Here is a 221,381-nt window from a genome sequence, read left to right on the forward strand (position 1 = left end):
GGGGATAGGGTGGAGGTGTTGACCTCGGATAGGGTGCTCTTTCCAAGAGCCAGTGCAGACTCGATGGGCCGAATGGCCTCCTTCTGCACTGTAAATTCTATGAAATCTATAAAGGGTAGTTTATCACTGCTTACCCAAGCGAACCTCCTCATTGATGTTGGCCGGATCTCCCCTCAGCCCACTTTGGACACCTACATTTTTCCTGCCCACTGTCGCCCTCCAGCTCATATCCCTCCGAAAGCATTCAGAACCAAGCACTGAATCGGATCTTCGGTAACGCATAGCAAAGCCAGCCTGAGAATAAAAGCAGCTGGATATGTGCTCCCCTTGTTGAAAGGCGGGAAAAAAGCTCCGCCTGGATTTCGAAACTCTTCAACGCCATCCCCGATTGCCACTATCTCTTGCCACAACCACGCACGAGTAAATGTGCGATGGAATTAAGGAGGAAAGACAGAATTCCGTAAACAAGCTACAGAACAAATGGACAATGACACATCTCAGTGCCCTTCTTAATAAAAGTTGGAAACAATTTGTAAAGGACTTTTGGGGTCCACATACATAGATCCCTCAAAGTTGCCACCCAGGCTGATAGGGTTGTTGAGAAGGCGTATGTTGTGTTGGCTTTCATTAACAGGGGGATTGAGTTTAAGAGCCGTGAGGTTTTGCTGCAGCTTTATAAAACCCTGGTTAGACCACACTTGGAATATTGTGTCCAGTTCTGGTCGCCTCATTATAGGAAGGATGTGGATGATTTGGAGAGGGTGCAGAGGAGATTTACCAAGATGCTGCCTGGACTGGAGGGCATGTCTTATGAAGAAAGACTGAGGGAGCTAGGGCTTTTCTCACTGGAGCGAAGAAGGCAGAGAGGTGACTTGATAGAGGTGTACAAGGTGATGAGAGGCATGGATAGAGTGGATAGCCAGAGACTTTTCCCCAGGGCGGAAATGGCTGTCACGAGGGGACATAATTTGAAGGTGATTGGAGGAAGATATAGGGGAGATGTCAGAGGTCGGTTCTTTACACAGAGAGTGGTGGGTGTGTGGAATGCACTGCCAGCAGAGGTGGTGGAGTCAGTCATTGGGGACATTTAAGCGACTCTTAGACAGGCACATGAACAGCAGTAAATTGAAGGGGTGTAGATTAGGTTGATCTTAGATTAGGATAAATGGTCGGCACAACATCGTGGGCCGAAGGGCCTGTACTGTGCTGTACTGTTCTATGTTCTATGATTGAAAATCTAATGAATTCATCCTGACAGCAGATCGATGGACTTTACTGCAAGATACAGAGTATATTATACCTTTCATTTCTATCCTGTAAATTAATGAGACCTGCACTTTGTAACCTGCTGCATTTATTTGTATACTCAATTGTTCAAAATTGTACAAATTTAGTATGTTAGACCTGAATTTTCTTTTAACAATTGCCTATAACTATGTTGTGAATTAGGATGACTTGTATCATTCGAATCGCCACAATTCTTTTTTTTCCTGCATTTTGAGTACCCAATTCTTTTTTTTCCAAGGGGCAATGTAGCGTGGCCAACCCACCTATCCTGCACATCTTTGGGTTGTGGGGGTGAGACCCAACGCAAACACGGGGAGAATGTGCAAACTCCACACGGGCAGTGACCCGGGGCCGGGATGGAACCCGGGTCCTCGGCGCCGTGAGGCAGCAGTGCTAACTGCACCGCCCGTGCCGCCCCACAATTCAGTGCTTGCCACCAGGATGAGTTTTCAAAGAATGAATTATCTATCTATCCGAGTCGCCTTCTGCGGAATAAAGGCGGTGCCACTTACCTCGTCGAAGAAGGGGTTGTTCCCCCGTTTGATCCTTGTCCGGAAAGAATTGTTCCCAACGTACACCTTCACCACTGGTCTGATGTTGGCACCTTGCAACTGGCGGCCCTCGATGATGCGGATTCGAACCTAACGACAAGGAAACGTCACAGTTCGCTCCTTTGTAGCGACGCACAACCATTTGGCCCACCTTGCTCATGTTGGCCCCCATTGTAACACTGGGAAAGTTTTCATTTTGTCCGGTTTCTTTTGAAAGTTTCTACTGAACCTGCCTGCACTGCCCTGGCAGATAGTGCAATTCAGGTAACAATAACACGCTACCAGTACAATCCTATCTGACTGGTGAAGCCAAGGCCAGGGCACAGAGCTTTCCTTTATTGAGAAAGTTTATTGAAAATCTCACAGCTCTCCTCTCACACCAGTGCCCCACGCTCTTCTATCTATAGAAACATAGAAAATAGGAGCAGGAGGAGGCCATTCGGCCCTTCGAGCCTGCTCCGCCATTCATCACCATCATGGCTGATCATCTAACACATTAACCAGTTCCTGCTTTCCCCCATATCCTTTAATCCCTATAGCTCCAAGTGCTATATCTAACTGTTTCTTGAAAACATACAACGTTTTGCCTCACTACTTTCTGTGGTAGTGAATTCCACAGGCTCGGCACTCTCTGGGTGAAGAAATTTCTCCTCATCTCTGTCCTAAATGGTCTACCCCGTATCCTCAGACTGTGACCCCTGGTTCTGGACACACCCACCATCAGGAACATCCTTCCTGCATCTACCCTGTCTAGTCCTGTCAGAATTTTATATGTTTCTACGAGATCCCCCCTCATTCTTATAATAGCCAGCAAATATAATCCTAACCAATTCAATCTCTCCTCATACGTCAGTCCCGTCATCCCAGAAATCAGTCTGGTAAACCTTCTCTGCACTCCCTCCATATCAAGAACATCCTTCCTCAGATAAGGAGACCAAAACTGCACATAGTATTCCAGATGTGGCCTCACCAAGCCCTTGTATAATTGTAACAAGACATCCCTGCTTCAGTACTCGAATCCTCTCGCGGTGAAGGGCAGCATACCATTTGCCTTCTTTACCTCCTGCTGCACCTGCATGCGACTGTAGTGCAAGGCACCCAGGTCTCGTTGCAAGTTCCCTCCTCTCTGTCTATAGCCCAGAGCAACCTAGGCTAGAGAGTAGGCCCCGTGAGCGGCCCTCCTTTATCACAACGACCGCAAGATTGAAATTGGGCTCCTTCACTAACCATGAACTCACGAATGCCATTAAATACATTTAACACACACGCCCAATACTTCGTAATGAAAAATGCTCAATCATTCACAGATAAATAGAACTGTCATCAACTTCAGACGGTGAAGATAAAATAAATATTTATGCTTGATCGGACGAAGAGGGAGCGCACACATGGCTCTCACAGTCAAAGTTGTGAGCAATTGGCATTCACCTCACTTTGCTCGTCCTTGATTTACGTGTGAATCACTTCAGTCCACAGGTCGGAACCATGCGGGTGTAAATCTGCGGAGTGTGGCGACCTTGCGCGTGGGCAACGGTCAACAAAATGTCGCGTGGGCCACAGTGGAAAGCTTCCCCTTATTTACGCCATCAAAACTCTTCCATATTCCTGTTTTTCCTTAGCCCAGCTTCTAACCAAAAGCAAAGGAATCCTCCCTTTACTAAACAGGATGACTGCAAAGTCACGGTACCAACGTGGAGCTTCACTGGCTAGTTACACATGTAGCCTGCCTGTGAGCTCACCAACTTCACCGGCACTTTACTGTAGCGAGCGCCACACAGAGAAGGTTAGTTTTCAGGCACAGCTATTGAGGTAGGGATGCCCCCTGAAACAGCACAAATATCAGAAGCAATAGGAGCAGGAGTGGATGATGTGGCCCCTCGAGTCTGCTCCTCCATTTAATAAGACTGATCAGAATTGTGCCCATGGCTTCACTTTCCTGCGTGATGGTCAACGATCCAGGCTTCGAACATAGTGAACGGCCCAGGCCTCGAACATGGTCAACGGCCCACGGCTCGAACATGGTCAATGACTCAGGACTTGAACATGATCAACGACCCAGGCCTTGGACATGGTCAACGACCCAGGCCTTGGACATGGTCAACGACCCAGGCCTCGTACATGTGAACGGCCCAGGCCTCGAACATGGTCAAAAGCCCAGGCCTTGAACATGGTCAACGACCCAGGCCTCGTACATGTGAACGGCCCAGGCCTCGAACATGGTCAAAAGCCCAGGCCTTGAACTTGGTCAATGATCCAGGCCTCGAACATGGTCAATGACCCATCCTCAACTGCTCTCTGGGGGCTAGAAGTCCAAAGTCTAATGATCCTCAGAGAGAAAACCCTCCTCAGCTACATGTTAAAAGGGGGTCCCCTTATTCTCAAACTGTGTCCCCGAGTTCTAGATTCCCTCAGGAGCGGAAAGATCCTCTCAGCAACCACCCTGTCAAACCGACACCTCAGAATCTGGTGTGTTTCACTGATATCATCTCCCATTCTTCTGAACTCCAATGCGTATGGGCCCAGCCTGCTCAACCTTTCCCCATGTGACAAACCCCTTCCTCCCAGGGATCAGCCAAGCAAACTTCCTTCGAACTGTTCCCAACGCAAGTGTATCCCTCTTTAAGATACAAAACTGTACACAGTACTCCAGCTGTGCCCTGTACAGCTGCAGCAACACTAGCCGACTCCAGAATGGGATAGAAGGCCAGTTAATTGGTCTCCCCGGGCTCCTCCTCCCCCAATTGATTGGTTGAAGGATGAATGTTGGCCAAGGCAATTGAAGAGAGCACCTTGCTCTTCAAACAGTGGGATGGCATGCTTCATAGCCTGACTCCAACATATCATCCCCTCAATGTAAGGCCCTCAGGTACAGGATTATTGCGTAGCAACCGAGTCTCCGCTCATGCCATTCATTTGAAAGCCTTTTGCTGACTGACCATTCTCTCTTTCTACTGACTAAATGGAGCATGTTCAACAGTTACAGGCAACCAACTGTGAGGCTGTGCCCAAGTGAACGATTCCTGACGACACTCGTGGTTTTCTGACGTGGCTCTCCTCCCCCTTTTACCTGGAAGTCCTGTGCTTTGTCTGCAAACTTCCTCATCAGCTTTGCGGTTTCCCTGGTGGAACTGGTTTCTGGCGTCGGCGATCGGGACGGCAGCAGAGCTTCCTGCAGTCTGGGAACGGTTGTGATGGCCTGCAGCTCTGGATGCTCCACTTTGCCTGAGAACACAGATCGAGTGTTGCCTGGGGAGTGTACACACAGACACACACACACATGTACACACACACACACGTACACACATGTACACACACATGCATACACACACACGCACAAATGTACACACACATGCGCGTACACACATACACACATGTACACACACACGTACGCACACATATGTACACACAAACTTATGCGAACACACACATACACACGTACAGACACACATACACACGTACAGACACACACACACGTACACACACACACGTTCAGACGCACACACAACACATGTACACACGTATACACACACACGTACATATACACACATGTACACACACACACACGTATACACATACATATATACAAACACGCACGCACACACACACACACACACACACGGAAACATAGAAAATAGGATTAGCAGGAAGCCATTTAGCCCTTCAAGCCTGCTCCTCCATTTATTGTTGACCATGGCTGATCATCCAATTCAATAGCCTAACCCTAACTCTCCCCCCCCCTCCCCACCCCCATATCCTTTGATCCGCTTCGCCCCGAGTGCTATATCTAACTGCTCCTTGAAAAGATGCAATGTTTCGGACTCAACTACTTCCTGTTGTAACGAATTCCGCAGGCCGACCATTCTCTAGGTGAAGAAATCTCTCCCCATCTCTGACAAAATGGTCTGACCTGTATACTCAGGTGACCCCCTGGTTCTGGAAGCCATCACCTTTGCACCTACCCTATCTAGTGCTGTTAGAAAAAAGGAATTTGCCGATCCTTGCGTGTGAGAAACCCAATGTCGCTCTAATGACAGAATGATTTCCACGGATGAGTGACCATTAAAAACGGGTAATTGGGAAACGGAGGGGACACAGTTATGGCCAGATGGTCTCTGCACTTATGCAGGACTAGCACCTGGGACTGAATGGTGTTTCAGAGTAATACTCTCCCCTCCCCTACTTTACCAGTCAGGCTAGTCTTCATTGAAGGGTTCATAGAAATCATAGAGTCCCTTCAGTGCAGAGGAGGCCATTCAGCCCATCGAGTTTGCACCGATCCTCCGAAAGTTTCCTACCTAGGCCCAAGACCCAACCCTATCCCAAAACCCCACCTAACCTTTTGGACTCTATGAGGTAATTCAGCACGGCCGATCCACCTAACCTGCACATCTTTGGACACTAAGGGGCAATTGATCATGGCCGATCCACCTAATCTGCACATTTTTGTACTGTGGGAGGAAACCAGAGCACCCGGTGGAAACCCACGCAGATACGGGGAGAATGTACAAATTCCACACAGTTACCCAAGGTCAGAATCAAACGCCAGGGACCTCGGTTCGATTCCCGGCTTGGGTCACTGTCTGTGGGGAGTCTGCATGTTCTCCCCGTGTTTGCGTGGGTTTCCTCCGGGTGCTCCGGTTTCCTCCCACAATTCCCGAAAGACGTGCTGTGAGGTGAATTGGACATTCTGAATTCTCCCTCTGTGTCCCCGAACAGGCGCCGGAATGTGGCGACCAGGGGCTTTTCACAGTAACTTCATTGCAGTATTAAGGTAAGCTTACTGGTGACAATAATAAAGATTATTATTACCTGGGTAATTGGAGTCACAACAGCACCGAAGGTGGCCATATGGCCCACTGAACACGCCAGCTCGCTGCAAACCCTTTTGATCATCCCCGTTTGTAACTTCTGACCCCTTGAAAACACGCCGATCTATCATTCTTTGGTCCAAGGGTGGACCTTCTCGTGCCTAACTGCGTTGAAATTTATTAGCTGCCATTTCCAACCACTGAACCCCTTGATTTATCTCTGTAAATTTAAATGCTGACGCCTCTACGTTATTTACCAGTGTGATCGCTTTCCAATACCAGCCGTTACATTCTCTGCGATTGGCAAGTTTAGAGCCAATTACCCGTGTTTAACGCAAAACTCGCAAGGAGTGTCTCACTTACCCTCGACTTTCTCTTTTTTACTGACGAGGGGGGGCTCATAGGAGATTTCAAAGTTGAGTGCATTCTGTAAACGAGAGGGCGATGAGAAGCAAATGCATGAGTTTCCAGCAATTTCTGTTTCATCCCCAGCCGAACCCGGCACGGCACGGCCTACTCTGGGTCTTGCTGCAGTCCAAGCACTGGTCGTCCATCAACAGCCCATCAAAAGGAGTGCCGGAAGGTTCCCTCGGTCACAGAGGGCCTCATAACGAACAGCTTGCGTTTATGTACAACACCAGCACCTTGCATTTACACAGCACTTTTTTTTTTAAATTTAGAGTACCCAATTCATTTTTTTTACCAATTAAGGGGCAATTTAGCGTGGCCAATCCACCTACCCTGCACATCTTTGTGTTGTGGGGGCAAAACCCACGCAGGCACGGGGAGAATGTGCAAACTCCACACGGTCAGTGACCCAGAGCCGGGATCGAACCTGGGACCTCGGCGTCGTGAGGCAGCAGTGCTAACTACTGCGCCACCGTGTTGCCCTACACAACACTTTTAACTCGGCAAAACTTGGGAAGGCGCTTCTCAGGAACCTGATCTGACACTGAGGCATATTTTAGGACAGGTGACTCAGATCTTGATCGAAGGAGGAAACTTTAAGCGGCATCTTAAAGGGGGAAATAGGGGGGTTTTGGGACCAGGCCACATTGGTGCAGCCGCCAATGGCGAAAAGAGGTGTTAATGTTATGACAATTGTATGGTAAGGTAAGGGTAAATCATAGAATCATAGAATTTACAGTGCAGAAGGAGGCCATTCGGCCCATCGAGTCTGCACCAGCCCTTGGAAAGAGCACCCCACTTAAGCCCACATCTCCACCCTATCCCCGTAACCCAGCAACCCCACCTAATCTTTCTTGGACACTAAGGGCAATTTTATCATGGCCAATCCACCTAACCTGCACATCTTTGGGCTGTGGGAGGAAACCGGAGCACTCGGAGGAAACCCACGCAGACACGTGGAGGACGTGCAGACTCCGCACAGACAGTGACCCAAGCCGGAATCGAACCTGGGACCCTGGAGCCGTGAAGCAACTGTGCTACCGTGCTAGGTGGAGGATACTGATTAAGTATCTTCAGCATATATAAAGAAGGGCCATTCTTGTTGAATTCACTGATTTTTAGTTCTGTTCGAAGAGTATACAAATGGGACTGCTTGACATTGGGTTGGTAGGGAGGAGGTCAGAGATGAGTGACGCTGCGTTCTGCGAATAAACCTTCTATCACGAAAAGAAAATGTGTCCAGATTCATTCTTCACCACCCGAATTGCCAGAGCGCAGAGTTCTTAGAGCTCAGGATTGTACTGGGTGGATGTTGGGAGTACAGGCAGGAGGGGGCTAAAGATCAGCTCTACATCCCGGGACAGATACCTCACCTTTGTTTTCTGTTTCCTCTTGTCCAGCAGAGGAACTTTGACGAAAGACACATTTTTGCTCCTCTCTCCGACCAGGCTGGCGAGCCGGACGTTGACGGTCCCAAGAAGTCTGTGGGGAACAGGAAAGATAATATCCCATCACCGCGGGTTAAGTAGTCACTGCAAATGCAATGTTAGCATTCATGTCGAGAGGGCGAGAATACAAGAGCAGGGATGTACTTCTGAGGCTGTGTAAGGCTCTGGTCAGACCCCATTTGGAGTATTGTGAGCAGTTTTGGGCCCCGTATCTAAGGAAGGATGTACTGGCCTTGGAAAGGGTCCAGAGGAAGTTCACAAGAATGATCCCTGGAATGAAGAGCTTGTCGTATGAGGAACGGTTGAGGACTCTGGGCCTGTACTCGTTTAGAAGGATGAGGGGGATCTTTTTGAAACTTACAGGATACTGAGAGGCCTGGATAGAGTGGACGTGGAGAGGATGTTTCCACTCGTAGGAAAAACTAGAACCCGAGGGCACAGCCTCAGACTGAAGGGACGATCCTTTAAAACAGAGATGAGGAGGAATCTCTTCAGCCAGAGGGTGGTGAATCTGTGGAACTCTTTGCCGCAGAAGGCTGTGGAGGCCAAATCACTGAGTGTCTTTAAGACAGAGATAGATAGGTTCTTGATTAATAAGGGGATCAGGGGTTATGGGGAGAAGGCAGGAGAATGGGGATGAGAAACATATCAGCCATGATTGAATGGCGGAGCAGACTCGATGGGCCAAGTGGCCTAATTCTGCTCTTATGTGTTATGGTCTTACTTAATCACCCTCGTCACTGACAACTCACGCTCATGCCTCTGAGAAACGAGGGCCAGCGCGTCATCCAATTTACAGAATTTGGCAACGTTCCCTCAATAATACCTGGGAGCGGATCCAATGAGGAAAGGTTGGGCCTGGGTGTCCATTGCCATTTAGAAACTTGAGGGATGATTTAACTGAATTGCACAAGATCCTGAGGGGACTTGATAGGGTGGATGCTGAGAGAACCTCTCCCCTTGTGGCAGACTCTGGAACTAGGGGGGAACACAGTTCAAAAATAGGTGACGGAGATGAGAAGAATTATTTTTTAATCTCGGAGGGTTGAGCACCTTTGGGTCTCTCTTCGCTGGAGAGTGGTGGATGGGGAGGGGGGGAGCGGCAGGGCCAATTAATATCGTTAAGGCAGGGGTAGATAGATTCTTGACTAGCAAGGGAGTTATCAGGGGTGGAATGTGGAGGTGAGGCCATGATCTTATTGAATGGCGAAGCAGGCCCGAGGCGGCCGGGTGGCCTGCACCCGCTCCAAATTTGTATGAGGAGTTGGAAAGAGAGTCTTCCTCTGCCTATTCAGTTTGAACGTTCAAGTTCCTTCAGGGGATATTCACAACAGCAGCAAGAGAGAGACTTCCTGCTCAGCGTTCCTCCTTCAACACTGCCAAAACAGTCCGACTCGCTCATTCCTCGTATTGCCGTGCGCAAGAACTTGCTGTGCTCAACTTGGCAACTGCTTTCCACTTCAAAGTGGGGAGGGGTCAACACATCGAAGTAATTCATCACGTCAAGGACTTTGACACGGCTTGGGTGATCTGATGTGGTGTAATAGTGATGGAAGATTTTTTTTTTCCACATAGGACGTGACTTTTCTCCTCAAGAACCTTATTTAGAGCACAGACAGCAAATTTTGAGGGCCCTCATAACAACGGGAAATCCTGGAGTGCTGGGGCACATCCATATCGCATACACATAGATGGTGGCCATCTTGTGTGGTCCCTGGACAAAGGGAAACCCCGGAGTGCAGGGGCACATCCATATGGCGCACACATAGATGGCGGCCATCTTGGGTGGCCCCATGACAAGGGAAACCCTGGAGTGCAGGGGCACATCCATATGGCGCACACATAGATGGTGGCCATCTTGGGTGGCCCCATGACAAAGGGAAACCCCGGAGTGCAGGGGCACATCCATATGGTGCACACATAGATGGCGGCCATCTTGGTTGGTCCCTGGACAAAGGGAAACTCCAGAGCGCAGGGGCACATCCATATGGCGCACACATAGATGGCGGCCATCTTAGTTGGTCCCTGGACAAAGGGAAACCCCGGAGTGCAGGAGCACATCCACATGGCGTACACACAGATGGAGTTAGAATTTATTTTTAGAATTATAGAATTTACAGTGCAGAAAGAGGGCAGAAGGTCAGCCATGATCATCTTGAGAGAGTGGGAATAAATGGGTCTTTTTCCAAGTGGCAGGCAGTGACTCGTGGGGCACCGCAGCAATCAGTGCCTGGCCCTCAGCTGCTGAAGATATATTTAAATGACCTGGGTGAGGGAAGCAAATGTAACATTTGCAAGTTTGCCGAGGACACAACACCGGGTGGAATTGTTAGTGATGAGGTGGATGCAAGGAGGCTTCAAGGTGATTTAGACAATTGAGTGAGCGGGCAAACACATGGCAGATGCAGTTATTATTTTTTAAATAAATCTCGAGTACCCAATTCATTTATTCTACTGAAGGGGCAATTTAGCGGGGCCAATCCACCTACCCCGCACATCTTTGGGTTGTGGGGATGAAACCCAATGGGGAGAATGTGCAAACTCCACGCGGACAGTGACCCAGGGCCGCGATCGAACTTGGGACCTCGGCGCCTTGCGGCAGCAATGCTAACCACTGCGCCACCGTGCTGCCCCCAGATGCAATACAGTTAAATGTGAAGTTATACTCCTCAGTGTGAAAAACAGAAAGGAAGAATATTGTTTAGATGGTGACATATTGGGGAGTGTAGATGTACAAAGGGATCTGGGTGTATTTGTACGCCAGTCGATGAAAGTGGAGTGGCAAGGAATGAGGGAGGCAAATGGTATGTTGGCTTTCATTGCAAGAGGGGTTTGAGTTCAGAAGTAGAGATGTCTTTCTGCAGTTATACAGGGCCATGCTAAGACCACACGTGGGGTATTGCGTACAACTTTGGTCTCCCTAACTAAGAAAGGATATACTTGCCTGAGAAGGAATGCTGCCTCAACTCCATCTTTGTGTACGCCATGTAGATGTGCCCCTGCGCTCCGGGGTTTCCCTTTGTCCAGGGACCACCCAAGATGGCCGCCATCTGTGTGTATGCCACTCAGCAGAATCTTATTCAGTTCTAACAGGGCTCACCTGATGAAGGAGCAGCGCTCCGTAAGCTAGCGATTCGAAACAAACCTGTTGGGCTTTAATCTGGTGTTGTAAGATTTCTTACTGTGCCCAGTGCAATGCCGGCATCTCCACATCATGGCTAAGCAGGGATGGACAGACACGATGCAGGGAGGATGTTTTCCCTGGGCGGGGAATCTAGTACCAGGGGACGCAGTGTCAGGATGGAGGGTGGACCATTTAGGACCGAGAGGGCCGGTTTCGCTCAGTTGGTTGGACGGCTGGTTGGTGATACAGAGCGAGGCCAGCAGCGCGGGTTCAATTCCCGTACCGGCTGAGGCTATTCTTGACGGCGCCATCTACTCAACCTCGTCCCTCACCCGAGGAGTGGTGAGCCTCGTGTTAAAAACTACCACCAGTCAGCCTATGGTCACCTGGGACTCTGACTTTAGTGAAATTCTCTACCACAGAAGGCTAAAGTCACTCAATGTGTTCAAGAAAGAGATAGATAATTGTTTACATTTTATTGGCATCAAGGGGTCTGGGGAGAAAGTGGGAAGGTGGCTTTGAGATCGAGGATCAACCGCCATCGTATTGAATGGGGGAGCAGGCTCGAAGGGCCGAATGGCCTACTCCTGCTCCTAGATTTTATGTTTCTATCATGACAGCAGCTATGCCTCTTGGATATTTCAATTTTCACGTCTGTTTTAGATCATTTAAATGACAGCTTTCGTGTCAAAACCCTTCACCAACTCGATGAGCATCCTCTTTGCAAAGCGCAGAATAATGTTACCTGCCCTTTCCAACTTTATCTTTGCCTTTCAACTGAATCTGTAGAGTAGATCTGGCATCAAGGGGATTTCCTTTCAATTTAAACTCCAGTGTCTAAATGATTCAAAATAGGACGGGTAACGATTTAGTATTACAAACGTCAACACAAACAGCACCACATACCGCACGACCCTCCTTGTACACCCGACACTGCCCACCCTCCCTGTACACCCAACACTGCACGCCCATCACTGTACACCTGACACTGCACACCCATCACTGTACACCGACACTGCACACCCTCCCTGTACACCGACACCGCACACCCTCCCTGTACACCGACACCGCACACCCTCCCTGTACACCGACACTGCACACCCTCCCTGTACACCGACACTGCACACCCTCCCTGTACACCGACACTGCACACCCTCCCTGTACACCGACACTGCACACCCTCACTGTACACTGACACTGCACACCCTCCCTCTACACCGACACTGCACACCCTCCCTGTACACCGACACTGCACACCCTCCCTGTACACCGACACTGCACACCCTCCCTGTACACCGACACTGCACACCCTCCCTGTACACCGACACTGCACACCCTCCCTGTACACCGACACTGCACACCCTCCCTGTACACCCGACACTGCACACCCTCCCTCTACACCGACACTGCACACCCTCCCTGTACACCGACACTGCGCACCCTCCCTGTACACCGACACTGCACACCCTCCCTGTACACCGACACTGCACACCCTCCCTGTACACCGACACTGCACACCCTCCCTGTACACCGGCACTGCACACCCTCCCTGTACACCGACACTGCACACCCTCCCTGTACACCGACACTGCACACCCTCCCTGTACACCGACACTGCACACCCTCCCTGTACACCGACACTGCACACCCTCCCTGTACACCGACACTGCACACCCACCCTGTACACCGACACTACACACCCTCCCTGTACACCCGACACTGCACACCCTCCCTCTACACCGACACTGCACACCCTCCCTGTACACCGACACTGCACACCCTCCCTGTACACCGACACTGCACACCCTCCCTGTACACCCGACACTGCACACCCTCCCTGTACACCGACACTGCACACCCTCCCTGTACACCGACATTGCACACCCTCCCTGTACACCCGACACTGCACACCCTCCCTGTACACCGACACTGCACACCCTCCCTGTACACCGACACTGCACACCCTCCCTGTACACCGACACTGCACACCCTCCCTGTACACTGACACTGCACACCCTCCCTGTACACCCGACACTGCACACCCTCCCTCTACACTGACATTGCACACCCTCCCTGTACACCCGACACTGCACACCCTCCCTGTACACCCGACACTGCACACCCTCCCTGTACACCGGCACTGCACACCCTCCCTGTACACCGACACTGCACACCCTCCCTGTACACCAGACACTGCACACCCTCCCTGTACACCGACACCGCACACCCTCCCTGTACACCCGACACTGCACACCCTCCCTCTACACCGACACTGCACACCCTCCCTGTACACCGACACTGCACACCCTCCCTGTACACCGACACTGCACACCCCAACCTGTACACCGACACTGCACACCCTCCCTGTACACCGACACTGCACACCCTCCCTGTACACCCGACACTGCACACCCTCCCTCTACACTGACATTGCACACCCTCCCTGTACACCCAACACTGCACACCCTCCCTGTACACCCGACACTGCACACCCTCCCTGTACACCGGCACTGCACACCCTCCCTGTACACCGACACCGCACACCCTCCCTGTACACCGACACCGCACACCCTCCCTGTACACCCGACACTGCACACCCTCCCTGTACACCTGACACTGCACACCCTCCCTGTACACCGACATTGCACACCCCAACCTGTACACCGACACTGCACACCCTCCCTGTACACCGACACTGCACACACCAACCTGTACACCTGACACTGCACACCCTCCCGGTACACCTGACACTGCACACCCCAACCTGTACACCGACACTGCACACCCCTCCCTGTACACCTGACACTGCACACCCCAACCTGTACACCCGACACTGCACACCACTCCCTGTACACCTGACACTGCGCACCCCAACCTGTACACCCGACACTGCACACCCTCCCTGTACACCGACACTGCACACCCTCCCTGTACACCTGACACTGCACGCCCTCCCTCTACACTGACATTGCACACCCTCCCTGTACACCCGACACTGCACACCCTCCCTGTACACCTGACACTGCACGCCCTCCCTCTACACTGACATTGCACACCCTCCCTCTACACCGACACTGCACACCCTCCCTCTACACTGACATAGCACACCCTCCCTGTACACCCGACACTGCACACCCTCCCTGTACACCTGACACTGCACACCCTCCCTCTACACTGACATTGCACACCCTCCCTGTACACCCGACACTGCACACCCTCCCTGTACACCCGACACTGCACACCCTCCCTCTACACCGACACTGCACACCCTCCCTCTACACTGACATAGCACACCCTCCCTGTACACCTGACACTGCACACCCTCACTGTACACCCGACACTGCACACCCTCCCTGTACACCGACACTGCACACCCTCCCTGTACACCCGACACTGCACACCCTCCCTGTACACCGACACTGCACACCCTCCCTGTACACCGACACTGCACACCCTCCCTGTACACCCGACACTGCACACCCTCCCTGTACACCGACACTGCACACCCTCCCTGTACACCCGACACTGCACACCCTCCCTCTACACCGACATTGCACACCCTCCCTGTACACCCGACACTGCACACCCTCCCTGTACACCCGACACTGCACACCCTCCCTGTACACCGGCACTGCACACCCTCCCTGTACACCGACACTGCACACCCTCCCTGTACACCAGACACTGCACACCCTCCCTGTACACCGACACCGCACACCCTCCCTGTACACCGACACTGCACACCCTCCCTGTACACCCGACACTGCACACCCTCCCTGTACACCGACACTGCACACCCTCCCTGTACACCGACACTGCACACCCTCCCTGTACACCGACACTGCACACCCTCCCTGTACACCGACACTGCACACCCTCCCTGTACACCCGACACTGCACACCCTCCCTCTACACTGACATTGCACACCCTCCCTGTACACCCAACACTGCACACCCTCCCTGTACACCCGACACTGCACACCCTCCCTGTACACCGGCACTGCACACCCTCCCTGTACACCGACACCGCACACCCTCCCTGTACACCAGACACTGCACACCCTCCCTGTACACCTGACACTGCACACCCTCCCTGTACACCGACACTGCACACCCTCCCTGTACACCCGACACTGCACACCCTCCCTCTACACCGACACTGCACACCCTCCCTGTACACCGACACTGCACACCCTCCCTCTACACCGACACTGCACACCCTCCCTGTACACCCGACACTGCACACCCTCCCTCTACACCGACACTGCACACCCTCCCTGTACACCGACACTGCGCACCCTCCCTGTACACCGACACTGCACACCCTCCCTCTACACCGACACTGCACACCCTCCCTCTACACCGACACTGCACACCCTCCCTGTACACCGACACTGCGCACCCTCCCTGTACACCGACACTGCACACCCTCCCTGTACACCGACACTGCACACCCTCCCTGTACACCGACACTGCACACCCTCCCTGTACACCCGACACTGCACACCCTCCCTCTACACCGACACTGCACACCCTCCCTGTACACCGACACTGCACACCCTCCCTGTACACCGACACTGCACACCCTCCCTGTACACCCGACACTGCACACCCTCCCTGTACACCGACACTGCACACCCTCCCTGTACACCGACATTGCACACCCTCCCTGTACACCCGACACTGCACACCCTCCCTGTACACCGACACTGCACACCCTCCCTGTACACCGACACTGCACACCCTCCCTGTACACCGACACTGCACACCCTCCCTGTACACTGACACTGCACACCCTCCCTGTACACCCGACACTGCACACCCTCCCTCTACACTGACATTGCACACCCTCCCTGTACACCCGACACTGCACACCCTCCCTGTACACCCGACACTGCACACCCTCCCTGTACACCGGCACTGCACACCCTCCCTGTACACCGACACTGCACACCCTCCCTGTACACCAGACACTGCACACCCTCCCTGTACACCGACACTGCACACCCTCCCTGTACACCGACACTGCACACCCTCCCTGTACACCGACACTGCACACCCCAACCTGTACACCGACACTGCACACCCTCCCTGTACACCGACACTGCACACCCTCCCTGTACACCCGACACTGCACACCCTCCCTCTACACTGACATTGCACACCCTCCCTGTACACCCAACACTGCACACCCTCCCTGTACACCCGACACTGCACACCCTCCCTGTACACCCGACACTGCACACCCTCCCTCTACACTGACATTGCACACCCTCCCTGTACACCCAACACTGCACACCCTCCCTGTACACCCGACACTGCACACCCTCCCTGTACACCGGCACTGCACACCCTCCCTGTACACCGACACCGCACACCCTCCCTGTACACCAGACACTGCACACCCTCCCTGTACACCTGACACTGCACACCCTCCCTGTACACCGACATTGCACACCACAACCTGTACACCGACACTGCACACCCTCCCTGTACACCGACACTGCACACCCCAACCTGTACACCTGACACTGCACACCCTCCCTGTACACCTGACACTGCACACCCCAACCTGTACACCGACACTGCACACCCCTCCCTGTACACCTGACACTGCACACCCCAACCTGTACACCCGACACTGCACACCCCTCCCTGTACACCTGACACTGCGCACCCCAACCTGTACACCCGACACTGCACACCCTCCCTGTACACCGACACTGCACACCCTCCCTGTACACCTGACACTGCACGCCCTCCCTCTACACTGACATTGCACACCCTCCCTGTACACCCGACACTGCACACCCTCCCTGTACACCCGACACTGCACACCCTCCCTCTACACCGACACTGCACACCCTCCCTCTACACTGACATAGCACACCCTCCCTGTACACCCGACACTGCACACCCTCCCTGTACACCTGACACTGCACACCCTCCCTCTACACTGACATTGCACACCCTCCCTGTACACCCGACACTGCACACCCCAACCTGTACACCCGACACTGCACACCCCTCCCTGTACACCTGACACTGCGCACCCCAACCTGTACACCCGACACTGCACACCCTCCCTGTACACCGACACTGCACACCCTCCCTGTACACCTGACACTGCACGCCCTCCCTCTACACTGACATTGCACACCCTCCCTGTACACCCGACACTGCACACCCTCCCTGTACACCCGACACTGCACACCCTCCCTCTACACCGACACTGCACACCCTCCCTCTACACCGACACTGCACACCCTCCCTGTACACCGACACTGCACACCCCAACCTGTACACCTGACACTGCACACCCTCCCTGTACACCTGACACTGCACACCCCAACCTGTACACCGACACTGCACACCCCTCCCTGTACACCTGACACTGCACACCCCAACCTGTACACCCGACACTGCACACCCCTCCCTGTACACCTGACACTGCGCACCCCAACCTGTACACCCGACACTGCACACCCTCCCTGTACACCGACACTGCACACCCTCCCTGTACACCTGACACTGCACGCCCTCCCTCTACACTGACATTGCACACCCTCCCTGTACACCCGACACTGCACACCCTCCCTGTACACCCGACACTGCACACCCTCCCTCTACACCGACACTGCACACCCTCCCTCTACACTGACATAGCACACCCTCCCTGTACACCCGACACTGCACACCCTCCCTGTACACCTGACACTGCACACCCTCCCTCTACACTGACATTGCACACCCTCCCTGTACACCCGACACTGCACACCCTCCCTGTACACCCGACACTGCACACCCTCCCTCTACACCGACACTGCACACCCTCCCTCTACACTGACATAGCACACCCTCCCTGTACACCTGACACTGCACACCCTCCCTGTACACCCGACACTGCACACCCTCCCTGTACACCGACACTGCACACCCTCCCTGTACACCGACACTGCACACCCTCCCTGTACACCGACACTGCACACCCTCCCTGTACACTGACACTGCACACCCTCCCTGTACACCCGACACTGCACACCCTCCCTGTACACCGACACTGCACACCCTCCCTGTACACCGACATTGCACACCCTCCCTGTACACCCGACACTGCACACCCTCCCTGTACACCGACACTGCACACCCTCCCTGTACACCGATACTGCACACCCTCCCTGTACACCCGACACTGCACACCCTCCCTGTACACCGACACTGCACACCCTCCCTGTACACCCGACACTGCACACCCTCCCTCTACACTGACATTGCACACCCTCCCTGTACACCCGACACTGCACACCCTCCCTGTACACCCGACACTGCACACCCTCCCTGTACACCGGCACTGCACACCCTCCCTGTACACCGACACTGCACACCCTCCCTGTACACCAGACACTGCACACCCTCCCTGTACACCGACACCGCACACCCTCCCTGTACACCGACACTGCACACCCTCCCTGTACACCCGACACTGCACACCCTCCCTGTACACCGACACTGCACACCCTCCCTGTACACCGACACTGCACACCCTCCCTGTACACCGACACTGCACACCCTCCCTGTACACCGACACTGCACACCCTCCCTGTACACCCGACACTGCACACCCTCCCTCTACACTGACATTGCACACCCTCCCTGTACACCCAACACTGCACACCCTCCCTGTACACCCGACACTGCGCACCCTCCCTGTACACCGACACTGCACACCCTCCCTGTACACCGACACTGCACACCCTCCCTGTACACCGACACTGCACACCCTCCCTGTACACCCGACACTGCACACCCTCCCTCTACACCGACACTGCACACCCTCCCTGTACACCGACACTGCACACCCTCCCTGTACACCGACACTGCACACCCTCCCTGTACACCCGACACTGCACACCCTCCCTGTACACCGACACTGCACACCCTCCCTGTACACCGACATTGCACACCCTCCCTGTACACCCGACACTGCACACCCTCCCTGTACACCGACACTGCACACCCTCCCTGTACACCGACACTGCACACCCTCCCTGTACACCGACACTGCACACCCTCCCTGTACACTGACACTGCACACCCTCCCTGTACACCCGACACTGCACACCCTCCCTCTACACTGACATTGCACACCCTCCCTGTACACCCGACACTGCACACCCTCCCTGTACACCCGACACTGCACACCCTCCCTGTACACCGGCACTGCACACCCTCCCTGTACACCGACACTGCACACCCTCCCTGTACACCAGACACTGCACACCCTCCCTGTACACCGACACTGCACACCCTCCCTGTACACCGACACTGCACACCCTCCCTGTACACCGACACTGCACACCCCAACCTGTACACCGACACTGCACACCCTCCCTGTACACCGACACTGCACACCCTCCCTGTACACCCGACACTGCACACCCTCCCTCTACACTGACATTGCACACCCTCCCTGTACACCCAACACTGCACACCCTCCCTGTACACCCGACACTGCACACCCTCCCTGTACACCCGACACTGCACACCCTCCCTCTACACTGACATTGCACACCCTCCCTGTACACCCAACACTGCACACCCTCCCTGTACACCCGACACTGCACACCCTCCCTGTACACCGGCACTGCACACCCTCCCTGTACACCGACACCGCACACCCTCCCTGTACACCAGACACTGCACACCCTCCCTGTACACCTGACACTGCACACCCTCCCTGTACACCGACATTGCACACCACAACCTGTACACCGACACTGCACACCCTCCCTGTACACCGACACTGCACACCCCAACCTGTACACCTGACACTGCACACCCTCCCTGTACACCTGACACTGCACACCCCAACCTGTACACCGACACTGCACACCCCTCCCTGTACACCTGACACTGCACACCCCAACCTGTACACCCGACACTGCACACCCCTCCCTGTACACCTGACACTGCGCACCCCAACCTGTACACCCGACACTGCACACCCTCCCTGTACACCGACACTGCACACCCTCCCTGTACACCTGACACTGCACACCCTCCCTGTACACCCGACACTGCACACCCTCCCTGTACACCCGACACTGCACACCCTCCCTCTACACCGACACTGCACACCCTCCCTCTACACTGACATAGCACACCCTCCCTGTACACCCGACACTGCACACCCTCCCTGTACACCTGACACTGCACACCCTCCCTCTACACTGACATTGCACACCCTCCCTGTACACCCGACACTGCACACCCCAACCTGTACACCCGACACTGCACACCCCTCCCTGTACACCTGACACTGCGCACCCCAACCTGTACACCCGACACTGCACACCCTCCCTGTACACCGACACTGCACACCCTCCCTGTACACCTGACACTGCACGCCCTCCCTCTACACTGACATTGCACACCCTCCCTGTACACCCGACACTGCACACCCTCCCTGTACACCCGACACTGCACACCCTCCCTCTACACCGACACTGCACACCCTCCCTCTACACCGACACTGCACACCCTCCCTGTACACCGACACTGCACACCCCAACCTGTACACCTGACACTGCACACCCTCCCTGTACACCTGACACTGCACACCCCAACCTGTACACCGACACTGCACACCCCTCCCTGTACACCTGACACTGCACACCCCAACCTGTACACCCGACACTGCACACCCCTCCCTGTACACCTGACACTGCGCACCCCAACCTGTACACCCGACACTGCACACCCTCCCTGTACACCGACACTGCACACCCTCCCTGTACACCTGACACTGCACGCCCTCCCTCTACACTGACATTGCACACCCTCCCTGTACACCCGACACTGCACACCCTCCCTGTACACCCGACACTGCACACCCTCCCACTACACCGACACTGCACACCCTCCCTCTACACTGACATAGCACACCCTCCCTGTACACCCGACACTGCACACCCTCCCTGTACACCTGACACTGCACACCCTCCCTCTACACTGACATTGCACACCCTCCCTGTACACCCGACACTGCACACCCTCCCTGTACACCCGACACTGCACACCCTCCCTCTACACCGACACTGCACACCCTCCCTCTACACTGACATAGCACACCCTCCCTGTACACCTGACACTGCACACCCTCCCTGTACACCCGACACTGCACACCCTCCCTGTACACCGACACTGCACACCCTCCCTGTACACCGACACTGCACACCCTCCCTGTACACCGACACTGCACACCCTCCCTGTACACTGACACTGCACACCCTCCCTGTACACCCGACACTGCACACCCTCCCTGTACACCGACACTGCACACCCTCCCTGTACACCGACATTGCACACCCTCCCTGTACACCCGACACTGCACACCCTCCCTGTACACCGACACTGCACACCCTCCCTGTACACCGATACTGCACACCCTCCCTGTACACCCGACACTGCACACCCTCCCTGTACACCGACACTGCACACCCTCCCTGTACACCCGACACTGCACACCCTCCCTCTACACTGACATTGCACACCCTCCCTGTACACCCGACACTGCACACCCTCCCTGTACACCCGACACTGCACACCCTCCCTGTACACCGGCACTGCACACCCTCCCTGTACACCGACACTGCACACCCTCCCTGTACACCAGACACTGCACACCCTCCCTGTACACCGACACCGCACACCCTCCCTGTACACCGACACTGCACACCCTCCCTGTACACCCGACACTGCACACCCTCCCTGTACACCGACACTGCACACCCTCCCTGTACACCGACACTGCACACCCTCCCTGTACACCGACACTGCACACCCTCCCTGTACACCGACACTGCACACCCTCCCTGTACACCCGACACTGCACACCCTCCCTCTACACTGACATTGCACACCCTCCCTGTACACCCAACACTGCACACCCTCCCTGTACACCCGACACTGCACACCCTCCCTGTACACCGGCACTGCACACCCTCCCTGTACACCGACACCGCACACCCTCCCTGTACACCAGACACTGCACACCCTCCCTGTACACCTGACACTGCACACCCTCCCTGTACACCGACATTGCACACCCCAACCTGTACACCGACACTGCACACCCTCCCTGTACACCGACACTGCACACCCCAACCAATACACCTGACACTGCACACCCTCCCTGTACACCTGACACTGCACACCCCAACCTGTACACCGACACTGCACACCCCTCCCTGTACACCTGACACTGCACACCCTCCCTCTACACTGACATTGCACACCCTCCCTGTACACCCGACACTGCACACCCTCCCTGTACACCCGACACTGCACACCCTCCCTCTACACCGACACTGCACACCCTCCCTCTACACTGACATAGCACACCCTCCCTGTACACCCGACACTGCACACCCTCCCTGTACACCTGACACTGCACACCCTCCCTCTACACTGACATTGCACACCCTCCCTGTACACCCGACACTGCACACCCTCCCTGTACACCCGACACTGCACACCCTCCCTCTACACCGACACTGCACACCCTCCCTCTACACTGACATAGCACACCCTCCCTGTACACCCGACACTGCACACCCTCCCTGTACACCTGACACTGCACACCCTCCCTGTACACCGACACTGCACACCCCAACCTGTACACCTGACACTGCACACCCTCCCTGTACACCTGACACTGCACACCCCAACCTGTACACCGACACTGCACACCCCTCCCTGTACACCTGACACTGCACACCCCAACCTGTACACCCGACACTGCACACCTCTCCCTGTACACCTGACACTGCGCACCCCTCCCTGTACACCTGACACTGCACACCCCTCCAGATTCCTCCGCGACCCTCACTGCATTGCACATACCTCCCCACCTAATGCCGTAACTTCCCCTGTGCATCTCAAACCGCACTCCAAAACCTCTCCCTCACTCTCTCCCTCGCCTCACCGTGTACCGGTAGCGCCATCTCTCTCCCTCTCTCTCACCTGTGCCAACCTTGCCCATCCGAATCAGTGCCACATCCGGCTGATCAACTCTAAATGCCGACTGTAAATGAAACTTGTTATTATTGATACACGATGCCAACAATCTCTCCAATATCGGCAGACGATTGACCCGTTTTACACAAACGCCCGTGCCACCTGCTGCCTCAACTCTCCACGCACAAACTGCCCGAGGAGGTCACATCGATAATACTTTTCCACTTGCCTCGCTCCACCTGACATTCTTGTCCTCCTCCGATAAGCTCGTCCTCTTCTTTTTCCCTGGGAAGAAAGAAGGTGTGAGATGGCGCTTTTTACGAGGGAGAAGAGGAAAATCCTTGGGAACCAGGTTTGAATGGGGTAATGAACGAGAGAGAGCTGAGGTACAGATACACAGGTCAGCAAAAGCCACAATGTTGGGTTATAAGGGCAAACCAGCAACGCACAAAGAACTCAAAAGCAGGGAGGTCAATATTAACCTTGCAATGTGAAGACTTTGTGGCAATTGCCTGACAGGTTTCAACCTCCAGGGGGCAATGCCCCAGCCCCTCCGAGAAAGTCTCCAACTCTGCGTTCCAGTCAGAGGCTCCGGAAGGTTCTGCCTCACTTACCTGGATTGTCCCTCAGGAAATGGTGGACAGGAAAAAGTTGGGTAACCAACCAACTGACCCCCCCCCCATCACCACCATCCCGACTCCCCACGTACCCTGACCCCTGACCTTCCCACACTGACCCTCCGACTGCCCTCCCCATTTCTCCAACTCCCGCCTCACCCCTTTGACCAACCCTGACTTACCGTCCCTGTGACTCCCCCCACAGCCAAACCCCTTCCCGCCCTCCCGCCAGTCCCGATTTCTCCCGTCCATACGAACCCCCCCCATCCCGAACCCTCCCTGACCTTCCAAACAATCCTTTTTTAAAATTAAAAATAAATAAATTTAGAGTACCCAATTTTTTTTTTTCCCAATGAAGGGGCAATTTAGCGTGGCCAATCCACCTACCCTGCACATCTTTTGGGTTGTGGGGGGTGAAACCCACGCAGACACGGGGAGAATGTGCAAACTCCACACAGACAGTGACCCGGGCCCGGGATTCGAACCCGGGTCCTCAGCGCCGTGAGACAGCTGTGCTAACCATTGCGCTGCATGCCGCCCTCCCACATGCTGCCCTCTTTCCAAACAATCCTGACTCTCTCTCTCCACCCCCTCCATGGTATTTGTAAAAGATAGGCTTGCGGACCGCAAAGGTACAAAATAAACAAGAGCTTTATTGGGAAGGTGTCTTCGCCGACAGACTGCGAGACTGGAGTGAATGTTAGCCGACCCAAAATGCCAATGGTGTCATCAGTACATCATGTAATCGAAACCTTAAAGTGACCTTTGTTCTAACGAGGAGCAAACATCAATAAACATCGCCCCGCTTTCCTGCAACCTTTCCCTCCAAATCCTGCCATCCCTTGATCCCCCCCCCCCCATCAGGCAGCATGGTTGGCGCGGGCTTGGAGGGCCGAAGGGCCTGTTCCTGTGCTGTACTTTTCTTTGTTCTTGTTCTTTTGACTCTACATAACCCTCCCCCCCAACCTTCTGGCCTCATCACCCCCACCGTCTACCACCCTGCCATCCGACCCACTTACCTCACACACACACATTCACTAACACAGGGAGAAGCTCTTCAAATGTTCCAAAATTTTTCAACACATTAATGAATGAAGACTTAGCAAAATACGGCATCATTTTACAGCAACCGATGACATGGTCACCATTACTGAGAGTGGGTTTTTTCAGTCCCAAGTTACGAATTGAATTTTAAACACCATTAACTGCTTTTGTGCTGTCTCTGAAAGATTAAATTTGGAACGGTTAAAAGCCCCAAGGTCCTCAATGGGCAATTTAGCGTGGCCAATCCACCTAACCTGCACATCTTTGGGTTGTGGGGGGTGAGACTCACGCAGACACGGGGAGAATGTGCAAACTCCACACGGACAGTGAACCATGGCCGGGATCGAACCCTGATCCTCTCGCCGTAGGTAGCAGTGCTAACCACTGCACAACCGTGCCGCCCTTCAAGTAAAACTTCAACCTTGGGGTTGGAGATGTCTTGGTATAGGGGGTTGTTGGAAATCATGGATTCTTTTGCCACATGTATCGGTCAATGTGGAGACAAAATTGCACATTTTGGGCGGGATTTTCCACTCCTGCGCCAAAGTGGCCGCGCCGTCGTGAACGCCGTCGAGGTTCACGACGGCGCGAAATGGCCCCGATCCCGACTGATTCAGGCCCTGACAATGGGCCAGGATCGGGGCCGTGTCATCTACATGCGCCAGGCCTTGTCGCCCGCGTAAAGGCGGCGCCGCATAGATGACGCGGTCGGCGCCGCATAACGGGCGTCATCCACGCATGCGCGGTTGCCGTCCTCTCTAAGTCCGCCCCGCAAGAAGATGGGGGACGGATCTTGCGGGGCCGCGGAAGGAAGGAGGTCCTCCTTCAGAGAGGACGGCCCGACGATCAGTGGGCACCGATCGCGGGCCACCCCACATTTGAGGTACCCCCCGGTGCAGGATCCCCCCTCGCCCCCCCGCAGGCCACCCCCCCCCAGCGTTCACGCACCGCTCACGACGGCAGCGACCAGGTGTGGATGGCGCCGGGGGGAATCGCCATTTTGGGTGTCTCCGGCAATTCTCCGGATTGCGAAACCCGACCGGGCTGTTCTCGCCGCTTGGGAGAATCGCGGGAGGGCGTCGGACCGGCGTCCCCGGAAATTTTGGCGGCCCAGGCGATTCTCCCAACCGGCGCGGGAGTGGAGAATCGCGCCCATAGTTTCAGCATAAGGAGGACGTAAGCTATGCTGAAGCAGCTTTGACAAAGGCACAACAGTTTACAACTCTATTGCACATTCAACGCAGGAAAACATGCCCAGGTACTTAACCGGTCGAGAGACAAGCAGGTTTAACCATTAACAACATCAGCGACCAGGAAGTGAAGCTTCATGAGAAATAATGTCGGAATCGGGTTGAGAGTGCAGGAGGTGAGCCTCAAGGACAAGATGAGGTTGGAGAGTGTAGTGATCTCTGCATGTAGTAATACATGATCAGACTATGTTAAGCTAGTACAGGCAACTGAACACTAGATGGCCACACTATCAGGATCTATATAAAGGTTTTCCCGCTCTTTCCTAGTGGAGAGTGTGGCTGGAGTGCAGAGAGTACAGAGCTAGAGAGAAGAAGTTAATAGATATCAGTAATTAGCATTATCGTATTTAATAGTCTAATCTACAGTTATTTGTTTGCTAGTTTAATATTAAGTGAAAAGAACTCATGAGATTATTTTATATTACTCATTAAATTACTTCATCATCACTGGAAGTCCACATAAATACTTCAACAACTCGGCCAGACAAGAGTAATATATATATTACAATATCGTAATATAACAGAGAGAGATTGTAGGAATCTAAGAATCGAGAGGAAGACACGAGTTCAAGGCTAGAGCAGTGAGGATGGGATGAGAGTGGAGCTGGGGGTGGGGGAGGGTGGGTGGGGGTGGGGGGGGGGGGGGTGGCGGTGACAGTAGCGGCTGAACAGGTTGTCTCAATCTTTGCAACAAGAAAAAGTCCATCAGCTCCTCGCACGTACCAACGGAGGCGAGGATGGAGGAGGCAGGGGAGAGGGGTTCAATACAGTTAGTGGTTTCAGCAATGGAAGGGCATAGTTGGACACCCCTCCACGGATCCCTGCCAGACCTGGTGAAGGGCGGTTAAGCCAGCTGTTGCCCAAAGACTTTCCAATCTGGGTCCCTCAGTCTTAAGTGAGTGAAGAAGAGGGAATGCACGGCAGCACGTAGCACAGTGGTTAGCACAGATGTTCACAGCTCCAGGGTCCCAGGTTCGATTCCCGGGTTGGGTCACTGTCTGTGCGGAGTCTGCACGTTCTCCCCGTGTCTGCGCGGGTTTCCTCCGGGTGCTCCGGTTTCCTCCCACAGTCCAAATATGTGCAGGTTAGGTGGATTGGCTATGCTAAATTGCCCTTCGTGTCCAAAACTGGTTTGGTGAGGTAATGGGGAAAGGGTGGAGGTGTGGGGATATGGTGAGGGTGTGGGTTTAAGTAGGGTGCTCTTTCCAAGGGCCGGTGCAGACTCAATGGGCTGAATGGCCTCCTACTGTACTGTAAATTCTATGAATCTATGAATAATTAGAGTGAGAGGGTGTAACAATGCTCGAGGGGGGGAGGAGGAGTATTAAAAGAGGTGGAGACGGTGTGAGCTAGCAAAATGGCAGCTACAAAAGTGTCACGATGTATCCAGCCAAAGATTACATAGCTGGGAATTTGAAAGAACAGAGCTGAGTGAATAAAGGGAGATTTTTCTCCCCCCCCAAGGCTAGACACAGAAAGACTTAAGCAGGAGAATATGGCCATACCAGGAAAATACTCTATTGGCATGTGGCGCTGTGGTTAACACTGGGACTGTGGCGCTGAGGACACGGGTTCGAATCCCGGCCCTGGGTCACTGCCCGTGTGGAGTTTGCACATTCTCCCCGTGTCTACGTGGGTCTCACCCCCACAACCCAAAACGATGTGCAGGTTAGGTGGATTCGCCACGCTAAATTGCCCTTTAATTGGAGAAAAAAATAATTGGGTACTGAAAATTTATGAAAAAAAAGAATTACTCTATCGGTAATAATAATGATCGGGGTAGAGAGGGCAAGACAGAGGGGCTGGGAGTGAGTACAGGTAGGAGAGTTCACCTGAAGGGGGCTGGGATTTATAGAGGAAAGGAGGGCGGTGAACTCAGAGGACACAAAGAGGTCAATCTCACCGAGGAGGAGTTGTCCTTGAGGCTGAGGGAAGAAAGCAGAGAGCAGTGAGGAGACTGCTGTGATTCGTGGGTGGGCGGTACAGAACAAAGATTTTAAATGAGAGGTTTGAGGGGAGTGTAGTGATCTGTACATCTGTACATACATCTGCACATACACCAGGGACTGCAGACAGATGTAACAGCCACTAGAGGGCATCAGAGACGGGTATAAATGGTCCATCCCAAGGTAGGATCCGCCTCTTTCAGAAGCACAGGGCTAGGGAGCAGCAGCAGCAGACAGAGACAGCTCAGCATAGGCTCTTGACTCATACCTCTTGACTGTATTACATCTAGTTAAGCTCTGGAAACAGAACGAACCTACTGAATAAAGTATTTGTGTTAACTGGAAGTCTACAATCTTTATTCAGACTTAGAAAATAATATATGGTACCAGGAGTGATTTTAGAAAGCTAGCTAGACATCAGCAAGAGAAGAAAAACTTAAACGGGATATTCGACTGTGGAAGACTTCGCAGCAAATGGATTCTCGACGACTGATTCGATGGAACTTGTTGGAACATACACCAGGGACTGCAGACAGATGTAACAGCCACTAGAGGGCATCAGAGATGGCTATAAAGGGTCCAGCCCAAGGTAGGATCCGCCTCTTTCAGAAGCACAGGGCTAGGGAGCAGCAGCAGCAGACAGAGACAGCTCAGCATAGGCAGCTTACCTTAGCTTCACTGGTCATACCCCTTGACTGTATTCCATCTAGTTAAGCTCTAGAAACAGAACAAACCTACTGAATAAAGTATTTATTTTAACTGGAAGTCTACAATCTTTATTCAGACTTAGAGAATAATATAGGGAGGAACAAGACAAGTTGTTGAAAGGAGGAGATCGGCAAAGGTGTGATTCAGAGAGAAGGGAGCAACTGGTTCAGTTCAATGGGGAGCATCATGAGGCATCGCGTGCCATCAGGCCTCCAGCGAGGCCTTGATGTCAAGGCGAAACTGAGGGGGGGGGGGCTTCATTCACCAGTGAGTGCACATTTTGGAAGGAGGTGGAGGGAGGCAGCGATGATAATCAATGTTCTGGCCACGTCTATCCTCTTGATAATCAAGAGTCAACGAGAGCTGAGACAATAAACGTGAGCACCCAGGGTGAGCAGGAACCAGCCTTGTACAGGAGGCCCATGCTCTCTGTAGGGCAATGCAGTCAGTCCTCATTCCCCCTACTCCATCCTCATGGCTCTGCAGGTTTATTTCTGTCAAGTGACCATCCAATCTCCTTCTGAAGCCGTTCAGCGTCTCTGCTTCCACCGCCCTCATGGGCAGCGAATCCAGCTCATTACCACTCGCGGTATAAAAAAAGACATTTCCGCCTCACACCCCCTCCCCCACCCCCAGCTCCCGCTCACCTCTGAAGAGCACGGACACATGGAGCCGGGAGCTCTCTGGCCTGAAGGCGGCCAGTCCGCCCACACTCAGCATCCTCTCAGCGGCTCGGCCTTCGCATCGCTCTCAGGCCGGGCTTGAGCGAAGCCCTCTGCTGCCTCCGGGCACCGCTGCTGCTCGTCATTGTCCATGTCACCACCCCCTCCCCCCTCCTGCCAACCCCTTCCCCAGCCGGCTGCCTTCTTCACTTCCCGCGGCAGAACATCGGCAACGTCACAGAGAGAGAGGGAAGAGTGTAACAAAGAGAGTCACATGACAGTCTGCAACAATGGGGAGTCACGTGACAATGGGTGGAACCAAGGTCACATGACGAGCTGACAGAACAAAGGTCAGGTGGTAGAGGGCAACAATGGGCGTTTGTCACATGACTCCCCGATGGAATCAAGGCATTCAATAATGGGCGTCCAATGGTTGTCACATGATAATGGGGTAGAACCAAGGTCATGTGACGAGGCTACAGAAATGAGGCCAGGTAACAAGGGGCAACAGCGGCCATGGCGCGACACTGAGGCAGAACCAGGCTCACGTTGGCATTGGGGCACAGTGGGAATAGAAGCCAGGCCACAAGCCTTCATCTTACCCAAGGCCACGTTAAAGGAACTCTGGGGTGGGAGCAGCACCGAATTGGCCAAAGGTACAGCACGGTAAGCTTGGAGTTAAAACTGCCAGCGAGTAGCCCATGGGCCAGATCGAGTCCCTGAATTGACTCTGCAGTGAGCACTGCTGGAGAGCAGGACAGGAACCTCGCACTGACGTGGTTCCATCGAGGAAGCAGATTGAAAGAGGAGTGCCTGAACAGAATAACTAACAAGCACCATTGGGGCTGGTCTCTGCAATTTTGCTTCCGATAACGGTGCAAATGGTCGGTGCCGGCCGCAGCTCTGTCCAGTCAGGCTGGGGGGAAACCCAGATGAGGATCAGATTCTGGTGCAAATGGGGGAACAGCGCCCTTTGTGAATTCAGAACTGCCCGAAGCACGTCCCGTTCAATGAAACAGTTTCAAAGTGTAGCAGCCAAGATGCTACACGCAACAATTTGAAATCTGGTGGCCCAGAAGGTGCATGTCATGATATCCACATTAGCATATCATGGTGCAATCACACACACACTGATGGACAGGTAGTTCGACCAACCAACACACACACATTGCAGTCAATCACCAGTGAGAGCACACGCTCTATAAAACAGGGACCACAGTTCCTGCTCATTCTACCAGGAGATAGCTCAGAGCACAGAGCTCACAGCGTGCCACTCAGACATACACCATGTGCTGAGTGCCTCACCAAGATAGTGCTAGGGCTGGGTCCACAGGTTAGCTGGTGAAGCACGAACCTCAGCCAGCAGTTATTAGTTGTTATTGTTTAAGACAATAAAACAGAGTTGTACCATCTACAACCGTGTTGGATCATTTGTGTATCGGAACACCCAACACGACATGATACCAGTAGTGGAAGCTAACCAGCGACTGTGAGACCTACCTGCACCCTTTCAGAAATCCGCCATCCTGCTCCATGGAAAACATCAGCCCGCCGCAGCCGCTCCGAATCGCTGGAAATCTTGGCGTCAACTGGAAGCTGTTTAAACAGCGCTTCCAGCTCTTCCTAGAAGCCACAGACAGGGAGAATGCATCGGACACCAGGAAGATCGCCCTCCTCCTCTCCACGGTGGGGCAACACGCCATCCACATCTACAACTCCCTGGCATTCGCGGAAGGCGAGGACAAGACAAAATACAAGACGGTGTTCTAAAGTTCGAGGAACACTTCAGCGTGGAAGTTAATGAGAGCTTCGAGAGGTACCTCTTCCAGCAGTGCCTGCAGGGTAAGAATGAGCCTTTTCAATCTTATCTGACACACCTCCGTATCCTCGCGCAGTCCTGCGGCTATGAGGCCACCTCCGACTCCATGATTCGGGATCAGATAGTTTTTGGGGTCACCTTGGACACCGTACGCCAGCAGCTCCTCAAAATAAAGCGCCTCACCCTAGCGACTGCCATCGAGACCTGCGTCCTCCACGAGAACGCGACCAGCCGGTACTCCCAAATCCAGGCGGCCGAATTGGCAAGGCAGGGGTCCTACGAGGCGGAGCGGGTCCAGTCGATCGAGTTCCTCCCGGCTCGCGGCCCGGACGAGGGAGGCCATTTCGCGTGCTTTCCGAGGCCTCCCGCGCTTGTACGTGCCAAAAGAGGGGACGTCGACGCAGAGGGACAGGATGCGCAGGCGCGCTCTACGCAGGACCGCACCGCCTATGTGTGACTCCCTCATTTTTATTTTTCAAAAGCTGAATTTCAGGACAAGACACACTTCCCAATAATGAACCAGTGCGAGCCGTCTCGCAGACTGTGCAATTTACCATCCCAATGTTTGAGGATGTAAATAGCATATGGTTGGCAACCTAAGGGTTACCTGAAACGAAACAAAACTTTTTGAACTAAAACTTTCCAAAATGAGGTGCGTATGGGCCGCGACGGGTCAGAGTTGGATGGAGTCCCCGGGTAGGGCGTCGACCAATGCCGTGTCTCTCCTACCCGAGCGTAGCTGACCAGAGGAGGGGGTTCCCAGGCAGGGCGGGTCCCAAGCCTTTTCTCCACTGCCTGAGCAACCGACAAGAACGGGCAAGAAATGTAGTCATCGTGGGGGGCTGCCGTATTGGCCGCCGTAATTGCAGTTATGAACGGGGGTCTGTGTTTCCGTCGACAGACGAGTTCCGCTGAACTGGCGTCTGGGACATTTACAAGTCTCTGCAGACAAACTAGTTCCTCTGAACTAGCGTCTGGCCAAACTAGTTTCTCTGACTGCCAGTGGGCGTCAGACGGGTGGTGTCGTGGGGCCGTGGAAAAATATAATTCCGGTCTGACATACAACATTTAACAGTACAAGTACAAACAACATCAAACATGCTGCAGGTTCCATCAGAAAGGACACCGTTTTCTCCCAAGCGGTTCCTTTTAAAACATCATCTGGACACCTCAGTTATCGGTTGCGAACAGGGTCGCAAAGGGGTTCTCGTTTTGGGAGTCAGCCTCAAGGTCGTCATCTTCTCCCGGATGCCAAACCCTGGAGTGTATCAGGGCTGATAGGGTTGCTTGGTATGACCTGGGATCGCTCTCGTCATTCCGGACGAGTCTGTACGAATTATCTCTGTGCCACTAGGTGGTGTCTAGTTGTGTGGGGACGGAATCGGGGTCGTCATTGTAGGTCGGTGGTGGGGTTTGTTTAGGAAAGTGATCATGAAGGGATCACTTGAATCGTGGTCGGATTCGCTGGGTGTGGGTCCTGTTGCATGGGGATAGTAGGGAGGCGTGCTGTGGCTATCGTCCGAGTCACAGTCGCTGTCTCTGCTGCTGCAGTCTGTGGGCGTTCCGGGGTGGAGTGTATATTTCGGGGGTGGAGTCGAGGTTGAGTCCGTAGCTGGGCGGGGTGTGGTGTGCCGAGTCGAGCATGACGAAGTGTGCGTGGTTCGACTGTGTTCCATATGCCTTCAGCTGGTTGATATGGAACCACGCAGTCTTTCCATTGGGGTACTTTATTTTGTAGACGGAAGGGCTTACTTTGTCCACAATGGAGTACGGACCCGAGTACTTTGGTGACAGGAATGTGCTGGGGTTGTATACGGAGAGCATGACTTGCTGTCCTACACTGAACTCAGTCGCATGCACTGTCTTGTCGAAACAGGCCTTGCTCTGTTTCTTTCTTGTGCCCAATTTCACTGCGGCTGCTAGCTGAGCCGTTTTAACATTTTCCACTAATTGTTTGACTGCGTTCTCGTGTGTGAGGGCCGTCACTTCGGGGCTGGTCAAGTCTAAACCTAACAAATATTCTGTGCCTTTCATGGGGCGTTCGGTCATGAGAGTGTGTGGGGTGTAACCTGTGGAGGTTGAAACTGTATTGCGCAAAAACATCAGCGCAAAAGGGAGGAGTTCCAAGTGGTGTTGTTCTGCTGGACCATTTTTCTGATTTTAGGGTCCGATTCATGCACTCCACGATAGCACTCGACTGTGGGTGATATGCAATGTGGAGTTTTTGGGTAATGCCAAATATCGTGAGGACGTTCTTCATGACGCGTCCCGTAAAATGGGAACCTTGGTCCGATTCAATGCTTGCGGGGGAGTCCCCATCTTGTAAAGATGTGGTGGGTAAAAATCTTGGCTGTGGTCTTTGCCGTGTTAGTTCTGGATGGGAATACTTCCACCCATTTTGTAAACGTGTCTATCACCACGAGTACATATTTATAACCATTCCTGCAAGGGGGCAATGGTCCTATAACTGGAGGTTAGTCCAGGGGCCATTAATGGGTCGGGTGTGACTAAGCTCAGCCTTTTTGGCATATCTGTCCGGATTATTCTGGGCACAGATAAGACTATTCTCGATGTAGTGATTTACATCGTCCTTTAAATTCGGCCACCAACAAAGCTGCCTGAGGTGGGCTGTAGTGGGATCGATTCCCTGATGTCCATGACCGTCATGGAACAAACAAATCAGTTGATTCCTGTCCTGTTCAGGAACCACATAAAGGGTGTCTTTTAACACCACACCGTCATGTGTGGTCAGAGTATTTTTAAACCTCTCGTAGGGTGCTGGATAGTTTCCTTTTAAAATCTCCCTGAGATTGCTGTCCTGCTTCTGGGCCTGCACTAAATCCTCGATCTTAGTCTGCAAGACCTGAACTGCATTCACTGGTGCGCTTTCGGGGGGTGTCCAAAAATATCCGTGCCTGGAACCTGCTTTAGCCAGTGCGTCGGCTTTTACATTTCCAGGGGGGGAGGAACGATGGTGACTTCGAACTTTGACTATACCAAAAGTCCTGTTCTGTGCTCTCTCTAAGATGTGACGGAGCAATGGGGCTGAAGGGAGGGGTTTTCCGTCTGCGGAAACAAATCCTCTTGCTTTCCACAGGGGCAGGAATTCCATAAGGCTGTTGCAGACATAGAGGCTGTCCGAGTATATGTCTGCTGGGCTGGGGAAGGAATCTGGGTGTTCCACTATATACGCAATGGCCGCAAGCTCTGCTGCCTGCGCGCCTAAGTGGCCTGGAAGTTTTAATGATGTTTCCTCTAGGGCGCGTCCCTGCGCGTCCTCGACATAAATACCGCATCCTGTTATGCGCTTCCCTTCCAATACTGTTGAAGATCCATCTACATATATCTTTATGGGCTCGCACGTGTCTGTGTGCTTGGGGCTCTGGGTTGAACTACCTATCTTTCTGGGGGGTGTTTTCGCAATAAAGGGTTGTGGTGTGGAGAGATAATTTCACATTCATGGGGGGTTCCGGGGTACTGTAGGTTGTCGGCTAAAATAGTGTGGGTCTTTGTCCCTTTCACAGTGATGTCCCGTAACTGCAAGAGAAGGGTCCATCTGGCTGCTCTTATTTGACTGACTGTACCGTCCTTGAGTCATCCGTCCAGTAAAAGTTGGGTGGGGGTGTGTTCTGTGAGGATTGTGATGGGGTTCAGTCCGGTAATGTACGAAAAATATGAACTGCCCAAAATACTGCGAGCAGGTGCCTCTCACAGGCTGAAAATCCCTGCTCCACAGCATCTAAAATTCTGGAGGCGTAAGCTACGGGCCTTAACTGTTCGTGCCGTTCCTGGAAGAGCACAGCCGAAAGGGTGCGGTCTGTGGTCGCTACCTCTATAGCGTAAGGGGAAAGCGGGTCTGGAACTTGTAGTGCGGTGGCTGCTATGAGTGCCTGTTTTAAAGAGTCCACAGCATCCGTATGCTGCAGAAGCCATTCCCAGGGGGCCCCCTTCGTTAGGAGGTCTGAGAGGGGAGCTGCCTTGCTGGCGAAACCGTCGATGTGGTTCCGGCAGTAGCCAACCAGTCCTAAAAACGACCGGAGGGCTGAAACGTTCTGGGGAAGGGGCAATTTAGCAATCGAGTCAATCCTTTTATGCTCGATCTCACGTTTACCGTGCGTGATAATTGTTCCCAAATATATCACCTTGTCTTCCAAAATCTGGGCCTTTTTGGGGGTAACTTTACAACCAATTGAGTGTAAGAGTTCCAGGAGTTCGGACAGAAGCTCGATGTGCTCTTTCTTGGTGTCTGTCTGCAGTAGTAGGTCGTTTACGTACTGGACCAGACATTCGGGGCGAGAGAATTTGGCTAAACCATTTGCCAGCTGTCGGTGGAAAATGGAGGGGGAGTTGTGGAATCCTTGTGGCAGGCATGTCCACGTGTACTGCTGATTTTAAAAAGTGAAGGCAAATTTGTCCTGGCACGCCTTTACCAATGGAATGGACCAGAATCCATTACTGACATCCAAAACCGTAAAGAATCGGGAATTGAGTCCCTGCTTGAGCATGGTCTCGGGACTTGCGGCTTCTGTGGGGGCTGCTGCGGGGGTGATTTTGTTGAGTTCCCAGTAATCGATGGTCAGTCGCCATGATCCATCGGGCTTTCTCACTGGCCAAATCGGGGCATTATTAGTGGAGGCTACTGATCTAAGTACGCCCTGCTCTAATAAGCTTTCTATTACCTTGGAGATTTCTCTCGCTGCCTCTTGGGGAAATCTATACTGTTTTTGGGGTCTAGGGTCAGGTCCTGCGATTTGTACGGAGCCAGTAATCCGGCCACAGTCATGTTTGTGGGTCGCGAATGCTGCCCTGTTCTTTTGCAGAACTGCCCTAACCTGCTTGTCCGTGCTAGCGTGGTCGGGTTGAACCAAAATTTGCCTGCTGCGCTAATTTTGTTGGCGTATTCTCCTATGGTGAGCGTTGCGGGGGCTCTTGCAGACTTTGCCATTTTCCAGGCACACTGGTTGACTGGATCAAATGAAAGATTGTGGGAATTCATGAAGTCTATTCCCAGAATGTGTTCTGCTGTGTGGGGCAGGTCAACTAAAACCACGGGGTGCTTGGTGGTGATGCTGTCGATTTGAATGGGTACAGGGGCTGTGATGTGTCCCTGCTGTGAGTGGCCTGTAAAGCCGCTGAGGGTGATGGTGGCTGTAGTGGGCCACGTGTCTTTTTGAAACAGGGTGGAGGAATTTATTGTGGTGCGGGACCCTCCTGTGTCCCATAGAAATTCGATGGGCTGTCACCGAATTTTCGCTGCAACTACCGGTCGTCTGGGCCTATCCCAAAGGGTGTCGCAGACCCAACTGGGGGAGCCTGAGCACCGTCAGTCCTTTCCGGTCAGGTCCGTCTGATCTGAACGGGCGCTAACACTATGAATGGGCTCTGTCTTCGTCTTACTCAGAGTGCCCGTCTGCTGGGCTCTCTGTGGCTTTCGTGGGGCATTGTACTCTCTTGCAAAGTGTCCCAACTGTCCACAGTTGTAACACTCCTGTGACTTTGGTGGGGGGCTGTTCTTTCCTTCATTTACCCATGCGGGATTCTGGTGTGTTTTAACTGCCTACATAACTGCTCCGGCCTGCTTTTCTTCGGGATTTTTAACTGCGGGTTTGCTTTGTACAGACTGCTCCCACGCGCGGGACAATCTTTTTACTACCCATTCTTCATTATGATCCTCTGAGGGATCCTAATTTGCGCACGCTTTCTGTCCTGTTTCTGTGGCATGGGAGATAAGGGTGCGGGTCCATTTGGCCATGTTGTCTGGGGATAAATGGGCGCGGTCTAAGTCTCCAAAAACTGCTGCAAAGTGGATCCACAGGCGTCCAGCAAACGCTGTGGGGTGCTCGGATTTCTTTTGCCTACATTTATTGAGGCCATCTACGGGGTCACCCCGGTTATACCCGATCGCATCTAGGACCGCGGTATGTATTTCTGCAAGGGTGCCTCCTCCTACATTCTGTGGGTCGGGAAGGGCCACGGCTGAAGGGTCTAAACTTAAAACTGTGAGCTTTACATGCTCTCGCTCATCCAGGCCGTACATGGTTGCCTGCTGATTTACTCTGGCAAAGAAATGGTGGGGGTCTGAGGTGGGGAGGAACGGTGTGATTTTCTCGCACGCGTCCCGTAATTGGGTCACTGTTAAGGGGGTGGTATACAAAAATTCCGTGTCGTCTGCTGTGGCTGTGCGGTGGGTGGTTACTGCGTTCATTGGAGCCTGAACTATCTGCTCTGTGGGGTGTTGGGGAGCTTTCCTCTTCTGTGGCTTTCCCTGCGCACATGTTCCCTGAACATATCTCTGCGCTGTTTCATTTAATTCTTCCCAATCAGGGCCGTCTTCCTTCTCTAATTTTGCTCCAAAGGTTTCCTGGAATCCTTTTTGGACTGAAAGCAGAGATTGCAGCTCTGCAATCTGCTTCCGGCACTTTGCGTGGTCTAGTGAGCTTTGTCTTTGCTCTGTGGTGGCAGCATGGAGTGCTCTTAACGCTGCCTTCAGGTCACTACACTGCCTCTGCAATGCTTCTACCTGCTTCTCGGTTTTTTCTCGTACCAGGACTGCACGTTGCGTGTCCTGATAGGCCTTTGCATACTGGGACTGGAAGCTGCTTAAGTGCGCCAGACAAGACTGGTGTGCCCTTTTGGCATCCTCCACCTCTCCGTCTTTTGCTGCCAACTTCCTCCTTAACTCTAAGTTCTCTCTTTCTACCTCGCTTACATCGACCTTACTCATTCGATGTATGCCTTCTACCTCTTTCCGGAGCGTCCTAACGACCTCCTCTGTGCCTCGCAACTGTGCCAAGCAGGACACGGTTGCCATCGGCTTGCGAGCTTTTCCTAAGCTCTTCTTGTGGATCCCGCTCAGGGTCTCCCACCAAGTATGTCCTATGCTCCCGGGCTTTGATTCCTCGTTGTCACAGAATTAACTCCAAAGGGGCCATCCCTTCCCTTTGAGGTACTTCCTGATTTCTTCTTCCCAAATGGAACATTGTCCCACTCTACTGCTGCTGGTCGCTGCAACCGCAAATTCCTCGGGGTTCATGAGGCGTTGCATTTCCTGCATTGCCATCTTTCCTATCCGAATGCTGCTCTTCAAATTTGGGACAGGGGTATTAAGGCGGTGCTGTAAATACGGGTACGGCTTTCGCTACTTTCCGAAATACAAACTCCCGACAGTTTTGTCGCAACAAAAAATCTATCAGTTTTACCTTATCGCCCTGTTAGTTACGCATGCATACACACACTTCCGAATTATGAGGATTGATCAGAACTGCTTGAAAGCTTGTGGTTTTCTGTTCCCAATTGGATCTCTAATTCAAATTCTGGGTTCTGCCGGAGTGGTTATGCCACTTCTAGTTCGGGTCCCGGCGGAGTCGCCAAATAATGTTGCTAACTTTTCGGTTGGTTCAATTGCTCTGTTTTATTACCTTTGCTCTCGAGTCGCCAGGTATCTTTATGATACCACCACGAGGTTCAAGTCCAAGTAATGATCAATAACTCAATACACCGATTGGTAAGATTCAAATTAAAGCACATTTATTATACACAGTAATCGCTACTCATGCACAAATTCTACGTCTAAGCTACTTCTACAACTAACAGGCCTATACTTAACTTCGGACTGGCCCACCAGGTTTGGGGAACAAATGGCCTTTCGTTCGGATTCTGAGTCTGCGGGATTCAAAGTTGGTACGGATTGGTAGCTAGGAGCCCCTATCTCGTAGCGAGCGTTGAATTAAGACTTACGGTCTTTCGGCGGTCACTGCACCAGTCACGGTCAAGGTTGGTTTGCGTTGCTGGGTGACCCGGGCAGGAAGAAGAGAGCGAGTTGAACTTGGGGGCTTAACTTTATAGTCCCCAGGGGCTTCCCGCCTTTCGGGGCGGACCCTGTACCTGGTTCTAGGTGATTGGACTTTGTTCCAATCGATTGGTTCGATTTCTCCAATACTGGAGTGGTTGCCAAATCGATGGGCGGTCTTGAGGTGTTCGTTAACCTCTTTTGTGTTGGCTCCTGCTGGCGCCGGGGAGTCTGGCTTAGTTTTATGTGTCCCAAATGTTGCTATTGTTCCCGGGGATTGCTCATTAGTATGTAGATGGCTGCTACATTATTATGCTGATAGTCGCTGGTATCGATGCTGTCTGGGCTTTTGCAGTTAAATACACAGCAAACCTGCACCTGCTGGTTTCTGCCTGTGTTGGCTGAATTTCCCATCAGCCTTTGCCATTCGCCATTTTAAATCGGGACTTGGCCAATTCAGGTGGCTACACTGTTAACGTGTTTCTTTCTTGTCGTTCCAGAAGTTCTCTCTCGTCGTTTGCTGATTACACTTGTTTTGTTATTGGTACAGCCTCGTTGCTCTGTTGCACCTGACACCTTCCTCTGTATATAGTTTAGCCTCATGTACATGTTGTAAATATTGCACACATATACTCAGATGCACTCAGTACACACTTATATTTATTAGCATGTCGGCACATATCCTTGTAAAAAGGGGGGGATGTCATGATATCCATATTAACATATCATGGTGCAATCACACACACACACACACTGATGGACAGGTAGTTGGACCAAACAACACACACACATCGCAGCAAATCACCAGTGAGAGCACACGCTCTATAAAACAGGGAACACCACAGTTCCCGCTCATTCTACCAGGAGATAGCTCAGAGCACAGAGCTCACAGCGTGCCACTCAGACATACACCATGTGCTGAGTGCCTCACCAAGATAGTGAAAGGGCTGGGTCCACAGGGTTAGCTGGTGAAGCACGAACCTCAGCCAGCAGTTATTAGTTGTTATTGTTTAAGACAATAAAACAGAGTTTTTCATAGAATTTACAGTGCAGAAGGAGGCCATTCGGCCCATCGAGTCTGCACCGGCTCTTGGGAAGAGCACCCTACCCAAGGTCAACACCGCCACCCTATCCCCATAACCCAGTAACCCCACCCAACACTAAGGGCAATTTTGGACACTAAGGGCAATTTATCATGGCCAATCCACCTAACCTGCACATCTTTGGACTGTGGGAGGAAACCGGAGCACCCGGAGGAAACCCACGCACACATGGGGAGGATGTGCAGACACCGCACAGACAGTGACCCAAGCTGGAATCGAACCTGGGACCCTGGGGCTGTGAAGCAATTGTGCTATCCACAAGGCTTCCGTGCTGCCGAGTTGTACCATCTACAACCGTGTTGGATCATTTGTGTGTGACAATACGACAGTGCAAATTTACATCCAGGCGATGGAAAACCACGGGCTTACAGCAGTATACAAATCCTGGAGATGTGACGTGCACAACAGCTGCAGGGTCAGAATTGTATGTCGATTAGGCAGGCACGTGTCTGACTTGGAAGCATATCAAACCGGGCGAGAAGGCATCAGGTGTGCGTCCCAACGCCATCACGCACAATATTTTGGTCGGCGGGTGTGCGCGAGAGTTAGAGCGCTCCGACTGACAATGAAACGGGCACTTTCGCCCAGCAAGGAGCCAACTGAACACAATTTTACGTCGCCCGCCTGCTTTTACAGCTGGCGTGCGGGCCCGTTGGCCAGGCGGTCTTTACATTTTAGCTTCAACCTCGATCCCAGGCGGGATGAACCGCCAAGCGCTGAAACAAAATTGACAAATGTGTCTGGGGAACTGAGGTTCTGGGCTCAACTGTGCTGCCACATCACGCGAGGCACAGTTTTACCCTCAATATTTATTTTTCACGGAAGGAATAATAATCACTTATTGTCACAAGTAAGCTTCAATGAAGCTACTGTGAAAAGCCCCTAGTCGCCACATTACGGCGCCTGTTCAGGGAGACTGGTACGGGAATTGACCCCACGCTGCTGGCTGTGTTCTGCATTACAAGCCAGCAATTTAACCCACTGTGCTAAACCAGCCCCTGAAGCCCCCCGAGGCAGTCGGCCGGGGCTATCCCCGCGAGGTGATGCGTTAGAAATGCCAGCCGACGCTCCCTGCCCTCTTCCTGACCCCCCCTCCTCACGGCCACACTCAGCCCTTCACAGAGCTTGTTTCGATCCAGGATAGTACAGGGAACGGGTTTCGCGCCTGCCTCCAGGCCCGCCAAACGCAGGCTGCCGATGGGCGCATGATTCAAGGCCCAGGATTTTCCTCCTCGCCCAACTGTTGACCCAATTCTTTCCGCCCATTTCCCCAGTCTGGAAGCAGGCTGATCGGCAGGAACGTACCGACGAGGCTTAATGACTTTGGAAACGCACTCAATGCTCCAAATCGACAACCGACGCTGAGTGACACTTAACTCTCGGCGCATCCCATTTCACAAACACTTACTCGCCTTATTGTTTTTTCAAAATTCATTTATGGGACATGAGCGTCGGTGGGTGGGCCAGCACTTATTGCTCGTCCCTAACTGCCCTCCATTTCAGAGTGCTTTTGAGGGTCAACCACATTGCTGTGGACCATGTAGGCCAGACCAGGTAAAGTTGGCAGATTTCCTTCTCTAAAAGACACGAGTGAACCCCTGGTGGATTTTTAACGACAATCGACATTAGACTGTTTTTTTTAGATATTTAGAGTACCCAATTCTTCTTCCGATTAAGGGACAATTTAGCGTTACCAATCCACCGACCCTGCACATCTTTGGGTTGTGGGGGTGAGATCCATGCAGACATGGGGAGAATGTGCAAACTCCACACGGACAGTGACCCGGGGCCGGGGTCGAACCCGGGACCTCGGCGCCGTGAGGCAGCAGTGCTAACCCACTGCGCCGCCGTGCTGCCCTGACATTAGACTTTTACTTCCAAAAGTTTCATTATTTTCCAATGTCACCATCTGCCATGGTGGGATTCGGATCCTGGTCCCCAGACCCGGGGTTCTCTGGATAACCCAGTCCAGTGACAATACCATGTCACTGCCTCCCCGACAACCTAAATACAACCTAGCTCCCAAATTACCTCAATGATCTAATTCTCAAATCTTGCTGTCGTTCCTCCTCCCTCGTCAGACACTTTCCCCCCCCCCCCACCCCCAACAAGCAGCTCGAGCTGCTTCAGAGCGTTTGCTCCAGTAATTCACCACGTGAGCCACTCAAGATACAGCAAGAAAAATAGCAAAGTGCAACATAGAACCAAACATTTCTTTGGTGTCTATTTTTTGCTGTTGCTCGTTTTAGCCTTAGTTTACTTATTCTTATTCTGTCACCTTTGCTCATGAGTCGCCAGGTATCTTTCTGATACCGCCAGGTGATTCAAGTCGAAGTAATGAGTAATAATGCAACACACCGCTTAGTAAGAGTTAAATCAACGCTCATTTATTATATACAGCAATTAATACTTATACAACAATTCTACTTCTAAACTACTACCTACCACTAAAAGGCCAATACTTAACTTTGGAAATGGCCCACCAGGTCAGGGAAACGAATGGTCTTTCGAATGGGTTCTGAGCCTGCGGGATTCAAAAGCTGGTACAGGTCGATAGTCAGGAGTGTCTATCTGGTAGCGATCGTTGGAGTAAAACTTACGTTCTTCGTGCAGCAAGGGTCTCGAAGGGTGCGGAGCGGGGAAGAAGGGTCGAGTTGAACTTGGCCCCTATTCTTATAGTCCCCAGGGGCTTCCCGCCTCTCGGGGCGGACCTTGTACCTGGTTCCAAGTGATTGGACTTGGTCCCAATCACTTGGTTCGATATGCTCCAATACTGGAGCGATTCCTTGATCGGGGGGTGGTCGTTTACCTTTCTTTGTGTCAGCTCCTGCTGGCGCCGAAAGGTCTGGGTTGGCTTTATGTTGGCAATTGTTCCCGGGGATGGCTGCTTAGTAGGCAGATTGCTGGGTTGTTGTGATGTTGATGGCTGCAGGTATCGGTCTGGACTGACTTCCCCAGAGGCGAATACACTGTTTTACCTGCAGCTGTCCGTTTGAGTCCTGTTGGCAGATTTTCCCATCAGCCTCTTCCGTTCGCCATTTTAAATCGGGGTTTGACCATTCTAATCGGGAGTCAGCCATTTTACATGGCTACATTCCCTCTTTGTGATCCTAACGTGAAGCGTGAAGGATCATATCAATTTGTTACTTTCCATTCCCTGACCAGGGGGGACACCTCCTACATGGCCCATAGCTATGCACAAAAAATTTAAACTAACAATTCTAAGGGCGCTATGTCAGACAGGGACATTACAAAATAACAAACTTGGAACCTCTAATTTATCCTTAATATCCTACCCTTGCTAAACATTCCATTATTCTATCTTCCCTAATCATACAACAAAAATCACAACATTTCATATAATCTTTCCTGGCTTGGCAGTCAAGCTCAGGATCATACAATTTTTTTTTTTGTTCATGAAAAAGGTTTTGTACATCTCTTTTTTTTGCAACAATAAACACAAGTGAATGCACTTTATTATTTTATTATAGATCGCGGGGGTAGGGGGTCTGGTCGTAACCGAATATAGGGGATCTGATCCTATATACCGGGGTTCGAGCGCGGTACGCTCTCCTCCATTTACGTAGGCGCATCGTCTGCACTACACAGCAGAGTATCGCCAACGCTAACAGTGCTTCGATCACGTAGGACAGGGAGTACCAGGTTATGAACCTGTCACACCAGGAAGATGCAGTGTCGCTGGTGACTGGGCTCTGGGTACTGCGGGGCAGTGAAACATTAACGGCTGGGAGGTTTGAAGTCATGGGGTTCGCGTTCACGAGCAACCAAATGTCCAAGATAAAAATATTGATCACGATGAAGGAAGTCCTCATGGCTGTCCTCTTTCCTTTTCTTTCTTTGAGTTCTCTTTATTTTCTCCGATCCTGGAGCTTCTGGAGTTCTGTAAAACAAGCATAGTATCTGTAACTATCTTTGTTTAATATCCGGTATGCTAGGGTGTCTGTCCTTTGGTGCCAATTATTCCCTTATAATTGGTCACTATGTGTGACTCCCTCATTTTTTTTTCACAAAATCAAATTTTAGGACACGGCACACTTCCCAATGACGGACCAGTGCTGATTTACCATCCAAATGTTCCAGGATGTAAATAGCAGATGGCGGGCAACCTAAAGGTTCCCATAAGAAACAAAAACTTTTTGAAATGAAAAATGTCAAATGAGGTGCGTATGGGCCGCGACGGGATGGAGTCCCCGGGTAGGACGGCTACCAATGCCGTATCTCCACTACCCGAGCGTGATTGACCAGCGGGGGGGGTCCCCAGGCAGGGCGGGTCTCATGCCGTTTCTCCACTGCCTGAGCAACCGACAAGAACGGGCGAAAATGTAGTCATCGTGGTGGTTCTATCCCTTGAACCAGAAGGGCAGTTACGATCGGGCGTCTGATACCCGAACAAGTATCAGCTGAAAAGCTAGTTCCACTGAACAAGCGTGTGGTCTGTTGACCAGGTATCTGCAGATAAGTTAGTTCTGCTAAACAAGCGGCTGGAAAAAAATTCTCCTGTCGGACAAACAACACTAAACAAACGTACAAACAACATAAAACATCCTGCAGGTTCCATCAGGACGGACAACACTTCACCCAAGCGTTTCCTTTAAACATCATGTGGACACCTCAGTTCTCGGTTGCGAACAGGGTCGCAAAGGGGTTGGCGGTTTGGGAGTCAGACCCGAGGTCGTCACCTTCTCCCGGGTGCCAAACTCTGGAGTGGATTAGGGCTGAAAGGGCTGCGTGGTGTGAGGTGGGGTTGCTCTCGTCGTTGCGGACGAGTCTGTAGGAGTTGTCGCGGTGCCAATAATTTGTGTCGAGTTGTGTGGGGACAAAGTCGGGGTCGCCCGTGTGGTTTGGTGGTCGGTGGTGGGATTTATTTAGAAAAGTGATCAGGAAGGGATCACTTGGATCGTAGTCGGAGTCGCTGGGTGTGGGTCCGGGTGCATGGGGATAGTAGGGAGGCGTGCTGTGGCTATCGTCCGAGTCACAGTCGCTGTCTCTGCTGCTGCAGTCTGTGGGCGTTCCGGGGCGGAGTGTATATTTTGGGGGTGGAGTCGAGGTCGAATCCGTGGCTGGGCTGGACGTGGTAGGAGGTGGTCGGGTTACGTTGGCTGTGGGCGGGGTGTGGTCTGCTGCGTCAAGCATGACGTGGTGTGCTTCGTTCGACTGTGTTCCATAAGCCTTTAACTGGTTTATATGAAACCACGCAGTCTTACCATTGGGGTACTTGATTTTGTAAACGGATGGGCTTACTTTGTCCGCAATAGAATACGGACCTGAGTATTTTGGTGACAGGAATGTGCTGGGGTTATATACAGACAGCATCACTTGCTGGCCGATATCGTACTCCGTTGCATGCACTGTCTTGTCAAAACAGGCCTTGCTCTGTTTCTTTTTGGTGCCCAATTTTACTGCAGCTGCTAACTGAGCCGTTTTTACATTAGCAACGAATTGCTTCACGGCTTTCTCGTGTGTGAGGGCCGTTACTTCAGGGCTGGTCAGGTCTAAACCTAACAAGTATTCTGTCCCTTTCATGGGGCGTCCGGTCATGAGAGTGTGTGGGGCGTAACCTGTGGAGGTGGAAACAGTGTTACTCAAAAACATCAGCGCAAAAGGGAGGACTGAGTCCCAAGTGGTGTTGTTCTGCTGGACCATTTTTCTGAGGGTGGTTTATAGGGTCCGATTCATGCGCTCCACGATACCACTCGACTGTGGGTGGTACGCAATGTGGAATTTTTGGGTGATGCCAAATATCGTGAGGACGTTCTGCATGACGCGTCCCGTAAAATGAGAACCTTGGTTCGATTCAATGCTGCGGGGGAGTCCCCATCTTGTAAAGATGTGGTGGGTTAGGATCTTGGCTGTGGTTTTCGCGGTGTTGGTGCGGGCTGGAAATGCTTCCACCCATTTTGTAAAGGTGTCTATGAACACCAGTACATATTTATAGCCATTCCTGCAAGGGGGTAATGGACCTATAAAATCAATCTGGAGGTTAGTCCAGGGGCCGTTAAAGGGTCGGGTGTGACTGAGTTGGGCCTTTTTGGCATATCTGTCGGGGTTGTTCTGCGCACAGATAAGGCAATTCTCAATGTAATGGCTTACATCTTCCTTGAGATTTGGCCACCAACAAAGCTGTTTGAGGTGGGCTGTAGTGGGATCGATTCCCTGATGTCCATGACCGTCATGGAACAAACAAATCAATTGGTTCCTGTCCTGTTCAGGAACTACATAAAGGATGTCCTTTAACACCACACCGTCATGTGTGGTCAGTGTATTTCTGAACCTCTCATAGGAGGCGGGATACTTTCCTTTAACAATGTCCGCGAGATTGCTGTCCTGCTTCTGGGCCTCTACTAGATCCTGGATTCTAGTCTGTGTGACCTGAACTGCATTCACTGGCGCGCTTTCGGGGGGTTTCCAAAAATACCCATGTCTGGAACCTGCTTTAGCCAGTGCGTCGGCTTTTACATTTCCAGGAGGGGAGGAACGATGGTGGCTGCGGACTTTTATGATCCCAAATGTCCTGTTTTGGACTTTCTCTAAAATATGGCGGAGTAATGGGGCTGAGGGGAGGGGTTTCCCATCTGCGGAAACAAATCCTCTTGCTTCCCACAGGGGCAGAAATTCTGTAAGGCTGTTGCAGACATAGAGGCTGTCTGAGTATATGTCTGCTGGGCTGGGGAAGGAATCTGGGTGTTCTACTATGTATGCGATGGCCACAAGCTCTGATGCCTGCGCGCCTAAGTGTCCGGGTTGTTTCAACGCTATTTCCTCGAGGACGCATCCCTGCGCGTCCTCAACATAGATCCCGCAAACTGTTATGCGCTAACCATCAAAGACTGTGGAAGATCCATCCACATAAATCTTAATGGGTTCACATGTGTCCGTGTGCGGGGGGCTCTGAGTTGAATTTCCTATCTTTCTGGGGGGTGTTTTAGCAATAAAGGGGCCTGTGTTATGGTGTGAAGAGATGATCTCACATTCATGGGGGGTTCCGGGGTACTGTAAATTGTCAGCTAAGTAAGTGTGTGTCTTTGTCCGATTTACTGTGATGTCCCGTCCCTGCAAGAGAAGGGTCCATCTCGCTGCTCTTATTTGGCTTACCGAACCGTTCTTGAGTCGTCCGTCCAGTAAAAGTTGGGTGGGGGTGTGTTCGGTCAGAATGGTGATGGGGTTCAGTCCGGTAAGATACGAAAAGTACTGGACTGCCCAAAAACTGCGAGCAGGTGCCTCTCACAGGCTGAAAATACCTGCTCCACAGCATCTAAAAGTTGGGAGGCGTAAGCTACGGGCCTTAACTGGTCGTGCCGTTCCTGGAGGAGCACGGCTGAAAGGGTGCGGTCAAGGTCGCTACCTCTATGGCGTAAGGGGAAAGCGGGTCTGGAACCTGTAGTGCGGGGGCGGCTATGAGTGCCTGTTTTAACGAGTCCACAGCATTCGTATGCTGTGGAAGCCATTCCCAGGGGGCTCCTTTCTTTAGGAGGTCTGAGAGGGGCGCGGCCTTGGTGGCGAAACCGTCAATGTGGTTTCGGCAGTAGCCAACCAGTCCTAAAAACGACCAGAGGGCTGAAACGTTCTGGGGAAGGGGCAATTTAGCGATCGAGTCAATCCTTTTATGCTCGATCTCGCGTTTACCGTGTGTGATAATTGTTCCCAAATATACCACTTTTTCTTCCAAAATCTTCCAAATTTGGGGTTGACTTTACAACCAATTGAATGTAACAATTCCAGGAGTTCAGACAGAAGCTCAATGTGCTCTTCCTTGGTGTCTGTCTGCAGTAGTAGATTGTTTACATACTGTACCAGACATTCGGGACGAGAAAATTTTGCGAATCCATTTGCCAGCTGTCGTTGGAAAATGGAGGGGGAGTTGTGGAATCCTTGTGGCAGGCATGTCCACGTGTACTGCTGTGCTTTAAAGGTGAAGGCAAATTTGTACTGGCACGCCTTTGCCAATGGAATGGACCAGAAGCCATTACTGATGTCCAAAACCGTGAAGTAGCGGGAATTGAGTCCCTGCTTGAGCATGGTCTCGGGACTTGTTGCTACGGTGGGGGCTGCTGCGGGGGTGACTTTGTTGAGCTCCCGATAATCAATGGTCAGTCGCCATGATCCATCGGGCTTTCTCACTGGCCAAATCGGGGCATTATTAGTGGAGGCTACTGATCTAAGTACGCCCTGCTCTAATAAGCTTTCTATAACCTTTAGGATTTCTCCCTCTGCCTCTAAGGGAAATCCGTACTGTTTCTGGGGTCTAGGGTCAGGTCCTGTTACTTGTACGGAGCCAGTCATCCGTCCAGTCGTGCTTGTGGGTCGCGAATGCTGCCCTGTTCTTTTGCAGGACTGCCCTAACCTGCTTGTCCGTGCTAAGCGTGGTCGGGTTAAACCAAAATTCGCCTACAGCGCTAATTTTGTTCATGTATTCCCCTATGTTGAGCGTTGCGGGGGCTCTTGCGGATTTCGCCATCTTCCAGACACACTGGTTGACTGGATCGAATGATAGGTGGTGGGAATTCATGAAGTCAATTCCCAGAATGTGTTCTGCTGTGTGGGGCAGGTCTACTAAAACTACGGGGTGTTTAGAGGTGATGGTTCCTATTTGAATGGGTACAGGGGCTGTGATGTGTCCCTGCTGTGAGTGGCCTGTAAAGCCGCTGAGGGTGATAGTGGCTGTAGTGGGCCACGTGTCTTTTTGAAATAGGGTGGAGGAATTTATGGTGGTGCGGGACCCTCCTGTGTCCCAAAGAAATTCGATAGGCTGTCCCCGAATTTTCGCTGCGACTACGGGTCGTCCTGACCTATCCCAAAGGGTGTCGCAGACCCAACTGGGGGAGCCCGTACACCGTCAGTCCGTTCCGGTCAAGTCCGTCTGATCCGAACGGGCGCTAATGCTATGGATGGGCTCTGTCTTTTTCTTAATCAGAGTGCCTGTCTGTTGGGCTCTCTGTGGCTTTTTGGGGCCATTGCACTCTTTCGCGAAATGTCCCAACTGTCCGCAGTTGTAACATTCTTGTGACTTTGTTGGGGGGCTGTTCTTTCCCTCGTTTACCCAGGCGGGGATGTGATGGGTTGCTTTTACTGCCTACATGTCTGTGGCGGCTTGCTTTTCTTCGGTGGTTTTAGCTGTGGGTTTACTCTGAACAGATTGCTCCCAAACGCGGGACAATCTTTTAACTACCCACTTCTCGTTACGGGCCTCTTCTGAGGGATCATAACTAGTACAGGCATTCTGTCCTGCATCTGTGGCATGGGAGATAAGGGTGCGGGTCCATTTGGCCATGTTGTCTGGGGACAAATGGGCACGGTCTACGTCTCCAAAAACAGCTGCGAAGCGAATCCACAGGCGTCCTGCGAACGCTGTCGGGTGCTCAGACTTCTTCTGCCTACACTTATTGAGGCCATCTACGGGGTCACCCCGGTTATACCCGATCGCATCCAGGATCGCGGTATGCATTTCTGCAAGGGTGCCTCCTCCTACATTCTGTGGGTCGGGAAAGGCTGCTGCTACCGATGGATCTAAACTTGGAACCATGAACTTTACATGCTCTCTCTCATCCAGGCCGTACATGTTCGCCTGATGTTTGAACATAGAACATAGAAAATACAGCACAGAACAGGCCCTTCGGCCCACGATGTTGTGCCGCACCTTTGTCCTAGATTAATCATAGATTATAATTGAATTTACAGTGCAGAAGGAGGCCATTTGGAAAGAGCACCCTACCCAAACTCAACACCTCCACCCAACACCAAGGGCAATTTTGGACACGAAGGGCAATTTATCATGGCCAATCCACCTACCCTGCACATCTTTGGACTGTGGGAGGAAACCGGAGCACCCGGAGGAAACCCACGCAGACACGGGGAGGGCGTGCAGACTCCGCACAGACAGTTTGACGGTGGCAAAGAAATGGTGGGGGTCTGCGGCGGGGAGGAAAGGTAATCTTTGCACACGCGTCCCGTAATTGGGTCACTGTTAAGGGGGTGGAATATAGAAATTCCGCCTGGTCCGATGTGGCTGTGCGGTGGGTGGTTACAGGGTTCATTGGAGCCTGAACTACCTGCTGTTGGGGTGCTTTTCTCCTTTGGGGCTTTCCCTGCGCACATGTTCCCTGAACATATCTCTGCGCTGTTTCTTGTAACTCTTCCCAATCAGGGCCATCTTCCTGGTCTAACTTTTCCCCAAAGGTTTCCTGAAATCCTTTCTGAACAGAAAGCAGTGATTGCAGGTCTGCAATCTGCTTCCGGCACTTTGCATGATCTATTGTGCTCTGTCTTTGTTCTGTGGTGGCAGCGTGGAGTGCTCTCAAGGCTGCCTTGAGATCACTACATTGTTTCTGTAGCGTCTCCACCTGCTTTTCTGTCTCTTTCCTTACCAGGACTGCACGCTGCGTGTCCTGATAGGCCTTTTCGTACTGTGATTGGAAACTGCTTAAATGCGCCAGACAAGACTGGTGACCCCGTTTGGCGTCAGCCACCTCTTCATCCTTTGCTGCCAATTTCCTCCTTAACTCTAAATTCTCTTTCTCAACCTCGCTTACATCGACTTTACTCATCCGTGTATGCCCTCAACTTCTTTGCGGAGCGTCTTGACGACCTCCTCTGTGCCTCGCAATTGTGCCAAACAGGACACGATTGCCATCGGCTTGCGAGCTTTCGCTAAGCTCTTTTTAAGTATCTCGCTCATGTTCTCCCACCAAGTATGCCCTATACTTCCGGAATCTGATTCGTCATTATCGCAGAAATCATTCCACATGGGCCATCCTTTGCCCTTGAGATATTTCCGGATTTCCTCTTCCCAAAAGGGACACTGTCCCACTCTACTGCTGCTGGTCGCTGCGACCGCAAATTCCTAAGGGTTCCTGAGGCGCTGCATTGCCTGCATGGCCATCTTCCCTATCCGCTTGCTTTGTTTAAATTTGGAACAGGGGGCTAAGGCGGTGTCGTAGATGCGGGTACGGCTTGCGCTAATTTCCGAAAATACAGACTTCCGACAGTTTTGACGCAACAAAAATCTATCAGTTTTACCTTATAGCCCTGTTAGTTATGCATGCATACACACACTTCCGAATTATGACTATTAATCAGAACCGCTTGAACACTTGTGGTTTTCTGTTTCCAATTGGATTCTAATTCAAAATTTCTTGGGTTCTCCCGGAGTGGTTTTCCACTTGTTGCCAAAATGTTGCTCGTTTTAGCCTTAGTTTACTTATCCTTATTCTGTCACCTTTGCTCATGAGTCGCCAGGTATCTTTCTGATACCGCCAAGTGGTTCAAGTCCAAGTAATGATTAATAATGCAACACACCGCTTAGTAAGAGTTAAATTAACGCTCATTTATTATATACAGCAATTAATACTTATACAATAATTGTACTTCTAAACTACTACCTACCCCTAAAAGGCCAATACTTATCTTTGGAAATGGCCCACCAGGTCAGGGAAACGAATGGTCTTTTGAATGGGTTCTGAGCCTGCGGGATTCAAAACCTGGTACAGGTCGATAGTCAGGAGTGTCTATCTGGTAGCGATCGTTGGAGTAAAACTTGCGTTCTTCTTGCAGCAAGGGTCTCGAAGGGTGCGGAGCGGGGAAGAAGGGCCGAGTTGAACTTGGCCCCTATTCTTATAGTCCCCAGGGGCTTCCCGCCTCTCGGGGCGGACCTTGTACCTGGTTCCAAGTGATTGGACTTGGTCCCAATCACTTGGTTCGATATGCTCCAATACTGGAGCGATTCCTTGATCGGGGGGTGGTCGTTTATCTTTCTTTGTGTCAGCTCCTGCTGGCGCCGAAAGGTCTGGGTCGGCTTTATGTTGGCAATTGTTCCCGGGGATGGCTGCTTAGTATGCAGATTGCTGGGTTGTTGTGATGTTGATGGCTGCAGGTATCGGTCTGGACTGACTTCCCCAGAGGCGAATACACTGTTTAACCTGCAGCTGTCCTTTTGAGTCCCGTTGGCTGATTTTCCCATCAGCCTCTTCCATTCGCCATTTTAAATTGGGGTTTGACCATTCTAATCGGGAGTCAGCCATTTTACATGGCTACATTGCTCAACTACAAATGTGAAGATTTTTGTTTGCTATGCCCACCTCTTTGTGCTCAGTGCACATCAATTTATGAGGAGGCGGTATTGTCGCTGGATTAGCAATCCAGAGATCGCGAGTAATGCTCTGGGGACCCAGGTTTAAATCCCTCCACTGCAGATGGTGAGATTTCACAGAATCAATAAATTTACAGGGCAGAAGGAGGCCATTCAGCCCATCGAGTCTGCACCGGCCGTTGGAAAGAGCACCCCACTCAAACCCACACCTCCACCCTATCCCAGTAACCCCACCTAACGTTCTTTTGGGCACGAAGGGCAATTTAGCGTGGTCAATGTCCTAACCTGCACGTCTTTGGATTCAATAAAAAAAAATCTGGTGATGACCATTGTCATAAAAACCCATCTGGTTCACTAATGTCCTTTAGGGAAGGAAATCTGCCGTCCTTACCCGGTCTGGCCTACGTGTGACTCCAGACCCCACAGCAATGTGGTTGACTCTTAACTGCCTCCTCAAGGGTAAGTAGGGATGGGCAATAAATGCTGGCACAGCCTGCGACGCCCACATCCCACGAACGAATAAATCCCATTCGAGCCTGAAAATCTGGCACTTCTGATCGTCACACCCAACTTGAAACAAATTTCTAGCCGACGTAATCTGTCACCGACTTTAGGTCCTGCTTTGGCAGCAGATTTGTGAAAATCCACGCACGTGACGACGATTGCATTTCTCCTGTTTTGAACGTTCCTGAAAACCCTCACTAGGCTAGTGAAAGACGATCTCCCCGTTCCACACAGGCCGTCCTTTGACAAATTGCCCTTCTCGTTCTGTCCGCTCACAGGTCTCCCAAAGACTTTCCCTTCAGGATTTGTCACACTGACCTCCAGGCGGCCATGGAATGACTTCTGAAGATCCGCCACTGTGGTAATGTAGGAAACGCGGCAGCCACTTTCTAGACACAGTGTCACAACAAATTATGTTCTTTGCGACGTTAACTGAGAGGCAAGTATTGGATGGGAAACCCGGGAGAGCTCCATTGCTTGTCTTCTGTTACGGGAGAGGTGTTTTCAGAACCCAAAAATGTATCATGGAGTTCAACCAACCTCTCCCTTTAATGGATTGTTGCTTTTCCAGCACAGGCTTGTTCCCCAGGTGTGGGATTACTATTATGAACACGAAGGTTTTTAAACACAAAACAATGTTTATTCAATGAACTCAACTTATCCTATTAAATAAACATTGGATCACTTAACACCCCTTACTTCAAAGATAACCCCGAAAATAATACAACACTAAATAATCCCTCAAAATGTTCCTTCAAACATCCAAAAGACTTCACCTGTACAACAGACACACGAGGTTACATTCAATATATTTATAGTCTTTGGATTTGCAGACATCCACAGACCAGCTCTGTGTTTTCTTCCTGCAGCTCTTTGCAAAACACACAGACACTCCCAGCTTGCTCCTCAAACTGAAACTAAAAACTTCAAAATGGCTGAGCTAAAGCCCAGCTCCACCCACACTCTGACATCACTGCATTTCTTAAAGGTACATTGCTTAAACATCCATTTCTTTTTAAAAAAAATATATTTATTCAAGTTTTTCAACAAATTTTCAACAAACCACCCCCCCCCCCACCAAAAAGAAAGCAACAAGAACACAAGTACAAATTATACATTGGATTTCCCCCATATACAGTAACCCCCCATATAACAGTAAAAAGCACAAATAGGAGAAAAAAAACCCACCTTAACCCAAACACCACCCCAAGAGATACCCCCCTCCCTCCCCACCCCTTGGCTGCTGATGCTGACCTCCTCCTAACGCTCCGTGAGATAGTCTAGGAACGGTTGCCACCACCTGAGGAACCCCTGCACAGACCCTCGCAAGGCAAACTTTATCCTCTCCAGCTTTGAACCCTGCCATGTCATTGATCCAAGCTTCCACACTAGGGGGCTTTGCATCCTTCCATAGTAGCAAAATCCTCCGCCGGGCTACCAGGGATGCAAAGGCCAGAATACCGGCCTCTTTCGCCTCCTGCACTCCCGGCTCATCCGATACCCCAAATAATGCTAATCCCCAGCTTGGCTTGACCCGGGCATTCACCACCTTGGACATAGTCCTCGCAAAACCCCTCCAAAACCCATCTAGTGCCGGGCATGACCAGAACATATGGGCGTGATTTGCCGGGCTCCCCGAGCACCTCCCACATCTGTCCTCCACTCCAAAGAACCTACTCAACCTCGCCCCTGTCATATGCGCTCTGTGAGTAACCTTGAACTGTATTAGGCTAAGCCTGGCGCAAGAGGAGGAAGAATTAATCCTACTCAGGGATCAACCCACAGACCCTCATCTATCTCCTCCCCAAGCTCCTCCTCCCACTTGCCCTTCAACTCTACCACCGAGGCCTCCTCCTCGTCCTGCAGCTCCTGATAAATCGCCGAAACCTTGCCTTCTCCAACCCATACACCAGAAATCACCCCGTCCTGAATCCCATATGTCGGAAGCAGCGGGAATTCCCTCATCTGCCGCCTCACAAACGCCCTCACTTGCATGTACCTAAAAGCGTTTCCCAGGGGTAGCCCAAACTTCTCCTCCAGCGCCCCTAGGCTCGCAAACATCCCATCGATGAACAGGTCCCCCATTCTTCTAATCCCTGCCCGATGCCAGCTCCGAAACCCCCCATCAATCTTTCACGGGATGAACCGATGGTTCTCCCGAATCGGGGACCAAACCGAGGCCACCACCTTGCCCCTGTGTCGCCTCCACTGCCCCCAGATCTTCAGCGTCGCCGCCACCACCGGACTCGTGGTGTACCTTGTCGGCGAGAGCGGCAGCGGTGTCATCACCAGCGCTCTAGGGCTCGTGCCCATACAGGACGCCATCTCTAACCTCTTCCACCCCCTCTCCCTCCATAACCCACTTACGGATCATCGCCACATTGGCTGCCCAATAATAGCCACACAGATTCGGCAGCGCCAGCACCCCCCCCTATCCCTGCTACGCTCCAGAAACACTCTCTTCATCCTCGGGGTCTTATTCGCCCACATGAATCCCATGATGCTCCTGCTTACCCGTTTGAAAAAGGCCTTGGGGATCAAAATGGGAAAGCACTGGAACACAAAGAGAAACCTCGGAAGGACTGTCATTTTTACCGACTGCACCCTACCTGCCAGTGAGAGTGGCAGCATATCCCATCTTTTTAAATCCTCCTCCATCTGCTCCACCAACTGTGTCAAATTAAGCTTGTGCAGAGCCCCCCAACTCCTAGCTACTTGGATCCCCAGGTACCGAAAGCTCCTTTCTGCCCTCCTCAGCGGTAACTCGTCTATCCCCCTTCCCTGGTCCACCGAGTGCACCACAAAGAGCTCACTCTTCCCTACGTTGAGTTTATACCCCGCATGACCTCCGCAATCCCCTCCACTGGATCCGCAACATACAACAAGTCACCGGCATACAACGACACCCGGTGTTCCTCTCCCCCCCCGAACCAATCCCCTCCATTTCCTGGACTCCCTCAGTGCCATGGCCAGCGGCTCAATTGCCAGTGCAAACAACAAGGGGGATAAGGGGCACCCCTGTCTCGACCCCCGGTACAGCCGAAAGTACTCCGACCTCCGCCGGTTCGTAGCCACACTCGCTACCGGGGCTCTATATAGCAGTCTGACCCCGCTGATGAACCCCTCCCTGAACCCAAACCTCCGCAGCACTTCCCAAAGATACTCCCACTCCAACCGATCAAAGGCCTTCTCTGCGTCCATAGCTGCCACTACCTCCGCTTCCGCCTTCACCGAGGGCATTATAATCACATTAAGGAGCCTCCACACATTTGTATTTAGCTGCCTACCCTTCACGAATCCCTTCTGGTCCTCATGAATCACCCCCGGGACACAGGCCTCAATTCCCGTAGCCAGCACCTTCGCCAGCAACTTAGCGTCAACATTGAGGAGCGAGATCGGTCTATACGACCCACATTGCAATGGATCCTTGTCTCGCTTCAAGATCAAAGAAATCAGCGCTAGACATTGTCGGGGGCATGGTCCCCTCCTCCCTCGCCTTATTAAAAGTCCTCACTAGCAACAGGCCCAGCAGGTCCACGTATTTCCTATAAAATTCAACCAGGAACCCATCCGGCCCCGGGGCCTTCCCCGCCTGCATGTTCCCCAATCCTTTAACCAGCTCCTCCAGCCCAATCGGCGCCCACAAACCAGCCACCTGCTCCTCCTCCACCCTCGGGAACCTCAGCTGATCTAGGAATCGTCGCATCCCCTCCTCCCCCGCTGGGGGCTCAGACCTGTACAGATCCCCATAGAAGTCCCTAAATACCTTGTTTATTCTCACCGCACTCCGCACCGTATTCCCCCTCTATCCTTAACTCCACCAATCTCCCTCGCTGCCTCCCTCTTACGAAGTTGATGTGCCAGCATCCGACTCGCCTTCTCCCCATACTCATAAACCCTCATCCATAGATCCTCATCTAGCCATTTTGTTCCCCCCATGACACTCCCGTACGTCAGCTGACTCCTGCTGACCCCGGCCTCTCCCGCCATTCCATCGACCCCCCAGTGTGAGAGTCCCCCCCATCCCTCGGCAGTCAGTGTTCGCTCCTCTCCAGCACTGCCCTCCCACCCCGGCCCCGGCCCCATCTTTCCATAGCGCGGGAAAAAGCCCGCGCTTTCTGTCTGAGCCGGCCCCGCCCCCTCTGGCGCAGCTCCTTTTTGCGGCCTTACCCCAGCTCCCCATCCCCGGGCCTCCACCCCCCCCCCCCCTCTTCCTCCGCGGGGCCCTGCCCCTCCAACACCGACGCCCACACTCTCCCACAGCCCTCACATCAAATCCATTCACCCATCCCCACCCAGCACCGAAACAAAAAGAACATTCCCCAAACACAGTAAACATCCCCCCACGACAAACCCTCAGTTTGAGTCCAACTTTTCAGCCTGGATAAAGTTCCATGCCTCATCAGGCGTTTCAAAATAGTGGTGCCGATCTTGGAACATGACCCACAATCGCACTGGCTGCAGCATCCCGAACTCCACCCCCTTCCGATGGAGAACCGCCTTCGCCCGGTTAAAACCAGCTCCCTTCTTAGCCACCACCGCACTCCAGTCCTGGTAAATGCGGATCTCTGTGTTCTCCCACCTGCTGCTCCGTTCTTTTTTGGCCCATCTCAGGACACACTCCCTGTCATTAAAGCGGTGGAACCTCACCACTACAGCCCTTGACAGCTCGTTGGCTTTGGGTCTCCTTGCCAGGACCCGATGAGCCCCATCCAGCTCCAGGGGCCTCGGGAAAGCTCCCGCGCCCATCAGCGAATTGAGCATTGTGCTCATATATGCCCCGGCATCTGGCCCCTCCACTCCTTCAGGGAGACCCCGAATCCGAAGATTCTTCCTCCTCGATCTATTCTCCAGGTCCTCAAATTTTTCCTGCCACCTCTTGTGCAGCGCCTCGTGCGCCTCCACCTTCACCGCCAGGCCCAAGATCTCGTCCTCGTTCTCCGAGGCTTTTTGCCGCACCCCCTGGATCGCCGCCCCTTGGGCCTTCTGGGATTCCACAAGCTTCTCAATTGCGGCCTTCATTGGCGCCAGCATTTCTGTCTTCAGTTCCGCAAAGCAGCGTTTAAGGAATTCCTGCTGCTCCTGCGACCACTGCGCCCATGCTGTTTGGTCTCCACCCGCCGCCATCTTGCTTTTCCTCCCTCGCACTTTCCGCTGCACCAGGATCACTTTTTTAACCGCTCCACTCCTGGTCCAATCCATATAATGTCGGGGGAACCTTGCTGTCACCTCCCCACACTGGGAGCCGTCGAACAATTGCCGTTGGGGCCGTCTGAAGAGCCCAAAAGTCCGTTCCTGGCGGGAGCTGCCGAACGTGCGACCTACCTAGGCATAGCCGCAACCGGAAGTCCCCAAAACATCCATTTCTTAAAGGCACTCCCACATGACACTTCAAAATAATCATATTGGCACAGGAAGTGGTTATTCGGCCCATTGAGTCTGTTCTGCCTCTATTGAGCAATCTAGTCAGTCCCATTCCTCCCCCTCCTGCTCTATCCCTGTATCCTTGCCAGTTTATTTCCGACAAGCCCCCATCCAATTTCCTTTTGAAATCATTCACCGTCCGCTGGGTAATCATTTGCTGGATAAAAACGTTCTTCCTCACAATTCCCCCCCACCCCCCGCCCCGTATCTCTCACCCAAAACCTTAAATCAGTGCACCCCCTCTCCCTCCGGGTCCTGTGCCAATAACTAATGGGAACAGCTTCTCTTTGTCGACCTTATCTAAACCTGTCACCATCTTGTCCGCCTCGATCAAATCAACCTCCGAGGAGGCCAACCTCAGCTTCTTCAACCTCGCCTTTTTTTTAATAGAAATTACAGTGCAGAAGGAGGCCATTCGGCCCATCGAGTCTGCACCGGCCCTTGGAAAGAGCGCCCTACCCAAGCACACACCTCCTTTTTCGGACTCTAAGGGCAATTTAGCACGGCCAATCCACCTAACCCCCACATCTTTGGACGGTGGGAAGAAACCGGAGCACCCGGAGGAAACCCACGCAGACACAGGGAGAATGTGCAGACGCAGGACAGACTGTGACCCAAGCTGGGAATCGAACCTGGGACGCTGGAGCTGTGAAGCAACTGTGCTAACCACTGTGCTACCGTGCTGCCCACCTTGCAGTTAAAATCCCCCTCATCCCCGGAGCCATTCTGGTAAATCTCCCGCCGCCCTTCTTGTGGACCCTCTCACATCCCTTCCTAAAGTGTGGTGACGAGGACTGGACACAATACTCTAGCTGAGGCCTAACCAGGGCTTTCTAATCCTTCAGCCAAGAACTGCCCTATCTTTGTACTCAATATTTCCCCATACGAAGCCGTGTACTTTGCTAATCACTCCCTCATCTTCAACTTGTAGAGGAGGTGAGGAAAAACCAAACAGCAAAGTCAAAGTGGAAAAAAAATAACGCAATGGACAACAGCCAGGCAACTGGAACATTTTAATACCTCAAAGCGTCGGTGCTGCAGGAGTATAGAATGAAGTGGTGACAGTTTGGCCTCTCCACGGTAGCACTGAATAAACCATAAAACCAAATTCTGGTCTTCAGCTGTCTCATCAAATTTTTCCCCAAGTTGAGGGAGGATTTCACACGAGTGTTGTTAACCAGCCACGCCTTGATCAGCGAACTGATCTGTGGGACAATGTAGGAAGATGGCGACTGGGTAATGATGTGGGTGCAGCCTTGCCAACAAATCCAGGATTGGTGTTGAGAGCGCCCTCTCTGGTAGGGAAGGGCAGGTACGCCGACCCATCGAGTCCTGGCCAGCAAGCGTCACGTCGGCATCTCGGGCCGCAGGCGCTCCTTTAATGCCGGGTACTCCCTCACCAGATCGTGAGGGGCTCTGGATCTCCTGTCCTTCGCCGTCCTCAAGGCTGGAGTGTGCTGAAGCAAGGCCTCGCAAGCCTCCTGGTGACCCCTCTCTGCAGCCTGACGGACGAAAGACATACCCATTAGAAAAAAGCAGCACCGGAGCGCGCGGCCGGCAACCAAACCTACGACTTGCAGGAGGCGCAGGCTGTGCGGGGTGGTCTGCTTACAAATCAAATCGCGCAAGGCCATCTGTAATGTGGACCGCGCATCGCCAGCAAGTGGCCACAAAGAGAAATTTGTCACCCTGGTGGACAGCACGGTAGCACAAGTGGTTAGCACTGCTGCCTCACAGCGCCAGATTCCCAGGTTCGATTCCCCGCTGGGTCACTGTCTGTGCGGAGTCAGCACGTCCTCCCCGTGTCTGCGCGGGTTTCCTCCGGGTGCTCCGGTTTCCTCCCACAGTCCAAAGACGTGCAGGTTAAGTGGATTGGCCATGTGGGCCGGTGCAGACTCGATGGGCCGAATGGCCTCCTTCTGCACTGTATGTTCTATGTTCTAGGGGGGAAGAAATTAAAATACATTTTGGGACATTTTTTTTTTTAATTTAGAGTACCCAATTCTTTATTTTCCCCAATTAAGGGGCAATTTAGCGCGGCCAATCCACCTACCCTGCACATCCTTTTGGGTTGTGGGAGTGAGACCCAAGCAGACACGGGGAGAATGTGCAAACTCCACACGGACCCAGGGCCGGGATCGAACCCGGGTCCTCCACGCCGTGAGGCAGCAGTGCTAACCACTGCGCCACCGTGCTGCCAATTTGGGAGGTTTCTTCCAGCCTCTCGGGTGGAAGTGACACCTCAGATCTCTGGCCCCAGCGAAACCATTCCAGGATGGGGAAGTGGGGAAGTATTAGGAGACTAAGGAATGACGCACCGGGAACAGAACGTGTTCTGAAAATGTTGCCGCATTACCTTGTGCAGAGGCGTCGCACCATCATCGTCGGTGATTGCGGGCACGGCTCCATAGGACAGCAGCAACTTGAGGACAGCTAGGTGGCCACAGTAGGCCGCTCTGTGCAGCGGGGTTGCCCCACCTTTGGTCTGAGCGTTGCTGTTTGCGCCCTTCCTCAGTAAATACTCACAGACCTCATAATCACCGCGGCGACTGGCGTAGTGCTGGGGGTAAAGTAAAGGCAGAGGTTCAGCTAGCAAGAGCTAAATCAAACCTTCACAATCGCCTGGTCAGCAGACCATTCGGCCCATCGTGCCCGAGCCGGCTCCGGGAAGAAGCTAACCCAATTCGTCTTCACTCTCCTCCCCCTTTCCCCAAAGCCCTGACCTTTTCTCCTCTTTTTCCCAGTATTTATTCACTCTCCCTTTGCGAGTCACTGTCGAATCCACCGCCCCTCCAGGCAGCACGTTTTAACCCATCACCGCTTAACAGGAACCAGGTATTTTTTAACAACGGAAGTCTTCATCCATCACTCTTCCGTCAGGCAGAAGGTACAGAAGTCTGAAGACCCGCACATCCAGACGTAGGAACAGCTTCTTCCCCACAGCTACAAGACTCCTCAACGACTCCCCCTCGGACTCATCTGTTCCCTGTAAGAACACTATTCACGACGCCCTATGTTGCTCTTGCTTCTGTATTTGCTTTGTTTGGCCCTTGTTCTGCACTGTAACCAATCACTGTTTGTCGATGCACTATTTGTCAATGTACTCTGTTGATTATTCTTTTTGTCTACCGTGTACTGTGTACGTTCCCTTGGCCACAGAAAAATATTTTTCACTGTACTTCGGTACATGTGACAATAAATCAATCAATCAGTCGATCATCTCTGGTCCCATTCTAGTAAATCTCCTCTCCACCCTCTCCCAAGGCCTAGACATCTTTCCCATAAGGTGGTCAACAGAATTGAACGCACTACTGCAGCTGGGGCTTAAACCATAAAGATGGTGAATAACATCCTTGTTTTCTTACTCTAAACCTCTATTCATCAGCGACATGTACCCTTGTGCTTTTTAAGAAATAACAGCCTTCTCAACTTGTCCGGCCATCTCATTGAGCGCAGACAGACTACTGCCTCCTTGTGGCTGATTCAAAAACAGCAAGGATTAAGGGTCGGCAAATGCCTTCATTACACCAGGAGGCACAGAAAACAAACTGGTCCAAAATAACAAGTCCAGCAGCACCACATAACAACCGATGATGTTTCAAAGCAGGTGAGTGACGGGATTTAATCTCAGAGCTCCAGAGAATAGGGCAGCACGGCAGTCAGCACTGCCGCCTCACAGCGCCAGGGACCCGGGTTCGATTCCGGCCTTGGATCACTGTCTGTGTGTGGCGTTTGCACCTTCTCCCCTGTGGCTGCGTGGGTTTCCTCCCAGTTCAAAGATGGGCAGGTTAGGTGGATTGGCCGTGCTAAATAGCCCCATGGTGTGGTGTGCGGGTAAGGTGGAGGTGGATTGGCCATGATCAATGTGGGGTTACAGGGATAGGGTGTGGGAGTGGGCCGAGGTAAGGTCAATGCAGATTCACTAGGCCTCCTTCTGCACTGTAGGGATTCTATCTCAATCCGACCTACGAGTAAATGTCATTGCTCTGAACGGCTCGTGGCCCAACATCCAAGGTGACCACACATCTCCCAACCCCCCCAAATCATTTTCTCCAACCTCTTGCGTTTAGTGACTCTGCTCCCCGGCTAAATTCGAATTGGTTTGCGCTAGCTGTCAGCTCTGGGGATAAGTTGCGTCTTTACTCACCAAAGCAGTGTAGCCTGACAGGTCAGGCACATTCGGGTCTATTCCCTTCTCCAGAAATCGTTGCACCCCCTTGAAGTCACCGTTACTGGCTGCTGACCAGATGCCTACACGAAGGAAGAAGAGAAACCGAGTCAGGGGGTGGCTGCCATCTTGAGCGCACTATCAGATACTCCACTCGTGCTGTACATCCGAGATCGTCACAACTCCCTGCATTCCCCGCACGCCATTTATTTTGTTATCTTAAATGCCTACTTGTGACAATAAAGATTATTATTAAATTCCCTTCAGATAATGCCTCTTATGTTTCTAAACTCCGGAGAATATAGGCCCAATTTACTCAGTCTTCCCTCAGTAGGACAACCATCTCAAACAAAGAAGAAAGAAAAGTACAGCACAGGAACAGGCCCTTCGGCCCTCCAAGCCTGTGCCGACCATGCTGCCCGACTAAACTACAATCTTCTACACTTCCTGGGTCCGTATCCCTCTATTCCCATCCTATTCATGTATTTGTCAAGATGCCCCTTAAACGTCACTATCTCATTCCAGGGACCAACTTAATGAGCCTTCGCTGTACCAACTTCAATGCAAGCACATCCTTCCTTAGATATGGAGACCAAAACTGCGCACAGTACTCCAGATGTGGTCTCATCGAAGCAATGCAACAGCTGCAGCAAAGCTTCTGGTAACAAAGGTCAACATGCCACTTACCTTCCTAATTCCCTACATGCTAACTTTCCGTGCTCCTTGTACGAGCACGCCAAATGTTTTTGAACAACTTTCACTGAGCAAAAAAGCGGTCAGCTGTGGCCCACTGTTAGCACTTTCCCCTAAAGACAGAAGGTTGCAGGTTCAAACCCCACTCTGGAGAATCGAACACACACCCTATCCTGACGCACTTGGATTATAAAACGTCTCCTGCTGCTGTCCTCGTCTGCCCTCTCAGGGGGACGGAATAGATCCCAGGGCCACTATTTTGAAGGAGGGCAAGCGAGTCCTCCTGGTGTCCCGGTCAATATTTATCCCAAACTAACAGCTTCAAAAGTACTTACACAGAAGACAGTGCAGAAGGAGACCATTCGGCTCATCGAGTCTGCACCAACCCACTCAAGCCCTCACTTCCACCCTATCCCCGTAACCCAATAACCCCTCCTCACCTTCTTGGGCACTAAGGGCGATTTAACATGGCCAATCCACCTAACCCGCACGTCTTTGGACTGTGGAAGGAAACCAGAGCACCCGGAGGAAACCCACGCAGACACGGGGAGAACGTGCAGACTCCGCACAGACAGTGACCCAGCAGGGAATCGAACCTGGGACCCTGGCGCTGTGAAGCCATAGAGCTAACCACTTGGGCTACTTTGCTTCACTGTCTGCCGGACACCTTGGGGCATCCCATGGATGTTCTTCTGTCCAACTTGCCTTAAGCACACCACAGATAATGTTCCCAGGGGAGAAATTGCCTGGAATGAATGCAGAGTATGAATACATTAACTTGCTGGTTCAATGGCCCGTCAGTAATAAAAACTTAGACGTACCTCTATCAAAGTCCATCTCCTCCAGTGTCTGGTGTACGCTGCTTGGCACCGAGGAGTCATGGGAACAGCACCGACAATCCAAACTATGTTCATCAGAAGCCATGATTCTTTGTCTTATTGTCGTTGATGGTGGCTATCCCATGGACTTGTAAAGTTCAGCTGCAAGAGTGAAAAGAGACACAATCAACAGGAACTCCTCAGGAATTGAATGATCGAGAGTGGCACAATGGTTAGCACTGCTGCCTCACGGCACTGAGGACCCGGGTTCGATCCCGACCGCGGGTCACCGTCCGTGCGGTGTTTGCACATTCTCCCCGTTTCTGCGTGGGTCTCACCCCCACAACCCAAACAGACGTGCAGGGTAGGTGGATTGGCCACGCTAAATTGCCCCTCAATTGGAAAAACATAATTGCGTACTCCCATATTTATTTTTTAAAAAGGAATTGAATGTTCGAAACATTTCTCGTGGCCCAAGTTCTGCGCTATTAGCTGCAAACGCCTTCATGTATTTGGATTAGCCTACTTCAGACAATATAGATTATTATTATACAATTCCATTGTCAGCAAAGTCTTTAACTGGGAATCAGGAATCACTTTAGCACAGCCCATTTGAAGATTCCCGGATTGATTGTCCGTCTCAACTGAGAGTAGAAATCATGGAACTCCCACAGTACAGGAGGCCATTCAGCCCATCGGTCTGCACCGATTTGCTGAAAGTGAAGCCCTAAGCTTAAACCCACTCCACTGCCCTATCCACGTAACTTAACCTGGACACATTTGGCCACTAAGGGGCAACTGATCATGGCCCAATCCACCTAACCTGCACATCTTTGGACTGTGGGAGGAAACCGGAGCACCCGGAGGAAACCCAATCTTGCAATTGGCCGCGGACATCCAGAGTAGCACGAGGCGGATGCTTGGCAGCTAGACATCAGCACCAAGCTCCAGTTCCCCTCTCAACTCCACTCCTTTATCCCGAGAGTCTTGAGAGCGTGGGACTGCCGACCATGTGGAGCAACTGCCTGGTCCAGTGGACATAACATATCCATCCCCATGGTCATCATCAAGCAGGGGAGTTCTCCCCAGGCGTCCCAGATATATTTATCCCTTAATCACAAAAAAACAAGGATACCTAGTCATCACCTTTTGTTGTTTGTGGATGTTTGCTGAACACAAATTGGAGGCCACCTTGAATTTACCTCACCTGCACATCTTTGGACTGTGGGAGGAAACCGGGGCACCCGGAGGAAACCCACGTACACACGGGGAGAACATGCAGACTCCGCACAGACAGTGACCCAAGTCGGGAATCGAACCTGGGACCCTGGAGCTGTGAAGCAACAGCACTAACCACTGTGCTACCGTGCTGCCCTTAAAGTGTGGCCAAACCACCTAACCAGCATATCTTTGGATTGTGGGGGTGAAACCCACGCAGACATAGGGAGAATGTGCAAACTCCACACGGACAGTGACCCAGGTTCTCAGCGCCGCAGTCCCAGTGCTAACCACTGCGCCACACGCCGCCCTAAATTTAAATTCAATTAATTTTTTCCAATTAAGGGGCAATTTAGCGTGGCCAATCCACCTACCCTGCACATCCTTGGGTTGTGGAGGGGTGAAACCCACGCAAACACGGGGAGAATGTGCAAACTCCACACAGACGGTGACCCAGAGCCGGGATCGAACCTGGGACCTCGGCGCCGTGAGGCAGGAGTGCTAACAACTGCGCCACCGTGCCGCCCAAATTTAAATTCAATTGATAAATCCTGCAACGTAAAGTTAGTCTCGGCAAATGGTGATCGTGAAACTATTATTGCTTATTGGTTCACTAATGTTCTTCAGGGGAAGATATCTGCCCTCCTCAGTCTGGCCTAGGCATGACTCCAGATCTACAGCAACTGCCCTCTTGAAATGGCCCAGCGAGCCACTCAATTTAAGGGGCTATTCGGGATGCTCAACAAATATTGTCCTGGCCAGTGACCCTCCCAGCCTGTGAAAGAATAAAGCCCTTATATCACAAGGGCAGGTTACACAGCAGTCCGCTGGAAAGTGGTGAGCAATCTGCAGCCCATGAGACATGCTATTGATCGCCGCCGCTGATTTCGGTCTGCTCAGTTTTTTCCTGCCCGTATGACCGAAGTGATTCGCACGTGAAGCAAGGTAAATGCTGATTGTACAGCATGAATGCTGAGACATATAAAATTATGAAGGGAATTGATAGGATAGATGCGGGCAGGTTGTTTCCACTGGTCGGGGAAAGCAGAACTAGGGGGCATAGCCTCAAAATAAGGGGAGGTAGATTTAGGACGGAGTGTAGGAGGAACTTCTTCACCCAAAGGGTTGTGAATCTCTGGAATTCCTTGCCCAGTGAAGCAGTTGAGGCTCCTTCTTTAAACGTTTTTAAGAAAAAGATAGATGCCTTTGGGGATATGGTGTACGGGCCAGAGAGTGGAGCTGAGTCCACAAAGATCAGCCATGATCTCATTAAATGGCGGAGCAGGCTCGAGGGGCCAGATGGCCTACTCCTGTTCCTAGTTCTTATGTACACAACTGACTGTGAGAGACCCGTGTCCCTGTGTCCAAAGTGTAAACACCCATTTTGTTTTTACCATTTGAAGTTGATGACGGTTCAATTGCTAGAGAAATGATCAAGCATGTACTGCTATAAATATTGGGCACATATTAAATGTATTTAATCTTAATGGGCTAATTTTTAAAAAAATGTTTCCAATTCAGGGGCAATTTAGCGTGGCCAATGCCCTGCACATCTTTTTGGGTCTGTGGGGTTGAGACACACGCAGACACGGGGAGAATGTGCAAACTCCACACGGACGGTGACCCGGGGCCGGGATCGAACCCGGGTCCTCGGCGCCGTGAGATCAACGGTTAGCGAACAAGCTAAGCTGGATGGGCAGCATGGTAGCACAAGATAGCACTGTGGCTCCATAGTGCCAGGGTCGATTCCCCGCTGGGTCACTGTTTGTGCGAGTCTGCACGTTCTCCCCGTGGGTTTTCTCCGGGTGCTCCGGTTTCCTCCCACAGTCCAAAGACGTGTAGGTTAGGTGGATTGGCCATGCAAAATTGCCCATGACCAAAAAGGTTAGGAGGGGTTTCTAGGATAGGATGGAAGTGAGGGCTTAAGTGGGTCGGTGCAGACTTAATGGGGCAAATGGCCTCCTTCTGCACTGTATGTTCTGAGCCCGATTTCAATCTTGCGGGCCCGCTGAGCTGAAGTAGGGCGAGTCACAGGGAACAAAACACCCTGGCCTCGATTGCCCAGCACGGGGCTGGAGTGTCAGGTCGTGCAGAAGGCAAGCGAGCAAACGCCCCGACGATTATTGAAACCTTGAAAGGGATTGAGAGAGACTGTGTGTATGATGAGAGAAATTTAGGGGGGGAGGATCCGGCTTAGGGTGTAGCAAAGCGAATGAAACCCGCGGGGACAATGTCGAGTGAAATCTGGAGGAATATTCAAGCTTGCACCCCGAATGTGAGTGTCAATGCAAACCCATCGCTCGCCCAGCTCACCTCTGCTGAAACCGACAGGAAACTGACCAGGCAAAGAGATACAAATCAGCCCGGCAGCCAATCAGAGGAAGGGGGCTGAATGTATCCAAATTACAGCGTCCGGGTAACCGGGATTGGCCAGCGGGTCGCCCAATGCGGTCCGGGGGCTTTAACTCTTGTTGCAAACTTGCACTGCCTTCCAGGGCCAAGTGGGTCGAATCGATCCCTCAATCGACTCACCTCCAGGGGTCGAAAGCAGCAGTCCCACGCAGCAGAGAAAAGCTGGCATTGATATAGCGCCTATCGTGGCCACTCCCCCCCCCAAGGAGATGGGCGGCACAGTAAGCTCCCACAAGCAGCATATCATTATTTCTTTAAAAACTTTATTTTTTAAAACTTAGAGTACCCAATTCATTTTTTTTCCAATTAAGGGGCAATTTAGCGTGGCCAATCCACCTAGTCTGCACATCTTTGGGTTGTGGGGGTGAGACCCACGCAAACACGGGGAGAATGTGCAAACTCCACACGGACGATGACCGGGATCGAACAGGATCGAACCTGGGACCTTGGCGCCGTGAGGCAGCAGTGCTAACCACCGTGCCGCCCCACCCCCAACATTGCCGAAATACCAATGATCTAAGGCAGCATGGTTGCAGTGGTTACATTGAGCCACAGCCCAGAGCGCGTGATAACATCAACACCTCCGAATTAAGCACCTGGGGCAAATGGGACGTGAATGTGGCAAAGAGCATGGATGACAGGACGATGTAGACGGGTTGGTCAGATCAGTGGCAAATGGAATTTGACCCTGAAAATTGTGAGGTGATGCATTTTGGGGGCACTAACAAAGCACAGGTATACACAATGAACAGTAGGACGCTGGGAATACAGAGGAAGTACAAGCACGCGTCCACAGATCCCTGAAGACAGCAGGGCAGCTAGATAAGGTGGTTAAGGAGGCTGATGGGATACTTGCTTTTATTAGCCGAGGCACAGAGTATAAGTTAAGAAGTCTTAGAACACCAAGTTAAAGTCCAACAGGTTTGTTTCGAATCACTCGCTTTTGGAGTGCAGCTCCTTCCTTTACCTGAGGAAGGAGTGCGAGGGCGGCACGTGGCGCAGTGATTAGCACTGGGACTACGGCGCTGAGGACCCGGGTTTGAATCCTGGCCCTGGGTCACTGTCCCGTGTGGAGTTTGCACATTCTCCCTGCGTCTGCGTGGGTTCGACCCCCACAACCCAAAGATGTGCAGCTTTGGTGGATTGGCCACGCTAAATTGCCCGTTCATTGGAAAAAAAATATTGGGTACTCTAAATTTATTTTTAAAAAGGAAGGAGCTGCACTCCGAAAGCTAGTGATTCGAAACAAACCTGTTGGACTTTAACCTGGTGTAGTAAGACTTCTTACTGTGCTCACTCCAGTTCAACGCCAGCATCTCCACGACATTGAATATAAGAGCGGGGAGGTTATGACGGAGCTGTATAAAACGCTGGTTAGGTCACAGCTAGAGTACTGTGTGCAGTTCTCGTCGCCACTCTATAGGAAGGATGTGGTTGCACTAGAGAGGGTGCAGAGGAGATTCACCAGGATGTTGCCTGGGCTGGAGCGTTTCAGCTATGGAGAGAGGCTGGTTAGGCTGGGGTTGTTTTCCTTGGAGCAGAGAAGGCTGAGGGGGGACCTGATTGAGGTGGACAACATTATGAGGGTCACAGATAGGTTGGATAGGGAGAAACTTTCCCCCTTAGTAGAGGGCCAATAACCAGGGGGCACAGATTTAAGGTAAGGGGCAGGAGGTTTAGAGGGGATTTGAGGAAAAACCTTTTCACCCAGAGGGTGGTGGGAATCTGGAACTCGCTGCCTGAAAGGCTGGTAGAGGCAGGAACTCTAACAACTATTAAGGAGTATGTAGATGAGCACTTGGAAACGTCGTAGCGAACAAGGCTACGGACCAAATGCTGGAAACTGGGATTAGGAGAGGGGCTTGATGGTCCACACAAACACGATGGGCCAAAGGGACTCTTTCTGTCCTCTATGACTCTCTCTATGACATTCTTTTCTCACCTTCATGGTCAAACACTTGGCACTCCCGACTCAACATCATTGGGCCAGCACCATTTCAAGTACTTGAAGCCACAGGAGAAGGCCCGCCAGGTTCATGTCAGGGTGTCATTGCCCACATCTGCATCACCGCCCCATCCCACTCAATATCCCAGCAGCAGAATGGCTGAATATTCCTTCCTGACAGGGTTACTTACAGGCCTTGTCATATTTATTGAATGAAACTCAAAACAGCAACCACTGCATGTCCATAGTGCCTTTAATTCAGTGAAACATCCTTCGCAGGAGCATCATCAACATCTGTTACCGAGCCACATGTGGAAGTGTTAAGACAGGTGAGCAAAAAGCTTAGTCAAAGAGGTAGGTTTTAAGGATGGTCTTAATGGAGGAGTGAGAACAGGTCTTGGTGTGCAGTGAAAGCGGGAAGGGCTCAGCAGGTCTGGTGGCATCAGTGGAGACACGAACATAGTAACGTTCTCTATTTCCAAACATTTGGGGGTTTTCTTCTTTCAGGCTCCCAGGATCAGCGATATTCCGCCTTTGTGTTAGGAGTGGGTGTGAGCTCACATACAGGCAGCAGAGCTTTCGAAAGAGCTCAGGCTCGTGAGGGGTGGAAGGTGAGAATGGGCAGGTCTGGGTAGCAGTGTGGTAGGCTATATTAGGGATATCGCGGTACCTAGGTGGGATGTACCTTATACTGTAGTATGAGTGGTAGAACCTGCCTGCTGGCTCCACCCAGCAGGCGGAGCATAAGAGTCTGTGTTTCACCCACAGCAGTCATTCTGTACCGGAGCTGCTGGGGTAACTACTTGTTCATTAAAGCCTTCAATTGGACTACAATCTCGCTTCAGTAGTGATTGATCGTGCATCACAGTGGTTAGCACAGTTACTTCACAGCTCCAGGGTCCCAGGTTTGATTCCCAGCTCAGGTCACTGTCTGTGCGGAGTCTGCACGTTCTCCCCGTGACTGCGCGGGTTTCCTCCGGGTGCTCTGGTTTCCTCCCACAGTCCAAAGATGTGAAGGTTAGGTGGATTGGCCGTACTAAATTGCCCCTTAGTGTCCAAGAAGTTTTAGTGGGTCACGGGGATAGGGTGGAGGTGTGGGCCTGGGTAGGGTGCTCTTTCCAAGGGCCGGTGCAGACTCGATGGGCGAATGGCCTCCTTCTGCACTGTAAATTCTATGATTTCCACTGCGGATAAGCTGAGACAGGGACAGAGCTGGGGGGATGTTATGGAGGTGGAAATAGCTGCGCTTGGCGATTGGAGCAGGTACATAGTCGAAAGTATCTTGAAGTCAGGTGCAACAACAAGATTGCGAATGGTCTGCTACAGCCTCACACAGTTTCCAGTGAGAGGGATGGAGTCCGCCATGTTCTGCCTCTGCAATAACCTCCCTTGTAAACTGTCACACATTCTATGGAGGTTAGATTCCAATAATCTACCAATATCTCAATTGGACGAGGCATAGAGGTTGGTACTCAACTAAGCCCCTGGGCTGACATGATTGTGTGTGATGTGAGGTAAAATGGAGGTGGATGAACTTGGATGGATGCAGTGCAACAACATCTAAAGCTCAACGGCATGCAGGACACAACGGGGCCACTTGCCAAGTGCCCCTGTAACTGGATTCAATATCCGCCAATGCCCTGGCACACTGTGACTGTACGGTGGACTGCTTAAACTCATCCGGGCGATGCCCGCTCTCTTGCCAGCCGTTCTTGCTCATGGTGGTAGAGGATATCAAAATGTGGAAAGTGGGCAACCTCCCGCCGATGGTGGGGATGTCGGAGTGCGAGGGGGAGATGCTCTCTTGTTCGGGATCATTAACTGGCACTTCTCAAGCGCCAATCTGACCAGGCACTTGCCAATTCTCTCACGCGAAGGGTGCAAAACCAAAACAGTCGAGGACAGAATGCAGGCAGGCCAAAGTGAAAACTGACGACACAGGACTGGATTTATTCCAGAGGGTTTTCCACAACGATCCAAGCATCATTTCCACAATCGGGGAAGGGGAAGAGCAGTATTAAATCGGCCCGGTTAATGCAGACTGTATAACTGTGCATGATTTCTGAACATGCAGCATAACATAATTCATTGAAAGTCATGAGAAAATGGGGAAATGGAGGTTGTGCAATCCTGTTAGATGTAGATGAGTAATTGACGTTGGCTCTGCAGTGACCTTATGCTTGCTGTCCCCAAGGTGGGGTAAAGGAATTCGGTATTCATCAATAAGAATGTTTCAACTCTATATGACTCAATGATTCTTATCTGACAACAAGTTCACACTTCAGTTTTAAAGATAGCTCTTCGATTCACCTAATCGTGTTACACGCACGGCTTCCCTCTTGTCAAGTCTTATCGCGTCTGTCTCACAGATTGCCTTTGTGTTAAGCAGCACTGCGTTCAGCAGTAGTTTTGGAAGGTTCCTAAAACCTGAATCAGCATCCCCCTAATCCCAATGGCCCACTGGGGTAAAGACAAGTCCCTGGTGTAGGCCAGGAAGTTGGCCGAGCCGAGCTTCAGTCTGTGGCATCGGCGTCCGCATTGGGAACAGAGGATCCGGGGTGAACAGTAGCATTGGTGCTTCACAGCGCCAGGGTCCCGGGTTCGATTCCCGGCTTGGGTCACTGTGTGCGGAGTCTGCATGTTCTCCCCTTGTCTGCGTGGGTTTCCTCCGGGTGCTCTGGTTTCCTCCCACAAGTCCCGAAAGACGTGCTTGTTAGGTGAATTGGACATTCTGAATTCTCCCTCTGTGTATCCGCACAGGCGCCGGAGTATGGCGACTAGGGGCTTTTCACAGTAACTTCATTGCCGTGTTAATGTAAGCCTACTTGTGACAGTAAAGATTATTATAATGCTATACAGCGACTGTCATTGCTAAATGATGTGTAAGTGAGCAACTTTTTTGGATGATTTTTCTCCACAATGAAATCCTGCTTGAACTAGGATCAGATAGGGGGCTGACCGCTTGTGTGCCGTGGCAGCACCTCAACATGAATTAATGCTTTTGGAAGAGAAGCGAGCATATGGGAGTAAAATATAAATTTGCTGTGCATTCCCTATGGAATGTCACTGCTGCCGCAACATGTACGAGTAAAAGTGTCAGCCTTGGAACAGTAGGAACTCACTCAGCGCCATCAGGGGTCCAGCCCTAAAAGCACATAATCTAGACTGAAACTTCAGCTGCTTGATCAATACCTTCCATCCCATCATTACTCATCCGTGCCTCCTTAGATACAAGAGAGGACCTAACCATCTCTTCTTGACATTCAATGTCATTACCCTCGCTGAAATCTCCCGCTGTAAACATCCTGGTGGTTACCATTGACCAGAATCTTAACTGGGACCCAGCCATATAAATACTGTGGCTACCAGAGCAGGTCAGAGGCTGGGAATCCTGCGGAGAGTAACTCACCTCCTGACTCCCCAAAGCATCTACAAGGCACAAGTCAGGAGTGTGATGGAATACTCTCCACTTGCGTGGACGAGTGCGGCTCCAACAACACTCAAGAAGCTTAATGCCATTCTAGGCAAACCAGCTTGAGGAGCACACCATCCACAAACATTCACTCCCTCCACCACCGACGCAGTGACAGCCGTGTGTACCATCTACAAGATGCACTGCAGTAACTCACCAAGGCCCCTTCGACAGAGCTTTCCAATTCCGTGACCTCTACCATCTAGAAGGACAAGGGCAGCAGATACCTGGGAACCCCACCACCTGGAGGTTCCCCTCCAAGTCACTCACTATCCCGACTTGGAAATATATCGGCCGTTCCTTCACTGTCGCTGGGTCAAAATCCTGAAACTCCCTCTCTAACAGCACTGTGGGTGTATCTGCACCTCAGGGAGTGCAGCGGCTCAAGAAGGCGGCTCACCATCACCTTCTCAAGGGGCAATTAAGGATGGGCAACAAATGCGGGTCGAGCATTGCATAATTTTATAAAGAAAGGGATTCAGCGCAGTACTGAAGGCGAGCCAAACTGTGGGAGGTGCTGTCCTACAGAATGTTGTTGATCCTGCCCTCTCAGAAGGGCACCAAAGATCCCGTGATGTTATCCCGAACAGGAGCAGGAGAGTTCTCCCAAGTGCCCTGACCAATGCTTATCCCTCAAACAGCCTCTTTAAATTCAGATGATCATGGACAAAGCTGCTGCAAATTGGAGCTATAAGGGCTTACAATCCAACAGGGACTAGCTTCAAGATTAATTAATTTCCCCAAAAGGACATTCTGAGGTTGCAAAAGGCTATATAAAAATGCAGCTTACATATTCATAGGTGCCGCTTAGAACCAGCAGATAAGAAATACGTTAAAGAAAAAAGAAAGAATGTCTACATCTCTTCTCAGCTCCCAGTTAGGTTGTAGGTCCACCGTGCTGAACCAGCAACTGGCTTTGGCTGACACTGCGATGCTTGAAGGAGTGGTGCACAGTTGGAGGTGCCACCTTCAGCTGCTAAACAAAGACCCAGCAGGTGCCTTCAGGTGGGTGGAATGGATTCCACAGCACTTTGCAAAGAGCAGCTGGGAGTTATTCTACGGCCGTGACCACCATTTCACCCTTGAGCAGCACGACCAAAAGGGAAAAAAAAAAAACTCATGCCGATTTATCGCATTTGCTGTCCGTGGGACTAGCTACCTTGCCTTCCTGTATTTGAAAAATAATGAGTTGCGAAGCACTTTGGGGCAACGCAAAGACTTGGTCAGATGCTACGGGGCAGAGGAATTCTTGCACGGAACTAATTTTAGAAACCTTTTGTGTTAACTGTTATCCAGGCCGCAAAGTTGAAAGTTTTCACTTTTTTCACATGATAGAAAGTCCCAAACCTGTCCCTCTTCTTGCCTGCAGGCAATAATCCATTCCAAGGTACAGCTTCAAGAGTGTCAGGTGCTTGCCAGTAGTCTTGAGTCTGGCGCAAATGTTTCCATCGTTAATAGAACCTCTCTGGTTCAGTCTGTAGCGCCACCGGAGACTCTACATGTAGAGTGGAAATGTGATAACATGCTCCTTATTTTGATATCCAGCTAGGTCTTCCTTCGGTTAATTTCCGCGCACGTACCAGCCCAACCCAAACCTGCGCCATAAACCCGAGGACAACTGACCCCAATATGGGCGGCGCACCCAGCTCCGAATGATTTCTCTTTCTGCAGAGCAGCATTGAGTTACACGCTTTAGTGTTTGCATGATAGGTTGACAACCCCCTCGACGTAAAGTGAAAAAGGAAATCAAAGCGGGCAGCTAACGCTCTCAAGGAGCTTTAAAATACAGTGATGCATTCTCAAAAGTCGAAATGAAAGAGTGTGTTGGATCGCAAGTCGAAGGGTCCAAACTTGTTCGGTGCGAATAAATGCAACCCAGGAGTCCTGGACCGGTCATTCCGAGGCAGTCAGTCTTCAAGCTCGTACAGTTCTTCAACAGGATTCGAGCCAGGTTCCAGAGCGTCATCCGTTCCAAAACAGGCAGAGGCGATGGCCCTGATTTCAGTGAATATTAATGGTGGCTAGGGACGGACTAAGCTCAAGATTGTGTCCCAGAGGCGGCTGCTGCTCTCTGCACTCAATGTGTCCGTTCCGGTGGTGACCGTACACGAGCTTAATCCTCATTTCCCCAATCTTCAATCTGGGCAGGATATCTGGGATCCATTCAATAATAAATGGAGTGGGTTCTTTCTGCTCAGGGGACATGTTCCCTGGATGCAAAGGAAAAATTCCGCAGTCAATTTCACAATAGTCAGAAATTACAAAAAAAAACACCTTGTTAATATCCGCTGATGAGCCCCCAACAGAGACATGATGAAAACGGGCTGGGTTTTGCCATTATCCCAAGTAACCATAAATTAAGGAATTCATGCTGCATTTATTATCCCCAGTGCATCTTAAGGGTTAAAACAACAACTTTTGTTATAAATATTGCAGCACCTTTAACTGAATAAATCACCGGTTTTTTTCACAGGCATATTATAAAACAAAGTATGACAGTGAGGCACATAAAGAGATACGAGGACAGATGAGCAAAAACTTGGTCAAAGAGGTAGGTTTTAAGGAGAGCGAGGTAGTGAGGCGGAGAGGTGTAGGGTGGGAATTCCGGGGTTTGGGGTCTGGGGAGCCGGCAATGGCGGAGTAAATTAAAATCTGGGTGCTCAAGAGGCGGGAATTGGAGGAGCGCAGGTACCTCGGAGAGTAACAGTGCCGGAGGAGATCAGAGATAGGCACGGGCCAGGTCAGTGAGCACAGGAATTGGGAGGCAAAAAGAGGGAGTCTGAGAATAGGTTAGCAGTAAAGGTAGTGTGCAAGCAATATTGGATAACGGGGATGTACTTAAATGGCTGGTGGCCCTCGAAGCAGAAAGCCACCTTGCCTGGCTGGGATGTTTCCTCTGTTACTGAAGTAAGCATGGATGGAAACTGCCGAGGGTTTGAACACAATCGTCCAAACCTCCTTGGATAGTGGGGTGGCACCAGAATGTTCAACACGCGACGCCGGCGCTGAAAATGGGCTCCAAACCACAGGCCAGCCAGCCAACCAGCCCAACAGTGGTTCCGGGGAAACCTTCAGAGACAACGATATGGGACAAAATTAACCGGCGCTTGGGAAGGTCGCACGGTGGTTAGCACTGTTGCTTCACAGCGCCAGGGAGCCGGGTTCGATTCCTAGTTTGGGTCACTGGCTGTGCGGAGTCTGCACGTTCTCCCCGTGTCTGCGTGGGTTTCCTCCGGGTGCTCCGGATTCCTCCCTCAAGTCCCGAAAGACGTGCTTGTTAGGTGAATTGGACATTCTGAATTCTCCCTGTGTACCCGAACAGACGGCGGAGTGTGCGACTCGGGGATTTTCACAGTCACTTCATTGCAGTGTTAATGTAAGCCAACTTGTGACACTAATAAAGATTAGAATTGTGAAATGCGTGTTAATAAATGGCCCAGATTATTTGAGGAGAAATCACGTTTGAAGAATGCGATTGTGTTTGGGGGGTGTATGACAAAGTACCACATAGCAGAGCTGTGAGCAAAACTAAAGGGTTAAGGAACAGCGACTGTGGTCTGTCACTCTTGGATGCTTCCTCGGAATATGAAAACTCCCTCGTTACCCAGTTACTCACCGACTCTCAGAAACGTCTTGAGTTCCAGCGGCCGAATTGTTGGCTGCTTCTCCACCCGGCGGTACGCCTCGGCAATACTTTCTACCTGAACTTTGGGGCACTTAAATAGCTCGTACGTGCCATCGCGGTTTTCAATGAAACTGCGGGTAACCTCCAGAGGCATCTGGAATGACGGAATGGAAGGGTGTCGGGTTAGATCCTATTAGGCTGGTTACACATCCTATTTTCTAACCACACTGCAGGACGGCCTTCAGGGGGGGGGAGGTGGGTGCAAACTTACAAGAATGGTCCCAGGGACAAGGGATTTCAGGGGCAGGATTCTCCGGTCTCCGACACCGAAATCAGGTTCGGCGATCGGCCAGAGAGTCCACGTTGGCGTGGAAACCTGGGGCTGCGCCGCTTTTGCGATGCTCCGCCCCCTCCCAAATGGAGTACTCTATGAGTACGCCGTATGGATGGCCTCAGGACGTTACCTGAGGCCCTCCCCCCGATGCTCTGCCCACGACCGGCCGGGTTCCTGACCGTGGGTCTCTCATGCTATTTTTTCCGTGAATCCGACGAGGTGGCTGCGGACTGAGTCCAGCGCCGCCACAGTATGGAGGGGGAGCCGATCCGCGGGCAGGGGAGGGAGGGGGGGCTTTGGCAGGGGCTGGGGGCACTGTTGGGGGGTGGTCCGGGGGTGGCGAGCCTGGCCAAAGGGAGGCACTATTTGGCAGACCAGATCCACACGCGGCCGCATGCGCAGCCATGGACCCGGCAATTCTCCGGCTGTATCAGCAGCGAGAAGCAGGTGCTCTACACTGCCTGCCTCTCACCCCCCCCCCCCCCCCCACCAAACGGAGGATCGGTGGCGGTTTTGCGCCAATTTTCCCGTCGTAAAATGCCACCGCTCCCACGCCGGCGTCAGGACATAGTCTCCAAATCGGAGAATCCAGCCCCAGTTTAGCACAGGGCTAAATCGCTGGCTTTGAAAGCAGACCAAGGCAGGCCAGCAGCACGGTTCAATTCCCGTACCAGCCTCCCAGAACAGGCGCCGGAATGTGGCGATTAGGGGCTCTTCACAGTAAATTCATTTGAAGCCTACTTGTGACAATAAGCGATTTTCATTTCATTTCATTTCAGTTGTGTGGCCAGATTGGAGAAGCTGGGGCTGTTCTCTTTGAAGAGTAGTTTGAGAGGAGGTTTTGATTGAGGGGTTCAAAATCATGAGGTGGTCCACACGGTCTAGATGGAGCAATACTGTTCCCCTTGGTGGAAGGATCGAGAATCAGAGGGCACAGATTTGAAGTGATTGACTAAATGGCGACATGGGGGGGAAAACAGGTTTTAAAAAAACTAGCTCGTGGTGAGGATCTAGGAGTCAGATTTAATCGTGGCTTTCAAAGGGAAATTACTTAATTATCTGAAGAGGAAAACGTTGCAGGGCTGAGGGGAAAAAGGCAGAGGAGTGGGATAAGAGGGCTGGTCTTGCAGAGAGCCAGCACGGGCCCGACAGGCTGAACGGCCACCGTCTGCGCTATTCTACAATGTGAAGCTGCAAAATGAGGCGACGAGCTCAGCAGCTTCTGCTAAAATCAGCAGCCGGAATTTCAACACCGGTGTCGAGGGATCTTCACTCGGTTTTCAATTTGCCGGACCTGATCTGGGAATGCTCGATTCGGACAGTGGATGGCAACAGGGAGAGCAGTTTAGCTCAGAGTAAATAAGGAGAAACTGGTTCTACTGACGGGGGAAGGCAAGTAACCAGGAGACGGGGGTTTGAGATAATTAGCAAAAGAAAACCAGAGCGACAGCGAGTCATTATAATCTTTTTTTTTTAGGAACAGCACTTTTAATATTTAACTTATAGATATAATTCACCAGTTTACAGGTAGACTGATTCGATCACCATCGGCCTATATACAAATGGATTCTGAAAGATAGAAATGTATAAACTCCTCACAGCACAATGAGCCAATCTTCTGCATCAATCTGCAACCACGAGCAAAAATGCCTGAATGTTCGCTCTTGGCTGAAGTGTTTGACGTTTCGTTGTAAGTTGCGTTTAATTTTAATATAATTTATATAAAAAGTGATAATTGCACATATAATTAATTTTGTACGGAATTATTTTCTTTCACCTTCCACCTGCACACCCAAACTAATATCATTGCTCTAGAAGACCCACCATTTGCAATCGATAAATAAGAACTTAAATCTACAAAGGCATAATGTCGCAGGAGATCAGACCATTGACGGAAAAGATGTCCAGTGTACGAGAATGTTCCATCAATGGAGCAAAACCCGAGTCATTATAATCTTAAACGCATTGCTTGGAAGAGTGCGGGAAGCAGATACATAATTTTTTAAAATACATTTCGAGGACCCAATTATTTTTTTCACAATTAAGGGGCAATTTAGCGTGGCCAATCCACCTACCCTGCACATCTTTGGACAGTGGGAGGAAACCGGAGCACCCGGAAGAAACCCACGCAGGCACTGGGAGAACGTGCAAACTCCAGGCAGGTACCTGAGTTTGGAATCGAACTCTGGTGCTGTGAAGCAGCAGTGCTAACCACTGTGCTACCGTGCCGCCCCATCTTTGGGTTGTGGGGGTGAGACCCACGCAAACATGGGGAGAATGTGCAAACTCCACATGGATAGTGACCCGGGGCCAGGATCGAACTCCTCGGTGCCGTGAGGCAGCAGTGCTAACCACTGTGCCGCCCTTGAAGCATATACATTGGTGACTTACAAAAGCAAACAGTAAGATGTCTTACACCAGGTGAGCGATGAAGGAGCTGCGCTCCGAAAGCTAGTGATTCCAAACGAACCTGTTGGACTTTAACCTGGTGTTGCAAGACTTCTTACTGTGCCCACCCCTGTCCAACGCTGGCATCTCCACATCAAAAGTGAACAGGACATACACTTGATAAAAGTAAGGTTTGCAGCACTGTGGTAAAGATCTCTGTTGACAAAGATTCCGCACAGGCATGCTGTATGATTCTATGAGTAGTCAATCACTGAACCTCGCCAGGCGTCTCCCCGATTTCTATCAATCCGCCAAAATGCAGCGACAAGCATTTTCTCTTGCTGTAGACTCACTCATAGCTGAATGGGGCCTACTGTGGCCTGACTGTTGACCACCTACCTCCGGGGTGTCAAATATCTGCTTGACCTGAAGAACATTTGTGATCTGCCACGTGTACTTGGAGAATGTTCCCAAAGGCACAGCATCCTTCCGAACAAAACCTACAAGACACAACAGGCACACTTCAGACGTCGGCACGGGTCAAAAGGCATGACAGGAAAGAACGGCTCTTCGAGCCCTATCTCCCAGGGCAGGCGCTCCAGATCTAAAAGCAGCTCAGTCCAGCGAATCAAAAAACAGTCTCCCTTGATCTCAAGAGGTGACTATTTCAGTTGGGTATTCAGGAGAAGCCTCTTTACCCAGAGAGTGGGTAGAATGTAGAACTCAAAAGGGCAGCACAGTGGCCGAATAATAACCTTTATTATTGTCACAAGTAGGGTTACATTAACACTGCAATGAAGTTACTGTGAAAATCCCCCAGTCGCCACATTCCGGCGCCTGTTCGGGGACACAGAGGGAGAATTCAGAATGTCCGATTCACCTAACAGCATGTCTTTCGGGATGTCTCTGGGAGGAAACCGGAGCGCTCGGAGGAAACCCACGCAGACACAAGGAGAACGTGCAGACTCTGCACAGTGACCCAAGCCAGGAATCGAACATGGGACCCTGACCCTGTGAGGCAAAAGTGCTACCCACTGTGCTACCGTGCCACCCTAGTGGTTAGCACTGCTGCCTCACGGCGCCGAGGACCCGGGTTCGATCCCGGCCCCGGGTCACTGTCCGTGTGAAGTTTGCACATTCTCCCCGTGTCTGCATGGGTCTCACCCCCCACAACCCAAAGATGTGCAGGGTAGGTGGATTGGCCACGCTAAATTGCCCCTTAATCGGGAAAAAAAGAATTGGGCACTTAAATTTTTTTTCAAATAAAAAATACCCAATGTGGAACTCATTATCTCGAGGAGGGGTTGAGGCAAATGGCATCAATACACGGAAGAGGATGCTGGCTAGGTACTTTGTGGTACGGAGCTCCATATTTATGTGGCATCGTTCCTCCTGAATTCCAATGTGGCAATCTTATATTTATTTTATAATTTAGAGTACCCAATTTGTTTTTTGCAATGAAGGGGCAATTTAGCATGGCCAATCCACCTACCCTGCACATCTTTGGGTTGTAGGGGCGAGACCCACGCAGGCACGGGGAGAATGTGCAAACTCCACATGGACAGCGACCCTGGGCTGGAATTGAACCCGGGTCCTCGGCGCCGTGAGGCAGCATTGCTGACCACTGCGCCGCCCGGCTATCTTATATTTATGGCCCGTTGCACAATTGGCAATTGGACTGCAAAGGCATTGAAGCGGATGATCAGCCGCTATCATATCGAATGGCGGAGCAGGCTCGAGGGGCCGAATGGCCTCTTCCTGCTCCTATTCCAAATGGGGCAGACAAAGGAAACCTTCGTTCCAGCTGGCAGAGCTGAATTGGAACCGAGGTTCCCAGAAGCGGAAGCGCTCCATACAAGCCACTACAGTGCCAAGGCCTTAGGAGCGACCAGGGGGCGCGTACTTGCTTGCCTCACACTTTCACCGTGACCCGGGCTTTTCTGCGTCTCAAGGAGGACGTATTACCTGAGGTGGAGTTGGGCAGGCGTTTCTTTTTGCTTCCCATGGAAATCCTCTGCTGCAGGGCGTCGAAAAAGGTCTGGGGGACGTGGAACACCAGTGGCTCGGGCCTCCCTGCATCAACAACAACCTGCATTTTATGAGTGCCCGCAGTAATCTGCATTCATGTAGCGCCTTTGACAACAAGTTGCATTCATGCAGCGCCTTTGAGGTGGCAAAATGGCCCGAGATGTTTCACAGGAGTGGAATGTTTTGGACAGGGTCAAACGAAGAAAGACATCAGTACGGGTGGCCAAAAGCTCAAAGAAGTAGATTTGAAGATGTATCTCAAAGGAGGAGGGCAGACAGTTGGAGAGATTTAGACGGTGATTTCCAGAGCTCTGAGGGCAGCCTTCAATTGGTGGCGGAGACGCAAAAAAGGGAGACACAACAGGAACCTGGCTCCCACGAGAGTGGTGGAAGGGGAGACGATGAATGATTTCAAAAGGAAATTGGATGGACAGGGATAGATTAGCGGGATGGTACTGACTGGACTGCTCGACGGAGGAGCCAGCATGGGCTTGGTGGGACGAATGGCCTCCCACGTCATGAGGCAAGAGGCCAAACTTGGAGGAGCACAGAGTTGGTGCAGAATGGCAGTGGGAAGGGCTGGAGGCTGGGAAATGCAAAACCGGGTGGGTTGTGTACTGGGAGACAATGTAGATCAGTGAGCAGGAGGGTGACATAGTGCTGCAATCAAATTCTCCAGCGAGGGTATAATTACCTAGAGTCATAGCTGTTTACAGCATGGAAACAGGCCCTTCGGCCCAGTTTGTCCATGCCACCCAATTCCCACTTGCCCGCATTTAACCCATGTCCCTCTACACCCACCCATCCCATGTAACTGTCTAACTGCTTTTTAAAAGACAAAATTGTACCCGCCTCTATCACTGCCTCTGGCAGCTCGTTCCAGATACTCACCACCCTCTGTGTGAAGGAATTTCCCCTCTGGTCTCTTTTGTATCTCTCCCCTCTCACCTTATACCTCTGCCCTCTAGTTCTAGACTCCCCTACCTTTGGGAAAAGATGTTAACCTTATCTATGCCCCTCATTATTTTATAGACCTCTATAAGATCACCCCTAAGCCTCCTACGCTCCAGGGAAAAAAGTCCCAGCCTATCCAGCCTCTCCTTGTAACTCAGACCATCAAGTCCTGGTAGCATCCTCGTAAATCTCTTCCGCACTCTTTCTAGTTTAACAATATCCTTCCTGTAACAGGGTGACCAGAACTGAACACAGTATTCCATGTGTGGTCTTACCAATGTCTTGTAGAACTTCAACAGGACGTCCCAACTCCTGTTTTCAACATTCTGACCAATAAAACCGAGCATGCTGAATGCCTTCTTCACCACCCTGTCCACCTGCGACTCCACCTTCAAGGAGCTATGAACCTGTACCCCTAGATCTCTTTGTTCTGCAACTCTCCCCAACTCCTTACCATTAACTGAGTAGCTCCGGCCCTGATTCGATCTATCAAAATGCAATCTAACTCATTACCTTCCAACCATGCAGACAACACAGGGACAGCTTTCGAGATAGAATGAAGGGCAGCTTCAGAGATAGAATGGTGGGCAGTGAATGCCAAAAGCTTCAGTATTCCGGACTAACATCCGTGTTTTAAGAGCGGTGCTGATTACTGCAGAACCAGACGGAGCTAACATTGCCAAGACCCCAGGGTAATCCTGGAATGCCCAGGAGTTAAGGATCGATGTCCGACACACTGCTGTAAGAAACCTAGGCCAAAACATAAAATAAATCCGAGGGCCACCAGACAAAGGCATCATCTTCTTTCAACGCTTTTCATTTTTTTAGTTGTTGTGTGAGTAATGGAGATAGATATGGAAACAGTAAAGGCTGCTTAATCTGGGTAGGGCGGTTGGAGGTCACATGTTGAAACCTTGAGGGGTACGTACGAGAGTTGGTAGCCTCGCTCGGAGCTGCCTATTACAGCAGTTGAGTCACTGACTCTATGTGCTTTTGGAAAGGTGGGGTCGCCAGAAAAACTGTCACCAATGCGCAAGTGTCAAATTTAGCTTATGAGCTCTCTCCTGCGAAGATCCTTGGGCCATTTTACTATGATAGAGGTGCTCCCTGGATGCAAGCAGCCTCTGTTGAGATAATGCACCTCCTCAACTCCCCAAACTGCACACCCTTTAACAAATTGCCGTAGCTCCTTTATCAATGCTTGGAGTGGGCTTCCGAATGATCACGTTAAGGGGGATAATTATTTTGGGAAACAAATCTGAGGCCTTCCTGCCCGGGGGACGGCTTGCAATACTGGATAAAGAAACCCGTCTGTCTCACGTCATGTCCTTCCCCTCACGGAAGAGTCTAGAACGAGGGGACACAGATGAAAAATAAGGGCTTTCTCATGTGAGACCGAGATGAGGAGAAGTTTTTTTCCCCCCCAGAGTGTCATTAGTCTTTGGAATTCCCTGCCCAGGGAGCAGATTTTTGACCGGCGATCGAGGGTCATGGAGGCAGACAGGAAACTGGAGTCGAGGTCAAAATCAGATCAGCCTCGATCTGATCAAAGGGCAGAGCAGGGTCCTGCTCCTATTTCTTGTGTACTTCTCCGCAGTGACTATTTCAGCTCCCTGTCAGCATCGTTGATGGTCAATCACTCCACAGGAGGGGGAAGGTGACATTCGCAGTCTGTTTCCTCTCCAAAGACATCATATTAAACTACCCGGTTGCAAAATGTTTTTTTTAAATGACAAATTATTTTATTGACACCAACAATTAAGGGACCATTCTATGTAAAATTACTGAGCAAATTATAACCGTAGAATCCCTACAGTGCAGAAGGAGGCCATTGGGCCCATCGAGTCTGCACCAGCCCTTGGAAAGAGCTCCCCACCCAGGCGCACGCCTCCACCCTATCCCCGTAACCCAGCAACCCCACCCAACCCTCAGGACCCTAAGGGACAATTTTAGCACGGCCGATCCACCTAACCTGCCCGTCTTTGGACTGTGGGAGGAAACCGGAGCGCCCGGAGGAGGGAAACCGTCCCTTTAGCAAAGCTAAATACTTTGCAAAAACACCTATCATTCACCATTGAACTGGTAATGCATGGTCTGATTGATGCGCTCTGTGACACTGGCAAGCCAGTCCTGAAATGACAGGCTCACTTGGGATTCATCGATCGGTTGACTCACTGAAAGAAAGAGAGAGAGAGAGAAGAAATGGTCACTATGTAGGCATCAGTCCAGGAGAGCTGCTGCACCAACAGACAAAGACATTTAATGTTCATCTGGCTGTCTTTATTGTGAGGGTGCCTTCCCTTCCGCAGGAACATGAGGCACTCACACAGCCAGTATCCCTTGGGAACTGTCTACAAACAAGTAGACAAGAGGTGCAATGAGATGGCACCTTCAGGAAGGCAAATCATACAGCACCCAAATGGTAGAGTGGAAAATGGCCAAATGGAGCAAATTAGGTCAGATCCTTTGTCGCGTGCCAACCCGTGTCTTGACGCTGTGCATCCAGAAGGGGGCACGTCTCTTTGAAGAATGACAATGTGCATCCACTCTCGCAAACAGAAACTCCGCCTTTTTTAAAAATAAATTTAGAGTATCCAATTCTTTTTTGTTCCCAATGAAGGGGCAAGTTAGCGTGCAATCCACCTGCACATGTTTAGGTTGTGGGGGTGAGACCCACACAGACACGGCGAGAATGTCTCCACACGGATAGTGACCCAGAGCCGGGATCGAACCCGGGTTCTCAGCACCGTAAGGCAGCAGTGTTTTGTAAGGGCCACGAAGAATCCAGCATGAGTTTTAAGGATACAAAGTAATAACATTTATTTACTATAACATATATACATAACAGTAGCAGTAACTTCCCTTGCTACATACTCCTTCCTGCTGGTTCCTGAACTGGCCAGCTTTATTTATACTAGGAGTTTACTAGTGATTTCTCCGCCCCCCTCATTGGGGAAGCTCATACTTCCACAGGATTGTGGGATAGTCATTAGTCCCCAGCCAATGGTAAGTAGGCAGGTTATAACATCCCTCCCCCCCAAAGTCCAAGGAATCCACCGAAGACCCTGGCGAAGGAGGGCGTCGGACTCGTTTGGCAGCAGGCCGGACACCATTTGCACGCGGCGCTGGATGAGGCGGCGTGTAACGAGACGGAGACTGGCGCTTCCTTGATGAACGGCGCAACGGTTGTGCATCCACGGCCCGTGGACCCGAGGATTCCCCCTCTGATGCATCCTGTGTCTCCATCTCGGAGTCAGATTCTGCTGCCTCCGTCATGTCAGCGTCTCTATTTCCATTTGGTCCCGTAACGACCTGCGCAGGCTTCGAGTGAGGCACCAGTGGAAGATTGTGAGGACTACCTTCCTTTGTCTCTGGTCTCTGCGGCTGTAGAAATGAGCTCCGGGGGTGGATATCTTTTGAGGGGATAGTCTTCTGGACCGAACGTGGTCTACATGTTTTCGCTGGAGACGACCCTGGGCTTGCACTTGGTAAGATATAGGGCCCGTTTGGCGAAAGATTACACCAGGAACCCATTGGGCACCACCAGCAAAATTCCGAACGAACACTGGGTCACCGGGCGCATACTGCCGAATCGGCCGATGCCGAGAAAATCCCTGTCCCTGCCGTTCTTGTGTGCGGCGTACATTTGCGCCAATGTCCGGGAAAACCATACTAAGGCGGGTGCGAAGTCTCCGGCCCATTAGGAGTTCTGCGGGAGCTACCCCAATCACTGCATGGGGGGTGGTCCTGTACGTAAACAAAAAGCGAGCCAGTCTCGTGTCCATTGATCCGGCCTCTTTTGAATGTCTGCACTGCGCGCTCTGCCAACCCATTTGAAGCCGGGTGGTAAGGGGCAGTGCGGATATGGCGGATGCCGTTCATCTTCGTGAACCTCGCAAACTCCTCACTCGTGAATGGAGTGCCGTTATCCGTGACCAGCACCTCGGGGAGGCCATGCGTACTAAACGATAAACGCATCTTTTCAATTGTTGCGCAGGACGTTGACCCCTGCATCTTATGCACCTCCAGCCATTTGGACTGGGCGTCAATTAGTAGAAGGAACATGGATCCCTGAAAAGGGCCTGCGAAATCTGCATGCAAGCGTGCCCAAGGCCGCCCTGGCCATTCCCAGTGATGTAGGGGCGCGGCCGGCGGAAGCTTCTGATGCTCCTGGCAAATGGAGCAGTTTTGGGCCACCTTCTCAATGTCGGTGTCGAGGCCTGGCCACCAGACATAACTCCGGGCCAACATTTTCATTTTGGTCACACCTGGATGCCCATTGTGCAAGTCTGTTAGTATCAGCTCCTGGCCTTTTTCCGGGACATTCACACGCGTCCCCCACAAGAGGATGCCGTCTTTCACGCTGAATTCTGACAGCTTGGAGGAAAATGCCGGCAACTCGCCTGGGAGCTGTCTATGCTGCTCACCATACAGGACTATGTGCCGAACCTTTGACAGGACTGGCTCCGTCTGGGTCCACTCACGGATCTGTGATACCGTGACAGGCAAGGTGTCCATAAAGTTTAGGGTTGCAACCACCTCACCGGTCGTGGGGGCCGACATGGGGCCGGTCGATAAAGGCAATTGGCACAGTGCGTCGGCATTTGCTATCTGCGTACCTGGTTTGTGCTCCAGAGAATACTCGTATGCAGCAAGCAACAAAGCCCAGCGCTGGATCCGTGCAAAAGCAATGGGCGGTATTGGCTTATCCTCTCTGAAAAGTCCCAGCAGGGGCTTATGATCAGTCACGATAGTGAAATGGCGGCCGTACACGTACTGGTGGAAGCGTTTCACCGCAAAAACCACTGGCAGGCCCTCCTTCTCGATCTGCGCGTACTTTTTCTCCGCTGCAGTCAATGTGCGGGTGGCGAAAGCTATCGGTCGCTCGGCCCCGTTCTCCATTTTGTGGGACAGGACGGCCCCAATACCATACAGGGATGCATCACATGTGATGAGCAAAGGCTTTCCAGGATCATAGTGGGTTAGTAACCCAGACGACGACAATTGTTGCTTTACACGCCGGAAAGCGGTTTCTTGCGGCTGACCCCAAACCCAGGTGTGATTTTTCTTTAGCAGAAGGTGCAAAGGGGCCAGCGTAGTTGCCAGATTGGGGAGGAACTTCCCGTAATAGTTTGCGAGACCGAGAAAAGAACGAAGATGCGATGTGTCAGTCGGGGCGGGGGCATGTTGAATTGCACGCACCTTCTCTGCGACGGGGTGCAGACCTTCGCGGTCCACCCGATAACCTAGGTAGACTACTTCCTTTGCCTGAAATACACACTTTGTGCGACGTAAACGGACTCCAGCCTCCGAAAGGCGTCTAAGGACAGCCTCCAGATTTTCCAAATGTTCCTGCTCCGACGTCCCTGTAATCAAAACGTCATCTAGGTAGACAGCCACACGTGGTAAACCTCTCAAAATGCCCTCCATAACACGTTGAAAAATTGCGCAGGCAGAGGATGCTTCAAAGGGCAACCGTGTATATTCATACAGGCCCCGGTGTGTATTAATCGTTACATATGGTCGGGAGGCAGGGTCCAGCTCCAACTGCAGGTAGGCGTGACTCATATCTAATTTTGTGAACGAGAGTCCACCTGTAGAGATCCTCTATGCGAGGCATTGGATATCGGTCGAGTCGGGAAACCGTATTCACTGTAGGTTTATAGTCGCCACACAAGCGAACTGTGGCATCTGGCTTCATTACAGGTACAATTGGTGCTGCCCAGTCAGCAAAACGGACGGGCCTGATAATACCCAAAGTCTCCAAACGAGTGAGCTCCCCTGCTACCTTCTCGAGCAAGGCGTAAGGCACTGGGCGCGCCCGGAAATAGCGCGGCGTGGCTCCTGGTTCAACTTGGATACGGGCTACGGCCCCTTTTATTTTCCCCAAACCAGGCTGGAATACATCTGGGTATCGTCCTAGCACCTCAGTCAACCCTTCAGAAACTGTTTGGAGGATGTGCTGCCATTGCAACCGCAAATGGCGCAACCAGTACCGACCCAACAGGCTGGGCCCATGGCCGCGCACCACGATAAGTGGGAAACGCCCCTCCTGGCGTCCATAGACAACAGGGGTCATTGTAGTTCCTGCAATGTCCAGTGGTTCCCCCGTGTAGGTGGCCCACCTGGCCTGTGAGTCGGTTAATGTAAGGGTCTGTATACCCTGCTTGATGCGGTCGAATGTCCTCTGGGCGATCACGGAGACCGCTGCGCCAGTATCCAACTCCATCTCAAGCGAGTGGCCATTGACCCGTACTGTCACCTTAATGGGGGCCACACGGGGAGCTGCCACACAATGCAGCTGCAGGCAGTCGTCCTCCGTCTCCACGTCCTCAGGAGTAGTCGTCGCAGGTTCATCCACATGGAAGGTACGGCCTCTGGGCTGGTCCCAGTTACGGCCCCTGGGCTGGTCCCAGTTTTGGTCGGAACGACGGCGCCTCTGGCGTCCCCACGACCGCCGTCCGCGACGGGGTCAGCGCCTACAAGTCTGACACGGACATGGCTCCTCATTCATTGGCTCTGGAGAAGGCTCCCTTCGGGGAGGAATGTCCGACGGCCACTGGCGTCGGTCCGGACGTTGCCTCGCCCAAGGTACCGCAGGAGTGCGGGGGGACGTTTTCGGACGGAAGTGATTGCGCCCCAAGGCATGCACTTCCATTCCCTGTAGCTCCTGTACTCCTCGCTCTGCTCTCTCTCGGGACAATACTATTTGAATGGCCTGTTGAAAAGTCAATGTTGGCTCCACTAACAACTTTCTCTGCGTGGCCGCATTGTTAATACCGCAAACCAAACGGTCGCGTAACATTTCTGACAAGGTCTCACCATAGTCACAGTACTCCGCAATCCTGCGTAGCCTGGATAGAAAATCGGCAAGGGATTCTCCAGGGGTCCTCTCAGCGGTATTAAACCGGTAACGCTGGACTATCGTGGACGGGGTTGGGTTAAAATGTTGCCCCACTATATTCACAAGTTCATCAAACGTTTTGGTGTCCGGCGCAGCTGGGTACGTAAGGCTCCTAATCACCCCAAACATATGCGGGCCACAGGCGGTGAGCAATATGACCACCTGGCGCTCGTTTTCGGTGATATTGTTTGCCCGGAAATAGTAACGCATCCGTTGTGTGTACTGGTTCCAGCTTTCCAGCGCAGCATCAAAAACATCCAAACGTCCGTACAGAGGCATGGTTTAATAGAAAACAACTTCCAACCTGTATCCAACAAAAACCCAGGGAGGTGGCTTCAGCAGTGTAGACAGCTATTCACTTTAACCTTCGTCGCCAGTTTTGTAAGGGCCACGAAGAATCCAGCATGAGTTTTAAGGATACAAAGTAATAACATTTATTTACTATAACATATATACATAACAGTAGCAGTAACTTCCCTTGCTACATACTCCTTCCTGCTGGTTCCTGAACTGGCCAGCTTTATTTATACTAGGAGTTTACTAGTGGTTTCTCCGCCCCCCTCATTGGGGAAGCTCATACTCCCACAGGATTGTGGGATAGTCATTAGTCCCCAGCCAATGGTAAGTAGGCAGGTTATAACACAGTGCTAATCACTGCGCCGCTGTGACGCCCTGAGACTCGGCCTTTGTGAACTTCTCAAACATTTGGTTTGGTAAATCAGGGTTTAATCCGGGCAGCCAGCGGTGGGATTGACAAGGGGAATTTATTTAACAGAACACAAAGTCTGCCCACAGCAGTGACTATTTACACTTCACAGCCCCCCAGTTGGGTCAACAACATGCTGGTCCCTTCTTGGGCCGGCCTCTATGCTCGATCTTACAAGGCCCATCTGGGTGGGCCTCCACACACTCCCGGGGAAGCTGGTATCCCACGAGCCCCACGTGGAGATCGATTATGGGTGGTCCTCCTTACATAGGATGACAGGCTGTGCGTGTTTGAGGTACTTGGATCACCAACAAGAGAAAGAACTGACAAGTTTGAGAGCACAAAATGAGCACTTATTCAACGTGATCTTTTATTGTTCGTGGGACAGGGGTACAGCTTGCAAGGTCAACACCTATTGCCCATCTGTAACTGCCCTCGAAAAAATAGTGGCGAACCATTCATGAAATGTTAGATAGGGAGATCCTGGATTTTGACCCAGTGACAATCAACGATTGGAGATATAATTTCAACACGCCCCTGAGAATGGATTGATTTCCCTCCCTTCAGGGCCAGCTCTCAGCCCAGAAATGTAAAGTTTGCACATAAAACAAAAGGCAAATTTCTCGTAGCGCTCAGTGAGAGCTTACCAGTTATGTCGTCCTTTTTCTTCTTCCTTGCTTTCGAAACTGCACTCACTGCAGCCTGGGATGTGGGATCCTGGGGATAAATTGCCAGCAACTGTGTCTCAGTGTTCGCCTGAAGACCTGGTTTAAAGAAATTAAAGAATTACATCTAAGGGGAAGTTGGAGAAGTACTCAATTCTGCTGAGCTACACTTCTACAGCACTGTTTTGTTGTATTTGAAGTGCCCAATTCTTTTTTTTCCATTTAAGTGGCAATTTAGTGTGGCCAATCCACATCTTTGTGTTGTGGGGCTGAGGCCCACGCAGACACGGGGAGAATGTGCAAACTCCACACGGACAGTGACCCGGGACCGGGATTGAACCCGGGTCCTCAGCGCCGTGAGGCAGCAGTGCTAATCACTGTGCCACCGTGCTGCCCTTTTACAGAACTGGGTTTTGAAGACTTGTGTTTGCATAACACCATTCCCATCTCCAGGGTGTTCCAAAACCCTTCAGGGTCACAGAGTCAGGAGTGCTTTCACTGTTGTAATGTGGGAAGCTGGGCGGGCAAATCAGGCATAGCAAGCTCCGACTAACGGCCATGTGATAATGATCAGATACTCTGTTTTTGGATGTTGGTTGAGGGATCGATTTTGCCTGGCTCTTCCCTGAATAGCCACCGGGATGGATCTAATAATAATCTACATTATTGTGCATGTCCACAGATCTTTGAAAGTGGCAACACAAGTGGACAAGGTAGTCAAGAAAGCACACGGAATGCTCGCCTTCATTGGACGGGGCATCGAGTATAAAAACTGGCAAGTCATGCTGCAGTTGTGTAGAACCTTGGTAAGGTCGCACTTGGAGTATTGCGCACAATTCTGGTCACCACACTACCAGGAGGATGTGGAGGCTTTGGACAGGGTGCAGAGGAGGTTTACCAGGATGTTGCCTCGTCTGGAGGATGTTAGCCATGTGGAGAGGCTGAATAGACTCGGACTGTTTTCATTAGAAAGACGGAGGTTGAGGGGCGACCTGATAGAGGTCTACAAGATTATGAGGGGCATGGATAGAGTGGATGGGCAGGCACTCTTTCCCAGGGTGGAGGGGTCACTCACCAGGGGGCATAGGTTTAAGGTCCATGGGGCAAAGTTTAGAGGAGATGTGCGAGGCAGGTTTTTTATGCAGAGTGTGGTGAGTGACTGGAACGCGTTGCCAGGGGAGGTTGTGGAAGCAGATACATTAACGGTGTTTAAAAACGCATCTTGACAAACACATGGATAGGATGGGTAGAGAGGGTTACGGCACTAGGATGTGCTGAAAGTTTTGACTGGTACAGGCTTGGAGGGCCAAAGGGCCTGTTCCTGTGCTATATTGTTCTTTGTTCTTGTCACAAGTAGGCTTACATTGACACTGCAATGAAGTTATCAATGACAATTCCCTAGTTGCCACACTCCGGCACCTGTTTGGGTACACAGAGGGAGAATTCAGAATGTCCTCTTCACCCGACAAGCACGTCTTTCAGGACTTGTGGGAGGAAACCGGAGCACCCGGAGGAAACCCGCGCAGACACGGAGAGAATGTGCAACGACGCAAGCCGGGAATCGAACCCGGGACCCTGGCGCTGTGAAGCCACAGTGCTAACCACTGTGCAGACAGTAAAAGAGTGCAGCTTCCAGTTTGATAGCTCAGTGGTCTGACTGTTCAGTCAGCGCATAACGCAGTGTAATTCATACTTACCAGGACGTCTGTACCTACCGGTGGAATGGAAGTTGATGAAATAGGAAAACTCCTGCCCCAGCTTCTCGTCGCTGGCAAAAGCGCAGACACAGGCGTAGAAGTGAATGCATCGTTTTGGCGACTCCTCCTTGATGGAGCCCGGTTTGCTGGCTTTGAAAGCCTGGCAGGAGCAGTAGAATTTGCGCTCCGTCACACCTTTCATCCTCGCCTTCTCGTGGAAGGAGACATGCAGGAAGCCCAAGCTGTGCTTGGGGCTGGCTTTGCACTTCACCACCATGATGCTCTTGGTGATCCTCTGCACCAGGGGCCCGCTTGACTCGGTGGCCAGCGTCCAGATGGCCTGCTTGGTCTCGCCGCTCACCTGGAGGGAGTTCAGCACCGAGCTCTTCAGAGTGTGCGGGGTGGCCTCCAGGTGGCACTCCGTGGCAAGCTTGACGTGCTGGCACTGATACTCGGAGGCTCCTTGCGTTGATACTTTGAAGCAGGTGGGGACGAAGCAGCGGCCGGTTATGTGGGTAATGATGGTGCCATCCACTGTCTGAACCGCCTCCGACGTGCCGAGTTCCACAAAGCCCCGGTAGTCGGGTCCGCGGTCTCGAAGCCTCACCGAGTAGACCTGCGAGGCCGAGCCAGTGACTATGCGAACAGCGTCAATGCTGGGCAGCTGCTTCCGCACGCCATCTCTGAAGACAGCCCCGCAGCTCTTATTCTTGCAGCTCAGTCCACGGGTGCCATTGATCGTGCCGCACTTGGGGCACTTCTTGATGCCCCGGAGAGTCGGCTTGCCCAAGTCGGCCAGGAAAGCCAGGGTTTTCGTCCTCTCTGGGTGTTGCTCCATCTCTCATGGGACTGGCCTCGTCAAAGCCCTACTGGAGAGGAAAGCGGGTTAAGTTTGTCAAATAAGCATGGCAAAATATGAAAGGATAACTGTGCACACCAAAAAGAGAGGCAGCTTGCCTCCGATGGAATACAATGTGGAAAAGTGTGAGGTTATGCACTTTGGAAGGAGAAAAAAGGCATAAAGTATTTTCTAAATGGGAAATCAGAAGCACAAAGGGACTTGGGAGTCCTTCTTCACGATTCTCGTAAGGTTAACGTGCATGTTCAGTCGGCAGTTAGGAAGGCAAATGCAATGTTAACATTCATGTCGGGAGGGCTAGAATACATGAGCGGGGATGTACTTCTGAGGCTGTATAAGGCTCTGGTCAGACCCCATTTGGAGTATTGTGAGCAGTGTTGGGCCCCGTATCTAAGGAAGGATGTGCTGGCCTTGGAAAGGGTCCAGAGGAGGTTCCCAAGAATGATCCCTGGAATGAAGAGCTTGTCGTATGAGGACCGGTTGAGGACTCTGGGTCTATACCTGAGTTTAGAAGGATGAGGGGGAATCTTACTGAAACTTACAGGATACTGCGTGGCCTGGATAGAGTGGACGTGGAGAGGATGTTTCCACTTGCAGGAAGAACTAGAAGCAGAGGAGCTGAGGTGAAGACAGGGGAAGACATCACAGAAAAGCTGTGACCTGAGTGGCTGGTTGAGAATCTACACTAAATTTAAAAAATTAAGCATTGGTAACTAATTAAACATAATTACTTAATTATAATTTAGAGGGGTATCTAAGCCAGAGATCGGAGAGTACTATATTTAGCTTTCGCATTTATAGTAGAAATCTAGTGCTTGGAAACAGATAGTTAACAGTAACTTTAAAAAAAAAAAATTTAACTTTTAATTTTAATTTACTAATTAATTGACGCAATGTCAGTTAGAGGGGTGCAGTGCTCTGACTGTGAGATGTGGCAGGTCCTGGAGGCTTCCAGCGTCCCGGATGGCTTCATCTGCAGAAAGTGCACCCAACTGGAGCTCCTCACAGACCGCATGGTTCGGTTGGAGCAGCAATTGGATGCACTTAGGAGCATGCAGGTGGCGGAAAGCGTCATAGATAGCAGTTATATAAATGTGGTCACACCCAAGGTGCAGGCAGAGAAATGGGTGACCACCAGAAAGGGCAGGCAGTCAGTGCAGAAATCCCCTGAGGTTGTCCCCCTCTCTAACAGGTATACCCCTTTGGATAGTGTTGGAGGGCATAGCCTATCAGGGGAAAATAGCAGCAGCCAGAGCAGTGGCACCACGACTGGCTCTGATGTTCAGAAGGGAGGGATAAAGCGCAGAAGAGCAATAGTAATAGGGGACTCTATAGTCAGGGGCACAGATAGGCGCTTCTGTGGACGTGAAAGAGACTCCAGGATGGTATGTTGCCTCCCTGGTGCCAGGGTCCAGGATGTCTCCGAACGGGTAGAGGGCATCCTGAAGGGGGAAGGCAAACAGGCAGAGGTCGTTGTACATATTGGTACTAACGACATAGGCAGGAAGGGGCATGAGGTCCTGCAGCAGGAGTTCAGGGAGCTAGGCCGAAAGTTAAAAGACAGGACCTCTAGGGTTGTAATCTCGGGATTACTCCCTGTGCCACGTGCCAGTGAGGCTAGAAATAGGAAGATAGAGCAGCTAAACACGTGGCTAAACAGCTGGTGTAGGAGGGAAGGTTTCCGTTATCTGGACCACTGGGAGCTCGTCCGGGGCAGGTGTGACCTATACAAGAAGGTCGGGTTGCATCTAAACTGGAGAGGCATAAATATCCTGGCCGCGAGGTTTGCTAGTGTCACACGGGAGGGTTTAAACTAGTATGGCAGGGGGGTGGGCACGGGAGCAGTTGGTCAGAAGGTGAGAGCATTGAGGGAGAACTAGGGAATAGGGACAGTGTGGCTCTGAGGCAGAGCAGACAGCGAGAAGTTGCTGAACACAGCGGGTCTGGTGGCCTGAAGTGTTTTAATGCAAGAATTATTACGGGTAAGGCAGATGAACTTAGAGCTTGGATTAGTACTTGGAACTATGATGTTGTTGCCATTACAGAGACCTGGTTGAGGGAAGGGCAGGATTGGCAGCTAAGCGTTCCAGGATTTAGATGTTTCAGGCGGGATCGAGGGGGATGTAAAAGGGGTGGCGGAGTTGCGCTACTGGTTAGGGAGAATATCACAGCTGTACTACAGGAGGACACCTCAGAGGGCAGTGAGGCTATATGGGTAGAGATCAGGAATAAGAAGGGTGCAGTCACAATGTTGGGGGTTTACTACAGGCCTCCCAACAGCCAGCGGGAGATAGAGGAGCAGATAGGTGGACAGATTTTGGAAAAGAGTAAAAACAACAGGGTTGTGGTGATGGGAGACTTCAACTTCCCCAATATTGACTGGGACTCACTTAGTGCCAGGGGCTTAGACGGGGCAGAGTTTGTAAGGAGCATCCAGGAGGGCTTCTTAAAACAATATGTAGACAGTCCAACTAGGGAAGGGGCGGTACTGGACCTGGTATTGGGGAATGAGCCCGGCCAGGTGGTAGAAGTTTCAGTAGGGGAGCATTTCAGGAACAGTGACCACAATTCAGTAAGTTTTAAAGTGCTGGTGGACAAGGATAAGAGTGGTCCTAGGATGAATGTGCTAAATTGAGGGAAGGCTAATTATAACAATATTAGGCGGGAACTGAAGAACCTAGAATGGGGGCGGATGTTTGAGGGCAAATCAACATCTGACATGTGGGAGGCTTTCAAGTGTCAGTTGAAAGGAATTCAGGACCGGCATGTTCCTGTGAGGAAGAAGGATAAATACGGCAATTTTCGGGAACCTTGGATAACGAGAGATATTGTAGGCCTCGTCAAAAAGAAAAAGGAGGCATTTGTCAGGGCTAAAAGGCTGGGAACAGACAAAGCCTGTGTGGAATATAAGGAAAGTAGGAAGAAACTTAAGCAAAGAGTCAGGAGGGCTAGAAGGGGTCACAAAACGTCATTGGCAAATAGGGTTAAGGAAAATCCCAAGGCTTTTTACACGTACATAAAAAGCAAGAGGGTAGCCAGGGAAAGGGTTGGCCCACTGAAGGATAGGCAAGGGAATCTATGTGTGGAGCCAGAGGAAATGGGCGAGGTACTAAATGAATACTTTGCATCAGTATTCACCAAAGAGAAGGAATTGGTAGATGTTGAGTCTGGAGAAGGGTGTGTAGATAGCCTGGGTCACATTGAGATCCAAAAAGACGAGGTGTTGGGCGTCTTAAAAAATATTAAGGTAGATAAGTCCCCAGGGCCTGATGGGATCTACCCCAGAATACTGAAGGAGGCTGGAGAGGAAATTGCTGAGGCCTTGACAGAAATCTTTGGATCCTCACTGTCTTCAGGTGATGTCCCGGAGGACTGGAGAATAGCCAATGTTGTTCTTCTGTTTAAGAAAGGTAGCAAGGATAATCCCGGGAACTACAGGCCGGTGAGCCTTACTTCAGTGGTAGGGAAATTACTGGAGAGAATTCTTCGAGACAGTATCTACTCCCATTTGGAAGCAAATGGACGTATTAGTGAGAGGCAGCATGGTTTTGTGAAGGGGAGGTCGTGTCTCACTAACTTGATAAGAGTTTTTCGAAGAGGTCACAAAGATGATTGATGCAGGTAGGGCAGTGGATGTTGTCTATATGGACTTCAGTAAGGCCTTTGACAAGGTCCCTCATGGTAGACTAGTACAAAAGGTGAAGTCACACGGGATCAGGGGTGAGCTGGCAAGGTGGGTACAGAACTGGCTAGGTCATAGAAGGCAGAGAGTAGCAATGGAAGGGTGCTTTTCTAATTGGAGGGCTGTGACCAGTGGTGTTCTGCAGGGATCAGTGCTGGGGCCTTTGCTGTTTGTAGTATATATAAATGATTTGGATGAAAATGTAACTGGTCTGATTAGTAAGTTTGCAGACGACACAAAGGTTGGTGGAATTGCAGATAGCGATGAGGACTGTCAGAGGATACAGCAGGATTTAGATTGTTTGGAGACTTGGGCGGAGAGATGGCAGATGGAGTTTAATCCGGACAAATGTGAGGTAATGCATTTTGGAAGGTCTAATGCAGGTAGGGAATATACAGTGAATGGTAGAACCCTCAAGAGTATTGAAAGTCAGAGAGATCTAGGAGTACAGGTCCACAGGTCACTGAAAGGGGCAACACAGGTGGAGAAGGTAGTCAAGAAGGCATACGGCATGCTTGCCTTCATTGGCCGGGGCACTGAGTATAAGAATTGGCAAGTCATGTTGCAGCTGTATAGAACCTTAGTTAGGCCACACTTGGAGAATAGTGTTCAATTCTGGTTGCCACACTACCAGAAGGATGTGGAGGCTTTAGAGAGGGTGCAGAAGAGATTTACCAGAATGTTGCCTGGTATGGAGCGCATTAGCTATGAGGAGCGGTTGAATAAACTTGGTTTGTTCTCACTGGAACACCGGAGGTTGAGGGGCGACCAGATAGAGGTCTACAAAATTATGAGGGGCATAGACAGAGTGGATAGTCAGAGGCTTTTCCCCAGGGTAGAGGGGTCAATTATTAGGGGGCATAGGTTTAAGGTGAGAGGGGCAAGGTTTAGAGTAGATGTACGAGGCAGGTTTTTTACACAGAGGGTAGTGGGTGCCTGGAACTCCCTACCGGAGGAGGTGGTGGAAGCAGGGACGATAGTGACATTTAAGGGGCATCTTGACAAATACATGAATAGGATGGGAATAGAGGGATACGGACCCAGGAAGTGTAGAAGATTGTAGTGTAGTCGGGCAGCATGGTCGGCACGGGCTTGGAGGGCCGAAGGGCCTGTTCCTGTACTGTACATTTCTTTGTTCTTTGTTAGGACACAATCGCAGACTAAAGGGACGATCCTTTAAAACTGAGATGAGGAGGAATTTCTTCAGCCAGTGGGTGGTGAATCTGTGGAATTCTTTGCCGCAGAAGGCTGTGGAGGCCAAATCACGGAGTGTCTTTAAGACAGAGAGAGATAGGTTCTTGATCAATAAGGGATCAGGGGTCATGAGGAGAAGGCAGGAGAATGGGGATGGGAAAGATATCAGCCATGATTGAATGGCGGAGCAGACTCGATGGGCTGAGTGTCCCAATTCTGTTATGGACATTAACGACCATTAGCGCAATGAAGAGGCAGCGACCGGATCTGAAGAGGTTAATTTTGGAAGTGGCTATCAGCTTGAGGTCAAGATAAAGATAACTCTCGGCACTTCCAGTCCCACCTCGGTTGACCACACCAGTACAAAGTGTGCAAGAAATTTGGCATGTTTGCATTTGGTCTGATGAGTGCAAGACACAAAACTTTGATGACCTGTCTCTTTTCAGCAAGATTTAATTCGATGCCACTGACAACCTCGCCTCAGTAAAAAAAAAGGAATGACATGTATCTCAAACAATATTAATCACTTCTCAATAAAAGCTTGATATTGGGAGTTGTGGGACCAGACTACAGTCCTGTTAGGATGGTAATGACATTTAACAAGGGGAAGCAGGAAAACACTTGAACAACTATGCTAGAAGAATGGCTGCTCACTGTCCCAAAGTCGGGATGGTTAAATGCCATTGCAGTTTACGTTAATCTAAAGTGACTGTCACACAAGCCATCGGGGACCTTCATATATATATATTGGATGCCTTTAAAGATGTTCTGGAGTTTTATGTGAAGAAACAGCAAAACACGAATTTCCTTTTCCCAAAAATTGGAGGGAGGTTGCCTCCGAGTGTTAAGTTTGGCAGGATGTCAATGGCTAAAGCGGTGAAGCACACAGTGTACCTTTCCAATTGCTGTTACCTCCACTAGGTATGGAACTCTCTGAGACCATTGCGCTGCCTCATTTTAGCCTCTTGCGTCTCCCCCATTTCACTGGTGGTCGTGCCTTCAGCAGCCGAGACCCTAAGTGCTATGATCGCCTTCCTAAATCTCTCCACCTTTATTACACTCCTTAGAATCAACCAATTTGGCCCAGTCTTTAGTCATTCAAATCTTTTAAAAAATAAATTTAGAGTACCCAAATCTCTTTTTCCAATTACGGGGGCAATTTAGCGTGGCCAATCTACTTACCCTGAACGTCTTTGGGTTGTGAGAGTGAGACCCACACAAATACGGGAAGAATGTGCAAACTCCACAAGGACTGTGACCCGAGGCCGGGGTCAAATCCAGGTCCTCGGTGAGGCAGCAGTGCTAACCACTGCGCCGCCGTGCTGCCCCAGGTCATTCAAATCTAAGTGACTTGCAATTATTTAACAACCCGTCACGCCAAATGAATTAAATCTTGCTGAAAAGAGCCAGGTCGCCGAAGATTCTTGCCTTGCACTCATCAGAACAAATTTCAAATGATCACAGCCAGTTAGACGGCAGTCGGTTTGCCAACCAACCAATCCTTTTCCCCTTTGGCATAAATGGTTGCGATCGTTGGGGAATTTAAAAAGCGACACGTTGCCGAAGCTTTTCCTTTTGGGCTCATCGTGGCAAGTGTAAATTGTTGTGATGGTTTGAAATTTGCCATTCTTGCATTTGTCCTGTTGAATGCAAGGTAACACTTTTCACCAACATTCAAGAAGGATAGTAAGCGAGCCAAGGTAATATAAAATTGCAAATACGAGTTTGATGCTCTGGAGAAAATAAACAATTGAGTAATGTTTCTTCCAATTATTTGAAATCTAGCAGGCACAGAACTGTATTTAGTTCCTACAATATATTGCACTTTGTGCTGCTGCCAGCGTCCAGAGAAAATATTGAACAAACTCAAAATCTCTATTGAGTCTATTGCAATAGTTATCATTTACGCTGCACATTTATGCCAACACATTATTCTTCCGCTGGAATATTTTAATAAGACTACCCACCTTCTTGATTTTTGTCCTGCTTGCTCTTTCCATATTTTTGACCAGAAGTCTACAAAAAATTACAAATCACAGACAGTTAAACAGTTCTTAAACACAAGGGAAAACTTTAACTGAAGTCTTACACCTTCACGATAAATATTCCACCGAGCAACCCTAATTCAGTTCAAAGGCGACTTATAAATAAAGTTAACAGGCAGATGACATGCTTATCTGCGTAGAGATTTTTTGGAGAGAGAACTTTTCAAGAGCAACCTGAAAATCCTTCTGTCCTGTCAGAAGACTCTGCTCAACCCGTTAGCATTTGGGAATGCTGCTATTAAACTTAAAAAATTCTAGCAGAATGCAAAACTAGACAGACCTGGCTCCTCCCATTAATTTTGTCATCTGTATCCCACTAAGTTCCATCACCTGCTTAGCTAGGACTACAAACAATCCCTCATAAATTGTCTACACTCCAGGGAATCCCCAGCCCGCTATAGGTGAACAGGTAAATGGCTAAAATCAATCATGAGGCGGCATGGTGGCGCAGTGGTTAGCACTGCTGTCTCATGGCGCTGAGGACCCGGGTTCGATCCCGGGTCACTGTCTGTGTGGAGTTTGCACATACTCCCCATGTCTGCGTGGGTCTTAACCCCACAACCAAAAGATATGCAGGGTAGGTGGATTGGCCACGCTAAACTGCCCCATAATTGGAAAAAAATAGGGTACTTTAAAGTTTAAAAAAAACAATCATGACCTCACCTTTTATGACTTCTTAATTGCAGCTTTAGCTGTCACACAGTCTGAATACTTTAACCTATTTTATTTAAGAATATCACTGCAACAAATATATATCCAAACTCAGACTTTTAAAAAAAACCTTACTACAAAGATATAAAATACAACATATACCTGTATGGCAATTTTTTACATTCATCACAACACAATGCCAGTGTTACTCTAACCTCATTTCCCTACCCTTTCCCTGTACTATTTTATATTCATTCTCTTTAAATACTTATCGATCTCCCTTTAAAAATATTCTAACACCTACCCCAACTCCTGGGGTGAAGCATTCCTAGTCACAACAACACTCTTACTAGTTTCTACTTTTATTTTCGAACATTAATCCCCTATCTCTGTCAGTTCACCTACACTCATTATAAAAGATCTTACCAGGGTGTACAAGTCCATCCAGAACTTTGTCCCTCCCTATCACCATGACCACCCTTGCCACCACCAACTCTACAGCCCTCCAAGATCTCTGTGAGCATTTCACCTTATGGGTAAAATTAAGAAATAGAAAAGGATTTCTGACTGGAGAGGGAGTTGTGTACAGACCCAAAAGTGGCAACCGTGAAATGGCAGAATGTATAAATGCAGAGGTTGGATAAGTATAATTGTGGTTGTTGGAAAGCAATCATCTCAGCTCCAGGATATTGGTATATTGGTGCAGTAGTTCCAAGGCCCAGCCATCTTCAGCTGCTTCATCAATGACCTCCCCATCGCAAAGCCAGAAGTGGGGATATTCGCTGATGACTGCAGAGTGTTCAACACCATCCCCAACTCCTTAGATACTGAAGCAGTCCATTTATAAATGCAGCGAGACCTCGACAATACTCAAGCTTGGGCTAATAAGTGGCAAGTAACATTTGTGGCACACAAGTGCCAGTCGATGACCCTCGACTTTCAATTGCCTTATCATCACTGAATTCCTTAATAACATCCTGAGAGTAACCACTGACCAGAAACAGAACTGAACCAGCCAGAAACATACTATGGTTAAAAGAGTAGGTAAGAGGCTTTGAATTCTGTGATGAGTTGTTCACCTTCCGACTCCCCAAAGCCTGCCCACCATCTCAAGTCAGGAGTGTGATGGAATACTCTCCACTTGTCTGGACGAGTGCAGCTCCTACAACACTAAGAAGCTCAACACCATCCCAGTTTACTAAGCAGACAAGCAGGTCAGATAGGAAGCTAGGGAGTTGCTTAAGTCTGTTCAGGAAGGACTTCCGGTTGCGGCTATGCAGAGCTAAGTCGCACGTTCGGCAGCTCCCGCTTGGAATGGACTATTGGGCTCTTTTCAGGGTCCCCAACGGCATTTTTCCGACATTTCCCGGTGTGGGAAGAAGACTGCAACATTCCCCTGACAGTGTATGGCTTGGACCAGGAGCGGGGTGACTAAAAAAGTGGTGGTGAAGCCAAAGAAAGTGCAAGGGAAGAAGAGCAAGATGGCTGCGGGCGGGGACCAGGCAGTGTGGATGCAGTGGGTGCAGGAGCAGCAGGAGGTTATCCAGCGCTGCTTCAGGGAGCTCAAAGCGGACCTGCTGGAGCCGATGAAGGCTTCTATCGATAAGCTGCTGGAGACCCAGACGGCCCAGGGGGTGGCGATCCGCAAGGTCCGACAAAAGATCTCAGATAACGAGGACGAGATCTTGGGCCTAGCGGTAAAGGTGGAGGCGCACAAGGCGCTCCACAAGCAGTTGGAAAGCGCGGGCTTTTTCCCGCGCTGAAGGCTGGAGGGGGCGGGGCCGGGGCAGGGAAGGGCGGGTTTTTTCCCACGCTTGGGATGGAAGGGGGAGGCAGAGAATCTGCTGGTGGGTAATGCAGGGGGAGGGGAAGTCCCACAATGGGAGGAGTCGAAGGAGAGGCGGGAGGGGCCGGGGTCAGCAGGAGTCAGCTGACTTGCGGGAGTGCAATGGGGGGAGCAATGCAGCTGGGAGGGGTCCTAGCTGGGGGGTGGTGGGGAACCGGGTTGCTGCTGGTATGGTCAAGGGGGAGCTGGAGCGAGTAGAGGGGGTTGTGACGGGGGTCTTCCGCCGTGGGGAACGGGCCAGGCGTGGGGTGCGGGCACGTGGCTAGTCGGTGGGGGAGGGGGGCGGGTAGCCCCCTGATCCGGCTGATAACCTGGAACGTAAGGGGGCTGAAAGGGCCGGTTAAGCGGGCCCGGGTGTTCGCGCACCTGAAGGGGCAGAAGGCGGATGTGGTCATACTCCAGGAGACACACCTGAAGGTGGCAGACCAGGTAAGATTGAGGAAGAGGTGGGTAGGCCAGGTGTTTCATTCGGGGCTGGATGCCAAAAATCGTGGGGTGGCGATCTTGGTGGGAAAGAGGGTGTCATTTGAGGCGTCGAGCATTGTGAGTCAGTGGCGGCAGGTACGTAATGGTAAGTGGTAAGCTGCAAGGGGAAAGGGTGGTGCTGGTCAACGTGTACGCCCCGAACTGGGACAATGCGGGTTTTATGCGGCGCATGTTGGGTCGGATCCCGGACTTGGAAGTGGGGGGCCTGATAATGGGGGGGGGGGGACTTTAACACGATGTTGGATCCGGCACTGGATCGTTCCAGGTCTAGGACGGGTAGGAGGCCGGCGGCGGCTAAAGTGCTGAGGGGGTTTATGGACCAGATGGGAGGGGTGGACCCTTGGGGATTCGCAAGGACGGGGGCTAGGAAATTTCCATTCTTCTCACATGTTCATAAGGCCTATTCCTGGATCGACTTTTTTGTTATGAGCAGGGCGCTGATTGCGAGAGTAGAGGATACCGAGTACTCTGCGATAGCCATTTCGGATCACGCCCCGCATTGGGTAGACCTGGAGCTGTGGGAGGAGAGGGACCAGCGCCCGTTGTGGCGCTTGGAGGTGGGGCTGTTGGCGGATGAGGAGGTGAGCGAGCGGGTCCGAAGAAGAATAGAGGGATACCTGGAGGCCAATGATAAGGGGGAGGTCCGAGTGGGGATGGTCTGGGAGGCACTGAAGGCGGTGGTTAGGGTAGAGCTGATTTCCATTAGGGCCCACAAGGAGAGGAGAGAGCAGAGGGAGAGGAGAGAGCAGAGGGAGAGGCTGGTGGGGGAGATGGTGAAGGTAGACAGGTATGCGGAGGTGCCGGAGGAGGGACTGCTGAGGGAGAGGCGTACCTCTAGGCCGAATTCGACCTGTCGACCACCAGGAATGCGGACGCGCAGTGGAGAAAGGCCCAGGGGGCGATTTATGAATATGGGGAAAAGGCAAGTTGGATGCTGGCACATCAGCTTCGGAAGCGGGATGCAGCTAGGGAGATTGGGGGAGTTAAGGATGGGGGGGGGGGGGGGGGGGGAGTGTGGTGGGAGTGTGGTGCGGAGTGGGGTTGGCATCAATGGGGTCTTCAGGGACTTTTATAAGGAACTGTATCGGTCCGAGCCCCCACTGGAGGAGGGAGGGTGGGCCGCTTTCTGGACCAACTGAAGTTCCCGAAGGTGGAGGAGGGACTGGCGGCGGGATTAGGGGCCCCAATTGGGTTGGAGGAGCTGGCCAAAGGGATAGGGAGCATGCAGACGGGGAAGGCACCGGGGCCGGACGGTTTCCCGGTTGTATATTACAAAAAATATGTGGACCTGTTGGGCCCGTTGCTGGTTAGGACCTTCAATGAGGCAAGGGAGGGGGGGGGGTCATTGCCCCCGACGATGTCCCGGGCACTGATCTCCTTGATCCTGAAGCGGGACAAGGATCCCCTGCAGTGTGGGTCTTACAGGCCAATTTCATTGTTAAATGTAGATGCCAAGGTGCTGGCGAAGGTCTTAGCCATGAGAATTGAGCATTGTGTGCCGCAGGTCATCCATGAAGACCAGACGGGGTTCGTGAAGGAAAGGCAGTTGAACGCGAATGTGCGGAGGCTCCTGAACGTTATTATGATGCCGGTGAGGGAGGGGGAGGCGGAGATAGTGGCGGCGATGGACGCTGAGAAGGCCTTCGATAGGGGAGAGTGGGGGTACTTGTGGGAGGTGCTGAAGAGGTTCGGGTTTGGGGAGGGGTTCATCAGGTGGGTTAGGCTGTTGTACGAGGTCCCGATGGCGAGTGTGGCCATGAATAAGAGGAGGTCTGAGTACTTTTGGTGTCCCTTGTTCCCCCTGCTCTTCGCGCTGGCAATTGAACCCTTGGCTATGGCACTGAGAGAGTCGAGGAACTAGAGGGGGCTGGTGCGGGGTGGGGAGGAGCATAGGGTGTCGCTCTATACGGACGACTTGCTGCTATATGTGGCGGACCCGGTGGGGGGAATGCCGGAGGTAATGATGATCCTCAGGGAATTCGGGGATTTCTCAGGGTACTAGGTCAACATGGGGAAGAGCGAGTTGTTCGTGGTTCACCCAGGGGACCAGGAGAGGGGGATTGGCGAGCACCCACTAAAAAGGGCGGAGAGGAGCTTCAGGTATTTGGGAGTCCAGGTGGCCAAGAGCTGGGGGGCTCTGCATAGGCTTAATTTCACGAGGCTGGTGGAACAAATGGAGGAGTTTAAGAGGTGGGACGCGTTGCCGTTGTCCCTGGTGGGTAGGGTGCAGTCAGTCAAGATGACGGTGCTCCCAAGGTTTTTGTTCCTGTTCCAGTGCCTCCCCATTCTTATCCTGAATGCCTTCTTTAGGCGGGTCAACAGGAGCATAACGGGGTTTGTGTGGGCGTAAGAGACTCCCAGGGTGAGAAGGGTGTTCCTGGAGCGGAGTAGGGATGGGGGGTGGGGGGGGTGGAGGGGCTGGCGCTGCCCAACCTCTGTGGGTACTACTGGGCCGCCAATGTGGCGATGGTGCGCAAGTGGGTGATGGAGGGGGAGGGGGCAGCATGGAAGAGGCTGGAGACGGCGTTTTGTGAGGGTACGAGTCTGGAGGCGCTGGCAATGGCGCCGCTGCCTCCAATGAGGTATACCACGAGTCCGGTGGTGGCGGCTGCCCTCAAAATTTGGGGGCAATGGAGGAGCAGGGGGGAAGTGGGGGCCTCGGTGTGGACCCCGATACGGGGGAACCACCGGTTTGTCCCAGGGAGGATAGATGGAGGGTTTTCGGGGTGGCACAGGGCAGGGATAAGAAGGTTGGGGGACCTGTTTGTGGATGGGAAGTTCGCGAGCCTGGGTGAGCTGGAGGAAAAGTACGGGCTTCCCCCCGGAAAACACCTCTAGGTATCTACAGGTAAGGGCGTTTGCCAGGCGGCAAGTGGTGGAATTCCCGCTGCTGCCGCCACGCACGGTACAGGACAGGGTGCTCGGGTTGGAGAGGGGAAGATCCCAGCAACATACCAGGTGATGCAGGAAGAGGAGGAGGCCTCGATGGAGGTGCTGAAAGGTAAGTGGGAGGAGGAGTTGGGGGAGGAGATCGAGGAGGGGACGTGGGCAGATGCCCTAGGGAGGGTGAACTCTTCCTCTTTGTGCGCAAGGCTCAGCCTCATACAGTTTAAGGTGCTGCACAGGGCACACATGACCGGGACAAGGATGAGCCGTTTTTTTTTGGGGTGAGGACAGGTGTGTTAGGTGCTCAGGGAGCCCAGCAAACCACACCCATATGTTCTGGGCATGCCCAGCGCTGGAGGAATTTTGGAAGGGCATAGCGAGGACGGTGTCGAGGGTGGTAGGATCCAGGGTCAAACCGGGCTGTGGGCTCGCAATATTTGGGGTTGCAGAGGAGCCGGGAGTGCGTCCCTGGTAGCCCGGCGAAGGATTCTTCTTCAGTGGAAAGATGCGAGGTGTGGAATCCTGGATCAACGATATGGCGGGGTTTATTAAATTGGAGAGGGTGAAATTTGCCTTAAGGGGATCGGTGCAAGGGTTCTTCAGGCGGTGACAACCGTTCTTGGACTTCCTGGCAGAACGGTAGACAATGGTCAGCAGCAGCAGCAACCCGGGGGGTTGGGGAGGGGGGTTCTATTTTATTTTTGTTTGTCTATACTGGGGGATCTGAGGGGGTTTATATATTTGCTATGTGTTTCGGCGGGTGTTAATATATTATTTATGTATAGGGGGGAGGGGGCACAGGGTTGTTTTGTTTTGTATTTAATTCTATTGGGTTCCTTTTACATTTTGTTGTTGATATTTTGTGAAAGCTTTAATAAAATTTTTTTTTTTTTTAAAGTCTGCTCAGGAAGATTTTCTGTGACAATGTGTTCTGGAGGCAACCAGAGGGCACGCTGTGCTCGGTTTGCAATGATTCATAAACCAGGTTTAGTTAACAGTGCAGGAACACTGACTGAATAGCATTTGATTATCTATTTCAATACCTTCTCCATTCGACAGTGTCAGTTTTTGTCTGATGGAGCTGATCACCATTTGCTGGCTGGGAACCCCTTTTGAGCATCCTGAGTTCCTAAAATGGTACTATATAAATGCAAGTTCTTCCTAGTCGTAAGAACTAGAACATAAGAACTATGAGCAGGAGTAGACGATCCGGCCCCTCGAGCCTGCTCCGACATTCAATAAGATCATGGCTGATCTTTTTATGGACTCAGCTCCACTTACCCGCCCGCTCAGCGTAATCCTTAATTCCTTCACTGTTCAAAAATATATCTTTGCCTTAAAAACAACCAGCGAGGTAACCTCAACTGCTTCACAGGGAATTCCACAGATTTGATTTAATTTATTGTCACATGTACCGAGGTACAATGAAAAGTATTTTTCTGCGGCCGGGGTAACGTACACAGTACGTACATAGTAGACCAAAAAAGAATAATCGACAGAGAACATTGACAAATGGTCCATCGACAAACAGTGATTGGTTACAGTGCGGAACAAGGGGCCAAACAAAGCAAATACAGGAGCAAGAGCAGCATAGGGCGTCGTGAATAGCGTTCTTACAGGGAACAGATCAGTCCGAGGGGGAGTCGTTGAGGAGTCTAGTAGCTGTGGGGAAGAAGCTGTTCCTATGTCTGGATGTGCGGGTCTCCAGACTTCTGTATCTTCTGCCTGATGGAAGGGTCGGGAAGAAGGCAATGCCTGGGTGGGAGGGGTCTCTGATAATGCTGTCTGCCCTCCTGAGGCAGCGGGAGGTGTAGACAGAATCAATGTGCGGGTGGCAAACTTGCGTGATGCGTTGGGCTGAGTTCACCACACTCAGCAGTTTCTTGCGATCTTGGGCCGAGCAGTTGCCATACCAAGCTGTGATGCAGCCGGATAGGATGCTCTTTATGGCACATCTGTAGGCGTTTGTGAGAGTCGATGCAGCCATGCCAAATTTCTTTAGCTTCCGTCGGAAGTAGAGACGTTGTGGGGCTTTCTTGACTGTTGCATCAACGTGAGTGGACCAGGACAGACTGTTGGTGATGGTGACCCACAGGAACTTAAAGCTATCGACCATCTCCACTTCGGAGCCATTGATGCGGGGGGGGGGGGGGGGGGGGGGGGGGGGGGGGGGGGGGTCGTGCTACGCTTCCTGAAGTCGATGATCAGTTCCTTGGTCTTTCCGACATTTAGAGAGAGGTTGTTTTTGGTACACTAAGTGATCTATCTCCTTTCTGTAGTCTTGGGTGAAGAAGTTCCTCCTCAACTCAGTCCTAAAACTGCTTCCCCTTATTTTGAGGCTATGCCCCCTAGTTCTGCTTTCACCCGCCAGTGGAAACAACCTCCCCGCTTCTATCTTAATTATTCCCTTCATATTGTTATATGTTTCTATCAGTACCCACCCTCATTCCACTCAATCTCTCCTCATAAGTCAATCCTCTCGACTTCCGGGTGCGGCGATGACCAGCTGAGTCGCACGTTTCGGCAGCTCCCGGTGAAACGGACTTTTGGGCTCTTGATAGGAGCCCCAACGGCAATTTTGACGGCTAAAAACACTGTGCGGTAAACCAGAAGGGAATCCCCCCTGGATACGGATGAAAAAAGGAGGAGAAAGTGGCCGGATTGCAGTGGATCCTTTAGAACAGCGGCAAGGAAGGCAAACAAAAACCAAGATGGCGTCGGAAGGTGGCAGTTTAACATGGGGCCCTGAACAACAATAGTTCTTGAAATGTTGTGTGGAAGAGCTCAAAAAGGAAATGAAGAAAGAGCTGTTGGCCCCGATACTACAGGCGATCGAAGGGCTAAAGGAGGAACAAAAGACCCAGGAGCGGAAGCTTCGGGTCGTGAAGGCAAAGGCAGCCGAGAATGAGGACGACATACAGGGCCTGGTGGTGAAGACGGAGATGCACGAGGCACACCATAAACGATGTGTGGAAAGGTTGGAGGCACTGGAGACCAACGCAAGGAGGAACAACCTGAGGATTCTTGGTCTTCCTGAAGGTGCGGAGGGAGTGGACGTCGGGGCATATGTGAGCACGATGCTGCACTCGTTAATGGGAGCGGAGGCCCCGGCGGGTCCGTTGGAGGTGGAGGGAGCATACCGAGTGATGGCGCGAGGACCGAGAGCAGGAGAAATTCCCAGAGCCATAGTGGTGAGATTCCTCTGTTTTAAGGATAGAGAAATGGTCCTTAGATGGGCAAAGAAAACTCGGAGCAGTAAATGGGAGAACGCGGTGATCCGCGTTTATCAAGACTGGAGTGCGGAGGTGGCGAGAAGGAGGGCGAGCTTTAATCAGGCCAAGGCGGTGCTTCATAAAAAGAAGATAAAATTTGGAATGCTGCAACCGGCAAGACTGTGGGTCACATATCGAGGGAGGCACCACTACTTTGAGACGGCGGATGAAGCGTGGACTTTTATTGTGGAAGAAAAACTGGAATGAGCGGGTTATTAAAAAGAACGTTTGAACAAAGTGGTGGGGCGAATGTGGGGGGCGAAGAGGGGGGTTAAAAAGGGGGGAAAGAGGAGTTTTATGTACTAATCCTGCGATGTGGTAACTTTTCTCTCTTCCACAGGTGGTGATGGGGGGAGGAGGGGAGGTGGAGATGGGGTGTTGGCCATTGGAGGCGGGGCCAAGGGAGAAGCGCGGGCTTGGTTCTCGCGCTATGATAATCATGGCGGGAATAGAGAAGCAGGAAGGAGGGGGCGTCGCACGGTGCGAGCCGAGGTCACGGGGGGAAGCCGAGGTCGGCCAGAGTTTGCTGACTTCTGGGAGCAACATGGGGGGAGTAATTACGCTAGCGGGGGATCTAGCGGGGGGGGGGGGGGGAGGGGGGAATTACTGGGTTGCTGCTGCTGGGGAGAGGGGGGAGCTGGTATGGGAGGGGATGGGCGGGGGGGCACCGCCTGGGGGAGATACAGCTGCGTGGGAACCGGGTGAGGAGCTGGAAAAAGGGGATGGCTAATCGACAAGGGGGGGGGGGGGTAGGAAGCCCCCCAACCCGGCTGATCACGTGGAACGTGAGAGGGCTGAACGGGCCGATAAAGAGGGCACGGGTACTCGCACACCTTAAGAAACTTAAGGCAGATGTGGTTATGTTACAGGAAACGCACCTGAAACTGATAGACCAGGTTAGGCTACGCAAAGGATGGGTGGGGCAGGTGTTTCATTCGGGGCTAGATGCGAAAAACAGGGGGGTGGCTATATTAGTGGGGAAGCGGGTAATGTTCGAGGCAAAGACTATAGTGGCTGATAACGGGGGCAGATACGTGATGGTGAGTGGCAAACTACAGGGGGAGACGGTGGTTTTGGTAAACGTATATGCCCCGAACTGGGATGATGCCAATTTTATGAGGCGGATGCTAGGACGCATTCCGGACCTAGAGATGGGAAAGCTGATAATGGGGGGAGATTTTAATACGGTGTTGGAACCAGGGCTGGATAGGTCGAAGTCCAGGACTGGAAGGAGGCCGGCAGCAGCCAAGGTACTTAAAGATTTTATGGAGCAGATGGGAGGTGTAGACCTGTGGAGATTTAGCAGACCTAGGAGTAAGGAGTTCTCGTTTTTCTCCTATGTCCATAAAGTCTACTCGCGAATAGACTTTTTTGTGCTGGGAAGGGCGTTGATCCCGAAGGTGAGGGGAACGGAGTATACGGCTATAGCCATTTCGGATCACGCTCCACACTGGGTGGACTTGGAGATAGGGGAGGAAACAGGAGGGCGCCCACCCTGGAGAATGGACATGGGACTAATGGCAGATGAGGGGGGTGTCTAAGGGTGAGGGGGTGCATTGAAAAGTACTTGGAACTCAATGATAATGGGGAGGTCCAGGTGGGAGTGGTCTGGGAGGCGTTGAAGGCGGTGGTTAGAGGGGAGCTGATATCAATAAGGGCACATAAAGGGAAGCAGGGGAGTAAGGAACGGGAGCGGTTGCTGCAAGAACTTTTGAGGGTGGACAGACAATATGCGGAAGCACCGGAGGAGGGACTGTACAGGGAAAGGCAAAGGCTACATGTAGAATTTGACTTGCTGACTACGGGCACTGCAGAGGCACAATGGAGGAAGGCACAGGGTGTACAGTACGAATATGGGGAGAAGGCGAGCAGGTTGCTGGCACACCAATTGAGGAAAAGGGGAGCAGCGAGGGAAATAGGGGGAGTGAGGGATGAGGAAGGAGAGATGGAGCGGGGAGCTGAGAGAGTGAATGGAGTGTTCAAGACATTTTATAAAAAATTATATGAAGCTCAATGGGAGGGAGAGAATGATGGGCTTCTTGGATCGGCTGGAATTTCCCAAGGTGGAAGAGCAGGAAAGGGTGGGACTGGGAGCACAGATCGAGGTAGAAGAAGTGGTGAAAGGAATTAGGAGCATGCAGGCGGGAAAGGCCCCAGGACCGGATGGATTCCCAGTCGAATTCTATAGAAAATATGTGGACTTGCTCGCCCCGGTATTGACGAGGACCTTTAATGAGGCAAAGGAAAGGGGACAACTGCCCCCGACTATGTCTGAAGCAACGATATCGCTTCTCTTAAAGAAGGAAAAGGACCCGCTACAATGCGGGTCCTATAGACCTATTTCCCTCCTAAATGTAGATGCCAAGATCCTGGCCAAGGTAATGGCAATGAGAATAGAGGAATGTGTCCCGGGGGTGGTCCACGAGGACCAAACTGGGTTTGTGAAGGGGAGACAGCTGAACACGAATATACGGAGGCTGTTAGGGGTAATGATGATGCCCCCACCGGAGAGGGAAACGGAGATAGTAGTGGCGATGGATGCCGAGAAAGCATTTGATAGAGTGGAGTGGGATTATTTGTGGGAGGTGTTGAGGAGATTTGGTTTTGGAGAGGGGTATGTTAGATGGGTGCAGCTGTTGTATAGGGCCCCGATGGCGAGCATGGTCACGAATGGACGGGGATCTGCATATTTTCGGCTCCATAGAGGGACAAGGCAGGGATGCCCTCTGTCCCCATTATTGTTTGCACTGGCGATTGAGCCCCTGGCGATAGCGTTGAGGGGTTCCAAGAAGTGGAGGGGAATACTTAGAGGAGGAGAAGAACACCGGGTATCTTTGTATGCGGACGATTTGTTACTATATGTGGCAGACCCGGCGGAGGGGATGCCAGAAATAATGCGGATACTTGGGGAGTTTGGGGATTTTTCAGGGTATAAATTGAACATGGGGAAAAGTGAGTTGTTTGTGGTGCATCCAGGGGAGCAGAGTAGAGAAATAGAGGACCTACCGTTGAGGAAGGTAACAAGGGACTTTCGTTACCTGGGGATCCAGATAGCCAAGAATTGGGGCACATTGAATAGGTTAAATTTAACGCGGTTGGTGGAACAAATGGAGAAGGATTTCAAGAGATGGGATATGGTATCCCTGTCACTGGCAGGGAGGGTGCAGGCGGTTAAGATGGTGGTCCTCCCGAGATTCCTCTTTGTGTTTCAGTGCCTCCCGGTGGTGATCACGAAGGCTTTTTTAAAAAGGATTGAAAAGAGCATCATGGGTTTTGTGTGGGCCGGGAAGACCCCGAGAGTGAGGAAGGGATTCTTACAGCGTAGCAGGGATAGGGGGGGGCTGGCACTACCGAGCCTAAGTGAGTATTATTGGGCCGCTAATATTTCAATGGTGAGTAAGTGGATGGGAGAGGAGGAGGGAGCGGCGTGGAAGGGATTAGAGAGGGCGTCCTGTAGGGGGACTAGCCTACAGGCTATGGTGACAGCCCCATTGCCGTTCTCACCGAGGAACTACACCACAAGCCCGGTGGTGGTGGCTACACTGAAGATTTGGGGACAGTGGAGACGGCATAGGGGAAAGACTGGAGCCTTGGGGGGGTCCCCGATAAGAAACAACCATAGGTTTGCCCCGGGGGGAATGGATGGGGGATATGGAATGTGGCACAGAGCAGGAATAACGCAACTGAAAGATCTGTTTGTGGATGGGAAGTTCGCGAGTCTGGGAGCGCTGACCGAGAAATATGGGTTGCCCCAAGGGAATGCATTCAGGTATATGCAACTGAGGGCTTTTGCGAGGCAACAGGTGAGGGAATTCCCGCAGCTCCCGACACAAGAGGTGCAGGACAGAGTGATCTCAAAGACATGGGTGGGGGATGGTAAGGTGTCAGATATATATAGGGAAATGAGGGACGAAGGGGAGACTATGGTAGATGAACTAAAAGGGAAATGGGAAGAAGAGCTGGGGGAGGAGATCGAGGAGGGGCTGTGGGCAGATGCCCTAAGCAGGGTAAACTCGTCGTCCTCGTGTGCCAGGCTAAGCCTGATTCAGTTTAAGGTATTACACAGGGCGCATATGACTGGAGCACGGCTCAGTAAATTTTTTGGGGTGGAGGATAGGTGTGCGAGGTGCTCGAGAAGCCCAGCGAATCATACCCATATGTTTTGGTCATGTCCGGCACTACAGGGGTTTTGGATGGGGGTGACAAAGGTGCTTTCAAAAGTAGTGGGGGTCCGGGTCGAACCAAGCTGGGGGTTAGCTATATTTGGGGTTGCACAAGAGCCGGGAGTGCAGGAGGCGAGAGAGGCCGATGTTTTGGCCTTTGCGTCCCTAGTAGCCCGGCGCAGGATATTGTTAATGTGGAAAGAAGCCAAGCCCCCGGGGGTGGAGACCTGGATAAATGACATGGCAGGGTTTATAAAGCTAGAGCGGATTAAGTTCGTTCTAAGGGGGTCGGCTCAAGGGTTCACCAGGCGGTGGCAACCATTCGTCGAATACCTCGCAGAAAGATAGATGGAATGGAAAAAAGAAGGCAGCAGCAGCAGCCCAGGATCGCGGGGGGGGGGGGGGGGGGGGGGGGGGGGGGAGGAACCAGAAGGACTCTCAGGGTTGTTAATATATACTGTATAATATGTATAGGTCGTTGCGACAGATAATTATATATTGGACTGTTAAATTATATTTTTGGAGAGTGTTACTTGTGATAAGGCAGTTGCCAATTAGGGTTAGTTTTCATTTTTGTTATTTATTATTTATTCATTTTTTGTTTATAAAATAGGTCATTGTTATTTGTGTTGTTATAATATTGTGTAAAGGATGCACAATGTACTGTGTTGGTTGACCAAAAATTTTCAATAAAATATTTATTTAAAAAAAAAAGTCAATCCTCTCAACCCCGGAATCAGCCTCGTGAATCTCCTCTGCCCTCCCTCCAGTGCCAGTACATCCTTTTTCAAGTAAGGAGGCCAAAACTCCTGATAGAAGTCTGCAAGATTATGAGGCGCACGGACAGGGTGGATAGTCAGAAGGTTTTTCCCAGGTGGAAGAGTCACCTAGGGGCCATAGGTTTAGGTGCGAGGGGCAAGGTTTAGAGGAGATGTACGAGGGAAGTTTTTTTACTCAGAGGGTAGTGGGAGCCTGGAACTCACTGCCGGGGGTGGTAATGGATGCAATCGTGCCTTTTAAGGAGCGTCTTGACAAATACATGAATAGGATGGGAATAGTGGGATATGGTACCCGGAAGGGTTTTTCAGACGGGCAGCATGGTCTGTGCAGGCTTGGAGGGCCAAACGGCCTGTTCCTGTGCTTTAATTTTCTTTGTACACAGTACTCCAGGTGTGACCTCACCAGCACCCTATACAGCTGTAACATAACCTCCCTGTTTTTAAACTCCATCCCCGAGTCAAATGATACCCATTTTTGCTATTTGACTCCCTGTAATGACACTGAAACTCTAAAGGTTTAATGTATATGTCCGTACATCCCCATTACACTGCATTACTGACAATCAGAGTGCTTGTAAAACAGAATACTCGCTAGTGAACCAGACTGAGGGAGAATTACTGGTGTTGAAAATGTTCTAATGGTTAAAGTTTGGTTTCTGCTGTGACCAAATACCTTATTTTGTTCCTTAACATGGTATGTGGCTGAAGTTTGTCATTCCAATGCCTAGGCTTGCAATAAAAATGGAGTTCTCCATTCGAGAACTTACATTTATATAGTGCTTTCATGATCTTCAAAATGATGAGGGGCATGGACAGAGTGGATGGACAGAAGCTGTTTCCCAGGGTGGAAGGTCAATTACTAGGGGACACAGGTTGAAGGCGAGAGGGGCAAAGTTTAGAGATGTGCGAGGGAAGTTTTTTTATACATAGGGTATTGGGTGCCTAGAACTCGTTGCCGGGGGAGGTCGTGGAAGTAGGTACGATAGTTTAAGGGGCATCTCGATAAATACATGAATAGGATGGGAAGGGATACGGACCTGGGAAGTGTAAAAGGATTTACGTTCGAGGGGCAGCATGGTTGGTGCAGGCTTGGAGGGCCGAAGGGCCTGTTCCTGTGCTGTACTGTTCTTTAGTGCTTCCCAAAAAGCTTTACACCCAATGACTACACTCTAAAAAAACGTTCTTCAATATTGTACAGCATTTAAATCAAAAACAGAAAAGGCTGGGACAACCTAAGCAGGTCTGACAGCATCTGTGGAGAGAGAATGGAGCTCATGTTTTGAGTCTGGACGACACTTAGGGGTCAAAGCTGTGTTTGTATAATGCCTTTCACCTCACAAGCACCCCACCCACCCACCCTTTGACACTCCAGAGGAACTTCCGAAGGGCAGTCCTTCATGGTCAGGCATAGGGAGTATGGGAGCCAATTTGCGCACAGCGAGCTTGTCCAGAGTCACCGAGGTAAATGTGAGGAGAGATAGAGAGGAAAAATGCAAAGCCACCTTCATATGGCGGGCACGGTGGCACATCGGTTAACACTGCTGCCTCACAGCTCCAGGGACCCGGGTTCGATTCCGCACTCGGGTGACCGCCAGTGTGGAATTTGCGCTTCCTTCCCGTGTCTGCGTGGGTTTCCTCCGGGGGCTCCGGTTTCCTCCCACAGCCCAAAGATGCGCAGGTTAGGTGGATTGGCCACGCTAAATTGCCCCTTATTGTCCAGGGTTGTGTCATTTGGGTGGGGTTGTGGGGAAAGGGTGGGGAGTGAGCCTGGGTAGGGTACTCTTTCAGAGGGTCACCTGGACTCGAAATGTTAGCTCATTTCTCTCCCGACAGATGCTGCCAGACCTGCTGAGATTTTCCAGCATTTTCTCTTTGGCTTCAGCTTCCAGCATCCGCAGTAATTTGCTTTTATCAATTGCCCCTTAGTGTCCAAAGGTTTGGTGGGGTTACTGGGTCAAGGGTAGAGGCCTAACTCTAGGTAAGGGTATCCTTTCAGAGGGTCGGTGCAGACTCGACTGGCTTCCTTCTGCACTGTAGTGATTCTATTCTACTTAATCTGTAACGTAACATTTTAGCGGGGAGTGGGGAAGTGTTGAATGCTGTTCTGCCGTCTCCCGTATACGCTTGTGGGGAGTAGCTAAATGCTCTATTAGCCCCCGGGATCCAGAACGGATTAATAACGAAAAGTTCAATGGGTGCGGAGTTTGCACATTCTCCCTCCACCCGCATGCGTGGCCAGGCTAAATCGCACCCTCAATTTGGAAAAAAAAAGAGAATTGGGTACTCTAAATTTATATTTGAAAGAAAAAAATCTCAATGGGAGTCGAGTTTGCCCATTCTCTCTCCCCCCCCCCCCCCCCCCCCCGCCCCCGCCCCCGTGCCTGTGTAGGTCTCACCCCCACAACCCAAAAACATGTGCAGGGTAGGTGGATTGGCCACGCTAAATTGCCCCTTAATTGGAAAAAAATGAATTGGGTACTCTAAATTTATATTTGACATTAAAAAAGCCCAATGGGTTTCAGGGATGGAGATCAAAGCTTCAGGGCAACTGGAGTCAAGGGGTGGGGGAGGGGAGGACCGGACCCTGATTGACAGGCGGACAAGATCCCGCCCCCCATGCCAACCTCCATTGGCCCGGCCCCGGGAGTAGGCGGGGTGTGCGCCGCGACGCCGCGATCCGATTGGCCGTCCCAGCTGTCGGTCAGGCGCGTCGGCCCCGCCCAGCGACCGTTCGTTGAAGGGACGAAAAAGAAAAGCCCCGCGCGCGTGCGGCCGCTTCGACGACAACGACGCGATTAATAATAGCCGGAGAGGCTCACCTCCCTCTCCGGGGTTGGGGGGGGCGGGACGGTCCGTGCTCCCTCTCCTCCCCCCGCTCAAAGCCGGCACCCGGCCCTCAGACGCGCCGCCATTCCGCCTTACAAAAATCTCTGGGCGCTGCACTGTAACGCCGGTTCCGATTGGCCGCCCGCGGTCACCTGCTGGAGGGCGTGGCTTCCCTCCCCGCGGGGGCATTGTGGGAGATGTAGTCCTTCGCGTCACCCGGCCGTCCCACCCACCGCGTGGAATTGTGGGGGTTGTAGTTGTCCGCGCCGACCGGGCGCCCCTCCTACCGCGTGGCATTGTGGAGGATGTAGTTCTCCACCCGGCCGCTGGCGGAACTACAATTCCCAGGATGCCTCGCCCACACCCAACACATCAAGCTCTTTGCCAAGTTGACCAAGACTGATATTGGCGGGGGGGGGGGGGGGAGAAGACAATACTTTAAAAACATTCCGCTGTTTATCTTTCTTTAAAATAAATTTAGAACACCCAATTATTTTCTTTCCCAATTAAGCGGCAATTTGCGCGGCCCCATCCCCCTACCCTGCACATCTTTGGGTTGTGGGGGTGAAACCCACGCAGATACGGGGAGAATGTGCAAACTCCACACGGACAGTGACCCAGGGCCAGGATTGAACGCGGGTCCTCTGTGCCGTGAGGCAGCTGTGCTAACCACCGTGCTGCCGCACTCCCAACATTGCCAAAATAACAATGATCTAAGGCAGCATGGTTGCACAATGGTTAGCACTGCTGCCTCACGGCGCCAAGGTCCCGGGTTCAATCCCGGCTCTGGGTCACCGTCCGTGTGGAGTTTGCACATTCTCCCTGTGTTTGCGTCGGTCTCACCCCCACAACCCAGAAGTGCAGACTAGGTGGATTGGCCATGCTAAATTGCCCCTTAATTGGAAAAAATTGAACTCCACAAGGACGGTGACCTGAGGCCGGGATCGAACCCGTGTCCTCAGCGTCATGGTCCCAGTGTTAACCACTGCGCCACATGCTGCCCAACTTTGCCTTGAAAGCCCTTCCAATAATCGATGAGCCAAGGATAAACTCCATCAGATTAGGAATATATATCTTTTTAATGAATTTGAAGTGCCCAATTCTCTTTTTTCTCCAATTCAGGGATGATTTAGGGCGGCACAGTGGTTAGCATTGCTGCCTCACATGGGTGGCAGGGTAGCACTGTCGCTTCACAGCTCCAGAGTCCCAGGTTCGTTTCCCGGCTTGGGTCACTATCTGTGCAGAGTCTGCACGTTCTCCCCAGGAAGCAGTGGTTAGCACTGTTGCTTCACAGCTAAAGGGTTCCAGGTTCGATTCCCAGCTTGGGTCACTGTCTGTGCGGAGTCTGCACATCCTCTCCGTGTGTGCGTGGGTGTCCTCCGGGTGCTCCGTTTCCTCCCACAGTCCAAAAACGTGCAGGTTAGGTGGATTGGCCATGATCAATTGCCCCTTAGTATCCAAAGGGATTGGGTAAGGTTGCTGGGTTACAGGAGGTGTGAGCTTAAATGGGTGCTCAATCCAAGGATCGGTGCAGACCCAATGGGCCGAATGGCCTCCTTCTGCACTGTCGGGATTCTATGGAAGAGACTTACCTGACTGAAGCTTAAGGGCTTGAAGGCAAATTATTGAGCTGGTCAGGATGAGCTGCAAGAGATAATGAGCAGGTACTTTTATGGATAGGATGTGACTAGTGGTGACCTGCAATGGACCAGGACTATCAATTGAGATTCTAAGATGGAAAGCTTCATGTCCAAGTTTGCCAATAACAAATCCAGATGGCATTGTATGTGACATAGAGGGATGCAGACAATTACAAAGAGCTGTGAAAAGATTAATTGAATGTTCGTACCGTTGGATTTCAATGTAGGAAAATGTGACGTCATCTTCTTTGGACCCCAAAGGGTGGCACTTCAAAAAAGCAGGAATTGTTTAAACGTTGGCATTATTTCGAATCTTTGTGCGCATCAAGGCCAATCTACAATGCCCGAGTCTTAGTGCCCAAAAGTGAATGCAGTATTCCAGATGGGAGACCTGAACATAACCAAAGGCTCCAATTTTCCAAGCCCTAAATTGTGTTAGGGCTGATTATAGTAAGTTTGCAGATGACACAAAGGTTGGTGGAATTGCGGATAGCGATGAGGACTGTCAGAGGATACAGCAGGATTTAGATTGTTTGGAGATTTGGGTGGAGAGATGGCAGATGGAGTTTAATCCAGACAAATGTGAGGTAATGCGTTTTGGAAGGTCTAATGCAGGTAGAGCATCTTCAGTGAATGGTAGAACCCTCAAGAGTATTGAAAGTCAAAGAGATCTAGGTGTACAGGTCCACATGTCATTGAAAGGGGCAACACAGGTGGAGAAGGTAGTCAAGAAGGCATACGGCATGCTTGCCCTTCATTGGCCGGAGGCATTGTGTATAAGAATTGGCAAGTCATGTTGCAGCTGTATAGAACCTTAGTTAGGCCACACTTGGAGTATAGTGTTCAATTCTGGTCGCCACACTACCAGAAGGATGTGGAGGCTTTAGAGAGGGTGCAGAAGAGATTTACCAGAATGTGCCTGGTATGGGAGGGCATTAGCTAGGAGGAGCGGTTGAATAAACTCGGTTTGTTCTCACTGGAACAAAGGAGGTTGAGGGGAGACCTGATAGAGGTCTACAAAATTATGAGGGCATAGACAGAATGGGTAGTCAGAGGCTTTTCCCCAGGGTAGAGGGGTCAATTACTAGGGGGGCATAGGTTAAGGTGCGAGGGGCAAGGTTTAGAGGAGATGTACGAGGGCAAGTTTTTTTTACACAGAGGGTAGTGCCTCCTGCCGGAGGAGATTGTGGAAGCAGGGACGATAGTGACATTTAAGGGGCATCTTGACAAATATATGAATAGGATGGGAATAGAGGGATACGGACCCAGGAAGTGTTGAAGATTGTAGTTTAGCCGGGCAGCATGGTCGGCGCGGGCTTTGAGGGCCGAAGGGCCTGTTCCTGTGCTGTACTTTTCTTTGTTCTTTGTGTGCTCAAAAAACAGAGTGGTGTTCAAAGTTAGAAACTCTGGCAGAGGCCAAACTGTGATCAATTGAGCCAAGCTAACACAACGGGTTCAACTTATCGCGACACTGTTCCAAAAGGAATTCAAATGTAGAATATACATACCGATTGCCGAGCTCCCAGGTGCAGAGGGATCTGGGTGTCCAAGTGCACAGATCGCAAAGCTACACAGGTATAGTGAGTAATTAGGAAAGCCAACAGATCATTTGTGAGGGGAATTGAATACAAAAGTATGCTCGAGTTATTCAGGGCATTGGGGAGACCACATCTGGAGCACTGTATTTAAGGAAGGGTCTGGACGCACAGGAAGTAGTTCAGAGAATGTTTACTAGATTGATACCTGGAATGGCAGATTGCCTTTTGAGGAAAGGTTTTGCTTCACTTGTGCAGGACATCTTAAGTACTTTGTGCAGTATTGGTCACCTTACTTGGGGAAGGATGTAGATGCGTTGGAGGCAGTTCAGAGGTTTACTCAATTAATATCTGGAATGGGAGGGTTGTCTCTGGAGGAAAAGCTGGCCGTGCTAGGTTTGTATCTGCTGGAGTTTAAAAGAGGCCGGGGCAGCGTAATTGAAACATTAGTGTGGCACGGTAGCACAATGGTTAGCACTGTTGCTTCATCGGTCCAGGGTCCCAGGTTCGATTCCCGGCTTGGGTCACTGTCTGTGTGGAGTCTGCATGTTCTCCCCGTGTCTGCGTGGGTTTCCTCCCACAGTCCAAAGATGGGCAGGTTAGGTGGATTGGCCACACTAAATTGCCCCTTAGTGTCCAAAAAAAGGTTAGGTGGGGCTACCGGGTTACGGAGATAGGGTGGAGGCGTGGGCTTAAGTAGGGCGTCTTTCCGAGGGCCGGTGCAGACTTGATGGGCCGAATGGCCTCCTTCTGCACTGTAAATTCTATGAAACAAGATCCTGAGGGGTCATGACAATCCTGAGGGTGGTGGTGACAGAGTCAATTTGGAGAGGGTGTTTTCTATTATGGGATAATGTAGTACTAGGGTCTAAAAACGGGTTGCCCATTTCGGACAGAGAAGAGGAGAAATATTTTCTTTTAGGGTGGCAAGTTGTGGAACTTTTTTCCTCCAAAGGCGAATGTTTCCAAAGCAGAGCAAGATAAGTGTGTTGATCAGCAAGGGGATGAAAGGTTATCGGGGCTCGGTGGGAATGTGGAGCTGAGGTTACAATCAGATCAGCCATGAGATCAAAGATTCTAAAAGATGTGCTAACTTTACAAAAAGTCATTCCACATTTTCTCACGAAGGCTCGGATGATGCTTCCACTATTGGCTGCATCCTAAAGCCCCCTTAACCTCCACGTGCCGCATTGTATTATCTTCCATGCTCTTTGGGAAGTGATCCCGTTGAGGAATGTCACAGCCAAAACTGATGCTGTCCAAACAGCCCACCAATCCGCACAGCGTTTAAACACTTTTCGTGGAGGAAGTTGGAACTCCCACAAGGTCAAATGCTGTTGTGGGGTGAGAACAGGTTGCACGAGGACGTGAACAAGGGTTGAAACGGAGGGGCAGAAGGCACTTTCAAGGCACCGAAATGCTGCCGCCATAGTAGGTTTCCACTTAATGGGTAACGTCAATGGAAAGGAGGTAGCGGGTCGGCTAGAGATCAATAAAGCATTCCTAGTGACAGCAGGAGCAAAACGCAGGGAGAGATATATATACACCTTTGGACTGGAAATAACAGCCTCATTAAAAAGGCACAAGCCCTGCAAAGTGCAGGGTCATCTTGCATTTATTTTTCGAAAAGAATATTCAATCAGGATTTTGCAATAAATCTGATTATCTTTAGGGAAAATTACCTAGTAAAATGTCAACCAGCACGAGCAAAGGGAGAGATACTAACTAGTCAACCTGCCAGATATTTCTTTTAGGTGCCTGAACTTCCAGAACCCTTAATACCTTGCATTTATATATCAACGTCAACCTGGCAAAATTTCCCATGGTGCTGCTCAGAAGTGTCATCAGAGCAAATCTGACACACCGCCACGTGAAAGATTAGGTCAGGTGACCAGATTTGGTCAAGCCGCTATGATTTAAGGAGTCGTTAAAAAAAAAGGGGGCACGGTGGCGCAGTGGTTAGCACTGCTGCCTCATGATGCCGAGGCCCAGGGTTCGACCCTGACCCCGGGGTCACTGTCCGCGTGGAGTTTGCACATTCTCCCTCGTCTGCGCGGGTCTCACCCCCACCACAACCCAAAACGGTTGTGCAGGGTAGGTGGATTGGTCATGCTAAATTGCCCCTTAATTGGGGAAAAAAATAATTGGGGACTGCAAATTTAGAAAACAATTATGCAGCACGGAGGTTAGCACTGCTGCCTCACGGCGCCGAGGTCCCAGGTTCGATCCCCAGCTCTGGGTCACTGTCCGTGTGGAGTTTGCACATTCTCCCAGTGTCTGTGTGGGTTTTCGCCCCAAAGATGTGCAGGGTAGGCGGACTGGCCACGCTAAATTGCCCCTTAATTTGGGGAAAACAAAAAGAATTGGGTACTCTAAATTTATTTTTAAAAAGAGGCAGGCGAGGTCAGAGAATCTATGGAAGAAATCCCAGAGTTTAGGGCCCAGATAACAAAAGGAACGCCTGTTATTGGAGAATGAAGGGGGCAGCACAGTGGGGTTAGCACTGCTGCCTCACAGGCGTCGAGGTCGCAGGTTTTGATCCCGGCTCTGGGTCACTGTCCGTGTAGAGTTTGCACATTCTCCCCGTAATTTCTTGGGTTTCACCCCCACAACCCAAAAGATGTGCAGAGTAGGTGGATTTGGCCCGCGCTGAATTGCCGCTTAAATTGGAAAAAATGAATTGGGTACTCGAAATTTATATTTAAAAAAAAAGAAAATGAAGGAAATGGGGAGAATGTAACAAAATAAGTTTCACTTGGGAGGGTGGGAACTGGCACGGCCCTCTGGCAGAATGGCACAGGAGGAAGTCAGGTATCATTCCAGAGGCGGTTGGACGACGAGGTAATGATGGGGCAGATTAGGTCGCTATCAGAGAATAACACTCCAAACCCAGTCGACCAGGACATTGCCAACGGTTAGCATCAAAACCGCAAGCCGTTCTGAACCGCATCAGTTTGCCCTGTAAAATTCCTGGCCAAATCTCATCTCCGCCGAATTCCTTACTGCCAATCACCCACTTTCAACTGCAACTTCAAACTCGTAACCTTGCCCAGGTCGACGCTCAAACCTAGAACTTGTGTTCTTCATCTCGACCCACAAGATTTCCTCTGCAGCTTCATCTTCGGGGGGGGGGGGGGTTGTATTTTAGTAAATGCCTTGTTTTGCCAGAAACGTTCAAGAGATTGTGTTCAGAAAACATAAAATTATACGTCGATACAAGGAATGAGGGAGTTAGGAACCAGATGAATTCTCAGAATCTTTGGTGAAATGTTACTAGTTTAGGTCGAGGGCAGCACAGTAGCATAGTGGCTAGCACTATGGCTTCCAAGCACCAGGGTTCCAGGTTCGATTCCCGGCTTGGGTCACTGTCCTTGCGAAGTCTGCACGTTCTCCCCGTGTCTGCGTGGGTTTCCTCCCACAAGTCCCGAAAGACGTGCTGTTAGGTGAATTGGACATTCTGAATTCTCCCTCCGTGTACCCGAACAGGCGCCGGAATGTGGCGACGAGGGGATTTTCACAGTAACTTCATTGCAGCGTTAATGTAAGCCTACTTGTGACAATAAAGATTAATTATTATCTCGATATTGGAAATCAAGAAAATACCTTGGGTTTAATCCACGAGTGTCCTGCGTTGCTCCTATGTGGTGAAGGCTGCTCCCTCACCAGCATGAGAAAGTGATTGCAGTGCATGTTGGTCTTTAAGTGAGGAAATGTGCCATTATCATCAGCATTAAATTGTCTCCATCACCCTTTGCTGTCAGCTTTCCTAGTTAAATGTGCAGCAACACGGTGGACTGAAGCAGGGGGGCGTAAGGTAGCATGTCAATCGACTTGGACATTTCTCCGTCAACAAGGCCCTACATGAAGGCAAGCTAGTGTTAATCTCATCTGAAAAGCTGCAGCGAACTTGTTGCCTTCAAAGTATCCCAGTGCGACCGCGTGAAACACAGGATTGTGAATCAACTGCGTCCTTAACCAGGCTCAATGTGAACTGGCACCACACATACATATATATGCAATTCAAGACATTGCTCATCAATGCAATTGCCACAACCCTCTAGCACACTTCATCCATTAAAAGATAAAACTAAGCAACAAGAGGTTATAAATAGCTGTGATTAAACAGAATAAAAGAGTTCAGTATGATAGCCCAATGACCGTTTTATTTATTGACTGTTAATAACTGCTACAGTTATAATACCAACAAGGCCGTGCAGTTAACAAATCCGAATGCAAGTCAATTGGTCCTTCACAAACCTAGTTCTTGTGATTTTTGCCTGGAATAAGAATTCCCCTGAGGTGAAGTTTGTTTTATTTCTCCCCTAAAAGCCGATGCAGTTTAAACAGAAAACAGAAGACTTTATCCCTTTTCTTTAAACGGCCTGTTCCGGCTGCATTTGTCAAACCCATTTCCCCCCCCCCCCCCAACTCGTCAATCGGAAAACCTGCTCGCCCAAGCCTCATTCGCTCAGCACACAAGCCTGCGATGGGACATGGGGAGGCTTGTTGGATGGCAGCAATCCATCCCGCTCTCCCGGAATACAGCACCAAATCTGGGACAAAGATGCACGCAAGTACAGTCTCGTCCCATGACAAAAGTATCACCTGAACTTTTAGCTATTTCCCAACTGATGGGAACATATGTACAGGCAGGAAACTTTTTTTTAGGGGGGGGGGGGGGGGGTGGTGGAGAGAGAGGGGGGTAGGGAAGGATATGGGGCATGGGAAGTTGGGAGCTAACACACAAAATTGAAACAAATTGTTGGAAATAATCTCAGTTGTTTGTTTCGACTGCCTCAGCGCCGAGTGAACCTTTGCACAGTTGGAAGCAAACTTTAAAAAAGCTGACCACAGTGAGCAGTGAATCAAATTAAAACCGTGGCACTTGAAACTGGGGCAGTCGCTTCCAAGTGCCAGCCCTTGTCGGTCGACAAAAGGGATACAGCCTCCAGTGCTCTGAGCGCAGGCGTTCTCGAGACCAAAACGACCCACGACTTCCGAAAGATTAATCTGCCGTGCATCGGTCCACTCCAAGAAGACAATTCACTCAAACTCCTGGGGCCGGGCCAACCAGTTACGCAATTTAGTAACTAAATGTGGTATCTACTATGAAAAACAAACCTTGCCAAACAATACAATAAAAAATACATTAACCCATTTTAAAATTGGTTAAGTGTGCATAAAGCGCATCTGGCAAGAATTTGCACACAAGTCATCTCTGAGTAAGTCACAGGCGGCCTGGAGAATCTTTCCGTCCGACCAGTGCACAGGCGAGCTGTCAAGCGAACAGATTTTGAAAGACAGAATAAACATTTTCACATTTTGATTTACTGCTGCAACCACAAGTAATCTACAGAAGGGGATTCGACCGACCCCCCACTCCGAGTGTACAGCCCACAAACCACTCCTGTACCGAGCCGGCAAGCCAGCTCTCCCTCAATTTTGTCCGTTAAAAAATGTTCGAAATCAGTCGGATTGCCGCAGCCCTCATTGACCCTTTTAAATCAAGAATCCCAGGCAAACATGACAATCACATTAAGACGACGCTGAAGAAAGCTTGTGAGGTTAGCCGCCTTCCTGATTCCCTAACTACGGAAAAAGAATCACCGCTGGAAGGGCCTCCCAGTCTTGCCCCTGGAGACGACCGGTGGGAATACACCAACTCCCCCCCCAGTGATCCTGGGACAAGAGCATTTTAAAAACAAAATACAACCGATATGCAACAGAATACAGTTACAGTACCTCTTGTGCATATGCAGCCAATATTGCGAGCATAGCTGATCATTTACACTAGAAAACTACATTGTTCGGGACACCCTCTGAGGAGACACGTCAAGGAATTTTCCTTTCAAGTTTGTTTTTTCCTCGGAGGTGCTCCAAATGGTGACTTAGCCAAGAACAGACAAAACACATCAACTGAGGCAGATGGACTTGCTGCATGGGGGGAGGGTTCGGTCAGCCCGCACTCCCCCCAGCCCTGAAGCAGAACCCAGGACCATCTGGTTAAGCAGCCAGTGCTGCGACTGCCGTGCCGGCGTACCACTGGGCAGCTTTTAAATTTTGTTTCCCCCCCCTCCCCCCCAATCTCCCCCCTTTCCAATTACTATTGTGTACGCTGGCTGATATTCTGTTTCGGGATGCGTAATGATCCCCAACAAGCCACACAGCCTTAAGACACTGCTTCCGTCAACCTCCCGAAGCGTTTATGAGCCAGCGCTCGAGGTCAGTCAGTCGAACCGCAACAGCGGACTTGATTCCTACCATCAGCCCCCTGAAATCATCAAAAACGCACAAAAACAAAGCCAAAAGTAAGACATTCCGCCCCCCGCCCCCCCTCCCCACCCCCACCCCCAGAAACAAAAGTTGCCTTGCGTTAACAGTAGAGGTTGTGTATCTTTTAATCACCTTTCCAACCAGGTTGCAAATCCTGGCAAAACAGGTCATGTCCCCTTAAATCTGAGTACTTAAGGATTTGGCAACCCCTGTCCACCAACCCAATCCCCCCCCCCCCCCCTACAATTTGACACAAATGGTGCCAGTTTTATTTTGCCAGTCGCTACGTTTATGTCTGAAATCTAAAACGAGAGAGAGAAAAAAAGATGAAAATGTGTATTAATTTTAAAATGGAAACGCCAAATTCTGGGAGTAAGCAAGCAGCTAGCCTAAAGATGTCTCGCCGTTTGTCGCGCTTCGCCTGCACGCCCGGAACTTTCCGTTTCGGACAGTTCCCGAGGATGAATGCTTGGCGGTGCCAAGGGAGGCGCCATTTTGATTTGCGCCGCTAGAACCAGGGGGCACACCCCTCCTCCCAGGACACGGCGTGCTCCAGGCGAAAACCGGGAGAGAGCAACGGGGAATCCCAAGTCAAGTGCTTCCTCTACAACGTCGCTACGGTTTTTTTTTTTTAAACGTGGTTTCTTTAATGAAATGATTAAAATACTCCTCCAAAATAACAAAAAGAAAACACAGAAGTAAACATTTACGATAGTATTTCATTGCGTCAAACTATGCTGTGTGTACAAGCAGCGGGGACATGTCTTTCTCCCATGTTCTGAGGGATCATGTTACGCTGTGAATAACCTCCTACATTTACAAAGTATGGCCTTATACAATAGAAATGTGGAAAACATAGGATTAAATTTTACAGTTTGAAATCAGATTTGTGGAATGCATAACTAAACTGCCCAGCATCTGTATAGAAACACGGCATCTAATATTGTGCAATTCGCCCCGCCTCATTTTATAAAAGTGGTAGCGTTACTTAGAAATCCCTGCGTTGGTTTATTCTCTCCAAGGGCTGTAGGAAATAGATTTCAATTTTTTTTTGTTTTGGAAGAAAACTGGACACAACAATTGGCAGACATCCAGCACCTTTGAGACAGAAGCTCGGATGAGACGGATTTCCATGATTTCTAAAATGAATTGCTTTCCTTTTAAAATAAATACAATGCAGTTGACATCTTTCATTGATCTGGCTTTGAAAAAAAAACATCTTTTAAGTAAACAAAGGCTTGACGTGTCCGCTGTGGCAGGAAAGCAGGAAACCACTGGCTATAGGTAGGAAGAGAGAGTCCTTTCTGCTCACTGGGTCTGGTAGCCTGCCATGCCGAATCCTGCTTGGTTGGTTATCACACTGGGGTTTTGAGCTTGCGCAGGCTGCACTCCATAGTTGGCGCCCATCCACGCAGCGGTGGACGGTGTTTGACTACAGGAGAGAAGCAAACAAGACATTGATGAGCGGCAGCACCAGATAACTGGCTTTCTTGTATTCAATTAAAAAAATAGAAACAGAGGACGGCACGGTGGCGCAGTGGTTAGCACTGCTGTCCCATGGCGCCAAGGTTCGATCCCGGCTCTGGGTCACTGTCCGTGTGGAGTTTGCACATTCTCCCCGTGTCTGCGTGGGTCTCACCCCCACAACCCAAAAAGGCGTGCCAGGTAGGTGGATTGGCCACGCTAAATTGCCCCTTAATTGGGGAGGGGGGGGGGATAATTGGACACTCTAAATTTATTTGACAAAATAGAAACAGGAGGGGCATAAGTCTCCGCCCCCCCCCCCCCCCCCCCCCCCCCCCAACGAAGGCCGCTACAAAGTGTGGACAATATATATTTTGAATTGTCTCAAACAAGGACTCCAGTTTTTTGAAATGCTTCCATATCACTACTTAATCGTGAGAGGGGCTGCAGCAGCGAACGAGTTGTTTCAAAGACTCAGTGAGACGTGACCCACTTTTTCCAGAACGACCACACTGAACGGCATGTGCCTTAAAAAGGAATGTCTTTTTTTCCTGCAGGCAATAGGGAGGCATTGGTGCATTTTCTGATGTTGCACAATGTCGGGCAGTGTTCGAGAGAAGGAACGGTCATTCCACACTCTGGTCATTGTTTTATAACAACTCAAGGCTCTAATTTGATTTTGTTCTCTGTGCAGACGTCAGGCCCTCTGTTGCCTGGGCCACCACTCGAAGCACAAACCCTTCCGAACCCACGCCCTTTACCTCCTGGAAGGACGAGGGCAGCAGGCACGTGGGGAGTACCACCCCCTGCAAGTTCCCCACAAAGCCACATGCCATCAGGCTTGGAATTGGATCGCTGTTCCTTCAGCGTCGCTGGCCAAAATCTCGGAATTCCCTCCCTAACAGCCACACGAGTGTACCTATGATACAGGGACAGCAACGGTTCAAGACCACCGCCTGCTCAGGGGCAATTAAAATGCTGGCCTTGCCCTGACCCCGTGGAAGATTTTACAACAATCAAGAGCAGTCCCAGGAACTCTGACACAGACCCAACACTGCTGTACGCCAAACTCCTCTTTCGCCAACTGATGAACCTTTCGCAGATGGGAAAGCAATTCCTGACATCTTTTAAACCCGTATTAATAAATACAGCAAAAACAAACAAAAAGTATGGTCTTACTCCATTCTGAATCCTTGTTGGTTCCAAGCTTGCCCGTAAACTCCATAGGGTGGCATTTGCCAGCCATTGGGCATGTACTGGCTGAACTGCTGCGTATTCCCATACCACTGCCCAAACTGGCTCCAAGGCTGAGCGTAGCCCATCTGACTTGGCTGAAAAATAAATACCAATCAATAGGGTTTGGGTGGGAGAGGGCTCAGGAGAAGCACGACCGCAACATTTGCTGAGGATTGGCCGAGAAAAGAACAAAATCAGTTTGTGCTGGAATAAAACTGCGCGGGCCTGTATTTTGGCGACAGAGCGGTTCCCGATTCGACAGACGGTGGCAGCTAACCCTGAATTCTCCACAGTTTCTCGCTGCCTCCATCCTAACCACCAGGGTCTTTTCCACCGAACACTATCCCCATTCAATTCACTTCTGTCTGCATCGAGTATAAAAACTGGCAAGTCATGCAGCAAATGTCTAGAACTTGGTACGGCTGCACTTGGAATATTGCGCACAATTCTGGTCGTCACACTACCAGAAGGATGTGGAGGCTTTGGAGAAGGCGCAGAGGAGGTTTACCAGGATGTTGTCTGGTCTGGAGGGTGTTAGCTATGCGGAGCGGCTGAATAGACTCGGACTGTTTTCATTAGAATGACGGAGGTTGAGGGGTGGCCTGATGGAAGGCTCCATGATTATGAGGGGCATGGATAGAGTGGATGGGCAGGCACTTTCCCAGGGTGGAGAGCTCAGTCACCGGGGGCATAGGCTTAAGGTCCGTGGGGCAAAGTTTAGAAGAGATGTGCGAGGCAGGTTTTTTCATGCAGAGGGTGGTGAGTGCCTGGAACGCGTTGCCAGGGGAGACTGTGGAAGCAGATACATTAACGGCGTTCAAAAGACATCTTGATAAACACATGGAGAGGATGGGGATAGAGGGATACGGCACAAGGAAGTGCTGAGGGTTTTGGCAAAGGTTGGTATCATGACCGGTACAGGTTTGGAGGGCCGAAGGGCCTGTTTCTGTGCTGTATTGTGGGTCACTGAACTCAGACTATGGGAAGCTCCGTGAAATGCTGCACTCCATTTATCAGCGAAGAGTTTTTTAAAAATAACAATTTCAGTCCATGTTTTGTCGATGTATCGGGGAGAGAGTGGCATAGAGGTAATGGCAATCCATAGGCCAAGGCTAATGCTCTGGGAATATGGGTTCAAATCCCACCAAGGCAACGGACAGAATTAAAAAGATTTGATCAGTTAAATAAAACAGGAATTCAGGGCAGCACGGTGGCACAGTGGTTAGCACAGCTGCCTCACGGCGCCGAGGACCCGGGTTCGATCCCGGCCCCGGGTCACTGTCCGTGTGGAGTTTGCACATTCTCCCCGTGTCTGCGTGGGTCTCACCCCCACAACCCAGAGATATGCAGGCTAGGTGGATTGGCCGCGCTAAATTGCCCCTTAATTGGGGAAAAAAAAGAATTGGGCACTCTAAATTTATGATTTAAAAAATTTGAATTCAAATTTGGTTTTCGTTTTCGTGCCATGAATCGATCACCGATTGCCCCCCCTCCCCACCCAAAACCCATCTGGTTCACTAATGTCCTTGAAGGGAGGAAATCTGCCATCCTTACCCCGTCTGGCCTACATGTGAATCCAGATCCACAGCAATATGGCCGACTCCTAATTATCATCTGATATGGGCACTCAATTGACCTAAAAGCTACAGATGGTCCCTAATGGTTCAGGAAGGCAGCTTACCACCACCATCTTTCTCAAGGGCACTTGGCGATGGGCAACGATGCTAGCCTTGCTAGCGCTACATCGCATAAAACAATTACACAGCAATTATGCTACTCAGATCTCATGCCCAGTATTACTCCTACATGTTCCTGAATTAAATCAGGCAATGATTTTCCATCACTAAGTTTCATTATCAGACTTATTTCCTCCCAGGTCAGTTGAACAATTAAAATGAAGTTTCCCGCTGTTCAAACTGCGAGGGGCGGTTTATTAAGTTGACTGCGTGACTAAAGTGGCCAGTTCAATCGGTCAGTGCTCTGTGGAATAACGCACTGACCGCCGAGCAAGGTGGCCGGCACGGTCCAATGAAGCGGTGCTCCCCCCAAAAAAAGTTCTCGTCGCCATCTTGCATCAATTAGAACAACTGGGACAAAAGCGTCCAATTATTGTCTCTCAAATTGCAAGTATATCCAAATGGGCAGAGCTTCACAAATCACAAAAGTTGGCTGCGTAACGTTCTGTGGAAAAATCGAGCCTCCGCCAGTCACCCAGTTGCTTCACCTTACTTAAACTTAAGTCAAATAAAAATGGGACTTCAACTCACCTGCTGAAATTGACTCATTCCGTCAGGCGTTTCTTTCCCCCAGTAGCATTTGACAATGTGTCCTTCTATGGTGGTTCCATTGACTGACACAATAGCGTGTGCAGCACTTTCGTGCGATGAAAAACTAAGAAAGCACAAAACCCAAAACAAAAATTCTCAGTCACAGAGCAAGATCAGCTTATGAAATGAAATCAAATGAAAATCGCTTATTGTCACAAGTAGGCTTCAAATGAAGTTACTGTGAAATCTAGGAAATTCCTAGTCGCCACATTCCGGCGCCTGTTCGGGGAGGCTGTTACGGGAATTGAACCGTGCTGCTGGCCTGCCTTGGTCTGATTTCAAAGCCAGTGATTTAGCCCTGTGCTAAACAGCCCCTCTGAAGGTGGCTTATGCCACCTTCCCCGCTACAGCTAAGACAGATCATTGAGTCAGTGAGCATGATACTGCCAGGACACGTGACCCGGGAATGCAGACTCATAAAACTCCGACAAGCGACTGAAAACAGATTTTATATTGGGCTGACAGATAACTGCCTGACACTGGATGCCTTGACCAGCTTTTATCATTTTATAAAGCTTATTGTTGCTTTTTTTTTAAGGGAGGACCCAAATTTTGTTTCCAATTAAGGGACAATTTAGCCACCTACCCTGCACATCTTTGGGTTGTGGGGGTGAGACCCACGCAGACACGGGGAGAACGTGCAAACTCCACACGGACAGTGACCCGGGATCGAACCCAGGTCCTCGGCGCCGTGAGGCTTTGTTCTGCTTTATGGCCAATCACTGCTTCTCTCCTGAGCCCCAGTAAAATTGTCACCCTCGCTCAATTATTCCTAGTTTAATTTTGTCTTTCACAAGAGTACCTGGAAAGTCCGACACATAGAATCACAGAATAATGCACAGCAGAAAAACACCCGACGTGCCTGCCTAATCCCATTTGCCAGCACTTGGCCCATAGCCTTGGATGTTATGACGTGCCAAGTGCTCAAACAGGTACTTTGTAAAGGATATGAGGCAACCTGTCTCTATCACCTCTGCATGTGGAGGTTCCTCAAAGCACAAACTTGCTGGTAAAAGTTGACCAGAGACATCCCAGTGTTGGACAACACACGTCGAACAAATATACAATCCACTTTGTGCTTAGTTGGCAGTGCCTCATCTCTCATCGAATTTAGTTAATCAGCGACTGCCAACCACTAGCATTCCTGGCACTTTCTCCTGAAGCACACCAACTTCCTCAACAAGCTCTTCAAACAAAGAGACGGGAAGGCCACCATTATTCCCACCCCCGCCCCTCTCCAACCTATCCCCGTAAAGCAGTAACCCCACTTTAGCCAAGGGCAATTTAGCACGGCCAGTCCACCTAACCTGCACATTTTTGGACTGTGGGAGGAAACCCACGCAGACACGGGGAGAACGTGCAGACTCCACACAGACAGAGACCCGAGGCCGGAATCGAACTCGGGTCCCTAGTGCCGTGATGCAACAGTGCTGACCACTAAATAAAACACATGTTTGGGTACAGTCAATGCTCAGTCTAAGCGATCAATTAATTTTGCGACACATGTATTTAATTGGCACGCAAGTCATTCGCTGAGGTTATTCACTGGAACTATGAATATAATGCTCTGAGTGCCACATCTGAGACAACACCACTTCAAACGGCACAAAATGAACTTTACAGAACAGATGGGAGACCATTCAATGAGCTCACACTGCACATTCATAGTTCCCTGGAGAATAAGGGTGAAGAAAAATCTGCAAAATGTATTTGCTGAGAACGCAAAAGGAGACTGCAGTCAAAGCAATTTTCTTTTCTCAAAAAAATTCAGCTGCTGGATACAGACTGATGGAAGATGAATAATAATAATAGTTCCCAGATATAAGAAGAGTGTGCAAGGAAAGCAGCAAGGTTATTACGCACCACTGGACTTGGTGTTAAACTGCACCAAATGTCCATCCTATAAACATGATCACTAGAAGCAGAACCTCACAATTCTCTATTGCTCCCAACACCTTTTCTACACACAGGTAACCAAATCATGGCTGCATTATGGTGAGTAATGATCCTGTGATCGGCTTATGCCACCTTCCCCGCTACAGCTAAACACTTCGCCTCATTAGGGGAACCCTGACTGAGGTGCAGTGCAGTGAAGGCTCTATAGTTAAGTACCGGAATTAAGTGTAGCCCTTTAGTTCCACTGACAAAACCCCAAAGGCAGCACGGTGGAGCACTGGTTAGCACTGCCGCCTCACGGCACCGAGGACCCGGGTTCGATCCCGGCCCCGGGCCACTGTCCATGTGGAGTTTGCACATTCTCCCCGTGTTTTCAGGGTAGGTGGGTTGGCCACGCTAAATTGCCCCTTAATTGGAAATAATATTGGCCGAAACAGATTTGTCGTCCAATGGAATCAAAATGCAACGAACCGTCGAAAATCGGTACCACATCTGTTCCATAGAATTAAATCTTTGTTAAACGGACAACATTCACAGAAAGACTTGCTTATGAAGTGCCTTCAACTCAGGAAAAACATTTTAAGGTGCTTCACAGGACCGTTATCATCAAGAGACTGAAGAAAATCGTACGGCAGATGATCACAAGTTTGAGCAAAGGGCTCCCTTAAAAAAGGATAGGCAGAAAAGGGAGAGCTTTAAGGAGGGAATTTCACAGTCTAGAATCCCGAGGTCTGAAGGTATGGCGGTCAATGGTGGATCGACTAAAAGACAATAACTGGAGGTATGCAGATGTCCAAGCACCGTCGGAGATTACAGAGATGGGAGAGATAATAATAACAATATTCTGGACCATAAGTTTAAAGTGGTTGCGGAAAACTGCCTCTCACACCTCAGGCTATGTGCTAATAATAATAATCACTTATTGTCACAAGTAGGCTTCAATGAAGTTACTGTGAAAAGCCTCTAGGCGTCACATTCCGGCACCTGTTCGGGAAGGCCGGTACGGAACTGAACCCCTGCTGCTGGGCATTGTTCTGCCTTACAAGCCAGCTGTTTAGCCCACTGAGCTAAACCAGCCCCTCAGATCAGGCCGTGAATGGGATTTGAAAACAAGGGCGCTTCGCCGGGAGTCAATGCAGGCCAGCAAACACAGGGGTGCTGGACGAAGGGCACTTGGTGCGAACCAGGGCACTGAGACGACCTCGAGGTTACAGAGGGTGGAAGATTTGAGGCTGGCCAGAAACATAGTTAAGTCCCGAGGTAACAAAAGCACGGACGAGGGCTTTCATCAGTTGGGGCCCATGTGGAGTCAGGCGATGTTACAGAAGTGGAGTGAAGACCACAATTAGATCACTCATAGTCTTATTGAATGGCAGAGCAGGCTCATGGGGGCCAATGAACTAACATCGGTTCCTGCTGATTACGGTTTGGAGAAATAGGCAGTCTTGGCAGGACAATGGAGTCAGAAGCAAATCTCAGTGGGGTGGAGTGAGTTCAAGAACAACACTAAATTTGGTAACAATCTGGTTCAATTTATCGCAGTTGCCAGGAAGAGGATAGAGTAGGTGGTTGGCGAGCAGCTTGTGGGCGGGGGGGGGGGGGGGGCATTCGAGGACGCTAGAAAATAGAAGCAGGAGAAGGCCATTCGGCCCTTCGAGCCTGCTCCGCCATTATGATCATGGCTGATTATCCAACTCAATAGCCTAATGCCGCTTTCCCCCCCATATCCTTTGATCTCCTTTGCCCCGAGTGCTATATCTAACTGCTTCTTGAAAACATGCTATGTTCTGACCTCAACTACTTCCTGTGGTAACGAATTCCACAGGCTCGCCACTCTCTGGGTGAAGAAATTTCTCCACATCTCTGTTCTAAATGGTCTACCCCGTATCCTCACTGTGACCCCTGGTTCTGGGCACACCCACCATCAGGAACATCCTTCCTGCATCTACCCTGTCTAGTCCTCTTAGAATTTTATAGCTTTCTACGGGATCCCCCTCTCATTCTTCTGAACTCCAGCGAATACAATTATAACCGATTCAATCTCTCCTCACATGTCAGTTCCGCATCCAGGAATCAGCCTGGTAAACCTTCGCTGCACTCCCTCTCGAGCAAGAACATCCTCCCTCAGAGAAGGAGACCAAAACTGCTCCACAATACTCCAGCTGTGGCCTCACCAAGGCCCTGTATAATTGCAGCAAGATATCCCTGCTCCTGTACTCAAATCCTCTCGCAATGAAGGCCAGCATACCATTTGCCTTCTTTACCGCCTGCTGTACCTGCATGCTTACCTTGAGTGACTGGTGTACGATGACACCCAGGTCTCGTTGCACACTCCTCTCTCTTAATTTATGGCCACTAAGATAAATATCTGCTTTCTTGTTTTTTGCTACCGAAGAGGATAACCTCGCATTTATCTAAATTAAACTGCATCTGCCATTCTTTTGCCCACTCACTCAACTTGTCCAAATCACATTGAATGATCTCTGCATCCTCCTCACAGCTCACCCTCCAACCCAGTTGTGTCATCTGCAAATTTTGAGCTATTACATTTTCTTCCCGCTTTGAAATCATTAATATATATTATAAATAGCTCAGGTCCTAGCTCCGTTCCCTGCAAAACCCCACTAGTCATTGCCTGCCAATTTGAAACAGACCCGGTAATCCCTACTCTTTGTTTCCTGTCTGCCAACCAGTTTTTTATCCATGTCAATACACCACCCCCAATTCCATAAGCTTTCATTTTACACGCTAATCGCTTAAGCCTAATTTGTCGAAAGTCTAAATATACCACATCCACTGGCTCCCCCTCATCAACTCTACTCGTTACATCGCCAAAAGAATTCCAATTGATATGCGACGCGTAATTTCCGCTTCATAAATCCATGCTGACCCCGGCCGATCCTGCCACTGAAGAAATGGCAATAAACATCCCATGGAACCAAGAGGACCTAGCAGTGTTGTGCCCTGGCCAACATTCCTCCCTCAAACAACATTAAAAAATAAGTTAACTGGTTTCACTGCTGTATGGTTGCCTACAACAGAGACTGCAATTCAAAGTAATTTGCTTTTACAAGTGCTTTGGGAAGGTTCTGAGAGGCTTAACAACAAGCAATATGAATGCCTGCTCTCTTCACCAGCCATTGGCTCTTGGGGAAATTGAAAATAGACTCCAAATAGGCTGAAACCTACCGTACAAATGAATATCCTTTCTCAGGAAACACTCTGATCTCCATAATCTGTCCAAAGGGTGAAAACGTCTGGCGCATGAGTTGCTCTGAAAAAGACAAATGTTCATTTTATATGTCATACTCAACCAGCACTTCTGCAATAGATTAAGCATTTTCAGATTAATTAATGCACATTAAAAACGCTCGCCATACTGTCAAGGATGTAGGCCACGCTAAAGGTAGATGAGCTTCAAGATCAGGGTTTGAGTTTGCTGGGCAATAGCCCTTACCTCGAGTTTGAATCGCCAGCTCAAACTTACTGGCTGCAAGCTTTCTATATTTACTTCCTTTAAGGGTCCCCATCACTTAGTGAGTTTGGACAGTCCCATTGAACATGGGCAACCTGGACTATCTCCGGAAGAATGCTTATTTGTATCAAAATGGTATTTATATAATAATCTTTATTAGTGTCACAAGCAGGCTTACATTAGCACTGCAATGAAGTTACTGTGAAAATCCCCTCGACGCCACACTCTGGGCGCCTGTTCGGGTACACAGAGTGAGAATTCAGAATGTCCAATTCACCCTAACGAGCACGTCTTTCGGGACTTGTGGGAGGAAACCGGAGCATCCGGAGGAAATGCACACCGACACGGGGAGAGCGTGCAGACTCCGCACAGACAGCGACCCAAACCGGGAATCAAACCCGGGTCCCTGGCGCTGTGAAGCGACAGTGCTAACCACTGTGCTACCGTGCCGCCCTTTTTTGGTGTCAATAATAGAACTTCACACGTAGCAGTAGCTGCTCTCAGCTAGATTCTGTGGCGCACTGTTAGCAGAGAGAGTTTGGCGCCGATATCACCTGTTCCCGATTTGGGAATATCTGATGCTGACCGCTGACGCTTCCTTTCCAATACAAGGAACGGCACCGCCTGTAAGTTCCCCTCTGAGCCATCGCCGCCCCGACTTGCAACTATGCCTCTGTTCCTTCACTGTCCCTGGGTCAGAAATCCTGGAACTGCCTGCCAATAGAACCCTGGGTGTACCGACGCCACACGGACTGCAGCAGTTCAAAGCGGCGGCTCACCACCGCCTCCTCTAGGGGCAATTAGGGATGGGCAACAAATGCTGGGCCCGGCCAGCGGTGCCCACATCCCGTGATATAATTTTTGAAAATTGCCACTTTATACCAGGAGTTTCAAGAGGTATACTGCAATGCGCTGCTAACTAACGAGCATAAAGGTGATCAAGAGCATGCCAAGGGAACAGGACCAATTAAGTGGGTGGATGAAGGAATGGCAGACGTATGATAATGCTGATAATGCACCCCCACAACAGCCGCGGACGCCAAACTCAAATTTCAGCCAAGTGTTACCTGTAAGTCCAACCGCTATGCCACCGCAGTAAACAGTGCAGTTGCTGGGACTGGACTGGTTGACAACTTCCTCATAGGAGAGCTGTTTGGTGCTCGCTGCAGGAGAAGGAGGGAAGGGAAAGAAATGGTGCACAGATCAAACAAAGTGAAAAGATACGGGCGGCTCAATGTTTTAATGGTCGTTTTTATTGGCTGCGGAGGATGCGTGGAATTTCACCCATGTTGTCACGGCAACTTATTTCATCCAGGAAGTGACGGAACCCGTGATTTCCCACAAAGTGTCACCGGCTGACTCAATAAAACCACGTTGGGTCTTCTGGATAACACGCACACACGCTCGCGACTGAGGCGAGCTGTGTTATTATGGCAGGCCGAACCATTCGTCCGCTTTACACACATTCTCGGGTTGCAAAACCCGAAGCTTTCAAAGCCACGTGCCAATTGGCATAGGGTTGAGAAAATTAGAGAAGTTAACACGTGGCTAAAGGAGTGGTGCGGGAAAGAGGGATTCCATTTCATGGGGCATTGGCATCAGTACTGGGGCAGGAGGGACCTGTACCGTTGGGACGGTCTTCACCTGAACCATTCTGGGACCAGTGTTCTAGCGAATAGGATAAATAGGTTGGTCACAAGGACTTTAAACTAGCAAGTTGGGGAAAGGGAAGTGTAAAGCTATGGACAGTATAATGGTTAATGGAGATCAAGGCAGCAGGTTACGTGACAGGTTATGTAGAGATATGGGTTCAAAGACAAGGAAAATTAGGAGAAAGGGTATGAGGAAAAATAAATTGCGAAAAGTTACTGATCAAGGTGTTAGGATTCATAACAAAGACATAAAAAACAGCATAAGTGTACTTTACCTGAATGCTCGTAATATACGAAATAAGGTAAATGAGTTGATGGTGCAAATCATCGTGAATGACTATGATTTAGTGGCCATTACGGAAACATGGTTAAAAGATGGTCACGACTGGGAGTTAAATATCCAAGGGTATCAGACTATACGAAAGGATAGAATGGGCGGTGAGGGCGGTGGTGTAGCTTTGTTGTTTAAGGATGGCATCCGGGCAATAGTAAGGGATGATATTGGTGCTATGGAGGACAAGGTTGAATCAATTTGGGTGGAAATCAGGAATAGTAAGGCGAAAATGTCACTGATAGGAGTAGTCTATAGGCCACCAAATAGTAACAGGATGGTAGGGCAGGCAATAAGCAAAGAAATAACAGATGCATGTAGAAATGGTACAGCGGTTTTCATGGGAGATTTTAATCTGCATATCGATTGGTTTAACCAGGTTGGTAAAGGCAGCCTTGAGGAGGAGTTTATGGAATGTGCCCGGGATAATTTCCTGGAACAGTATGTAATGGAACCTACAAGGGAACAAGCAGTCCTAGATCTGGTCCTGTGTAATGAGGCAGGATTGATTAATGATCTCATAGTTCGGGACCACAATATGCTGGAATTTAAAATACAGTTGGAGGATGACAAGGTAAAATCAAACACTAGTGTTTTGTGTTTAAACAAAGGTGATTACAATGGGATGAGAGAAGAACTAGCTAAGGTAGACTGGGAGCAAAGACTTCATGGTGAAGCAGTTGAGGAACAGTGGAGAACCTTCCGAGCGATCTTTCACAGTGTTCAGAAAAGGATCATATCGACAAAAAAGAAAGACGGTAGAAAGGGGAAAAATCGACCGTGGATATCTAAGGAGGTGAGGGAGAGTATCAAATTGGAGGAAAAAACATACAAAGTGGCAAAAATTAGTGGGAGACGAGAGGACTGGGAAGTCTTTAGGGGACAGCAAAGCTACTAAAAAAGCCATAAAGAAGAATAAGGTAGACTATGAAAGTAAACTGGCTCAGAACATAAAAGCAGATAGTAAAAGCTTCTACAAATATATAAGACAAAAAAGAGTGGCTAAGGTAAAAATTGGTCCTTCGGAAGATGAGAAGGGAGATTTAATAATAGGAGACGGGGAAATGGCTGAGGAGCTGAACAGGTTTTTTGGGTCAGTCTTCACAGTGGAGGACACAAATAACATGCCAGTGACTGATGGAAATAAGGATATGATAGGTGAGGACCTTGAGATGATTGTAATCACAAAGGAGGCAGTATTGGGCAAGCTAATGGGGCTAAAGGTAGACAAGTCTCCTGGCCCTGATGGGATGCATCCCAGTGTTAAAAGTGATGGCTAGGGAAATTGTAAACGCACTAGTGATAATTTATCAAAATTCACTAGACTCTGGGGTGGTCCCAGAGGATTGGAAAGTAGCAAACGTGACACCACTGTTCAAAAAAGGAGGTCGGCAGAAAGCGGGTAATTATAGGCCGGTAAGTTTAACTTCGGTTGTAGGGAAAATGCTGGAATCTATCATTGAGGAAATAGCGGGGCACCTGGAGGGAAATTGTCCCATTGGGCAGATGCAGCATGGGTTCACAAAGGGTAGGTCGTGTCTGACTAATTTGGAAGAATTTTTTGAGGACGTTACCAGTGCAGTAGATAATGGGGAGCCAATGGATGTGGTATATCTGGATTTCCAGAAAGCTTTTGACAAGGTGCCACACAAAATGTTGCTGCATAAACTAAAGATGCATGGCATTGAGGGTAAAGTGGTAGCATGGGTAGAGGATTGGTTAACTAACAGAAAGCAGAGAGTGGGGATAAATGGGTGTTCCAACCTGTAACTAGTGGGGTCCCTCAAGGATCAGTGTTGGGCCTGCAGTTGTTCACAATTTACATAGATGATTTGGAGTTGGGGACCAAGTGCAATGTGTCCAAGTTTGCAGACGACACTAAGATGAGTGGTAAAGCAAAAAAGGCAGAGGATACCGGAAGTCTGCAGAAGGATTTGGATAGGTTAAGTGAATGGGCTAGGGTCTGGCAGATGGAATTCAATGTTGCCAAGTGTGAGGCTATCCATTTTGGGAGGAATAACAGCAGAATGGATTATTATTTAAACGGTAAGATGTTAAAACATGCTGCTGTGCAGAGGGACCTGGGTGTGCTGGTGCACGAGTCGCAAAAAGTTAGTGTGCAGGTGCAACAGGTGATTAAGAAGGCTAATCGAGTTTTGTCTTTCATTGCTAGAGGGATGGAGTTCAAGACTAGGGAGGTTATGCTGCAATTGTATAAGGTGTTGGTGAGGCCGGATCTGGAGTATTGTGTTCAGTTTTGGTCTCCTTACCTGAGAAAGGACATATTGGCACTGGAGGGAGTGCAGAGGAGATTCACTAGGTTGATCCCAGAGTTGAGGGGATTAGATTATGACGAGAGGTTGAGTAGACTGGGACTGTACTCATTGGAGTTTAGAAGGATGCGGGGGGATCTTATTGAGACATATAAAATTATGAAGGGAATAGATAGGATAGATGCGGGCAGGTTGTTTCCACTGGTCGGGGAAAGCAGAACTAGGGGGCATAGCCTCAAAATAAGGGGAGGTAGATTTAGGACGGAGTGTAGGAGGAACTTCTTCACCCAAAGGGTTGTGAATCTCTGGAATTCCTTGCCCAGTGAAGCAGTTGAGGCTCCTTCTTTAAACGTTTTTAAGAAAAAGATAGATGCCTTTCTAAAGAATAAAGGGATTCGGGGATATGGTGTACGGGCCGGAGAGTGGAGCTGAGTCCACAAAGATCAGCCATGATCTCATTAAATGGCGGAGCAGGCTCGAGGGGCCAGATGACCTACTCCTGTTCCTAGTTCTTATGTTCTAAACCGTCTGCCAGACGCCGCCTCTTGGCAGCGATGGCATCTCCCCGCACGCTGCTGACTGAACTTACGCTCTGAAGTACTCTTTGGGGCAGGAGGCTTGCGAGTAGCCCAGTTTGTTCGGATCTGCCTTCCCCCAAGCCACTGGCCTCCCATCTGTTGAATGGCATTTTCGGCGTCCTGTGGTTCAACGCAAAAGGGGAATAAAGCATCAGTAAGCGGATGAAATAGCCGAAATGCTCACGAGTAAACAATATAAAAGGTATCAGCAGAGAAAATTTGTGGGCGCTCTTCATTAAAACGTCAGCAACCTCAATTCCTCCATCTCCCTTCACGAACTACTAATCAATCCTCAAACAACAGTCAGAGTCCGCACAGACAAATCCCAAAGTACTTCGCCAAGTTGAAAGAGTGCATAATCGGGCAGTGGCTATGGCAAGAGGGATAACCGAAAGCAAGCTCAAGGTTTCAAATTAAGACTTTTGATAAAGGGCGTCAGATGTTTAGGCAGGGCATCCAAAAGTGTCGGTCTACAACTGCGAAAGACTCTGCCAATGTTGGGCGGCACGATGGCATAATGGTTAGCACTGCTGCCTCACGGCGCCGAGCCCCACGTCGATCCCAGCTCGGGTCATTATCCGCGTGGAGTTTGACATTCTCCCTGCGTCTGCGTGGGTTCACTGGATTGATTTCAGAGATGAGGGGCGTCATTCTCCGACCCCCCGCCGGGTCGGAGAATGACCGTTGGCCGCCGTGAATCCCGCCCCTGCCCCCGCCGAAGTCTCCGCTCCCGGAGATTGGGCGGGGGCGGGAATCCGGCCGCGCCGGTTGGCGGGACCCCCCGCTGGATTCTCCGGCACTCTTTCCCTTCCGCCTCCGCCACGGACTCCACCATGGCGGAGGCGGAAGAGACTCTCCCCACTGCGCATGCGCGGGAAACTGACAGCGGCCGCTGACGCTCCCGCGCATGCGCTGGGAAACTGACAGTGGCCGCTGACGCTCCCGCGCATGCGCTGGGAAACTGACAGCGGCCGCTGACGCTCCCGCGCATGCGCCGCATTTCCGCGCCAGTTGGCGGGGCAACAAACGCCATTTCCGCCAGCTGGCGGGGCGGAAATCCCTCCGGCGTCGGCCTAGCCCCTCAATGTTGGGGCTAGGCCGCCAAAGATGCGGAGACTTCCGCACCTTTTTGCCGGCGCGATGCCCGTCTGATTGGCGCCGGCTTTGGCGCCAGTCGGCGGGCATCCCGACGTTGGGGGAGAATTTCGTCCGAGGAGTTTGTCGTATGAAGAGAGGTTGAACTGTTTAGGCCAATACTCTCTAGAGTTAAGAAGAATGAGGGGAGATCTAATTGAGATATACAAGATGATAAAAGGTACGGATAAAGTAGACGTGGGACTGATCATAGAATCATAGAATTTATAATGCAGAAGGAGGCCAATCGGCCCATCAGGTCTGCACCAGTCCTTGGAGGTAGCGCCCCACTTAAGCCCACATTTCCAACCTATCCCCGTAACCCAGTAGCCCCACCTAACGTTTGGACGCCAAGGGCAATTTAGCCTGGCCAATCCACCTAACCTGCACATCTTTGGACTGTGGGAGGAAACCGGAGCACCCAGAGGAAACCCACGCAGACACGGGGAGAAGGTGCAGACTGTACACAGACAGTGACCCAAGCCGGTAATCGAACCTGGAACCCTTTAGCTGTGAAGCAGCAGTGCTAACCACTGCTTCCTCTTGTGGGGCATTCTAAAATGAGGTCATAATCTTAGAATAAGAGGTAGCTAATTTAAAACGGATTTGAGGAAAAACTTCTCCCAAAAGGTTGTGAATCTGTGGAATTCGCTACTCCAGAGTGCGGTGGATGCTGGGACAGTGAGTAAATTTAAGGAGGTGTTAGACAGATTTTCAATTGGTAATGGGTTGAAGGGTTACGGACAGCGGGCAGGACGGTGGAGTTGAGGCCAGGATGGGATCAGCCATGATTACATTGAGCCTGTTAGGCTCGGGAGGCTAAATTGCCGACTCCCGCTCCTCGATCACGTGTTCTGGGGAGATGTTCTGGCTGATTTCGCAATCCAGCTCTTGGTCTGTAGCATTGTAGGTAACAGATGAGGAACATCTCAGCCATGATAGAATGGCGGAGCAGACCCGATGGGCCGAATGGCCTAATTCTGCTCCTGTATCTTATGAACCCAAAGATGTGCAGGGTAGGTGGATTGGCCACGCAAAATTGCCCCTTAATTGTAACAAAAAAAGAATTGGGTACTTTAAATCTATTAAAAAAAAGACTGCCGCTAAAGATGGAGCCCGAGAGGAGTATCAAGAAAGGACAAAAGACAGAATGTTGGGTGTGGCAGGTGAGGAGGGGCGAGGGCATAAGCGTATTCAAGGTATTACTGCAACAATGTGGGATTCACAGTAGTTTGTATGTAGCTCCCAGACAAATTGAACACTTGGGATTTGTCAAAAGTGTTTCCTCGCTGACAAAGTGACCGCCCTCATAGCTGGGCCGTAACCTACCCAGCAGGAAACGTCCACACTTACCCACTTGTTGTAGAAGGACACAAAGCCATACCCTTTGGATTTCCCTGTTGCCAAATCTTTGACCACTCTAGCATCGCTGCAAACACAAATGGGTAAAACACAATGAATAAACAAGGCTCCTGGCTGGAGTACGCCTACTATAGAGAATAAAAAACGGGAACGACACACACACACACACACACACACACACACACACTGCTTGCTTATTATCGTCAACTCATCACGTCTCACCTTCGATAAAGGGACCGCTTATTGCAAGAGTGCCATATTCTACCAAGCACCTTTCTCCCTCTCCACTATAAAGCGTGCTACACGCCTTCATCTGCTACTTCCGCTACATCTCAATTTGCTAATAACTTTTTTTTTTTTACAGCATTGTTAACTTTAAGTGGCAAACATGCACTGTCGCTGAGCTAGCTAACGCTCTTACAGAATTTTGTTTTCTTTTTGCTATCAAGCTATTCAAATAGTTTGTAAGTTCATTCATTTAAAAAGAAAAAGTAAAATGTCTGCTAGGCATGGTCAAAGCAGCTATTCAGAGTTGAAAGAATCACCAGGCCGAATCGAAAAGGAAGAAAAACATTGCAGATTGCAAAGATTAACCAAATGGCTTTCCTTAACCATGCACATTACTTAGTCCTTGTCGCCAACATGTTTTCTACCTATGCTTAAAAATACAGTATATGAAATAGAAAAAAAAAACTAGAAAAATAAAAAATAGGAATTAAAAGGCATACATCGCCTGTTAATAATTCTTTTAGTTTCTCGGTAGGGTCAATTCGTTACCCCCTTTTTGGACTGTGGGCAGCTGTAAATTTTGAGAAATTGAGATTTTCAGAAACGGTTGCAAATATTCAGAGAAAGTGAAAACACTAACAAGACACTGTACTTCCAAAAGCGTTAACAGAACTACGCAGACTAGCATCAACATACGAAAAGTGCATTATATACAGGCTAGGATCGGATCTAGATCAGACCAAAGAATTGATCGAGAACTATTTTTTTTAAAGTGCAATAGAGAGGAGGGGGGGGAAACAAACAATTATATCTGTATACAAAGACAAAAGGAAATAAGAAATCTACAACTGAGAGAACGATTATCCACTGTGACAGTCCCTTGCAGTTAGCCATGGAAATCCTGTCCATTCTTCAGACATTCTGTAAAATAACCAGAGCCCTATTATTTGCAACTGATTGTAACCGAACTGTGGCGAATTTTCCTTTCCCCACTTATTGCCAATTATGTGAATTGTTTGGTTTAAAATGTTTCTCAGGCAATTTGTTAATTCAAAAGTAATCCCGTCAACGCACTTTCAAAAGGATTCTACTGCAAGGATGAATAAAGAGTTTTTCTTTTAAACCTTTGGGCATGAAGGCTTTGGCCGGCAGGTGGCATGCGTCTGTATTTTGTTTTAAAAAAAGGATTTGGGAGTTCACGTTTAATTTGAGATCACGTGAAATGCCAACTATGTATGTGGATCAAGAGTCGAGGACACCAACTGTGAGGAGACGTGCTGCTTAGTCTGGGAGGAGTACTGTGTCTCCACTGCTCCCATCGCTTCCAACACACTGTTTGAAAGATCCACCCCAAAAGCAGTCAAAACCTGCCTTCTTTTTGTCGGCCCACATAGATTGGATTTATCCACATCTCCCAAGAAAAAGTACCACAGCGCACATATCTTCGAAAATCGGGCAACACAGTAGCACAGTGGTTAGCACCGTTGCTTCACAGCACCAGGGTTGCAGGTTCGATTCCCGGCTTGGGCCGCACTGTCTGTGCGGAGTCTGCACGTTCTCCCCGTGTCTGCGTGGGTTTCCTCCGGGTGCTCTGGTTTCCTCCCACAAGTACCGAAAGACGTGCTTGTTGGGTGAATTGTATATTCTGAATTCTTCCTCTGTGTAACCGAACAGGCGCCAGAATGTGGCGACGAGAGGCTTTTCACAATAACTTTATTGCAGCGTTAATGTAAGCCTACCTGTGACACTAATAAAGGTTATTATAAAGGTTACGAAGCAGCAATTGTTTTGCAACATGCGCAATTCTTTTATCCACGGAATGCCTCAGCTCGAGCAGATAATAAAAGATTCGATACATCTTTTCATCAATTCTCCCGGCAGATTTCCAATGCCACACAGTCCTCAAGCAAGAGGTGGCTGCCTGATCTGCAACGCCCCTCAATCCAACTCGCAAGAGCCCAGGGGACTTCCGAACGCATCAGTAAAGAGATCACTTTAGCTGCCCACCGACCCAGTCTGATGAGAGTAGGAAGAAAGTCGCCTGGGTATCCAAGACTTCTTTCAACAGAAGACCACGCTCTACACTCCATTGCTACAAGCTGAAGGACACCGCTCAAACCTAACCAGCAGCAACTTTACCAGCAAGTCTGGTTGCCGCAAGAATAGGGTTCGCTTCTGGGCCACATCCATGTAGGTTAACAAACAAAAACATAAATCCATATCACTGCCACAAACTGAAACGGATGAAGATTTGACATGATAAAATGCTCATCTTGAAGCTAAGACTAATGCTGTTCCAGAAGCTAATTTCACTTTTCTTTTTAATTTAGAGAACCCAATTTTTTTTTTCCAATTAAGGGGCAATTTAGCGCGGCCAATCCACCTACCCTGCCCATCTTTGGGATGTGGGGGTGAAACCCACGCAGAGACGGGGAGAATGTGCAAACTCCACACGGACAGTGACCCGGAGCTGGGATCAAACCCAGGTCCTCGGTGGCGTGAGGCAGCAGCGCTAATCACTGCGCCACCGTGTCGCCCACTAATATCACATCAATAAGCGACAACCTTTACACAGAACCGAATGGTCTCCTTCTGCACTGTATGTTCTATGTTCTATAGTACAAACTCTCATCTTCAGAACCATCACTCCTTCAAAATGACAACCATTCTCTTTTGCGGCAAATCAACTTGTGTCCATTCCGGTGTTGAACTGGCAGTTGCCACAAAATAAAGAGAAGGCCGAGAAGCTTCTGGAACTGCAAAAACAAATGCAGCAGCAACGCAGTACCACATTAAGATGGAACTCCATGAAATTAAGAGGAAGGTAGGCGGTAAAGAGACATAACTGGATCAGTGACAGGGAAGTGGTGTGTTCGGGGCATGGTGGCACAGTGGTTAGCACTGCGGTCTCACGGCGCCGAGGACCCGGGTTCGATACCAGCCCCGGGTCACTGTCCGTGTGGAGTTTGCACATTCTCCCCGTGTCTGCGTGGGTCTCACCCCCACAACCCAAAGATGTGCAGGTAGGTGGATTGGCCGCGATAATTGCCCCTTAATTGGGAAAAAAATTGGGTACTCTAAATTTAAATAAGTCATTCATATAGAATATTACCAGGGGTTGATTTAGCTTAGTTGGCTGGTCGGTGATGCAGAGAGAGGCAAACAGCGTGGGTTCAATTCCCGTTCCGGCTGAGGCCCCCTCCTCTTAACCTTGCCCCTCACCTGAGGTGTGATGATCCTCAGGTTAAAACACCCTCGCCCCCTCAAAGGAGAGCTTATGGCGACTTTAACATAGGATGTAAATAATTGAGGGTCTGGTGCTGATCCCTGTGGCACCCTACTGGTTACAGTTTGTCAACCTGAAAGTGACCCATTTGTCCCAACTCTCTGTTAGCTAACCAATCCTCCATTTAGGTTAATATATCACCCCTAACAACACCTTATTGAATGCCTTTGGTACTGCAAATACATGACATCTACTGGTCCCCCTTTATCCACCCTGCTCATTACATCCCCAAAGAACTCTAATAAATTTGTCAAACAAAATTTCCCTCTGATAAAACCAATTGACTCAGTTTAATTGTATTTTGAATTTTCTAAACATCAAACATTCCAGCATTTTCCCAATGACAAATGTTAAGTTGCTATCAAATTTAATTTTTCGAGGGCTCCACGATACTGCCTCGATGTCAAGGGCAACCATTCTCACCACACCTCTTCGAATTCAGCTCTTTTGTCCATGTTTGGACCATGAGGTCTAGAGGCGAATGGCGCAGCTGGAAGCTAAGTTGATCACTGGTGAGCAGGTTACTGCTGAATAACTACCACCTTGATGGAACTCTCAATGGCACTGTCTATCTCTTTGCTAATGATTGGCAGCGTTAAATTTGCCCTGCTTTACATGAACAAACATGCCTGGGCCATTTTCTCGGGTATATGCTCGTCGTACAAGTGTACTGGAACAGCTTGGCTACAGGCACAGCTAGTTCTGGAGCACAAGTCTTCATCTATGTAGCTGGAATGACACCAGATTAGAGAGCCTTGTTCTCCTCAACCTTTTCTTGGATGTCACGTGCAGTGAATCTAAGCCGAAGGCTGGATTCTGTGTTGCTGGGACTTCAGGAGGAGGCCAGGATGGATCATTCACTTGGTTGAAACGAGAGTCGCAAGCACCTCAGTCTTGTCTTTTGTGTTTAGGTGCTACTCTCCACCTTTATGAGAATGGAAATGATCATGGAACCTCCTTCTCCCATTAGCTGTTTAATTGTCCACCACTATTCATGGGCGGCATGGTAGCACTGCTGCCTCACAGCGCCAGGGTCCCAGGTACAATTCCCGCTTTGGGTGACTGTCTGCGCGGAGTCTGCACGTTCTCCCCGTGTCTGCGTGGGTTTCCTCCGGGTGCTCCGGTTTCCTCCCACAAGTCCCAAAAGACGTGCTGTTAGGTGAATTGGATATTCTGAATTCTCCCTCAGTGTACCCGAACAGGTGCCGGAATGTGACGACTGGGGGATTTTCACGGTAACTTAATTGCAGAGTTAATGTAAGCCTACTTGTGACAATAAAGAATATTCTGACTGGATGCGGCAGGTCTGCAGGAAGTTGGGTCCGATGCATTGTTTGTGTGATTGCTTAGCTTTAACCACAGCACACTGCTTCCGTTGTTTAGCATGTTTGCAGCCCTGTAAAGGAATAAAGAGTTATGGTGTTTGGGCGGGAAAGTGGCGCTGAGTCCACAATAGATTAGCCATGATCTCATTGAATGGCACAGCAGGCTCGAAGGGCCAGATGGCCTACTCCTGCTCCTAGTCCTTATGTACTGCATTTACACAAGGTTGGTCAGCCCCTCCATTTTAGATGACGCTGCTCATAACATCCTGGTAGTAACAGTAGGTTATGGGATATGTCAGGCCGTGAGGTTAAATAGTAGTGGCATACAATTCAGCTGCTGCCAATGCCCAGTAGATGAACGTCCAATTTTGAGCTGCTAGATCTATACGAATCTATCCCACTTAGCATGGCAATCATACCACACAACACGGCGAAGAATGCCCTGTGTCAAGGTAGAACTCTACAAAGTTGATCCGGTCAGGAACAAAACAAAAAGCACATTACATCCAAAGTAATATGGTGCCGAAAGAACTGGATGAGCTATTTAGGTTTATAAACAAAGGATAATAATATAAAAGCAAAATTATCATACTACGAGCTTTATAAATAACTGGTTAGGTCTCAGCCGCCAATTTGTGGACAATTCCCACACTTCAGAAAATGAGAGAAGTCTTCGAAACAGGAGTTTTACCAGGGATGAAGAGAAGATGTTGTGTTTGGAGGTGGCGTAATGGAGGTTTTATTGGAGTAAACAGGGAAACCCTATTTCCTCAGGTGGGTGGGTCAATAACTCGAGGTCCGGGATTAAATTTCATTGGAAAAGATCAAAAGGGCAAATGAAAAATCTTTCGATCCGTTCTGGAGCTCTGAAATGCTCTACCTGGAAAGATGGTAAATGTGGGGTCCGTCAATAACTTTAAAAAGGAAATTGAGCAAGCGCTCCAGGTTGAAGAACTTCCAGGGTAGCTAATGGCACATGGAGGTGCTGCATTAAGCATGACTACTCTTTCAAAGAGCTAGCAGACCAGAGGGGCCAAATGGCCTCCTTCTGTGCTGTCAGTTTTCATGATTCAATGAAGCGTCAGTGGGTCTCACAGAAAGTGCAGCACGGTAGCATGGTGGTTAAGCACAATTGCTTCACAGCTCCAGGGTCCCAGGTTCGATTCCCGGCTTGGGTCACTGTCTGTGCGGAGTCTGTACGTTCTCCCCGTGTGTGCGTGGGTTTCCTCCGGGCGCTCCGGTTTCCTCCCACAGACCAAAGATGTGGTTAGGTGGATTGGCCATGCTAAAATTGCCCTTAGTGTCCAAAATTGCCCTTAGTGTTGGGTGGGGTTACTGGGTTATGTAGATAGGGTGGGAGTGTGGGCTTGGGTAGGGTGCTCTTTCCAAGAGCCGGTGCAGACTCGATGGGCTGAATGGCCTCCTTCTGCACTGTAAATTCTATGAAAGTGGCATTCTCGCCTGTCACCAACTATACATAAGGCAACGTTTGGTTGCTTACTTAAAAAAAGAGAGAAATTGCCCAAGAAACATAAGAAATTGTTGAACCCTGCTGGCACAGTCTATGCAACATGTTAAAATCTTTAGAGTATCAATGAAAATGAACTATATTGTACTTACCTGCACAGAAAACTTGAAAACAAAAAGGTTTAGAAGAGTACAGCAAAGTAACAGGTATAGAGTTACATTAAACAAGGAGAATGTTATTTAAAAGGCGAAAAAATAAATCCAAGCAAAGTAATTTGTGGAGATCAATTAATGATTCTGTACAGAAATCAAGACTTTCCATGCACCTCAAGAAACTCTCTTAATTAGCGGGGCTTCCCTGACGCAATACTGTCCCAGCTTTCGTGGCACTTTGAAAACTAATGTTGATTCATGTCAAATATTGACTTAAAACGAGGGCAAGAGAATTTTTACCTTTCCAAACGGACTCAATTCCAGTTTCTGGAAAGTTGTCGAGTTGCCACGTCACACTGCTCACAACAGCTAGCTACGATTTTGCACAAAAAAAAGATAACACACGCATGGAAAGTTGACCCCTCTACATCGGAACACGCCATTGGTCGTCCCTCGGTGATTGGGCCACCATTACTGGTCATGGGGAGGTTCAGCAAGGCTAACCAGCAGAATACACTCTGCCAACACATACTTGCCACCGAAGAACATTAGGATGCCCCCAAAACGTTTTTTTTTTTCTTGAACTATAACCGCTGTAGTTACTCGCAAAATGCAACGGCCAATTTGCTCAAAGCAGGGTCCACAAACAGCAAGGAAGTAATTTTAAAAAAAACATTCACCCACCTGTGCCAGAATTTATTGTCCATCCCTAATTGCACTTGAGGGAGCAGTTAAAAGTCATCGCTGTGGGTCAAATGTAGGTCAGACCAGGTAAGGACAGCAGATTTCCTTCCCGAAAACATATTAGTGAACCAGATGGAGTTTAACGACAATGGACAATTTCATGGTCTTTTAATTAGACTTTTAATTCCAGATTTTTATTGAATTCAAATTTCACCATCTGCAGTGGCGGGATTTGAACCTGGATCTCAAGAGCATTACTCTGGGTCTCTGATTACTAGTCCAGTGACATTACCACTACGCCACCACCTCCCCCATGCGAAAACCATCTATGTTAGTGATGCCGTATCAGGGACAAATATTATCCAGAACACTGGGGGGACCCCTCTTGTTCAAAATAAAAAAATACCCTGGGGTCTTCGATGTCCATCTGAGGGGGCAGATATCTCAGCTTAAATAGTTGGAATTAAAAAGTCTACATTTGAAATGCGATTGTTAATTCTCTACTGTAAGTTCTATACGCGAGATCCAAAAGCAACTCGCACTGTAAATCTGGGCCCACTGGGAACTACATGAAGACCATACCAACCCACTGCATTTGGTTCCTGAACAACCCAACAGGAGAATTTATCTTTCGTGCTACAAGTCCAGGTCCAAAGAGTTTCACTTTGAATTCCAAACTCTTCTAACACACCAAACTATCCAGCCTTCTGACGTAGACTTTTAAGTTACCTGGAGGAGTAAACCCACGGATAATGAGCCTCTGATAGATGGAACTCAGTGCCTAACACAAATCCTTTGCACAGTCTGCAGCCTTGATACTTAGTGCAAACTCCAGTATATTGCGGCAGTTGCTGGGTTTCAAAGTTTTATCGAGCAGGACACATCAAAGAATTGAAGAGCACTGCAATGCTTGATTCTAGTTGAAAAAATATTTGAGCCCCACTAAAATATTAAACAGGCAAGGGTGGCACGGTGGCTAGCACTGCTGCCTCACGGCGCAAAGGACCCGGGTTTGATCCCGACCCCGGGTCACTGTCCGTGTGGAGTTTACACATTCTCCCAGTGTCTGCATGGGTCTCAACCCCACAACCCAAAAAGGTGTGCAGGGTAGGTGAACTGACCACGCTAAATTGCCCCTTAATTGGAAAAAAAAGAATTGGGTATTCTAAAAATGTTTTAAAATGCTTTAAATATTGCAGATTCTCCCCGTGTCTGCGTGGGTCCTACCCCCACAACCCAAAAAGATGTGCAGGATAGGCAGATTGCCACGCCAAATTGGGAAAAAAAATTGGGTACTCTAAATTTATATTTTAAAAAATATTACACAGGTAGAGGCGACACGGTGGTGCAGTGGTTAGCACTGCTGCCTCACGCCGCCGAGGACCCGGGTTCGATCCCGGCCCCGGGTCACTGTCCGTGTGGATTTTGCACATTCTCCCCGTGTCTGGGTGGGTCTCACCCGCACAACCCAAAGATGTGCAGGGTAGGCGGATTGGACACACTAAATTGCCCCTTAATTGAGGGAAAAAAATGAATTGGAAACTTAAATTTGACTAACAACGGAAAAATGAAATTGTCTGAGAAATCTACCCAAGCTACCAGTTTCTCCACCCCTCACGCACCAAATAGGGCTGTTAGCGTATGGCTTTCCACTGGAGTGACCTTACAGAAGCTTAAACACGATAAAGGCTTTTGTGGACTCAAGCAGCTTTCAACTATCCATTGTAAAGCACATTTAAAAGAAACTGCGAATGATGATTCTTGGACTTAATTAAACACAATATAGGGGGCTTCAGGATACTGTATAACTGCAAAACATGAAATGAAGGCACTTTTAAAAGGTAACCACTAACACAAACTTTTTTTCTTAAATCTCGAAAACTGAGATTTATGGCCTTTGAACATGCAAAAAGATTGCGTGTGCGACCAAGTTATTTAACCCAGCTCCAGCATTGTATATCTGGTGCCTGAATGAAGCAACAATTATTTAAACCATTGTTCTTTCAAAAAAAAGGACCAGCTTACATTCCTCCAATTAGCCAAAATGGTATGGAAGAGGGTTTTAAGGCCCTCACCAGCCTGATTCACCCAAGCTTTTCAGTGTCAATTATTCTCGAAATCTGCAGCAAGTGCGACAGAAACATGCGTCTGAATATGTACAGCGGCATGTTATAAAATCTGGAAAATCGAGCAACTTAACTGCCGTGCAATACAAGCAGCAGGAGCTCCAGAAACTCATTTTAAGAACAAAACGATTTAAAGGATTGACCACCCTTCTCAAGAGGAAAGAGATGCCATATCTCTTGTTGGAGTCAAAGATGTTTGGACAGGCTTAAAAATGGATCTTTTAAGCTGTTCATTCCTCCAAATCAACTACTGAAAGATAGCTCACTGCACTTTTTCCCTCATAATCGGCATACTTTTGTTTTTACTTCAGCGTCTCTGCACAGGTAAAATAGCAAGTTGCTCAGTTGAAGGGAAAGCTCTCAAAAGCTCAACAGTCTCTTTCATTCTCACGTCTCAAAAGGATAGAATTTAACTTGAGAAAAAATGTTCACAATTTTCATGCACCGGACATTTTTGAGACTATTTTTAAAATGTTCACGTTTCAGCTCGAGTTGAAAAAAAAAATGTAGAATTGTTTTTTTCAATTAAGGGGCAATTTAGCGTGGCCAATCCACCTAACCTGCACATCTTTTGGGTTGTGGGGGTGAAACCCACGCAGACACGGGGAGAATGTGCAAACTCCACCGCGGACAGTGACCTGGGGCCGGGATTCGAACCCGGGTCCTCACTGCAGCGAGGCAGCAGTGCTGACCACTGCGTCACCATGCTGCCCTTATCGAGTTTAACCACAAAGTATTAAGATTACACATGCAGTAAAACTCAAAATAGTGTAAAAACTGCACCGTAAAAGGTGCAAACCAACCACCGTGGAGGTGGGTGAATCGAGACTGTGTGCTTGCTTACAGTAATGCAGCATTTTAACTGACATTTAATAGGGAGTTAAGAGGGTTCTGATGATGATATGGATGCCACTGCATTCCAATTCACACAGAAGCACTGAAACGATCACAAATTGATGCTTTAAACATTCTTTAACATTTTAAAGTCAGCAAAAAAAATCTCTCACTAAGGTACACTTACGATATTCTTCCAAATGGTGCAAAAGCTGCTTTTATATCTTCTGTGGTGATTTCTGGGCTCAAGTCGCCAACAAATACGTGGAAGTGATCTGTTGAAAATTGGAGATGGTTCATTTCCAAAATTAAGCAAAGATAAAAAGGTTACAAGCTTAAAATGGGTAGTACAAAACATGAACACTGCTGTGAGGTTCTGTTGAATCTCTGTTGGCCTGTGAAAGATTTTACAGTTTTAGCCCTGGATACTGCAGAAAAGAGAGACATGTCTTGCACCCATCAGGACAAATGCAAGAATGCCAAACTTCAAACCATCACATAATTTTATACCACATGTTTGAGAAGACATTTGACCTGATGGATGCAAGGTGAAAAACTTCAGCAACACATCTCCTTCCAGCAGTATTCGGGGCTAAAATTGTAAAATTTTTCACAGGCCAATAGAGATTGAAAAGAACTTCACGGGAAATACACAGGAACAAAAAAAAAAAGAGCAAAATGCACTTGTGTGCATAAGGGCACACGATGCTGGAATATATATTCAAACCTCTAAAAGCTCTTCCCTTTAAGGCCTGAGCTTGAAACACAGGTTTTATTATTTTTAATTTTTCTAATTAAGGGGCAATTTTCCGTGGCCAATCCACCTAGCCTGCACATCTTTGGGTTGTGGAGGTGAGACCCAGGCAGACATGGGGAGAACGTGCAAACTCCACACGGACAGTGATCCGGGTCCGGGATCGAACCTGGGTCCTCAGCGCCGTGAGGCAGCAATGCTAACCACTGTGCCACCCCTGGGTTTTACTAATTCCTGACAGTAGACCAACAACAGCAACAAATTAATGGCATACAAGGTGATCAGTCCATTCCAGCATTATTCTTGGCAAATACATTTTGTTAAAAGACAGATTTGAATATAAATGACAATCCTAATTAGGTTTTGGCGCTTGTATGCTTTACCATTGGGTCTGATTATGTGCTCAAGGGCTGTTTAGCACGGGGCTAAATCGCTGGCTTTGAAAGCAGACCAAGGCAGGCCAGCAGCACGGTTCAATTCCCGTAACAGCCTCCCCGAACAGGCGCCGGAATGTGGCGATTAGGGGCTTTTCACAGTAACTTCATTTTAAGCCTACTTGTGACAATAAGCGATTTTCATTTCATTTCACTTCAATAGTCTCACTTCAATTATCGCATTCTGCAATCAGAATATGCTAAAACTCCCAATTTGTCAAGATTGCAGATGCCGATGTTTATGACACAGCTGGAACAAGGACAGATGCTTCACACACTTGAACATGATGCTGACCACGACACTCAACCAGGATGCATTCCAAAGAGGCTACCTTATTCAAAAGTAATGCACAGTATTTACAAGTCAATGGGGAGACTTCAAGAAGTGTATGGGTACAAGAATGGCATTGCAACACTTATTTCGAATGCCTAACAGGTATTAACTACAGGTAGATTATAATGGTTCTTCAAATTCATGATTTACATCTCATTAAGGAAGTCCGTAAATAAGCCCAGCTTATTCTAACAAAGTGAGCTTCTGTGCTTTCTTGACAGAGGGCGGTTCTTGACTGGGAAAAGCTCTCTTTCCTGTGGCTCATGAAGTGGAACTGCTGAGAGCAATAATGGTAGGGGTTGAGAGAAGGCAACCGCATGTCACGTTAAAAAGTTCTATCTTTTCGGCGGCATGGTGGCACAGTGGTTAGCACTGCTGCGGCGCGGAGGACCCAGATTTGCGTGTCAATGAAATGACCCACTCATGGATATAAAAAAATCAAATGACGTAAAGCAACACGTGGAATTCTGGCAAACATATAATATTTAATGCGATTGGAAGGCATGTGTTGATTAGGAAAAGTCAGCTTGGCTTTATCAGAGGGAGGACATGCCTAACAAATTTGGGCTGCACGGTAGCACAGTGGTTAGTACCACAGCGCCAGGGTCTCGGATTCGATTCCCGGCTAGGGTCACTGTCTGCACGTTCTCCCCGTGTCTGCATGGGTTTCCTCCGGATGCTCCGGTTTCCTCCCACAAGTCCCAAAAGACGTGCTTGTTAGATGAATTGGACATTCTGAATTCCCCCTCAGTGTACCCGAGCAGGTGCCTGAGTGTGGCAACTGGGGGATTTTCACAGTAACTTCATTGCAGTGTTAATGAAAGCCTACTTGTGACAATAATAAAGATTATTATAATATTTTGATGAAGTGACAGTGTGTGTGGATGAAGGAAGTGCAGTTGATGTAGTTTATCTGGATTTTAGCAAAGACTTTGACAAAATCCCACATGGGAGACTGGGTTCCAACACATGGTATTCAAGGAAACTTGCCAAAACTGGCTGAGTAATAGGACGCAAAGGGTGCTGGTAGAAGGCAGTTTGAGTAACTGGAGGCAGGTGTCCAGTGGCGTATGACAGGGATCAGTGCTGGGTCCCTTATATGTATATAAATGGTGTAGACAAGAACGTGGGAGGAATAAGTAACTGTGCAGACTGGTGGGGTGGTTAACAGCGAAGAGGGTTGTAGGTTACAGGAAGATATAGATGGGTTGGTCAAAGCAGTGTAGGTGGCAGTTAACCCTGATAAGTGAGAGATGGTGCACGTTGGAAGAAGAAACAGGACAAGGGAGTATGCAATGAATAGCAGGACACTAGGAAGCTCAGAGGAACAGATGGATCTTGGGATATTTGTTCACAGATCCCTGAAGGTGGCAGAGCAGGTGAACAGGGTAGTTAAGTAGGCCTATGGGACAGGGCAGCACGGTGGCACAGTGGTAGCACTGCGGTCCCATGGCGCTGAGGTCCCAGGTTCGATCCCGGCTCTCAGTCACTGTCCGTGTGGAGTTTGCACATTCTCCCCGTGTTTGCGAGGGTTTCGCCCCCACAACCCAAAGATGTGCAGGGTAGGTGGATTGAACACGCTAAATTGCCCCTTAATTGGAAAAAATGAATTGGGTACTCTAAATTTATACCCCAAAAAAGAAGGCATATGGGACACTAGCATTTATCATTCGTGGCATAGAATATAATAGAATATAAGAGCAAGGAGGTTATGTTGGAGCGGTACAGAACGTTGGTTAGGCCACAGCTGGAGTACTGTGTGCAGTTCTGGTCACCTCATTATAGGAAGGAGGTGATTGCATTGGAGGGGGTACAGAGGAGATTCACCAGGATGTTGCCTGGGATGGAACATCGGAGCTAGAAAGAGAGACTGGATGGGCTTGGATCGTTGCCGTTAGAGTAGAGAAGGCTGAGGGGGGAATATGATTGAGGTGTATAAGATTACGAGGGGTTTGGGCAGGGTGAATAGGAAGCAGCTGTTTCCCCCTTGGTTGAGGGGTCAATCACAAAGGAGGGATCACAGTTTTAGGGTGAAGGGCAGGAGATTCCGAGGGGATTGGAGGGGAAAATGCTGATCACAATACTTACTACTCGTGTCTTTCTTCTGGCTGCTTGGAGTTGTGGCCCAGTTCACTTTGACTTCCTGAAAATTATTTCACAGAGGTTAGAACAGAATAGCCAATTTTATTCCACTACACACCATGAACAAAAATTTACTCTGCACGCATACTGCCCCCATCGACTGAGGTTATGTCACTACAAGTGGCTCAGTCCTTCTGGAGGGCTTCTTGAAACGTGGCCACCTATAATTGATCCACAATGCCACTTTTGGCAGCACCGTGGTTTCGATGGACAGAGAGCAGTGTCAGTCTGGAGTGGACAGCTAAGGCAGCTAGTTTAATTAATAATAAACGAGCAAAATAAACAATTGTGTCCAGCAAAGCGGCTACATTTTGTTTTACAAACCTGGCACTGACATCAGGATGCAAGATTATTATAAACATTGACAGGGGTTCATCGCGGCGATGCATGCAGCCAGCTGATTGAGAATTGAAGAGAGGTAGACACATTATCCAGGCCCCTGTACGCAGAATAGACTGGCGGCGAATCTATCGTTTATGATGGGGTGTGATAAAGCCGCCAGCATGATTGTGCACATTACATTGATCAAATTTGGACGGTAACATTGTGGATAGCACAATTGCTTCACAGCTCCAGGGTCCCAGGTTAGATTCCCGGCTTGGGTCACTGTCTGTGAGGAGTCTGCACATCCTCCCAGTGTGTGCGTGGGTTTCCTCCAGGTGCTCCGGTTTCCTCCCACAGTCCAAAGATGTGCAGGTTAGGTGGATTGGCCAGGATAAATTGCCCTTAGTGTCCAAAATTGCCCTTAGTGTTGGGTGGGGTTACTGGGTTATGGGGATAGGGTGGAGGTGTTGACCTTGGGTAGAGTGCTCTTTCCAAGAGCCGGTGCAGACTCGATGGGCCGAATGGCCTCCTTCTGCACTGTAAATTCTATGAGAACGTTTATCCTTCCTGCTGTGTGTGTGGAACTGAATGCAACTGTAAGACTGAAGAAGCAGGATGTGGGACGCAGGACATTACAGCTAACTGTGACACCTCAACCTGAAGACATATAACATCATAGGGCAGGCAAAGGGCAGCACGTTGGCGCAGTGGTTAGCACTGCAGCCTCACGGCGCCGAGATCCCGGGTTCGATTCCGGCTCTGGGTCACTGTGTGGAGTTTGCACATTCTCCCCGTGTTTGCGTGGGTTTCGCCCCCACACCCCAAATATAGGCAGGGTAGGTGGATTGGCCATGGTAAATTGTCCCTTAATTGGAAAAAATGAAATGGGTACTCTAAATTTAAAAGAAAAAATCATGGGACAGGCATTAAGGTATTTTCAGGTTTATTTCTTGCAAAGGATGCATTATAAAGTGGCCGGTTAGAAACCTTCTTACAATTTAGACACGTACAGTTTATCTATCCACAGCTAGTTTTGCTAGTTGCTGCAATTGCCAACGAGTCTTACCTTTCAAATTAAAGACTCAGAGCGGCAAGTCAAATCTACACACACACACTAAGGTTTCAATCCCAATTCTTTTCCATTTGCTGCTTCACTGCCATTTAAATGGGGGCACTCCATATTTTTTAATGGTTTGCATGCTGACCTCCTTATGGGATGCAAGGCACCGATCCCGCACGTCAAGTATCGGAACTGCAGAGGCTTCTGGGTGCGGCGATGACCAGCTAAGTCGCACGTTTCGGCAGCTCCCGGTGGAACGGACTTTTGGGCTCTTAATAGGAGCCCCAACGGCAATTTAAACGGCCAAAAACACTGTGCGGTAAACCAGAAGGGAATCCCCCCGGACACGCATGGATAAGGGAGAGGATAGCGGCCGGATTGCGGAGGATCCTCTGGAGCAGCGGCAAGGAAGGCAAGCTCAAAGCAAGATGGCGTCGGAAGGTGGCCGTTTGTTATGGGGCCCGGACCAGCAAGAGTTCATGCGGCGCTGTGTGGAAGAGCTGATAAAGGAGTTGAAGAAGGAGCTGTGGACCCGATATTACAGGCGATTGAAGGGCTAAAGGAGGAGCAGAAGACCCAAGAGCAGGAGCTTCGGGTCGTGAAGGCAAAGGCTGCTGAAAATGAAGACGAAATACAGGGCCTGGTGGTGAAGACAGAGATGCACGAGGCACAGCATAAAAGGTGAGTGGAAAGGCTGGAAGTACTGGAGAATAATTCGAGGAGGAAGAATTTAAGGGTTCTGGGTCTCCCCAAAGGCGCAGAAGGGGCGGACGTCGGGACATATGTGAGCACGATGCTTCACTCGCTAATGGGATCGGAAGCCCCGACGGGCCCTTTGGAGGTGGAGGGAGCTTATCGAGTTTTGGCGCGAAGACCGAGGGCTGGAGAAATACCTCGAGCTATAATGGTATGGTTTCTCCGCTATAATGACAGAGAGACAGTCCTCAGATCGGCGAAGAAAACTCGGAGCTGTAGGTGGGAGAACGCGGTGATCCGCGTATACCAGGATTGGAGTGCGGAGGTGGCGAGAAGGAGGGCAAGTTTTAATCGGGCTAAGGCGGTGCTTCACAAAAAGAAGATCCAGTTTGGAATGTTACAACCGGTGAGATTGTGGGTCACACACCAAGGGAAGCACCACTACTTTGAGACGGCAGAAGAGGCGTGGACATTCATTGTGGACGAGAAGCTGGAATAGTTTGGCGAGAGAAAGAACTTTTGGGACAAAGTGGTGGGGTGATTATGTGGGGCGAGGAAAAAAGGGGGGGGGGGGGGGAAAGAGATGATTTTTCAATTTGTTAATCTTGCGATCCTGTAACTTTTCTCTCTTCCCCATGTTTTTTTGGGGGGGGGGGGAGGGAGTATGAGGAACTGTGGGCGCTATGGTAATTATGGCAGGAACAGGGACGCAGGAAGGAGGGGGCCTCGCACAGTGGGGGCCGAGGACAAGGGGGGGAAGCCGAGGTCAGCCAGAGTTTGCTGACTTCTGGGAGCAACATGGGGGGTGCAACTACGCTAGAAAGGGATCTAGCGGAGGGGGGGGGGTTAACTGGGTTGCTGCTGCTAAGGAGAAGGGGGAGCTGTTATGGGATGGGGTGGTCGAGGCGGGAGGGCGCCGTCGGGGGGATACACGGGTACGTGGGAACCGGGTGAGGAGCTGGGTTAAAAAAGGGGATGGCTAGTCGACGGGGGGGGGGGGGGGGGGGTAAAGAGCCCCCCAACCCTGCTGATCACGTGGAACGTGAGAGGGCTGAACGGGCCGATTAAAAGGGCACGGGTACTCGCACACCTAAAGAAATTAAAGGCAGATGTGGTTATGTTGCAGGAGACGCACCTGAAACTGATAGACCAGGTCAGGCTACGTAAAGGATGGGTGGGGCAGGTGTTTCATTCGGGATGCGAAGAACAGGGGGGTGGCTATCTTAGTGGGGAAACGGGTACTGTTTGAGGCAAAGGCCATAGTGGCGGATAGTGGGGGTAGATATGTGATGGTGAGTGGCAGATTGCAAGGGGAGACGGTAGTTCTGGTGAACGTATATGCCCCGAACTGGGATGATGCAAATTTTATGAGGCGTATGTTGGGACGTATCCCGGACCTGGAGGCGGGAAAGTTGGTAATGGGGGGGAGACTTCAATACGGTGCTTGATCCAGGGCTGGACCGATCGAGGTCCAGGACCGGGAGGAGGCCGGCAGCGGCCAGGGTGCTCAAGGACTTCATGGAGCAGATGGGAGGGGTAGACCCCTGGAGATTTAGTAGGCCTAGGAGTAAAGAGTTCTCATTTTTCTCTCATGTCCACAAAGTATACTCACGGATAGACTTTTTTGTCTTGGGAAGGGCACTGATTCCGAAGGTGACAGGGACGGAATATACGGCCATAGCTATTTCGGACCACGCTCCACATTGGGTAGACCTGGAGGTAGGAGAGGAAAAAGAACAGCACCCCTCTGGAGAATGGATATGGGCTTATTGGCGGATGAGGGGGTACGTTTAAGGGTGAGGGGGTGCATCGAAAGGTACTTGGAGCTTAAAGACAATGGAGAGGTTCAGGTGGGAGTGGTCTGGGAGGCGTTGAAGGCGGTGGTTAGAGGGGAACTGATAACCATAAGGGCACATAAAGGGAAGCAAGAGGGTAAAGAAAGGGAGCGATTGCTGAAAGAACTTTTGAGGGTGGACAGGCAATATGCGGAGGCACCGGAGGAGGGACTGTACAGGGAAAGACAAAGGCTGCATGTGGAATTTGACCTGCTGACCACGGGTAAGGCAGAGTCACAGTGGAGGAGGGCACAGGGTGTACAGTATGAGTATGGAGAGAAGGCGAGTCGGCTACTGGCCCACCAATTGAGGAAGAGGGGAGCAGCGAGGGAGATAGGTGGGGTGAGAGATGAGGAGGGAGAGATGGAACGGGGAGCGGAGAGAGTGAACGGGGTGTTCAAGGCATTTTATGAGAGGTTATATAAGGCTCAGCCCCCGGAAGGGAAGGAGGAAATGATGTGTTTCTTGGATCAGCTGGAATTCCCTAAGGTGGAAGAGCAGGAGGGGGCGGGACTGGGAGCACAGATTGAGATGGAGGAGGTGGTAAAAGGGATTGGGAGCATGCAGGCGGGGAAGGCCCCGTGACCGGACGGATTCCCGGTGGAATTTTATAGGAAGTATATGGACTTACTGGCCCCGCTTTTGACGAGAACCTTTAATGAGGCTAGGGAAAGGGGGCAGCTGCCCCCGACTATGTCGGAGGCAACGATATCTCTCCTTTTGAAGAAGGAAAAAGACCCGCTGCAGTGTGGGTCCTACAGGCCCATTTCCCTTTTAAATGTAGATGCTAAGCTCCTGGCCAAGGTGATGGCGACGAGGATAGAGGACTGTGTCCCGGGGGTGGTCCACGAGGTTCAAACTGGGTTTGTTAAGGGGAGACAGCTGAACACGAACATACGGAGGTTGCTAGGGGTAATGATGATGCCCCCACCAGAGGGGGAGGCGGAGATAGTGGTGGCGATGGACGCCGAGAAAGCATTTGACAGAGTGGAGTGGGATTATCTGTGGGAGGTGCTGAGATTTGGTTTTGGAGAAGGGTATATTGGATGGGTACAGCTGCTGTATAGGGCCCCGGTGGCGAGTGTGGCCACGAACAGATAGAGGTCTGATTACTTCCGTCTTCATAGAGGGACGAGGCAGGGGTGTCCCCTGTCTCCGTTACTGTTTGCACTGGCGATTGAGCCCCTGGCCATAGCACTGAGGGGCTCCAGGAAGTGGAGGGGAGTGCTCAGGGGAGGAGAAGAACACCGGGTATCCTTGTATGCAGATGATTTATTGCTGTATGTTGCGGACCCAGTGGAGGGGATGCCTGAGATAATGCAGACACTCAGGGAGTTTGGGGAATTTTCGGGGTACAAATTGAATATGGGTAAGAGTGAGTTGTTTGTGGTGCATCCGGGGGAGCAGAGCAGGGGAATAGATGACTTACCACTGAGGAAGGTAACAAGAGATTTCCGGTACTTAGGGATTCAGATAGCCAGGAGTTGGGGAACCTTACACCGGCTTAATTAAACAAGATTGGTGGAACAGATGGAGGAGGATTTTAAGAGATGGGACATGGTGCACCTGTCACTGGTGGGTAGGGTGCAGGCGGTCAAAATGGTAGTCCTCCCGAGATTCCTCTTTGTGTTTCAGTGCCTTCCGGTGATGGTCACGAAGGCTTTTTTCAAGAGAATTGAGAAAAGTGTCATGAGTTTTGTGTGGGCTGGGAAGACCCCGAGAGTGAGGAGGGGGTTCTTGCCGCGTAGCAGGGATGGGGGGGGGGGGGGCTGGCACTACCGAGCCTAAGTGAATACTACTGGGCCGCCAATATCTCAATGGTGTGTAAGTGGATGGGAGAAGGGGAGGGAGCGGCGTGGAAGAGATTGGAGACGGCGTCCTGCAAGGGAACCAGCCTACAAGCAATGGTGACGGCGCCATTGCCATTCTCCCCGAAGAAATACACAAGTCCAGTGGTGGTGGCAACACTAAAAATTTGGGGGCAGTGGAGACGACATAGGGGAAGGACGGGAGCCTCGGTGCGGTCCCTGATAAGAAATAATCATAGGTTTGTCCCAGGGAGAAAGAATGGGGGATTTGGAGCATGGCAGAGAGCTGGGGTTGTGCAACTGAGAGATCTGTTCGTAGACGGGACGTTTGAGAGTCTGGGAGCGCTGATGGAAAAATATGGGTTGCCCCAAGGGAATGCATTTCGGTACATGCAACTGAGGGCATTTGCGAGGCAACAGGTGAGGGAATTCCCGCAGCTCCCGACGCACGAGGTTCAGGATAAAGTGATCTCAGGGACATGGGTGGGGGATGGTAGGGTGTCGGATATATACAGGGAAATGAGGGACGAGGGGGAGATCATGGTGGATGAGCTGAAGGGAAAATGGGAAGAAGAGCTGGAGGAAGAGATTGAAGAGGGGCTGTGGGCAGATGCCACCCGTAGGGTAAACTCTTCGTCCTCGTGCGCCAGGCTAAGTCTGATACAATTCAAGGTTTTGCACAGGGCGCGTATGACCCGAGCAAGGCTCAGTAAATTCTTCGGGGTAGAGGATAGGTGTGGGAGATGTTCGAGAAGCCCAGCAAACCACACCCACATGTTTTGGTCATGTCCGGCACTGCAGGGGTTCTGGGTGGGGGTGGCAAAGGTGATTTTGAAGGTGGTGGGGGTCCGGGTCGAGTCAGGCTGAGGGTTGGCTATATTTGGGGTTGCAGAAGAGCCGTGAGTGCAGGAGGCGAAAGAGGCTGATGTCTTGGCCTTTGCGTCCCTAGTAGCCCGGCGAAGGGTATTGCTTATGTGGAAGGAAGCCAAACCCCCGGGAGTGGAGACCTGGATAAATGACATGGCAGGGTTTATAAAACTAGAACGGATAAAGTTCGCACTAAGGGGTTCGGCTCAAGGGTTCAACAGGCGGTGGCAACCGTTCATTGACTACCTCGCAGAACGATAAAGGAAATGGGAAGGTAGCAGCAGCAACCCAGGGGGGAGGGCCCGGGCGGGCCCCCAGGGATGTTTGTGTATAGATATTTGTACCAGGTTATGTATATTGGATTGCTCGATTTTATTTTTGGAGAGTTATTATTTTTCATATGGCAGTTGCCATTTAGTTTACATATTATTTATTTATTTGTTAAAATGGCCACTGTTATTTATACTGTTTTATTGTCAAAAAAAAGGAAAACCTTTGTATTGTTTTGTTTGGCCAAAAAAATTTTGAATAAAATATATATTTTTTTAAAAAGTATCGGAACTGCACTCCCACTGCCACCAACACTGGTTTAGCCTACACTGAGCACGAGTGTAGAGGGTCCGAGTCTCAGCACTGCAGGGCTACCTCTGAAAGCTTTGTACTTTGGGCGCGAACGTAGCTTTGTCCATTTGATACAATGAGCCTGCAGGGAGCTCCCCCTCCCCCAGACCGTCAGCATTCACATTTATCTTTCCCAAAGCTCAAGCATGAACGGTTTACATTTAGGCCATTGAACAGGCCGGCTGAGCAACAGCAACTCAACAAGCAGCAAACAAAGTAAGGACCGGTCTCGGGTGTTGAACATGACGACTCGCCCATGAACAATGCTGGGCGCAGTTCCATTCATGACAAGAAATGATGGCGGGCAAATGTCCAGTCATGTTATGAAAATATGGACCAGGCACAGGAGCAGGACATTCGGCCCCTCGAGCCTGCACCGCCATTCCGCAAACAAGTCTCACAACAATAAATTAAATTCTCGGGCAGCATGGTGGCGCAGTGGGTTAGCACTGCGGCCTCACGGCACCGATGTCCCAGGTTCAATCCCGGCCCTGGGTCACGGTCCGTGTGGAGTTTGCACATTCTCCCCGTGTTTGCGTGGGTTTCGCCCCCACAACCCAAAGATGTGCAGGGTAGGTGGATTGGCCACGCTAAATTGCCCCCTAATTGGAAAAAATGAATTGGGTACTCTAACTTTTTTTTAAAAAATAAATTAAATTCTCCTCATCTCCGTCTTAAATGGGAATATTGTGACTGAAACAGCCCAGACGTTCACCGTCTTCACTGACTGTGCACTAATGGTTCGGACTTAAATTTGCAATACCAGCAACAAAATCAAGCCGCCTTTAGTTCTAGAAATAACTTCAAATTTTTCTTGTTCAATGTACATTCGTAAAAACGTCAGAGCCGTTACTTCACTTCTCACACACAACGAAGAAGTTGTGCTTCAGTGGGCAGCACGGTAGCATAGTGGTTAGCACTATGGCTTCACAGCACCAGGGTCCCAGGTTCGATTCCCAGCTTGGGTCACTGTCTGTACAGAGTCTGCACGTTCTCCCCGTGTCTGCGTGAGTTTCCTCCGGGTGCTCCGGTTTCCTCCCACAAGTCCCGAAAGACATGCTATTATGTAATTTGGACATTCTGAATTCTCCCTCATGTACCCGAACAGGCACCGGATTGTGGCGACTCGGGGCTTTTCACAGTAACTTCATTGCAGTGTTAATGTAAGCCGACTTGTGACGATAAAGATTATTATAAAATTATTATGTGTCAAAATTTCTTTCACTGTTCAATTCCCAAGAGTTGTTTTAATTCTGGCGCCGGTCAGGTCTAGCCTGTTTCGAATTTTAACTCCAATTTTCCTCCCAGTGGGAACAAAATGCTCTAATTTTTCCATCGATGCATCGTTGGCCCAAAGCAACTTTTCCCTCCTGAAGAGACTGACTGAGGCGATGGGGAATTGATCACTCATCTCAAAAAAGCTGACCCCAAAGGTGGATGCATGACATTTATTGTTAACATCGAAACAAACCTGTTGGACTTTAACCTGGTGTTGTAAGACTTCGTACTGTGCTCACCCCAGTCCAACGCCGGCATCTCCACATCATTTATTGTTAACTAATGCAAGGAAAGGGCAGCATGGTGGCGCAGTGGTTAGTGCTGCTGCCTCACGGCGCTGAGGTCCCAGGTTCGATCCCGGCTCTGGGTCACTGTCCGTGTGGAGTTTGCACATTCTCCCCGTGTTTGCGTGGGTTTCGCCCCCACAACCCAACGATGTGCAGGGTAGGGGGATTGGCCACGTTAAATAATAGCCCATTAATTGGAAAAAATTAATTGGGTCCTCTAAATTTCTAAAAAAAAACTAATGCAAGGAAAAAATAAAGTGACTTGTGACGAAGTTAGTGTGAGTGTATTATTTTTGAAGACAGCCGAGCAACCGACAGGGCAAAGTCATACGTACACATTCACACTCATTACAACTCACCGTTACACGAGATGATAGCTTACCTTACCCATAATTTTCCGTCCATTCATAGCTGCTAATGCTGCTGCTGCATGTCGGTGCTCGTAGAACTCCACAAAGCAATATGGATCGTTGCCAGTCTGTTCAGAGCAGGAAAACAAAACCAGATTGATTCTTACAAGAGGAGCTTTGCTTGGGGATGTGAGCCAAAACAGACGGGCACAGGAAATTCAATAGATCTCAGAAAGGACGGTGATTTCGGAAGATACGAGATAAACTGAACAGGTTTAACACACCGACAGTGAATTAAATTCATCTGTTGCTGTTCTGAATATGCTGGCACATTTCCGGGTACGAATGTCAATAGAACAGTCCACCCTCTGCAAGACTGCGCAAGCAAGTGTTTTCATGCTTTGACCACGGGGCTCAAGAGCGGTTCCTAAACTGACACTCACAATCCCTGCAGGGAATCCGCTCGGTTCCAATTTCCCTAACTCACAGTTGGCAGTCGTGGTACCCTCTGGCGAAAATCAGCTTGAGACACACTCCAGGGGTCAAGTCTCAGAATTTCTCTGACTCGGATGGACCACATATCAGCAGCAGGCAAAATGCTCAGGACAGAAATGACATAACGTAGACTCACAGATTCCCTACAGTGCGGAAGAAGGCCATACGGTCCATCAAGTCTGCACCGACCCACGATAGTACAGTGGTTAGCACAGCTGCTTCACAGCTCCAGGGTCCCAGGTTCGATTCCCCGCTGGGTCACTGTCTATGCGGAGTCTGCACGTTCTCCCCGTGTCTGCGTGGGTTTCCTCCGGGTGCTCCGGTTTCCTCCCACAGTCCAAAGATGTGCAGGTTAGGTGGATTGGCCATGCTAAATTGCCCTTAGCTAAAGTGGGATTACTGGTTAACGGGGATAGGGTGGAGGTGTGAGCTTAAGTCAGGTGCTCTTTCCAAGAGCCGGTGCAGACTCGATGGGCCAAATGGCCTCCTTCTGCACTGTACGTTCTATGAAAGAGCACCATACCTAGGCCAATCCCCCACCCGTTACCCCAACTATGGGCAATTTAGCATGGCCAATCTACCTAACCCACACATCTTTGGACTGTGGGAGGAAACCGAGCACCCGGAGGAAACCCACGCAGACACGGGGAGAACGTTGAGACTTCTCACAGACAGTCACCCGAGGTCAGGATCGAACCCGGGTCCCTGGAGCTGTGAGGCAGCAGTGCTAACCACTATGCCTCCCTGGTACAATGTGAAGATAAGTTAACACAATGGAAAACACAAGTGAATAATTGCTCTCGACCTCTACCACGCAAATGAATACATGAAGTTTATACGCCAAATTCTTTCATTCAAAGTATCAAACTGCAATGCAAAGAATGCATTGCACAAATCAGGTCGCAGTGCTGTAATTAATTCTTGTTGTAAAACTAGATTTATTGGAGCGACAATATCTTTAAATGCCTTGAAGCTTTAAAAAGTATTTTGTATAATAGTATGTTTTCCGTTACTTGGCAGCTAAAGTTTTAAAAATAAATTTAGAGTACCCAATTCTTTTTGTTTTCCAATTAAGGGGCAATTTAGCGTGGCCAATCCACCTACCCTGCACATCTTTGGGTTGTGGGGGCGAGACCCACGCAGACACGGGGAGAATGTGCAAACTCCACACGGGCAGTGACCCGGGGCCGGGATCGAACCTGGGACCTCGGTGCCGTGAGGCGGCAGTGCTAACCATTGCGCCACCGTGCTGCCCATTCTTGGTAACTAAAGATTTTAATTCTATTTTTAGGTGAAGAGAAGCAATTCAGTATTTGCTTTGTGTTGCACTATCACTTTTTTTAAAAAAAAACAAAAGCTGAAAAATTACTTTAAAAGCTCGTTTCCTAGCAATAATATTTAGATTTGAGGGCAGCACGGTGGCGCAGTAGTTAGCACTGCTTCCTCACGGCGCCAATCCCGGCACCGGGTCACCGTCGTGTGGAGTTTGCCCATTCTCCCCGTGTTTGCATGTGTCTCACTCCCACACTCTAAAAATGTGCAGAATAGGTGGATTGGCCGTGCTAAAATGCCTCTGAATTGGAAAAAAAGATTTGGGTACTCTTAAGTTTAAAAAAATAATGATATTTACATTTAATGCATCCTTTCAATGGATGAATATGACAATCAGACATCTTTCCTTTTAAAAAAGAAAACAGTAAACATACCTCAACGATCATTTTACAGCTTTTGCATGGTCCAATCTGACTGAAGAGTTGAAGAATGAGGGCTTCCGTCACATCTCTGGAGAGATTTCCCACATAGCTATCAAAACAGAAATACATAGTAACCACACAAGGTAATGAATTATCTAAACACACGCAGGCACACAACAGATACATAGACACACATGCGGACACAGGGATATATACACACTCATATGCAGAGATATATATACAGCCATACAGATACACACACATACATGCAGACACACAGATATATATATATACACAACCATACAGATACACATACACACACACAGATACACCCACCCACACACATACATATTATATACACGCATATATATAGATATACACACACAGTAATATACACACACATATACACACACAGATATACACACAGATATACACACACGCATATACACACACACACGCATATACACACACACGCATATACACACACACGCATATACACACACACGCATATACACACACACACACAGATATACACACACACATACACACACATATACACAGATATTCACACACAGATATTCACACACAGATATACACACACACACATACCATATATTTCTATATATACACACACACACACAGATATATATACACACACACACACACAGATATATACACACACACACACAGATATATACACACACACACATATATACAGACACAGGAAACTATCAAATACTTTATCTGCAAATATTTCCGATTACACCCCCTTAAACTACTTTCGCCAGCCAAACACTAAGTTGGGTAAACTCATCCCGAGCTAAACTTCAGACTGACATCCGCATCTTCCACACCAGTGCATTCTCAAGCAACCGCGTCAGAAATCCGGCTTTTTTGCTACTTGAAAACAAAAAAACATTGGACCTTTTCAAACTATTTTCCATTTGAAACAAATTGCTTGGCTCAAGGTCACTGAAGGGAAGTGATGTGTACACAAGACAGGGGAAAAGCCAAGTGTTTACGGAGACTTAGCTTGGCTTAAATATGGATTCCACTGGGCGTCCAACAGATATTTATGGTACAGTTCAAACATGCTGATTTTGGAATCACCAGTCAGCTGCCTCTTAGCATTTTGACAGACCAAATAGATGAACTAGGGATTGGAAAACACTCCAAGGTCCTCCAAAAGGTTCCAGGAGGATTGGGTTAACTATTTTTTACTGCTTTGATACAACGTTAAATTGCAAAAATCAACTTGAGTGCAAAGTAGATTTTCAAACAATTACCCACAACTCATGATAAAAGAACCCCAAGCATTCGAGGCCAACATCTCCAGGTCAATATTCACACTCCACAAAAGGAATCAGGTTCAACAACATTTTATTCATCCTGCTCCTGTATCCTTTCAACCAACCCCCTTTCTGCATTGGCCTATCCAAACTAAATCCTGACCGTTGACACGATTTAAAAAACAATTCATTTTTCCAATTAAGGGGCAATTTAGCATGTCCAATCCATCTTTAGGGCAGCACGGTAGCACAAGTGGATAGCACGGTGGCTTCACAGCGCGAGGGTCCCAGGTTCGATTCCCCGCTGGGTCACCGTGCGGAGTCTGCACGTTCTCCCCGTGTCTGCGTGGGTTTCCTCTGGGTGCTCCGGTTTCCTCCCACAGTCCAAAGACATGCAGGTTAGGTGGATTGGCCATGATAAATTGCCCTTAGTGACCAAAAAGGTTAGGAGGGGTCATTGGGTTTCGGAGACAGGGTGGAAGTGAGGGCTTAACTGGCTCGTTGCAGACTCGATGGGCCGAATGGCCTCCATATGCACTGTATGTTCTACCCTGCACACCTTTTGGTTGTGGAGGGTGAGATCCACGCAGACATGGGAAGAATGTACAAACTCCATATGGACAGTGACCCGGAGCTGGGATCGAACCCGGAGCCTCAGCGCTGTGAGGCTGCAGTGCTAACCACTGTGCCGCCCTTGGCGACGTTGCACCTGTCACCACAAATTGTTCGGGTAAACCTTTGGACAAGCGTGGAATCAGATTTCCGAGAAAAGGAAAAATATCTCGTGCATAAATAATGCTGGGAGTTTTGAATAAAAGGACCAACTTTGTCAAACACAAAACAAGTGCAAGCCTAAATGTGCTTTCATTGAATTTATGTACCTTTGATCATGGGAGTGGTTAGCACTGCTGCCTCACGCCGCCGAGGACCCGGGTTCGATCCCGGCCCCGGGTCACTGTCCGTGTGGAGTTTGCACTGTCTCCCCGTGTCTGCGTGGGTTTCGTCCCCACACAACCCAAAGATGTGCAGCGTAGGTGGATTGGCCACGTTAAATTGCCCTTTTATTGGAACAGAAATTGGGTACTCTAAATTTATTTTAAAACAACTTTGATTATGGGATATACACTACAGCTTCTGACACATCCACTTTGGATGAGAGGCCATCTAGCTGCAATGATGTTTCTCACTACAGGTGCACTGCCTGATCTGCTGAACATTTTCAGCATTCTCTCTTTTCAGATCCGATTAGTCTTATTCAGCCAGCGGACATCCGAACATGCCGGGCCAAAGATCCTCAGTCGGACATCGATCTTTCATCACTTTCACAGGCATGCTGACCCCTAGCCCGGGGACCCTCGGGTTAAATCACCGCCACTCAGCCCTCAAAAGGGAAGAACAGCCTCTGGGACTGTGGCGACATCTACAGGGCTGGAGTTGCAGGTGATCCGACAACTTAAACAGGAGTGCACTGCCCGTGAGAGGGAGGGGCCAGTGGAGTGCTGTTCCCCCCAAAGCAGTGCTGCTGGATTGTATCACGTTACGAGAACAGAACTAGAACCGTACACCACGGTTCGAGAAGTCAGAAATAGAGATGCACACGTGAACAAACGCTGGGCAGAATGGCTTCAAAAAGCACAATTAATGAAGCTAAAGAGAGTCCAACAGGCAGGAGGGGAGACCTCTGAACAAAATGAGAATACAGACATATTGAGAACAGAGAACAAAGAACAGTGCAGCACAGGAACAGGCCCTTCGACCCTCCAAGCCTGCGCCGACTATGCTGCCCATCTAAACTAAAATCTTCTACACTTCCGGGGTCCGTATCATAAGACGGGCAGCAGGTTGGCGCAATCGGCTAGCCCTGCAGCCTCACGGCGCCGAGGTCCCGGGTTCGATCCCGGCTCTGGGTCACTGTCCGTGTGGAGTTTGCACATTCTCCCCGTGTTTGCGTGGGTTTCGCCCCCACAACCCAAAGATGTGCAGGGTAGGTGGATTGGCCACGCTAAATTGCCCCTTAATTGGAAAAAATGAATTGGGTACTCTAAATTTATTTTTTAAAATAAGATCATAAGACCTAGGAACAGAATTAGACCACTCGGCCCATCGAGTCTGCTCCGCCATTCAATCATGGCTGATATTTTTCTCATCCCCATTCTCCTGCCTTCTCCCATAACCCCTGATCCCCTTATTAATCAAGAACCTATCTATCTCTGTCTTAAAGACAGTGATTTGGCCTCCACAGCCTTCTGCGGCAAAGAGTTCCACAGATTCACCACCCTCTGGCTGAAAAAATTCCTCCTCATCTCTGTATTAAAGGATCGTCCCTTTAGTCTGAGATGGTGTCCTCTGCTTCTAGTTTCTCCTACAAGTGGAAACATCCTCTCCATGTCCACTCTATCCAGGCCTCACAGTATCTTGTACGTTTCAATAAGATCCCCTCTCATCCTACTAAACTCTAACGAGTACAGACCCAGACTCCTCAAACGTTCCTCATACGACAAGTTCTTCATTCCAGGGATCATTCTTGTGAACCTCCTCTGGACCCTTTCCAAGGCCAGCACAACCTTCCTTAGATATGGTGCCCAAAACTGCTCACAATGCTCCAAATGGGGTCTGACCAGAGCCTTATACAGCCTCAGAAATACATCCCTGGTCTTGTATTCTAGCCCTCTTGACATGAATGCTATCCCTCTATTCCCATCCTATTCATGTATTTGTCAAGATGCCCCTTAAACATCACTATCATCCCTGCTTCCACCACCTCCTCCGGCAGCGAGTTCCAGCCACCCACTACCCTCTGTGTAAAAAAAACTTACCCCGTACATCTGCTCTCAACTTTGCCCCTCGCACCGTAAACCTGTGTCGCCTAGTAATTGACTATTCCACCCTGGGAAAAAGCTTCTGACTATCCACTCTTTCATGCCGCTTATAATTTTGTAGACTTCTATCAGGTCGGCCCTCAACCTCCGTCATTCTAGTGAGAACGAACCGAGTTTACCCAACCTCTCCTCAAAGCGAAGGTGAGTTTGAGTTCAATCAAAAGGCCAGACAGACATATCCTTTTCCCCTGTGCCCAAAATATGTTGTCTTCATGAGCTTTAACTCAGCACCGAGCAAACCAGAAGGATTTATCATCTGGCATCAGTGGGTCATCATATTAACAGCATAAATCTCCACACATACTCTCAGAATTTAACTGGATGCATATGGTCAGAACACAAATCAGATAGAGGGAAAAGATTTGATGCTGGTTCAGACTTCTTGCCTGTCTTGTGGGATCTTTGCGCTTGTATTAATATAGGGTGTTGATGATCCACACACTGACTTTGTAATGTTAAATAGTAACACAGACAAAGTTTCAATTGAGTTTACACAAAGATATGCAGCCAAAAAATCCACACGGCCGATCTATTTCAGATCGAGTTCCTGCACAATTCTGCACGTATCCTCTTGATTGTTTGCAGACAATCTATATCGTGCGTAGCGGAAATGTTCACATTTTGTATCCATTGGGATACAAAAACAGCACTTTTCAAAAGTGAGTAACAATTCTGGAGGACTTTCTAAAAACGGCTATGCCCCAGCAAAGTGTAACAAATATTGCCCAAAGAATATCCCTCCCGTGCCGACTCTATCCGTAAACCTTTGGCTTTTCACAGTAACTTCATTGCAGTGTTAACGCAAGCCAACTTGTGACAATAAAGATTATCATTAACTTGGATTGAATTGTGAACTTGTGTCTGTCCTTAATCTGGCAAATAAACCTGGGTAAAACGGTTGAATAATAAACTGGTTGAAGTGTCTGAATTTTATAGACAACATTAGCCTCTCAGCTATGGCATCACACCTGTGAATGTCTGTTTGCACCTTGTCCACTGCCTCTATATCCTTTTCCATAACAGAGAGGCCAGAACGGGCACCATATTCTTAGTTCTACTGCAGGTAGGGCCAGCTTGGCAAGCCCCTCAATTGGTTCCCCAATCTGACCAGCATCCTGGTGAATCTGCACTCTCTCTGCCTGTGAATTCTCCCTGTGAGTTCAGTATTCAGGTGTCCAACACCACACACATTCGCCCCAAGCAATGACCATCTCCAACAAGGGAGTCTAACCATCTCCCAGTGAAATTCACTGACATTACCATCGCTGAATCCCCCACGATCAACATCCTGGGGGTTGCCATGGTCCAGGCATATAGATACCGCGGTAACTCACCTCCTGACTCCCCAAAGCCGGTCCACCACCTACAAGACACAAGTCAGAACTGTGATGGAATACTCTCCACTTGCCTGGATGAGTGCAGCTCCCAACAACACTCAAGAAGCTCCACACCATCCAGGAGAAAGCAGCCCCGCTTGATTGGCATCCCTTCCACAAACATTCACTCCCCCACCACCGACACACAGTGGCAGCCGTGTGTACCATCTACAAGATGCACTGCAGCAACTCACCGAGGCTCCTTAAGACAGCGCCTTCCAAGCTTGTGGCCTGTACCATCTAGAAGGACAACAGCAGGTACTTGGGAACCCCACCACCTGGAGGCCCCCCTCCAAGTCACTCATCATCGTGACTTGGAAATATATCGGTCATCCCTTCGCTGTTGCTGGGGCAAAATCCTGGACCTCCCTCCCTAACAAATGCTGGGCCTAGCCAGCGATGCCAACATCCCATGTAGATTTATACAAATTTAAACATGTCTTTAATCTTATACCCTCTCTTTAATCTTGTATCCTATTCCTTTATTATAAGACTTGCTAACTTCACTCAAAAAGGCCATCACAGTGTTTGAGAGCAATATCCATGTAATTTTTAAAACATCTCAGGCTGCGCCAGGTCACGTTTTAATGCTTATTCCGAGTTTCCCTCGGGAATATGACGCTGTCGTCTGTGCGGTGAAGATACCCCCGCAGTACAGTTTGGGAACATCCCTCTCATTGATGATACAGTTCCAAGACAAGGTAGTGTGCAACTTCGGAGAGCAACTACAACTAGTCACGCTCCAATGTGGCAGTGCCCATGTCCTTCGAGGTGGTGCTTTGGAAGGTGCTGCCAAAGGAGCCTTGGCGTGTTCTGGTCCCTCTAAGCTCATGGCCACGGACGAAAGAAACAGGTTGTCGCACAAGTCCCCTTTGAGAGACGTGCATGCAAGTATAAGGTGGTCGCGCAGGGCGAACAGCAACTGGAGACGGCGGTGATCCTGGTCTTTGGAGATGTTGGAAAGGCAGAGGGCGGGTTACTCACCATAGAGCACCCAGCCTCAGTAGTGATGTGGTTGGTCCAGTTAAATCTCTCTTGATATTGATGGTGGGGGAATTCAACAATAATAATGTCTCTCCATGTCAAGGTTTTGCCCTGTTGAAGATGATTATTGCCCGATATACATTCACCAAATACGGCACGGTAGCACAGTGGTTAGCACTGTTGCTCCACAGCGCCAGGGTCCCGGGTTCGATTTTCCCCTTGGGTGGCTGTCTGTGCGGAGTCTGCACGTTCTCCCCGTGTTTCCGTGGCCTTCCTCCGGGTGCTCCGGTTTCCTCCCATATGTCCCGAAAGACGTGCTTGTTAGGTGAACTGAACATTCTGAATTCTCCCTCTGTGACCCGAACAGGCGCTGGAATGTGGCGACGAGGGGATTTTCACAGTAACTTCATTGTAGTGTTAATGTAAGCCTTACTAATGTAAGTTACTGTGAAAAGCCCCTAGTCGCCACACTCCGGCGCCTGTTCGGGTACACAGAGGGAGAATTCAGAATGTTCAATTCACCTAACAGCACGTCTTTCGAGACTCGTGGGGTGGGAGGAAACCGGAGCACCCGGAGGAAACCCACACAGGCACAGGGAGAACATGCAGACTCTACACAGGCAATGAGACAAGCCGGGAATCGAACCTGGGAAGAAATTCACCAAGTTTGTCATTCAATCACTGAAAACAGAGTACCTGCACACTTGGTACAAAAAGATTAACTGGTGTAAATTGTACCTTTTTCTCTAAGCACTACTTTGTTCCCTCCCAAAGTCTTCCACTCTACTCCTGAGGATGCTAACTCTCAGTGGAATAAATAATTTAAAAGACTGAGTCTTGCTACCCTCATTCAAGACAAGTGGATGTGGTTAGTGGTTCCCAACAGAGAGAGATTAAAACTGGAAGAGCAAAAAACTTTTAACCAAAATGCAAGTTCCAGAAACGTTAGGGCTGTTAATTCATTCAAAAGAATGATTCTGATGGGATTTTGTCATATTCCATCCTGATTTTCATTCAGGATTTGATCAAAAGGTATTTTTTCAACGTTGTGTTATGCAAATTGAAATATTGCAACAATGTGCGAATATTCTTGCCACCAAAGCTGAATAACAGGAAAAGAGACCAACAGTGTCTGAATCAAGATCAGGAATACTGTACAGGGTCAGCTTCAGAGTCTGAAAGCTACACTAGGAGTAACAACCACACATTCCGCCAAATCGCAAATTGTTGCGGTAATGTGATGGTGTGGTTTACACAGAGAGAAAGTGAGAGTGTGAGAGAGTGTGAGAGTGAGAGAGAGTGAGTGTGAGTGAGTGTGAGAGTGAGAGGGAACGAGTGTGAGAGAGAGAGTGAGTGTGAGAGAGAGTGTGAGTGTCAGACAGAGTGAGTGAGAGAATGAGAGACATAGAACGCGATTCTTCGCTCCCGCGACTAAGTGCCCACCCCGTCGTGAATCCCGTCGAGGTTCACGACGGCGCGAAACGGCCCCAATCTCGACCGATTCAGGACCCGAAAATGGACTAGGATCGGTGACGGGAGAAACTCGGGGGGCGTGTCGCTAAAGCAGCGTCGTCAGCGCGCGCCAGACATTGGCGCTGCATAAAAGCGGCGCCACGTCATCCGCTGCATAACTGGCGTCACCCGCGCTGCGTGGTTGCCATCCTCCCCGAGGCTGCCCCGCAAGAAGATGTCGGATGGATCTTGCGGGGCGGCGGAGGAAAGGAGGTCCTCCTTCAGAGAGGCCGGCCAGCCGATCGGTGGGCACCGATCGCGGGCCAGACCCCTTTTGAGTGCAACCCCGGTGAAGGAACCCCCCCACAAGCCCCCCCCCCCCCCCAGCATTCCCGCGCTGTTCCCACCGGCAGCGACCAGGTGTGGATGGCGCCGGCGGGAAGCCGTCGTTTTGGGCAGGCCGCTCGGCCCATCCGGGCCGGAGAATAGAGGGTGTAGCGGAGAATCGCAATTTTGTGTGTCCCAGGCGATTCTCTGGCCTGCGCCGCGCAGAACTCGACGGGGCCGTTCCCGCCGTTTGGGTGCATCGCGGGAGGGCGTCGGACTGGCGTCGCGGGGAAAAATGGCACGTCAGGCGATTCTCCAAACCTGTGCGGGAGCGGAGAATCGCGCCCTCAGTGTGAGAGAGGGAAAGAGAATGAGTGAGAGAATGTGTGAGAGTGTGAGAGGGAGAATGAGAGAGAGAGAATGAGTGAGAGAGAATGAGAGTGAGAGAGAATGAGTGTGATCATGTGTGTGTGTGAGAGAGTGAGTGTGAGAGAGTGAGAGTGAGAGAATGTGTGAGAGAGTGAGCAAATGTGAGGGAGAGCAAGAGTGAGAATGAGACTGAGAGAGAGCGTGTGAGAGTGAGAGAGAGAGAGAGAGAGAGTGTGAGAGAGAGTGAGAGAATGAGTGAGAGAGACTGAGAGAATGAGAGTGAGCGAGAATGAGTGTGAGAGAGAATGAGAAAGAGAGAGAGCGAGAGTGTGAGTGAGGGAGTGAGAGTGAGAGAGAGAAGGCCAAAAGTACGCTTCTGGTGAAGAATCCCCATGTTTACAAATTAATATTTAACCTGAATGCTGTGAGGAATGCACGGTTGCGACTGAATCCACAGACATTATGTAACAGATTTTGCGTTGAACCTTGTTTTTACCAAGCGGAAAAACATGGCTATTTCAGTCAGTCAGAACGACTTTATTCATGAATACACTATTTTATTTTACTTCCAATTAAAGAAAATGTTAAGATGAAAAGGTGGGGGGGGGGGGGGGGGGGGGGGGAGGAAATGCCTTGTCCAGAGTCAACTTTCTAACCAATCAGCACCTTTTTCTTCCGTAGTATAAATTGTTGCGAGAGTTTGAAATTTGTCATTCTTGCATGTGTCCTGATAAGTGCATGATGGAAAGCTTTGACAGCATGGCCCTTTACAGTGATATTCAATTTCATTAATAACTTGTTTACCTTATGAAAATGCTTTTCAATTAATATTGTTCACAAATCATGATAGGAGGCCAATGTCTCATTATCAAAACACTTGAAGTCCCCACTTACTGCTCGCAAGGAATTGCATTTTCATTCTTGCAACTTATTTATGGTCAACTGTTATCCTCGCAGGCAAATCAGCATGGTTCCAAGGTAAAATAATGCCCTCTCCAGAAACAGCAAACGTTTGGACCACTCTGAGAGGAAACTCAGGCACAATCCTTTATCTGACCCATCTCATAATTGTTCCTTTGAGCACCAATTTCCAACTAGTCACGGGGTTTCAAGTCAACACCTAACCGACTCAGTTTAAAGAAAGCACACTGGTCCCATCACGGTTGCGTAGAGGAGGGTTACCGGTGTTTTTTGTCCAGGTGCACCTTCCGCATTTTTAGAATGGCTTCAACATACTCTGCAGCACAACCATTTGTACGTAATTATTTCAAGTTAACATCGTGATGCTCAGACAAATTAAGTCAACTCCAAACTGGCCCTTGCTATTTGCTGGCCAATTAAGGCAGCCACTGAACAACTCTTCCTGTGACACTTTCTAAAAACAAGGCAACGGTTGAGATCAGGAGAACGTGATGGAATGAAGCTCCCAATACCATGTAAAAGATGCATTTCTAAAATGATATTGGGGAATAATGCATTGTCTACTTGTGAAAGAATACAAGGGGGGACATTTTATTGTTCCTCACTTTATTAAGAGAGGAACAGAGTACAGCATGGAGGTTTTGTGATAGAGTGAGCCAGAAACTCTGAATTCGAGTCCCAACCCAGGTCTTGATGGTCAAGGAAGGTGCATTCATAACCCAGCCAAACAGGTTGCGAATCAACCTGTTAATCCTTCCGACACACAATGATGGCAGGCGGTAACAGGAGCGATTCCTGGTCGGCATGTGATAGAAAGAAATTGGAGCCTCTCCCATCACACGGGTGAAGTCACACAGGATCAGGGGTGAGCTGGCAAGGTGGATACAGAACTGGCTAGGTCTAGGAAGGCAGAGAGTATCAATGGAAGGGTGCTTTTCTAATTGGAGGGCTGTGACTAGTCGTGTTCCGCAGGGATCAGTGCTGGGACCTTTGCTGTTCGTAGTATATATAAATGATACGGGGGAAAATGTAACTGGTCTGATTAGTACATTTGCAGACGACACAAAGGTTGGTGGAATTGCGGATAGCGATGAGGACTGTCAGAGGATACAGCAGGATTTCGATCGTTTGGAGACTTGGGCGGAGAGATGGCAGATGGAGTTTAATCCGGACAAATGTGAGGTGATGCATTTTGGAAGGTCTAATGCAGGTAGGGAATATACAGTGAATGGTAGAACCCTCAAGAGTATTGAAAGTCAGAGAGATCTAGGTGTACAGGTCCACAGATCATTGAAAGAGGCAACACAGGTGGAGAAGGTAGTCAAGAAGGCATACGGCATGCTTGCCTTCATTGGCCTGGGCATTGAGTATAAGAATTGGCAAGTCATGTTGCAGCTGTATAGAACCTTAGTTAGGCCACACTTGGAGTATAGTGTTCAATTCTGGTTGCCACACTACCAGAAGGATGTGGAGGCTTTGGAGAGGGTGCAGAAGAGATTTACCAGGATGTTGCCTGGTATGGAGGGCATTAGCTATGAGGAGCGGTTGAATAAACTCGGTTTGTTCTCACTGGAACGACGGAGGTTGAGGGGCGACTTGATAGAGGTCTACAAAATTATGAGGGGCATAGACAAGAGTGGATAGTCAGAGGCTTTTCCCCAGGGTAGAGGGGTCAATTACTAGGGGGCATAGGTTTAAGGTGCGAGGGGCAAGGTTTAGAGTAGATGTACAAGGCAAGTTTTTTTACACACAGGGTAGTGGGTGCCTGGAACTCGCTGCCGGAGGAGGTGGTGGAAGCAGGGACGATAGTGACATTTAAGGGGCATCTTGACAAATACATGAATAGGGTGGGAATAGAGGGATATGGACCCAGGAAGTGTAGAAGATTGTAGTTTAGTCGGGCAGCATGGTCGGCATGGGCTTGGAGAGCCGAAGGGCTTGTTCCTGAGCTGTACTTTTCTTTGTTCACAGCTCAAGGCCACAACACGCATGGAAAGTGTATTTTGCCACAGAAGTTGGGGGGGGGGGGGGTTTAAAAACTGCCCGGCCGGTGCGGATCAGATGGGTGCCAACGCGGAGTTTGACCCCCTTTCCGGTTGGGGTGCATTCGGGACCTGCCTCCCAACCCTACCTGGAGCGGAGATTATGACACCTTCCGTTGGTTGGACCGGCCTTCTGGCAGAGAACACAGGAAGTGGAGTTCAGAAGCAAGGAATCCACGAACAACCTTCATTAAACACTGGTCAGGTCTCAGCTAGGGTAGGGGGAGGATTTATTCAACTCTGAGCACTAGAGTTTTGGAAGGATAGAGAGAGTGAAGAGGAGATTTACTAGAATGCTACCAGGGTTTAGGAGCTACAGTTATTTGGCAACGCTGGGATTGGGAAAGCAGAGAAGGGCAACAGGAGATTTGCTGAAAAGGGGTTTAAAATCATGAAAGGTTTTCATTGAGTAAATAAGGAAAAACTAGAAAAATGAGCCGTAACCAGTTGGCTATGAAGGTCAAATCACGGAGTGTCTTTAAGACAGAGATAGATCGGTTCTGGATTAATAAGGAGATCAGGGGTTGTGGGGAGAAGGCAGGAGAATGGGGCTGAGAAACATATCAGCCATGATCAAATGGGCCGTGTGGCCTAATTCTGCTCCTGTGTCTTATGGTCTAAGACATAGAAATAAGGTGATTGGCAATAGAAATATTAAAAGAAACAGCTGGTTGTGATCCAGAATGAGCGCCTGAATAAGTGGTGTAAGCAAATATATTCATTTTCTAAAGGAAATTGCGTATAAATTTGATGGGGGGGGGGGGGGGGAAATCAAAGGGTTATAAAGAGCAAAGAGTGGGATTAACTGGAGAGCTCTGCTCACGGGTTAGGAGAGGTACGATGAGCTGATGTGCTGCTTCATTCTTAAGCCCGAAAAGCGTTACCGATTCTCCCTCCAATTGCTCCGACCAAGCTGGAATTGTTCATGTTTCTTACTGGTCACGTTCACAAATTAGGGGAAAAGATTAGGCACAGAGATCAAAAAAGAACCACACAAGTAGCACAGGCTTCAAAAAGGTTCACAACCAAGTACCACAGTTTGGAAATAATTGGATCAAAACCAGGCCACAAGCGAACAGGAGATGAATGCTGATCCTCCGCTGCTCTTTGTAGCTCGCGTGCAACGGTGGAGTTGAACATTTTTACAAAGAGAATCCCGAGTAGCTTTGATAAACTTCAAGAAGCTGGCCAAAGACCTATCTCAGAATCAGTCTGGGCAGAAATCGAGATGCTAGTGCACTCCACGGACAGAGATATTGCAATTTCAAACGACATACGCGGGAAAGTAGTCAAATTACACCATTCGATTCATAAACCAGCAGCACAAATTCTGGAGCACTTCCCTCGCCTCGGGTTTAGAACTATAGAAGCTGAATTATGATCAATCCAGAGAGTGTGTGGCACACGCTCACAACTGCAGCATTTCTGTTCCAAGGACACATGGCAATGTTGAAACATCCAAGCGACCACTTTTGCCAAGGAGCAAGGGATCACTTACACGGCTACAGGAGGTGTGACCCCGTTTTTTCAAACATCCGAGCACAAAGGTGTCAGACATTGAATGTGACTCGAGTTTTATCCCCACTCCAACTGAGGGGAGATCATAGAATTTACAGTGCAGGAGGCCATTCGGCCCGAGTCTGCACCGGCCCTTGGAAAGAGCACCCCACTTAAACCCACGCAATCCCCGTTACCCAGTAACCCCACCCAACATTTTTGGACACTAAGGGCAATTTATCATGGCCAGTCCACCTGACCTGCACATCTTTGGACTGTGGGAGGAAACCGGAGCACCTGGAGGAAACACACGCAGACACAGGGAGAACGTGCAGGCTCCTCACAGACAGTGACTAGGCGCGGGAATCGAACCTGGGACCCTGGAGCTGTGAAGCAACTGTGCTAACCACTGTGCTACCCAGGTATTGTCCCATAGCTGGTGGCAGGCACCCAGCTCCTCACCCAAGGGGTGACTTTTCATACGTGACATCAGACAGTGACCCAACCTTGTTCCCACCTGCGCAGCCACCTGCACTTTCAATAGACCTTAACAAGAGGTCAGAGGCCGGAACGCCTACCGCTGTTGCGGTTAAGTACAATCAACTATCTTTCCAACCCTGAGGATGCACCCCACACACACGAGTGAACTTCAAAGTGCTTGGGAAATGGGAGGGGGCAGATTCCAGAGACGAACAACCCGTAGCACACCACAACGAAAATGGCAAATCAGGCGGTTGAACGAAGGGATTCCCACGGCACCACATCTTCCCCAACTGAAAATGTTGCCAAACTAAAACGTAAACAGCCGCCCTCTCGCAGCAGTTCCGACATGAGCTATTTCACTGTAAGCCATGCCAAAGCTAACATGGGTTGATGCTTCAGAAAAGCTACAATGTTACACTGCACTCTATTTCCTGCCATTTTTGATATTGAGTCTTTGTCCAAACTAAGATTACATTTTGTTTCATTTGAGGTGCCCTTAAAACCACCCAGAAGTTGCCGTATAATATTGCACACACATGGCCATGCTATGGATGATGGGTGGTAAAACTGTTACAATTTAAATCGATGGCGTTTTGCCATCTTACAGCACGATATAAAGAGCAACCTGAAAAACTAGTTTTTCTGTGATTTATGGGCACTTCTGTCCAAGATAATGAATGCTTATGCCCAGAGTTCATAGTTTTTCTTTTAAATGATGTGTCCAATGGGACATTTGTGTGTGTTAAAGGCTATAGTAATGCAAGTTTCAATGATCACCAGGAAACAGCTCCTAATAAGGTAACCTTGTCATGTAAAGCCCTACTCATAAGATATAGGAGCACAATTAGGCCATTCAGCCCATCAGGTCTGCTCCTCCATTTCTGCATTTCCTACCTACAATGTTACAGACCAAGAGCTGGATTGCGATATCAGCCAGAGCAACTCCTCCCGAGAACACGTAACATCGGAGCGGGAGACGGCAATTTAGCTTCCCGAGCCTAACACCCTCAATGTGATCATGGCTGATCCCATCCTGGCCTCAACTCCACCATCCTGCCCATTTTCCATATCCCTTCAACCCATTACCAATTAAAAATCTAGTCTAACTCCTCCATAGATTTACTCACTGTCCCAGCATGCACCACACTCTGGGGTACCGAATTCCACAGATTCACAACCCTTTGGGAGAAGTAGTTTTTCCTCAAATCTCTGTTTCAATTTGCTACCTCTTATTCTAAGAGTATGATTATGCTGCTTCAATTAAAACATTGCGCTCTCCTGCCACACATTTTCCATTCGAAAGTCACACTCACTTTATTTCCGTATGGGTTTGGGGAGAAATCTGCCTTTTCGGTTTACTTAGAGGCCACCGCTCTCAATAACTAACTCCTAACTCCCAGTTTATCAATATCGGGGAGAGAGAAAATCCAGGGCTAACAAACTAAAACTGAACTTCATTTAAATGCCTTTCATGAGCGTTGCATGTCCCGGAACACTGTGCAACCAAGGAAGGCTAAGTAGGTTTGAGGCGTGACCACAGTTGTAATACAGAAATGTAATGCAATTGCATTATGGAACGGAATGGGCTGTTTCAAGTGACAAAGGGGGCAAGCCCACACGTCGTAACAGATCCAGTTTGCAATCAGAAAGGCTCCACACGAAAGTGAGGGGTCAAATAGTGGGACAGCATATGGGAGGAATTAAATGCGACATAAGGCGGGCACCAGTTGGCAGAGGGACAGCATCGCAGCAAGGTTATCCAGCATTGGCGGCCGACCCAATTCTGACAACTCAACAACCGCCAGCAACCAAAACAACGCCTCAAGCAAGCCACCTTCAGATCGGAGCTTGCCAAGTCAGTCAATAAATCAGCTGTCTCAAGGATTTTAACAGCACTCATGATACAGAGGTGAACCGTTCATACAATGTGCACTCGGGTGGTTAGAAACACCTGGCATGGTGCATGGTGGCACAGTGGTTAGCACTGCTGCTTCACGGCGCCGAGGACCTGGGTTCGATCCCGGCACCGGGTCAGTGTCGTGTGGATTTTGCACATTCTCCCCTGTGTCTGTGTGGGTCTCACCCCTACTACCCAAAATGTGCAGGGTAGGTGAATTGGCCACGATAAATTGTCCCCTAATTAGGAAAAAAAAGTAAACGAGGTGACGACAATCGATAGCTCCATGGCTCCATTGCCAAGACTGGCTTTAAATTCCAGATTTTAGTTTATTAAGCAATCAAATTTGTCAATTAATTCAGTTAAAATTTTCATCAGCTGGTGTGCCCCTCGTGTAGTATATGCCGCCCCCACCTCATTTACTAACGTAAATTGGACTCCATGTGACTCCAGAATCTTAACTGCCCTCTGAAACAGCCAAGTGAGGGATTCAGTTCAAGAGCAATCTGGGATGGCAACAAATGTCAGGCACTCCTTGGAAAGATCTGGGCGTGCAGGTCCACAGATCTTTGAAAGTGGCAACACAAGTGGACAAGGTAGTCAAGAAAGCATACGGATGGGGCATCGAGTACAAAAACTGGCAAGTCATGCTGCAGATATCTAGAACTTGGTACGGCCGCACTTGGAATATTGCGCACAATTCTGGTCGTCACACTACCAGAAGGATGTGCAGGCTATGGACAGGGTGCAGAGGAGGTTTACCAGGATGTTGCCTGGTCTGGAGGATGTTAGCCATGTGGAGAGGCTGAATAGATTCTGACTGTTTTCATTAGAAAGACGGAGGTTGAGGGGTGACTTGATAGAGGTCTACAAGATTATGAGGGGCATGGATAGAGTGGATGGGCAGGTAGTCTTTTCCAGGGTGGAGGGGTCACTCACCAGGGGGCATAGGTTTAAGGTCCGTGGGGCAAAGTTTAGAGGAGATGTGCGAGGCAGTTTTTTACGCAGAGGGTGGTGAGAGCCTGGAACGCGTTGCCAGGGGAGGTTGTGGAAGAAGATACATTAACAGCGTTCAAAAGACATCTTGACAAATACATGGATAGGATGGGTATAGAGGGAGACGGCACAAGGAAGTGCTGAGGGTTTTGGCCACGGGTGGTATCATGACCGGTACAGGCTTGGAGGGCCAAAGGGCCTGTTCCTGTGCTGTATTGTTCTTTGAAAGAATAGTAGGAAGTACTGATGGTGGAAGCAATTTGTGATGAATTAAGTACAGGACATTGAAGGACCCAGAGTGCAAATTGTTCTTGAATATTGCTATTAATAAAGCTGAGTCAAGAGACAGCACAATAGCAGGTTCACATCTTACCATTTTGGCTAAGATTATGCTTCATTCAACAGTCCAGCTCACTTTCTACCAAAGGAATTGTAAGCTTAATAAAAGTCATGATAAATCTCAGAATTGGAATAAAACTTCACCTCACAAATGTGGTAAGATTCTTACAAATTAAATCAGGTGAACCCTCTGGTGCATGCCAATAAGACAGGTAGAATCATAGAATAGAATCCCTACAGTACAGAAGGAGGCCATTCGGCCCATCGAGTCTGCACAGACCCTTGGAAAGTGTACCTACCTAGACCCATGCCCTATCCCTGTAACCCCCTCCAACCTTTTGGACACCGAGGGGCAATTTAGCCTGGCCAATCCACCTAACCTGCACATCTTTGGACCGTGGGAGGAAACCGGAGCGCCCGGAGGAAACCCACGCAGACACGGGGAGAACGTACAGACTCCGCACAGTCACCCGAGGCCGGGTTGAACCTGGGTCCCTGGCACTGTGAGGCAGCAGTGCCGCCACCAAACGAGCAAGAAAGATTCCTGCAATTTTAAATTGCTGTGTGCCGGAAGAGCACACGGGTCATGCACAGGTAAACATTGACTCATTTTGTTTCTTCCCAGGGAGAACTGGAAATACAGCATACTGAATTTGCTGCACAATTTGTAAGATAATTTTATCTCCTGTCCAGATATTGCCGTGTCTAAATGCCGGCGTATGAAAAGACTACTCTCAATGACTACATGTTGTCATGTACTAATTTCAGCTCTGTAACTGGATCACATAATGTGACTTCAAAACCCATTGTAAACCGATACACGCACTGGGAATGTTTTCGGTATTTAATCTGGAAATTAATTGACTTAAAATGCAACTGTACCACCCGACTGGTACTGCAGTGGCGGATAAACCATTAGATTCCCAATTGGAAGCGACATTTCAAAATGTGGGGTCATCATTTGAAACCTTCATTAGACAGGAGAGGAAGAGAGACAATTGCTGTTTTGGTATGTTTTGATACGGTGGCATGGTAGCACAGTGAGTAGCACTGTTGCTTCACAGCTCCAGGTTCCCAGGTTCGATTCCCGCTTGGGTCATTGTCTGTGTGGAGTGTGCACGTTCTCCCCGTGTCTGCGTGGGTTTCCTCCCACAAGTCCCGAAAGACATGCTGTTAGATAATTTGGACATTCTGAATTCTCTCTGTGTACCCGAACAGGCGCCGGAGTGTGGCGACTAGGGGCTTATCACAGTAACTTCATTGCGGTGTTAATGTAAGACAATAAAGATTATTATGTACAAATATGTGTGCCCTCCAAAAACGTACTTTTCTCAGACAAATCGCCCTCAACGCCAAAGTCTTCTTAACAATTTCCTCAAAATTAGGTACAGCTATAGTCCTGTTAATAAACTATAATCCACTGCACTGAATTCCCAACTGCACACCTGTGCACCAAAACTTTATTCCCAAAGGGACAAAAAGAGAAAATGTTCAAACTGGCACATTACGCATTCACCAAAACACAAAGCATTAAAAAATATTGAACACAAACGGTTTCCTCCTCCCCCACCCACCCCCGACGTGTCATAACTTCATTTTAATGTGATTTTTTTTTAAACTGCCTATTTCCTTCATCCACTTAAACGGCACAAATGCATGGGTGACAATAGGCACAGCCAAGGCTAAACTTAAAGCCCAGAGGGATTTTGTTTTTGCCTGGTGAAAATATATGAAAGCAGCAATATGGGGTTTTTCAGCCCTCTCAAAATTCAGGGGGCGGGGGGAAGGGTGAAAGAGAGAGAGGAGTGTGCGAATAGGGCCAGTGGAGAGGGAAAAGGCCACCGCAGTCTCCTCTAAACCCCAAGTTCAGACTTTCTGAATGTGTGTGTGGGTGTGTACGATGGCAGAGGGGAGGAGTGTCGAGTGGATGGGGCCAGAATGCAGAGGGAAAACACTGCTGTGTTCTCTTCCAAACCCCAAGTTCAGACTTTCTAAATGTGTGAGAGAGAGATGGGGGGGGGGGAAGAGAATTGGAATTAACCAAATCAAATTACATTAAGAACGTCGGTGGTCAGGACACACAAGGCTGAGCCAACTTTGGATGTTTTTAAAGACAAATCTTCCAGGTTCAGGATTTATTTTTTTTGGGGGGGGGGGGGTCTTTCCCTTCTGATAAAGGTTATTCAAGCAGATGATGGTGATATAAGTGATGGCAAAAGACAAACCTCCCACCTGAAGGGCAATAGGTGGGGATGGGCTCTTTCTGCCCCCTCCTTCGATTCCCCGCTGGGTCACTGTCTGTGCGGAGTCTGCATGTTTTCCCCGTGTCTGCGTGGGTTTCCTCCGGGTGCTCCGGTTTCCTCCCACAGTCCAAAGACGTGCAGGTCAGGCAGATTGGCCATGATCAATTGCCCTTAGTGACCAAAATGGTAAGGAGGGGTTATTGGGATAGGGTGGAAGTGAGGACTTCAGTGGGTCGGAGCAGACTCGATGGGCCGAATGGCCTCCTTCTGCACTGTATGTTCTGTGTATGAATTTGGACCCTGGAGACTCTCACTCTCTCTCTAGCCCAAGCAGTCAGGTCAACCTAAAATATGTATGTCAACAACAATTTTTTTTAAAACCACCCTGGAAGCCTGAGGAGTTGGAGATAAAGGAATTGGGGACCCCTGAAGAATGGAGTTGTCGGGAGGCCGGGCGGAGGGGAAAGGCTGGCTGTTGAGGCGAGTGTAGGCCGCAGCCTCGGCCTCTCCTACTCACAGGGTTCTCGGCTGCCCGTCGTCCTCCATCATCATGGCGGGAGCGTCGCTGAGGCTCGGATTTTATTTTGTGTTTTTGTTTTCCTCTTGATGATGAGAAGGGGTTTTGTTGTTTTTTTTTTCTCTCTGAGAGCGGCGGCCGAACAAAGCGGCGGGGAAGGAGTGGGGTTTGTGTTGTGGCGCTGGGTGTGAGGAGGAGGAGGGGGGGGGGGGGAGGCAGCGGCCTCGGCTGAGGGACTGGAAATAACTCCACAAACACACCGAGAGAGAAAATGGCCGCCCGGCCTGCCGCCGCCACACTGCGCTTGCGCCGCCCGGCCTGCCGACGCACTGCGCTTGCGCCGCCCGGCCTGCCGACGCACTGCGCCTGCGCTCCCCCCGGTCTGCCCCGTACTGCGCCTGCGTCTCCCCATCTGCCCCGCACAGCGTCCCCGGCCTGCCCCGCTCAGCGACCCCGGCCTGCCGACGCACTGCGCCTGCGCCCCCCCGGTCTGCCCCGTACTGCGCCTGCGTCTCCCCATCTGCCCCGCACAGCGTCCCCGGCCTGCCCCGCTCAGCGACCCCGGCCTGCCGACGCACTGCGCCTGCGCCCCCCGGCCTGCAGCCCCCCCCCCCCCTATTTCCTGCTGCCACACTGCGTCTGCGCCCGTCGCGCCCCCTCGGCCTCACTGCGCCTGCGTCCCCCAGGCTGCTCCGCCCATCCGACTCCAAAACCGCGCATGCGTTTACGGCTTGCTCCGCACTGTGCCCTCCCTCGGCCTGCCGTCACACCACGCATGCGCCTCCGGCCTGACGCCACACCGCGCCTGCCCACCGGTCACCCACAAAACTTTAGGCAAAAACTTTCCCCAAACTTTTACTGTCCCTCAACTCCAGGATTAAAGACGATATTCTGATAACGGAACATGCTAGATTGATTTTAATTTCATTCCAAATATATATATATGTATCAAGAAATTTAATTCGAAATAAAATTCACCTTGAACAAATAAAGGTATTTATGTAAAGAAATAGATTTGTTTTAATTCTTTAACAAAACGTGCTCCAAAAATGTGTCCATAATAATTAGAATTAAATTTCATTTCCAACATATAAAGATATATAAAGAAATAAATATGTTTTATCCTTTCACGGAAAGTGTTTCAAACATACACATATGAGTTTTTACGAAATGCATTTAATTAGAAATACATTTCACTTTGAACATGAAAAGATATATATGTAATTTTTAAAATTCTCTTGTGTGATGTGAGTCCCGCTAGCTGGGCCAGGATTGATTGTCATTTACTGCCTTAATTGCCCTTGAGAAGGTGAAGGTGAGCCGCCATCTTGAGCCGCTGCAGTCCGTGTGGTGTAGGTACACCCACAGTGCTGTTAGGGAGGGAGTTCCAGGATTTTGACCCAGTGATGGAGAAGGGATGGCACTATAGTTTCACGTTAGGATGGCAGGTGACTTGGAGGGGAACTTGCAGGCGGTAGTAATCCCCATATCTGTTGCCCTTGTCCTTCTAGATGGTGGAGGTCGTGGGTTTGGAAGGTGCTGCCTAAGGAGCCTTGGCGAGTTGCTGCAGTGCATCTTGTAGACGGTATACACGGCTGCCACTGTGCGTCAGTGGTGGAGGGAGTGAATGTTTGTGGATGGGGTGCCGATCAAGCGGGGCTGCTTTGTCCTGGATGGTGTCGAGCTTCTTGAGTGTTGTTGGAGCCGCACTCATCCAGGCAAGTGGAGAGTATTCCACCCAAATATATTTTCATATTACTATTCCAAATAAAATTAAAACATATTTAAAAATATATTACAATTTGAATATGTAAAGAATTTATGTAAAGAAATATACATGACTTAACAGGTACATTTTAGTTTACATATATCAATATGTTTCTATTTAGAAATAAATGGAAGAAATACTTTTAGATGCACAGAAAGAAATAATAATAAATACGCACAAAAATACATAAGCAATGAATGGTAGCACCCTAGGAAGTACAAAGGACCAGAAGAACCTTGAGGTACATGTCCATAGATCTCTGAAGGCAGCAGGACAGGTAGATAAGGTGGTTAAGAAGGCTGATGGGATACTTTCCTTTATTAGCCGAGGTATAGACATTAAGAGCAGGGAGGTTATGGTGGAGCTGTATAAAACGCTGGTTAGGTCACAGCTAGAGTACTGTGTGCAGTTCTCATCGCCACTCTATAGGAAGGATGTGATTGCACTGGAGAGGGTGCAGAGGGGATTCACCAGGATGTTGCCTGGGCTGGAGCGTTTCAGCTATGGAGAGAGGCTGTTTAGGCTGGGGTTGTTTGCCTTGGAGCAGAGAAGGCTGAGGGGGGACCTGATTGAGGTGGACAACATTATGAGGGACACAGATAGGGTGGATAGGGAGGAACGTTTCCCCTTGGTAGAGGGTCAATAACCAGGGGGCACAGATTTAAGGTAAGGGGCAGGATGTTTAGAGGGAATTTGAGGAAGAACCTTTTCACCCAGAGGGTGGTGGGAATCTGGGACTCGCTGCCTGAAAGGGTGGTAGAGGCAGGAACTCTCACAACATTGAAGAAGCATTTAGATGAGCACTTGAAATGCTGTAGCAATGTGCTGGGAAATGGCATTAGAATAGATAGGTGCTTGATGGATAGGTGCAGGAACGATGGGCTGAAGGGCCACTTACTGTGCTGTAAAGCTCCGTGACCCATAGAAATAGATATCAAAGCAAAAGACTACGACATTTCCAATTAAAAATGCTAATCTTTTCTCTCTGCAATGCACTTGCATATCTTTGTGAGATAATATGCAAGTAAATGCACCTTATTTTTAGACTTACAGATTTGCAAATCAATGATGCAAACCCTCCCCGTCTTTCTTCGGCACCCCACGGCGGGGCGGAAGAACATGTTGCCCTTTGCATTCATCGCCGACGATCGCATGGTTTTTTTTCTCGATTGCAAACTCGCCCCAAAAGTTATGAATGAGAGTTAGAGCAGAGGTGAACAGATTTAAATCCGCGCAGTAAAACTTGCACGGGGGAGGGTTAGCGGTGAAAGCGCGTTGGAATTAATGGAAATACGGTCAAAATTCTGCTAATTTATATTAAAATGCCATTGCATCGACTTGCTGTAAAAGTAGCGTGCGCCGCCCGGGAATCGAACCCGGGTCGCAAGAATGGGAATCTTGCATGATACCACTACACCAGCGGCGCAGGTCATGACTATACCATGCCCCCACTACATGAGTAAAGGCGCCAGCAACTGTTGTCCTCTCAATTGCTATCTCTCCATTCCTTCAGTGATTCTCATGTTATTCTTCAGTTGTCAATCATTAGCAGTTTTGTTTGGGGTGGGTGGGCAGGAAGAACTTGGTTTGGGGGCTAGGCTTTTAAATATTTCTTTCACTTCCCCCCCTCCCCAGTTTAATTCTGAGATAGATGTACAGATATTTTGACAAATTCATCTGCATCTCCAAAATAGAGCAAGGCTTATAGAATTTCCGACAGTGCAGAAGGAGGCCATTCGGCCCATCGAGTCTGCCCTGACCCCTTCAAAAGAGCCCACACCCTGCCCTGTCCCCATACCCTACCTTTTGGACACTCAGGGGACATTTTAGTTTGGCCAATCCACCTAACCTGCACATCTTTGGACACTCGGGGGGCTATTTTGGCACAGCCAATTCACCTAACCTGCACATCCTGGACACTAAGGGGCCATTTTAGCATGGTCAATCTACCTAACTTGCACATCCTGGACACTAAGGGGCCATTTTAGCATGGTCAATCCACCTAACCTGCACATCCTGGACACTAAGGAGCCATTTTATCACGGTCAATCCACCTAACCTGCACATCCTGGACACTAAGGGGCCATTTTAGCATGGCCAATCCACCTAACCTGCACATCCTGGACACTAAGGGGCCATTTTAGCATGGTCAATCTACCTAACCTGCACATCCTGGACACTAAGGAGCCATTTTATCACGGTCAATCCACCTAACCTGCACATCCTGGACACTAAGGGGCCATTTTAGCATGGTCAATCTACCTAACCTGCACATCCTGGACACTAAGGGGTCATTTTAGCATGGCCAATCCACCTAACCTGCACATCCTGGACACTAAGGAGCCATTTTATCACGGTCAATCCACCTAACCTGCACATCCTGGACACTAAGGGGCCATTTTATCATGGTCAATCTACCTAACCTGCACATCCTGGACACTAAGGGACTATTTTAGCAAGGCCAATCCACCTAACCTGCACATCTTTGGATTGTGGGAGGAAGCCTGAGCACCCGGAGGAAACCCACGCAGACACGGGGAGAACATGCAGACTCCACACAATCACCCAAGGCTGGAATCAAATCTTTTCATCAGGATACCAGAATAAGGGGAAAACAACAGTAAGAATACCAGAATAAGGGGGAAAACAACAATTTATACTGCATGAGAAGAGAATGCTGATTGCTTGACAAGCGGATTCTAATTTGTGGAGACATTGCCATGGAGCATGCACCAGTTGATGGTGACTGGCAGAAAACTGCCGAGCAGTGATAGCCATTCGCTGATTACGTCCCCAAAGAAATGTCTTGACCAATCACTATCAAGCTGCCTGGTTTGAATTTCAAACAATTCTTGGCATTGATTGATTGACTACAACGTCTGTCCTTTCTTTATAATCTTAATTCTTAATGGTAATTATACTGTAAAAGATGGTTATATCATCACTACAGTGGCACAGTGGTTAGCACTGCTGCTGTACAGCATCAGGGGACCCCGGTTCCATTCCGCCCTCGGGTGACTGTGTGGAGTTTGCACTTTCTTCCCGTGTTTGCGTGGGTTTCCTCCGGGCGCTCCGGTTTCCTCCCACTGTCCAAAGATGTGCAGGTTAGATGGAGTTGCGGGGTTAGGGCGGGGGAGTGGGCCTATGTATGGTGCTCTTTTGGAGGGGCAGTGCAGACATGATGAGCCCAAAGGGCCTCCTTCTGCACTCTAGGGATTCGCTGGATATTACTTTCTCAGAGTTTATGATAAAGCATTGTCATAAATTTGTGAGACTATTTAAAGAGTACAATATATATTCTATAAAGCAGCATTTTATTTTATAGGATAACTAATTCGAGTTATTGCTACACCAGTAATTCGCGATGTAAGGAAATTAATGATGGGCTATATTTCCTCTCCGTCTTGTTGGCTGAGGGAGGAATACTTACCAGGTTTCGTTGCAATCATCCTGCTCTACTTCAAGTGGTGCCAAGGGATCGCTACTCACCTCCTGAATCAGCAAGCATAGCCTAATTTACAGTGCAGAAGGAGGCCATTCAGCCCATCGAGTCTGCACCGGCCCTTGGAAAAAGCACCCTACATAAGCCCACACCTCCACCCTATCCTCGTAACCCAGTAACCCCATCTAAGCTTTCTTGGACACTAAGGGGAATTTAACATGGCCAATCCACCTACTCTGCACATCTTTGGACTGTGGGAGGAAACCGGAGCACCCGGAGGAAACCCACGCAGACACGGGGGGAGAAGGTGCAGACTCCGCTCGTGCACCCAAGCCGGGAATCAAACCCGGGACCCTGGAGCTGTGAAGCAACCGTGCTAACCACTGTGCTACCGTGCTGCCCCAGTGATATCTGTGCTAATTGATGACCGGGTGGGGCCCGCTACCAATCATTCCAAATGGCAACAGCGTAGCTACGTCACGCTTTGACTCACAACGTCCTGATGACGAGGCGGAGAGGCTGCAGAGGAGGAAAGAAAAGGAAGCAAAACCTGTCTCCCCACCGCCCTCCCCTCGCCCCGGATCCCACCACTCCATCGGAAGGATGGAGTTCAATGTGTTCAAACAAAGATCGATGGATGGCGAATCGGCCTGTTTGGCCAACACGGCCAACCCTGGAGTAGACTTCATCTTCGAATCGCAGGACAGGCGATGAGGACGGAGTGCGTTTTTAAAAATCTCTACAGAAGGAGGCCATTCGGCCCATCAAGTCTGCATCGCCCCTCCAAAAGAGCACTATTCACTGGACTCCTGTGCTGTGCTGTGTGTATGTTCCTGTTTCTCGCTGCTTTGTTGGAAGGGGGCTCAGCTACCAGGTGGCAGTCTCCCCTCCAGTATTCCTGAAATATCAACACGTTGTTCTCACCCGACCCACCAGGTGGCGCTTGAATCACGTGCACCGTTGTCAACTTGCCTGACGCTTGGGTGAAGCCTGACACCGGGCCCGACTACATCTTCTTCCTCCACTTCTCTTTAGTTTAGGCTCTCGCGCTGTAAATTCAGGGGAAATCCTTCAAGTTAAATTAAATAGGAGGACAGCATGGTGGCGCAGTGGTTAGCACTGTTGCCTCACGGCGCCGAGGTCCCAGGTTCGATCCCGGCTCTGGGTCACTGCCCGTGTGGAGTTTGCACATTCTCCCCGTGTCTGCGTGGGTCTCACCCCCACAACCCAAAGATGCGCAGGAAATGTGGATTGGCCGGGCTAAATTGCGCGGTGCCGAGCTGTGGCTGGAGGAGGTAACAGAGGTCAGGAGGGGACAAGGCCACGGAGGGATTTGAAAACAAAAGGTGGGAATGTTGAAGTCAAGTTGCTCGAAAGCTAACGTGAGCCTGTGAGCACGGCGGGGGTGGGGGGTGGGGGGGGGGGGGGTAGTGAAGCAGAAAGCGAGGCGAGTTAAAACTCAGGCAGCAGAATATAAATCGGGTGTCCTCTACCAAGACAGAATTAATTCCGGCAGACCGCAAAGGTGCCCCACGGGGATAGCAAAGGCTGACGCAAGCTCCAAACTTAGGGGTGCAGCAGAAATGATGCAAATGGCAAGGAAGGGAGATAAATTCACACCGGTTCCAATTCATTCTCAGTGTGGTTGGATGGAATCTTTGCAATGGAAGCTGTGCCCAATCAGAGCGTTCTGAATCGGCATTGAGCTCAAAGGTTGCATTTGAAAAGTAAGCTGTGTGCAGATCTGTTGATGCACCCACATTTGCCATGGCGAACACTTGGTTCCCCCTTATCTTCTACTATTTTTCACCATTAACATCCTTCGCTTCACATCCCCTTCGATTGACACATAGCCTGAACCCAGACGATGCACGCGAATGAGGTTTGCATCCTGGGGCCAGCTGTTACACCTCTGCATTCGCCACTTGGGGGCGGCTCGGTGGCACAGTGGTTAGCGATGCCGCCTCACAGCGCCAGGGGCCCGGGTTCGATTCCCGGCTTGGATCACTGTCTGTGTGGAGTTTGCACGTTCTCCCCGTGTCTGCGTGGGTTTCCTCCCTGTGGTGATACATCACTGTCCTTCCCTAACATTGTACATAGGTATATAATAGTTGTGTGTAACGTGGCCCTGTAATCCTGTGTATGGTACTGTGGCTCTGTAGAGGTTCGGTCACCTGTATGTAACCTGACCTGGCCACTGAGAGCTCCGCCTTGGCGGAGTTAGGTATAAGACCCAGCTGCTGAGACCTGACCCATTTTGTCTGGGGTCGTCTGTGTCGGGTAAGCTTCCTATGTAGTGTATTAAAGCCTTGGTTAAAGTCTCACATGTCTTTGTGGTTCTTGTCGCTTAGTGCATCACTCCCAGAGTCCGAAGCTGTGCGGTATAGATGGATTGGCTACGCTAAATTGCCCCTTCGTGGTCCAAAGGTGTGAAGGTGGATTGGCCATGATCAAATTGTGGGGTTAGGACAGATAGGGAGCGGGCTAACTGTGCTCTTTTGGAAGATCAGTGCAGACTCGATAGGCTGAATGCACTGTATAGTTCGTATAGCCCTTCAAATTGGAGATTTCTGTGTTCCCCAGAGTCTGTGTCACTTGTCCATTGCTCAGGCATCTATCCATCTCTCTAACATCCATCTCTCTAATATCCCACCACAGCTAGCTAGGAATTTCTCCCTTCCCGTTTGAATTCACCTGAGGAAGCAGCGCTCCGAAAGCTAGTGATATGAAACAAACCTGTTGGGCTTTAACCTGGTGTTTCTTACTATTTTAGATAGAGCATAGAACATACAGTTCTGAAGGAGGCCATTCAGCCCATCGTGTCTGCACCAACCCACTTAAGCCCTCACTTCCACCCTAGCCCCGTAACCCAATAACCCCTCCTAACCTTTTTGGACACTAAGGGCAATTTAACGTGGCCAATCCACCTAACCTGCATGTCTTTGGACTGTGGGAAACCGGAGCACCCGGAGGAAACCCACGCCGACACGGGAAGAACGTACAGACTCCGCACAGACAGTGACCCAGCGGGGAATCGAACCTGGGACCCTGGAGCTGTGAAGCCACAGTGCTAACCACTTGTGCTACCGTGCTGCTCAAGTTTAATTTGGGAGTTTAATTTGGATAAATGTGGGGTGATGCATTTTGGGAGATCAAAGCAGGGCAGGACCTACTCAGATAATGGTAGGGAGTTGGGGAGAGTTACAGAACAGAGATCTAGGGTTACAGGCTCATAGCTCCTTGAAGGTGGAGTCGCAGGTGGACAGGGTGGTGAAGAAGGCATTCAGCATGCGAGGTTTTATTGGTCAGAATATTGAATACAGGAGTTGGGACGTCTTGTTGAAGTTGTACAAGACATTGGTGAGACCACACATGGAATACTGTGTTCAGTTCTGGTCACCCTGTTACAGGAAGGATATTGTTAAACTAGAAAGAGTGCAGAAGAGATTTACGAGGATGCTACCGGGACTTGATGGTCTGAGTTATAAGGAGAGGCTGGATAGGCTGGGACTTTTTTCCCGGGAGTGTAGGAGGCTTAGGGGTGATCTTATAGAGGTCTATAAAATAATGAGGAGCATGGATAAGGTAGATAGGCGACATATTTTCCCTAAGGTAGGGGACTCTAGAACTAGAGGGCATAGGTTAAAGGTGAGAGGGGAGAGAGACAAAAGAGACTAGAGGGGACATTTCTTCACACAGAGGGTGGTGAGTATCTGGAACGAGCTGCCAGAGGCAGTGGTAGAGGCGGGTGCAATTTTGTCTTTTAAAAAGCAGTTAGACAGTTACATGGGCAGGGTGGGTATAGAGGGGTATGGGCCAAATGTGGGCAAGTGGGACTAGCTTAGTGATAGAAACTGGGCGGCATGGACAAGCTGGGCCGAAGGGCCTGTTTCCATGCTGCAAACATCTAGGACTCTATGAGAACTTACATTCGCTTAATGTCACATACGCCATTTTGCCCATATTGCATCTGCTGATCTCATATATTTACTTTACCCCATCATGCATTGTGGGCATCACTGACAAGGTCAGCATTCACTGCCTGGAAGTGTGGGGGAGGCATGTTCAATAGAAACAATGCACAGGGTTACGGGAAGAAGGCAGGGGATGTGCGCTAAGTCGCAATACTCCTTAAGGAGGTGTGGTGAATGTATTCACCATAGTGCATGCATGATACCATAACCCGTGACCTATGACCTGGAAGTGGTGATATGAACTGCTTCCAGGTACTGAACAGTAGCCCCGGTATGGCTCCGCCTCTGGCTCCGCCCACACCGGGGCATATATAGGCCGGCCTCTTGTGGGTGGCACTCATCTGTACGACTGACTCTGGCTAGGCAAGTTCATGACTAATAAAGCCTTATGTTCTCTCGCTCTCGCTGCCTCTCTGTGGATTGAAGGTACATCAGCCGGAAGTAACCGGAGGAAGTATATCACCCGGCCTGGTTATTTCCATGCGTGTCTCCGAGACGGCCTCCAAGAAAGTGACAGCTTCGGAACGTTCGCATTCCAGACTCGTAGTGAAATTCAGAACTCTGTGCTCGTAGCCGAGGAGAGATCTGATGAAAAGTCGAAACACATTACAGCAACAGTAAAGCAAACAAGCAAAAATGTGGCGGATACTAACCGGGTCCTGGTTCCCGTCGGTACGCAACAAGATGATTCGCAACAAGGCATCTTTAATTCGTTTAATAATGTGAGGTAACAGACAACGGGCGTGATTCTTCGTGTCCGAGACAAAGTGTTGACGCCGGGACAGAATCAGTGGACGTCAACGACAGCAAAATTGGCGCTGGTCCCGTAGCAATTCCGGAACTGTTAATAGACTAGCACCAGGGCCACGTGGATCAATCGATTCCAAAGGAAAATGGTGTCCGATTTGTCATAATATACACCAGTATATTATGGGGCAGACACACACACACACACACTGATGGACATGCAGCGGGACCAATCAGCATACACAACACCGCAGCCAATCACCAGTTAGAGCACACTCACTATAAAGACAGGGGACAGGAGAGTTCCCGCTCATTCTAGTAGCAGCCAGCTCGGAGCACAGAGCTCACAGCCTGCAACACAGACATTCACCATGTGCTGGGTGCATCGCCTGGTTAGGACTAGGCAAGGGTCAACAGTTAAAGCTGGTATTGCATTTACCCACAGTTCAAGTATGTTAATATAGTTAACCTTGTAATAAAATAGAGGTGCACCACTTCCAGTGTTGGTGACCTGTTTGTGATCCAGAACACCCAACACATCACGATTCACCGGGGTCGGGAGTGACACTCGAGAGGCTGACAAGCTGCAGCCATATATTAGCACTCCGCTTCCCACTCATTCCAGCCAACAGGATGGCACTGGAGGGTGCCCATCCAGTTGATGGGTTGGCTGGGGCCAGAGGGCACTAAAGGGGGCGACCTGGGGGACATCCATACAACCCGTGGCACTAAGTTCACAGCGGACAGTCAGCGGCGTGAGCAGCCGCATGGCTCCCTTGCCGGCTGCGTGCCCATCCACCCCGCCCCCACAGCCAGTCTCCTGGCCACCTCCCCCCCCCCGCCCCCTGCTACTCCCCCCGGCCCTGGCAGAAGGCCCCCGACCAGCGGCACGACTGCCAGCAAATGTTCCGTGCTGTTATCTGCCTCAAAGGACTTTAATCTATTCTGAACGAGAATTGTATCCAACGCCCCGAATTATTACAGCTGAAAGAGTGACACCGAGGTGAATTTAACATTGATGTTAAACAGCACACTGCTGATTGCTGCAGCTCTGTGAGTCACTAGCAGGGGAGATTTTGTCCTCTGTGAAGAATTCAGTTCTATAAATAGTTTGTGACCAGCCTCTTTATAATGAGAGAGAGCAAAACGGAGACGTCAGTTGGAATGGGGTGAATCTGAGTTTGAATGTTTTTTTTAAAATAGGTTATCCCAATGTGATTTTGTTTAAGGTTAAGGGAAGGTGAAATTAAACCATTCTCCCGCTAAGCCTCTTCCACGATTCAATTCGGTCATGGCTTATCTGACCTCATAGTCTGTGTGAGGTGTGCGCTTTCTCCCCGTGTGTGCGTGGGTTTCCTCCGGGTGCTCCGGTTTCCTCCCACAGTCCAAAGATGTGCAGGTTAGGTGGATTGGCCGCGCTAAATTGCCCCTTAGTGTCCCAAGATGTGCAGGTTAGAGGGGGGTGAAGGGGATAGGGCAAGAGAATTAGGCCTACGTAGGGTGCTCTTTCAGAGGGTCGGTGCAGACTCGCTGAATGACCTCCTTCTGCACTGCAGGGATTCTGAGTCCTCCTGCATTCTTCATTGAACCAGGCTGGATGCCCTGGCTTGGTGGTAATGGTGGAGTGGGGGATATGCCGGGCCAGGAGGTTGCAGATTGTTGTTGAATACAATTCTGCTGATGGCCCACAGTGTCTAATGGATGCCCAGTCTTGAGTTCCTAGATGTGTTCTGAATTTAGCACGGTGGTAGTGCCGCACAACACAACGCAAACTCTTTGTACCATTTACATAGATCGTAAATATTTGAGATCCCATAAAACCATAAGACATAGGAGCAGAATCAGGCCACTCGGCCCATCGAGTCTGCTCCACCATTCAATCATGGCTGATATATTTTCATCCCCATTCTCCTGCCTTTCCCCATAACCCCTGATCCCCTTATTAATCAAGAACCTATCTATCTCTGTCTTAAAGACACTCAGTGATTTGGCCTCCACAGCCTTCTGCGGCAAAGAGTTCCACAGATTCACCACCCTCTGGCTGAAGAAAATCCTCCTCCTCTCTGTTTTAAAGCCTTTAGTCTGAGGCTGTGTCCTCTGGTTCTAGTTTCTCCTACAAGTGGTAACATCCTCTCCACGTCCAGTCTATCCAGGCCTCTCAGTATCCTGTATGTTTCAATAAGATCCCCCCTCATCCTTCTAAACTCCAACGAGTACAGACCCAGAGTCTTCAACCGTTCCTCATACGACAAACTCTTCATTCCTGGGATCATTCTTGTGAACCTCCTCTGGACCCTTTCCAAGGCCAGCACATCCTTCCTTAGTCACGGGGCCTAAAACTGCTCATAATACTCCAAGATGGGTTGACCAGAGCCTTATCGACTAGGGTCTATTCACAGTAACTTAATTGAAGCCTACTTGTGACAATAAGCGATTATGTTATTATACAGCCTCAGAAGTACATCCCTGCTATTGTATTCTAGTCCTCTCGACATGAATGCTAACATTGCATTTCCCTTCCTCACTGCCGACTGAACCATGGGGCTGGTTTAGCACAGGACCAAGGCAGGCCAGCAGCACGGTTCAATTCCCGTACCAGCCTCCCCGAACAGGCGCCGGAATGTGGCGACTAGGGGCTTTTCACAGTAACGTCATTGAAGCCTAATTGTGACAATAAGCGATTTTCATTTCATTTTTTCACCTGCACATTAACCTTAACCGAATCCTGAACTAGGACTCCTAAGTCCCTTTTTGCTTCAGATTTCTGAAGCCTTTTCCCATTGAGAGAATGGTCTATGCCTCTATTCTTCCAAAGTGCATAACCTCACACTTTTCCACATTGTCCCAACACTGACCCCTGCGGAATGCTACTAGTCACCGGCTGCCATCTTGAAAAAAATCCCCTTGATCCCCACTCTCTGCTTCTTATAGGTTTATCTATCCAGGCAAATATATCACCCCCAACACTGTGAGTTATTGGGCTGGATTCACCATTTTTGAGACTAAGTGCGAAGGATCTGTGGCGTTTTACGATCCTGCGACCGGTGAGGGACTAGGAGTCGTGCCGAGTTAACCTCCGGGCTCCTAAACAGCTGGAGAAGGGCCGAGTCCGCGGTCGCGCATGCTCACGGCGACGGCCTACAGTGGTTGCGCCATAAAACATGGCGCCGGCCTTGCGCGGACCCGACCTGCCAGATAGTGCCCCCTGGTCACCCCCCACCAGTCCCCCTAACCCCTCGCGGAATCCCCCCCCCCCCATCAGCACGGCTCCCGCCCGACTGTGACGGCGCTGGACACCGTCCGCTGCCGCCGCGTTCCCGACCACTGAGACCACCCGTCGACCGCGCGGTCAGGAGCTCGGCCCATCGGGGGCGGAGCATCGGGGGAGGGCATTCACATGACGTCCTGAGGCCGTCCCAACGGCGCACAACGCGATGACGCCATTTTGAAGGGGGCGGGGGATAGAAAACCTGCGGCAAACAGGCACCGCCCCCAATTCCGGCGTCAGAAGGGATTCTCCGCCCGATCGCCGATTACGAAACCGACGTCGGAAAACGGTGAGTCCCTCCCTCTCTATATCCTTTGCAGTGGCCTTTAACGCGGCACTATAGCGACCGTCTTCTGGAAATCCAAGTATGCCACATCTTCAGCTTCCCCTTTAATCGCCCAGCTCATTACATCTTTAGAGACCTCTAAGAAGGGAATTCACAAGGGAAGACGAAATAAAAATTGGGGGATACATAAGGCAAGAGTCATGAAACACCAGAGAGACGGAGAACAGATATTTGCAGATTGCTGTAGTTGGTATCGGAATATGGAATTTGTTTTTATTGCGATCGGGTGCATCCACTTGGGGATTGAATGAAATTTGTGCATTTCCAAGGTGTGTGGGTCAGATTGACCCCTGCTCACATTAACATGTATTGAACATGATACAATGACAATCTACTGTGTTTTATACTTGCTCTCTTTCAAAGTTTAAGACATGTAACCCCTCTGTGATAAACGGCGCTGCTGTCCCTCACACTTATGCTGTAAAGCAGCATCATGCATCGCAGTCTCGGAGGATTATTCCAAGTTGCTCCTCACTTGGCGTGGAGGCTCAGTGACTCCTTGGCAGTTCATAGAATTTACAGTGCAGAAGGAGGCCATTTGGATCGAGTCTGCACCAGCCCTTGTAAAGAGCTCCCGACCCAAGCCCACAACCCCACCCAACCTTCTTGAACATTAAGCGTGGCCAATCCACCTAACCTGCACATCTTTGGATTTGTGGGAGGAAACCGGAGCACCCGGAGGAAACCCACGCAGACACGGGGAGAAGGTGCAGACTCCCCACAGACAGTGACCCAAGCCGGGAATCGAACCTGGGACCCTGGAGCTGTGAAGCGACCATGCTAACCACAGTGCTAACCACAGTGCTGCCCGTTTCACACCTCCAGAAGCAACCTAACCATCGTCTTGCTTCTACCAGTGGGGGCAGGGTTGAAAATTGTTACCTCGCCGTCACGTCTATTTGGGTCTACATTCCTCAGCCTGACGGAAAGCGCTTAAAATCCGAAACCACAACTAAAATGAAAACAAGAATGCTCGCGTCAGCAACATCTGGGAGAGAAAATAAGCAAGGTAACATTTGAAGCAGGATTTGTGGGATCATAGAGAGGGGAACTCTTCACCAAAGCAAAAGACAGGATGGGAGATCAAATGGGGGACCGGGGGGGGAGGAGCAGGGGGTGGGAGGTAACGGATGAAATTGTGGCGAAAAAATACTTAACAATGGGTTTGACAAAATAACTCACATATGGGATGAATGTAGGATTTTGTATCTACTGTATTCTGTGTCTGTTGCAGTCATATTATTAAAATAACTAAGGGTAAGGTGTCCAGATTATCTGTGATTAAGGGGTTAACAGCCAGGCAGGCTGTGATGTCACTCGTGAGAGGGGCTGGATCTGTTTTCTAGTTTCGTTTTCAGCCCTGCCACATGTCCGTTTTTAAAAGTTTCGTTTTCAGCCCTGCCCCGTGTCTGTTGTTTTATTTTAGTTTCTTTTCAGCCCTGCCCCGTGTCTGTTGTTTTATTTTAGTTTCTTTTCAGCCCTGCCCCGTGTCTGTTGTTTTTAGTTTCGTTTTCAGCCCTGCCCCGTGTCTGTTGTTTTTTTAGTTTCGTTTTCAGCCCTGCCCTGTGTCTGTTGTTTTTAGTTTCGTTTTCAGCCCTGCCCTGTGTCTGTTGTGTTTCAGTTTTGTTTTCTGCCCTGCCCCGTAGCTGTTGTTTTATTAAAGTTTTGTTTTCAGCCCTGCCCCGTGTCTGTTGTTTTTTTTTTTAGTTTTGTTTTCAGCCCTGCCCCGTGTTTGCTATTTTTAGTTTCACTTTTGCACTTCTGCTCTGGGTTCTGAGGAAAGGAGTTGTGTTTCTCAGGGTAGCACAGTTTCTTCACAGCTCCAGGGTCCCGGGTTCGATTCCCGGCCCCGGGTCACTGTCTGTCTCTTGACTTCTGAAAGCTTCTCTCCCAAGGACTTTGTGAATAAATCTGTAAGCCACTGAGTGCTAACTTTATTAATAAGTTAGCACTCAGCACTCATTAGCATTAGAATGCTAATGCTCACATTCCTAGCATTGTTTGGCATCTTTGAATTTGTCTATATATGTGTTTCTGGAACAGACCTCTTCATTCACCTGAGGAAGGAGCAGCGCTCCGAAAGCTAGTGACATCGAAACAAACCTGTTGGACTTTAACCTGGTGTTGTAAGACTTCGTACTTTATTAATAAGTGGCATTTGAACTGTGTGTGTGCATTTTGCTTTATTGAAATGTTAGAAGTAGATGGGAAAGTCAGCTCAAAAACCTTTCTTTAATTTTTTGTAAGAACTGTTTAACTGTTCATTGAAAAGCTGTTTGTTCCTTGGATGTGAATGGGCTTAATCCTGTGTTAATAACATTGTTTGTTTTAACACAAAAAATCGCTGGTTGTCAGTGGAATTATTCCTGCAGCAAAATATTCTTCCCTCAGTTTACAAATTGGAAAATTGTTGGGTGTCTTCCGGGATTTCCTAATCTAAGTTGGGGTGTGGTCCAGGTACCGGGTCACAAGCCCAACAACTGGATTGCAAGCGGCATTAGTGTGACATCTCACTCTCTGGAAATAGCCACTACAAATAAGCCTTTGAATTAGGTTAGCTTCTCCCTACGTTGTACAATTCTCTTGTAAAACTATTTTATGAAGTGAAGCTCTGCGCTCTTCAATGGGAAAGATGTCAATGCCCGTGGAGCGGGCCGGGGTGGGGGTGGGGGTGGGGGGTTGTCTCATTTGACGTGCAAAGTCAAAGATGCTCCTCGATGAGGGTGTTGCATGGTCAGGTGAAGGATTGAGCTCTCTCTCGCTACCAAGCTCCAACAATCTCCCTCAACTAAGTGTACCAGTGGGGCAGCACGGTAGCACAGTGGTTAGCACTATTGCTTCACAGCTCCAGGGTCCCAGGTTCGAATCCCGGCTTGGGTCACTGTCTGTGCAGAGTCTGCACGTTCTCCCCGTGTCTGCGTGGGTTTCCTCCGGGTGCTCCGGTTTCCTCCCACAGTCCCGAAAGATGAGCAGGTTAGGTGGATTGTCCATGATCAATTGCCCCTCAGTGTCCAAAAAGATTAGGTAGGGTTACGGGGATAGGGTGGAGGTGTGGGTTTAAGTAGGGTGCTTTTTCCAATGGCCGGAGCAGACTCAATGGGCCAAATGGCCTCCTTCTGCGCTGTAAATTCTATGATTCACATGGCAGCCATATCTGTGCCTTCCCTGAAGGACGTGGCCATCAGAATGCCATGGTTGGAGCAGCCTTGAGTGATAACCCATTGCCGTTGAGGAGGTGAAAGCAGCAGATCCTCTTCCCCTCTGTCTCGGTCTGCTTTGAATCTATGCGGCAACAGATGATAACCTGTAAAGTGCTTTGAGACACCTTCGACATTGAAGGCATCTTACAATTGTGTTTGTACTAACCACAACCTTGAATGGGTCAATTAAGAGACCCATTCAGAGTCCCTCAAATGTTAAACAGCCTCTAGTTCGCGTATCCGTAATCGGCATCCCTCATAAAGTTACCTTGCAAATACTGTCTGTGCGAAAATAATAGCAAGAATTCTGTCGCAATTACAAATAACTCTCAGTGTAAATCGTTACTCTGTGATGGGCCAAAACTAGAATACGTCAGATTATTTTGTCACAAATAAATATAAAGTAACCATAATGTTTTAATAATAACTTCGATCCTGGCCCCGGGTCACTGTCCGTGTGGAGTTTGCACATTCTCCTCGTGTTTGCGTGGGTCTCAACCCAAAGAGATGTGCAGGGTAGGTGGATTGGCCACGTTAAATTGCCCCTTAATTTGGAAAAAAAGAATTGGGTACTGTAAATTTATAAAACAAATAATAACTAACCATAAATCTCTGATTGTGTTGGACGTGTTATATCTGGGGCTGGATTTCTGATTCCCCCAGCCGCGTGTTTCTTGCCGCGTGCTGTTCGCTAATGGTGGGATTCTATCTTCCCGCCACTTGTCAACGGGATTTTCTATTGGAGCTACCCCACGTCGCTGGGAAACCGGCAGGCAGGGATACGCTGCCAACGGGAAAAGAGGATCTCAACAGCTGGAGAGTTCCGGCCCTGGTATTTCTATGAGTTGTAATAATCCTGACTGACTCCTGGAAGCTGTGTAATGACTGCAAAATATCCGACAGTTTAGCTCTTAAACGTTACTGTTTCTCGGTCCCTTGGTGGTGAGGGGGCTTGGAAATGGTAAGGAACAGCGGGGCGGATGATTTAAAAATGGATTAACTCTTGCTCTGCACTCTTCCTGGCTTGTCCCCCAAAGATATCCTGTTCTTTCTTGAGGCTGCTGTTTTCCCCGTGGCGTCTCCTCCTCTGCCTTTCTTGATGCTGGTCGCGGAGAAGGTCTTGGCCCCGGACATGATGGTCGAGGAGTAAGAATAGGTGGAGCTGAGGAATGCAGGGATATCGCTACCCACAGTGCTCAGCCGAGTCTCCTCCCCCTCCAGTAGTTTCCTTTGACGGAAAATATCACATTTAGTATCCAAAACCGTACATTCGACACAAATGCTTTCTAATCTCTGTGCGTTTTCAGACTCTATTTCATGATAAAATCTACCTTCGTATAAAACAAACACGCCAAATAAAAGCTGAAGTAGGCCACTTGGCCCCTCGAGCTGCTCTGCTATTCAACAATATCATGGCTGGTTTGTGTTGATAATTTCGTTTTTTTAAATTTAGAGTACCCAATTAATTTTTCCCAATTAAGGGGCAATTTAGCGTGGCCAATCCACCTACCCTGTTCATCTTTGGGATGTGGGGGCGAAACCCACGCAAACACGGGGAGAATGTGCAAACTCCACACGGGCAGGGACCCGGGGCCGGGATCGAACCTGCGACCTCGGCGCCGTGAGGCAGCAGTGCTAACCCACTGCTCCACTGTGCTGCCATTTTGTGTTGCTAATTGCTCGATACTAAACGTTATGCTTCTGAAGTTAACTGCCTTGGTTAACAAGCTTGTTGAGGGGCGGCACGGCGGCGCAGTGGTTAGCACTGCTGCTTCACGGCGCCGAGGACTCGGGTTCGATCCCGGCCCCGGGTCACTGTCCGTGTGGAGTTTGCACATTCTCCCCGTGTCTGCGTGGGTCTCGCCCCCACAACCCAAATACCCAATTTAGATTGGCTGCGCCTAAATTGCTCCTTAATTGGAAAAAAAAGAATTGGGTACTCTAAACTTTCAATACGTTTAATAAGCTCGTCAAGATATAATTATTTCTAAAGCAGAGGTTAACCTGTAGGCAGCGATTTCGATGTCCAGGGCCATCTTGACATTCAGCAAGTCCTGGTACTCCCTTAGGTGGTGAGACATCTCATTCTTCGTTGATCCCAAAGTGTTTTCCAGCTGGCCGATGTTCTCCTGCGGAAGTTAAAGGTGGCACAGTGAGGGGCGGCAGCTTTGGACTTCCAACTGCCCCGCGGGATGATGCCCACCTGAACGGCGGAGCATCAGAGAGGGCAAACCCCGGGCGCAGGCGGCATCTCAGTTTTAGCGAAGAAATGGGTGAGGAGGGGCCTGAATTCATCACGCCAAATCACCACGACTGGGATGTCTCTGAGGCAACGGATGAATATTGGGCCTTCCCTGACAGGACGGAGCGCCGAATATGGAGGTACACCAGCGTGAAGGGATCCCCCGGCGTGTTTGCCCTCTTGTGCCAGCTGTGGAAAGGGCTGTCACTCCCGAATGGGTCTCTACAACCATATTAGGCCACGTTCAATACAGAGGTTAGAACACCCCAGGCGCAGTCCATCGTCCCCTCAGACAGACAGATGCCAGTAATAGGGATGAATGTTGGCCAGGAATATTATGCTTTGTGTAGCTCGATGGGATTGTAGGGATAGGGCGGGGGGGAGTAGGCCGAGGTAGGGGGCTCCTTCGGAGGGTTGGTGCAGATTAGATGGGCTGAATGGCCCCTTCCTGCACGGTAGAGATTCCCTGAACTGTGAATCTGCTTGGTTTGCCAACAAGTGTATTACATTCCCCTTTTCGAAATCCAGGTCGGATTGATTGCAAAATCCCCGTTGTGCTCATGTGGTCCAATTGGATTCCCCAATTGGATTCCTCGCATGGTCCCGTATTGCCCCAGAAACGTAGCGGCGGATTGACCTAGACGTCATCTTGATTGAATGGGAACCACATGGCGATTATTATCATTTGTAAGGATAGACTCAGGCTTTGTTGCCATGGCCATCGAGATCAAATAGCGGGACCAGGCTCCCCACATGCGCCCAGAGAACTTCACCTTGAGCTAGATCGAGGAGCGCAAGAATTTGCGTCGCCTCAGCTCAGCGAGGGGGGGAGGCCGGAAAACCTGCTCCCATCCACACGTGACACAAGGGCCCGAATTTCCTGTCCGTTGTGCGCCTGCAAAACACGCCCCCCCCCCCCCCCGGAACGCGATTCCGTTAACTGGCCCGCCAGCGTGAAGCGCGCGCTGGGAAAGGCCGAGTATACGCGGGGAGGGTGGCGAGAGGGCAGGCGCTGGGGATAGGGGAGGGTGCGGACTGGCGCTGCTCCTGCGTTCCCTAGGGGGAGGGGGGGCACACAGCCCCCCCCCCCCCCCCCCCCGTGGAGTTGTCCCGGGGAGCTGCAAAGCTGTCAAAAAGATACACAGCGATGGGAAAAGCAACGCAAAGATTGTCCAGACAGCAAACCTCGAAGGCAAACCTCAGTCCACAGACACCTTTTAACATTTTTATTTCAGCCCGGACGGTTCAACCGGCCCCGGATCGAGGTTGAAGCTAAAATGTAAAGGCCGGATGGCCAATCGGGAACGTTTAATTCCAGTCAAGGCCTTTTATACTCCGTCCCAGTGATCGCGTCATCTAGACCGAAGCATTTCTTGAACTGAAAACACCGACAACCTGTGGCCAACTGGTACAGCCCCAGTGCCACGTGGGATATGCAAGAGGCATATCTGGAAGCAGAGAATGGGGAAGGAGCTGTGGGCCAGTTGGGGTTGGACAGAGATGGGAGGCAATTAAAGTAGGAATGCCAGAATTCTGAAGGCAGGGCTGTTGATAAGAGTGGACAGGGTGATAGGGGAGCGGGACCAAACGATCAAGGATAAAGCAATAAATACTGGAAAATAGGGCTACTGGTCTGAATTGGTCTTGTCTACCTTAAAATGGGACGCCAGTTCAGACCAGTACACCTACTGGCCTTGTGTACCAGTTCGGACCAGTACACCTATTGGTCTTGTGTACCAGTTCGGACCAGTACACCTACTGGCCTTGTGTACCAGTTCGGACCAGTACACCTATTGGTCTTGTGTACCAGTTCGGACCAGTACACCTACTGGCCTTGTGTACCAGTTCGGACCAGTACACCTATTGGTCTTGTGTACCAGTTCAGACCAGTACACCTACTGGCCTTGTGTACCAGTTCGGACCAGTACACCTATTGGGCTTGTGTACCAGTTCGGACCAGTACACCTACTGGCCTTGTGTACCAGTTCGGACCAGTACACCTATTGGTCTTGTGTACCAGTTTGGACCAGTACACCTACTGGTCCTGCCAGTTCAGACCAGTACACCTACTGGCCTTGTGTACCAGTTCGGACCAGTACACCTACTGGTCCTGTGTACCAGTTTGGACCAGTACACCTATTGGTCCTGTGTACCAGTTCGGACCAATACACCTACTGGTCTTGTGTACCAGTTTGGACCAGTACACCTACTGGTCCTGCCAGTTCGGACCAGTACACCTACTGGTCCTGTGTACCAGTTCAGTCCAGTACACCTACTGGTCCTGTAGACCAGTACACCTACTGGCCTTGTGTACCAGTTCGGAGCAGTACACCTACTGGTTTTGTGTACAAGTTCGGAGCAGTACATCTACTGGCCTTGTGTACCAGGTCGGACCAGTACACCTCCTGGCCTTGTGTACCAGTTCGGAGCAGTACACCTACTGGCCTTGTGTACCAGTTTGGAGCAGTACACCTCCTGGCCTTGTGTACCAGTTCGGAGCAGTACACCTACTGGCCTTGTGTACCAGTTCGGAGCAGTACACCTACTGGCCTTGTGTACCAGTTTGGAGCAGTACACCTACTGGTCTTATGCACCAGTTCGGAGCAGTACATCTACTGGCCTTGTGTACCAGTTCAGTCCAGTACACCTACTGGTCCTGTGTACCAGTTTGGACCAGTACACCTACTGGCCTTGTGTACCAGTTCAGTCCAGTACACCTTTTGGTCCTGTGTACCAGTTTGGACCAGTACACCTACTGGTCTTGTGTACCAGTTCAGTCCAGTACACCTACTGGTCCTGTGTACCAGTTTGGACCAGTACACCTACTGGTCTTAAGAACATAGAAAATACAGCACAGAACAGGCCCTTTGGCCCACAATGTTGTGCCGAACCTTTGTCCTAGATTAATCATAGATTATCATTGAATTCACAGTGCAGAAGGAGGCCATTCGGCCCCCTGAGTCTGCACCGGCTCTTGGAAAGAGCACCCCACCCAAACTCAACACCTCCACCCAACACCAAGGGCGATTTTGGACACTAAGGGCAATTTATCATGGCCAATCCACCTACCCTGCACATCTTTGGACTGTGGGAGGAAACCGGAGCACCCGGAGGAAACCCACGCAGACACGGGGAGGACGTGCAGACTCCGCACAGACAGTGACCCAAGCCGGAATCGAACCTGGGACCCTGGAGCTGTGAAGCAATTGTGCTATCCACAATGCTACCGTGCTGCCCTTAAGAACAAATAAATCTACACTATATCATTTTACCGTAATCCATGTACCTATCCAATAGCTGCTTGAAGGTCCCTAATGTTTCCGATTCAACTACTTCCACAGGCAGTGCATTCCATGCCCCCACTACTCTCTGGGTAAAGAACCTACCTCTGATATCCCTCCTATATCTTCCACCTTTCACCTTAAATTTATGTCCCCTTGTAATGGTTTGTTCCACCCGGGGAAAAAGTCTCTGACTGTCTACTCTATCTATTCCCCTGATCATTTTATAAACCTCTATCAAGTCGCCCCTCATCCTTCTCCGTTCTAATGAGAAAAGGCCTAGCACCCTCAACCTTTCCTCGTAAGACCTACTCTCCATCCCAGGTAACATCCTGGTAAATCTTCTTTGCACCTTTTCCAAAGCTTCCACATCCTTCCTAAAATGAGGTGACCAGAACTGTACACAGTACTCCAAATGTGGCCTTACCAAAGTTTTGTACAGCTGCATCATCACCTCACGGCTGTTAAATTCAATCCCTCTGTTAATGAACGCGAGCACACCATAGGCCTTCTTCACAGCTCTATCCACTTAAGTGGCAACTTTCAAAGATGTATGAACATAGACCCCAAGATCTCTCTGCTCCTCCACATTGCCAAGAACTCTACCGTTAACCCTGTATTCCGCATTCATATTTGTCCTTCCAAAATGGACAACCTCACACTTTTCAGGGTTAAACTCCATCTGCCACTTCTCAGCCCAGCTCTGCATCCTATCTATGTCTCTTTGCAGCCGACAACAGCCCTCCTTACTATCCACAACTCCACCAATCTTCGTACCATCTGCAAATTTACTGACCCACCCTTCAACTCCCTCATCCAAGTCATTAATGAAAATCACAAACAGCAGAGGACCCAGAACTGATCCCTGCGGTACGCCACTGGTAACTGGGATCCAGGCTGAATATTTGCCATCCACCACCACTCTCTGACTTTTATTGGTTAGCCAGTTCGTTATCCAACTGGCCAAAATTCCCACTATCCCATGCCTCCTTACTTTCTGCATAAGCCTACCATGGTGAACTTTATCAAATGCCTTACTAAAATCCATGTACACTACATCCACTGCTTTACCTTCATCCACATGCTTGGTCACCTCCTCAAAGAATTCAATAAGATTTGTGAGGCAAGACCTACCCCTCACAAATCCGTGCTGACTATCCCTAATCAAGCAGTGTCTTTCCAGATGCTCAGAAATCCTATCCTTCAGTACCCTTTCCATTACTTTGCCTACCACCGAAGTAAGACTAACTGGCCTGTAATTCCCAGGGTTGTGTACCAGTTCAGTCCAGTACTCTCAGTTCCCAGTTTTTCTGTTTTACCGTTTTCCCTATTGGATTTCCAAACGCGATTACCTGCAGGTTGCTGACCTCCCCTTGATGCCTGTCCTGCATCTCCTGCAGTTGCTTCATCAGGGATGCATTGGTACTCTTGAAGGCCTCAATTTCAACGGTCCGCGTCTGTAATTGGCGACGGTAGTCCACGATCTCCTCTCTGGCCGCGCGGACCGCCTCACTGCCGCCTGCCGCACTCCCGGTTAAGTTGGCAAACTTGGACTCGTACCACCCGTCTGCCCTCTGCTGGTTCTTCGATGCGATGGCCTCGTACTGCGACCTGATCTCCTTGAGAGCCGAGGACAGGTCCGGCTTGCTCACGTCGACCTCCACGGACACCTTGGCGACGTCAGTGCGAGGAAAAGTAATGAATTGCATTCTTTTTTAAATAACTTGCATTTGTAAAATACACTCCCCCCAAACCCCATGAAGTACTTTTAGGAGTGCCGTCCCTGTTTTAATGTGGGAAATGCAGCAGCCACTTTGCGCTGTCATCTGAGAGTACCTTTAAGAAATGGGTGTTTATAAAATAGCTGCAGTGGATGTACCTTTAAGAAATGGGTGTTTATCAAATGGCTGCACTGATGTCAGAGAGTGGGTGGAGCTGGTCTGCTTTTACTCGCTTTGGGCTGTCTGCTACAGTAGGCATTGTCAAACTCGGGGGCGCGACCCGCGGTTGGGTCGCGGGCGGGTGTTAGGAGGGTCGCGGAGCTGTCCGTCGCGGCGCTCCTGATCGCGCAAATCTGCGCGCAAGAGCCGCAGCAGCCGGCTGTTAATAACGCCGGCTGCAAGCTGCCTTCAAAATGGCCACAAACATGTAAAACAAATGCGGCTGCACTGCGCATGCGTGCCAGAAAATGGCCGCAGCTTTTTGTTTTACAAATTCGGGGCGGTTTTACTCATTTTATTTTTATTCTTTTTTACAAGTTCGGGGGGGGTTATTATTATAAAATTTTATAGGAAAAAAATGCAGAACTTTGGACAGATGGAGACTCCATACTTTTCGACACCGGAAGGCTTCACCTTCATCCAACATGTTCCATTGGAGGAGCGTGTACGAGGGCCAAAGGGACCCAAAACCATTTCCTCCATTTTTGTCAGCAGCAAACAAGGGAAGAGAAAATGGTGGGTCGCGCAGGTCGGCCGGTGTGGGTCGCAAAGGTCGGCTGGCGCGGGTCACAAAGGTCAGCCGGGTTGGGTCCCGAAGGTTGGCCGGCTGGGAAAAATGCGTCCCCGGAAAAAAAGTTTGAAGAACACTGTGCTACAGGGTGTGTTTTAGTTTAGTTTTGAGAGCTGGATAGCTGCAGTCACAACAAGAAGGTGTATTAGTCTCTCTCTCTGCAATCTAAAGACTGTCTCCAGATCCTTTGGTGGTTTAACAATAATACCTGTTTCTGTGGCGAAGTTAAACCTGATGTCTTTCTGTAAAATTTTGAAAAAAATCTTATGGATGTTGCAAGGAAAGATTAAGAGTTACTTATAGAGTACTGTATTCTTTGGGTCATTTATTGGTGTTGATAGTTGTTAAGATGTTTACTGTGGGTTTATAAAGTGTTAACTGGTTTCCTAAATAAACATTGTTTTAATTTAAAAGTACTTTAGCTCTCTGTTGCATCACACCTGTAGAGTGGGCCGTGTGCTCCCCATAACCACAATCTATTAAAAGTTGTGGGTCAGGTGAACTCCATGATACACTTTGGGGTTCTCTAAACCCTGGCCCATACAGCGCCCACAAGCTCCACAAACACCAATGTGGTAAAGACTGGATAATGTGATGTCGATGTCGGGATGAATGTTGGCCAAGACACAGAGCTCATTTGCTCTTCTACACAATAGTGCCACAAGGTCTTTTACATCTGCATGAATTGTTAGCAGGGGTTTTGGTTCCTGTGCATCAGCAACACCTCAGTGTTGCAAGTGTGATGAATCTAGGGAATTGTTCGCTATTGTTTTATATTTGGTTGTCATAATCTTATTAAACACCCTGGGTTCAAATACCTGCAGGCAGTATGTCTGCTAAAGCTGCGATTAAGGGGTCATAAAGGTGAGATAATCATTGATTTTAACCATTTACTTGTTTACGTATAGATGGCTAACGTAATATTGTTTATGTTCAGGAGGCTCCCTGGAGTGTGGGTAATTTATGAGGGACGGCGTTTAGTCCTAGCTAAGCAGGTCATGTAACATCTTCTTGGGATGCAGCTGATGTAGTTAATGGGAGGAGCCAGGTCTATCTGTAGTTTTGCAGTCTGCTATTAGAGTTTGAGCAGTGTGCCATAGGATTTCAGTCTGACAAGACCGAAGGATTTTCAAGTTGTTCCTGAAAGGGACTCTCTCTTCAAAGGTCTTCACAGGGAAGCAAGTAACCTTTTGTTTTAACATAAAAGGTACCTATTGGTCAGTGTTATCACTCCTATAGTTTCGTAGTCTTCCCTCACAGTCTAACAAATTGCAAACGTTTGGGATTCTCGTACACGAGTCCTAAGAACTGGAATATTAGGACGGGACGTGAACACAGGACCTCAGGATTCAGGGATCTGAGCGCTCACCCACTGAACCACAGACGTATGAACGTGAAGTGTAAAGCACCCAGGGACAATTTAGCAATGGACGCAGGGGTGTTGGAGACGCTTACTGTCCGGAACTGTGGTGGTTTTGCCTGGAAAATAGAAGATTCGCGTCCTTGCACTTAAATCATCTAATTGGTTATGCACAGCCAGGATATCTTGGTGGGCAGGAAAATCCAAGGATTCGGCAGCAAACGCTATCTCGCCCAACCTGGCTGCCCCACTGGGCACCGATTGGTTGCAGGCGGAACTTCACGCACCTCCCTCAGTCCCGCCTCAGAGAGTTGCAGCGCCAGAAGCCGCACTGGACAAGACTGGTACTGCAAATGCTTCCCCCCTCTTATCCCCAAGGGCCGAAGTCTCAGATGTCAGAACCAGGTAGGTTTTGGGGCCCTCAGGAGGCAGAGGCCTGGGGGAGGGGGTGGGGATGTTGGGGTGTGCAGAGAGGGGTTTGGGTTTCAGTAGAGTGGCTGGGGTTGGGTGGTTTGTTGGGGGGGGGGGGGGGAGAAGACCCTTGTAGGAACGAGACTGTTAAAAAGACACTGCGGATGGACGCACATCCCCCAATTTACGCCTGAGGCCTCTCCTGCCCTTGAACGCACCCCACCTGCCTGAAAATTGAGGGTGAGTGGGAAAGGACCCTTATATGTTCATTGACAGGTCACTGACGGGCTTCAACTGGGACAGGTGGGCAAGCCTCCTCCTCATCTGTCCAAGCATAAAATTGCAGCAGGGTTGGGGCAGGAGGAACACGACATTCTGCGGTCACCCACCACCCTCGCTGCCTCCTTCAAACCTGCCAGCAGGGGAAGGTGATAAACTACACCGTGCCAAGAGTAATTGAATTTCTATCAGGATATCACTAACCACAGGTACAGAGCACCTTTGATTACTCGCAGGTACCCTGATTGCGACGTTGTCAGTTGTGCCAGCGATTCGATACCGTCAGGGTCTCAGACACAATCATGAGATGCTCAAATCAGGCTCTGGGGGTGGGGGGGGGGGGGGTGGGGGGGGGAGGCGGTACACGGGTTCAAATCCCACCACGGCAGCTGGGTGGAATTTAAATTCAATGAATAAAATCTGGACTTGTCGCTAATCCCAGTAATGATGACCGTGAGTGTATCGTCGATTGCCGTAAAAGCCCATCTGGTTCACGGATGTCCTTTAGGGGAGGAAATCTGCCGTCCTTACCCGGTCTGGCCTACATGTGACTACATGCGATACGCGTGACTCTTAACTGCCCCCGAAACGGCCGAGGAAGGCACTCCGATCAAGGGCAATTAGGGATGGGCAAGTGCCCGTGAAAGAATAAAAAGGAACGTCAGCATTAAATGTGTGGGCTGTGCAGGCAGCAGATGTGAGAGGGAGACACAGAGATTCACTCGGTGATTAAAAAATAAAGCTTAAACGCTGTGAGTGTGAGCTTGTGCACAGATTAAAGAGAATTACACAGCACAGAAGGTGTCCATTTGGCCCTTTACCCTTGTCTTAGCTCCTTGTCCCCAACCTAGCCCCACTTCCCCTGCGCCTCTCCCATTAACCTGGAATATTTTTCCCAACGCTCCTTCGGAATCGCAGCTGAGCCCGTCACCCCTAGAGTCAGCGCATTCCCGACCACCTTTTGCAAGCTGGCTGTCGGTTAATTTGGAGCCTGGCTCGATGGGTTACTTGAGAAGATGCAAACTCATTACAGTACCAGCAGGGTGGCACGGTGGTTAGCACTGCAGCCTCACAGCGCCAGGGACCCGGGTTCAATCACGGCCTCGGGTGCCTGTCTGTGTGGAGTCTGCACGTCCTCCCCCGTGTGTGCGTGGGTTTCCTCCGGGTGCTCCGGTTTCCTCCGGGTGCTCCGGTTTCCTCCCACAGTCCAAAGATATGCAGGTTAGGTGAATTGGCCACGATTAATCGCCCCTTAGTGTCCAAAGACGTACAGGTTAGGATAGGGGTGGACGGGCTGTGAACATGGATAGAGTGCTCGTTCGCAGGGTCGATGCAGACCCGATGGGCCATTCTGTCCTGTAGGGAATCTATGATCTTGTAGCCCAGAGATCTTTCTTTGAAATACGTAATAACAGGCTGTGCACAACATAAAACAGGCAAAATGTTCGAGTAAACCCATTTAAGGATAATTACCAGGCATTTTAATGTTGATCGCCCAAAATAATTATGCCACAAATAATGTAATGGTATTGAAATCAGTGCAAGGTGTGCACCTAGCTCGTCAATGGCAAAGCTTTTGTTCCTCATATTAAGTACGATTTGGCGTAGCAGGATGGTTTTGCATCGGCAAAAAATATGGAGAAGGAAATACGAATAATTGCACATTCGGCCGAAGACAAACACAGCAGGTGAACAATGGCACATTGTTTGCTGACACCGATCGGTTGCCTTCATCAGTCAGGGACCAGGGGACTGCAGAGCTCCTGCATCCCCGGTGCACAGAGCTCAGGGGGAATGGAGCAGGGAAACATGTCCCGAGGCTTGTTGAATTAAATAAACACAAACTCACATTTTACAACTGGGGATCAGGTTAATGCTTGGCCAGTTGAGAGAGAGAGACACACACGTACACAGGCAAACACGCATATACACTCACACATATACACAGGCACACACGCATACACACACACATATACACAGGCACACATGCATCACACATATACAGGCACACACACACACATATACACAGGCACACATGCATACACACACATATATACACGCACACACACACATACACAGGCACACACACATATACACAGGCACACACGCATACACACACATATACACAGGCACACATGCATACACACACATATATACACGCACACACACATACACAGGCACACACACATATACACAGGCACACACGCACACATATACACGCACACACACACATACACAGGCACACACACATCACACACACATATACACAGGCACACACGCACACATACACAGGCACACACACATCACACACATATACACGGGCACACACGCATACACAGGCACACACGCATACACACACATATATACACGCACATACACAGGCACACACACACATATACACAGGCACACACACACACATATACACAGGCACACACACACACACATATACACAGGCACACATATACACGCTCGCACACACATACACAGGCACACACACATATACACAGGCACACACGCATACACACACACACATATACACAGGCAAACACGCATACACATGCACAGAAATACCCATACACAATATGCATACTGTATATGTGCACACTCTACCTATAAGCACATTATGTACATATGCATATATATAATGTACACATATTTAATATAATTTATAACATGTACATAATATTCTATGTAAGTTATAACTATATGTACATTATATATATGTGCACATTTATATATGTATGTATGTGTATATATATATATATAATCGTAGAAACCCTACAGTACAGAAGGAGGCTATTCGACCGTGTGAAAGGGCACCCTACCTAGGCCCACTCCCCCCCCCCCCCCCCCAATACCCCATAATCCCACCTAACCTGCACATCTTCGGACTGTGGGAGGACGCCGGAGCACCCGGAGTAAACCCACGCACACTCGGGGAGAACGTGCAGACTCCACACAGACAGTGTTGACTCCTATATTTCTGCTATTTGATATTAATATGCACATATTTTAAATTATATTATGCAGTATATATATTTGTACAGGATACACACATGTACATTAGATATATATATGTACACAATGTTTGTGCACATTCTTATATGTCCTGTATATATACATTATATACTTGCACTATATATGCACATTCATATGCACACACATCTTTTTTTATTCATTCCTGGGATGTGTTCCTGGTTGAGCCAGTATTTAGGTGCATTCCCGAGGGCGCGGAACAGTTTCTTAAAATAAATTTAGAGTACCCAATTCGTTTTTTCCAATTAAGGGGCAATTTAGCGCGGCCAATCCACCTAGCCTGCACATCTTTGGGTTGTGGGGGGGGGGTGGGGGGACCCACGCAGACACGGGGGGGAATGTGCAAACTCCACACGGACGGTGACCCGGGGTCGCGATTCGAACCCGGGTCCTCGGCGCCGTGAGGCAGCAGTGCTAACCCACTGCGCCACATGCCGCCCAAGGCGTGGAACAGTTAGCCCTATTTTCCCTGTCGGCCAGACTGGGTAAGGATCACCCAGTTTCCATGACTACATTAGTGGACCAGATCTTATGATAATGGATTCATGGCCATCTCATCTTTTCATTAAGACTTTTAACTTGATTGAGTTGAAATTTCACCGGATCTACCGGGGCGGGAATCGAAGCCGGGGGTCCCCAGAGCGTTACCCCGGGGTACTAGTCCAGTGATTATATATCACACACGGTTTACCTGGGATGCCTGCAGAGCTGCCTCCAGTTCCGCCAACTCCTCCTGGTGAATCTTCTTCAGGAAGGTGATCTCGTCCAGCAGGGACTCGACCCGCTTCTCCTGCTGCAGCCTGGCCAGGTAGGCCCGGTCCGCCTGCTGCCTGGAGGTGAGCAGGTCGCTGTGGGCCTGCCAGCGCAGGCCCTCCTCCTGCTCCTGGGCCTGCCGCAGCCGGCTCAGGCAGTCCTGCAGCTGCCGGCAGTCCATCTGCAGCCGCCGCTGGTCGTGGCCCAGGCCCTCCAGGCGGGCCCGGAGGTCGCGGATCTCCTGCTCGCGCAGTTGGCCCAGGCGGCAGGGCTCGGCCTGCTGGCGGCGCAGAAGCCTCACCTCGGCCTCCAGCGCCCGCTTCTGCTGCTCCAGCTGCCTCACCGTGTCGATGTAGCCCGCCAGGCGGTCGTTGAGGCCCTGCAGCTGCTCCTTCTCCGTGGTCCTGATGATCTTGAACTCGTTGTTGACGGCGCTGCATTGGGAGAGCTCGAAGCTGTCCCAGGAGGCGGAGGAGGGGGAGTAGCAGTCTCCCCTCATGGAGGAGGGTGGGGGGGCTCCTCTGGGAGCAGGGACCCTGCCCCCAGAGCCCCAGCGAACGCCCTTGGCCTGTGGGGCATCCCCCAAGACCCTACGGAAAGAACTGTGATAACATTCAGCTGCATAGCTCATTGTGACTGCGTCTTACTGCAGTCAGTGCTGCCGTTCTGGCTGCCCTGGTTTTATACTGATATTGATGCTGTGACTGCGACTAGCTGCTGCTGGTGTCTCTGCTGTTCTGCGGAGGACTAACACCTCTGCATAGCCCCTCCCCTTCTTCCTGATCCCACACCCCCAGGCCCCAAGTAGCCAATCTGCAGACTTGAACCCCCCCCCCCCCCTTTGACAACCTTACAGATGTCGGAAAGCAGCCTCGAGCCCGCTGTGCCATTCATCGTGCCACGCACCCGCACTCACTCCCCCCCCCCCCCCCCCCCGACCCTTTTTGAGAGCCTTGTTATTAATCTATCAATTTCCTTCTGGAGTATATTCAGCGACTTGGCCGCCGCAGCCTTCCGTGGTAGAGAATTCCGCAGAATGCGATCCCCACAGTATGGAAGGAAGCCATTCGGTCCTTCGAGTCTGCTACCCCCCCCCCCCCCACCCACCCCCTCCGAAACAGCAACCCCCCCCCCCCCCCCGCCCCAACTTTATCCCCATAACCCCAACCCGACCCGCGCATCTTTTGGACTCTGGGAGGAATTCGGAGCACCCGGAGGAAACCCCACACAGACACGGGGGCGGGGGGGGGGGGGGGGGGGGGGAGAAGGTGCAGACTCCGCACACAGACAGTCGCCCGAGGCCGGAATCGAATCCGGGTCCCAGGCGCCGCGAGGCAGCAGCGCTGACCACTGCGACGGCCGGCACTCGCAGGGCGGGTTGGGCAAATGTCGGAGCTCTTCCTCGTACAATTCCACAGCTCTCTCCCAGATCTCTATCCCCTCAGCCCCTAAGGTGTGCTGCAATGTCCTTGAAATGTTCAATAAATGAGAATACGCAATAAAAGTCTTCTGGAAGAACCCAAGTGTATTTATAAGGGAGTGCGTCTAGTGAAATAGAATGCCCT

General features: G+C 49.9%; 5 protein-coding genes and 1 non-coding gene across 12 annotated transcripts in view; all 6 read right to left on the bottom strand.

Moving 5' to 3' along the window:
* LOC140397075 (myoferlin-like) overlaps nucleotides 1-23,631 on the bottom strand; it is a 183,794-nt gene extending 160,163 nt beyond the window's left edge. The window contains exons 1-6 of the mRNA XM_072486107.1: nucleotides 23,620-23,631; nucleotides 12,372-12,463; nucleotides 8,428-8,536; nucleotides 7,010-7,073; nucleotides 4,906-5,060; nucleotides 1,800-1,928 (exon numbers count right to left, since the gene is read on the bottom strand). Coding sequence (XP_072342208.1) covers nucleotides 1,800-1,928; nucleotides 4,906-5,060; nucleotides 7,010-7,073; nucleotides 8,428-8,536; nucleotides 12,372-12,463; nucleotides 23,620-23,631 — 561 coding nt within the window. The remainder of the gene's footprint in view (nucleotides 1-1,799; nucleotides 1,929-4,905; nucleotides 5,061-7,009; nucleotides 7,074-8,427; nucleotides 8,537-12,371; nucleotides 12,464-23,619) is intronic.
* A 35,981-nt stretch (nucleotides 23,632-59,612) lies between these two features.
* ankrd39 (ankyrin repeat domain 39) lies at nucleotides 59,613-67,948 on the bottom strand. The gene is made up of 5 exons (XM_072485993.1): nucleotides 67,824-67,948; nucleotides 64,296-64,454; nucleotides 62,761-62,864; nucleotides 60,970-61,173; nucleotides 59,613-60,115 (listed from the first exon to the last, which is right to left on the bottom strand). The coding sequence occupies exons 2-5, from the start codon at nucleotides 64,396-64,398 to the stop codon at nucleotides 59,960-59,962; spliced, it is 567 nt and encodes a 188-aa protein (XP_072342094.1). The 5' UTR covers nucleotides 64,399-64,454; nucleotides 67,824-67,948; the 3' UTR covers nucleotides 59,613-59,959.
* Nucleotides 67,949-70,102: 2,154 nt separating this feature from the next.
* Nucleotides 70,103-117,453, bottom strand: c20h2orf42 (chromosome 20 C2orf42 homolog). Of its 7 annotated transcripts, none has more exons than XM_072485987.1 (9): nucleotides 117,323-117,453; nucleotides 100,343-100,391; nucleotides 92,659-93,506; nucleotides 90,926-91,042; nucleotides 84,741-84,842; nucleotides 81,652-81,759; nucleotides 80,086-80,186; nucleotides 76,956-77,118; nucleotides 70,103-75,549 (listed from the first exon to the last, which is right to left on the bottom strand). In XM_072485987.1, exons 3-9 carry the CDS (start codon nucleotides 93,476-93,478, stop codon nucleotides 75,341-75,343), a joined length of 1,620 nt encoding a protein of 539 aa, XP_072342088.1. In that variant the 5' UTR covers nucleotides 93,479-93,506; nucleotides 100,343-100,391; nucleotides 117,323-117,453; the 3' UTR covers nucleotides 70,103-75,340. The 7 variants fall into 7 exon arrangements, with proteins under 7 accessions (XP_072342088.1, XP_072342087.1, XP_072342090.1 ...); XM_072485986.1 differs by having other exon boundaries at nucleotides 92,659-93,509; XM_072485989.1 differs by lacking the exon at nucleotides 117,323-117,453 and adding an exon at nucleotides 108,731-108,887.
* A 7,194-nt stretch (nucleotides 117,454-124,647) lies between these two features.
* Nucleotides 124,648-189,453, bottom strand: tia1 (TIA1 cytotoxic granule-associated RNA binding protein). Its single transcript, XM_072485994.1, has 12 exons — nucleotides 189,199-189,453; nucleotides 169,600-169,696; nucleotides 167,431-167,526; nucleotides 158,219-158,273; nucleotides 154,796-154,883; nucleotides 144,497-144,572; nucleotides 142,021-142,129; nucleotides 138,243-138,338; nucleotides 136,890-136,974; nucleotides 131,745-131,868; nucleotides 129,421-129,572; nucleotides 124,648-128,209 (listed from the first exon to the last, which is right to left on the bottom strand). Exons 1-12 carry the CDS (start codon nucleotides 189,231-189,233, stop codon nucleotides 128,086-128,088), a joined length of 1,137 nt encoding a protein of 378 aa, XP_072342095.1. The 5' UTR covers nucleotides 189,234-189,453; the 3' UTR covers nucleotides 124,648-128,085.
* A 2,868-nt stretch (nucleotides 189,454-192,321) lies between these two features.
* On the bottom strand, nucleotides 192,322-192,392 carry trnag-ccc (transfer RNA glycine (anticodon CCC)). Its single transcript has one exon. It is a non-coding gene; the product is annotated as a tRNA-Gly (tRNA).
* Nucleotides 192,393-202,934: 10,542 nt separating this feature from the next.
* Nucleotides 202,935-220,545, bottom strand: LOC140396985 (low molecular weight neuronal intermediate filament-like). Its single transcript, XM_072485995.1, has 4 exons — nucleotides 219,755-220,545; nucleotides 212,819-213,136; nucleotides 207,948-208,072; nucleotides 202,935-207,171 (listed from the first exon to the last, which is right to left on the bottom strand). Exons 1-4 carry the CDS (start codon nucleotides 220,445-220,447, stop codon nucleotides 206,940-206,942), a joined length of 1,368 nt encoding a protein of 455 aa, XP_072342096.1. The 5' UTR covers nucleotides 220,448-220,545; the 3' UTR covers nucleotides 202,935-206,939.
* Nucleotides 220,546-221,381: the final 836 nt, after the last annotated feature.

The sequence above is a fragment of the Scyliorhinus torazame genome, chromosome 20 (genome assembly GCF_047496885.1).
Source record: "Scyliorhinus torazame isolate Kashiwa2021f chromosome 20, sScyTor2.1, whole genome shotgun sequence".
In the NCBI taxonomy this organism is placed as follows: domain Eukaryota; kingdom Metazoa; phylum Chordata; class Chondrichthyes; order Carcharhiniformes; family Scyliorhinidae; genus Scyliorhinus; species Scyliorhinus torazame.

Coding starts and splice junctions, on each gene's coding strand:
- c20h2orf42 (XM_072485987.1), bottom strand. CDS start 93,478: ATGGAGCAACACCCAGAGAGGACGAAAACCCTGGCTTTCCTGGCCGAC. Junction 81,760..84,740: donor CATGCATTACCAGTTCAATG/GTGAATGATAGG, acceptor TTGTTGATGCAG/GGAGGCCCGAGCCACTGGTG. Junction 75,550..76,955: donor CAAGACGTTTCTGAGAGTCG/GTGAGTAACTGG, acceptor CTTTGCATCCAG/GGAACATGTCCCCTGAGCAG.
- LOC140396985 (XM_072485995.1), bottom strand. CDS start 220,447: ATGAGCTATGCAGCTGAATGTTATCACAGTTCTTTCCGTAGGGTCTTG. Junction 213,137..219,754: donor CAGCTCTGCAGGCATCCCAG/GTAAACCGTGTG, acceptor GACGTCGCCAAG/GTGTCCGTGGAGGTCGACGT. Junction 207,172..207,947: donor ATCGAAATCGCTGCCTACAG/GTTAACCTCTGC, acceptor TTTCCGTCAAAG/GAAACTACTGGAGGGGGAGG.
- ankrd39 (XM_072485993.1), bottom strand. CDS start 64,398: ATGGCTTCTGATGAACATAGTTTGGATTGTCGGTGCTGTTCCCATGAC. Junction 62,865..64,295: donor GGAGATGGACTTTGATAGAG/GTACGTCTAAGT, acceptor TCCTTCGTGTAG/GCATCTGGTCAGCAGCCAGT. Junction 61,174..62,760: donor TGTCAGGCTACACTGCTTTG/GTGAGTAAAGAC, acceptor CTTTACCCCCAG/CACTACGCCAGTCGCCGCGG.
- tia1 (XM_072485994.1), bottom strand. CDS start 189,233: ATGATGATGGAGGACGACGGGCAGCCGAGAACCCT. Junction 167,527..169,599: donor GCTGTAAAATGATCGTTGAG/GTATGTTTACTG, acceptor TGCTCTGAACAG/ACTGGCAACGATCCATATTG. Junction 129,573..131,744: donor GAATGAGTCAATTTCAGCAG/GTGAGTTGAAGT, acceptor TTTATTTTTCAG/CCAAGTCAGATGGGCTACGC.